The sequence below is a fragment of the Jaculus jaculus genome, chromosome 4, assembly GCF_020740685.1.
Source record: "Jaculus jaculus isolate mJacJac1 chromosome 4, mJacJac1.mat.Y.cur, whole genome shotgun sequence".
Classification (NCBI taxonomy): Eukaryota; Metazoa; Chordata; class Mammalia; order Rodentia; family Dipodidae; genus Jaculus; species Jaculus jaculus.
Window position 1 is genome coordinate 25429724 of NC_059105.1, and position 288358 is coordinate 25718081.

General features: G+C 39.3%; 2 protein-coding genes and 1 non-coding gene across 3 annotated transcripts; all 3 read left to right on the forward strand.

Moving 5' to 3' along the window:
• Window positions 1–41208: 41208 nt before the first annotated feature.
• Abca12 (ATP binding cassette subfamily A member 12) lies at window positions 41209–224816 on the forward strand. The gene is made up of 53 exons (XM_045148359.1): window positions 41209–41277; window positions 53808–53901; window positions 91193–91346; window positions 102915–103006; window positions 104865–104962; window positions 107993–108178; window positions 110097–110275; window positions 117869–117981; window positions 124958–125042; window positions 131354–131472; window positions 134079–134185; window positions 139942–140198; window positions 140516–140628; window positions 142456–142580; window positions 147059–147232; window positions 148020–148184; window positions 148513–148723; window positions 150142–150281; window positions 152869–152988; window positions 155828–155918; window positions 158361–158540; window positions 159099–159414; window positions 161165–161279; window positions 168937–169266; window positions 171009–171078; window positions 171167–171301; window positions 172140–172295; window positions 173155–173341; window positions 176390–176608; window positions 177889–178085; window positions 178851–179011; window positions 180352–180588; window positions 181061–181211; window positions 185243–185495; window positions 186582–186668; window positions 187451–187544; window positions 192217–192344; window positions 194400–194487; window positions 197552–197657; window positions 202655–202709; window positions 203272–203449; window positions 204976–205091; window positions 206049–206208; window positions 207307–207560; window positions 211217–211421; window positions 212313–212422; window positions 212714–212855; window positions 215074–215208; window positions 217230–217333; window positions 218492–218584; window positions 219711–219816; window positions 222142–222279; window positions 224029–224816. Exons 1-53 carry the CDS (start codon window positions 41209–41211, stop codon window positions 224134–224136), a joined length of 7806 nt encoding a protein of 2601 aa, XP_045004294.1. The 3' UTR covers window positions 224137–224816.
• LOC123460349 lies at window positions 60876–60982 on the forward strand. The gene has a single exon (XR_006636914.1). It is a non-coding gene; the product is annotated as a U6 spliceosomal RNA (small nuclear RNA).
• Window positions 167566–167865, forward strand: LOC101598059 (acylphosphatase-1-like). Its single transcript, XM_045147562.1, has one exon. The coding sequence runs from the start codon at window positions 167566–167568 to the stop codon at window positions 167863–167865; it is 300 nt and encodes a 99-aa protein (XP_045003497.1).
• Window positions 224817–288358: the final 63542 nt, after the last annotated feature.

A 288358-nucleotide genomic window follows, 5' to 3' on the forward strand; every position in this document is an offset into this window, starting at 1 on the left:
TCCTAGGACGTGATGAAATTGAAAGGTAGTGGTAATTACAGGATTTCCTCTCGAGTTTTCAGCTCTGTGTCATCTAGATTACTGCGCTGGCCAGAAATATTTTGGAGCACTTAAAGTTGGATTCAAGTCAGAAGTAATGCTTTGGAAGTCTATTATTGGATGCTCTCCTAAGGTTATTCTAAACATAAAGCTACCTTTATTATTATTATTATTTTGTGTGTGTGTGTGTATGCAGCTGCACATGCCCTGTGCATATATGTGCAGAGGCCACAGCAGAATGTCCGGTGACCTTCTCAAGGCTCTTCTGCATTGTTTTCTGGAGACAGTCGCTCACTGAACCTAAAGCTCCATTTTCTAGTCAGTATGGATGACCAGTGAGCACCAGTGACTCTCCTGACTCCACCCCTTCAGGACTGGGTTACACATGTATGTGGTCATGCTTAGCTTTTTACATGGGTGCTGTAGTTCTAACGCAGGACCTCATGTTGTCTCTTACTCACTGAGCCTTGTCCTTAGCCCCAAGTTTTACTTTTTTTTTTTTTTTTTTGGTTTTTCGAGGTAGGGTCTCACTCTAGCCTAGGCTGACCTGGAATTCACTATAGAGTCTCAGGGTGGCCTTGAACTCATGGCGATCCTCCTACCTCTGCCTCCCAAGTGCTGGGATTAAAGGCGTGCGCCACCACGCCCGGCAAGTTTTACATTTTATATAAACCTTTTGTGCATTTTACACTGAATTTTACCAACCTCTCTCTGCTATGTTAGTTACTTTTCTAGCTGCTGTCACAAAATACTGGACAAGCAGCAATTAAGGAAGGCAAGGTTTATTTCTGGGGATATAGTCCGTTGTGGTGGGGCAAGGCATGAAGCAGCTGGGCACATTCATTCTATGATCAGGAAGCAGAGAACAACAAACGCTGGTGCTCAGCTAGCCGCCGCCTCCTCCTCTTCCTTCTCCTCTATTGTGCGAGGGGAGGGGAGCATATGAATGCCATGGCACATGTGAAGGTCTGAGGACAGCCTTAGGATGTTTGTTCTCTCCATACACTCTGCGTGAGACAGGATCTCCCCTGTTATTTTGTTGTTGTTATTACCATTAATCATTTGCTGCTTTGCTTTATGTGTGCCAGTTTAGCTAGTGCACAAGCATACAAATTCTCCTGGTTCTACTTCCCATTGCTATAGGCATATTGGAATCACTGACATGTGTGCCATTTTGTGTGTGGGTACTGGGGAGTTGAACTCAGGTCACCAGGCTTGCAAGCGAGCACCTTTATATGCTGAGCCATCTCCCTAGCCCATAGCTTTCTTCTTTTTCTAAAATAAATTTTATTTATTTATGAGAAAAAGAGGGAGAGGGCTGGAGAGATGGTTTAGCGGTTAAGCGCTTGCCTATGAAGCCTAAGGACCCCGGTTCGAGGCTCGGTTCCCCAGGTCCCATGTTAGCCAGATGCACAAGGGGGCGCACGCATCTGGAATTCGTTTGCAGTGGCTGGAAGCCCTGGCTCGCCCATTCTCTCTCTCTCCCTCTATCTGTCTTTCTCTCTGTCTGTCACTCTCAAATAAATAAATAAATAAATGAACAGCAACAACAAAAATATTAAAAAAAAAAAAGAGGGAGAGAGAGAGAGAGAGAGAGAGAGAGAGAATGAGCACACCAGGGCATCCAGCCCCTGCAAAAGAGCTCCAGATATATATGCCACCTTGTGCATCTGGCTTACATGGGTTCTGGGGAATTGAACCTCGGTCCTTTGGCTTTGCAGGAAAGTGCCTTAACCACTAAGCAATCTCTCCAACCCACCTTTTTTTTTTCTTTTTTTTTTTTTTGCTTATTTATCCTGGGACCTCAAGCCATGGGATGGTGTCACCCATAGTCATGGTGGATCTTACTTCAGTTAACAGAATCTAGAAACTCCCTCATAGACATGCCTAGAGATTTGTGTCCTAAGTGATTCTAGATCCAATCAAGTTGACCATCAATATTAACTATCATGACTACTTATCAACCCTTAAGGAAGCTTTATACATAATAGTTTTTTAAATAAAATTTTTATTTATTTATTTGAGAGAGAGATTAAGAAACAGATGAGTGAGTAAGAGAGAGAGATACAGAGGGAGAGAGAGAGACAGACAGACAGAATGTACACATTCAGGGCCTCTAGCCACTGAAAAAAAATTCCAGATACATTTGCCACCTTGTGAATCTGTGAATCTGGATTGCATGAGTTCTGGGGAATTGAGGAATTGAACTTGAGCCGTTAGACTTTGTAGGCAAGTGTCTTAATAGCTAAGCCATTTCTTCAACCTATTTTGTAATAGTTCTTCTTCTTCTTCTTCTTTTTTTTTTTTTTGGATGTATGGTTTAGCCCTAGCCTAGGCTGACCTTGGAATTCAGTATATAGTCTCAGGGTAGCCTCAAAATTATGGTGAGCCTCTCAAGTGCTGGAACTAAAGGCATGAACTACCACACCTGGCCATTATAGTTTTATGAACAGGTTAAGGATTTGCTAAGCTTTTATACATACTCCATACAGATTCAGCAACTATTGCTTGTTGCATCATGTGCATGGTAAGATTTTCAGAGTTGACACATCTTAATTTTATGAGACATGATTTACATGAACTTTGACCTTCCAAATGTTTCATATCATTAAAAATATTTTACTAGATACTGAAATTCATCATTGACATACTGGCAAAGCAAACATCTTTACATCTTAGTTATTCAACATGCAATTATTTAGATAAATTTAGGCAAAAGTCTTAATTTTTTTTTCTTTCTGGTGATTGAACTTAGGACTTTATATATGTTACATAAGCTAAACTACATTTCTAACACTTATAAAAATTTTATTTAGTTTGAGATAAAGTCTCATTAAATAGGTTGACTAAGCCAGCATTGATTTTGCCATGTAGCCCAGGTTGCCCTTGAATTTGTGATCATCTTATCTTGGTCCTCTGAGTACTTGGGACTACAGGTGTGTGCCACTGAAATGGATTAGGGATAAAGTAGCTTTTTGTTTTGTTTTGTTTTAGATAGATAGAGACTGGCTCAAAGAAACATGGATGCTGCCCTGCCTTGGCAGGACTAGAACTTGAGTCTGCTTCAGTCTTATTCAGCATGCTGATTCTTCTAGAGCTTGTCTCAGTTGGTACCTTTGGACTGCCACTTTCTGAGTCAGCATTCCTCCTGGTCCCTAGAACCAATGAAGATCACTCATATGCATTGGGATTTGGCAGTAAGGCTGATCCTAACTGGATGTCTAATTAACATAAGGACTGAATGGTGGTTTGAATTAGATATCCCCCATGAAACTCATGTGTTCTGAATGCTTGGTCCATAGCTGCTGGCAGCAGGAGTTGTCACTGAGGGTGGATCTTTATCATAGCCCACAGGATGTTTAGAGCCAGCTCCAGCTCTGATTGTTGCCTCTGTGCTGTGAAAGTATATTGAAGTGGGCCAGCCTCTTATGCCATGACAAAGTTTCAACTAGAAACTATAAGCTGGAAATAAACCCTTTCCTCCCATAGACGGCTTCTGGTCAGATGTTCTTCCCAAGCAGCAGGAGGGTAATTAGAACAGAAAGCTGGGACTAGTAGAGTGGGATGATTCTGCTAGAAACCTGACTGTGGTGTTTGGCCTTTTTGGAACTGATCTGAGGGAGGAAATGTGGAAGTATTTGAAACCTTGGGCTAAGAAACGCCTTTTAGTGCTCTAAACTGAGTTTAATGGACCATTCTGGTCAGAGTTTGAAATGCCTGAATGCAGTAAGAATCGTTTAGGCTTGGATTATGGGGTAAAGCAAGAGCCTTGGACTGGGGTAGAAGCAGTTTGCATGAGTGGCTTGTTGCGTTCTGTCTTCCATTTGTGTCATATGAACTTGAACAAGGTTGAATTTGCAAAAAAAAAAAAAAAAAGATTGGTGTGAATAGAAGGGTATGACACTGAAAGAATGAAAGTTTCTGGCTTGAACTTATAGCTTGATTCAGCTGCAATTGTTTGAGAGATTGCCACCATCCAGATTGGGCTAGGTGTTATGTATTGGAACAGCAGGAAGAATGCTCACTGTTTGAAAAGTAGGGGGCCTGAATACCGTTTTTGTTTATTTGTTTTATTTTGTTTTTGCTCTTCAAAGTTGGCTTTATTGACCCCAGGATTGACAAAGTTGGTAGCTCATCTGGTACTACTGGAGCATAACAACTGCAGGAAAGAGACAATTTACAATATGGACTGTTTTTTGGAAATGCCCACTGGGTGATGAGAGGCAGGGCTGTTGGAGTCCCTGTGTAGAGGTGTAGTGGAGCCATGAAGATGAATCATGAGTTTCAGTGGAAACCCCAGGATTCTGGAAATCCCAGGACCGTGTGACAGTTGCCAGTGAGAGCAGCTGGCTTAGGATGGATTGTTTCCTGGGCTGTATGCAGACCAGCTGGAGGTTTGCATTATAGAACTGCAAAGATTTTACCACTTGTTATAGATGTTGAACTTGGAGCTACAAGATTTTATGTTTGACCTGCTTGTTTTAAATCTTGCAGTAGTTCAATCTTTCCTTGCAATGCTATCTTTGCAGTGCGAATGTCAACTCTGTGCCATTATGTGGTTTTGGTTTTACAGGCTCACAGTTAAGAGACCTTGGACTATGGAGACGTTTGAACAGTGCTTAGATTGATTAAAACCATGGGGTTTTAAAAATTGGACTGAACACATTACATTTTACATTGTGGATGATCATGAGTTTATGGGGACCAGGAGCGGAATGTGATGGATTGAATCAGATGTTCCTCTTTACCTCATGTGTTCTGAATGCTTGGTGTCCAGCCGATGACAACCTGGGATGTAGAACCTTGCTGGAGAAGGTATATTGTTGAGGGAAGGCTTGGGGGTGTTAAAGCCAACTCCTGCTTGTCAGAGAACAAGTCTCTTCTGCTGCTGTTGTCCACTTGCTGTGGCTCAGAGGCAAGGTCTAGCTTCTGCTTTTGCCATACTTTCCCTCACCATCGTGGAATTTCCCCTTATGACTGTGAATCAAAATAAATACTTTCCTCCCATCAGCTACTTTTGGCTAGATGTTTTACCCCAGCACTGATAATGTAACTACAATAAGATCCAAATACCTATGAGAAAAATCTCTCTTGATTTACTGTCCCAGGCCATCCTAGCTGTGAGCAGAGGAATTCTTTTTGGCTTGGGAGCTTTCCTGCTTTTTTCCTCCTACTTCAATTCTCACTTTACTAATTCTCCATAACTTATTCCTTTCTGTGTTGGTGTTTTTCAGTTCTTTGCTAAACATGGACCAGTCTCTCCCCACATCTTTATGGAGTTCCAATCCTGCAACACCATCATGTGTGGCTATCTATTTGCTTTAGACTAAAACATCTAAACACCAGAAAGAATTCTTGAGCTTTATTGAAATTATACTTCTGCATTCTCTACTAAGCTAGAATATTTTCCCCATCCGCACTTCTAATTTTAGTATTAGGTATTCAAAGTATTTTGAGCTCTTTTAATCTTGCAATCAACAGAAAAGAAATCTGGAGGAATGGCTTCATGAGTAAAATTATGGGTAAAAGTTTAAGGAGGAACAGAATATTCATTTTTGTCTCAAAATATATCTAGCAGATAGTCATTTTGTAGAGGAGAAACTCCTGAAGGCATTATCTTTTTATTAATATGGAAGAAATGAAAAATTACAGATAAAGATGACATATCTTTTAAAAATATTTTATTTATTTATTTGAAAGACAGGGAGAGAGGGAGGGGTGGGGGAGAGAATGGGTATGCCAGGGCATCTAGCCACTATAACCAAACTCCAGATGCATGTGCCACCATGTTCATCTGGCTTACATGTTCAGGGGAGTTGAACCTAGTCCTTAGGCTTCCCAGGAAAGCACCTTACCTGTTAAGCCATCCCTCCAACCCTGTCTTAGCCAGGGACTCATGAGTAACATCTTGAAATGATATAATAATGATATTAACATTGTGTCCTAGAGAGAAACTTCATGCTCTTTGATTACATATGCTCATGATAGAATAAAAGCCTGCTGTATGATGTTTGTTGGTAGGGCATAATCTTTACTAGACATAGTTACTTATTATGACATATCTACTTAATAAGTATTTAGAGATAAGCAATTACTAATTCATTTGACAACACTGAATATCTTGAGGCAAGTGTACATAGAAAACACACACATACACACATACACATGCACACACACACTTTTACTTAACAAAGAATTTTGCTACATGATTGGGATTATAATTGACTTCAGAATTTAGACCTAAGCATTCATGTATGTTCTTCTAGGCCTAGATATTTTTAAATCTGGGCTTTATAAAACTCACAAAAATTAGTTAAATTTGATTGAAGTTTACCTAAAGGATAAAATGAGTATTCACGAGTCTCTATTGATATGATTACCATAATGAAAGATATGCAAATGGTAGAAGAGTATCATTACTTCCTCAGAAGGAAACAAACACCATTTGCTGTCCCCCACAGTGAAGAGCAAAAGGAACAAAAACTGTACACTGGAGCAAAGATAGTCTTTGGGACAAATGGTGCTGCAGCAACTTGACATCCTCATGTGAAAAATTCACTAAAAAATACATGTAGATATAAATCTTATACTTGTCTGAAAAACAAACTGAAAATGGGCCACAGAACTAAAGATGAAATTATTTTAAAGTGCCCTATAAAATAATGGGAAAAGCTCCAGATAATATTGTGTTCAGTGATAAATTTGTAGAAAGTACCAAAGGGATCCATGAAAGAAAGTATGGATTAGCTCGGTGTTGAGATTAAGCTGTGTTCTACCATAATTTACCTCAGATTGTAGACAAGATTGGTTTTTCAAGCTGTGCCTCTTTCTGTAATATATACACATATACTTATTGTGATACATATACATATTTACTATTATATATATATATATATATATATATATATACACATACATACATACATACATACGTACGTACACACCACACACACACACACACACACACAAAGTAAGTGTCCACTTTACTTTGTGATCTTGGAGTTAATGTTAGTTATCAAAATTGGAATAGGAGAACCTGTGCTTGCTTTCGACAACTCTCAAAGAAATCAGGACTATTTCACAAATTGCTGTCAACACAACCATAGTACTTTATAAATTTATTGTTATTCAATAAATTCTGACATTGTGGATAGACACAGATATGGTCGTCTATGTTTCTGACATAGCATGCTGATGACACTGGGCTTCATTAAAATTAAAATTCTCTCTCTGCCATAGTCACAGTCAAAAGTTATCAAATATGTGTAAAGGCATCTCTGATAAAGGACAATTATTTACAAAAACCTCATAGAACACATAAGGAAACAGCTTGTTTTAGAAATGGGTTAACTAAACTTGACAGACAGACACATCACCAAAGAAAATGTAGAGTGACAGAAAACCCAAATCAATGTTGGGTATGGTTTTTCATGAGGGAAATTCAGTTAAATTGGCAGCAATATAGTATTAAACACGTTCTTGATGTTTTCAAGGCAAAGGGATGACAACAGCAAATGCTGACAAGGATGTGGAGCAACAGGAACTCCCACCTGCTGTTGGAGGAAGTGTATAGTGGTCCATTACTCTGGAAGATATTTTGGCAATTGTCTTTGAACTTTAACATATTCCCACCAGATGATCCTGTATTGCTCATCTTTGCATTTATCTACAGGAGTTTAGAACTTAGGTCCACAAAATATATAACCACAGATGTTTATTATAATTGTTAATGTTTTTATAGATATGGTGCTGATAACAGATCAAAGTAAGGTTCTACCAGATTCCAACTCGGTGAAACAATGAGTTTACTGAATTTACTTACAGGAGCATGGGAGAAGGATACTTACAAGAAAGTGAGTGACTCAAAAAAGTGAATCACCAGTCTCAGCTCCTCACAGAGGACAACCACATGGAAGCTGATCATGGAGTCTCACTTTCAGCTAGCTTGTCCACGTATTCTAGCATCTCCCAGGAGTACGTGAAGCTGGTGGGGTTTGGGGGTGGGTGCAGAAGATTGTCTGCCATGGCTGGAATCCTGAGTGAGAGTCCTATGACCTTACCCTTTCCTTATATTGTGGAGTGTTAACAGCTTCATTGTCATCACCATTAGACCTACTTATCAGTGCATTGTTCTGCTTATTTTCTTGTCACAGCTATTGGGCCAAGTTTATTAGTATTCCAAGACTATACTAGGAATAGGATACCCACAGGAAAAGTCAGAGTACATCTTCAATTTTAGCCATAATAATGAAAAGTCAGAAGTAGTCAAGGTATCTTTCTGTAGGTGTGAAAATGAATAGCTATAATATAGCCATGCAATGAAATATTCAGTGCTTTATAAATGAGCTATCAAACCATGAAACAATGGAAGAAACTTAAATGCATATTACTAAATGAAATAAGTTAATCTGTAAGGTCTATGGACTATATGATTCCAAGTATATGAGTATTCTGGAAATGGTACAACTGTGGAGACACTATGAAGGTCAATGCTTGCCAGGGAGTACAGGGAAGGAGGAAGTGAATAGGCAAAACAGACTATGTAGGGCATTAAAACCACAGGTCATTTATACATTTATCCAAGTTCATAGAATGTACAACATCAATAATGTACCCTAGTGTGAGAACTACTGACTTAGGGAGCTAGAGAGATGGCTCAGTGCACTTCTGGCATAAGGATAAGTAAGGGTCTGAGACCTCACAAGTTCAGATCTCTAGCACTTACATAAACACCTGAGTATGGCCACACATAACTGTAACCCCAGTCCCATAACTGGGCAGACACGTGGGAATCATGTCAGCTTGAGGAAAAACAAGGTCTAAGATCAGTAAGAGACTCTGCTGCAAATACAAACGGACAGAAGAGCATTGAAATGGGACACCCAAAGCTTCCACTATTGCACATGAGCAGCACCCCAACCGCAGGCAGTGCGTGGACCTCTTCATATGCATATGACACACACACACACGCACACACACACACACACACACACACACACACACACACACACACCAAACAACCAATAACTTATTGACTGGATCATGGTGAAATATTAGTGTGGGCTCAACACTGGATTCTGCTGGTGGATGTTAGTAATAGCAGGACTATAGGTAACTGTTCATACAGAAATGAAGATATGCTAGCAACATTTGTACCTTTGTCTTTGGCTATCAGACTATTGAAACAATAGACCCCAAGAAATTGGGAATTTCCCTGTGAGTCTCATTCTGGGAGAAGAAAAAGGCTTAGACCTGGTGCCAGGAAGAGGGAGAGATTGTCTCTAGGAGAGAGGTTGCATATAGCTCTGACAACTCATCAGAGCACCTTGTATGTGAGACTGGAGCCTAGACAACGACAGGTCAGGGTGTGTGGGACTACACCTTGTCCAGAACTGCTTCGTTATGCATGCCTTTTACACTTTAATTAGACCCAAGCTTCATATTAGGACTCCAAAGATGGAATTGAGGGGGTAACTGGACATTTTTACTTCTTCCACTTCCTAATGTGGTCATACTGAATAAATCTCTTTTACCTGAATTATCGCTATCACTTGTGTCTTAAATTGGCCTCTTGAGGACAGGCGGCTGAGTCTAGTTTGTTAAGGGTGTCAGGGTCCAGGCTCTGATACTAATAACTCTGGTAACACACACATGTGTAGGGACAGGGAATAGATGATATATACCTGAATCTTCCTCTTAATATAATATTGTTGTGAACCTGAAACAGTTCTTTAATTTTAAAATAAAGCTGTTTGTAAAAAAAAAAAAAAAAAAAAAAAAAAAACCCTTCTATTCCAAGCCATAGACTTTTTGGCTCTGATCTCGATACCAGGTATGAATTTCCTCCCAACGAGTGGGCCTAATATTGAATCAGAGAACAGTGAGCAGTTGATTACCTCCATAACTTACATACCACTGTTGTACCTGTGGGCACATATTGCCTACCTAGTTGACTTTATAGCTTTCAGGACCCCTTGCTTGTTAAACTAGACTGTTGGTGACTTTTCTCCACCCCCACCGCTCACCCTCAGCCAGCATAGTGCTTTGTAGCACTACCACAGCTATCCCTCCTGAATGGAGAAAGTGTCCATCTACGTTCTAGCTTGAGTTCTCAATGACCTGAAATTGCAGCATGCGTAGTTTTGAGCAGCTAGAGGGAAGCTACCCGTGTTTTTTTTTTTGGGGGGGGGAGCTAAAAATAAATGTTATGCTCATCAAAAAGCCTCCTAAATATTTATATTTATGTCTTTTGATTAATGCTGTTCTCACTTTTGGTTACAGAAGCTTCCTTTTACAGATGGTGATGAATACCGGAGAGACTCAGACTTATCAAGATGATGAGAAGAAAATGCCCAGTGCTTAGCATTGGAGGCTTCATCGCTAACACATTGGGCAGGGCTCAGAGAGAACTGCAGAGGAAGTTGTGGAAAGCACATGAGTGCTGCTCTCACTGCTAGCAGAGAACGGTCTCTATAGAGATGGTGGTAGATACTGAGGAGACTCAAAGCTCATCGAAACTGAAAACCAGATGCTGTTGAGAGATCAACATTAAACAAGTCATCTCTGTCAACTCCCCCAAGGCTCTGGGAACATTGACGAAGAAGGAGTGGGAAAAAAATGTAAGCTACAGAACAGGAAGGAATCTTTTGTGACACTGTCCTTCCTCCAAACATTAATTGACTGGTACATTCATGGCCTGCTCCAGCAACATTTTGACAGGCACAAGGACAAAAGGAATGAGACAACAAATCAGAACATGGACTACTTGGAGAGAGGAAGGGTCTGAGTGGAATGGGAGTGGGAGAGAAGGGACAAAAGAGGATAATGGGACAGGTATATGACCAAATTACAGTATATTCATGCATTAAAGTTCTCAATTAAAAAGACTTTCTTGGGCTAGAGGGACAGGTTGGCATTTAAAGCACTTGCCTGCAAGACCAAAGGATCCAGGTTTGATTTCCTATGATCCACAGAAGCCAGATTCACAAGGTGGCGCATGTATGTGGAGTTTGTTTGCAGTGGATAAAGGTCCTAGTGTGCCCATTCTCTCTCTTATCTGTCTTCCTCTCTTTTTCAAATAAATAAAATAAAAAAGACTATTTTAAAAAGACTTTCTCTCATTTTATTGTGAAGCAAAAAACAAAGTATCCATATGGATATATATAACTGAATAAATATGTAGTACTGGACAAGGGATAACACTTACATACAGAAGAATCTCATAGAGTCTCAGGGTGGCCTTGACCTCATGGTGATCCTCTTACCTTTGCCTCCTGAATGCTGGTATTAAAGATGTATGCCACCACACCCAGCTTTTTTTAAAATAAAAGTTTTAATTATTACAGTCTTTTAATAGCATGCTTTAATTTTCTAGTTCTGTCTTCATCTGTGTATTTCCATTTTGGAACAACCCTTTACCTTAGGACAAAAATCTTATTTTATCATTCAAAATCCTTTCTTATCTAAGAGCAGTTCATTTTCTTTAATACCTTTATCAAAATATTCTTCGCATTTGCTTCCTTTCTCATTATCATTATTATTAATATTATGTTGTTGTTGTTTTTGTTATCTTTGGTCATAGGGACAGAAGGAGCCTGAAAGCTTCCTTTTTCCTTTAGGGACCTCCATTCAGGCAAAACCGAGATTCACAGCTTCAGTGAAAAAATTCATGAAACCAATAGAAAACAAAGTTGGATTTATTAAAAGCAGAAATAAATGGGGGAGGGAGGGAGGGAGGGAGGGAGGGAGAGAGAGAGAGAGAGAGAGAGAGAGAGAGAGAGAGAGAGAGAGAGAGAGAGAGAGAGAGATCACTCTATACGATGACTTCTCCAGGAAGGGTTGCAATTATCTTTGTAATAGAGATATATGTTAGTTTCTTCACTCCTTTCTGTGACAAAATCTGTGTCAACAATCATTTTAAGGAAATGCAAGGTTTATTTTGGCTCACATTTTCATGGATTACAGCCCATCATGGCAGAAAAATACATGGTGGCCAGAGCAGGATGCTGCCTGGTCATATTGTAAGGATAGTCAGGGAAAGAGGGTGAACAGGAAGTGGAACTATTGAATCTTAAAGCGCACCCCCAGTGACTCACTTCCTCCAGCAAGCTTCCACCTCCTAAATGCTCCATTACCTTCCCAAGCTGTGCCATCAACTGGGGCCCAAGTGTTCAAACACCTGAGCCTATGAAACTCATTTCTCATTCACACATTATATTACAGGATTTTGCTGGTTCTGAAGTTCCATCTCTAAAGATTGATAAAATGGCTCAGCACTTAGGGTGATTGCCTGCAAAACCTAAGGCCAGAATTGGATTGCACCTACTCATGTAGAACTGGCTGGACGAAGTGGGGCATCTGGAGTTTGGAGGCGCTGGTGTCCCATTCTCACTGTCTTTCTTCTGCCTCTGCTTGAAAATAAGCAAATAAAAGTATTTTAAAAATAAAACTAAAAAATACTTTTAAGAAGCCCTCATCCCCTTTTTAGTATTGCTCAGAATGTAGCTTACACCATAGTTAAGAGTTAAAGAATTTCCTTCTGTAAACAAAACTAAGTTGCAGGCGCATGGGGGAGAGTATTTAGAAGTGAGAGGAAGCTAGAAGCACACCTTCATACATCATTTGATTCCTAAGTGAGCACAGTTTATTTATTGTCCTTGATATAATTTGGAAATCATATATTGCCTCAATGGACAATTTGGGCTTTATCAGTGTTATCTGAAGTTTTCCTGCACTTTTCAGTAGAAAAAGCGGGTAATCTGGGGAACAGAGCCTCCTTCCTCTGGACCACTTTTCTGTCCCTATGGTCATCTTCTCCTCTGTATCCTGCCTCAATTATTATTACTAGAGAAATTAGAAGACACATTTATATTCCAAATTAAAACCCAGGAAGTTGTATCTGAACAGAAAATATGCACATTTTTATCTTAAATATCTAACAGTTACAAATACAAACAAAACATGCTAATGGTCGTTTCCTTAGCAACTTTAGATTCCCTATTTGCTAGAGGTTACAGTCTTCACCACCCCCTGGAGCGTGGGACATGAAGTGAGCAGTTGGAGCTGAGGTGGAATCTTACTTCCCGCTGGCCGGTTTTCTTCGTCCAAGAAGCTAGTTCTGCAGGCTGCTGACAGAGAAATCATCAACAATGCCACCAGCAGGGAAAGCTACATTTGACAATACTGACCCACTGGCCAAGACATGCCCTCTGGCACAATAGTGGCATGAAGATTATGGGGGTTGATGCCCAACGGCTCTATGACTGGGTGCTGAAAACTAGGTGGAAAGCCCATGGCTGGGGAGGATACAGGGCCTAGGGGAAACTAATGTTGCTGTATTGCTAAATGGATGTGTCATCAAGCTAAATATATGCCTACTAAATATATCCACAGATAGCTCTATTCTCAGGCCCAACCAGAAAAGGTTGCATTTATTTATTTGGCAGTGAGAGGCAGTCTGTGCACAGCCATCTCTCCAGCTCCAACCCATGTTACTTTTTAGTATCCTGCTTACTCTTTTTTTTTTTTTTTTCCGAGGTAGGGTTTCACTCTAGACCAGGCTGACCTGGAATTCACTAAGTAGTCTTTAGGGTGGCCTTGAACTCAAAGTGATCCTCCTACCTCTGCCTCCCAACTGCTAGGATTAAAGGCGTGTGCCACCATGCCCAGCCTTATAGTCAGAATGTTGATCATTTAATAGGTGTTTTATCTACATTATTCTATCTTTCTTTAAGGCTAAAAGCATAGAGATGGGTTATTGTATCAAATACATTGTCAAAGAGAAGATATGATGTTAAATTAAATATTAAATTAATTATTGAGGTCAGCTGTAACCTTAAGGTGCCTTTGCAAGCGCATCAGCAGAAATTTTCCCCTTGTTCCAGATTTTTAGTCATATCTTAACCCTGCTTCTTCAAAGTGTTTATATGTATATACCTACACACATAAATCTCAAAATTTGATATGCAAAATTATTTTTTAACTGTAAAAATGAAGTAGCCACAGGTTTTCTTATCCAATTCATTTTTAGGACCCAAAGTGACAAAGAAAATTACATGAAGCTATTAGCATGGACAGACACTTGACAGTTATATTAGATTTGGGTGCACCTGGCTTATAAGCAAGCACATGGAGTCCGTGCAGGGCTTGCTTCTCCAGCTCTTTGACTTGTAAGTAAGGCTTGGTGACATGGAAGACCAAAGCTGAAGCTTTCCATGTAGAATTAGATCGCTGTCTTTTTCTGGTTATACATTGATCAACATAGAGTCCCTTTGACAAATGGGCATGTTTAATATAGCACAAGATCTCTTTTCTTCTACATTTTATCCTTAAAGGTTTGTTCCTTTGCTGTTCTGTGGCTACAAAGAAGGATAAAGCAGGGTCTGGGAAGAATAGATGACAGTAGATCTCTCAGAATTTAGCTTCAGTTCCAATGTAACCTCTAAAATTTTCCTCACTAAATTGCCATGCATATTTAACATCTCCTTTTAACTTACATGTCGTTTCTAGAACTTACTATCTAATTTTTATTTTACTTATTAGAGAAAGAGGGAGAAGGAGAGGGAGAGGGAGAGGGAGAGAGAGAGAGAGGGAGAGAGAGAGAGAATGGGGGTGCTAGGGTCTCTAGTCACTGCAAAGGAACTCCAAATGTATGCACTCCCTTGTGCATCTGGCTAACGTGGGTCCTGGGGAATCGAACCTGGGTCCTTTTGCTTTGCAGACAAACGCCTTAACTGCTAAGCCATCCCTCCAGCCCACTAATCTAATTTTTAAATTACCAATTTCATCATTCTTTTCATTAGTTGTTTAAATTTTTAATTAAACCAGGCTGTCATTTTTTGATATTTAAAAAAATTCAATTGCCGAGGATTTCTTGTTAGCACACAAAAAACAAACAAAACATTAGAGATATTATGCAAAGCCATGTTACCTTTTTTCCTCCAAATAATTGCAAATTAAATTAACACTTTTCAAATAGAAAACCAGCCAGAGTACTATATAATTATATATGTATATATATATATACACATATAATATATAAAACTTCATTGAAGCTGGGTGAAAGTTCTGTGGAAGCACTGAATTAATGAACTATTAATTAATTCACTCATTTCCTTGAGACAGTGCTTTTAGTTGTGCTGACTTCTAATTAGCAATCCTTTGGCCTCAGCCTCTGAAAAGCTGGGATTACAGGCTTTTACCTCCATGTCTGGCTGCATTAATTTTATTTCCTATAATCCTAAAATCGTCTCAACCTAAAAGTTTTTAAAAACAATACAGGTGGGACTTGACACTGAAGTGTGTGTGCCACAGGCGCAGATGTGTAAGTGTCTGAAGCTGTAGGAGAATGAGGGGGTGAGGGGCCCAGTATCTTCCTTATGGTTGATACGTTTGCTGTAGTATGCTGTTCTGATGACTTTCTGAACACAGGCAGAGCAACCTAGCAATATGATTAACAGGTTAACTCATTCAGCATTCACGAAATTAACATTATGGTTTGGGTATGTAATTAATGAGATGGCAGACTTCACTGAAAACAGGATCAGCAACCTGTTTTCTAGAAAGAAGCTCCGTTCCAAGGGTTCATCTTGTCAAATCAGGTTTCCTCTTCTACTATAGAAAATATTTGCTTATGTTTTAAAGTCTGACTTAGTACTTATAAATTCCATTGTTCTTCAGTTTGATTAATGAAAATAAAATGTGTTTGGGTATGTCATTTTTTAAAAATATTTTCTCTGTTTTTTCATTGTGTCTGGATCAAAGGTAATTTATCATAGGTATTTCTAGATAAAATTTTGAAGGTTTTTCTTCTCTAAAATTCTGAAGAAGCTGACATGTTGATTTTACTTCCTCCTCACATAATAAGAAATATTCCAAGCTAAGAGTTTCTTTTATTATTTCATAAGGATAGAACACTAAGCAACTCTAAACAGGTAATAATTATGATAATCTGATATCAGTTATTCTGAGTAATATTAGTTTATAAACTTTATTATGAACTATTGTATTTAGAATAGTTGTAGGTTACTGCATCAGAAGTTACACTAAAATCTAATTTTTTAAAAAAGTATTTTATTTATTTACTTATTTGAGATAGAGAGAAACAACGAGGAACAAAGAAAGAGAGAGAAGGGAGAAAGAGAATGGGTGCACCAGGACCTCTAGCCACTGCAAACAAACTCCAGGTGTGTGAGTCACCGGGTACATCTGCCTTATGTGGGTGCTGGGGATTGAACCTGGGTCCTTTGGCTTTGCAAGCAAGTGCCTTAACCAATAAGCCATTTCTCCAGCCCTAAATTTAATGTTTTAAAACAACAATAAGCATTAATTATCTTGATAGTCTTTGTAGATTAGACTCAAGATTTCTTATTTTGACAGTTCTGGTTTGAGTTCCATCTTGAGGGTGCAACATTGTAGTACACATGGTGCTTCGGACTTCCATCATCTGAGACTTCAGTGGGTGGGTCCACACAAATTATTGGCAAGTTGGTTCTGGTTTTTATATTGAGATCTCCTTTCCACATTATCTGGGCTTTTCCATAGCTTCATCCTGATGGCTGTTTTCTTCTAGAAAAGTTAATCCAAGCAAGTGGGAAAGTAGATGCCTCAGATTCTGTTTTGACAGAGATCTAGAAATACTATGCCATTGCAACTATTGTCCTTGGTTCTATTTGGTATGGCAAAGCACTGTAAAGGGCATGAAGACCAGGCAGTGAGAAGTATCTAATGCCATATTGAAGGCTAGTTACAGTAATAGTCTTCCTAACAGTTTTCTGTTAATATTCATATTAATTATCAATATATTTTCCTGTTTATTTCCTATTTAAAAATTCAGTAATTATCTTTGTAGATTAAATTAATAGCTTCTAGGAATTACCCTTTCATCAACACTTAATAATAAATATACCCTTATGTTTCAACTTCAATATGTGCATATGAACAGGTTTTACAACAAGCTCTATTTTGAATTTTACCAATATTCAAAAGGAATGATCCATTTAATAATAAGTCCAAATGACTTATCTTACTCATGTCACTAACAATGTAATTCTGCTTAGGTATAATAATATCATGCTTGATGACCTAATCATTCATCACATACACGTTCAGGGATATCTGAAATACCACTCACTTTGGTATTTGACTCATCTTCCAATGGCTAAGGCCATTGAACATTTGGGTCAGATAATGAGGCCAAATTTCAAGACATTTCCATTACACAGGCCTTTAGTGAATTATGATTTGAGCTTTGTTTCCTCCCTAAGCCATGAACATGAGCTGTCTTTCCATTTTCTAGTGTCTTCTTTAATTTCTTTCATTGTTGTTCTAAAGTTTTATTATGCATTTCTGTCACTGCCTTGTTTAGATTTGTTTTTAAGTATTTTTGCTTGCTTGCTTGTTTTTGAAGTTATTGTGAATGCAGTTATTTTCCTGGTTTCTTTCTCAGCATATGTGTAATTGATACATAGAAAAACTACTGGTTTTTATATGTTGATTTTATATTCTGCTAGTGTATTAGAAGTATTTATTAGAGTGTTTTCTGATGGAGCCTTTTGAGTCTTTTAAGCATAAGTAATGATTTGAAATATCCTTTCCTATTTGTATCCTTTAATTTTATTCTGTTGCCTTATTATTTTGGCTACACATACTAGTACTGCATGAAATAAGAATGGAGAGAGGGCTGGAGAGATGGCTTAGTGATTAAGGTGCTTTCCTGCAAAGCTTAAGGACCCAGGTTTGATTACCCAGTACTGATGTAAAGCCAAATTCATAAGGTGATGCATGCATTTGGAGTTCATTTGTAGGGGCTAGAGGCACTCGTGTGCCCATCTCTCTCTCTCTCTCTCTCAAATAATAAATAAAATATTAAAAAAGAATGGAGAAGGCTGGAGAGATGGCTTAGTGTTTAAGTCTCTTCCCTGTGAAGCCTAAAGACCAAGGTTAGATTCTGCAAGTCCCATGTAAACCAGATACACAAGTTGGTGCATGAGTCAGGAATCTGCAGTGGCTAGAGGCCCTGGTGTGCTCTCTCTCTCTCTGTCTCAAATAAAAATAAAAATATTTTTAAAATATTTTTTAAAAAAGATAAAGGGAGTACAATGCCTTGTTCCTGACAAATTTCAGTGAGCAATATATAGTTTTGAAGTATATCCTAGTGATCATCTAAATTTCATTGCTATCTATTGTAATGTGCCTTTTTATTTCTGATTTTATTAATTTGGGTGTTACCTTTCTTTATTTTGGTTTATTTGACTAAGTTTGTCAATTATACTATTCCTTTACAAGCAATTTTCACTATTTCTTTGTATTGTTTTTGTAGTCTCTAATTTCTACCCTGATCTTTATATTTCTTTCCATCTACTAGTTTGAGGTTTGGCTAGGTCTTGTTTTTCTAAGACCTTTTTCTAATCCCTATCATTTGGTTATTTATTTATCTTTTCTCTCGCTCTCTCTCTTGATGTAGGCAGTCATTCTATAAATTTTCCTCTCAGAACTGCATTTGCTGTAGCCCACTTGTTCTGATAAGTTGTGTTTTCATCCTTCTCAGAAATTTTAAATTTTTTCCTGGTGTTTTCCATTGACCCACTGATCATTCAACAATTTATTTTTAGGCTTAGGTGATAGTTTGGTGAGCAAAGCACCTGCCTTGTAGCACAAGGACAGGAGGTTGATTCCCAGAGTCCATGTAATTTCAGGACATAGTAATGCATACTTGTAATCCCAGTTCCTATAGGTAGAGACAGGTTAGTCAGTCTAGCCTAACTGCTGACCTCCAGTGTAGTGAGCTCCCTTATCTCAGAGAAAAATGGAAGGTGTTCTTCTTGAGGAATGACAGCTCACGTTATTCTCTATCCTCTACATGCATACACACATACACACACCCAAGAAAGTACGTGTTTCAATATCCATCTGTTTGTGTGGTTTCTGTAGTTTTTCTTGGGATTGCTTTCTTGTTTTATTCCTCTGTGATCTGATAAGACAGAAGAAATGATTTCAATTATTTTGTTTGCAACAACTTTATTTATGGCTTAGAATGTAATCTATTTTGAATAAAGTTCCATGGTACCTGGAAGAACATTTATTCTGCAGTTGTTGGATGGATTATTCTGTAGAGACCTATGTAGCCCATTTACTCTTATAAAAATTAACTCTGAATTTTTTGTTTTCATTGATTTTTATTTTTTTTGGTCTGTTGATGAGAGTGGAGCCATCCACTGTGTTTTATCTAGATTTGTCTGTTCCTTCATGTCCTGTAGTGTTTGTTTTTGAAATATGGTACACCAATATTAAGTACATAAATATTAACTTTAATTATATCTTCTCAGTGTATTGTTCTCGTTGAGAATATGTATTGATCTTTATCTGTTTGGCTTAATTTTGATTTAAAGTTTGCTTTATCAGATACACGAACTGCTACTCCTGATGGTTCCCCATTTCAGCTTGCTTTGGTATATTGTTCGTCATCCTTTCACTTTCAGTCTCTGTGTGTTTTTACCAATTATGTATGTTCTTTGGAGACAACAGCAGCAACAAAGATATTGGATTTTGATCAACTCAGCCTGTCTGGGCCTTTTAATTGGGGTTATGAAACAGTATGAATGAGATTTGCAGTTTCCTATAGCCTTGTTGGCTGTTTTCTCTTACTCAGAGAAGGAGGTGATTGGATTTCTGACTGGAGTATCCTTGACTTTTTCATGGTTCTCCTTTGTTCATTTGCTCCTCTCAAAAAGTCAGTTTTTCCAGAGCTCTCATTTGCAACCATCTTTTTTTCTTCCTTTTTATATAGAATTCTCTTGTATCTTCCGGAGGGCTGGCATACAGGTCATAAGTTGCTTAATTTTGTGTTTGTCTTGGAAAGTCTATTTCTCCATTCATTTTTTAAAGATAACTTTACAGGATATAATAGTCTTAGTTGGCAGCTGTTTTCTCTTTAGAGCCTATCAACAGTCCACTGGCTTTCAAAGTTTTGGCTAAGAGAAAGTTCTGATGAGTTTGCCAGTGGAAGTAAGTTGATATTTTTTTTCATGTAGCTTTTAATATTGTTGCTATGTTCTGTAGTATTAGCATTTAACCATAATATGATCCTGAAAGATTCTTTTTAGATCATGTCTGTTAGGTGTTCCAGATACCTCATCTAATACTTGTGTGTTCATGTACTTTCCCAACTTGGGGGAATTTTCTGGAGTAATTTCCTTGAGTGAGTTTTCTGTGCCTTTAGCCTGCATGTGAACATCTTCATTTGCTCCATGAATAGTTGGGTTTGGTCTCTTGGTCATATCCCAAAGTTCCTTAATGTTGTGCACATGCTTATTATTTTAGTTAATTTAGTCTTTTGTAGTATTTTCTTGACCTTGTCTTCAATCTCTAATACTCCTTTTTTTGTTTGCTGTAGTATGTTGTTAATACATTTTACCATGTGTTTTATTAAATAATTCATTTCAAAGATTTCTGCTTCTATTTTTCAGAATCTCAGTTTTCTTGCTGAATAGTTGTTTTGACCTGGCATCCTGACTTTCTTTTTTTTTTTTTAATTATTTATTTATTTATTTGAGAGCGACAGACACAGAGAGAAAGACAGGTAGAGGGAGAGAGAGAGAATGGGCGTGCCAGGGCTTCCAGCCTCTGCAAACGAACTCCAGACGCGTGCGCCCCCTTGTGCATCTGGCTAACGTGGGACCTGGGGAACCGAGCCTAGAACCAGGGTTCTTGGGCCTCACAGGCAAGCGCTTAACCGCTATGCCATCTCTCCAGCCCCTGACTTTCTGATATAGGTTGTGAATTTGCTCCATCACCTCATTCATCTGCTTATCTGAATCCTTTTTGAAAATACAGACCATGTTTAAAAGCTTTTCAATATACCACAGAGCATGTCAACTATGTCAGTATCTTTGGTTTCAGTTGCTGAGAATTTTTGATAACTTAAAGGGTCACAAAAAAACAAGCCAATATGATCCTTTGTGCATTTCCTTTTTGCTCTTGTATTTGTCTTTATTTTATGTGAGACCTGTTAGTGGGAAGCCATCACGTTGCCCTGTGCTCCCCACTACTACTTAGAGGATATAAAGGAGATATCAGTAACAAAATAAGGATTTGATAACAAAATAGTTATTAAAATGCCCCCATTCCTGGTAAGAATGGAAGAGATGAAGTAGGGTAATAACTTGATGAGCTAAAATTTTTAAATGATTAATGCTAAAAGTATTAATCGTTCATACATAAAAGAAGGAGTAGCACGGGCAGGAAATAAGACAAGGAAATAAGACAGGAAGGACAGTGAAAGTAAGTGGGAAGATGGAATAGGAGATGGGGGACGTCTATAGCCATGTCAGGTTGAATGCGTTCTACCTCATCTGATGGTAATGGGGGAAAGCACAGTAAAGGGAACACAAAGAAAGATAGAGCAATTAGAGCAGCAAGACACAAAGAGCTAAACCAAGAAAAAAATGAAATAATGAAAAACTAGACAAACAATACAACAGTAAATATCTTTTCCATGTTTAGGTAAATGTGTGGTTACCAGCCCTAGGATTGACCTTTGAAGCTGGCTGTCTAGGTAGAGTGGCAGCTGACTATCTTTCTGGGTTCCAAAGAGTGAGCTCTGGTTCATTTTCTCTATTGGATTGAAATTCTCTTCAGAAGCTATAATCTAATAACTATTCCTCCTATCACTGATATCTCCATGTCTCCAGCTCCCAGTGCTGGGATCTGGCTTCCCCTGGCCCACAGTACCCTCTAGATACCTTCCTTGGTTCTGCTATTGGCTTGCTTTAACCTAAGTATTTTGTACGTGCATCAGTGGAGACCCCTTACTCATACTTACACCCATGACCAGACTTACAAATTAGTCCAGCTTGAGAGTCTTCTCTTACTAGACATAGGAAGTTCTACGGTAGGTAGCTTTGCATGCATGTGGAACTGCACTGAGCAGCCTGGTCCAGCTTCCTGCCCTTGCACTGAAGGGCATTTGTGTCCCTAGAACAGATTGCCTCACTTCCCACTCTCCTGGGATTACACAACTTCTAAGGGTTATCTTACCTTTGTGTGTGTGTGTGTGTGTGTGTGAGTGTGTGTGTGCATTTTAAGGGCATGCTTTGGAATTTGGTGATATAAAAATAGAGGGTCTTTTGCTATCCTAAGCTGAAGAGCTTAATGGTAGTCTCTCCCACATGACTTCCCTTTGCCAAGAGAAGTGTGAATCTCTTCTCTGGTGTCTGTTTGCTGTGCAGCACACAGTGTGCTTTGGTGGACCTGTGTATCTTCCCTGGTATCTTTGTTGTTTTCTTTCCTTTCCTTTCCTTTCCTCAGTCCTTTGTACAGGGCTCTATTATTTCCTGTAAAGATCTCGTGGCTGAATGGTGTGGAACCTTAGATGCTTTCTTTACTGTTTTCTGTTGTCGTCCTTTCGCTATCTACCTGACTTAGCTCTTCCTGCAACTAAGAGGACAATGATTTGTTTCAGGTTCTGGAAGGTGCAGGACAGTGATGGTGTCTAATTTGCCGTTTTCATGGTCAGGGCCTCGTGGCCTTTCTGTGAGAATTCAGTGTTTCTTTTGAATAAATGCCCAGTATTTAATTTCTTTCCTTTATATTCTTCAAAATTACATAATAATGTTTATTGAGGATTGGTTCTATGATCTTGAAGTATCAGGGACCAAGGGAGCTGTAAGATTCCTTACGTGGGAGGGTCATGGATATAAAATCATCCTGAATCCCAGTTGTCCTCTGCTACAGTGACAAATCTGCTCCTATTTGGAACTTATAATTCCCTAGACAGTTCAGTTCCATAGTTTGGGGGCATCATGCTGATATATAGCATTAATGACCACTTGCCAAAGCCATTTGTCTAGAATTGAAGTTTCTCTACATTACAGTCATTGCTTGAAAATTTCCCAGTTTTGGAGATACCATTTAAAAGATGTTGAAGACAAGTACCTCTTTTTGCCTGGAAAATACTCAGAGAAAGGAATAACTATTAAAAAGTGTTTTGAAAAACAGAGAGAGAGAGAGAGAGAGAGAGGGAGGGGGAGAGGGAGGGAGGGAAGATGTAGACGATTTAGGTTAGATTTGATTGTACCCTCTCCAGTGTCTTGTGGTTCAGGTGTTTCCTGTAAGGGTCTAGTGAAGGTTCAGCCATTTGGTCTGCCTTTTAGGAAGTAGAATATAATTTAAACACTTTCTGTAATATTCATTTTTAAATATCTACAAAACCCTTCAGGTTGAAAGATTTAGTGGCTATTGGGCTGGAGAGGTGGCTTAGCAGTTAAGGCATTTGCCTACAAAGCCCAAGGACCCTGGTTCGGTTCCCCAGGACCCACATAAGCCAGATGCTCATGGGGGCACATGCTTCTGGAGTTCTTTTGCAGTGGCTGGAGGCCCTGGTCTACCCATTCTCTCTCATTCTCTCTCTCTCTGTCTCTCAGTTTCTGTATTTCTCAAATAAGTAAATGAAAAAAATATATGATTTAGTGGATGTCAATTCCTATGATAGTTGAACATTTGGGTGTCCATTGGACACTGGAGCACTGACAGTCAGGGTCCAATTTGAAAATAGCCAATGAGAGATATTTACATGAGGAGCTTTATTACAAGAAGCTGTCTTATGCAACAGAGGAGCTGGCTAGGCAAGTCTCGGGGCTGCAGGACCAAATGTCAGGAAGGTCTGGAACTCCAAGGTTGGGGCTTCTAGCAATAGGAAGAACTGATGTGTTATCCAGAAGCTTTCATTTGGCTCATACAGCTTTCCCACTACTGTAGGCAGTCCACCCAGATAATAATCTCCTTTACTCAGAGTTAACTGATTCTGGGTTGCATTTACAAAGCATTTTCAAATAATCACTAGATTAGGCTTTGATTGGGTGGCAGTGGTCTTAGCCTAGCCAAGCTGACTGGGTGATCAGAAGATCACTGCAGGCCTCAGCCACTGTCTCCAGAGCTTCTCTGTGTGGCTCATGATCTCAGTTTTGGTGCTTTATCCCTTTATCCATGGAGCCTTAGGGAGAATCATTTTTCTCATCTTTTGGAATATTTAAATCTTTGATTCTAACTGATAAGGGGCAGTTAATATAGTCAGGATATTCTGAAGTTAGGGAATGTGTTTTTATATAAATTATATATTCTGATTACTCTTGGGCTGCATTTGCTAGTTTAGACTTTTAAAAAAAATTTATTTATTTATTTATTTATGAGAAAGAGGGGGAGGCATATAGTGAATGGGTGTGCCAGGACCTCCAGCCACTACAAACGAACTCCAGACACATGTGCCCCCTTGTACATCTGGCTTATGTGGGACCTAGGGAATCGAACCTGGGTCCTTTGGCTTTGTAGGCAAGCACCTTAACTGCTAAGCCATTTCTCCAGCTCTAGTTTAGATTTTTAAAATAAAATATATTTTATTTTTATTTATTTACTTGTGAGAGAAAGAGAAGAGAGAGAGAGAAAAAACAGGCACACCAGGGCCTCAATCCCATGCAAACAAACTCCAGATGCATGTGCCAGCTTGTATATTTGGCTTACATGGGTACTGGGGAATCAAACCTGGGTCCTACGGCTTTTTAGGCAAGCACTGTAACCACTAAGCCATCTCTCCAGCCCCTAGTAGAGATTTTATATTTTATGAGAACCTTTCCAAGAGTACTTTCTCCTTTTTTTAATTAAAAATTTTTTTTTTCATTTATTTATTTGAGAAAGAGAGAGAGAGAAAGGGGCAGATAAAAAATAGGCATGTCATGGCCTGGCCCAGCCACTGCAAATGAACTCCAGATGTGTGTGCACCCTTGTGTATCTGGCTTATGTGGGTAATGGGGAGTTGAACCTGGGTCCTTTGGCTTTGCAGGAAAACTCCTTAACCACTAAGCCATCTCTCCAGCCCAAGACTACTCTTTTCTTCCTTTAAAGCATAACTATGAACAAATAAAGAAAAATGCTGTGAACACCTATGTCTATAACTAAGAAACTTTGATTGAAACTCAAATAGTTCTTAGATTGTCATGAAAAAATTATTTATGCTGGTTTCATTCAGTAATTTGCTGGTCCCCTCATTGCTGGAGCTATAATTCAAATGATTGTATGCACTTATTCAATACTACTATAAATGAATTCTACTCATGTCAAGTCCACCCCCTGTCCCCAATGCACTGAAAACAATATTTGTTATTCTTCACTGTGCCCATGTTAATAATACCAATAAAATCAAAGTCTTCATATATATAATATGATATAATAATATAGTGAGAAGTACTATGTTTATAACTTGTAAGAATTTTCATAGTTCTTTTGAATTTGAGCAATAATTGCAGATATATAACAATTGCTGTCAGTTTTATCTTGGGATATTAAAAGATAGGTCTATTATTAATTCATTGAAAGCTTAAACATTTCTACCATAGATGATCATGTCATAACTAATTCTTCATATATAATATCCAGATGAAACAGAATAGACTACTTTAATTTTTCAAAAGGTATCATAAATATGAAAGTTATTAAAGGGTATCAAAGGATAAGAGTATCAAAGTTATAAAGGGTACCATAACCCTAAAAGGTATCAAAGAGGATCACATATCAAAAGATATCATAAATATGAACATTATCAAAGGGTATCAAGAGATACTATAGGGTATCAAAGAATATCTTAAATATAAAAATTATCAAAGTCTACTATAAATATCAGAGGATATTTCAAGTATGAAAGCACCCAAATATTAAATCTTTAAAAAGAATTGATGGACCCCAGAGAATATGTCATGGATCCCAGTGGGGTGTACTTAAACTGTCTTGAGTATAAGGAAAAGTAACAGTATTTCATGTTTCTGGACATGTAAATGAAAATTGCTTTGAGTTTGAAGTAATCACTCAGCATCCTCTTTGACTGGCATTGTTCTGGAGCTCATAGAAACTTTATTCCTTGAGGAGCTACTACCAGAATTCTCTATGGAGGACCATTAGAACAGCCTTTCTCCTAGTGACTAAGATGGGTGCTACCTTCCTCTGGATTCTAGAGGTCAAGAGACACCAAAGCTTCACAAACGTGTGCAAAAATACTCAACAAGAAGAAGGAGAGGAATTTATTTGTCCCCAAATGAAAGAATAAAAATGGAGTGAAAAAAAGGAGCTGGGAGAAGGGAGAGAATATCTTAGGCTCCACAACTTGTGGAGCCTTAGTCTTCAGTGTCACCAAACAGTGTGGTTTTGCTTTCAATTAATGTGCATCATTGGTGCGTGGAGGTTTCAATCTGGATTGTGCAGGTAGCTAAATCATTTTCAACTTGTATTATGTGTGTCTTCTCCACAGGGAAAGGTTAATATAACAACCTGATCATTCATAGTCATACAAGTAATCCATGTTCTTCAATTTACGATGGTTTGAATTGATATGTTCAGAAAAATCCTGTAGTTGAATCTATACTTGCCAAGGCACTTGAACTTGGGAGCAGAGAGGTCTTGTCTAACATTTAGGTTATTCAGGTTTTTAGATCTTTTAATATAACATAAACCTGTGGACAAGGGACAATGGTGAGTCCAAGGTTTAGATAAAGTAGCAGAGGCTCTGAAGCCAATCTGACAAGAGGTTGAAGAGTCATCTCTTCAGAGAGCTCCTCCACAGTCCCTGTTTCCTTGTTAGTTAGATCCAATTTTCAAATAAGTCCTTGAATGCTGTAAACCCTTGCAGTCAAGTTGGTGTTTTCTCTTTCAACATGGCTTGACATTTCTCATCTGATTCCTGGTCTAGGAAATGGATTTGTTATAACAAAATGGCATCTTGCCAGTGACCTGGAAAGTCTGTGGAACCGTGGTGTCAACAGAACTCATTTCATGGGCTTCTTGTGTGACATGAGGGACTGGTTGTTTTCTCTAAGAATGAACTTTCATTATTGGCGGAAGACTGAAGAGTTGAGGATCAAGGTGTAGGTGAAAAAGAGATCACGTTTTCCACAAGAACCTCAGTGGTTAAAAAAAAAGTTTGTGTACACCTCTTAGAGAGTTTTGGATGAACTTCTCCTCCTCCTCCTTCTTCTTCTTGTTGTTACCATCTATCTATGGCTTACAACCAGTTTTCAAGCCAACTCCATTATCCAGAAAACAAGCATAGGTCAAAACATGATGGACAAGATGACCTTCATTGCTGTCATTCAAATAATTCTAAGTTGAAACATATTTATTTTGTATTATACATGTATGTTCCCCCAGGATTAATATATAAAGGTAAAGGGTGTTCATAGTCATGATGAAAATTAGTGACACACAGTTATTTAATTTAGGATGGTTTGAATTTATTTGCTTAGAAAAATCCTATAATTGAATTTATATGCTACAAAGTTTGACTCAAAATTTATGCCCAGAGGTGGCTCAGGAGTCAAGGCACGTGCCTGAACTGCTTAACAACCTGGGTTTGATTCCCCAGTACCTATGTAAAAAACCAGATGCACAAAGTGGTGCATGCATCTGGAGTTTATTTTCAGTGGCTAGATGCCCTGGTGCATCCACTTGTTCTCTCTCTGTCTCTCCCTGCAAATAAATAAAATATTAAAAAAAATGAAAAGGGCTGGGGAGATTGCTTAGTGGTTAGGGCACTTGCTTCCAAAACTTAAGGACTCAGGTTCAAGTCCCCAGTACCCATGTAAGCCAGACGCACAACGTGGTGCTTGCATCTTGAGTTTGTTTGCAGTGGCTGGAGGCCATGGCATGCTCATACTCTCTCTCTCTCTCTCTCGCTCCCTATATCTGCCTCTTCCTCTCTCAAATAAATCAATAAATAAAATATTTTTAAAACCTCAAAAGTAAAAAAAAGTAAAATAAAAAGTAAAAGTATATGCCTTGTTCTCTTACACTTCACTGATACCACGCCATATGTTGTGTTTGTCTCGTGCTAGCAATGCAATACTCATTAAGATGAATGTCTCGTGAAGCAGATATTTCATTTTTATTATGCACCATCTTCTTCACACTTGCAAACTACGTATAGTTATATGGTGGTTAACATTTTCTGACTGTTTTTAATGCATTTATATAAAGGAGCACATGGGTATGTGTTTATATCTATGTAAATACACAAAAATGAATATGTTTGCGTGTGGTCTTGTGAAGTATTTTTTTTCTTTCTTTTTAATTAAGTATATACTTTGTATGGATACATCATGTGTTAGTACCATCATTTTCCTCCTCCCGGCCCCACCCCACGGAAGGTCCTCCTCTGTAGGATGATAGGATGCTGACATTCCCCATGGGGTTGTGGGTTATGAGTTGTGAGAGCAGCAGTCAGTCATTGTGGGGTGGGGCAATGACTGGATATGCCCTCCCAGCCTGTGGCTCTTACAATCTTTCCCACCCCCTGTTCTGCAAAATTCCCTGAGCGGTGGGTGAGTTTTAAGTTTACTTCAGTGATGAGCTCTCAGGAGCTTCTGGATCTCTGCTTTGGTAAGTTTGTCAGTGTCTGTCTGGGTCACCATGGAGCAGGTTTTCAGGCTCGCCATGGAAGCAGTGCTCTTGCTCCTCTCACCAGTTCCTCTGTGGTTTCACCTGGGCCCTGGCTGATGTTTGTGCAATTATTCCACCTTCATTAAAAATCTTTTTCTGGGGGCTGAAGAGATGGCTTAATTGTCAAAGCATTTGCCTGCAAGGCCAAAGGATCCTGGTTCGACTCACCAGGATCCACATAAGCCAGATGCACAAGGGAGCTCATGCATCAGGAGTTCATTTGCAATGGCTGGAGGCCCTGGCATGCCCATTCTCTCTCTTTTTCCCTTTTTTTTTTCTTTCTCAAATAAATAAATTAATCAATGAAATATACTTTTTAAAAAAGCACTTTCTGGGATTAGGGATGTAAATTCGATGGGTAAGTGCAAAGCCCTCAGTGGGGCTGGACATAAGAACCATTTAAGGAGGCCATAAGAAGAAGTACAAAAACAAAGACCTTAGTTTTCTATACACTGGCCAACTAGTGTTTGACTTTTCAACTATGACATGTTATTATTGATTTCAGCTGAAATTACTGGCTGGTGACTTCTCCCTAGACCTCTACTTTCAAAGCATTCATCAGTAATTGCACATAGAAAATATATAAAAAATTGTAAGGTGTTCAAGATTGAGGGGAAAGATCACTAGGTGATATTTTTCCTATACTGAAGGATGGAATTTCAAAGTGCCAGTAATGATCATTTTCTAGTTTATTTAAGGAAAGTCTTTTCTGGGGCTGAGAAGATATCTCAGGAATTAAAGTCACTTGCCTATAAAGCCTGATGGCCTGGGTTCGATCTCCAATATCCACATAAAGCCAGATGCACAAAGTAGTGTAAATGCCTGGAGTTTGTTTGCAGTAGCAAAAGGCCCTGGTATGCCCATATTTTCTTTCTCTTTCAAGAAAATAAATAAAATTATGTTTTTTTTTTAAAAGAAAACTATTTTCTAAGACAGTCTTTGTTGTATGCCAGAGAATGTATGCTGCCACTTATGTCTAAGATTCTTTAATGTCTGTGAATTTCTGTGCTTTATTGCTTCGGGAAAGGGTTAACCATCAAAAAGTAAAACATTCAATTGGTTTGTTGGGTTTTATCCCTTATAAGTCAAGAAGGGACACTACATAAATATGTAGATTTAAAAAAATATTTTATTTATTTATTATGAGCTGGAGAGAGAATGGGCCTTAAGCTACTTCAAGCAAACCCTAGATGCATGTGCCACCTTGTGCTTCTGGGTCCATGGGTACTGGCGTATTGAACCTGGGTCCTTAGGCTTCGCAGGCAAGTATCTTAAGTAAGCCATCTCTTCAGCCCATAGGATTTTTTTGAGGCAAGCCTAAAATACTAGCCTTTTTTTTTTTTTTTTTTTTATAAGAGAGAGCAAGAGAAAGAGAGAGAGAATTGATGCACCAGGGCCTCTGGCCACTGAACTCGAACTCCAGATGCATGCACCACCTTGTGCACATGTGAGATCTTTTGTACTTGAAGTATCTTGTGCATGTTCTTGTGTAGGACCTGGAGAGTCCAACATGGGTCCTTAGTCTTTGCAGGCAAGCACCTTAACTGCTAAGCCATCTATTCAGCCTCTGTGGGTGTGTTTTAAGTTTTTAAATGTTATGGAATGATAATATAAATTGAGAATAAGAAAACAATAATGTTTTTCATTTTCCCTTTTTTTCTAAAATGAAACAAATGGTTGAAACATTACTACAGGAGAAGGACTGAACTTTCTTGATACTTTATCTTACATCTTTTGTTTAATCTTAATAATTTGGTGGAAATGCAAAATTTTGAAGTCTTTCATTACTTCTTTATCCCCACAAAATTACTGCAACACACATAGTAAAATAAACTAATTCATCATACATTACCTGTTTAACCAACTCAGTTATTACTCACCCTGGGTGAGTGGGTGAGTAATTCTTTGCAAGATTGTAAAACACTTTGAAATTTCCATCCTTGTGTAGTAAGGTAATCAGCTGGTTTATCAACATGGCTCTTCTTACATGACTGTGTCATTTGTGGTGGGGAATTTGGTAGCATTGCATCATCATGGAGGAACCAGTCACCTTGTGACTTCACTTGGAGTGAGTGAATCCAATTTAAAACCCTTCAAGTTATAGTTTGCTTTCTGGTTTTGTGGCCAAGACTTGGTTTTCAAGTTGCTTCTTGACACAATTATTCTATATACATTTTCATGGGAGTGTCTTAGTGCTGACCAAACAGCTGATAACCTTGAATCTGATAACTTCCTCACACCTACCTCCTTCCTCGCCTTGCCTACCAGCCCCTGATGTTGCAGCCGGATCTTAGGCAATGAGGCATTAGCAACTGGTGTCTCATTATCCTAATCTGGGTGGAGTTCAACCTCTTAATAAAAGAGGGATGCTGTGGTTATTTTTGCCATAAGTTAGCTTCTGTTTCTCAATTTATTGTGCATTTCCACCTGAGTTAAATCCATGCACTTGTATTGTCACCCCTCTAAGCTTGCTTTTCTGATAATAGCTTTTTTTATTATTTATTTATTTATTTGAGAGCGACAGACACAGAGAGAAAGACAGATAGAGGGAGAGAGAGAATGGGCGCGCCAGGGCTTCCAGCCTCTGCAAATGAACTCCAGATGCGTGCGCCCCCTTGTGCATCTGGCTAACGTGGGTCCTGGGGAACCGAGCCTCGAACCGGGGTCCTTAGGCTTCACAGGCAAGCGCTTAACTGCTAAGCCATCTCTCCAGCCCTAAGCTTGCTTTTTGAGAGCTAATTATAAAACAAGCTTTTCAAGGATGTGGGTTCAAGCATCACTCTGACAATCATTAACTGGCTGACCTGAGGAAGCATTTTAACTTATGTTTCCTCGTCAGTGGAGTAGAGAGAATAATACTGGTCTCATCAATTGCTCTTAAAGATTAGATCTCAAGTGAGATTAGCATCCCATAGCATCTTAATGTATAACTTAATGGCTAGAGAAAATAACTTGTCACTGACATTAACTGGGGTTATGTAAATAAAGTAAAATTATGGTTCTGGTTGCCACTAACATTTCTTTAGTAAATTTTAAACAAGGTATTTATTTGTGTGTATATGTGTGTGTGTGTGTGTGTGTGTGTGTACAAGTGATATAACACACATGTGCTGTGATGATTGCAGGTAAGCCTGTGGATGACTTTGAGGTATCTGTGCTCCACCTTCTCTGAAACAGGGCCTTTTGCTACTGCAAATGAACTGCCACATTGCAAACACACATCATACTACTGGCCCATGAGTTGCAGATTCTTCTGGCTCTGCCTATTTTTATAGCCATGCTGAGATCAGAGATGCCACTTTGCATCTACCTTTACATGGGTGCTGAGGAATTGAACCTGGGTAGGCAGGCTTTGCAAGCAAGCAAGCAAGCAAGCACCTTTTTTTTTTGTTTTAACAGATAAGCCATCTCCTCAGCCTTGTCATTAAAATTTCTCAAGTATCTTACTTCACTTTTAATTCAATTCTGCATTATTTTTAAAATTCACAGTAAGAATTTTTGGTCTTAGCTTCAGTCATAGTCTCACTCTACATTTCCCTCTTTCATCAGCACCAACTTACTACACTGTCTTTTCATAAGAGATGCCTAGAACTTATTATTCTAAATACCCAACATTGGGGTCTAGTCCATTCTTCAGCTTTGGGTTTCTACTTTTTTTTTCGTGGTATCAAGAAATGTTTTATTTTTATTGCAGTAGCTTTGTTAATTGCGCAAATCATGTTTTGTTTTGTGTGTTTTTTTTTGCCATTTACACATTACCACACAAACCTATAAGACAAATATCATTAAAAACAAAAATAAAGGGCTGGAGAGATGGCTTGGCAGTTAAGCGCTTGCCTGTGAAGCCTAAGGACCCCGGTTCGAGGCTCGGTTCCCCAGGTCCCACGTTAGCCAGATGCACAAAGGGGCGCATGCGTCTGGAGTTCGTTTGCAGTGGCTGGAAGCCCTGGCTCGCCCATTCTCTCTCTCTCCCTCTATCTGTCTTTCTCTCTGTCTGTCACTCTCAAATAAATAAATAAATAATGAACAAAAAATATTTAAAAAAAAACAAAAAACAAAAAAACAAAAATAAAAATTCACAACCTTAATCACCTAACAGATTTGTCATTTAAAGATTTAAATGAAAGGGGCAGGAACTTTCTTACAAGCATTTTCACAAGCGTCACATTTTCTCCTTAGAAGGGAAGGATTTCAAAACAAATGTGAGATAGCTTAAACAGAAATATTCATAAAAATGAACTTTACAGAATTGTCAACAATATTAAGACAACACTGACTAACTGGTTTCCTTACAGCATCTTCCCCCACCCCACCCCAGTGACCTCAGGCCCAGGACAGGCTGAGTTCAGCAACTCAGTGAAGCGAAGCGCACAGAATCTGCAGGTCGTCTTTGCTGCCACCGCCATGTCCTCTGAGACCCTACCATCCCAGGTTGCACCCCGTGGAAATGGGCCAAGGCAGAAGGGATTCTTCCCTGGCATGGCCTCCTTTATATATATATGTTAGCCACTGACCCGCACACCAAGACTTTGGAAATCCCATCACCTTGCCCTAGCATTTCTCCTTGGAAGAGGGGACCAGAAAGGGGCTCAGAATATCCATGAGAACAAGGATCTCAACTTTTTTTTATCTTTTCATCTTTCTTTCTTTTTGATGCAGACTCTCACTTTAGCACAGGCTGACTTTGAACTCACTCTATAGCTAAGGTTGGTATGGTGGTTTGAATTAGATGTCTCACATAAACTCATGTGCTTTGAATGCTTGTTTGTCAGCTGGTGGCAATTTGGGAGGTAGAAACTTGGCAGGAGGAGATGTGTTTCTGGGGGTTGGATTAGAAGTATTATATAGCCAGCTTCCCATTGCCAGAGATTGGTGCACTCTCTTTCTGCTACTGTCTACCTGCTGTGGTAGTTTGTGATGTCCAGCCTCTGCCTGTGCCACACTTTGTCCAGTGATCATGAAGCTTCCCCTGATATGGTAAGCCGAAACAAACCCTTTCTTCTCATTAGCTACTTTGGTCTAGTGTTTTTTCTTAGTAATGTAAAGGTAATTTGTACCAAGAGTGGAGTTGCTGCTGCTAGAAACTTGACTGTGTGGCTTTTGATTTTTTTTTTTTTTTTGGTGGGGGGGAGCTGGTTTCTGGGAGGAATGTGGAAAAATTTGAAACCTTGAACTGGGAGATGCTTTGCCATGTTGTAAGTAGAGCTTGATGGAATATTCTTGTGAGAGGTGAAAGACCTACATGAAGAACTATGGATAGTGAAGCTTGGTTTATGAAGGGAAAACAAAGTTTGTCTGGACTGGGGCTAGAAGCAGTTTGTGTGAAAGGCTGGCTGTGCTCACTTTTCTCATGTCATAAGAACTTAATCAAAGATAAATTGAAAAGATGGCAGAATATAGAACAGAAGGATATGGCACAGAAAAAAAAGATGAAAGTTTTAGGAGGAGACAGCCGTTGGCTTCAGCTGCACTGGTTTGAGAGATTGTCGTCATCAGTCTTGAGTTGGTTGTTCTGCACGGGGAAAGTGAGAAGAAGGCTGGCTCTTGAAAATAGCGACTGCTGAAGAAAAACTGCTAAAGGAGTTTTGCTACTCTTCAAGCTGGCTTTACCTCTCCCTTCACCTCGGATTAACAGTTTGGTAGTAAGGTCTACCTGGTACTGGTTTTGGAAGGATAACAAATGCCGAAAAGAGAGAGTCATTTAGATTTGCAATACAATTCTTTGGATGATGGCCACTGGGCCATGTGAGGCAGGGTTGTAGGAGTGTCTGTGTGGAGACTCAATGGATCCATAGCATGGGTGAGCTGTGAGTTGCAGGGGAGACCCCAATATTTTGGAAATGCCAGGACTACTGAATAGCTACCAAGGAGAGCTGCCATCTTGGTACAGAGTTTTTCCTGGAATGTGCACAGCCCAGCAGGAGGGGAAGAATTCATCACTGGTTACAGATGTTGGACTTGCAGGTACAGGATTTGAAGTTTGTCCTGTTGGTTTTAGATCTCGCATTGGTTCAATCTTTCCTTGCCTTTCCCAGTGCTTTCTTTCGCAGTAATAATGTGTATGTAACTTGTGTTTTGGTTTTACATGCTTACAGTTAAGACATTTTGCACTATGGGGACATTTAAGGTTGGACTGAAGACATTTTACGTAACAGATAGTCATAATTTTATAGAGGTCAAAGGAGGAATGTGGTGTTTGGAATCTGATGTCCTCTATAAACTCATGTGTTTTGAATGCTTGGTCCCCAGTTAGTGGCAATTTGGGAAGGTGGAGTTTTTCTGGAGCAGGTGTGTTTCTGAAGGTGAGCTTAGGACTGTTACAGTCATATCCCCTTTTCCAGAGCCATACTCTCTTTGTGCTGTTTTCCCTGTTGTGGCAGATTGTGGTGTCCAGCTTCTGCTTGTGCAATGCTTTCCTCTTCCATCCTGGAGCTTCTCCTTGAGACTTTAAGCCAACATGAATCCTTTCCTCCTATCAGCTTCTTTGGTCAAGTGTTTTGTCCCAGTGATGTGAAGGTAACTGCAATAGCTGGTCTTATGACAATCATTCTACCTCATCCAACAGAAAGCTTGGGTTAGAGGCATGAGCCAACATGCTTGACATTTCTCATTTTTATATTCCAGGTCAAGCCAGCTCATCAATGTTAGTTCCAGAGTTTGCATTACTCCCCAGTGACAGAATGACTCTTCAAGTCTTGATGTTCTATAAGACATGCCCCCTGTATTCAAGTTGCTCAGAATGTACAGAGAGACATACTGACTATAATAGAGGGCAATGAGGAGTCAGCTATCTTTATGAGTAAAGGTTTATAGGAAAGCAGGCAGAGGGTTAAATAATGCAGCTGGGAGTGGGAATGTGGTGGGTGGAAGCACTGAGAAAGTTCTCAGAGAGGAAGTAATGCTTGAATCAGCCATTCAAGGATAAGTACAAATTCATTTTGGGCAGAAGGAGCAGGATGACAATCCTGAGAGTGGACAGTCACCCTAGACGTCATTGCAGCAGGTGGAAGGAGGGATGGCTGCCGTGGAGACACCCTGAGGGATCTGGCAAGAGCCAGGCTGCTAAATGATGTGGTGCTCAACCAAGATGTTTACAAGAGGAGCAGCTATCTTCTCCTCTAATTCCTGAAGTGGTTATTTTTATGCATACATTTTAGTCATACTTTTTCCTGTGTGTATTATAAACATCTCTAGAAACATATTCTCACTTCCTAGTGAACCAGGAAAACTCATTGTTTTCTTTTTGGCCCTTTACTTGGAGTTCAGTCCATGGGACGAGAGATGGTAAGGAAAAAATATTAAAAATAAGAACATATTGGTCTGGAGAGATGGCTCAGCAGTAAAGGTTTTGCCTGCAAAGCCAAATGACCCAGTTTCAATTCTGTAGGTCCCACATAAGCCAAATGCAGAAGGTGGCACATGTATCTGGAATTCATTTGCTGTGACTAGAGGCCCTGATATGCCCATTCTCTCTCTTTCTCTCTCTCTCTCTCTGTGCATATACATATATGTATATATACACATATGTATATATGTATGTATGTATGCATGTATCTTTCTCATAAATAAATTTCAAAATGTAATGCCTGCAAAGCCTAAGGACCTGAGTTTGATTCCCCAGTACCCAGGTAAAACAAGATTCATAAGGTGGTGAATGCTTCTGGAGTTTATTTGCAGTGGCTAGAGGCCCTGGAATGCCTATTTTGTCTCTATATATATCTGCCTCTTCCTCTGAAATAAATGAATGAGTAAAATATTTAAAAATAGGTACATAAAATTTGACTTTCCTGCCTGCTAATCTCATTGTTCCCACTTTCAGCTTGGTCAAACTCAAGCAATTTATGGCACCTTTAAATGTCATTCTTGTTTTTGAAAGTGAACAGACAGCTTCCATATGATGGGGTTCCTGTGATGATTTGGTAACTGCTTGACAAATGTTTGACATCCACTCTTCACTAAGAATTAATTGACTTACTGCTGAGTAAAACCTATACTTGATTCTTATTATATTAGCAGAATATATATAGGATTCTGGACTTCTACCATTTGTCTCTAGGAGTGACAAGTTTGAAGAAAAGTTCAGTCAGCCCAAAGTTACAGTATAACTGAGGCTTTGTAGTTTAGTGATCATTTTTATTATTACTATTAATAAAGGGGATTTTTGATTCTTTTTGCATGTGTGTGCATATGCGTATGTATATTTGTATGTGTGTGCTCCAACATGTATGAGTGCATGTGTATTCATTTACACGTGACAGAGGAAGCAGAGGTTGATACTGGGTGTCTTCTTTAGTCTTTCTCCATCTTGCTTTTTGGGGATAGGTTTTCTGGCTCAACCTAGAGCTCATGGATTGGGGTAGATGAGCAAGCCAGCAAACCCCAGTGACCCTCCTGTATCTATCTCCCTACTGTTGAGGTTACAGGCAAGGGCCCCCATGCCTGGCTTTTATGTGGGTACTAGGGTTCCAAACTGAGGTTCTTACACTTATGTAGCAAGCATCTTACCTGCTGAGCCATGTTCTTAGCTACTGAAATTAAGGGAGATCATTAATAAACTCTAATAAAATAGATTTATGGGATCCATCCATAGTAATATCCTATATAAAATAAATTTAAAAGGGCTAGAGAGATTGCTTAGCAGTTAAGGTGTTGACTACAAAGCCAAATGACCCAGTTTAAATTCTCCAGGTCCCACATAAGCCAGATGCACAAGGTGGCACATGTGTCTGGAATTCATTTGCAGTGGCTAGAGGACCTGGTGTGCCCATTCTCTCTCTCTCTCTCTCTCTATATATATATATATATATATACATATATATATATGTGTATATATATGTGTGTGTGTGTGTGTGTGTGTGTGTGTGTGTGTGTGTGTTTGAGTGTGTATGCCTCTTTCTCTCACATAAATAAATTTTAAAAAAGTAATGTCATACATATGTTGACTGACTCTCTCCTGTCCTGTCCTGGTCATGGAGTATGCTACATGGCTGATTGATTGATAAGAGCTGCCACATCCAGTGTTTGTGTCAATCCTGGAGCCTTGGTAGCTTCATCTTCATCATTTCAAATATGCCCCCTCGGGCTGGAGAGATGGCTTAGCGGTTAAGCGCTTGCCTGTGAAGCCTAAGGACCCCAGTTCAAGGCTCGGTTCCCCAGGTCCCACGTTAGCCAGATGCACAAGGGGGCGCATGCGTCTGGAGTTCGTTTGCAGAGGCTGGAAGCCCTGGCTCGCCCATTCTCTCTCTCTCCCTCTATCTGTCTTTCTTTCTGTGTCTGTTGCTCTCAAATAAATACATAAAAATTTAAAAAAAAATAATAATTGTTTAAAAAAAAACACAAATATGCCCCTAGACAGAATAATCTTGGAGGGCTTTAGCTAAGAGTAACCTTGGAAGGATGGCCATGCCTGCCCAAATTGAGTTCTGGACTTGGCTTAGTCAACCATAGGCCAGCTGAACTTTTCTTCCAAGTTGTAATTATTAGAGCTCAGGCAGATAGCACTCCAGATTCCTGAAATCCTGTGATAAAGTAATCACATTTTTACTGATGTGAAGTGAGCACAGAAGAACAACCGTAGCCAAAGTCTGGGTGGAGGAAATGGCTCCTTGCTTGAGGAAGGAGACCATCTGCTGATATCCAAGAAGCAGAGTCAGCAACAGCGGAGGGAGGGACTTTAGGTAGACACGATACATGCCATTCTCAAACACAACTTGAGGCTTCAAGCCTCTGACAGAAGCAATGGAATGGCTATGCAGTGGGTCACTAGAATAATGCTAACTTCACAGTGCTCCTATACATAGATAGCCTGTAATTGTGTCTTAGTATAAGGCTTTGTTTTTGTTTGTTTTGTTGTGTTGAGACAGGTTCTCACAATGTATCCCAGGCTGTCTTGGAGCCCAGTGAGTAGACCAAAATGGCCTTGAACTTGAGATTGAATGATGGGATTCCAGATGGACACAACAATGCCTGGCTGAAGAAAGCTGTCAATTTCTATTTTTCTGATATTGTGTTATTCTGTCTTTGTCTAAGTTTATTGGCTTTGCAGTTTAGCTTTTTGTTCATATTTTCATTTTTAGCAGCTACATATTGTGTCAGCATTGCCCCAACCCGTAAGCAAGACAGGCACAGAGCTACAAGATCCTCAGGACGGTGACGACCTTTAATCTCTGAGCACATTCCTTTCTCCCATTTCCTTTTGGCTGCCCTAATCATTGCTTTGAGCTCTTTTCTGAATAAAGTTTATGATACTTAATTAGTGTAAACTATATCTTCCAAGATTAGTGTCAGGCAGTGGCTTTTAAAAGGCATTTTTGAAAACCACCTCTTAAAATGAAGTTGCAAACTCAAAGGAGATTCTAGAAGCAGATATGATCCACATGGATGATGAGATATAGATACTAAGAATGGGGCAAAATTTGGAAGTTTGACATAAGGGTGCCCCAACAAAATTCAACTACTGTAAAATGTGCTTTGTAAAAAAAAGATTCCCAATCTCTAAGGAAATACAAATAGTTTTTGGAAGTATGACACTGTGCCTTCCAGATGCCAAGGGATAGCTTAAACATGTCAAACTCCCAACCACTAGCTGGGAAAATACTCTGAAGAAATAGATCTCCTGGGATTTCATGCATTATAATAAATAATACATTATCTTCGTTACAAAATTAGAGGTAGTGGATAAAGGTGTCCAGTCAAAGGGACAGCCTGAGGAGCCTTTGACCCAAGTTAAACAAACAACCACAAAACAAAATAATTCTGTGATTACACTGTTGAGGTGACAAGCAGCTTCTGGGAGAAGTCACATGGTACATTTTCAACTCACCTCTCACCTGCATTGGCCACGTGGTGAGTCAGGGCTCCTCAACCCCAAGTAACCCGACTGAGAACAGGCACTATATATTCCTGCAGTGTCCCTCAACATGTCAAATCATGTCTCTAGTCCCACCCTGCCTTCACAACTAAACAATGTTTATTTGTGAGTAAAACCACTAGTGAGTTGTGGATTATGGCAGATATCTGTTGAAGAAGGCAGGGCAGTAGCAACTCCAGTCATTCTCAGTGAATGTAAGCACCCAACAACTCTGAGCTCTGCGTTCTGGGAGTGTTGAGGGAGTGTGCTATCTCAGGGGCTCTCTGATGTCCAAAGAACACCTTGTCTTCCATCTTGTCCGGAAAAGACAAACAAATAAACAATCTCAAACAACATGTTCTAGATATGCAGGACTGACCGCCTGGTGGACTGGGATTGGACAGACTCGTACAGCTCTGGACAGAGCCAAAGCTGAGGTCATGGGCATGCGCCACCACTGCCCCAGGCTGGCTGCTGTCAACCTCTCCTTCAGCCTGGAGACCAGGCCGCCAAACTAGCACTTACTCCTGGTTTGACAGAAGAGCTCAAACAACACTTCAACTGATTCAGCAAGCAGAGTCTTGCCCAGCCAGGGCAAGGGGTGAGGACTAAACGTGAACTTCACCAAATCAGTCATGGCTTAAATGGTCTATTTATGGTTATATTATTATGTCATTAAGTACTAATCATATGTAACACGCTGTGGTACACAATTGCTCATGCCCTGTTAGAATTTTTTATCCAATGGGGAAAGGGAGATATATAAAAATACCAATAAGGTAATTAGTTCTTTAAGGGAGATAACAACAAAGACTGAATGTACACTCAAAAGCAGGATAAGACTATATCTTAGGAACATATTTGAAAAGCCTTTTGGCAGAGGTCAATTCAGAGATGGTTTTGAGTCGAAGAGGCCTAGAGGAGAAGGCAAATGCCTTAGGCAGAAGAGGTAACAAAAATGTCCCAAGTCAGCTTATGTCCTGTCCCCTTTACCTACCTCAATGAGAAAGTCCACATTATGCCATTTATGTCACCTACCGCCTACCTTTCATTTTCTGTATTGTGCTTTAACCTAGTTAATTATGAGAGGAAGTGGGACCCAGCTAACTAGTCACTTCCCCCAAATCCAAGCATTGCGTTTTATGTTAAGGATTAGTTCTCTCACAGTATATGGCAGTGTACTGTATGCACAGTATAGAGTAACTATGGACGGAGGCGCAGGCTTTCTTAGCAGACCTCAGGTTGATTGACTTAAAACACCTTGCTAACAGTTAACATTACTAGAAGAGTGACTGGATTCTGATTCTGTGCCCAGAACCTGTAAAATCCTTGCAGAGTAGGCGCAGGAAAAGAACGCCAGGGAATGTAGGACAAGTCCTACTGGCCTAGCCAGGGTCCCACCTCGTTCCTATGACGCGCCCAGTGCAGGTGACTTGGGCTGCAAGGTGTGGACAGGCAGGTAATTTCATGGAGAGTAGGAGGTGTGGGTTCACCTTTTGTTTCCTTTACAGTGCAGCAGTGAAGGAGGCTCATTCTCCGTGGAGTGCGGACTTCACACCCGCAGACGGCAGCTGCAGCTTCCTTACAGTAAGCACAAACCACCGAAGGACACTCATCTGGGCCCTCGTTTGGGAGGAACGGCTGCTTGGCTAAGGATTTACTGAAAGGAAAAAAAAAAAAAAAATCCATCGGAAAAAGAACTGTGGGCCTCTTACCCCAGCCCTTAGGAAGCTATGCCGTGAAAAGGCTCCCGACTCATTGACACAGCAAGTTGGAGGAGCTTCCAGTTCTTCTTTGGAGGAGTGGAGGAAGAGAGGGGAATTTTCTTGTTCAAGGCGTTTGGAAGGATGGCTTCCCAGTTTCATCAGCTTCGGATCCTGGTGTGGAAAAACTGGCTAGGTGTCAAGAGACAGCCGGTGAGTTAAAAAAAAAAAAAGGGATGGGAATATGGGGGCACGTGGCCTTACTCCAGGCAATCCTACAGTGTCATCTTATGAGAGTTAGAAAGAAAAGAGTTTAAAGATATTTTTCAAAGCAGGAAACAAGATATTTAGGATTCACCCTTCCTTCTGTCTTTTGGCTAATGGGGCGAGTCTTAACATGCCCCCAAAGCAGCCTTTTGATTTCAGTAAATTAGCAGAGTAAATCAGGACAAGCCCTGGGCAAAGAAAAAGATGTACCTTGTTACTGGGTGAATTGGAACTACTGTTGATTTCTGGGCTTAAGCCAAGATGCCATCAGTATTTTCCTTAATGGAATTAGCTAGAAATGGCATGAATGAAAGTGAAGCAGTTATTTGAAATCATTTGAAATGGGAAGAAAAGTAGTGGAAAACCAAAGGTGATAGAAAGTTGGCTGCAAAAGTAAGACACAACAGAAATAGTTTGAAGGCTATAAGTATGGAAATGTGTCTAAGAAACTGAAATATCTAAAAATTATTTATTGAAATGATAGTATGCGTGCACACATGTGTATTTGTATATAGAATATATACATATGTGCATATCTGTCATATGTATATGTCCTTAGTTTTGAGTCTATTATTGAATTACTTTATTACTTTACTACTATAGCCTGTAATCTTTATTTATTTATTTATTTATTTATTTATTTATTTATTTATTTTTTGAAGTAGGGTCTCACTCTAGCTCAGGCTGACCTAGAATTCACTATGTAGTCTCAGGGTGGCCTTGAACTCATGGTGATCTTCCTACCTCTGCCTCCCGTGTGCTGGGATTAAAGGTGTGCACCACCACACCCAGCTTAGTCTGTCATTTTTTTGCTCTTTCCCCATCTTTTTGGTGCTCTTACATTAATTTTTGCTTTCTAACTAACAAAGCTAGATATTAATTCTTCCCCAGATAGAGTCCAGGGACCCCAAAGAAGGAACCACCTTCTATTTGTCGTGTATTTAGAAGAACTTTTGAAAACCAGGAAAATCCAAAGGGCCATTCAATATACTTCATTTTAGAATAGTCATTCCAAGCATCAATCTGGTAATGTAGATATACAAATAATATGCCTCATAAAGGTCAACACCTTATCTGTCTGTCAGTTTGCTTGCTTGCTGGGTCTAGAATCTCATTGTATGTATGAAGAGAAGGAAATAGATGTTCACTTACCTTTGTGAATTTGATGAACAGGATTTAAAATCATAAAGTGTCATTTGGTTGAGTGGGTGTATTCAGACATAAAATGATAAAACACTGACATTTTTGTTAGTTTGCTAACTGTAAAAAATAGCATAAATGAAAAATTTTGGATTCTTATCTCATGGATGATTGTGGGTGGCATTCAGCAGGGAGAGCCCTAGTTAGGTGGCTGTTCCAAGCATGAGCTGGGACTCCACCCGTGACTTATGAAACATGACACCTGAGCTGTGCTTTTCCCACTTGTAAAATGGGTACAAGCTGTGCCAGACCTAACTTAGAGTTGTGGGAGGACCTAAATGTGGACATATATTTTCAACTGCTTTAGAATTGATTGTGATGACCAAGGGATTTGGGGCACATATTATTTGGATTAATGAAAACAGGGAAATACAGATGAAAAGAAAGAGAGAGAGAGAGAGAGAGAGAGAGAGAGAGAGAGAGAGAGAGAGAGAGGTGATAAAAATTCAATGATTAAAAGCACCAACATAAAGGAGTTGAAAATTTGTGTAATTTTGATAAACTGGTTGCCTACATTGTATGCTTTCCTTGTAATTTCTCAAAATCAATAAACAAATGAGCAAAAAAAAAAAAAACCCCAAAAACAAAAACACAACATATACATACCAAAAGTTCAGGTGAATAAAAACTTTTTTTTTACTGAGAAATATTAAAATGTATTTATTTATTGACAAGGTCTTGATCTGTAGCTCAGATAGTCTTGAACTTGCAATCCTTCTGCTTCAGCCTCCTGAATGTTTGGGTCATAGGGCATGCACCACATGCTTGGCTATGAGAAGTTTTATCCTTAGAAATTTTAGTGACAAGTTTCTTTCTCATTCACATTGAAATGAGACTATATTGATACTTCAGGATGGTTCTTCATTGTAGTTAGCTTTTTCTGGACTTGGTGATAGTCTTAGATGAGATGCAAGTCTGATATATGTTAAACGTGTTTTCAGCATGATGATATGACAATTTCCCACAGTAACAAACATGGTACAAATGATATAGCATGCTCTTCTCATCTAGCTAACACTCCTTTTGTAAAGATAATAGAAACAGTTATCTTTTTATTTTATTTTTAGTTATTTACTTTATTTATTTGAGAGAGATAGGTAGAGGCAGATAGAGAGAAAAAGAGAGTGGGCATGCCAGGGCCTTCAGCTGTTGAGGACAGACTCTGGATACATGTGCCATCTTGTACATCTGCTTATGTTGACACTAGGGTCCTTTGGCTTTGTAGGCAGACACCTTAACCACTAAGCCATTTCTTCAGCCCTAGTTAACACTCTTAAAAAGCCTCTAGTGATTGCACTTTTCCTAGGACATAAGAACACTTGAGCAACTGTTCACTTGGGATGTTTTGTTCTTTAGGGAACCTTGACAGAATGGGATTTAGGCTCCTAAGTGTTGGTTTCAGGAAGAGGTACAGAACAAACAAAAAACCTGAATTTGGGAAAATACAGGAGGTCCACTTGAATCCATTGTGACAACCCAGGGGAATAAGACAGACCTGCAGAAGATGGTGATGGCAAAATAGAAGGAAGGACAATGCTGAGCAGAGAGTAAGAAAGATACATTTCTTTATCATAGTTGAAGGCTGTATGTGTGGAAGCATTTCACTTAAGAGGGAAGAACAGTTCAAGAGAGGTAAAAATATGAAAAGAGACAATAGACAAATTAGATGATAGGCTGTGCCAAGGAGGTACATAAAACTTTATGAAGAGAGCATGATCTGCTGGTCTTTACTACTTGGTTACCCATTATGCAATCTTTTAAAATGCAAATATATATTAATATTAACTTTATTATACATACACATATATACATATATATATTAGAGAGAAAGGCAGAGAGAGAGAGAGAAAGACAGAGACAGAGACAAAGAGGGAGAAAGAGAGAGAGAAAATGGGTGCATCAGGGCCTCCAGCTACTGCTAACTAACTCCATATGTATCCATTACCTTGTGCATTTAGCTTATGTGAATCCTGGGGAATCGAACCTAGGTCTTTTGGCTTTGCAAGCAAATGCTTTAACTGCTAAGCCCTCTCTAGCCCTAAAATGCAAATATTCTATCTGTATGTTAATTTCACAAATGTAATCTAAGAAAAAAATAAACCTTTACTCCCAGGAGTATAGATGTTGTGTGAAGCTGGAAATGTATTGTCCTTACTGAATATTAAGGGGAAAAAATGCTAGTATTGCCACTATGGCAACATTCCTTAATTTAAAAAAATATATATCTTATTTATTTATTTATGAGAGAGAGAGAGGGAGAAGAAGAAGAGGCAGAAAGAAAGAGAGAATGGGTGCACCAAGGTCTCCAGACACTGCATACGAACTCCACAAACATACGCCACCTTGTGAATCTGGCTTATGTGGGTCCTGTGGCATTGAGTCTGGGTCCTTAGGCTTCACAGGCAAACACTTTAACCACTAAGCCATTTCTTCAGCACCATTCTTTAATTTTTTAAAAAGAGATTTATCACAAAACAAGGTGGTGGGAAGGGAAGAGGAATCTATGAATGAAACAACAAAGACATGCAAAAAAGAAAAACAAGACATAATAAGATATTAAGGTAGATTGGACATTACTGAGGAAATAGAAAAGTATAAGATAGGTCAGAGAATGACACAAGAATTACCAACAACTATATGACTTGAGAAATAGGAGAATAAGACATGCTAACTACTCAACCTGCCTATATTTTTTAGGTTGACTTCTTAAAATTATTCTTGAAATAAGCTTCTCTCTTGCTTATAAAGCCAAAAGTCAGAATTCTAGAATATTTAGGATTATGCAACTGAAAATTTCACAAAGTGCTCAAAAATTCAAGGTCACATTAAGAATCCAAGTATCAAAATTTCCCCAATCATGGGGCAGTTTACCCTTCCACTTCTTCTGACTTGCGTTTTCTTTCTCAAATGTTTTCTGATCCTTGCTCAGAGCTAGGCTCATCAGGGAATAGGTCTACATATGTACTGAGGAGGCCAAAGCTATTGTTCTTCTTTTCTTTCTTTCTTTCTTTCTTTTTTTTTTTTTTGTTTGTTTTTCGAGGTAGGGTCTCACTCTAGCCCAAGCTGACCTGGAATTCACTATGAAGTCTCAGGGTGGCCTTGAACTCACGGCAATCCACCTACCTCTGCCTCCCGAGTGCTGGGATTAAAGGCGTGCGCCACCACGCCTGGCTTCTTCTTCTTTTATTTTTAATAAGGTGGTTCCCAATTATATTGGAAAATTAATACTAAAAGAATTAAAAATGCATTAAACAGCAATAAAAATGTTCAGTATTAGAGAAAATCAATTAGATGTAGTTGTTACATTGCTGGGCTTATAATCTAGCTGTGAAAATTATAGAAAAATGAAGATACATTCATTCTAAAGTGAGGCATTGCAACAGGGAGGCTCAGCTAATGAGGTTCTAGTTAATGACAGGAAGTAGTCATGGGACAGCAGAGAGCTGCAGGCTGAAAGACCAGATAGTACAAGATAAGGAGTTCATCTTCCACTAAGAAGATGGCTCTTAAATAGACACGTAAGTCTTCTCGGGAGTGGCCTGAAGAAGGAAATGTAATACTCACTGGTTGCTTTCTATTATAATTACTTAGCAAGGGAATCATGCGTTAGTTTAAAATATTTATTTATTTATTTGCAAGCAGAGAGAGAAAGAATGGGTGCACCAGGGTTGCCATCTGCTGCAAATGAACTCCAGATGCATGAGCAACTTTGTGCATCTGGCTTTATGTGGGTACTGGGGAATCGAGCTTGTGTTGTTTGACTTTGCAGCCCCATACTTTAGTTGATGACAGAAGTAGCTATCATGGACATCCCAATATTTGCAAACTTGGAATTTTACCTCAAGGTTGACTTACCACAATCCCTCGGCTATTTATCCATTTTCCTTTCACAGTGACTAGGGAAAGAATTCAGGTTGGCCTTTGCAATAAAATTAAATAATTGAAATAATATTTAGATTATTAAAAATTGAGAACTAAATTCTAATCCCAAATTTAATTATACGTCAGATTAACAAAAACTAGAATCTGCATAGTTTATCTAGATCTTGCCAATCACTCATTTTTTTAATTGCTCAAGAATTGACTTTTACCTGTTGTTTATGGTGCCTGACACACATTTTTAAATGCATTCAATAAATAAAGTAAATACAGTGGAAGTGTTTGAGAAGTGGGAAAAATAAATTTACTTAAAGTCAAGCAAAAATGTGTCCTTTCAAAGTATATTATATGTACGAAAAAATGTCATAATGAAATTCATTTCTTTGTATGTTAATTTAAAATGTTAATTAAAACCCCTCATCACCAACTCTCAAAATGTGTTGTTTCCATGCACATCATAGAAAATTTCCCATTTCCAAAATGCATTACAATTTGTAAGTATACTATTCAGAACAATGACTTAATCCTAGTTTTTTGCTGAGTCATTTATAGGGCTGGCAATGTTGAATAGCAAAAAGCCCAGTTCCCTGGAGACTCTATGCTATTATTATTTATATGTTTTGAAGGTAGGATTATGGTTCATTTCAGAGTTAAAGAACTAAGCTCTTATTTTAGAATGTGAACTCTGGAATCTTCTGTGCTGCCTGATAATGGCCATCCCCATCTTAGGAAAATGCAACAAGAAAGGAATAAAGGACATCAGTGACAGCATACTGTTTGTTGCAGAAGACTGGTCACATTATTTTCAAGTTTGTAATAAAAAGTTATGATTCTGTGATGTAGGAAGGGCTTTAAATATCTTTTAAAATATTTTTACTTGTCTATTTGCAGAGAGAGAGAGAGAGGGAGAAAATGAATGGGTGCACCAGGGCCTCTGCAAATGAACTCCAGGTGCATGGGTGACTTTTTGCATCTGGCTTTACATGGGTACTGGGGAATAGAACCCGGGTCATTAGGCTTTGCAGGCAAGTACCTAAGCCACTGAACCACTTATCCAGCCCCCTTTAAATGTCTTTTAATGCTGTCTAGATTTGAAATAAGAAAACCTCTTATTAGTCTCAAAGATGAACTAATAAAATTGTAATATCAAGATCAAAGAAAGCCAGTGATCCGTTTATGCATATAGCTAGAAGATTAATGTGCTGGTGCTACAGCTGCACTCTGTTCAAACACCAGCTCTACCACTTAGTGGCTTCTGAAAATAAAGTTTGCTTATTTTCTATAAGATTCCATTTTCCCAGAAGTGAGCTTATTACACTAAATGAAATAATCCATGTTCAATGTTTTACAGCATAGCACACATTTTAGATAGTCACTGTATTAGCTAGTATCATTTGGAGTACTATGTGGAATTCTACTGCTAATTATAAAAAGACACTTGAGAACAAGACTTCATTTTGGGGAATGATATTTTGAAACAAGATTTAATGAGAAATTGCTAAAGATACCCAGAGGGAAAAGAGATTTGGTCTCTTTCCAAATATTTGCAGAATTCTCATGTGGAAACAGAGGCTAAACTAAAATAAATGGGTGGTCACAGAAAGAAAGATTGTACCCTATGTGAGCAAAATATCAGACAACACATATTATCCAATGACAAAGTGTCACGGGGCAGTGGGTTTCCTGTCGCTGGAAGCATTCGGGCCTGGGCTATATGGATACATGGCAGGGATGTCCTAACTCTTGTTGCCTCATTTTGCACCTCTCTCTGTTCCTGGAATATTCTACCCTGTTCCTCATCTATGAATCTTTGACCAAATATTTCTTCTGCTTATAAGCTTTCTATTTCCTTCTCACACTCCAACACATATATATTTTCTTACGCCTAATCCCTTTTCATTTTTTTCAGGTTTTAGGTTCAACTTTTCTTGATTTATCTTTCTTTTATACTCTTTCCTTTCTGCATAATAGTATTGTTACTTATATTCATTTGTTAATTTTTTCTTCCCTCAAAAGGTTGGAATCTTTCTTTTCAGAACAGTAGATGCTCAACAAATTTGTTTATGTTAGTGGAAGTGCAGACCTTATAGAAATTAGTACTGGATTATTATATGCTCTATTTCAGGTTTCCTTAAGAGTTCCCAAAACTATAATCAAGGGGAATATATACTGTTCATGCTAGACATTTTATTTTATATTCAGAGTTAGGCAAAACCATCCCTAGTCAGACTTGGATATTATGCTGATAAACAATATCATCCATTTGTGACATAACCAACTTCAAATCACTAGTGCAAGAGGCACAGGTCTAAGTGTCTTATGGGGACAAGGTGATGATGTGACCCTGTAGATAAGAAGACAGGGAAAACTGACACATATGACCCAACAGAGAACACGTGATCAACTTCAAGGCCTTCAAATCCCACCAACCACGATTTCCACATACGCACAGTGAATAGAAGTCCTCCATGAGTATAATTTGGTCTGTGTAGCACTGGCCCCAGGAGGATCAAGATGTAGTTATTCAATTTATGGTGTCTCCAAATGATATTTTAAATTTAGAATATGCAGGAAAACTGCTCAATTTAAAATTTGCCCAATTTTATTATTCACATTTTAGTCAAAATTGTAAGAAAGCAACAGCAGTACTAAGCACAGAGAGGCCCAAATGGACTAGCAGAGAGGAAAATAAATGGTTCTGACAAGAAAGTAGAATATGAGTAAAAAACCTAAAGTTTAAATCCTGTGTTTGCTCACACTTTTCAGAAAATTCAGTTTTCAAAAATTTGAAACAATGATTCTTACAAAGGCAGAGGTAAATGCTACCAGATAATTCAATTCAATTAATACTACAGAGCAGCTCTCCAGAAAAATTTGAGAGTAAATTTACATTTAACTGATGTGATTTTAAGTGGATGACTTCCCTGATTGTACTCATTGAAATGTGCCCTGGCATCATCATGACTCATCCAAATAAGAGAGCAGAGTAATGAAGATACATGTATGAAAATGTCATCATGAAATCCATTATTTCATATACTAACCAAAAACGTTAAACAAAACAGCTCACAGGCTGAGCTGTAGCTCAGTGGAGCACTTATCCAGCACGTGGGATCCAGTGAAAAGTGAACTCACACCTTCTGTCCTCACATTTGCACAGTTTTATATCAACAATATTCCATACTCTCTCTATACAATTGCCCTTCCTCTTCACGGACTAACTGGACTCTTGCTCTGTGGAAGGAAGTCCATGAAGACAGTATGTAGCAGTGCACACCCAAAGAAGCCACCCACGCGTTCTTGCTGATTAGTCTGCTCTTAAAGCCCCAGCCCTATTCTCTAGTGACCCCAGGACCCTGCTAGTCCTTGGGCTTTTCTTTTTTGTTCTTGTACACACCGCCTTAGAGCTGGGCCCTAACCCATGAGCAGACTTTTCATGTTGTAACCAAATAAAACTTACAGCAAAACTAATAAAAACAAACAAAAAACTCTCCAATTTTAACACCTGCGTACAGCTAGATAGCATTTTTATAAGTGTTCATTATTATTATTATTTTATCAAGTAGAGAGAGAGAGTGAGAGAGAGAGAGAATGGGTGTGCCCAGGCCTCCAGCCACTGTAATCGAACTCTAGACATGTGTGCCACCTTGTGCACATGTGCAACCTTGCACATTTGCATCACATTGTGCGACTGGTTTATGTGGGACCTGGAGAGTTGAACATGAGTCCTGAGGCTTTGCATGCAAATGCCTTAGCTGCTAAGTCATGACTCCATCCCTAGCTAGAAGTTTTGGAGCAAATCTTGCTTGTTTGTTATCTCTTTTTCTTTTCTGTTTTAAAAATATATTTTACTTATTTGAGAGAGAGAGAGGGAGAGGGAGAGATGCAGATAGAGAAAGAAAATATGGGCATGCCAGGGTCTCCAGCCACTGCCATTGAACTCCAGATGTATGTGCTACCTTGCACATCTGGCTTATGTGGGTACTGGAGAATTGAATTCATAGGTAAGTGTCTTAACTGCTAAGCCATGTGGTCAGTCCTGGCATCTCTTTTTCTATTGCTCCATTTTTGTCTTCCTTTTAATATTGGGTCTAGATTTTCAAAAGGAAATGCAGAGTTATTTTAAATAAGTTTTTTTTTAAGTTTAGAATAATTTCAATATTAAAGAAAAATTGGCAGAACGGTAGCTTTTCTTCCTATAGCTATTTGTGGCTTGTGCTCTAACACTAAAGTCCTTACTGTAATTTTCTACAACAAACTTAACCCAATAGTACCATCAAACATTTTTTTTAACTTGATTCCTCATGGTCTACATTTCAAATGAGTCACATAAGATATATTGGAACCTTGTATTAAGGAAGCTTGAAAATAGATTCTAATTTTCAAACATATCAGAAACTAGGCAAGAATAACAACACAGCTTACAAGTCTATGACTTTTGTATTTTTTCAGTACATTTTCTGTATTGGTTTCTTTTTTTGCTCCTCAGAGCAGCACACTAATTATAAAAGTGTGTATTCTGAGATTTGGGTCCATCCTTGTACTTTGCTTCCCCATTGGTGATATGCCTTTGGACAAGCTGTCAGAGAAGAAAATGAGGGAGTTGAAGTAAATCAAGGACCTTTAGCAGTTTTGATGCCATCGAGATTTTTGTCAGTCTAGTTTGTAGCTCTTCTAACAAAAATCTTTTTAAATACATTAGATAAAATGGAACAATTACAATTATAAATAAAGCTAATTATCTATGTTTTATCAAGTATTAAAATCAAATTGCATGGTAAGATATGTTTCTGATTATAGCATTAAATAAAAGGTCTAGTAGTGACTCCACAGCTGCCTTAATTTTAACATTCTCATAAGTGTAAATAACACTTAGGATATCTAGAATACTTGTAATGTAATTTAAGGATATCCATGATTTCTACCAGTGGCAGTCACAGGTACTTCTAATGACACTTTGGTTTATTACTTATATTCATCATTAATACAAATTTCAATTTTTGTATTTGCCCAGAGAAAATAAAAATGTGTTATTTTTTTCTATCCAAACTTAAAAAGGGCCTGAATTCTGCCCATTAGATGATCTCAAAGATATTTTCCAGCAAAAGCATTCTAGGATTTCAAGTTGGGAACGGCGAGAGTCCTAGTAGTTGGGAGAGGTGACATCTATCTAGTTCCAGTCTGCGCAAAGTATAGTCAGTGGGCTGCTGCCAGTGCCTCCCATCTACTGGGAGCTTGCTAAAAGTGCAGAACCTCAGGTCTCCCTTCAAATCTATCAAACCCACATCTGCACATTTGCAGAAGGCCCCCCAGGATTCTGTGTGCCCATCACTCTCTGAGAAATGCCGCTCGCTGTCAAGCAGTTCCACCTGTCTGGGTACATCAGTGACGGTCACCTGAGCAACAGCATTTCTGAACTCTACAGTGAACTAACAAACTTTTTTTTCACTTTTATTTATTTATTTATTTGACAGAGACAGAGGGAGGGGGAGAGAGAGAGGGAGAATGGATGCGCCAGGCCTCCAGCCACTGCAAACAAACTCCAGATGTGTGCGCCTCCTTGTGCATCTGGCTAACGTGGATCCTGGGGAATCAAACCTGTGTCCTTTGGCTTTTCAGGCAAACACCTTAAGTGCTAAACCATTCCTCCAGCCCCTTCACTTTCTTTGTGTGTGTGTGTGTGTGTGTGTCTGTGTGTGTGGTGTAGGCATGTATATGTGCCCTTGTGGCACCCCATGTGTGACAAGGGGCGCTCACCTCTGGAAGCCAGAGCAGAACATCAGGCATTCCACCCCGTCATTCTTCTGCATGTCCTGATTTGTCTTTTACTGATACTGGATTTTGCTGTTTTTTTTTTTTTTTTTTTTTTTTGAAAGTGCAGGTGATTCCCTGGCCTCTGCTTTCCTGTGCAGCACTCAGGTTACAGGCACATGTGGCCAAGCCTAGCTGTTTACATGGGTCCTGGAGATTTGAACTCAGGCATTTTCAGGTCCCCGCAGACCTTCATGCTCGTGCAGGAGGCACACTTAAGTGATGAGACATCTCTCCATCCCTGAACCTCAAGCCCATCAACAAGAATAGTGCTCTTCACACCTAACAGACTTAAAAAAATTATTTATTTGTTTGAGAGCAACAGTGGGAGAGAGAGAGAGAGAGAGAGAGAGAGAGAGAGAGAGAGAGAGAGAGAGAGAATGGGCGCACCAGGGCCTCCAGCCACTGCAAACAAACTCCAGATGTGTGCACCCCCTTGTGCATCTGGCTTACGTGGGTCCTGGGGAATCGAGCCTCGAACTGGGGTCCTTAGGCTTCACAGGCAAGCGCTTAACCGCCAAGCCATCTCTCCAGCCCTCTATCAGATCTGGATCTTGAAATCCTCCTGACTCAGCCTCCTGAGTGGCTGGGATTACAGTCGTGTGCCACCAGGCACTGTGTGACTTTTGACTTGAATAATGTTTATATCAGAAGACAAAACAGCTGGGAGTGAACCCCTATCACAGAAATTTCAGTGCCCTGTACATTCATTTCTTTCTTTTAAAAAAAAATTAATTAATTAACTTATGAGGGAGGGAGAGAGAGAGAAAATGAATGGTGTGCCAGGGCCTCCTGCCTCTGCAAACAAACTCCAGATGCATGCCTTACCTTGTGGATCTGGCATACGTGGGTTCTGAGGAATCGCACCTGGGTCCTTAGGCTTCACAGGCAAGTACCTTAACCACTAAGTCTTCTCTCCAGCCCACTTTACATTTCTTGAGCACCTATATTTCACAAAGTAGTAAAAAATTCAGAGATACTTTAAAAGAGATGCCTGGATCAGTAGCTTAAGTTCTACAATGGAAGCAGACACAAGGGATTATAGTGGGTCCTCAGTAGGGTAAAATTCACTCAGATTCAGTTATTCACTTTGTTCGTTCATTCGCTGTCTCAATTCAACAACATTTATTGGACTATAACCCAAGGTCACACACTACTCTTCACGCTTAGCATAAAATACTGACGCTGCAAGTCGTAAGCTAGGTCTAGGTTGAAACTACACTGGATTTATACGCCCTGTTTAGAATGTTGAGTTTTATCTAATAGGCAACTGGGAAATTCTAAAAGATATTTAAGTGAGAAAGTTAATGATCAGATTTGAGCTTTACAATAACTCTTCTTGGAATGGTAATGAGAGAGGTAACCTACCAGAAAGGGAACTTCAAAAGGACATTTCATGACTCTGAGTAGGGAAAAAAAATCTTTCTTATGAAATTGTTACTAATACTTAATAGGCAGTTAAATATCAGCTTGTAGTTTGACATATTTCTCATACTTAATGGTGTTGGATCCCTTTTGATTTAGAGCATTTTTAACTTACTGATTCAGTGATATAACTAACAGTTTTTTCTATCATTCCTTTGCAGCTTTGGACACTGGTCTTGATCTTGTGGCCAGTCATCATTTTCATAATTTTGGCTATTACCCGGACCAAGTTTCCCCCACTAGCAAAACCAACTTGTAAGTAAATGTTTGATTATTTCCATAACACTTGTATGATACTTAAAATATACTATGTTATTTAACTTCAATAGTGCATACCCTTGAAATTTCTTGCATAAAGTTTGTGTGCTCTTTCTCCTGTGTTTTCATATTGAAAAGTTGAACCTGTGCCCAGTGTGGTGGTGCATGTCTGTGATCCCAGCACTTGGGAGGATGAGACAGGAGTATCACTAGTCTGAGGACAGCCTCAACCTTAGTTCAAGGGAGGTTAAAAAAAGCAGCAAAAATTTGTGCCAGTAATATTTGTTTAGGAAAAATTTGAAAGCGCATAGGAACCAGAATATGTTTAAGTGATCATAATTTATTTACATCATGAATCTCACCATGGTAGGCACACACAAACCGTCAGCGATCTCAGGTTGCCGCCTTCTCTCCTTTTGTAGTCGAAACTGTAGACTTGCATCTGATCAGCTCAACAAACAAAATCCTGGGCTGTAAGAAACTCTTCTCTTTCCTTCAGAGCTGAGAGTTAAGTGGCGTAAATGTGTTGGCATGGTTTGTTTAAAAGAACGTGGTTTCCTAATCAATGCTGGTTCAGTTACATGCGCTCACTGTCCAGTGAAAAATGGATCTAGACTGCCTAACTCAGTTCACTGTGGCCTTTTGGATCCAGCCCAGACTTGCAGTAAGGATTCAAGACGTAGAACTGAGAGAGCAAGCTTTGTGACCAGTGTGTGCTTCCTCTTCTTGCTCTCTTCCCCTTCTCTTTTCTTGTCTTTTTCTTTTAGAACTAGCTTTCTTAGTAGAGGTATAAAAGACAATTCAAATGTTTGAAGTGTCACCGAAATATCCCATCCCCTAAAAAGATTCTTATAGAACATTTTTTTTTGTAATTCAAAATGTGTTTATAATGAACTATGGCTATTTGATATATAAAAGAATCCATACTAAATTATTTTATAGAGAAGGTATCAAGTTAGTGGCTTTAAAAATAATTGCAGGGCTGGAGAGATGGCTTAGCAGTTAAGGCGCTTGCTTGAGAAGCCGAAGGACCCATGTGTGACTCTTCCTAAGTCTCCATGGAGTTTCTGCACAGTCTACATGCAGGAACACAAGCCAGATGCACAAAGTGGTGCACGCGGGCAAGCTCACACATGCACACAAGGTGGCACACACATCTGGAGTTCGGTTGCAGTGACTAAGGCCCTGGCACACCACATCCCTCTCTCTCCCTTGCTCTCACTCATTTTATCAGGTAGTTATTGCCATACTGTAATAATTATTGATTATAAAGTGATCATATTTGTCGGTAGGAGAGAACAAAATTACAAGAGTTTCAAACACTGGAAGCATGCTTACTAGCCTCTTAGATCACATGAATCTCAGCCTAAAAAAATAGCTGGCTTGTTATTAAGGCTATGAGGGATTTCTCACTTTAATGTGAGAAACCTAGAATCCAAAGAGAATGTGGTCTGCCAAAATTCAATCACATGGGGCAGGAGAGAAAGATACTGGAAACCCATACCCTCTCATATTTGTGAAGCAAGAATTTACCTAAGAGAGAGAGAAAGAGGGAGAGAGAGAAAGGGAGAGAGAGAGAGAGAGAGAGAGAGAGAGAGAGAGAGAGAGAGAGAGAGAGAGAGGGAGAGCGCTCAAGTATTTATTTATTTGAGAGAAAGACAGAGAGAGAGACTGGGTATGGAAGGGCCTTCTGGCCCTGTAAATGAACTCCAGACTCATGTGCCTCTTTGTGCATCTGGGTTTATGTGGGTATCAAACCCAGGCTGTCAGGCTTTATAAGCAAGCACCTTTAACTGCTTAGCTATCCCTGAAGTCTCCCTCTTCTCTTATTCCTTGTCTAGGGAATTTGGATTCTATCTTAGGTTTCTTAGACACATAATTCTTTCCAGGTCTTGGTATATAAGAGCTAAATAAAAGTGATGCCCAGGGTTCTTATTAATATTAAAAGAGTATGAAATATGGTCTTATAACTGAAGGCATTATCTGTAGAACTAATCAGAAAATCTAAGATGAATGCAAGTGGCTACCTTTTCTCTCCTTTCCTGCAGTAGTAGGACGTAACTTCTGTGTGACAGTGGGGAAATATTTAGATATTTTTGTATTGCTTTATTTGCTCTTATTTGGTTTTTGTTTCACATTTTATTTATGATGTTGAAAGATTAAAAATGGCCAAGAAATGCACATATTTCTGATCTTGTACTGTGTGCCAGATGCTTAGCAAGGTAGGACTGGATTATTTAGTGCCTAGTTGAGAATATGAAGGCAGTGAGAAGTGATGTAACTCAACTAAAATGGCACAGTTAACAATGATGTCAGGGTCTGAACCCAGGCAGTCTGTCTCTGGCATCTGGTCTTAGGCTAACTGTCCTCCTGATTCTCACACGTAGGAGTGAATGTCAGATTTTCATGTTGTATAATTTACATTGGTAAAAGAGGACTAAGCATTAGAAGCTAAAACTCTAAACATGATATCAAGATACCCAGGGAACAGGTGCCTTTGGTGTGGCTCTCAGCCATCCTCAGAAATGGCATTCAGTGCCTCTGTGCCCACGGCTCGACTTTCCCTGTCACACTGTGTGTAAACTGTCGCCGAAACCAGGTGCTGTTTAAAGGAGTTCGAATCCTTTCTGGGCTACGGTGAAGTTGAGCAATAGAGCGACACAGATGAAACTTTCAGACTACACCTCTTGCTGAAACTTGGTCATGATGAGAATCACAGTTGTAATCCCATGGGCACATTCTGCACCCAGAATAGCTGGTCAGGTCTATAGAACTCCACAAACCATTGGAGAAATATATTCAGAGACTCCATAGTCTTCTTGGAGTCTTTTTATGACTGCTGGGTATCTGGAGAAGTCTGGATTTGGGGTGAGTGAAGAAGCAACTTCAGTTCCCAATGCCATGAGTATCTGTGCAGACATATTCTTGGTATCGTCTACCATGTCTCACTCCCCTTTGTGTTGCAACAAACAGGTTGAATCCCAGGGAAGGAAAACCTCCCAAGCCAGGTAGGCAGGCCCTGATGCTGTTCATTCCCACGGGGCAGAGAGGGGTTGAGGTGCCAACTTTGAAGTCAGTCCAACCTCTTTCAATCTCTACATGCAGTAACTTGTCAAGAGGTAAACTTCAAAGTACATGCTCAGGGGGAATGGCAAACTTACAGTGGTCCTCCCCAAAATGCATTCAGACTAAACTCAGCTGTAGTGTGTAGCAAACACAGATCCTTTTAATGCCCACAAAAGCTCAGGCAGGCAGGTCTTGCTTACTGCAGGGCTATTTTTCCAAGAACGGTGTAATATTGTCATACTAAGTAGATGCCAAAGACTGTAAACAAGGGTCACATAGTGTTTTGTGACTTTAATGGCAATGTTTTTTCTAGTTGTTGAGAATGTCACTAAAACATAATGGAAATTATACTGTGCAAATATGAGTATACACTGAGTGACATCCCAAGGCAGTCACTTCCTAGAATTCCTGCTCCCTCAGAGGGCAGCATATCTAGCCTTACCACACTAGAAATAGGAGCTGTTAGCAGGCAGGGGTCAAGTGAATTGTATCAAAATCTATGTTTTCACAGGGTTACACTGAATTACACCCACGCAAATGTGACTTAGTTGGTTCAATGAATGCACACGCACACAGCATTCCTAGCAGACCTTTTGTCTTCAGGGATGCATGGAAATAATGACATGGATGAGCATTCACTGAAGACACACGCTGAGTACTTAGTCAATAGATCATCTCCTTGATCTATTGCAAAGGTGAGAAAAAGGAAAGCACAGACATGTTAAGGAATTTACCATTGTTCACATGGTTACTGCATACCAGGGCCTGGATTTTAGCCATTTTTGGTAAGTGCACACTCATGTGTGTGTATGTGTATGTGTGTGTGTGTTCATATGTGTGTGGGCTCACACGTGTGTATTGATCTTTGTGTACGTGTCTGCATGTGGAAGCCAGATTTCAGTCTCAGGTATTGTTCTCAATCGTGCTCCACTTTATTTTGAGAAAGGGTTTCTCAGGGAACCCGGATGAACTCCCTGGTTTGGTTAGCTTGCCCTGCGGACCTTCCCAGCTCCACTTCCTGAGTGTTGGAATTGCAAGTGTGCACTGCCGTGGCCAAGATGTATGTGTTCCTGGTCTTCATTTTGTGTGGTGACTCTTTGACCTGCTGAACCATTTCCCTATCCCCAATTTTCTCCATTTTTTTTAAAGTATTTTGATTTATTTGAGGGGAAGGGGAGAGAATAGGCATGCCAGGGCCTGTAGCCAGTGCAAACAAATTCTAGATGCATGTGCCACTGTGTGCATCTGGCGTTATGTAGGTGCTTGGGAATCAAACCTGAGACCTTTGGCTTTGCAGGCAAGTACCTTAACCACTAAGTCATCTCTCCAGCCCAATTTTTGCCAGTTTTTACCTGTATATTGGTGTGTTTATCCAGGTTGTTGGTGCCAGCAGTTGTGTTCCTGAGGCTTGGTACCACCTCATTTTGTCCACAACACTAAGGTGGATTGAGCATGCTCAGAAATAACCTCAGTTGGTCTTTCTACCTATCAGCAGGTCTAGAGCACAATGTTGTACGGAAGATTGAAATTATGGATCAATTTCTGGTATGTGGGACCCATGCAGGTTGTTTTCACAGTGATGTCTGACTTGATATGAAGAAGCTCTTGAGCAGTGTTATGCTCAGAAGCCTCATTCTGGAAGTCAGGCAAATGAGATCTTTTCTGCTGACTTTGCTTGTGAAGTTTTCATGGAAGGAAAGGCAGGTGTACATGTGTGAGATTCCAGGGTGCTCTGATCTCTAGCACTGCTTTAAGATGATGGGAGCATTCAAGGGTCTTGGATTAAATAATTGAATTGACTTCATTGCTTAGATCATAATTTATGGATTAAACCTAGCTGAAAAGTGAACTCAGTCCATTTTTCTACCTATTAGCAGGTCTAGGGGGAAAAAGAAAGAGAGAATATGGGAATTCTTCATCCATTGATGCTTGTTTTTTTTTAAATCTATTTGTTTTTATTTGAGAAAAAGACAGGGAGAAAAAGGGCAATAGAGCTAATGGGTGTGCCAGGGCCTTCAGCCACTGCAGACAAACTCCAGATGCATGTGCCACCTTGTACATTTGGCTTATTTGGGTCCAGGGGAATCAAACCTGGGTCTTTTGGCTTTGTAGGCAAGAGCCTTGACCGCTAAGCCATCTCCCTAGTCCCATGGGTGATTTTTGACCTTCATGTACATTGTCATATCTGAGATGAAAGCTCTTTGCTTTGGGAAGATGAGGAGTCATCATTATTCATCCTCTGCTGGGCATTGCCCCATTTGTTTTCTTCATTCTCCTGAGTTCCAGCATCACTGGTCAACCAGTCACCTTAGAGACATCTGAGTCATCCCTTCCCTCACCTCTCACAACCACTGGCTTTCAAGGCAGATTCTGTCTTATGAAATGTGACCTGGAGTCATGTGTACCTTTCCATCCTTCCTGTTACCTTTTGATGTCAAGATCCCATTGCCTCATGCTCAGATTGCTTCCATAATTCTACCTCTTCCCCCTTATCATCATTAGATAGTCCCCCTAAACCACTCTGGGCTCCAGACATTTATAATCAGGATTTTTTTCAGCGTTATCTCACTTCCTTTCTTGTAGTAGGATGTATGTATTTAAGAGAAGGTATCTGAATGTCTTTTCCATCCCATCACCTTGTTCTTGTCTCATCCTAGCTCCTATTTCAATGTAAGTTCACATCCTAGACCCCTGTCCCAGTAGTTTCTGCATACTCAAATTCCATTCACTCCTCTTTCATTGCTCTGTGGGTGAGATGTCAGCTTATTATTGTGGTGTTTGCATGTTAGCTCTTCCCATCTGATGCACACGCAGACCCTGCATTGGCAGAAGAGAGCCCTTCATAACATCAGAGTCATCGTACATACAGCTCAGGTCCTAAAAAAAGGGGCAAAATAGGACTTCAATAATCAGAGTATGCTACAATTTAGAGGAGTAGAACAGGAAATTAGATTGTAAGCATCACCCAAAGATGAAGAGTAGAAACAAAACAAAACAAAAAACAACCACTGTATATGAATTGAAAGTAGTGAGGCCCAGAAGGTAGTTGGTTTGGGTTTGATTTAACTTCTCAGACCCAGGTGAATGTGATTATGGCTTCAAAAACAATGTGTACACTGAGGATGGAAAATGAGCATAAGACCCCATTATTCCTCTCCAATAAGAACTACCTGTGAATTTCCATCACTTATACTTGGAAAGTGTGAGTGCATAGGAGACACTTTTATGTAGGATATTTAAGTCTGCTCCTTGTGTAACAGGTTTCAGAAAATGCTAGAACAGCTTTTGAATTTCATAGTGAAGCCCTCATTCTTAAATCATAAGGTAATGGTTTTTTTTTTTTTTTTTTGAAAAATTACTGCCACTTTACATAACAACATGAAGATAACATACAGAAACTGAGCTGGGGAACGTGTTGGGACATGGTTTCTTCTGGCTTTGTATGAAACCAGCAGCAGGAGGTGAACATGAACATGGCTCTGCCTCATTCCCATCCAGGGCTGGTGACAGCTCCTGCTGTGAGCTGTCCATCTCCCCAGCTTGTTGCTTTGACTCTTGTGCAGTGCAGATGGGCACACCCTGATGCTAGACAATGTGACAGAAGGATTTCTCAACTAATGCTCTCTTGGGTTACATACACAGCGTTGCATCAGAGACCCAGAAATGCCTTTGAATTACAATAAGTACAAGAAAATGTTATCAAGTAGAAAACCAGAGTAAAGAATTGCTGTTGATTGCGTACTGGTGAGCATGATCTATTTCATTCTCCATCTGTTCTGTTTCATTTCCACATTGGGGGATCTGCTTGATAAACTTCCCAGAGTGCACCAATGGAGCTGGCTATGGAGCCACCCACATGTCTTGTCTTTTTCACTCTTTTCTTCTCCCTTTAAAATGGGCAGAGAGTGCTCGCTTCGGCAGCACATATACTAAAATTGGAACGATACAGAGAAGATTAGCATGGCCCCTGAGCAAGGATGACACGCAAATTCGTGAAGCGTTCCATATTTTTTTTTTATGGTAAATGGGAGAAAAAAGTGTTGAAACGGTTTTTAATGAGTCAGATATTTAAATGATGAATGACTAATGTAGTAGTGATAAAATAAACCAATAAATGATTGTTTTGTCATTTAAAAAATTTAAAAAAAAAAATAAAATGGGCAGAGGGAGTTGGGTATGGGTGGTGCATGCCTTTAATCCCAGAACTTGGGAGGCAGAGGTAGAAGGGTCGCAGAGAGTTCGAGACCATCATGAGACTACATAGTGAATTCCAGGTCAGCCTGGGGTAGGGTGAGACGCTACTTAGGAGAAAACATAAATAAATAAATAAATAAATAAATAAATAAATAAATAAATAAATAAATAAAATGGGCACAGAGCCTCTTAGAACTTTCAGATAGGGAACACTAAAATCTGCATCCAAATAATCTGTCATTTTTACAAGCTCTTACAAGAATAGTAACATCAGTTCCTGAGGCTGCTGACTTCAGTTGGTGCCTCCAATGTCTAGATCTAGAATTAAGAACATCATTTCAACTAATCTCCCCTCACTCACTGTAGTCATTATAGGCTCAGGTGAGACAGCCATTATGAGCCTGGCTGACCACATTTTCCCAAGTGACTGTTTCATTAAAACTTTCTTCCAAGCATCACCTGGAAACCTGGCCTACCAAACTTTAGTCATTTCATTCTGCCCTCACTCTTTAAGTTTTTCATTCTTCCTGATTAGGTCACATCATGTCCTTGGTCTTTGATAAATGAACCAGTATATTTTTAGAGCGAAGTAGACCGTATGGAAGAAATGCCACAGCACACAATATTCTCTCACCCTCTGGTCAGTTACCATTTTGTCATGGATTAGAATAAGAATGGCTTATAACATTATCACATTCTAAAATGTAAAATCTTTATTTATTTATTTAGGCATGCATTTATATTCTATGTAAGATTTTTATCATTGTGAGAGACAATGTAAGAAGAGCACAGACTTATCTAGATTTCCTGTTTAAACATAAGATTTATAGTCTGTTGGATACTCTAAGCCTCAGTTTCCATGTCTGTATGTTAGAGCTAACAATAGTACCTACATTTTAAAGTTTTTGTGTAAGTTAGATGAGTTCATAGTTCTTAAACATCCAAAAAAAATGTGCTTGGTACAGAGAAACAGCAACCTTATTGCTGGGCATTATTTTTTATAATATGTATATCAGCCATAGCGTTGTTGATTATCATTAAGATATTCTTGTATCTAATCATTAGTTGACAGATAAAGAACACTTGATTGAAGTTTCCCAACATGTATTCTTTTTTTTTTTAAATTATTTATTTATTTATTTGAGAGCGACAGACACAAAGAGAAAGACAGATAGAGGGAGAGAGAGAGAATGGGCGCGCCAGGGCTTCCAGCCTCTGCAATCGAACTCCAGATGCGTGCGCCCCCTTGTGCATCTGGCTAACGTGGGACCTGGAGAACTGAGCCTCGAACCGGGGTCCTTAGGCTTCACAGGCAAGCGCTTAACCACTAAGCCATCTCTCCAGCCCCCAACATGTATTCTTGCCATCACTACCTGTTTAAAGGGCACCTGTTAGATGTCCAAAGTGCTGGTGAGGAAAACCACGAGCACTCAAAACCATCAAGCCTAGAGGAAGGTGATAAGTATGTTAGAAACCATGAAGCTGGGAGACAGATCTGAGGTGGAGGTAGGCCCAGGAGCAAGGCACCCCATAAGATGAAGGTGGGACCTTTGTCCAGAATCTGTACTGGGGTTACATCAAGGTAAATATATCTCCAGTTGGAGACCATGACATAAAGCTCAGTTCTGAAGGCCAACTATATTTATATGCTTTAGAAACCAAAATCAGTGCAAAAATCCATGGTGGGCAACATATCAAAATTTAAAATAAAGTCAGGACCATCAGTATCCATTTGATCTTTTATTTTTGCTGCAGATTCCCATGTAGCCTAAGCAGCTCTGCCTAGAATATCAAGGGAAGTTTTATATGAAAGTTCGTTCTTAGCAGGAGTTTGTCAGGTAGACAATTAGCATCAACATTTCTTTTTTATTTTATTTTATTTTATTTTATTTTATTTTATTTTATTTTATTTTATTTTATTTTATTTATTTATTTGAGAGCGACAGACACAGAGAGAAAGACAGATAGAGGGAGAGAGAGGGAATGGGCGAGAGAAAGACAGATAGAGGGAGAGAGAGGGAATGGGCGCGCCAGGGCTTCCAGCCTCTGCAAACAAACTCCAGACGCGTGCGCCCCCTTGTGCATCTGGCTAACGTGGGACCTGGGGAACCGAGCCTCGAACCGGGGTCCTTAGGCTTCACAGGCAAGCGCTTAACCGCTAAGCCATCTCTCCAGCCCAGCATCAACATTTCTTATAGACAAACAACTATCATGGGTGGGAATATAGCTCAGGGATTTGACTCTCTCATCTGAAGGAGATGCTTATTGAATCTGCAGGGGGATGGGGCCAGTTAGTATTACCACAACTAAAGTTCTATGTTGGAGGTGATGAGAAATCATAGGAATATTTTACTAGATCAATTTTATTTAAAAATACCTGTGTATTTGTCTGTCCAAGCTCACTGGTAAGTAATATAATAGACACCATATGCAGTTGACATGTAAAGTGGAAACTATTCATATTTTAAAATGTGGTAATCCTGCATAATTTGGCTTTCTAAATATAAGCATTGTTAATATTTCAGAGTGCAGATCCTCAGACTTTTACATGCATGTATACATATACACAGCCAAGTTAGGACTACTGAAATCAGGTGACATTTTGCAGCAGAGTGAGTGATGGCTCAAGGGTGTAGAAGCAGGTGACCTGACTGGACAGAGAATCCTTCTTTGGAAACTCCCACTTCACTTTCCTTTCTAATGGTCTCTTGATTGTTCTGGAAATTGTTATAAGCTCTACTGTCTGCACACTTCTCTATCATAGTTATTTCCTCAGGTTTTATAATATTTCCTTCTCCAATGCCTCACTCTTCATTTATTTGAAATTCAGATTTCTTTTTTCAAAAAAAATTTAGAGAATTACTTTTTATAATTTATAGAGTCTCAATACAAGATTAGCCATGACTGTCTAACTTTGTACTGTCCACATGATACTAACACAACTTAGGGCAGATTTAAGGGGTGACATGCAGCTGACTAAAGAGCAAATAACACAGGAATCCCATGCTCTTAGCAGTAGTTTTCTCCCTCTCCAAGAGTACTGTCAGGTTGGAGCAAAGGACAGAGGTATTCACAATTTCCTGAGCAGATGTTCCCCCAAAATGATTTCATGGTTAAGTTGCATGTCCAGCGTAACCCAGTTTCACATAAACAAGTGTTTTACACTATAGCATGTAACACTCACTGCTGCAGTTTCACAAATATCAGAAGAATGAGGAATGTCAGCATCTCCCTACCTTGAAACTCTTCCTTCTATAGAAATATGCTGGCAAGGATTCATGATCACAAGAATATTCCTTAGGAATGGTATGGATTTATACCCTCAAGTTGCTTATAATCTGGTAATTTTAGGTTTTTTTTTTTTTGCAACTCTGGGAATTGAACCTAGGACCTTGTGCATCCTAGGATGAGTGCTCCACCACTGGGCTACATCCCCACTGTGCTCACATGAAAGGTTGTGTGTCAATGCAGATTTTAAAAGCTACATGTAGTTAAAGAGCGGTATTTGTTACCATTTTTTGCACTTAAATATTTACTGATTAATTAATAGAAAAATATGACAGTGGCACCAGGGCCTAGGCACTAAGCGTTAAGTACTAAGCACTAAATAAGACGCATTAGCAATGAAAACTACTGGATGCCTAGAAAGAAAGAAAGACAACATTGCTTTGAGTTAGGGTAATGAAGAATTACCCCAGACTTAAAGTCTGCTGGGAAGGGAGAGGCTGAGCACTCAGAAGGTAGGCGACATGAGGAGCAGCGGGAGGGGAGAGCGTGCTCCAGGACTTGGAGGCAGGAGCTCCTGCTAAGCATAGAAAGACTCATCTGACCAAACCAGTGACTTGCGGGAAGAGGAAGGCCATTAACTAGGAGCCATCGTGTAAGTGTGGACACTGGACCTGGAAGTGTGGATTTTATCCTGCAGTAGTAGTAGATGTGTGTGGAGTTACTTAATTTTGTGTTTTTCAACATGGGGAGTATAAACTCAAGGAAATCAGAAAGGGTTTCCTTTGCCATAAGTGCAAATCTACCCTGATGTTCTTGTCATTGGTTATATAAGTTACTAACTGTTTTGTAATGACCCTTTCTCTCCCAAATGAATAGCAGCAACAATGAATTTAGCCTCTAGTTCCTGTGGATTGGATTAGAGATTAAGGAGTGATTGAGCCAGCTTTAGGTTTTGGCAAAGAATTTCTCAAAAACTTGCAGCTAGGAGTTTGTCAAGGACTGCTGTGGTCTCACAACTTAACTGGGGTTAGATCTATTTGTAATGTAGATCTCACCCATGATGGGTGAACTGGTATTTACTGATGGTGGGAGGCCTTGGCGTCTCTTCACAGGGTCCTCACTATAAGCTGTGTGAGTGTCCTCATGACCTGACAGCAATCAACCCAGGAGACAACTGGGTCACAACCTGGCTTTTATGACCTACCTTACATTGTGGCAGAGCCTCACTTCTGCTTCATTCTCTCACTGGAGACAAATTACTAAGTCTTACTGGTATTTAAGGGCAATGGAATTGTCACCACCCTTTGAGGCAAAAATTCCAAAGATTCCATGAACACATTAAAAAAACAACACACACACACACACACACACACACACACACACTCAAACTAATAAGAGTCAAAGAGAGCTGTGTGAATTTCCCATGAAATGCACAGCCCATCATAGCAGGACCCCACTATGCTTTCCTGGCCCCCAGCTCAGTGCCTGTACATTAGACACACATGAAACATTTTTAAACTGTTTAATAGGTGAAGACATTTATTTTCAGAGACTTTCATGACAGACCTTACCAATGTTGAAGCCAAGATTTAATTTCATTTTACTATGCACAGCCTCTGTCTATTCACTATGCAATCTGTCATCCAGAATCACTCATGTCTATTAGATGTGCTCACCGTGCTGTTGGCACAGCTAACAAAATCACTCTCTGGAATATTGCCTGGCACTTAGTAGTCACCCACCAAATATTTGTTGAGCAAATGGATGAATTTGGTGCAACAATAATTGAGGTTAGAAGTGTAAAGAAGTCTGTTTAAATTTACTCACAAATCAATGGAAAACTGAGGAACACAGCTGAGAGTCCTGCCTCTTGTGGGGGGTATCACCTTTTTATGCTTGTTGAAAGGGCACCATGCTTACAGTTCAGAAGTTAGGCACTAAAACTATAGGAGACAAGGAACTCCTGTGGTTGGCAAAGCTTTATGTTGACATCATACTAAGACTTGATGTCAAATGAACAACTTTATATTGTGACCACATTGTTTGGAAGTGGAGGTGAAGTGCATGTGGAGGGGAGTGTTCCTGGAAATCAAGAACTGAATTAGAGGACCAGACCCTATGTTTTTGGCTTTTTGATTTATTCTGATCTGGGACACACTATGTAGCTCAGGCTTGACTCTTAACTTGCAGCAATCCTTCTTCAGCCTTTCATGTTTTGGGAGTAAAGTGTGAGCCACCACGCCTGTCCAGTTAGTTATTTATTCATAGACTTTTATTTATTAATTATTGTAATGTATACTTTAGGTTTTTTGTGTGCTCATTTGTTTTCACGACAGTGTCACACTCTAGCCCGAGCTGACCTACAGTTTGCTCTGTAGCCCAGGCTGACTTCCGACTCATGGCAATGCTTCTGCCTCAACCTCCCAAGTGCTGGGATTACAGGTGTGAGCCACAGTGCCTGGCTTTACATTGACTTTTATACTTTTCTAGCATAATTTATTTGGGTAAAATATATTGAGATTGAATATAACTACCATGAAAACTTTCCTCCCCTTCAGAGAATCCTGCTAACTTTGATTTGCCTTTTATAGATTTTAAGTGGCGCTCTAAACACCAGGAAAAAAAAAAAAAAACAACAACATAATTTTGCTACATGGCTTATATTTCTTCCAAAATCATTCAAGAGCTAAAGTCTAAAATCCTTATTACGTTGATTTATCTTTAGTCTTATGTGGAAATCTGGCATTAAGTCTATAATCCCAAGGGTAAACCATGGAGATAAGAGAAGTTCATGAGCGGGTTCAGTTTGGGGTCGTTATGAAGTCAGTGTTAACACAAGTCATGTCACCAAACCTCTAGAACAAGAAGCAGTCAAATTTTCTGCAACGATAGTGCAAATAGTATTTTAGCTCAAATAAAACCAAAAGCAAATGAACAAGGATGGGAGTAGGTTAATTTCAAGCACCAGCAAGGTTGCTTAAGGTATTAGGGCCATGGTTTCAATCCCTGTTTTATTACGTTGATTTCCACACACCTCGATATGCACACCCATGAGCATGCAGTTATTCTGAAACACATGCTCATCTGCTGCAGTACCACGTGGAACCCGGAGGAGAACACAGGGTTCTTGGATGAAAGCACCCATAATCAGGTTGTGGTAGCTCTAAAATCTATGACCTAGTCTATTATCAACTTCAACAGTGGAAGCAAAGAACTAAAAATGTAGGGTTATTTAGAGCAACAACAAGAGCTACAGCTTCCAATTGACAAATAAGAGTCTGAACTCTTAGAGAAGTAAGTAGAGCATAATGGTCAGGCCCATGGGCCTTTGGTCTCCATACTCAATTGAAATCCCAGCTCAGTCTTTGTGACCTTGAAAAATCACTTAACTTCTCTGTGCCTCAGGTGGGGATAATCTAGTATTGTTGAGGGAGTTAAAGTACGAGGATATAACCAGTGAAATAGCATCTGATGAGATAATTCATGTTATCACAAACAAGGAGGCCTGAATCTATATGTGCATGTCCTAAGTGGCCAATAAATAATTACCATGATTAGGAAACCTGCTCAGGATGAGACAGGTAGTAGGTGGCAGAGTCTCTGCTTTGAAACCAGTTCTTTGAGTGCATTCATTATATGTGTCGTGTTGCTACAAGAGCATAATGCCACAGGAGAAGAAGGGTGGGAAAATCATTTGCTTATTACACAAAGGGTATTGCATGTTTACTATAGATCATGTTTTAGCTGTTAATGACCTGATGTTTCAGGGGAAAAAAGAAATTAATGATTCTTAGCTTAGTCCTGTCAATCTAAATTATCCTAAGGTTTGCCAAAGGATACAAACTGTTCTCAGGTTTCTATACTTATGAACTGGATCATATATTTGAAATAGTGCCAAGAGAAAAACACTAGATAAAAACCCTCTTGCTCCTAAATTAATAATGCTGGAAAAAAATAAACTTGAAGAATGGCTAAAACTAATCCATCTGAGAGTGAGTGTTAACTCTCTAGTTGGTCCTGTCTTATGCCCTGGGTTCCATATTTATAAGTGGTGATCTGAAGCATCAAAGGTATTGTTGAGTGTTCTATGATTTAACCCTTTTCTTTATAAATTTGCTTGAGCTCTCCAAACTCTTCAGTGAGCATGGAATTAATGGGTGATTACATGGATGGATGGATGGACACATGAATGACTTGTGGATATGTTAAAATCTTTGCATCAATGATGCTTCAAAAAACAATTCCTTTTGCCACCAAATCTCATTCGAGGAGTCGTGGTGTCCCACCACATCATGCAACATGCAACAGTATAGTGATAAATGCACAATTGTATTAAGAATGTATGGTCTTTTGTTCCAGAAAAGGTGTCTCCATTCTCATTTTCTTTTCCTTAATAAAATCAATGTTGCCTCTTCTCATGTGTTAAAATTCTGCTTTGAGCTGATGACAAATAACTCCAAAGTAAGCCTCTGACAGCTTCCTTTCCAATCTCCCAGACAACTCATAAAAATGAATCTAATCCTGTCCAGTCCCCGCTATCAAGACCTAATGGTTTTTCATAGTTACAATAGCTTAATCATAATACCTAACAGAAACCAATTAAGGGACTGTGGGTCTGCTCTAAAGGTCTAACACATCTAATGCCTTGCCTTTACTTCCGTCAGCCCCCAAGTGGTCACTGTGATGGTGCATTGCATGGTGGAGTTGGATTCCGCATGTCATGAATCATCCCAAGCAGGAGACAGCAGCCAGGCTTTTTCAGTCACTAAATCCTGTCAATCTGTCCTTTCAGATGTCATTCAAGACTTCTCTCCTTTTCTGCTGCCACTGCCTGAGTTCTCATCTCCATCCTGTCTCTCACAGTGTAGTGTCATTTTGTCTGATTTCCATGCCTCAGCTCTAATCTTCTTCAGTTTATCTTTTATAATGGTGTCAATTATTTCCCAAGCACAAATCTATATTTCCCTGCTTAATAGTCTTCTGACTCAACATGATTTCCCAGATTCTATCATAGAACATTTAAAACTTAGACCTTCTATGAGTTGACCATTCCCTGCCACCCTTCCCCCAACTCTCCCCCTCTCACCCTGCCATAGCAGCCACACACATCACACTCTAGTTACTTCAGGTCAAATAAATAAAGGAAAAGCTGCTGTGGCATAATCAGTAGGATCTAGAACATTCAGTCATGTGAAATGCAGGAGCCTGTTTTGCAAGGTTAATGAAATGACCGGGTAAGCCAATTGATTGATATCTGAATTCAAGTTACTTCATTATCATGGGGTTTATTGTACCTCAGGCTGCTCCAAGGTATTCTTATATTCCTCTCTTTGCATATATTATTTCCTCTCTTTTTTATCATTCTCTTAGCTAGCTTCAACTTGTCCCTCAGAACTTATAGTAGGTACTGTATTCTCTAATGATCTCCACCCACTGTATTTAATACCACCAAATTGTGCTGGTTCTAAATTGCATACTTTAATTGTGTCCAATGTTCAACTCTATCATCACAAACCTTATATCCATAGTAATGGTTTAGATGCATGCTTGTCACTTTTGTCCTCCTGAACTCCCGCATCACCACTGTATAACCCACTCCATACAAATACACAGAGCTTGTCTGCCCATTTAAGTTTAGACTTTCAGTTTTCATATTTACATCTGTTCTTCAAGACCTACTCCAGTTGCAAGCATGTAGAAGAAATCTGTGATCTGAATGGAAAGCAAAGATCTGTGTTTGCATAAACCATTAAGATAAGGGCCTGATAATGCTTTCCAGACTGCTCAGTACTTCCTAATCCAATTTGGCCACTCATGGTCATTGGGTTCTCCTTTGTACACACTATTAGCAATTAGCTGATAATTAGAGAAAGGTAAGCTCTGCGGGTCTAGTCCCCTGCGTTCTTGTTGGCAGCTGGTATATTTCTAATGAAAATAAGCCTCACAGTTTGCTACACATGAGAGTATTCACTGGCCAGCATGCACACAGGCAGTCATATGACCCTCTTTATGAGGCTGGGCAAAGTCCCAGCTCTTTTTCCATGCAGGCATTCAAAAGAGTACATTGCTGGCAAAGTGTATCACAGGCGTGTGCAAGATGTGCTAGTCACAGAAGGTCTCAGCTCCAGGATCTCTTGGGCAGTGATGGCCATAAGATTGAATGGGATTCATAGGCTACCTGTCTCCCAGGGGAATCTAGGATTCCATGTTTCCTGAATCTTAGGCCCTGTCAATGCAGTGATGGAGAGGCCTTTACAACATTTTAGCCAAGCTACATTGACCAGCCCTCATTTCACAGCTATACACTTATATCTTATGGCCCTGGTGCTACTGAACACATCCCAGGGTGACTAAAGTCTAGGCAGGGGGAACATTATCTTGCAGAGTGCTGTTCTGGCTCTCCCTCACTCAGATTCAACCCTCCTTGGACTGCATATTCCTAATATGAGAACTTCAAAAGTTAGCAATAGCCTCTAGATTGTAGATTATAATTAGCTAGAAAATTAATGGGTAGTTGCTAGGTTGTAGGTTAAAATTATCTAGGGAATTTAGCCCACTTTACCCTGATATATATATTTTTTTAATTTTTTATTTATTTATTTGAGAGTGACAGACACAGAAAGAAAGACAGGTAGAGGGAGAGAGAGAATGGGCGCGCCAGGGCTTCCAGCCTCTGCAAATGAACTCCAGACGCGTGCACCCCCTTGTGCATCTGGCTAACGTGGGACCTGGGGAACCGAGCCTCGAACCGGGGTCCTTCAGCTTCACAGGCAAGCGCTTAACCGCTAAGCCATCTCTCCAGGCCCCTGATATATTTTTTTAAAGTGGCTAACAGAGTGGCAGGGGACATGGCTCAGTGAATAAAGCATTTGTCGTGAAAGCATGAGATTGGATCCCCAGGTCCCGTGTAAAGCTGGACACAGTAGTAACATGTGTGCAGTTCTTGTGTTCCTATGGTGCTCACAGTCTATCTGGCCTGGCATGTGTAGCTGCAAGCAAGAGACACTGTCTCAAATAAGGTGGAAGACAAGTGACAACGTCTGAGATTGTCCTGTGACCACCACATGTGTGCTGTGGCACTTGTGTGCGTGTGCACACACACACACACTAAAAAAATAATAATAAAATGAAATCAGTTATAAATCACCTGGGATGTTGGAATAATGCTTGGTCATCTGAACAAACATTTCTCTTTTATCGCAAAATATTCCCCCTTCCTTCCTCTCTCCCTGTGCTCACCATTGTCATATCACTGTCTCTTTGTTCTGCCTTCCATTGAGGGGCCCTGGCTTCTACTACCCTAACTGCTGTCTATACTGTATATGGTGTCCATATCATGGTCATGTCACTTATATTTTGGGTCCATCAATTCCTAATATGACTAATATTTCTCAAATACACATGTGTTTAAAGTCCTTATGGAAGTGGATTAATGTTTCATTGAACACTTTTGTCTTGCCTGCCCTCCTCTTCCTTCCCCTTCCTGCCCCAGTAACTTTAGTCGAGTTACTTATAAATAGAATGAGGAAAAACATCTATATAATGAATACACATCTGCCCAACTTACAGAAGAATCTTACCCTCATATACATAAATCTAAAGTGGAGACAAGACAGGATTATTACATACAAAAATAAATTCATAGAGTTCAGGTCTTGTTGAAATAAATTCATTATTAAAAATATTTGCTTTAAGTCTTAACATTTCTTGTACCCAAGAATATAGTATATCTTCTATGTATCACATTACATTTGATCTCCAAAATATCACTGTGAGGTAGATGCTATTGCTTCCTGCTTTGCCCTAAAGAAACACAATCAATTAGACAAGGTCATACAGTGGTTCAGTTGGACCAACGTTGGAGTCCAGGCGTGGGCTAACAGTGCACAAGTTTCCATTACAACTTGTTGTGAGAAGTATTCTGAAATCTTGATCTGGTTTGCTTCATTTTGATTTATTTAAAAGTGACTGCCCAGCTTCAAAGGAGAGGGAGTCATTGTCACTGGGATCTGGACTTCACAGCACAAGTTTCTTAGTCACTTCGGCCTGTGTCACTCACTCACTTATGCATTGGCCACTCAGTAGCAATTTTTTAAAAAAAAATTTGTGTTCATTTTTATTTATTTATTTATTTGAGAGCGACAGACAGAGAAAGAAAGAGGTAGATAGATAGATAGATAGAGAGAGAGAGAGAGAGAGAGAGAGAGAGAGAGAGAGAGAGAGAGAGAGAATGGGCACACCAGGGCCTCTAGCCATTGCAAACAAACTCCAGATGCATGCGCCCCCTTGTGCATCTGGCTAGCATGGGTCCTGGGGAATTGAGCCTTGAACCAGGGTCCTTAGGCTTCAGAGGCAGGCTTTTAACCACTAAGCCATCTCTCCAGCCCTCAGTAGCAAATTTTTGAGCTCCTTCACCAATCGTATCATGATAGACCTACACATGGTATGATGTATGCAAAAGCTTGGGCAGAAAGGCAACCTAACCTTCATGGAGAGATGTAACTGTCCATGGGCTCCTGAGGTCAAATGAGCACATCAGCCTTTATACAGGTGGAAAGTAATAGTTATGAGAGGCTTCTTTTTAAAATAATATTTTAGTTATTTATTTCAGAGAGAGAGAAAAAGAGGGGGGGAGAGAGAAAGTGGACATACCAGGGTCTCTAGTCACACAGCTCATGAACTCCAGATGTATGCGCCACCTTGTGCATCTGGCTTATGTGGGTACTGGGGAATTGAATCTGGGTCCTTAGGTTTTGCAGGCAAGCACCTCAATCACTAAGCAATCTCTCCAGCCCAAAAGTTTCTTTTTCAATCATTAAGGATTTCCATGAGGCCTTACAGTTGGAGAGTTTCAGTCTGGCAGTCCAGGTTAGGAGAAGATTGGTTTTGACCTTCACACCTATAATTCCTCCACTAGAATTTTACCTTTGGTTTTAAAGAATGGTAGGAAAATATCTGCAGCTATGTTGTTTCATTTGTATATTAGGACAATCAACTATTGTGACTGAGACTGACACATAAATTAAGTGTCTGAAATAATGTGATCTCTAAGCATAAAGTATGATTCACATGTGAAAATTGCAATCTTGGCTACAGATCAAAATAGTTTTTATTAAAAAAAAAGTAGAAAGGGAAATTTAATAAAGCTAAACATGGAATTCACAATGTTGTAACCATGCCAAAAATATTTTTATTTTTATTTTCCTGGAAGTGTTTAAGAAGAAAATATGCCTGGCAGTTAAAGTGAGGGCACCCAGTATTATCTAGCACAACCTTTGTCTCCTTTGTATCAAACTTCTTTACTAAAGACAACTGACCTGTCTTTGACGACGTCATATGCCCTACTATGCCTCAGTATATCCTCTGAGTTATGGCTTTAACCTCATTGTCACCTCATTCTACCATGAGTGTAATGTGCATATGACTCTAATAAGCATATTCTAGACAAACAGTAGAAGCAACATTACATGTCTTCAAAAGAAAACTCATTGTGATTTATATATTTTTTTAATACTGTTCGGGCAAATTCCTTCCTCATTGTTCATCACAAAGGGTCTTTGACATAAAACCTCTATCATGGCAAATGCAATCATGGCTTTCAGGCCACATGACACTCATAGCTTTTCACCTTTACTTCCATGACAGCATCAAGCCTTTGCACATCTTTGTTTGGGAGCCTGTTGTCTAGACCACTCTGATGCCCTGATGTCCTAGCCAGAACAATCTTATACTCTGTGACTAACTCTTTTCTGTATCAGACTTTGACATTATGCAATTCCCTTCCAGACTCTCTCCTCTGTGATGAGAGTCAAGATATTAATGACTGATAGTCAGTTAGTCCTATGGATAAGACAGGTGTCCAATATCTTAAGCATATTAGTCAACAGAATCTATTAACATGGCTTAAGTGCACACATCTCCAGAGAGTTATTACTGAATGCAAGGACCACCGCATGGCCAAGTAAGGAAAGAAATTTAAATTAGGCATGGCTTCCATCAGTTTTCAGATCACACAATGTGCACGTAATGATATCATAGAAAGAGTATGAGCTTCAGATCGCAAATCCTATTTAAAGTTTCAACTTTATTTACTTACAAATGTCACTGAGCTTTTATTACCTAAACCATAAAAGAGGAAATGATGCTTATTCCCTTGGCTATGTGAATAAGGCCATTTGTGGAAATGTATTTAAAGCATTAAGACACATTCTAGTTACATAGAGTTATGTATGTTATAATTATAGTGAATGAAAGAGACCCCTTGAGCAAACTCTTTTAGAAACAACAGATTTCAGGCATGCTAGAAAACTGCAAAAGTACTGGCATTAGCCAGGGGCTGTGTGTGGAAAGATGGGCCACAGACGTAAACATCCCTGCCTCAGCCTCTGTGATGGCACTCCACAGTAACACTGAGCCCTTTCCTTCCAGCACTGCTTTAAGATCATCATGCTGGAAGCTGTGGGGAGAAAGAAGGCAATTGCTTAAATGAGGAAAATGATCACCTGGGCTCAATTCCTGTGAACTCCATAGCACGATTATAAAAATTCTGCTATAAAATAAAAACAAAATGATTGATCCTAGTAGGTGGAAGAGATGTCCTATGGATGGAAGTAAGTTCAGAAGTAGAGACTTATCAAGTGTTAAGCTTTGAATTCTGTCCTGAAAGTTGGAGGGCTGCTCAACAAGGAAGGTTTTCAAATGCCAGGAAGAATGTAGCAAATCCCATGTAATACTGATCCCATGTACTTCATGTGACCACATGGGCACTTATGACACGAGAACCAGCTCTCATCTGTGCTTTGCATAACACTGTTGACAAAGTTATGTGAGCATATTACTTTGAGTAAGTGTAGTGATAAACTGTGTAGCATTATTAACAAGGATGATTCCAATAGTCTAGCAACCAGAAATTATCCAATGATCTTTTCACATTGGCTTTGTGTCAGACACTTCAACAAGTTGTCCTAGTGAGGAAAGGAATGCCCCTCCATTGTGAGTCTTGACTTCCTGACCCTCCTTCAATGCCATGCCCCAATGCTCTTGCTTGCAACCGCAGGGGCTTCCCTCAAGACATGTGCTTTGCATGTGCTTGCTTTGTGATGAGCCTGCCACAGAGTGAGGTCTGTTTGCAATCAGAACAACCCAACGGTTCCAAGTGATTCATGATTTAGGAAGAAAACTCAGCCTAAATGTGGCTCCATGCTTTTATTTGTTTGTTTTGCTGAGAGGTGAAGGCAAGAAGACTCAATTAAGAGACACTTTAATTGGAATTTTTCAATAAAAAATATGTACAGTGTTAAACTTACTGATTGGGTTCTATTTCCATACCTAGACATTGACACCACAAAATCTGGCTCAGCACAGAAAGCCAAAATCACTGATGAATCAAGTGAGTCTCACTCACCATGTTGACTAACTAATGGGAGAGTTTCCTAGCAAGGTTCCGGAAAAGATAAAAGATGTACAGTTCTGAGGGGCAGCAGAGGAGGGCTTAACTTAGAACATACTTCAGGGGTTACCTGGGACTCAGCACTGCTGTATATAAAGCCGCTGCTGCTTGGCAGGAAGATAATGGAGCATGAGGCAGAGACGCCGCAGGTAAGATGCAACCTGACTCCCCAGAGTTTCAGGCCATTGGAGGTGAGACAGAGTGGGTGTCCCTTGTGGTCACCGACTGGCCTGTCTTCCTCATGGGACTCAATCTTATGGTCAGTGTGTAAGCTTTTCTTTGTAAAAGGTAGATAACTAAGTTTTCTTTTTTAGAAGGACTAGGCCCATTGTTTCTTAGACTTACAAATATATTTAAAGCATTTTGAAACTTAAGAATGTATGTTCCGGGCTGGAGAGATGGCGTAGCGGTTAAGCGCTTGCCTGTGAAGCCTAAGGACCCCGGTTCGAGGCTCGGTTCCCCAGGTCCCACGTTAGCCAGATGCACAAGGGGGCACACGCGTCTGGAGTTCGTTTGCAGAGGCTGGAAGCCCTGGCGCGCCCATTCTCTCTCTCTCCCTCTATCTGTCTTTCTCTCTGTGTCTGTCGCTCTCAAATAAATAAATAAAAATTAAAAAAAAAAAAAGAATGTATGTTCCTTCTATGACAATCCTTACAAATTTTCTGACTCTTATAGTATCTACTTTGTGGATTTTTTTTTTGTTTTTGGCTTTTCTTTTTTGTTTTTGGTTTTTCAGGGTAGGGTCTCACTCTAGCTCAGGCTGACCTGGAATTCACTATGCAGCCTCAGGGTGGTCTCGAACTCCCGGCGATCCTTCTATTTCTGCCTCCCGAGTGCTGGTGTGCCCCACTACTCCTGGCCAAAGTAGTTTTTCTTTATTTTCTTTATTTACTTAAGAGAGACAGACAGACAGAAAGACAGACAGACAGACAGACAGACAGACACACACACACACACACACAGAGGCAGATAGAGACCACTTTGTATTTTTAAAAAAAATTCTAAAGAATTACATTAAGATATTTGTGTGGGGCGCTGAAGATCTAAACGGAGCTTTCAGATGTATGCAGTATTCTCCTAATTACCACAGGCAGTAATAAACAAACCTCACCCAGCAGTGGTCATAAAAGCCAACAACAATCCACGTCACATATAGAGACATGTAGTAGGAATACAATGAATGTGTGATGAGTGTACCTATCCCAGCCAATCCTATTGGTTTGTCTAAATTTAATTTATTTTCAACTCTCTATGTTGGACCTGGTTCCATCAGCATATTTTAACGTTGAAAGCCTCTTGCCTAGAATTTAAAGTTTGGTTTTTTTTTTTTTTCTCATTTCCCCTAAACATGAAGTAACACAACATTTAGAACTGCACAGTCTTCACCTGGGGGAACAATGAAAGCCGTCTGGTGCATGCAGAGACGTGTGACTGTCTCAGGAACGATAGGCGAAAACTGGCAACTCATCTGTTGCCTCGAATGACAATGATCAGGGAAGCTGATGGATAGGGCGGGGAAAATTGGATGGAGAGATACGAACGGCTTGTACCCTCACTTCATCCCACCCTTGAGCCTGCTAAGCGGGCAGCAATGAAGTGACAGCAGTTGTGACATTTGACAAATGGAGATCACGCCTGGCTCTCAGATACCTCCCCTCTTTCTTCTCTATGATTTGTCAGTTTTCTCTGGGTCCAGCACTGAGGATGTGATACTGAATCCTAACTGTTTAGTAAGGCCTTCTCACGTACGTGATTTATCCTTTCAGAGCCACAAAGGAAGTGCTTTGATTTCCAGCTTCTTTTTAGTTTCATGTAGGTGGTCACATTTGTCTCAAAGAGATCCATGCCAGAATTCTCTCATGGGTGATAGCACAACTCTCTGCCTCTTTCACCCTCAGCCCATGTCTACATATATGTTAGTTAATTAGTTAATTTATTTGTGTGTGTGTGTGTGTGAGAGAGAGTGCGTGCATGCACCAGGGTCTCTTGGTGCTGCAAATGATCACTAGATGCATATGCCACGTTTTGCCTCTAGCTTTATGCGCGTGCTGGGGAATGGAGTGTGGTCTGTCAGGCTTTGCAAGCAAGTGCCTTTAACTGCTGAACCATCTCCCCACGCCCCTGTCTTACATAAAGCTGGGAAGAGAAGATGGAGGAGTCAATCTTGGTGACTGTATCTCAGACAATGGAGCACCTTCTGCTTTTTGTCATATGGTTGGTTAGTTAGGCTAAGAGAGTAAAAATCATCTGCTTACCTGAGACTTTGAGGCCCTCGTCGAGGCCACTGAACAGTCATAAAAAAGGAAGAAGGGAAGTGTGCTGTGCGTCTTATCTAATTCACATGCCAACTCCCATAGCTAGTTCTCTCGATGACTCTACCTGTGGATAGGATTGAACTTCATTGCTGCCATGGGACAGTCCAACCCTAGAAGGAAAAGTTCTCAATTAGGAACAGAAAGTCATTGCTACAGTTTGCTTTGCCACCTGGTGTACCTCATAGCTTCCTCTTTCTCTCCCTCATCCTCTCCTCTGTCCTCCCTGCCTCACCTTCACCTTACAGGTAGGAACAGTCATAGTTCTCTTTGCCAGAAACAACTCCATGCTATGGACATAGAACAAGTTCTTTGCATGAAAGGATTGAACTGAATGTGTAAATGAGTAAAAGTGCTGTGCTGTGGTGTGCACACACATGTGGGCACACTGTCTAGGAAAAGAAAATAGGAAGGAGATACTTGCCAGATGGAATTGCACATTACCCAGAGTTTAAAAAAATTTAAAGGTATTTGAAGAAAGAATTTCCCATGCCAGTAGCAAGAATCCTATTATGTCACCTGTGTGGTGAAATATGAGGAGTCCACTAGGTCCATATTCCCTCCAGCTGGCAACCTGGGAGGACCAAGGCTGGACATGATGCTACATGGTCTTGGGTTAAGTTTCTCCTCAGCACTGTGGCCATCACAGACCTAAGTTTTCCAGTGAAAGGCACGGAACTTCAGGGGGAGGACATGGTATGGCTTCTTATGGCTTTCACTTTTTAAAAAATCTTAAGAAATTTCAAAGTAAACCCACATCACTAATAAAGCTCTATCACTTTCCAGTATGTGTGAGAATGTTTTCAAAGAGCTGCCAGCTGACTGATGGCTAACTTGTTGCTTCAAGTGTGAGGGGGAAAGATCCTGGGAATTGACTTAAGGAATGAACACATTTTCCTGTTAGCATTTCCAGGTAACCACTTGATAAATCTGTAATACAGTAAGTTATGTTTTGCTAATCTGCTGAAAAGGTTTGTAAGGGTTAAGGGCGTACTAGTAACTAAGAAAATCAGTCATTGGCAATTCTTTGTGATGGTCCCATAATTCTGTGAAAAAGGCTCTACTTGGTAGATAAGGCCAGGCATGGTGGCACATGCCTTTAATGTCAGCACTGGGGAAGCTGAGGATCCTTGTGGGTTCAAGGCTAGCTTGAGACTACATAGTAAATTCCAGGTCAGCCTGGGCTGGAGCAAGACCCCATTCAGAGTGACTGAGAGTTGGCAATTAAAATCAACTTGAAAACATATTCATCAATAATTCAAAAGCAATGCAAATAAATGGCACATATTTTCCAACAACAAGAAGCCTGAAGGAGCAGGAGTAGCACTTGAAGGAGTTAATTGGGCTTGGCAATGGGCTAAACACCATAGCAGATGAAACGCAATGGGAAGACGATGGAGGTAAAATATAATGAACAGTTTGGAGTCCTGAATCTAATGAGCTCTGAATTAGCCATTTCTCTTAGGAACAGCGATCCCTGCTAATATCATAATAAACAAGGCAAGAAGGATGGCAGAAAACCAAAAATGAAACACGGAGGTCAATAAGTTTCCCGCAAGACTTGCAAAAGGCGGGGTGGAGTTTATTAACTTAGAGAGCATTGTAATAAAGCTACCCTTGAGCAGGCTTGAAGGAAACACAGCCTGATAATAAGCCTTCTCTGGTTCTTCTGTAACTAAAACCGTCTAATCGTGGTCTAATGCAAATCTTCTGCATCATCATGAAGAAGTGTGAAATACTGTAACCACACTGCCTTGCATAAAAGTATCATCACAATCACATCTATCTACTATCAAAACACTATCAAAATAACATGTATCTAGTATGCACCCTCATCAAACCCTCACATTTTCATGACATATTAGACCCAGTCATTATTTTTGTTACTGTTTCACAGAAACTAAGCATTATCATGAAGGCCCCTGTATAAACTCCTTAGATCCCATCTTCTTCCTCCCTTCCCATCTCCTTGTTTTCATTCAGAAGGGAACGGCTCTTCATTCCATGTAGCATATTCCAATGTTTGCTTTATGTTCTTGCTACATACCAATATATCTGAACACATTATTTGGTTGTATTTTATTTGAGACTTTGTAGAAATTTTAGACTCAACATTATATACATTTTGTTCAGTAATATATTTTTTTAGACTTATTTCCATTGATTTTTTTTTCTTTTTTAAAATTTAATTTATTAGTTTTCTTTTCTCCATTGATTTTTAAAAAGTATTTTATTTATTTGAGAGAGAGAGTGAAGCAAGAATGAGAGAGAGAGAGAGAGAGAGAGAGAGAGAGAGAGAGAGAGGGAGGGAGAGAATGGGCATGCCAGGGCCTCGAGCTACTGCAAATGAACTCCAGATATGTGCGGCACTTCATGCATCTGGCTTTATACAGCTACTGGAGACTTGAACCCAGGTTGTTAGACTTTGCAGACAAGTACCTTAACCACTGAGAAATCTTTCCAGCCCCTTCATTGTTTTTTTTTTTTTTCAAATTATACATATGTCATGCATAGATATATTCCTACTTGTCCATGGTATTTGGGTGAGCATTTATATTCTTTTCAATTTATTATTAAAGCAATATGAATAGACATTCATGTGTTTTTGTGCTTTTTGCTAAGATCTACCCAGAGAATTAGGCATGTCTTAAGTTGTATAGAAAGCAGCCACACACCTTCCCTAGTAGCTTCACCAATTTACTTTTCTCTACCATAAGGCGAGAATTTCCCCTGCCCTTTACTCTCTCCAACACTTGGTGTTATCGCCTTTCATTTATTTTTTGCAGTCTGGGGGTGCAAAATGGAATCTCTTGGTTTTAATTTCTCAAAAGTTTTTCCTTTTTAGCAAAATCTTTTTTTAAGGAAAAATCTGAAATATCAATTGTTATGCTAATGTAAGATTTGATTTGCTTTGAAGGGTACAATTTAGAAAAATACCACCAAGGAGCCTTACTGTTTTTTTTTTTTTTTCCTTCCTTAATGAGGCAGTGACTTTGATAAAAAGTAGTTTTGCTCAGAGCAAGGGAGAAGGCCAGTGATATGTTGAGGGTTATACAGCAAGCCATGAGTCACATAAATTGTTTCTTTCCAATTGGCAGAGGTTTTGGTAAGGGAATCTCTGGTTTAGCAGAAGAGCCAAGTCTGACAAGAAAATGGGGCTGCTACCTGTCAACAGTGCTGCTTGAAAGAAAAGGTTGTGACACACATTTTTCCACTGGCAGGTTGTCACATGTCTCATTTGCAAATAGAATATAAATACCAGAGATCTAGAGAGCTGGAATCTCAAACTAAAGTGCAAGCTGCCCCCGTGAATAGACCATCTGTTGATTAGAGAAGTTGCTAACCTTGGGCCTCGATGAAACTTCTACTTTTTTTCCCCCCTGAACAATGATCTCAGCAATGTGTTTCATCAGCTTTTATTTTACACTATAAGATACAAATTTCCCTGCGCTAACAACTGCTTGGGATTTCCAAATGAAAACGTCACTGAAATTCTTTCCACCATATCATTGTTCTTAATGGGTTACTGAAATCACATTTTTATTCTCAAACATAATTTTCATCCTAGGTGCTCACTGCCTTAACATGCTAATATCCTTGACAGGAGATTCTCTCACTGGTAACAGTGTGATGGATGAGTAATCCAGACTTTCCCCCTGGTGTGAGTGAGGAAATTGACCCAAGATAGAGGGCCATCGAGACATTGTAAATCATTTGCAAAGCCAGAATTTAAAGGACACTTTCAACTCTTAGTCCTCCCTGCCACTTCATTCATGAATAATTTTTGCTGACATATCCCTGATAACTCATAACCCAGTTTTTCAGAAGGGAAAAGATATTGGGGAGAGGACATTTTTTTTTCTCTGAATACCCCTACACAATTCCACAAGCTATTTCCCCCTGTTGGCCAGTATTCTGCACAGTCATTTCATCAAGATAGTGCCCCAGTCGGCACCTCCCATCTCTATCTAAATAGTGAGGGATCTGCATGCTCTGAGCAATGCAAGGAACTACAGAGAAATGTGATTCCCACTGATGATCAACCTCTCCTGACACATGCAAACCTATGACACAGGTTACTGGGCTGAGCTTTGCTTGTTCCTGAACTCGTTCGCTCTCTTGATTTCTCTCTTACTTTATTTTTTTCTCTACTGTGGAGCACATGCTTTTGTAAGCCTCCTCAAATCCTCCTGAAATGAAACTCTCATGGCTAAGCAATGTCATAGGTTTTGCACAGGGACTTCCTCAGATAGCAAAGCGCACTGCTAAGGTGCTTACTGAATAAGCGCATATGAGTCTTGTCAATGAGGCATCACTTGACAAGCAAGTTTTAATAGGTAGAGAAGTGAAACCAACATATTTTCTTATGTAAGAATTTCTTTTTGTGGTGGGAGGAGGGCAGTAAACAACTGCCCAACTAGCTAGGATGCTGGGATATTTGAGATAATGGACTAAGCACTACCTCACTGTGCCCTATGGGATATTTGTATCTAGGACATTATTACATACCACCTTTAAAAAAAGCAAGAGAAAAGGGGGAAAAGCCTCTAATCGCATATATGTAAATATGGAATTAACTAAACTTACTCATTTTCTTTAACCGCAAAACTTTCAAATGTTTAATATGCAAATGTATTCTGAATTTCCCAGAATGGGAGCTAGAGTTTAGTTTCCTAAACTCTTTGGGCTCCTGAGCCCGGATTATGGAAATCCTTCATACTCCTCCACTCTCCATTCTCCTAAACCCAACATCACATTGGAGATCAGGGGAACAGAACAGGGATCCTTTCCTCTCAGTTCAGGCTTTATACTTTAGCTGCCTAGACCCGTGGATGATCTGCAGTGCAGTTAACCATTACTGAGCATTTCTCCCCATTCAGAGAAGATGCCATGCCATAGGGGGGTCTCCTCAGGTGTGTCCCTGCTTTGCTAGAGGCCATCTAGAGTTGCTGGATCTGTCGAGGGGACAGTGGCTCAAGAGAGCTCGCTGTAGGGCTCAGCACAGTGGCTCCCAGCCCAGGTACCAGCTCTCTGACATTCCCATTGGGACAGTCATGCTCGGTGTGGGTACCGCCTTCCTAATTCAGCCCTGTCCAGAGGCCAAAGGGCATTTCATTGTTAAATGTGTCCAAGAAAATTAGGAGACTAAATTAGAGTGAAGGAATATCTCACTGTGAAGGAAGTAAGAAGCTAGGGTTCCTTTCTTTTTAAAATCATTTTTTTTAATTTTAATTTTTATTTCTTCATTAGAGACAGAGAGAGGGGAGGGAAGGGGGGAGGAGAGAGAGAAAATAGGTGTGCCAGGGCCTCTAACCGTGGCAAATTCTAGAGACATGCATCACTTTTGTGAATCTGGCTTATGTGGGACCTGGAGAATCAAACCTGGGTCCTTAGGCTTCGCAGGCAAGCACTTTAATTGCTGAGCCACCTGTCTAGCGCAAAATATTTTTATTTTTATTTTTTTATTTGAGAGAGAGAGAGAGAGGCAGATAGAGAAAGAGAATGGGTGCACCAGGGCCTTTAACCACTGCAAACAAACTCCAGAAGCTTGTGCCAACCTGTGCATCTGACTTATGTGAGTACTGGGGAATTGAACCTAGGTCCTTTGGCTTTATAGGCAAGCACCTTAACTACTAAGCCATCTCTCCAACCCCAGGGTTCCTTTTTTTTTTCTTAAAACTTTAACTTAGATGGATGAGAATACACATGGTCATTTTAAGACCCTCTCCACCCCTGCTGCCCAAGCTGAGCAGAAACAACCTTGCATTACAACTTACTCTCTCATTTATAAGCCTTCTTACCTCATCCCAATGTGGACTTCTGGTATACCAGGACAGCTCCCTGTCACCAGAGAAACCTTCAGCCTTCTGAACTTATGGACTTGGGTCTGGTCCAGTGCCACAGTGACTCTTAGCAGGTCATAAGAAGTAAAACATTCCCCGTGGGGGAAAAAAAAAGTTATAAAAGCAAAAAACTCTCTTTGTTCTCCAGGAACTGACGCCATCATCTGACTTCAGTGACTCTGCCATGTTCTTTGGTGGCATAATAACCCACCTCTTGCTCTCCTTCCCCTCAAAAGATCTTTACCTCTACCTTTTGTCCAAACCAGCCCTTGTTTTCAGTAAATCTTTCTGCTCTTTTTGTATTTTTTAAGCTTATTTTTATTTATATATTAGAGAGAGAGAGAGAGAAAGCAGACAGAGAAAGACAGAGAATGGGCATGCCAGAGCCTCCAGCTGCTGCAAATGAACTCCAGACACATGTGCCTGGCTTTTGTGTATCTTTTATGTATCTGGCTTTTGTGGGTCCTGAGGAATGGGACCTGGGTCATTTGGCTTTGTAGACAAGCGACTTAACCACTAAGCCATCTTCTCCAGCCCAATCATTTTGATTCTTTTTTTTTTTTTTTATAAGATGCAGAATGGAAAAAAAAGTTCATTTTCTGTTTGAAAAATGGATAAAACAAGAAGATATGTTAAGGATGAAATTGTGAATATTCATAACTAAAAGAAAAAGCTACAAAACAAAATGTTAGTTGTGGTGGAACCTATCGAGAAGGTTCCTGAGGGCCCATTCACCTATGATGAACTATGCACATGTTTGCCAAGTATTTTGAATAGTGTGGATGAGATTGCTATTTCACATCTCCCCAGCTTCAATCCACATGGGAGTTTCTTATCTGCCATGCAAGTTTCTGTTATGTCTCCCAGCCTTGAGTCAAGATGTTTTGTTGAAAATTTAAGTAGATCAGGCCATGGCCTTTGGAATTCATCACCCAACAGGAGAGAGACATATTCTGTTCTGGATCCGTGCAGTGGGATTGCAGGGCCTCCCAGGCTGACTGCCAATCACATCGTACTTGAGGGTCAGAGGAGCAACAGTCAGTGGGATGGCAAGGTCTGAGTCTAAATTGCCTTCTAAAAATACCCTTTCCTCTTAAAAACTGATAGTCATAATAAGTAAAAGTTATAAAGAAGCAGGAATCTTTTTTTACTTGGTCTTGTTTATAGCCAGTTCCAACATTATCTCCACTTTTTTTTTTTTTTTTTTTTTTGGCAGCAACTGTGAGTGGTGTGTGTGTGTGTGTTCCCAGCACTGTAGGACACCAGCCCAAATGACCCAAGGTCTGTTCTTATTCTGTGTGACTGTAGCCAGTGCCCTTGCACTATTATACACAGCAACATTTGTCTTTGTTTTGTTTCTTCAATGCTGGGGATTGAACCTAGGACCTTACGCATGCTAGACAACTGGTTTCCCACTGAGCTAATCCCTCAGATGTCAACCTTTGAACATTGGACCGCCTTGCCTTAAGGATTAGGCATCTTGCCTCAGTTCTCATTGCCAGCTACAGTCTACATTTTGCCAATGAATTTGAACTTGGAAGAGCCTCTGTCCTATGAAGCAAGACTTGCCCCAGGGAGAATTGAGAAGAATGTGTCATGGCACCACACCCACCAAGCACACTGTAATTGAAACACTACGCCAGTTGATACAAGTACATATTATGAATTACTAGGCAGAGAGACACACCAGGAAATACTCCTAACCACTTATTGGCAAGGTGTGGAGATGAGAGGCCAGGTTGAGCAGCAAAGCCTACGCCAGTCATTCAATAGCAGCCCTATGAGCAATGCCACTCAGAGTTCTGTGGGCCCGTCCTCCTTACTGTTCACAGTACCTTTCACGAGCTTTACCTAATTGATCTTCCCTGTGCCCTGCAAGCCAGCAAGGCCCATTATCCTCGATTTTGTAGATGTAGAAATAGAGATTTAGAGAGATTAATTTACCTGCTGTGATTCAGTAACCCAATAGCAAAACCTGACATGTACCTGTTTCCCCAGTTCCTAGGCTGTTCACTCTAAGATACTGATACATACTGGACAAAATGTTGTCATTGTCAGATATCATGTTGTGGCGGTCAGGTTCACACTGCTGGTAGAAATCACCCAACCAACAGCAGCTTGCTGGGGAAAAAAATAGGTTTACTTTGGCTTATAGGCTTGAGGGGGAAGCTCCATGATGGTAGAGAAAATGATGGCATGAACAGAGGGTGGACATCACCTCCGGCCATCATAAGGTGGCCAACAGCAACAGGAGAGTGTGCCAAACACTGGCATGGGGACACTGGCTATAATGCCCATAAGCCTGTCCCCAACAACACACTACTTCCATGAGGCATTAATTCCCAAATCTCCATCAGCTGGGAACCTAGGCTTCAGAACACCTAAGTTTATGGGAGACACCTGAATCAAACCACTACATTCCACACCTGGTCCCCATAAACTGATAAACATAAATGATAGAAAACACCATGCATTTAGTCCAACTTTCAAAGTCCCCACATTTTTTTTTAATCAATCCTAATGATGTTTAAATATCCCCATAACCAAGGTCTTTTAACTAAGTGATAATACCAAAAATCCCCCCAAAACCCATAATGACACAGAATAAACACTCACACTGCAAAAGATGGCATTGGGCATAGCAAAGAAATATTCAACCAATGCAAGATTTAAATAGGGCAATCATCAAACTCTAGCTCCAAGTCCAACAAGTCTAGTCAGTGACAAATCTCCAAGTCCAATAATTCTAACCCGCAACAAGTCTCTGGAGTTCCATCCAATTCTGCCCCTCCAGCTAGGCAACTCGCAGTCCTGGAAAACATCCAAGAGGAGCTAATGCATTTGCTTTTACCTGCTGCTCAGTGGCAAGAGAAGCTGCCTCCTCTTAGAGTACAACTTGGTGTTCCAAGTGAGGGCCAGCAGGGGTCATCCTCTGGGCTCCACGTATCAGACCAAGTTGGTATTATTTGCAGTTTTAATTATGTCTTAGCTATAACTGAGAACAAAATTTACTTGAAAACCACAGAAAAGTAAAAAGTACTTTAATGACTTTTGCTAATATATCTCTGAGAGTCATTTCCTGTCCCATATTTTCTTTATTCATAATTGAGCATTTAATTACCTACAAATGATGTTTTTCAAATGTGCACATCTCATTTATTCTTGTCATGGTGTGAAATACTTGTGTTTAACAAAAAGACAATATTTTCAGGATCAGGAGACTTATATTTATTTTGCCAATGTGACCCCATGTCTAAAAAGTTAAGAAAAATATACCATAATTGAGTAACTCCGTATGTTTCTAGCTTGAATTGTCTTTCCAAGACTTACCACACATGTCTTCACTGGAGTAAACACTAAATCCCAGGATGGAGAGATGGTGTAGCAGTTAAGGCGCTTGCCTGCAAAGCCAAAGAACCCAGATTCGATTCCCTAGGACCCACATAAGACAGATGCACAATGTGGTGCATATATCTGGAGTCCATTTGCAGTGGCTGGAGGCCCATTCACTATCTGCCTCCCTCTCTCTCTTTCTCTAAAAACAAACAAACAAGCAAACAAACAAAACTAAATTCCTTTCCTCTGTAAATATAATAATCCCAGGTCTTATTAAATAAATATTTAAAAAATAAAATATTTGGGCTGGAGAGATGGCTTAGCAGTTAAGCACTTGCCTGTGAAGCCTAAGGACCCACGTTAGTCAGACGCACAAGGGGGCACACCGCGTCTGGAGTTTGTCTGCAGTGGCTGGAAGCCCTGGCGTGCCCACTCTCTCTCTCTGTCTCTGACTCTTTCTCATTCTCTCTGTCACTCTCAAATAAATAAAAATGAACAAATTGGGCTGGAGAGATGGCTTAGCGGTTAAGCGCTTGCCTGTGAAGCCTAAGGACCCCGGTTTGAGGCTCGGTTCCCCAGGTCCCACATTAGCTAGATGCACAAGGGGGCCCACGCGTCTGGAGTTCGTTTGCAGAGGCTGGAAGCCCTGGCACGTCCATTCTCTCTCTCTCCCTCTATCTGTCTTTCTCTCTGTCTGTCGCTCTCAAACAAATAAATAAAAAATTTTAAAAAATGAACAAATTTAAAATATATATATAAATACTTATAATTTATAATATAAATTTATGATATAAAATTTTAAATATATAAAAAATTAGCTGGGTTCTGAACCGTTTTAAGAACAGCACAAAGAAACATGGTGGAAATTCTTTGATTTCACCATTTCTATAATCTCTGTAAAAGTCACCAAGGCAGCTTTCAGGATGCTTCCTCAGTCTAATCATGCCAGGCTGAGGTAGCTTTATCACTACCAAGACTGAAACATTTCTGTTTCAATAATACAATAAAGAAACCAGCACTTTAGATGGTGCCCACGAGCAGAGCACCATGCTCTGCGTTCACCATGGAAGTGCTGGGTAATCCTCCCAAAGTAAACATGGAAAATAAGGTCAAAAGGAAGGCTGTTTGGAGAACATTGCCACCTTCTTGGCCACATCAAAGGAAAAGGGCCAGGAGAAAGGTAAGTAGTAGTGGAGGGGGGGAGGGGGAAGAAACAAGGAGAAGGAGGTGGTGAGTGAAAAGCAAAGTTTAAAAAAACAGAGGAAGCCGCATGCCTTTAATCCCAGCACCCCAGGCAGAGGTAGGAAGATAACTGTGAGTTCAAGGCCACTTGAGATAAATTCCAAGTTCTGGGTCAGCCTGAGCTAGAGTGAGACTCTACCTTGAAAAATAAATATAAAAAGAAAGAAAAAGAAACGGAGGAAAAGGATAGGATGCAATGAAGGAAGAGGAAGAGAAGGAAGGGGGGAAATAAAAGGAAGAGATAATACAGGAAATACAAGAGAGAAAGAAGGACAAAGACTAGGTTAGGAAAGTCTAGCCTCTCCCGGGGACAGCAAATTATAGCCCATAGCCCAAATTCAGTGAACTGCCTGTTTTTGTAAATGAAGGTCTTGGAACATAACCAGGCTCACTGAACTCCACAGTGACTTTTGTTAATTTCATAGTATGATTGCAGAATTGTCATGGAGATAGTATAACCCATGGGTTCAAAGTATACTATTTGACTCTTATGAAAAGTTCACTATCTAATCCAGTACCTCTTGAAAGGTCATTGTTGGGCTGAAGAGATTTAGTGGTTAAGATACTTGGTTGTAAAGCCCAAGGAACCACGTTCAATTCTCCAGGTCCCATGTAAGCCAGACACACAAAAATGATGCAAGCTCAAGGTGGCGCATGCATCTGGAGTTCCATTTCAGTGTTTGGAGTCCCTGGCATGCCAATTCCCTCTCTCTTTTGCTCTTACTCTTTTGCATTAAAAGGCTAGTCTGTTGGGCTTGCCTCAAAAACAAAGACACAAAAACAAAACAACAAAAAACTCATTGTCTCCACATTTTCCCAAAAGAAGGAATCTAGTGTCTTAATATCAAACCTAACTGTTAAAGGACTTGTTTTCCACAGCATGCCAATCCCATGCTATCATCATACTTTATAAAGCAAATATCCAAGTAAACCTTTTACCATTATAGTCCTTGTTTTTGATGACTAATTTTGGATGAAACCTATGTATTCATTTATATCACTAAGGAAATAAAGGTTATCTATATAAGATAATTAAAATGTCACCTTTTTAGACTTTTTAATATTTTATTTATTTATTTGAGAAAGAGGCAGAGAGAGAGAGAGAGAGAGGGAGGGAGGGAGGGAGGGAGGAGAGAATGGGTACTCCAGGGTCTCTGGCCATTGCAAATAAACTCCAGATACATGTGCCACCTTGTGTATATGGCTTTACATGGGTACTTGGGAATTGAACTTGGGACCTTAGGCTTTGCAGGCAAGTGCTTTAACCACTGAGCCATCTCTACAACCCAAAATGTTACATTTTGAAGGGACCAAAATATCTCCTAGTATATCCGAAGTTGGCTGCCTCCATACTCACCTTGATTATAAATACAGTCAAAAGGAAGCACATGAAAATCATGTGAAATATATAACCTAGGTTTCAAAGGCCAAGAATTGCCTGAGTTTTCAGATTTCTAATAATCATGTGCTTATTTGAAAAGATTAGGGCTATTCTGCTTATATTACTTTAAAATACGTTGGGTTTGGTGTTGGGGAGATGGCTCAGTGATTTAGAGTACTGGCTGTGCAAACATAAGGGCATCCCCACAACAAGCTGTGTGCAGCCACACATGCTTATAATCCCTACACTGAGAGAAGTGGAAACACGGGGATGGTTGTGGCTGCCTGGTCAGCGAGTCCAACTGAAAACTGATGAGCTCCAGGTTCAGAGAGGGGCTCTGTCTCAAGGAAATAAGGGAGAAGAGCAATGGAAGAGGACTTGCTATGGCCTTGGCACACATGTGCATAAAAGGCATAAGCAATTGCATAGGCTACACACACACCATCCATGTGAAGCACACACCAAAAACTACAGTTAATTTCTTCCTGTACTTATTCATTCTAGTGGTTTGTGACTTCTCAAACTCTTTTCCCATATTAATTGACATGCTTAATAATCACATTGTGTTGTATCACAAGGATCCAATGTGAGTTATTTATTTTGGTTTTTCGAGATAGGGTCTCACTCTAGCCCAGGCTGACCTAGAATTAACTATGTAGTCTCAGGATGGCCTCGAACTCACTGAGATCCTCCTACATCTGCCTCCCAAGTGCTAGGATTAAAGGCATGCGAAACCACGCCTGGCTCACTGTGAGTTATTTTTAAAATACTCTAGCAAACATTTTTTTTTAGGTTACTTTTTTTCAAAGCAGGGTTTCACTCTAGCCCAAGGTGACCTGGAACTCGCTCTGTAGTCCCAGGCTGGCTTCGAACTCACAGTGATCCTCCTACCCCTCTCTGCCTCCTGAGTGCTGGAATTAAAGGCATGCAGAACAATACTCAGCTTCTAGCAAACATTCTTTAAACTGCTTTAAAGTATTTCCTTAGAATAAACCCCAGGAAGAATAGTCCATGAGGAATGGGCATTTTCACATCTTTAAATTCATTTTAGTAAATCTAGAAATATAAAAGAAAACATCCTCCAACCCATGGAAATGCTAGTTGCAGTGGTGAGGCTTATTTTGAGTTCTCAGTCTTACCCAAAAGGCAATTTCACAAAATTGAGTTATTACTACACCTTTAAAAAAATCTTAGGTTTGCATGCCATGGAAATATAATTATTATTTTTTACTTCCAGGTTACCTCGCACCCCGAAACCTTCCGAGTGCTGGATTCTTCCCGTTCCTCCAAACCCTCCTCTGTGACACAGACTCTAAGTGCAAAGACACACCTTATGGGCCAAGAGATCTTCTGCGCAGGAAGGGGATTAACGAATCACTATTTAAAGACAGGTAGGGGCAATTCCCAAGTAGGCTGAGCGCTTCTGAAAGGTCAACTCTGTTTCCTTATAACCTTATAGCCATTCTATAAATCCTATAAAAACAAAGATCCAGATATGGAAGAACACAGAAGCACCCATTGGAATCACCATGACTCTGTGAACTTGAACATCATCTGTTTTGGGTACATTATTCAAATTTTGCTTTTGAAGATGAGAGGTCAAGACAGTTTTCCTTGTCTTTCCTCAAAGATCCTCTATCTCTCTTTAGGTTGTCAGTGACACATTGCCCTACGACTCAATCACAGGTCTCAGGTATGTGCCATGGGCATCATCGCCAGGAAGGTGACACATTTATATTACCCTGCGCAGTCCTTCCAGATATAATAAAAACCAGGAAGTGCAAATAAGAAAATTAAAGGTCTCAAAATTCAAGGTCATAAAGTTGAAAGTACACATAATTAAACAATAACCTTTAAATGAGGTTAATGCATGTTCTATTTTATGGTTTGAGAAGCAGCAGAGGAGGGTAGACAGAAAATCTCAACCATTTACCAGTGTGGCCATTTACAGTCTCAATTTTCCTTCTGGGATTCTAAACCTAAAGAGACTCTCAGGAACCCACCTGGCTATAGACCTGAAAGTAGTAGAATAATCTTGAATCAACTCTGAGATAACTCTATTAAAGACTTTTTAAAGAGTCTCATGAAAAGATTAGACTTATGTACATGGCCAGAGACTTTTGGTTTTCAAAACTTGCATACTGTTTCCAAAACACAGTACAATTTCTTCTTCTTTTGTTTGTTTAGTTTTATTTATTTGAGAGCAGTGACAGACAGAGAAAAAGAGGCAGATAGAGAGACAATGGGTGCATCAGGGCCTCCAGCCACTGCAAAGGAACTCCAGATGCATGCACCCCCTTGTGCTAATGTGGGTCCTGGGGAATCGAGCATTGAACTGGGGTCCTTAGGCTTCACAGGCAAGTGCTTAACCACTAAGCCATCTCTCCAGCCTGTACCATTTCTTCTTTAATGCCATCAGAATGATTTTAGCCATCAAATAATGCGGTTGCTATTTTAAAAGACAGCAGCTGCAGCCTGCTTAGCATGAGATGTAAACATGTTAAGAATTGTCATGGGAAACAACCCGAGACACATAATTATTGTACTGGGTTGCTAATTCTCACAGGTTTTGTTATTTCAGTAAGTTAATAGGCCTTGATGCTTGGAATGACTCTGATGTTCACTCACTTGTTTATTAATTTATTCAACAAATAATGATTGAGATACTTCCATAGGTCAGACCACATTCCAAGCACTGTGATAAAGAGGTGAATATGACAAATTCTTTACATTTCTGTTAGCTGCATTCTAATGTAAGCAAGGGAAAGCCAAGAAAAGAAAAAAAAGGAGCAATGACATATAACTAGTGTAATGACATATTTGGTTAAGAGGTAAAAGCTGAAAAGTAGGGATTTTCTAGAGAGGAGAGAAGGCTGGATGGTGACGGTTTGGCTGAGATCAATACAGGCAGGTAAAAACCCTGAAACTGGAAGGCAGCATTACAGACAGCACAGCAGCTGATTCTGAACTAGGGACACCCAGCCACCCAGGAGCACAGAGTCAGCTAATAGGGCTGGAGTATAGTGAGGGCTGAAGGGACTGGTAGCAGAGAGTGTGACAGGGGACACAGGAGACAGAGCACATAGGATCCATCATGAAGGCAGGGGTAGCGGATTCGTATTGTGGGTACAGCGAGGAGCCACTGGGAAGCTATCAACAGGGAAGTGACATGTTGCGAAATTAGCAAGCATTAGCTCAATGAGCACTAGTGTATGCTGTGAAGATTGAAGCCATGTAGAGCCCACATCTCTCATACAATCAGTGCAAAGGGGAGAAGCAAGAATAGCATTCTATAGCTGAGACCTATAAGAGTGAATTAAATATGATTTGTGCCATTGTTCTAAAAGGGGAAGGAAACTATTTGAAAATACTAAATCAATAATGGAAAATAGTACACTGAAAAGTATCAGGGGATACTAATACAACACTCTCCATAATTATAGCAGAAAGGGAGGGAGCTTTCAGTGCAGTAACATGGACCCTTCCTGAAGAGCATGATTTGACATGAGCATTAGTGAGTATTATAGGAAATATAGAAGGCATTAACACATATCAATTGCATATTGGATGACTTCCACCTGGGGTATCTATGTGTTTATTGATGGCTTCTTTCTTTATATTTCTTACCCCTCATGGAAGACCTACCTATGGAGAAAATAGTTATTTCATCTATCCAGTATGTAAGTGTACTTCCTCCTAAGGGAGTATTTTCCTATGGAATAGTATGGAGATTCAAGCTCATAAGGGCGAATGAGATGACAGCTGGTCGTGTCTGCTCTTCTTTGTTTGATTCTGATCTCTAGGTACTTAGTCCAAGCTATGTTTTGATGTATACCCAGTACTTTTTTTTTTCTGAACTACCAAGTAATTGGAGCTTAATTTAGAAAATTATGCACAATAATAAAAGCATATTAATGATATTTCCCACCATGCTATTAACTTTTATGCTTTATACAGCCATGCAATGAAAGTGGCACCTGCTTACTGGGTAAACTATTCCACTGCACTGCTTCCCTCTGGTGAAGGGAGATTTAGCAGCACAGCCTCATTAAGAAACCAAACAGCCTTCCTTTGCTGATCTGTAAGTGAGGAAAGAAATGACACTTTTGGTCTCATCAAAAGAGGCCTCCTATGTTTCCTTTAATAGAATGTGCTTCTGAGAGACAGAATCACACTGAAGTCACTATTGGATGGCCAGCAGCCTAGTGTTTTTGCTTTTGGCACCAGTCTTATGTTATTAAATTCATACTTCTCTAGGCATTAGCTTCAGGATGAAGGGCTTTAAAGGAAATCCAACACTGAACTCAGCACCAACTCTAACTTGCTGTCTGAAAAATAGAAATGATTACCTTTATGGTTTCCTTGTTCTTTCGCACAATGAATGGTTCGACAACATAGATCTTACCTTTGTCCTTCCTCCCTACATGGCCTCTAAGAATGCATCACACAGTGGGAACCCATGGCTGTGCCATTGCTCACACAGTGGGCACGGGCCAGAGATCATCCCCCAGAGCTCACAGGGTCATTATTTGGAGAAATGATTCAGAATTCCTGCAGATCTTGGGGGATCTGCTCTTATGGTTCCACTGTATATTCCTGTTAATATTTACCCACAAGCCATTGTTATTAAATGCACACCTCTACTCCTATTGGATAACCCCTGTAGAACTTGAAAAATAGCTAATCTGATTTCATTCAGGGCTTATTTTGTAACACTAAAAATATAGCTGAGTTTAGAAACCAATCTGCAGCTATTGGAAACATGAGACTAGTGAATACAGAACAGGTATCTCTTTGGCTGCAGAAACGAAACAGAATACAGAGCTCTTGTCTTGTTTTAATTTCAAACTATAACCATTTAACTCAAACTGGTGTGGAAGGAAAGGTTAGAATTCATTTATCTAAGAACAGACTGGAAGAATGCATTAGCTGCCATGCAGGCCAACTTGTTCAACCATTCCAAGAGAACACGTTGGCTGCTCACAAGGTACTCCAGACTGAGCACATAACTGCAGATGCAGAAATGAAGAAGGCATGGCCCATGCTCCACAACAATTTACAACCTGGTAGAAAAGAGAAAGAGAGACAAGATAACAGTTAAATTGCCATGCCATGGAGTAAATGTGATGAATGTTTGTTCTGAGAATTCCCTATGTCCAGAACATTAGACACAAATGGTGAGTAATTACACAGCTTCCTTAGCACATTGTGCCTGAGAAACATGGACCTCACTGCTGGGTATGTTGCTAGAGTGGAAGTAGATTTAGGTTAGAAGATGTCAGGAGAGTTCTCCCAGAGACTTTTGAAAATATGCAGTCAAGGGCTGAGTATATCACTCAGCACTTGCCTGGCATATGCAAGGCCCTTCCTTGGTTCAATGCCAGGACTACATGTACACACACACACACACACACACACACACATTAATAATAGTGAGGGTACAGTATGGCTGTTAGAATAGCAGATTTATTTAAAGTAGGCCTTGGAGAAAGAATCCCAAAGTGCAGTGAAAAAGAAAAATAAATGGAGGCACTTGAATATTCAACCTGGAGAAATAGCCGGATGGCCTTGCTTCTAAGTGTGACAGAGAACTTACAAATTTCTTCTCAGTGCCAGATGAATTTGCCTGTGTCATGCCTGAATAGAATGTCACTCATATTATCATCAAAGGCACTGAAACTGTCCTCTCTTCTCTATCCCACATGTTCCTAACACTCACCCATAAAATATCTGCTCAACATAGTGCCTTTAAAAATGTATTTATTTATTTGTAAGGGGAGTGTTAGGTCAGGACAAAATGCAGTCACTGAGGACAGCAGGAGGGCAACAGAGACATAAGGAAGTGGGTCATCCACATTCCCCAGGGAACTGCCCAGCCATCATCCCTTCCTTGCCTAACAATGACCCAGGTCTAGGTTTCCTGCCCCCTTATCTCCCACCTCATCACCCTAGCTATTTCCCTTCCTCACCTTCCCCCAACTGAAGAACTCTGTATAGCCCACTATCTATAACCTCAAAGTTGACTGACTATGTTCCACTCTTGAGAGTCAGTCCTGGTAGCTCATGTTTTTCGCAAATAAAAGCTTCTCAGAGTAGTCTCTGTGGTCTTGATCACTCCTGAACCTTACAGGGAGAAAGAAAGACAAAGAGAGAGAGAGAGAGAAAGAGAGAGAGAGAGAGAGAGAGAACATGAATGGGTATCTCAGAGCCTCCTGCTACTGCAAATGAGTTCCGATGCATGTGCCACTTTGTCATCTGACTTTATGTGGGTCCTAGGGGATTGTTCTAGGGTTGTCAGGCTTTGCAAGCAAGTGCCTCTAACCACTGAAAAATCTTTCCAGTCCCAACATAGTGCTTCTAAAACTTTTAGAAATATGCTTGCTCTAGTTATATATTATAATGCCAAAGTCCTTATAATGAATATTTTAAGAGCCTAGAATAGGTCAACATATGAAGTCATTTCTAAATCTTGATTATAATTTGGCCACCTAGAAGAGAGATATGTTTTGAATACAGACAAATAGAAATCATATATGAAGCTTGAATGACCCTTAAAGAATGAGGGTCAGCATGAAATACCAGGAGATAATTAGGATGATTAAAGGTGTTTTTGTGAATAATATCTACTAAGGTAAAGCCAGAAAGAGCAGAAGCATCATATAACTGACAGGGCCTCCATGACTATTACAGAGTCCTGCATTCTAGTTCAAAGTCAGTGACAAATGTCATGTAGAACCAAGATCAGAAGTGAGCTTCCAGCACATCTCCCTTCCAGATGTCACTACGTATAATTATAATTCTGAGAAAAAGAGGGAAAATACTTATAAAAATTTAACTAACCTACAGAGACAAAAAAGAATGTCAGATTTTCTTTCTAGGACTTGCCATATGTTCTTTCCTAGTAGGAATTCTTTTTATAGACAGAATCTACCATTGCACACATAGATTACACCTTTACAGGTAGTCTTTCCCTCTTGCAGGAAATTCTAACACCCGGTATAAGTACACAAATTCTACCATTATGAGGATATATATAAATGTGACATTTCCCAATTGTAACTGATGGTAGACATGTCTGAGAAGTCAAATCTATTCTGGGTTGAGTTTTCATCCTAGCATAGTGGATCTTTTTAAATTCAAAGTATCTCTCTTGTTGATTTCCACTCCAAATAGAGCCTTACAAGTGACACTGAGGCAAAGTGCACCTCGAGTATTCTAGATTCAAAGTTCTTATCAAACTTCATGGTACTTGTACATGTAGCTCAGTCCAACCAAAGATCCTTAAATAATTCTGCACACCACTTGGTGTAGTGGGTCAGGTTTTCTTGGCCCACTTCTACATTGAATTTTCTGCAATTAGATAGTCTTATATGTCAAATTCAACGGACTTCTAAGTTTTGCGAAATGCTTTTGCATGCTTCCCAGAAATATCCATTATGAGAGTCTAACAAGTACCTGAGCCATCTCTCCAGATATTATGACTTTATTGGTACTATTTAAGCTCATGAGTAGGATTTTTAAGTCTTCTGAGTGGGTCTAAAGGGTGTGTGAATGGGTGAGCTATCACTGAATGGGTTCACTCTCCTGCATGGGTGTGTGAATGGGGCGAGCTATCACTGAATGAGTTCACTCTCCTGTGTGGGTCCTGGGTGTGTGAATGGGGTGAGCTATCACTGAATGAGTTCACACTCCTGTGTGGGTCCTGGGTGTGTGAATGGGGTGAGCTATCACTGAATGAGTTCACTCTCCTGCGTGGGTCCTGGGTGTGTGAATGGGGTGAGCTATCACTGAATGAGTTCACTCTCCTGTGTGGGTCCTGGGTGTGTGAATGGGGTGAGCTATCACTGAATGAGTCTCCTGCATGGGTCCTGGGTATGTGAATGGGATGAGCTATCACTGGATGACTTCTCTCTCCTGCGTGGGTCCTGGGTGTGTGAATGGGGTGAGCTATCACTGAATGAGTTCACTCTCCTGTGTGGGTCCTGGGTGTGTGAATGGGGTGAGCTATCACTGAATGAGTTCACTCTCCTGTGTGGGTCCTGGGTGTGTGAATGAGGTGAGCTATCACTGAATGAGTTCACTCTCCTGTGTGGGTCCTGGGTGTGTGAATGGGGTGAGCTATCACTGAATGAGTTCACTCTCCTGTGTGGGTCCTGGGTGTGTGAATGGGGTGAGCTATCACTGAATGAGTTCACTCTCCTGTGTGGGTCCTGGGTATGTGAATGGGATGAGCTATCACTGAATGAGTTCTCTCTCCTGCGTGGGTCCTGGGTGTGTGAATGGGGTGAGCTATCACTGGATGAGTTCTCTCTCCTGCGTGGGTCCTGGGTGTGTGAATGGGGTGAGCTATCACTGAATGAGTTCACTCTCCTGCGTGGGTCCTGGGTGTGTGAATGGGGTGAGCTATCACTGGATGAGTTCTCTCTCCTGCGTGGGTCCTGGGTGTGTGAATGGGGTGAGCTATCACTGAATGAGTCCAGTCTCCTGCATGGGTCCTGGGTATGTGAATGGGATGAGCTATCACTGGATGAGTTCTCTCTCCTGCGTGGGTCCTGGGTGTGTGAATGGGGTGAGCTATCACTGAATGTGTCCACCATGTGTCCTAGACTACTGCCTGTTTCTTCACCTTGCTCTCATTGATATTTTGGCAGGGAAGTCATGGTTGTGGCATGTGAGGCAGGGTTTTTAGCAGCATCTCTAGCCTCTACCTACTAGGTGCCAGGTGCACCCCTTTCTCTGTTGTCACAATAAAGTGTATCTCTAGACATAGACCCTGAGGGAAACAACCACACTTGCTCTAAGGAACAGCTGTAGAGAAGCTGGCAAAGGTATCAGGAGGCTTCAGTGAGAGATGTGATTCTAAGGACTTTGTTCCAATCACCAGTGACAACTCTGATCTCATTCAACTCTGATTCACCTGCTCCCCCTGTCCCCTGTGCATGGCCTTGCTTAGCTATTACTATTAATGAACTGGAATCTCTGATCCACTATAGTGCACAGAGTAGCACTTTAGTAAATGTTGGTGAGTTAGCGATGATTACACGTAGGCCTTTTAGTCTACTGCAGGTTTATCAATCCTGAACTCATTGATTCTTTGGCTAGAGAATTCATTTCCACCCTAATCATTTTGATACTTGGGATATAAAATTCATTGCTGTGCTTTGTGTCATAGGTGGTTCCGCAGCACACCTCGGTGAAGGAGTGTAAGGGCATTTGCTTGTGTCTGTGATACCATCCCTGGGTGTTTCCTCTTCCGCCAATGCTTGTGGATCTGATTCTGCAATGATGGAGAGTAGGCTAAGGCCATTCAAAAAGATGCTCGATTATAAGTTGTTCTCAGTGATTTATTATTATCATTATTCATTAGACATTCCTTGAGAATATCCCAGTCTGAGGAGAGGACAAATTATTATTAATCATCGAAATTTCCTTTCATGCATTCATAATGAAATTACATAAGCCCATAACATGAAGAAGCACTTACAATTCCTTGGGGGAGGTCCTGACCTTTTTTCTACTTTGCCAGTTAATGCTTATAGGTTTAAGGTTTACAGAATAATGGGTTTGCATCTACTTGGTCACCTGTGTACCTGGAGATTCTAAGTCTGAAGGATATATAAATAATCATGGGCCTTTTGTCCCATACTGCAGGTAAATACTGTATCCTTACGTTATCTTCTTTGGTGGACACTTTACAACAAAGCTAATATTGGTGTGGGCCCATGATGACAAGCCCACAAAGATATTCAATTCACTCATATTAGATTCAGCATCTTGCAAACTGGGCTTATATTCCTAGTGTAAAGATGAGAAAAAAAAAAAAACAACAACGATTTAAGAGTCTTATGGAAGAGACAGAGCTGAAATTCTAACTTCTAACTCCAGAATTCTGTGACTACATCCTAGAGTAGTGTCTCTTCCTGCTTAGTCAGCCATCAAGTATTATAGTCCAGTACTGTGCTAGATGTTGGGAATTAAAAATGAATGAGACATAGTATCTGCTCCCAGCTCTCCAAGATGTCACAACCTATAATGACGACAATGTGGGATATAAATAGGTGCAAAGTGATGGTGTGAAATAGTGAAGCAGAAATGTTTCTTACATAGTTCTCTAAGAATCATAAAGTGCTTTGCCACTAGAAAGCTCAGAGAATGTCACTCACAGTGAGGAAACTTCTATTACTAGTAATTATTAGTCCTCTCAGACTTGGAGACTCTTAAGAAAAGACTAATTAATAATAATATCACTGAGAATAATTTCTTGCTCTCCTTTAGATGTTTTATACAGATATAGTAGAATTAGCTACCCTTTTGTGGGGAAGTAAGTTATATTTTAACTCATAGCCTTAGTTCACTTTTTTTGCACACACGTTCTCCATTGTTTGTGTTGTGGATTCCTTTTCTTTTCTTTTCTTTTCTTTTCTTTTTTCTTTATTTATTTGAGAGTGACAGAGAGAGAAAGAGGCAGAGGGGGAGAGAGAAAGAGAGAGAGAGAGAGAATGAGCATGCCAGGGCCTCCAAACGAACTCCAGATGCGTGTGCCCCCTTGTGCATCTGGCTAACATGGGTCCTGGGGAAACAAGCCTCGAACCAGGGTCCTTAGGCTTCATAGGCAAGTGCTTAACCACTAAGCCATCTCTCCAGCCCTGGATTCCTTTTCTTAAAGTGATCACTTTTAATGTCCCATGGACTGGATGCATGTCACAGTACCACATCACATCAATATGAACCATGGTTAGGGAAAATTTTCCTAGGAGCAGCAAAGCGTACTCAATATCTGCAGTTCTCTCACAAAGGGCTCGCACTAAGAGATGTGGGCACACTTCACCACAGGCACATTCTGGTCCAGGAGAAGCCCCTCCCCTCCCAGATAGGGAACCTGTACAGATCCTTGTCTGGTATAGCTGCTGCCTGGCCAGCTGCTCCTGGGGAAGGTTAAGAGCTCATCCTCTTAAGAACTAGGCAGGCCTGGGAGTGGAGTTGGGCTGAAACCCAAGCGTGAGCAGCTGGGAACTTAGTCGTGGTGGAGCAGATCAGCTCTGCTTCTCTAAGGACTAACTTTCTACTGTACTTGCCTTTTCTCTCCCAAGCCCCTTTGACTCTCCTCCCTATGATTCACTCAGTTCCCCTTTCTCCTGCATTGCTAAGTTGATCTTTGTCATTCTCCCTTTGGTTCATGCTGCTGTCCTTGGTCCTTAAATTTTTTATGAAGGTTTTTGTCCCCTCTTCATTTTCAAACTATATTGATATTCAGTAGTCTTCCTTGTAGTGTTACAAGTTGAAAAAAAAAAATGTAAAGAAACGGAAGTAACCCAACTTTCTCAAACTTTCTAAAACTTCTTTTTGAAAGAAGAGAAAAGGTTCAGGTCAGTTCTTATTTTTATCTGAATTGCTTTCTCATCCAAATAGTCAGCATAAGGAATGTGAAAAGATTTAGGGGAATATAGTCATGGTCATGAATAATTCAGATGCATATTAAGAATGCAGAACCTTTGGAGCTACCAGTACATTTTAAGGAGAATACTGGAAAAACACTGGGGAATGGAAACAAATGTTACTTCTTATCATTTTTATAAAAAGAAAATACCAAAACAGGAAAAAAAAAATAGTACTGAACATACTTTCCCAATTATAAATCACAAAGATCTTGTTTATAAAACAGAAGTCAAATTAAAGCACAGTAGTAATGAGGATTTCTTGCCATCCTTCTGTATCTTAATTATGTTTTTATAAACAACTATAGAAAGTTCACCCAACTTTCTAGAATTTTGAAAATTATTCAAATGCATATGCTTCATTTGTGAAATGCATACTTTTGTTTTAGTTACTTATTGTTAGTTGCACCCAGTTTTCAAGAAAACATAATTATTTCCATTTTTAAGGCTGGGGATGTTGTTCAGTGGTCAAGCACTTTCCCAGCATATATGAGACCCTAGGTTCAGTCTCCCACACCACAGAAAAGGAAAGTACACAATTATCTATTTTAGTAATAGTTGCCCAAACAGGGAATTAATTATTTGAAAATGTTATTAAGCTGTTGGAAAGCTTAGCATTTCTTTTTCAAAAGTCAGTGTGATTGTGGGGAACAGAAATTCTTACTTTTTTTAAGGTATGGTCTTGCTGTAGCCCAGGCTGACCTGGAATTCTTGATGTCATGATGCTATTATTGTCATTACATCAACACATTTGGTGTACTTGAAAACCTGTTTTATCCCTTTACACTTTTAGTGCCACCTGTAATGACCTCAATCACAGTATATTCTGGCACATACTAGATATTCATTAAATATTCCCTCTTCTTTGGATCTATCTTACAAGTACTATTTTCCTTCAAATCAAAATGCCTTCTGAAATTTAATGTAGACACATTTTTCTTTCCTTGTTGACAAATAAGCAGACCTTTTTCTTCAGTCTCTAAAACATTACTGGACTCTCTCCTACTTGGTATTTGTCAACTTTTTTATGAGAGAGAATTGGCTCACCAAGGCCTCCAGCCACTCCAATCAAACTCCAGACATGTGTGCTACCTTGTGATCTGGCATACATGGGACCTGGAGAGTGGAACATGGGTCCTTAGACTTTGCAGGCAAAGCTTTAATCACTAAACCATGTATCCATCCCAACATTTATCAACTTTAAAAGAGAAAGGAAGTAAGGAATACTTTAAGTATCTAACACTAGTGTTTTATTCCATTAATTTCTTTTCTATAGGATTAGAATAAAATTGACTATTTTTAAATCTCATCTAGGTCATTATCTCTGAATAAAAGTTCACCAGATGAGATACCTTATATATTCATTGGTGCATGGTTAGGTGAATCATCCCCTTAATATCCTAGAAAGTCGATGAAAAATTTGCAAGTCCTCAGAGAGCTCTGAATCTGTTGCATAATACATTGCTTTAACTAACTGAAAGTAATGTGGACAAAGTTGTAGACATTTTGCTTTTTCTTCTCTAGTGAAATTCCAGAAAAGTCATCCAAGCTGGAGAAGGGCAGTAATTTATCACTCCACAGCACCCAAGTTCCAGAAGGAAGTCACACATCACTGGGTAAGCTAACTCTTTCCTGTCGAGTGGAGAGTAGACCTTTGGAACACCCAGCAAAGGTCAGAATTTCAAACAAAGATGGAATGCTCAGACTATCTCTGGAAGACCCATGGGGACCCCTTGGTTGCCTAAGTGTGGCAGTAGAATTATGCAAAGTTCTTCTCAATAATTGGACATTAAGTTTTGACTGAAATATGCCTTGGGAGCAAATGTTTAGGTGTTGAAAATTGGACCGTGTTCCTGAATTGACTCTGAACTTTGTCATTAGGTGAGTCTGCAATGTATAGAAATTCCAACAATAAAAATTGGTAGAAAATAGTTCAGAAGTTTGTCCAGACTTTCCACCTTACCAATGAAGACTTAGAGGCCCAACAGGCTTTAGTGCTGGGTTTGTGTCACCCAGGGGAATTGGAATTATATGATCCTGGCTTATTTGAACTCTACGCTGCTTCCTCCCCAAAACGTTTGGTATCAGTCTTCAGGGTGATTCTGTATTTGCTTCAAATCCAGACCAGGTGCCCTCAAATTGATATGTGTCTAAATCTTCTTGAGTAGATTCTTAGAAACATTGAATACCTAAGTTTTACACCCAAAAGATGCTTGTACACGTCTGGAAAAGCACTGACTAGAATGCCAAACTCTCCAATCAGTGACTGTTTGACAATGGACAAATATCTACTAGATAATTCATGAACTGTCTGAGAGACTGGGGCTATAGTAAGAAAGAAAATGAAGATTCTTTAGTGTTAAAATATTATTGGTCCTTTCTGAGAGAAGAAGGAGCAATTCCATGGAATATTTATGACTATGATATTAAGTAACATTTCAATATAAGTTGCTAAACCAAATTAAACAAGTACTGGGTTAATATAGTAGGAACATGATGATAAATGGTTTTGAAGAGTTAATATTCTGTTACAAATGATCTCTGGGTGTTTGGCTCAGGAGATGAGAGCCTGGGAGGAATAAGGCCATGGTCTCATGGTCCAGTGAACTTTGCTTTGCTCAGTGACCACAGATTATGTTTTACTTCTTGGCCAATTATCTCATGCAAATAGATTGTTTTGGTCTATAGGAGGCACAAATATAAAACCTAGGCCCCACTGAAATGGATTACTGGTATCTTTGATCATAAATCTTTGTTTTGAGGATATCAAATACTTGTGTTCAAAACTTTATACAAGTTGACATACTGGACATCCATTGTATAGATATGAATGTACACTTCTAGCTGGTACTCCGTACCTAGAAAACTTTCCCACATTATAAGTAGGACTGGATGAGGCCACTTTGGGAGCTATTTACTTAGAATATATTGTAGTGTGAACATTTAATCACTCCATCCCATTTATGTGATCTGAAATATCATTCAGAAACCACTTTGGAGAGGAAAGAATTTATGATCCTAAGCAGATTTCAGCATCCCAATTGGATAATTAAAAAGAAAGACCATTATCACCAGATGTCTACTGGCTGGTCCTTGGAACAGATGTTGTAGATGATGGTTCCATAGAGCTGGTTGGGGCATTTCAATCTTTCAGGCCTGCACCAAAGTGATTCTGCTTATTGGGTAATAATATTGGTGATGAAGTTTCATGACATAAACTAGAATGAAAGAAAATGGCATCAAAATGATTGAGAAAAAGATGAAGAACAGACCAAAACCATCACAATTCTATATGGATAGAAAAGCCCATGAAGTTTGCCATTTTGACAGCATGAAATTTTCAGGGAAGAGGCCTATTTGAACACATTCTTGATGTGGGGTTTGCAGTGTTACAAAGGATAGCTATGAGTTCTTACATGATTCTGCCCACTTGTATGGGCATACGATTCTAACATGTTGTTTCTTCTTTTATAGCCACCATACCTCCCAGTCTACATACTGACTTGGAAAGCACAGGCATAGAGACTTTCAATGGCAGTGATGTGCTTGCACGAATCCTGGTTTTGGAAAAGGTAACTGCATTTAGTTTTGCAATAGAAAAATAATGAAGAAATTCTTTGTTAGCTAATGGAGGGGTCTCTCAAATGGGCAGAAATTTGGAACACTTTTCCCAATTAATGACTTTCTCAAGCAGATTCTTTTTTTTTTTTAAGACACTTTTCAATCATAGTTTAATTTTAAGACATTGTGAATTCCTTAAGATCTTGGGCCTTATTTATTGCCCCGGAAAGTCCCTTAATTGAACTTAAGGTTTTCATTTTGTAAGAAAAAGGGTGGAATTTTATGTGATCTTTCAATTTTCTGAAGCAAGGAAATGAAAAATGAAGCTATAACACTCTTTGAACTTGCTGCCTCATCCATAGTAATATCTTTGGACAAATTAGAGCCATGAAACTCTCTCCCCTAAGTGCAGAAACTTTTTCTGTAGCACGTTTTAAGAGTTTGCCTATGGATTTTTCTGTTTTCTAGAGATTGTCTATTTTATGATTTCCCAGATTGTGAGATAATAAATACAGTCTTATAAGATGTGTGGATGGGTGGCCTGTGAACTGAAAGTGTGTGTTTTCAGAAATTAGAGTTGAATGCTTTTAGAAAGAATAGTTAGTCCTTTGTTAACTGCTATCCCCACTTTGCTTTGCTATCTCTTAACCACTAGATTCATACGTTTAAGTTGCTGGGCTGACCTCCACAATCCTGTCTCTGTCTCTCTCTTTCTCCTCCATATCATCCACATGCATACATACAAACACACACAAACTTTGAATCATTTATTCACATAGCAGTTGTTTTTGTCCATCAGAATCATGAGTTGTGTCTCTAATCTCTGTTCACATCTCAGTAACCATAACTTTTTATTTGACTGTTAAATAGACTACTAAGCAAATAGTTCAGCAGTAAACACATAGTTGTACATCCAGTGTTTAGAACTTTTCCATTTTGCAGAACTTAAACTGTGTCTTTTAAAGACTTTTATGAGCCTATTATACTTTTTTCTATTAGTTATAGACAGTTTGTATGCAGCCATGTTGGTACCATTGTTAGCTTCCTCCTGTCCCCCCCTCTGAAGGGACCCTTCTTGTTGGGGATTGTGGGTCGCGCATTGTGGGATTAGGCATCAGTTATGGGGAGGAGAATGCAATGTATCTGTGCATCATGTAGCTCTAACAATCTTTCCGTGCCCTCTTCTGTGAATTTCCCTGAGCCATGTTGGGTTTGTTTTAGGTCTACTTCAGTGATGAGGTCTTGGGAGCCTCTGTGTCTCTGGATATCTGGTTTGGTAGGAGTTGAGTGTTCTCTGCATCTATCTCCTTCACCCTTGTTTTGATACTAGGTTGAAAAAGAAAGTAGCACTCTTGCTCATTTCACCAATTACTCTATAGTAACCATAACTTTGATATGCTTTTATTAGTGATCTAGATATCTTAAGGTTATCATTGTGTGCAATTGAAGTATCTTATTAAGTTGGGCCATGTATATAAGTTAAAGGACAACACAAAAATATGGATGCCAGGACAAGATCAATCAAGGCAAGCTGCACTCCACCAGTGCTGGCTGTGGAATAAGACTTGTCCATTCTGGAGTCTAGATGTTGAAAGCTGACAATATGTAATATTTGAGGTTTCTGGCTAGTTTAGGGCGTTCCTCAATATTCCTAGATAATTCCAGTCCAAAGCCTCCCCAAACTGAGGTAGTGTGGACCCAAGGTAAACCTGTCCTATTCCATTTTACTTCTTCCATGATGGTTCCTAGAAAAGAGTCTTACATTGAACCAGATAAATTCTTTAACATGCAGAAAATGCTATTCTTTAAAAATGCTATTTTCAATAGCACCACTTTACTGTATTGAATCTCCCAAGTTTGCTTCTTTCATGTAGAATGAAATTTTAGAATTTTGTGAGGCAGCACAGAATCATATATCCAGGGGAGATAAGCCCAAAGTGAATTTTATATGTATAGGTACATATTTTTTAGAGTAGTTGGAACAGGGCATGGATGTAAAAATTAGGATGACATATTGGTGCCTGTGTCAGCATTCTTTCTGGTTCCTTTCTTTCTCTTTATTGCTTTCTGCAACCCTTGCAAAAAAATGAGTAGAGAAATCACTTTGGGGTGAGTTTATGTGTAATGCTAGAAAAGAGATATAGATGAATGACCAGAAGACTTAGCACTTATAGTACATCCTAGATAAGCGTATCCTGTCTTGTGCCATTATATTTAGAAGTCCAGTTGCTGGAAAACCATGTGGATCTTGTGGTATAAGCTTAGGGGGAAGGTGAAGTTGACTTAAACCTCACGGGGTAATATGAATTAACCATTAGAAGGAACCCCTTAAGTACCACAATTTAATGTAGTTAGCTATATAAATACCAAACAAGCTAATTATGGTAAATGTGACCCATATTGTAGGTGAGGAGTGCTTCATTTCTAAGTAAGTTGTACTCTAGAATAACAGAGGGGTTTCTAATGATTCCATTATGACAATCATTTCTGCCTATTGCTTGGAAGTTATACTGACATACATTCTCATATATATTTTCCTTTTTAGTTCTGTATGTGGAACTGAAAGGAAACATAAGCCATTATTCTATTTTTGTGAATAAGCACAGTTTTTCTAAGAATAGATGTTGAAGTGTCTTCTTTCTGAAAGTCTTCTAATGATCCTGAACAATGTGGAAGGAAACATCACTTACAGCACCTGAGTTTCTGCTGCTCAGTGCCCAGGAAAAATAAAGATGATTTTACACATGAAAATTTTTGCCAGAAAACACTTGGTGAATTTTAATTCTTTAGTCAAAGATAAGAAATGGGTATAAATTTTACAAATTAAATGTAAATTCAGTAAATCATAACAATGACAAGAGTTGGTTACATTCATACATGCTTTTCTTTCACAACTTCCTGTGGATAAACCCAGCAGATCTTATTGTTATTTTATAAAGCTACTCTAAAAATGTAGAACTTTAAAATTGCTACTGAAGACTGAAATGCTTTAGCGTTTATATTTACTAGTATTACCTTTCTCTTCTTGTACATATTTTTAGTTGTTGAAGCAAAATTCAACATCAGAAGAAATACGAAGAAAGCTGTGTGAGAACTACCCAGGATACACTGCATATTATCCCTTCTCTTGGGTCACTATAGGAAAAAATATTTTAAATAAATTTTGCCTTTCCAACATGACCCTTCTAGAGTCCTTTCTCCAAGAACTAAAATATCAGGTCACTCAGGTGAGTACACGTATTTTTATATGAGCAACATTGCATAGGCTGCTTCCGTTATTGGATTAGCAAAGTGACAACGTGAATTAAAGAGCAAGTCTGTAGCCCCCATGGACTGGAACATCTTGAGTGGAATATTTGATCACCTTTAGCATATATTCCTCTCACATAGACATTTCACAAAATGTTTAATGCTAAGTAATGTTCATTTGTCACTTAAATGTGCCAGAGTGAAATGATATGATGTTGCACTTGAAATATTACATTATGGTTAATGTACATACACCTCAGATGAAATATGGCTTGGCTGTGTGGTGAGTACAGATAGTTTGTCCTGAGCTCAGAAAGTGAGATTACTCAGGCTAGAATGCGAGTTTAATAATTAAACTATCAGAGACAGATAGCTGTCAGAACTTACAATAATGAGTGATAGCTTGTTATTTTTCTCACTGACCTCAACTTAATTTGGTAAGCTGGGCTCTGATGAAATAATGTCCCTTTCCCCCAAATATTGCACAATAAAATCAATGACATCCTATATGAAATGCTAATGACCATCGGAACATACCAGTCTTAAATGGCAATGGTAGAAACAAGAGACTAATAATCTGTATTTAATGAAGCCCACATATTTTGAATGATTTTAAAAAATGAGTCCTTTTGAAATTCATTGGTAGAAATATAAATAAATGTAGCATACCTAATTCTAATATTTCCAAAATAGCAACATGATTTTCCCCTTGATTCTCTGAAAAATATTAGAATTTTTAATTTTTATTTAAAAAACTACCTTCCACTAATATTTGTTTTCCAAAAGAACAAGACACTATCCCACTGGAGATACTATTGTAACAAGGTGCATCCAGTATAAAGCTTTTATAATCCTTAAACTTGCCAGAGAGGTTGGGAAGGGGCTCAATAATAGAATGCTTGCCTAGCATGTTTGAGGCCCTGGGTTAAATCCCCTTGAGTAGGGAAAAAATGCTTCCTATGTTAAACTTGGCAATCATGTAGACTGAGTGGCCAAAAATACATTGCTCCAAATCATTCACATGAAGATGGTTGTGAAGCTCAACTTGACTAGGGAGAATGAGGTTATTGGGAGGTTGCTTTGAGTGGGATTATAATGAAGAAATACTCTGGAAGAACTAGCTGGATGCTATGTCTCAATGTAAGCCTAAGAGTCACTCTTTTTGCTTGCTTATATGTAGACAGCGTGATTCACTCCCTATTAACTGTGATGACTAATGCTTCTGGCATTGCAGTAGAACTTTGGAAATATTGTACTATGTGTAATTCCAATAGTATTTTCATGAATGTATTTCTATATGTGGTAGATACTACCAAATTCACGAGTTTATCTATACTATAATTAGATCTCTATTGGGATCTTCACCAATAATATAAATACTAGTAAAAGATATGGATACAATAATGCCCATGGCTCCTATAAGAGAAAATAAAGAAAACAAAACAAAAAATCTTATTTGGAGGCTAATTTTATTTGAGGAAATTAACTATAATTCCTAAATACATTATTTAAAATATTTTATATAGATACAGTTTTGCTAACCAAACTGTAAAAATGTTATTTTTTGGAGCTATAAGGAAAAATTTCCAATTGTCTTTAGAGATGGATTTTTTTTTTTTCCAAGTAAAAGATGGCTCCAGACTGAGTGGAAATATGAAAGAACTCTGAATGGAAAAAAATCTAGGTTTGTTGATACTTTCATGCCATCTCTTTTTGTTTTGGTGTGTTTGTGTCTGTTTGTTGTGTCGATCATTGAGCTTGGCCTTGTCTATGCTAGGCAGACATTCCACCACTGAGCTCCAGCCCCAGACCCTTTCTGACATTTTCAAGGACAGTAAAGCAGATGATGGCAAATGCTGAAGTCTCATTTTCGTGTCTGTGGTTTTGTTTTCCAAGATGTCGAGTGACCCCCACAATCAGAAGCTGGTATTTCAGGAACTGGCGAATGTCCTGTCCTTCTGCACCCAAGTGCAGGAGCAAAGGGCTGTGTGGCAGCTCCTCTCCAGCCTTCCTGAGGTGTTCCAGAACTCCACATCGCTGGGCAACTCATTTGATGTTCTTCGAAAGGCAGACAGGTAAGACAGCGCAATATTAAATGGCATCTTATTGTTCACAGAGAAGTCTTTAAAACAACTGTTCCGGAGAGGATTACTGTCAGCCAGGTGATTTTGACACAAAGCAAAGATTCCTCCAGCATAGTGCCGTAGGCTTCAGCCCTGACGGTGAGTGTGTCAGTTAAGCAAGGAGACTGTGGTCTTCTAGGTCCTCATACTCACCTTGCCAATGCACAGCCACATGGTGTCCCAGAGCTGAGAAGGAAGCCTAAAGCAGAACCAGCTTGGACCAGTGGCCCCGGCTCCTGCAGAGGCCATCCACGCTTGGTGTACATGTCCCTTAACTGCCCAAGAATATGCTATCTCGGTGGTGTTTCTCTGATGCCATGCAATATCAAACAACCTCATCGGTTAGAGATCCCTCTAAGTCACCTCAAGGGGGTTATCCCACCTGGTGTGCATCCAGCTATAAGTGGTCTTTCTAAGCTGGCACATGAGGTTGGCTTTATTCAGCATGTGGTTTGAAAATAATTTTTTTTTTTGTGGAAACCTTTATTGAAAAGCTGCTTAAAAATCAATCAATAAAATTTATCTGGGAATGTCCAGTATTTGGATATTAATGTAAAGCTTAGGTTTTCACTGCTCTGTCATTGTCAAGAGAATCAGTAGCTATTCTCTGAAAGATAACAGCTATTTCGGCCACAGTGATTACTAGTGCACGTGACACATGAGACAGCAACCTGGACTCTTTATGTTGTCACATGCACTGTTAAGCAGACTTGTTTATCCTGTAAATGAGGCAGGTAAGATCAAGCATTTGCTGCTTATGCAGCTGGAAGGTTGTGGACCTAGGTTTCTTAACTTCAGAACCTAAGCTACCTGTTAAAAATGTCATTAGGGTGCTGGAGAAAGCGTTCAGAAATCAAAACCTTAATGACCTGAGTTCTATCACCCAGTACCCGTGTAAAGCCGTGCACACAAGGTGGCTCACGTGTCTGGAGTTTGTTTGCAGAGGCTGTAGGCCTTGGTGTGCCTATTCTCCTCCCACCCACTCTCCCCCCCACCCCCCGTCCCTCTCTGCTTGCCAACAATACAAAGATGAAAAACAAATGTCATTAGAAACATGGTGTTTCTATGTTAAAGGTAGGCCTAACATATCAGAATTTGATCAAGGAGTTTATAATGAGTTCTCTGTTGGTGCATTCATCTCTCATTCTTGAAACAGTGTTTGAGATTGAGACAGAAGAAATCCATTCTAAAGAAAGGAAATTTCTGTGCAGGTCAAATGACTTCCCCAAGGTTCAAGAACCAGTGTGTGACAAAGCAGAACCTTAACTCAGGGAGCCTAACTCCAAGTCCTCTGTGCTTTCTAGGTCCCTGTTCCATGACTGAGGAACAGAGGGGCAAGGTATTAAGACATTTGGTCATGTAGACTGGTTCTCATTGCAGCTCATGGGGAGATTTTCACAGACCCAGGATTTTGGCACTTGATTTTTTTTCATTCCATTTGTGTTATGTCTTAGTAAACAGCAAATTAGTCAACCAAGGTGTACTAAGATGATTTGTGTATCATATTACTGAAAGGTTTAAAATGACATTCAGATCTCAAATAAGTTGCCACTGCACATATACTAATAAAGGGGAAAAAAAATTTTAAGGTGGATAATCCCAAGTTTTAGTAAGAATGTAGAGAAACTAAAGTGCTCACATCACAGTAAATGGTCAAAGTTTCTAATGAAGTTAAACAGTAGTTCTCTATGTTGGCACATTTGGCACATTTTGCTCTTGGATATTTTCTAGAGAAAATGAAAAAATAGTTCACATGAAACCTTCTGTCCCAATGTTTATTCATGATAGCTGAATGTTGGAGGAGGAACAAATAGCCTTAAGAAGAATGGGTAAACAGGTGATAGTTTATTCATTTATTTGAATTCCAGTCAATAATAAAAGTAAACAGCTGGGTGTGGTGGTGCCCGCCTTTGATCCCAGCACTCGGGAGGCAGAGGCAGGAGGATTGCTGTGAGTTCAAGGCCACCCTGAGACTCCACAGTGAATTCCAGGTCAGCCTGGGCTAGTGTGAGACCTTACTTTGAAAAACAAAACAAAACTAAAGTAAACAGATATAGTGTCACACAACACAATAAAAAAAAATCTCATTATTGCCAGGGATGGTGGTGCATACCTTTAATCCCAGCACTCTGGGGACAGAGGATTTCCATGAGTTCTAGGCCACCCTGAGACTACATAGTAAATTCCAGGTCTGCCTGGACTAAAGTGAGACCCTACCTTGGAAAAACAAAAACAAAACCAAATCTCATTATTGTAGGATCAAGAAAATCTAGCAAAAAAGAACTGAGGAGGCTGATGCAGGAGGTTAGTGAATTCAAGGTCAGCCTGAGTTACATAGAATGGCCTTGTTTCAAAAATATATATAAGGAACATAGTTTATGTGTAGGTATTATGTTATATTACTTTATTTATAGGCAGTCTTGGATTAATAAAAATTAATCTATACTGTTAAAAATTTTATCAGTGGATGGTAGGAAAACTGTTGGGAGCATGAGAAATCTTTAAGAGAGACAAAAATGTTTGTATCTTAAATGTCATGGAGGTCACTTGATAGATTATGCCTTGATTAAAGCATAAAACAAAAATAAAAAATATACATATCTCTCTGAATTACTGTTTTTTGAAATAATGGTCAGTAAATGATGAAAGATCTAAAGTAACCTTTAGGCATTATTTTAGTGGAATAAATTGCATAGGAAAGACAATCTGTTATGGCTTTTTTAATTTTAAAGATCAGTTTTGCATAGTCTGGCAATATGCAATAGATTATGTACTTGAGTAATGATCTTGAATGCAAACAGACCACATAATAATAAAAACAGCTCATAGTGCATGGCTTCACATTATTCCAAAGCCAATGATATTTGACTGTCTACGTTTTTATTGTATTGTCATAAGAACAATTAGCTTACGATTGACTCCATGAAATGGTTTTTAGGCGCACAGTGCATTCTAACTCTGCTGTAGACCTTCCTCAGCTTGCAGAGCAGGAACTTCCTGTCCCCTGTAGAAACTGCTCTTTTCCTGCTCCCCCTCTAGCCACTGAAAACTACCACTGTACTCTTTGAGTCTGTTTGACTGTTTTTAGATACTTCACATAAATGTCATCATGTAGTATTTGCCCATAGACGTGGTTTGTTTCATTTAGTGTAGTCTCTTCAAGGTTCATCCGTGGTGTTGCATATTGAAAAAAATTAGTTTTTTAAACTACTTTATTTATGATTTCCATTTTGTCATTTTTCAAACTTGTGCATAATGTATTTTGATCTAATTTTTTTTAAACAAAAACCCTATCCATTGTCTTTTTTTTTTGTTGTTGTTGTTTTTTGTTTTTTGAGGTAGGGACTCACTCTAGCTCAGGCTGACCTGGAATTCACTATGGAGTCTCAGGGTGGCCTTGAACTCACAGTGATCCGTCTGCCTCTGCCTCTGCCTCTCGAGTGCTGGGATTAAAGGCGTGCACCACCGCACCCTGCCTATCCACTGTCTCCTATAGTACAGTTTTCTTCATCCACTCATGTTAATGGGCATTGACATTGTTTCTCAGTAGGTCAAATGTAAATAGAGCTGAAATGAGTACAAGAACACATGTATCTCTTTGAGTTACTGATTTTAATTCTTTTGGGTAAATACTCTGAAGAGAAATTGTTTTACCATATGGTGGTTCTATTTCTAACTTTTTGAGAAGTCACCATGGTGTTTTCCGTAGAGACCTGCTCTTCGTACTGCTCCTACACACAGGGTGCAAGAGTGACGATTTTTCCACATGGCTGCTAATATTTATTGTATTTTCTTTACTCTGTAAGCACCCTGGCCATCTGTCTGTCTTCTTTGGAGACATGTCTATTCAAATCTCTGCCATTTTTAACGTGGGCTATTAGGCTTTTAAAATACTGAATGATAGGAGTTATTTATCTATTTTTGGAAATAAGTCTTTAATCAGAAAGCAACATTTTTGTAATTTCTTTTTTCCCACTGTAGATTGCTTTCTCAGTGAAGTGGCATTTGATGTTTACCAAATTGGACCTTTTTTAGTGGTTTAGTAAATTGCTGTCAATTTCTATACTTGTTTGTTCTAATATGATAATGCCCAGTCAATGTGGATTTTGAGCATCTGAAATTATGCTAGGGTGATGAGGAACTGAAAATTTAACTTCACTTTGATATTTTAAGTATCTAATACTGATCTTCAATTTAGTCATTAGAAAAGTTAATACTTGAAAATGGGAGTCTTCTTTTTTCACTTGTAAGTTTAATGGATCTAAATACAATGCAAGTATATATAGTTACAAATAGAATCAGCAATGACTGCTCTGTTTTTATAAAATATATGTGAAATTTGGAGAGTTAGTACAATTATTTAAAATGTTTTAATATTATATTATATTAAGTATCATTATTAAAATTATTTTTATAGCTTTTTAATGTGACTATTAAAATTCAAACTAAATATATCTTGGTTTATAGCTCATTGGAACACCTTATTGATGTAAAAAGTCTATTATTTTTAAATTGACAAGGTTTTTAAACCCACAACTTGCTTACAAAAGACTACATCAAATTATGATCTTATTGCCTTATTTGTTGACCAAGTTAAAGGGACAGGTGGACCTTCTAGAAGCTTTTATTACCTCCATTTACTTTCATGTTTGAAGTTGTAGGCTATATACAAACCAATTTTCAATATCAGATGATATGTTGTTAAGGGGCCAACAAGAGTTAGCAGATATGAGCAACCACCAGTATTAGGAAGTGTGGATGAAAGAACACACACGATATTTGCCTCTTATGGGGAAGCAACTATGATGGGAAATGAGTCATGAAACTTTCTAAAAAGCTGTCTTTACTCAGTTAACTTATTTTGAATAATTTCTACTTTATATGATGAAAAACAGGAAAAAAAAATTCCATGAAGTAAAGTAAACACAAAATGGTTCAAAGGATTTGGGAGCGGATGGTACCAAGTGTCACTAGACTTTAAATTTTGTTGGCTAAAGATGAATTTAGTTCCCTGACATCTTATTAATGATATTAGCAATGATGATGCTGGCAGTCTCAATGTGATCATTAAGTGTCGGTCCTTGAAGTTGTTTCTGGGACAATAGATCAGGTAGGTTAGACCATGCTGCCAATTGGGAATAAGGTAGCTGAGATCTGTGACATTTTAAGCCCATCCACCGGGTAAGCCCAAAGTCTGACAAGCAGGAGATGATTCAAACATGAAAATGCCTGAAATATCACCTGTCATAAATATGAGAGACCAGAGATAAAAGAAACACAGCTCTACTGCTGTAGGCATACATTTGGAACTCAATGGTAGCAAGTTAGCCATGCCCATGGTTCTGAGCATTTTCTCCATTCTCTTCCTCATCATGTTGGGATAGCTTATATCTCAGGGGCACAACAGAGTGAATAAAACATAAGCTTTTAGTCAGACCTTGATAAATTAGATAATTTTGGAACTTAACCCATGTGTAAGATAGGGCAAATCAAATTGCTTCATAAACTCATTAGTAAACCAAATTAAAACATATGCATGCAAAAATACACACATTCATAAATAATCTGAGCATATTTATATAAACACACATATTTCTATGAATGCTTATTTATTGTGACAGAAATTATGTAGCAGACACAATATTTATTTGGCATTCATGTATCTAGGGAACTAAAACTAATTTTTTAAAAAAAATCTATTTATTTATTTGAGAAAGAGAGAGAATGGGTACGCTAGGGCCTCCAGCCACCACAGATGAACTCCAGATGCATGCTCCCCTTTGTGCATCTGGCTTACGTGGGGCCTGGAGAATTGAACAGGGGTCCTTTGGCTTTGCAGGCAAATGTCTTAACCATTAAGCCATCTCTCCAGCCCATAAAACTAAAATATTTTAATTCAAACATTTAAAATTCCAAAAAAGATTCTAGAACACCATGCATGTCTGTACTCTGTACTGGATTTAATGCTGGAGGACACTTTCAGCTTCCTGAAATACTTGGTAGGAAAACACTGTTAGCTAATTTGTACTACATTTAACTCCACAGTAGCAAATTGTTGGCAAAAGTCTTTTGCTTTGGCTAGTACTCAAGTTGATTAAAGTCCTGACTCAGTCTTGATTGTTAGTATAAATCACAATATTTGTGAAAGACATCCTTTTGTAGTAGCAACATTTCCTTGAAAATTATGCTAATGACCATCAAGGGACAGGGCAGCTCTTAAATAAGTAGTTGTTTGGACATCTGGAAAGAACTCAAGCAAATTGAATCTGCTGAGTGTCTATCCCCAGTGTAGACTGCCCATCTTATTGATAACATACATCACAGCAAGGCAGTGCCAGCAGTGTTCATATTAATTGTGGGTCCCCTTTAGAGTAGTGCCTATGGGCCACTTAGAGGACAAGCTTTCTAAAAAAATTATTATTTCTTTAGCAAAAAGATAAATATACATACAATGCTTAATAATTACTTCTGAAACTGCATCCTTTGTCTGGACTTGATTTTTTAAAAAATTTTTTTGCTTATTATTTATTTATTTGAGGGTGGCAGACAGAGAAAGAGGCAGATAGAGAGAGAGAAAAAAATGGACACGCCAGGGCCTCCAGCCACTGCAAAGGAACTCCAGATGCATGCACCACCTTGTGCACCTGGCTTACGTGAGTCCTGGGGAATCGGGCCTCAACCCGGGGTCCTTAGACTCCACAGGCAAGCACTTAACTGCTAAGCCATCTCTCCAGCCCTGGACTTGTTTTTTTAATTTTTTTTTCTGAGGTAGGGTCTCACTCTGGCTCAGGCTGACCTGGAATTCACTATGTATTCTCAGGTTGGCCTAGAACTCACGGCAATCCTCCTACCACTGCCTCCCGAGTGCTGGGATTAAAGGCGTGCACCACCACGCCCGGCTTGGACTTGATTTTTAATGAAAATAATTTCTAGTATTTAATTTTCCATGTAATTAAAAAGCAAAGCCATCCTTTCATTGCAAGTTAGTTTTCCTAACTACTTACTTATACGTCTTAACAGAAATAACAAAGATAGAGGTCTGGGGAGATAGCTCAATCAGTAAAAGTTCTTGTTTTATGAACATGAGATCCTGAGCTCAAGCCCCAGGATTTATATAAAAAAATCCAGATTTGCTATCTCAAAAATGGTGGGTGATGTTCCTAAGACAGTGGTGGAAGACTAAGAAGAGGAGGAGGCCCTCTGGCTTCCATACTGTCTACATGCATTTGCCCCTGTGCACATATGTACATCACCCTGCACCCCCAGACTGGATGGACCTTTGCTCCTTTACTTCAAAGTCTTTCAGTTCTGAGATGTTTTGACAATCATAGGGACATAAAGGTCTTTATTTTTGTTCAAGAACAATTTTGGTGGATTTTGTGCATGAACAGACAAAGAAGTAATTAAATTACACAAGCAGTATCTTGTCTTTTATGTTATAAGAATAATTTTATACACTGCAGTCATTTTCTCCTTGAATAACCTTTTGTTTCTGTCTGTAAGCCTTGAATCACAATCTGGTTTAATTGTTTTTCCCCTCATTAGGGTACTGCTGCTGGTGCAGAAGATTTATCCACGAGTTCAAGCTAGCAAGGGTTTCAGCAGCCTCCAGACGTCTGTTCAACACCTGCTGAACACCCTGGACTTCCCAGCTCACGGTATCCCATTTCATTCTCACTGTACTAAGTTCAGTGTCACAAAGCCCATCAGAGTACGCAGCAGAGCGTGTAGATGATTTTATTCTTAGATGGGCACATATGTTATCAGTAAATCTGTGTTTCAAGTTGTAATGTAGAGAAAGGAAGAAACTGCTGAAAAGAGAATATGAATTTCTGGGACTTTTTTTTTTTTTTTTTACAATAAAATGATCTTTCTTAGCTTGTCAAATTATGTTTATACTTGGAATAGGAAATAAATACCAAGGTAAGCCTCAACAAACAGAATTCAACCACTAATTTTTGGAACAAAAGCCTATACTGAGTTACAAGATTTGTGCCCTTGTTTATTTTTATTTTTATTTATTTGCAAAGAGAGACAGAGAGACAGAGAGGGAGAGAGGGAGAGAGAGAGAGAGAGAGAGAGGAAAGAGAGGGAGAGAATGGGCACAGCAGGACCTCCTGCCACTGCAAATGGAACTCCAGCCCCACCATGAGCCATCAGGCTTTGCAAACAGTTGCTTTGAACCACTGAACCATCTCTCCAGCCCTGTGCCCTCATTTCTGAATTTTTATTTAAATTAGAAGAAATCTTCCATGGGTAAAAACAGCCTCAATGAACTACCTTGAAAATGCATGATGGACATCAAAGGATAAATAATCGATTGCGGAAACTCAATCACCCCCAGTAAGACCAAGTTCTGCATATTGTTTGTGAGTCAGAAAATGTCACCTCTGAATAGATGGAATGTCATTATCTCCTAATCACATGAAGTAGTCCTTATCTCCTAATCACATGGAGTGGATACTGGCAGGCAGACACAAAGTTTAGAGCCATGCGGAAGAGCTCTCTATACCCTAAGCACACAGGGGTTAGCACTGACCTCCTCTGAATGAATTTAGAGTCATGCTTTCTCTTCTGAGTGTACCAGCTTGTAAATATGTAGATTTATCAGTCTGGATCATAAAGCAAGCATTCTGAGAACATGGGCTGAAGACAACATAATTGTTCATTATGTTGTTTAAAATAACAGTTTTCATAAGTTGTTGAACAATTGTCACTGGACTGTCCATCATACAGTTAGATACCAGTTTCTACTAGTCAAGAGATTTTTTTAAAACTTTTTTTAGTCTGTTATTTCATATATGTATCTAATTTATTTTTTTAAAAAGTATTTATTTATTTGCAAGCAGAGAGAGACAGATAGAGAGAATGGGCATGCCAAGGCTGCTAGCCACTGCTACCAAATTCCAGTGCATGTGCCACTTTGTGCATCTGGCTTTTACATGGGTACTGGGGAATCAAACTCAGGTTGTTTGGCTTTGTAGGAAAGTGCCTCAACCACTGAGAAATCTTTCCAGCCCCTAATTTACTTTTTATTAAGGAGCAACTTTGTATTGTATGGACAAATCATGTATTGGTTCCATTCCCCTCCTTGCTGCTCCCATTCCACTGAGCGCCCTCCTCAGTGGGGTTGTTGGTGTTCACCATGGGGTGGGCTATGGGTTGTGAGTTGAGAGCAGCAGTCAGTTATTGGTGGGGATGGGGTCCCTGGGGCAGGTAATGACTCTGGATACTCCTTCCCACCCTGTGTCTCTTACCATCTTTCTGCCCTCTCTTCTGAAAATTTTTGTAGCTAAAACTGTAGAAGCAATGACTAGCTTGCAATATTGATCATTGTTAGTTGCCATGGTCTCCTTGGACATTAGGAAAGGCCTACAAGGTCCAGGCCACACAGACAGTGAGCGCACTAACAAGCTGAATGACTTCCTCTGAGTCTTTTCATATTTGTAGTTTTATAGACTTGAGAGCTTCACGTTTCTCCTTACCATTCTTTTCCTTTTCATCTTCAGACTCACACCTTATAATTAATATCAAGCAAAGTGATAAAGTCAAGATTTTTTTTCCCTAAGAGGACAAAAGCTCATCCAAGCCTTAGAAATCAGAAAAGCAAGAAGCACTTCTTACTAGCTATTAAGTTATTAAGTCTATACTTAATATTCATCGTACTATATTCATCAGCATAAAGGTAGCAATACAGATACCTCCATGTGTGTTGTTCCCCCTAGTCATTAATCCCAAGCAGATCTCTACTTGTGCAGAAATGTCCTGGCCTTTAAAAAAATGCCACCGGTATTTCTGGGACTCTATCAGGGAAGTAAACCCTGAACAACCACACTGACTCAACAACCCAGGAGTCTCTGGCCCAAGTACAGATGCCGTGCTTACCATGTTGGCTGGGCTAGCCTGTGCCTTGTCTGCATGGAATTCAGCAGTATTTTATTTATTTATTTTTTATGAGAGAGAGGGGGGGCGGAGACAATTGGCACTTGAGGGTCTCCAGCCACTGCAATCACACTCCAGACTTGTGGGTCACCTTGTGTGCTTGGCTTACATGGGATCTGGAGAGTCAAACATTGGTCATAGGCTTCTTAGGCAAGCTCCTTAACTGTTAAGCCATCTCTCCAGCCCTCAGCAGTGTTTTTGAAGGGTACATTTCCCCCCCTTGGTTTTATACTCACTTAAGATGTAGTGAGGTAGTATGTCATAACAGAGTTGTTTGGACCCCGTGTTAAGTATGACAAGGCTAAGATAGCTTTGTAGGTCTTGCAGCACTCTTTCAAATAAAATAATAGCACTTATTGTGCCAACACTAATTGCATTGTTACCTTAAATTCCTCTCATTATGAAAATAATCCTGTGAGATGCAGTTGTTATGCCATTTCTCAAAGAAACCGGGACAAAAGGAGGCTGGGAATTTGCATGTGTTATGAGCAAGGGGCTGAGTATAGGTCCAGGATCTATTTGTTTTTCTCCAAGGCTGAGTCCCTTGAGCTCCTTTAACAAATGGCCATCCTCACACTTTCTCTGTGGGACACAGACACACTTGACTCCGTGGTTTCTCTCTGGGACAGGCAAATACCTGCCTCCATTATATATATATATTTTCATTTCAAGTGTTACAAGGAAACTCATTTCTTTGTATGCTGAGCAAGAAATTAATGATGGAAAAAGAGACCTGGATGATGAAATATGGTCATTTTCATATCTGTGGATAGCTTTTCATTTTTGTATATTTTATTTTTATTTATTTATTTGAGAGAGAGACAGAGAGACAAAGAGAGAGAATGGGTGCACCAGGGTCTTCAGTCACTGCCAATGAACTCTAGATGCATGTGCCACCTTGTGCATTTGGCTTATGTGGGTACTGGGGCATTGAATCTGGGTCCTTTGGCTTTGCAGGCAATTGCCTTAACCGCTAGGCCATCTCTTCAGCCCATGGATACCATTTTAAATATGCCTAACTCTATTGAAATCAAAGAAATTAAGTCTTACTTCTTAAAGGTTTTAACATTTTACATTTCATTTAGATCTATTTAGTATAGTATTTCTTCCCAAATACTTTATAGTCCTTAGTGGCCTGAGGGGAAAGTTTCTGTTTAACCTAAGCGTCAAATCTGACATTGATGACATAAAGTTAATTTCTATTAGTTACTCACTTTAATAGCTGATGAAAAAGAGAAACTCCATTACCACAGAGTGGACAAATGTCAATTGACTTGCTGAGCATGTCCCATAGCCGTTCTCAGTAAGATTTCATCTTGGAAAAATAGTTTCAAATACTTTTCCATGAAAAAAAAAAAAACCACACAAATGTCAATAGATTTCTACTTTTGATTATTCACTAAATGGGTATTAATAAGTAATGGGTATTACCTTAATTACTTTATGTTGATTTTTTTCTGGGTATTTTTATGGTTGGCCTTTTAACTTGCTGATACTTGTTCATGGGTAAGGCAGTCATATTCAACTGCACAGTGGTCAGAGCCCAGGGAAATCCACTCCACTGAACAGGAAAACCAAACAGTCCAATATGATATTTACTAGGGACCAAGGTGAGTGAGTTAAACAGGACGGACACAGAAGGTAGCCACATGAGTTTTGGATTCTGGGGTATTCTTTTCTATACCCGTATTAATTTCAATAAAGAGCATGAGAAAAGCAGACATGATTGTACAGCTCTGTACTTGGGTGTTTCAAGAAGGCTCTAGGACACACTACCTAGAAAGAATGGAAGAACACTGACACTCACAATCATGTAGCCAGTGAAAGCAATTGGCCAGTGTTAAAAAGGAAGGCAGGACTGGAGAGATGGCTTAGCAGTTAAGGAAGCTTGCCTGCCAAGCCAAAGGACCTATGTTCAACTCTCCAGGTACTATATAAGCCAGACACACAGGGGACACAACTCGCAAGGTCACACATGCACACAAGATGCTCACGTCTGGAGTTCCATTGCAATGGCTGGATGCCCTCGTATGCCAATTTTTTTTTCTCTCTCTCTCATAAAAAAAAGAAGGAAAAAAAAAAAGGAAGGCATTGAAATATTCTGGACTATTGATAAAAAAGTGAGTAGTGTCTGAAAAGCATTGGATTTATAGTGTTTTCATTTATGGAGTGACTAAACAGTGTTCCTTGCCAGTTTTTCTTGTGTATGCTTTCATTATGCAACTTATGCACAAGCTGATCAGTTGACCCTTCTGACTTCCAAGGTGTGGTGGTTTTATCCAGGTGTCCCCCATAAGCTTAGGTGTTCTGAATGCTAGTCTTCCCAACTGATGACAACTGGAAATTAAAGTCTCCTAGAGGCAGTGTATTGTTGGGGGCGGCCTTATGGGTGTTATATCCAGTTTCCCCATGCCAGTGTTTGACAAACTCTCTTGTTGCTATTGTCCACCTTATGTTGGCCAGGGGATGGCTCATGTCATTTTCCCCTGCCATTGTGGAGCTTCCCCTCGAGCCTTTAAGCCAAAATGAACCCTTTTATCCCCCAAAGCTACTCTTGGTCGAGTTATTTCTACCAGCAATGCAAACCTGACTGCAACAGTAAAGTTGGTAAAGAGGTCTGATTTCTTATAGATATCTGACTGTATGGCTTTGGGATTTTAGGACTGATTTTCTAAAGGAGTGTGAACGGATTTGAAATCTTGGCCTAAGAGACACCTTGCTGTGCAGTAAGTACAGCTTGATGGACTATTCTGGTCAGAGTTGAAAGACCTGAATGCAGTAAGAACTATGGACTGTGAGGTTTGACTTATGAGGTCGAGAAAAAGCTTTGCCCAGACTTGGCTAGAAGTGGTTTGTGTGAGAGGCTTGCTATTATGCTCATGCCCTGAGAATCTGTACAACATTGCAGTGCATAGAAACAGATTGGTGTGAGTAAAAAGATATGGCACAGAAATAAAATCTTTGGGCTGAAGCTTCTGCCTGTTCAGTTGAAATTATATGAGAGTTTACAACCTTTGAGGTTGGGTCAGCTGACCTGCGGTGGGGCAACAGGAAGAATACAGACTCTTTTGAAGGGGTCTGAGTGCTTATAGAGTGCCCTGTTCCTCAAAGTCTGCTTTATTCCCTCCTCCCCTGACCATTAACAAATTGGAAATGCAGGAAAGAGAGGGTCATTGAGTTTACAACACAGTCTTGTGTTTTGGAAACAGCCATGGGCAGTGTGAACCAGGTTTGCTGGATGCCTTCATAGAGACCTGATGGAGCCGTGAGGATGAACCGTGGATTGTAGTGGAGACCCAGTGGAGATGCTGGGACCACGAGATGGCTGCCAAAGAGAACTGCCGGTCCTGGATGGAGTTTTCCAGGACTGTGAGTAGCCTATCTGGAGGGGAGGAATTGGAACTCTGGAGACGTTTTGCTGGTTAGAATTATTGGACTTGGAGACTTTCCATTGACTAGAGTTGTTAGACTTGGAGCTACAAAGTTTGGTGTTTGTCCTGTTTAAATCTTGTATTGATTGAATATTTCTTTGCTATGCCCAATGCCATCTTTTGTAGTGTGAGTGTTTATTTGTGCCATTATGGGCTTAGGGTGATTTTTTGGTATTATGGCTCAATTAAAAGACCTTGGATTATGGGGAATGTTTGAACATCATCAAGATTGATAAAAACTATGGGAACTTTAAAGATGGACTGAAAGCATTGCATTTTATACCATGAAAGGTTATCAGTTTATGGGTGTCAGGGGCGGAATGTGGTGGTTTGATTCATGTGTCCCCCATAACCTCAGATGTGCTGAATGCTAGGTTCCCAGCTGATGGAGATTTGGGAATTAATGCCTCCTGGAAGGAGTATTTTGTTGTGGGTGGTCTTATTGGTGTTATAGCTAGTGTCCCCTTGCCAGAGTTTGGCACACAGTCCTATTGTTGTTGCCCACTTTATGTTGGCCAGGGGGTGATGTCCACCCTCTGATGATGCCTCTCTTTGTTCTGCCGTGGCAGAACTTCCCTTCAAGTCTGCAAGCCCAAATAACACCCCAGCCCCGCAAGCTGCTCTTGGTCGGGTGATTTCTGCCAGCAATGAGAACCTGACTGCAACACAAGGACAACGTGATGTTGAAGTAGATCTTCACATATGGTTTCCTTACATCCAGCTTAGTAATTTCCTTCCACACTCTGCACCTTCTTATCATTTCAGAAAGCTCAGCACAGTTCGTTTTACATTAGGCAATTTCCTTCACAGCTGTACTCACTGATCACTGGCTGCCTTCTAAAGGACAGAAAACACAGATTAGTGATGTAAATGCTTCCTAGAGCTACATTTTTTAAGCAACCAGAGTCAAAAGAAAGAAAGGATATCCAGTTCCAGTGACCCATAAGTAGTTTCATTTGGTTAACAAATGGCATGGTATTCAGTCTTCATTAGGGAATTTAAGGATAATCTATGAAAATGTGTTTCAGGACAAAGTAATGTGGTGGCTTGATGAATAGTGAGAACAATGCATTTGATCATTTGGATCATTGTTATTGTAATTAGTAGGCATCCTATGAATATCTTAAATGCTTCCAGTGAAAAGGATGAGAACATTTTCTATGAAATGTTTACATTGTTTCCCAATTAATTTGGCTTGGGGTGGTTTTTGCTGAGAAGCAACAGGTCTTTTCTTTCGACAATGTGTTCAATGCTTATCTAGATGTCATTCCTGTAGGTGATAATGCAACACACGTGTGGAGTGAGGATGACAGACGGATACTGTCCCCAAGCAGCCTGGCTGCACAGTAAGTCTTTGTCTCCAAGGTTAATTGGATAAATAAACAATCAAAACAGTTCATTAATATCACCCTCCTATCACTATGTAAACCAACAGCATAGAAAGATCACAGGACATGTCAAAATGTTATAAAGTTAGAACTAATTTTTTGGCATTATTTAATGTAATTCAGATAGCACAACATGAAGAGCTCTTTTTCAGATCTCAAATTGCACAACTTTATCTAATTTACCATGGCTGAGTGGGGGGCTTTATGTCTATAGGGAAAATCTTATGCAAGGTCCAATTTTCAGACTCTGTTCAGGTCTTCTTCTGTGAAAAATATACAAGAATCTGTTCTAGCCTGCTCAGCTGCTGCAGCAAAAGGCTATATAGATGAGGCAGTTGACAAACAATAGGAATTTATGCTTTCCTTCTGTAGGATGGCAAGTCCAAAATCAAGATGGGAGCTGACTTGGCGTTTGGTGACAGTACACCTCCTGGTCTATGAATGGTGCCTTCTTTCTTTTTCCCTTCTTTCCTCCCTTCCTTTCTTCCCTCCCTCCCTCTTTCCTTCCTTTGCACGTGTGTGTGTGTGTGGTACACCAGGGTCTTTTGCTACTGCATTTACCACTTTGTATCCAGCTTTTGTGTGGGTGCTGGGGAATCGAACTCAGCCACCAGGCTTTGCTAAAATGCACCTTCAGGCAGACTCCCATGAACCTTTAAAAAGGGCAGGAATCCCACTCATGAGAGTGCTCAAGGTCCTCCAGGGCATCACTCTCTAAAATCACCACTGGGAATTAGCATTTCAATATATGAAAATTTGAGAATACAAACATTCAGGCCATAGTGATATCCAATTATTTTTTTTCATTACTGTCTCTTTGGGCTTTTAAAGAATCAAAATATTTTTTTATGCCTAATCAAGGTAATGCAAAATTTGTTTGCTTTCAGTGTTTTTTTCTGAGAAGGCAAAATTGATTATAATTTAATTTTAGACTTTCATTAGGATACACAAATGCCCAGGAATAGGCTATGGAGATAGCAGCAGTGATCATGGCGTCTAAAGACTATAAATGTGAACTGAACCCTGAAGTAACTCATAATTAGAATGCAAATGCACACAGCTTTCTCTTATAGGTGACTGAGGTAAATTCCTGTAGTTCAAGAAAAATCCAGAGACTACATGGCCTGGTAGCCAAAGGTTGACTCAGCCTGATAAATTATACTGCAGTGGATCTTTGACTTCAGTCACCCAAAATATATATTTGTACTAGTGGACGTTTGTACACGTAAAAGCACAGAGGCAAAAGATGAGGAAAATTGATCAGTGGTACTAAATGATACTTAGACGGGAGCAAGAAGCTCTGGTGTGCTACTGCATGGTGAGGTTGGCAAGAGGTAGTAATAATGAACTGTACATTTCAACAGCTAGGAGAAAGGATTTTGAATATATTTGCATATATACATATATCATATATATATATATATATATATAAAATATTTTATTTATTTATTTAGAGAGAGTGGGGGAGAAAGAGACAGAGAAAGAGAGAGAGAGAAAGAGAAAGATTGAGAGAGATTGGGCATGCCAAGTCCCATAGCCACTGAGAATGAACTCCAAACACGTGTGCCAGCCTGTGCATCTGGCTTTATGTGGGCAGTGGGGAAACAAATGTGGGTCCTCAGGCTTTGCAGGCAATTGCAATTGCCTTAACCATTGAGCTGTCTCATCAGCCCTTGAATGTTTTTACTATAAAAATGACAAATATGTGAGGAGACAAATACATTTAAAATAATCTAAACTTTATAAATGTGTATTGAAATATCACAAGGCATTTTCATAATTTATGCATTTGATTTTATGTATCAGTTAAAATAAACTTAATGAAAAAACAAAACGAAGACTTATTTTAACCATTAGTCTCTCTAAAATGGAATATGTTTAGTTTATTGTAAGCTGTCTGTTACTTAACGAAAGCTTCTTCGAGCTTGTGTAAGTTCTAGGTAAGATCTGACACAGCCACCTCCTGTTTGTCCTGCCATTTCCTGCTTCCTGCATCGAGGCTAACGCGGGTGCTCCTCACACAGCAAACGGCTCTTTGGGCAATGTCACCCTAGCATGCTTCACATAGTTAGGCCTCTTAATATACTTCCTATGTAATATAGCTATTCTACATAACAATCATTTACTTATTTATTTAGTTTTTACAGTAAAACCTGTTTGTTGACATAGGGGGATGCTTCCTGCTGAAGCCAGGACTCTCCAGCAGAGGCTGAAGGTGTTCACAGCATTAACAATACGCAACACTTCAGCCTGTCAATTCCTCAGCAAATGGCATTCGGTGCTGGCAGCTAGCTGACTGTTTATTGGGAAGAATTCAACACTTGTAAGGTGGCTCTTCCTGTGACTGGGAAACTTAAGGAGCTGCTTATCTCTGGACTTCCTCTCTGTTCCCACTTGGCAGTGGTCACAGTGCAGCAGTGGTGGAACATGATAATAAGAATTTTGGTCTAGCCGGGCGTGGTGGCGCACGCCTTTAATCCCAGCACTCGGGAGGCAGAGGTAGGAGGATCGCCGTGAGTTCAAGGCCACCCTGAGACTACAGAGTTAATTCCAGGTTAGCCTGGACCAGAGTGAGACCCTACCTCAAAAAAAAAAAAAAAAAAAAAAAAAAAAAAAAAAAAAAAGAATTTTGGTCTAGAGTTTTCTAATGAAATTTCTCAAAAAAAAAAAAAAGCTATCCACTGGGGCTTTGGAGGCAGGAAGCTTGGTGGGTAAAGAGCAAGCATTAGGACCCAAGGTCAGATACGCAGAACCCACGTGACATAAGGAATGACATGGAGATACTTGCCTGTAATCCCAGCTTGGAGGAGGCAGAGGCAGGATACCCAGGGCTTGCTGGCTAGTTTGTTTGGATGGGTAAGTGAGTTCTGGATTCAGCTAGAAACCTTTCGTCAAAATAAATATGATGGAGAGCAATTGAGGAAGACATCTAATCTAACACTGGCCTCTGGACCTCTGGCCTCCCCACTCATGTATGCTCACATTTGGACATACATGTCCACCCAGGCACATGCAAATACACAGGCATGCAAATCACACACACTCATACAAAATTTAAAAAAAATTATTCAAAATTTTATTTATTTACGAGGAGAGCAAGAGAGGATGAATGGGTGTACCAGGGCCTCCAGCCATTGCAAACGAACTCCAGATGCACCCACCACTTTGTACATCTGGCTGTATGTGGGTACTGAGAAATAAAACCCAGATCATCAGGCTTTTCAGGCAAGCACCTTAACTGCTGAGCCATCTCTCCAGCTCCTAAAACTTGTTTTTTGTTGTTTATTTGAGAGAGAGATAAGGAGGGGGGGGGAGGGAGAATGAATCCATAGTGTGCATCATTTTACACATGCATGTACATGCGTGGTGTGTGCATGTATATATCCAGTTCCTCATTGTGTGGGCACATGTATGTCTGTGTGCTGGTCCATGTGAGTGTGTGTATGTGTGTATGTGTGTGTGTGTGTGTGTGTGTGTGTGTGTGTGTGTATGTGTGTGTGTGTGTTTGTGTGTAGGACAGAATTCCACATCAAGTTGTCCTTAATTTTTTTTTTCCCTCTGCTCTGAACATAGGGGTCACTGATTCTGTTACACGAGCTAGCCAGTAATTGCTAGGCATGCACTGGTCTCTGCCTCCCCAGTATTGGGATTACAAATGTGAACCACCATGGTTGGTATTTTGCGTGGGAGATGGGATCCAAACTCAGTTCCTCATGCTTACACAGTAAGCACTTTGTCAAGGAGCTGTCTCCCCAGCCACGTAGCCTACTTTTTGTTGTAAGCACTCTTAGGAAGAGGGAAGAATTATTTTATACAGAATAATTTAATTAATAGTTTAAGGACTCATGGATGTTTATGTCAAAGCAGGAGCATATATACATATAACCTTAATTTTTTAAATATAACACATTCATCATAAAATGATATTGGCATCAGATGTTTTCTACAGAGGAGAAAGGCTTAGATGGTTATTTTCAGGTCACTTTCAGGCTCAACAACCCTCTTTTCTGAGCTAGACAAGATTCTGTGAGAATCTCTCATTCCAGTCCACTTGGAAAGTTAGGCCAACATTTTGCTGCTCAGCACTGCACCCTGGTGGAACAGGCTCTGGGCTATTGCCTGACAGAGGAATCCAAACAAAAAGAAGAAAGTTTAGCATTGAGAAGAGTGGGGAAAGGTGAGAGATATGAGGAACTAGCTCGACATGTCCCACTCCAATCTACTTTACTGGTGATTGTCAAATAAATGGCCAGTATCTTTTGCGGCTGCCTTCTTTAAGATATGCACTTACCTACTTAGTGGCTTGCAAAATGTAAAAGCTGGGTACCCTGTGAGGTGGATGGTGTCAGGGAGAGCACAAAATAATCAAATCATTCCTTCAACTTGTTCACAAGAGACAAGCTTACTTTGAAATTTACACACTTGTTACTATAGGCAAATAAAATAGGTGGATTTCTCCCAAAAGAAAATAGATGTACAAAATCTTCAGTTATTTCTATAGATTTTTAGACATTTTTAAAAAATTTTATTTATTTATTTGAGAGAGACAGAGAAACAGATAAAGAATGGGAGTACTAGCGCCTCTAGTCACTTCAGAAGCATATACCCGCCTTGTGCATCTGGCTTATGTGGGACCTGGGGAATTACACCTGGATCCTTTGGCTTTGTAGGCAAGTGCCTTAATTGCTAAGCTATCTCTCCAGGTCCTATATCCACAATTAAAAAATACTTCTATTTATTTGAGAGAGACAGAAAGAGGGAGAGATGAAAGAGAGAAAGAGAGTGAATGAATGAATGAATGGGCACACCATGGCCTCCTGCTTCTGAAAATGAACTCCAAATGCATGCTCCACTTTGTACATCTGGCTTTATGTGGGTAATGGGGAATTGAACCTGGGTAGTTAGGCTTTGCAGGCAAGAACCTTTGACCACTGAGCAATCTCTCTAGCCCTGTTTCTATAAATTATTTTCATAGTTCCTCTTGTCTCTTTTTTGATATTTTGAATCTTCAGAGACTTTTTTAGTTTGCCTTTTTAGAATCTTTCTAAAATGGCCTCCCATTCATTTTCTTCAACATTATTATTATAGCTATTATATATATTCAAAACAATGGCTCAGATTTTTTAATGTCTAAGGACAGTATTTTGAGTACGTTGGCCATGATATCCTCAACTTGACTTGCTAATATCACGATTAGCCTACACAACAAAGTTACTTTTATAAGATATCCCATTCCTGTTATACGGTGATTTAGAGATCTTCCTTATAGATACTTTTGCTCATTCAGGTCATAAAAGCTAGCCTAAGTATATATTCTCCTGTCCATCATTTGTAAATTGGCAAATGGCATTGATTATGTACAAGGATGAACGTTAGAAAATGGCTGTCTAAAGCCGAAGGTCTCAGGCAATCAAATATGCTGTCACTCAGACTCTCTAGTCAAGGAAATACCTAAATAAAAGCAGAGGGTTTTGGAATGGTTACTTTAAAAAAAAATCTGGAGTTTGTGAGCTGAACTTAAATTCTAGTCGGCTGTGTCACTACAGCCCCATCTTTACTGCCCAAATAGACTTTTCCTGTCATTTAAAAAATTTAAAGGGTCATTGGTGTTGCTATCCCACATGGGCATCCCGCGAAGCTGCTTTAATATTAGTGCAGAGCTCCTCTATACTTACTACCTATTCCAGGGTAAGTCTCTTCCACTAGCATCTCGATGAAAGGTGATTTAAACATCTGGTAGACTAGTTATTAGAGATTTTGCCTGTTGTGTGATGCATTTCAAAGTAGATGGCCTCCAAAAAAGCATTAGCATTTCCATTTTAGGTACACAAAATGCAACAGTAGATAGCCAGTCAAGAAGTCTCACGATAGACATGCAGCCTCATGCCGAAGTGACAAGGCTCACCTCTCTCTGTCTTTCTCACTCTCAAACACACAGACCACACACACACAACAACAACAAGAACAACAGCAACAACAACAACAACAAAAATCCCAAGCTATGTCTTCACATGGCAACCCATCTGAAAGGCCACAGGAGAGTAGTAAACTTGAGAGCTATATTCAGTAAAATAACCTAACCTAAAGCTCATGACCAGAGAAGAAGCAAATTCTCAGAGAATCCAGAGGTTTGCATGGCTTGGTGAAGCAAGATATTGATTCCACAGGGTTTCAGTGCCCAAGCCAACCGCAGACAAACAGCCCAGCACTGATGATCACATCAGTGTGGCTTTGTGGTTTTCCATGACTTGCTTTTTCCAATTTTGCAGGCTTCTGATCCTGGAGAACTTTGAAGATGCCATCTTAAACATGTCATCCAACAGCCCTTATGTTCCTTACTTGACATGCATAAGAAATATGACTGATGACTTGGCCAGGGGACCACAAGGTAAGACTCTAACATTGCCCATGGTTAGTTCTTCTGTTTATATAAATATTTTTATTTATTTGCAAGAGACAGAGACAGAGATGGAGAGAGAAGGAAAGGGAGGTAGTTAGAGGGAATGAGCACGCCAGGGCCTTTTGCTGCTGCACATGAACTCCAGATGCATGCATCGCTTTGTACATCTGGCTTGTCATAGGTACTGGGGAACTGAACCCAGGCTGGCAGGCTGTTCAGGCAAGTGTCTTTAACCACTGAGCTATCTCCCTAGGCCAGTTTGTGCTTCAGTTCTGAAGGGTTAAAACATGTGCTTATTAAAGAAAGAAGATTTAAAACAAAACCTTATTTTTCATATGTAACAGCTTGGTCAGTTGTGTAAGAAGTGAGCCAGTAACTAATCATATTATTATTATGTTATTCTGTTGCTAGGAGTCACCTAACACCTTTAATATAATGAACATACCTGAACACACTTTAATATGATGTTCTTCTACTGGGTCAAGTTGTAATCTAGACAAACTTCCTAAGTTTTCAGAGTCATTAGGAACTAATATCACTCTTGGTGACATTTTGTATGTCTTTTACATCCTAAATTGTTAAAAGATTAAGAATGACATTGAAGAGTCTTAGTGGTCTACAGAGATGGCTCAGTGGGCAAAGAACTTGCTCTACAAATGCAAAAACTAGAATTCAGGTCTCCAGCACCTAAGTGAAATGTAGTGTGTGCCTGTAATCCCAGTATTGGCAAGGAGGAGACAGGAATCCTTGCGGTTCATTGGTTCATTGGTGAGCTCTCAGGTTTGTGAGAGACTGTGTCTCAAAAAATAAGTTGGGAAGCAACTGTGAAAGACATCTGCCACCAACCTCTGGCACGTTCACATGTGCATCTGAGTATGCATGCATGCACTCATGCACACCACACACACAAAATACAAGTGAAATAAAATAAAAAGTACCAAAGCCCACACACATTAAATAAACAAAGGCATTTTTGTGGTAGGCTACTTTTAAAATATTTTTTGTTTATCATTTTTATTTATTTATTTGAGAGTGATGGACAGAGAGAGAAAGAGGAAGAGAGAGGGAGAGAGAGAGAGTGGGGGGGGGTTAGAGAATGGGCACACCATGGCCTCCAGCTGCTGCAAATGAACTCCAGACGCATGTGCCCCCTTGTGCATCTGGCTAACGTGGGTCCTGGGGAACCGAGCCTCGAACCGGGGTCCTTAGGCTTCACAGGCAAGCGCTTAACCACTAAGCCATCTCTTCAGTCTGTGGTAGGCTACTTTGACTCCCTACAGTCACATTATTTTCAAGTTTATGCATGTGTGGCCAAATTATAAAAACATCATTTAAACCAATATTTTAAAAAATTAATTAAAAATATTTTATTAATTTATTTGAGTGAGAGAGAGAGAGAGATAAAGAGGAAGGGGGGAGAATGGATGTGCCAGGGCCTCCAGCCACTGCAAACGATCTCCAGATGCATGTGCCATCTTGTGCATCTGGCTTACATTGGTACTGGGGAATTGAACCTGGGTCCTTTGGCTTTTCAGGCCAGTGCCTTAACCACTAAGTAATCTCTCCAGCTCCCAAATTTCTTTTTAAAGATAAAGTATTTTTCCACAGTTTCAAGAGTTATAGTGAAATACCAAATTTTTTTTGAGACTTGATAATGAGCAAATAGCATGACGCATATGTCATCCTGTTGTTTGTTTACCAGATTGGAATGGTCTATAGCTGGGTGTGGATATTTCCACACAGGGACTATACAACCTGTTCTCCCCAAGTACTGCCACTTACATCTCAAAATCAGAAAGAGGGCTGGAGAGATGGCTTAGCGGTTAAGCACTTGCCTGTGAAGCCTAAGGACCCTGGTTCGAGGCTCGGTTCCCCAGGACCCACGTTAGCCAGATGCACAAGGGGGCGCACGCGTCTGGAGTTCATTTGCAGAGGCTGGAAGCCTTGGCGCGCCCATTCTCTCTCTCTCCCTCCATCTGTCTTTCTCTCTGTGTATGTCTCTCTCAAATAAATAAATAAAAAATTTAAAAATATATATATAGCAAAAATCAGAAAGAAAGGCATTGTTTCATTCACAAAGAGCCAAAACTGTGTAGCACCTTTGCCAGAATTTTTTTTTACCTCAAAGTAGCATATCTTTGAATATTTTAGTATTTTTGTTATTTTTTATTTATTTATTTGAGAGCAACAGACAGAGAGAGAAAGAGGCAGATAGTGAGAGGGAGAGAAAATGGGCACGCCAGGGCCTCCAGCCACTGCAAACAAATTCCAGATGCATGCTCCCCCTTGTGCATCTGGCTAATGTGGGTCCTGGGGAGTCGATCCTCAAACCGGGGTCCTTAGGTTTCACAGGCAAGTGCTTAACCGCTAAGCCATCTCTCCAGCCCTCTTTGAATATTTTAAAAATAATGAACAGCATGGTCCACATACATAGTTCATGGGAAGGTTAAATTTTCACTCATTTTGTATTTATATTGAGCTAGGCTATTATCCTAAAGAAAATCTTAGTAATAAGTCAGGATAAAGGTGTCTTTCAGATGTGCTTCCCAAGTAACCTTGTAATTCATACACAGTAATTCTTTCCTCCTTTACAGAAAATCTCAGACTTCTTCAGTCCACAATTCGCTTCAAAAAATCTTTTCTTCGAAATGGTTCCTCTGAGGACTACTTCCCTTCATTTCCTGAAGTCCTGAAATCAAAAGTAAGCCATGAAAGCTATATGTGTATATATCAACACTTTCTGTAATGCTGTAAGACACCTTCAGTGACAAAGGTGTTAGGCATTGTGTAATGGTTTTGGATTTTGTTCAATGGAGGTCTGTGTGTAAAAATTTATAGGACCCTAGTTATAGTATTTGCATGCAGATAGGAATGGCCAGTAATATAATTTTTATTACACTTCAGAACTAGAGAAGAATTTATAGTATGATTTCTAATGTGACATACCTTTTGTCTTTAAATCTTTAAAACCAGAATTTTGAAAGTTAGTATTTTCACTTCATAATATACAAAACTCTTAAAAGCTAATTTACCTGTTCTTAGAAACCAATGTCATATTCAAATGTATTACAATGAAGGGGAAAAATGAACAAAAGATAGAAAGTTTGTAAGTTACAATCAGTTCACGTTTCTTTGTTTATTATTTTTATGCTCATTGTTTGATGAAACCTTTCCTTAGGCAAAGGCAAGCATAGGTCTATCTACCCCAAATAGAACTCACATGACAGACCAAAGAACAATTGCACAAAACCCAGTTTTGGTGAACTAGGGAATTTATTGGGGCTACTTACAGCTCAGTGACTGACAGTCAGTGTATCACCACCGAGCCCCACCCATCCTGGATGGTGGCAGCATAGAGGAGTCTCTCCTAGTTAACCTTCTACTTCCTGTAGGAACTAGTTTTTCTCAAGACCATTGGAAGGACCAATAGCTGGGATCTCATAGGAGGGTCTTTTGAACCTGCCTTCCTCCATCTACAAGGGAGTGTCAATAGATCCATTACCAAAGCCATAGAAACTGGCTATCATTGAATTGTTCGCTGCCCTCACTACCAGACCAAAGCATTCTCTATGCCAACATGGCATCATGTTATGCCCAGAGGAAAAGCGCCAAACAACAGTGAGGCATATAGTATACAGGCTATTGTGAAATTCATTTCCAAAGCAATTCCTGTTAAGTTTCGAAAACAGCTTTCCTTGTAAGAACAGCAGTTTAATTGGATTTATGTAACCAGGGATAAAGTAAAATTAGAACTAGTTTATTCAGGGCAAGCAAGATGATTTGCTGTACAGTCAATATGGTATAATTAAGCAGGCATGCAAAACACTCTGTCCATGTATATTACAAATAAATGTGCTGGTTAGATTACCTACCTTGTAGCCCTAGTATTCCACATGAATCAAAATTTTAGATCTGCTTAATTTACCATTATCTTAATTTGTGTAAATGAGAATGAAGTTATGCATTCACCAGGAACATTCCTATTCATCATTCAAGGACAAGTTTAAATGTCACTACTTCATTAATATTAAAATATCATTTTTCAGTCTGGGAAGATGGCTCAGTGGTTTAGAGCTCTTGCTGCTTTAGCATGAGGGCCTCTCAGGCTAAAGACTGCCAAATTCAACCCCCTAGAGCCCGTGTCCAAAGCTGGGTGTGCATCTGTAAGTACAGTCTGTTTGGGGCCGAGGCTGAAGGATCTCTAGGGCTTGCTGGGGAAAAGCAGCGCCAGGTTGAGGGAGAGACCCATCTCAAGGGTGGAAATACACAGATGAGCAATGGTCTCCACTGCCCTCCACATGCATATGCATAGCACTTGCACCTGTACACACATGTGCATACATCACACATTTCACATGCCATATATACCCCAAAATGAAGAATTAAAAAATATCACCTTTCTCCTGTTTCCCAACCAGGGTGATGAGTATTATCTGTCCTCCCATAGTAATTATCCATTTATTATTTCCATCCATCATCTACACTTCCATAATACTAAGTGACTTACTTATAAGATAGTCTCTAACTCCAAAGTGCTTATAATCAATCCAAAGGAGGAGACAGAAAGGCAGATCAGTAATGATAACATACTGAGGAAAGTGTGGCATGTAGATAGACAGGATTCTGCATATGCAGTATTATCTAACTTGGATTGCAGGGGGTGGGGTGGAGGGAAGAGCTTTGGAGGAGGAAGTAATACCTACTCTGAGTCTTGACGGCTGTGTAGGCATCATGCATTTCAGACATAGAGACTTGTATTTGTAAGAGTCAACGGCATGAACCAGAAAGGCAGGTGCAGGTTACTGGGAGTCATGCAGAGTAGAAGGTGCCTGTGGGAAAGGCCAAAGAGCAAGGCTGAGCCGAGGTTCTGAAGACTGTGCTGTTAGGGAGTCTGAATTTGGTTCTGAACGTTGTGAATTTGAACAAGGCAAAAAAAAAAAAAAAAAAAAAAGATTACATTACATAATGAGTAGTTAAGTGCTCCATGTTCGAAATTGAGCAAAAAAGAGCTGGCCACATGGAGTTAGTATACTGTGATGAGAAGTGAGGTTCAGAGGGTCAAATGGACATCCCCAGATCTTATGATGACATTCCTCATCAGCAGTGAGACAGTCCAAATTGCTACGTGGCTGTCATTCATTGGTGACACTTCCTTCTGTTTCTCAGACTTCTGCTGTAGCCGAACACATTCTGCTCTTGAGCTTGTGTTCATTTCTTCCTTTGTTGACTGGCTTGTCCTGTCTTTTCTATGCTGTTCCTTAGGTAGGAAGAAGGACTTCCTGATTGGGATCTATACAAAAAAATGAATATTTCCTATATCGGGCAAAAATACAGACAATAGCATGTGTTTATTATAACATTTTTACATTTTAAAATAGAGTCTTCCACCCTCTACTTACCCTCCAAGAGCCCAGCAGTGTTGCTGATTATCATTTTAAGTTTATGCTATATAAGTTTCATGATCATGTCAATTCCAAGTCCAATTCAGATGTATTGAGGAATCACTATCTTACCTGGAAATGGAAACACTATGGGTCACTGCCCAGTTCTAGGCCCGAACCTCCACTTGAGAAGGAGACTGGACTTCCATATGATGTTGTGGCAAATCTTTAATCTGAGTTGATGTATATTTTCCCTGTTTGAGACAAGATGTCACTGTACAGCCCAGGATGACCTGGAACATACTATGTAGATCAGGTTGGCCCAGAACTCACAATCCTTCAGTCTCTGCCTCCCAAGTTGTGGAATAACAAGTGTGCCACATTGGGTTCCACTAACAAAAGTATTGAGGAGGAGAATTTAATTTACTCAATTTTTGTGTTGTAAATGGTCCACAAAGCTTCTAAAGGGGTAACACTTGTGTTGTTCACAGAACAAGGCAGTAAAAATATGACCATTGCTCAAAGTCTTTGTGCTTCTCCTTGGTGGATGGGATTCTCAGTGGGCTCCATATTCTTTACCTCAATTTATAATCTTACTTCTGAGAATCAATCCTACTTCAGCAGTGTGGCTGTATTTCATATTTCTCCTGTATTTTCTGTTTCATCAATCAAGGGCTATTCTGTATGGACTTCTACATGGGTTCTCATACATGGATATTAAAATTGCAACTAAAAACATATTATAGTTTCTACTGGGTAAAAATCATTGAAGTTTCCTACATTCTCAAAACTCATTTTTTTTTTTACAAAAACAACATTTATCCAAGAGTATTTTTTTTCTTTGATTAAGAAAATACCAAAAGAATAGGCAGTGGAGGATGTTGTGCAGAGGTTTGGCTCCATTTGTTGAAGGTTTAATCATATCTGTGTTTGGAAAATGGAAGTCAGGAATAGTGTGGCAAGCACATGGCTCCAGCTGGTAAAACCATTGTTGAGTATATCCCAGAATGGAGCACTTCTCATAGCAAGGAGACTAGTAAATAGAATTGCCATGCATTTGAAGTTCAAAGTTAAAAGTCAGTTATATAGGCAAAAGTGGAAAATAGCAATATTTGCATAAAAAATGATCAATTATTAATTTATGTGGTATTCGTGTAGTTGCTATCAATTTCTCATTAGAACGTATCACTGTTCCTTTCTCATTTGACACATGAAAAGAAGTATTCTCATCCTATGCTTATTCCCTGAGATATTTCACTTCTATCAAAATGTAACTTCAAATTGGAAAATGAGCTACAATGAATGACACATGTATTCGCTTCTTCAGACATTGTTCCAATATATTTTTTTTGCCTTTTCAAAAAGAGTAGCTTTAGGCTAGTTTCCATGCACAATAGAGTTGGGATCTCCTAGGGGCAAATTCTTTATTCCCTCAGGATGTGAGACTTGGGAATATACCCTCAGGATATAGAGAGTAGTTCACTGAACACAGGGATATATTTGATAGCTTAGAAAATGATTAGATCTCCATTTTCCCCTTACCTCTGCATTTAGGATTTTCAGTCCATTTAATTGTTTCCATAGAGGAAATATGTTTAGCTGTTTTCAGTATATAAGAGGACAGAAAAGATGCAGATACTTCTGAAAAAAGCAGGTGTTCTACCAATGTATTCTAAACATAATCTTATTAGAATGCATATAATTTTTACATCATAGCTCAAACCTTTTGCATTTTTGTCACTACATTTTCCTTGTGATAAAAATGCCATAATATACTATTTAGATCATAACCATGTCAGCTGTACAGTTCAGTCATATTAACTATATGTGCTAGATGTGATGCGTCAATGTCCAGAATATTTTTCATCATGTAAGGTTGAAAGTGAAATTATATTCCCATTAAAGAACTTCATTTCTCCCTTCTCCCAGCCCCTGGGAGCTCATGACTCCTTTTGACTTTCTGTATCTGCGTCCCTCATAGAGCATAGTGTCCTCCCAGTTAATATAGTTTGTAGCACATGAAAGAAGTTCTTTCCTGTTTGAGGCTTAATAATATTACATTTTTTATATAATTATATCTTTTTATATATGGATATCCACATATGTATCTATATTCCATCTATGCATCCATCTTTTGCTTCTGACTCTTGACTATTATGGATAATATTGCTATGATTATTGGTATACAAATCTTTTTTATTTAATTTGCAAGAGGGAGAGAGAGAAGAGGAGAGGAGAGGAGAGGAGAGGAGAGGAGAGGAGAGGAGAGGAGAGGAGAGGAGAGGAGAGGAGAGGAGAGGATTGGCACTCCAGGGCTTCCTACCACTGTTAAGGGCTCCAGACACATGCAACCACTTTGTGCATCTGGTTCTATGTGTGCGCTGGTGAATTGAATCCTGGGCCAGCAGTTTTGAAAGCACACACCTTTAACTGCTGAGCCATTACCCCAGCCCACAACTGTCTTTTTGAGATCCTGTTTTAAGTTCCCTATGGTCACCCAGAAGAGGCATGCTAATTCTATTCTGACTCTGTGAGGAAGCACCATGATGTCTTCTGTGCCATTTTTCATCTCTACCAGCAGGACACAAGGGTTATGATTTCTCCACATGTTCACCAATACTTGTTATTTTCTGCTTCCTTCTTTAATTTAAATATAGTCATATTGATGGATAGGAGGCAAAAGACCTTTGAAAGGTTTCAAACCAAGCCTGCTTTCTATCAGCTTTCACATACATAATTTAAAATATAAACTAAGTGTAAAATTAGTTGGAATGATTATGATTTAAAGTGGACAAAAATCAAGCTAATTTCCTTCATTTTAAAAAGTCAATTTTAAGATATCTATAAGTCTATAATTGAGAAGACAAGTCCCAATGTTTTGTAATACTCTTAAGAAAACAATACACTCAACAGAAGGCCATGCATTGTAATAAAGCTAATGCCAAATGCTAAGTGATTTAACCCATATTCAGACTATTTCTTTTTTTAGCAGAATCAGTTTTGATTGCTTGTTCTCAAATACTAAATATGCAGATAAGGTCACTAATGTAGTTCTTATCCTTCCTTTTCTGGAAAGTTGTCTCAGCTTCGAAACCTGACAGAACTCCTCTGCAAGTCAGAAACTTTTGGTTCCATAGAGCAGGGGTGCCAGCTACCTAGCAACAGCTTTGTGAGCCTGTGTGAAGACCACACCTTCCATGTGCAGCTTCTTGAAGCAGCCGAGCTGGGCACTGACATTGTGGCCAGCTTGTTATACCATGACAACATCATATCTGAAAATCTGAGGGGTTTGCTGACTGGAGATCCCAGCAAAATGAACCTAAATATGGACTGGTATGTTTCCCATTGTTTTTTTTTTTTTTTTCCTGTGTGAAATCCTTTCTCAAAATGTTGTTATGGGGGCTGGGAAGATGGCTCATTGGTTAAGAATACTTGCTTGCAAAGTCTGACAGTGTGGATTCAATTACCCAGCACCCACAGAGAGCCAGACGCCCCAAATGGTGCATGCATCTGGAGTTCCTATGTAGTGGCAAGAGGCCCTGGCACACCCATTCTGTCTCTGTCCTTACATATAGATAATTTAAAAAAAAACAAACAAACAAACAAAAAAAACATTGCTATGCCTAGCTGAATTTCTTGTTTCATTTCAGGCTCCTGGAACAGATGTTGCAAATGAATTCCTTGGAAAATATCACACGGATAATACCGACCGTGGAGGCCATGCTGCATGTTAATGACAGTGCAGGCACTTCAGATCACCCAGGTGTTTCCCCATCCATATTTCATTTCATTAAAAAAAGTTTTGTTTTTTTTTTTAAGTAGCTTACAAAGTAGCGGGTTTGCTTATGGCATTTTCTTAATACATTTTTTGGGCTACTTCTCCCCCATTGCCCTCACTGTCCGTACTTGAAGGTGGTTTTACTAGAATGCATGTGTTTCTCATATTGCAGTTCAAGGCTTTCTGGGAGTTCCCAACCCAAACCTGATTTTCTATCTGCCTTGACACTGGAGAAAACCAAAGTTTATATTGTTACTTGAGGCTAAGGAGATGGCTCAGTGGTGAAAGCACTTCCTTGCAAGCCTGCCCATGTAAAAAGCTTGGCACAAAGTGGGCTATGTGTCTGTTATACTAACACCCGTACCACAACGGGAGGCAGAACCACAAGAATCTAGAAGCTTGCAGGCTGGTGAGGCTGGCACATGCAGTGGCAAAACAAGAGATCCTGTCTTAAAAGAAGGTGGAAGGAGCCGGGTGTGGTGGAGCACGCCTTTCATCCCAGCACTCTGGAGGCAGAGGCAGGAGGATTGCCATAAGTTCGAGGCCACCCTGAGACTCCATAGTGAATTCCAGGTCAGCCTGGGCTAGAGTGAGACCCTACCTCGAAACCAAAAAGGAAAAAAAAAAAAGAAGGTGGAAGGAGAAGATGGATGCCTTGTGGCTGTCCTCTGACCTCTGCATACCTTATGTCATGTGCACACACACACAAACAAAAATTTTTATGTGTGTGTGTGTATGCATATATACTTATATATCTATTTACTTGATTGAGAGTTAGCAGAGAGTAAAATGAGAAAGTTTGATTTCACAGCAAAATGATTTTCAAAATTTAACTAGTTAGGCCATTTACCTTTTGTCTTTTCTGATATATTAAAATCCGTTAGAGTTTATTGCATGAGCAAGGATGAAATTTTTTGCTTCTGTGAGAATAATTTGATTAAAAAAATAGAAAGGAGACACTGCTGTATGCAGAAATGTCAATTCAGAGCTTTCCGTTAATATTCCAAGCACGATGCATCATGCGATACATTTCTTTTTCACATAATACCTAGATGCTGAAACTATAGGCACTCCAAATTTTGGACAACAGGCAGGCACATAATTGGGAGGGTACGAAGTCTATAAAGAAGGTATATTAGTGTAACAAACCAAAAGAAATTTGTATAATGAAGATTATAGTCTGCTAAAATAAAATCAAAATATTATTTTTGCCATTTTAAAAGACCCAGAAATGAAATAATTATAATTTCCATCCAAAAAGAGTTTGAAATTAAACATATTCTACTTAAAAGTAGGATAATGTTTATGAAAGCCCTTTATAAACTATATAGCATTGGGCAAAGTTGAGAAAAAATGTTGTGTGGAATAACATTGTGGATTTATCAAATCTTTCCCTAAACTGACACTTTCATATGGTATCAACTTAAAAAGCATTTTGAATGTTTTAATTGAATGGACTGTGTGATGTTTTAAATCAAATGGAGAGATGTTTATTTCGTACATAATGTGATCAAAGTCTGCGAAAAAACCATATTTTCTTTGAACAAACCTCAAGTTGTAGACACCTGAGGAGAATTTATCACCTAGAGCAATCTGTTACCTTGAGTTAATGGTATCATAATAAGAACAAGTCTAAATCAGATAGAAATAGATCTCAAAGATGCAATGTTTGCCAAAACTGGGAGACACATGTTTCTGACAAGGCATATATGTTCCTGGAAGGCTACTCTATGTTAGTTAAACTAAAAAAGTATGGTGTTAGAAACAATGTATAAATTCCACATGTGTGCATGTGCATGTGTTTTCTTGCAGGTCAACTAATGGAAATGTTTAAAAACGTTGAAGCCCTGAAGGAAGAATTGCGGGGAACTACAGGGATGTCTAACACAAGCATCGACAAGTTGCTAGCCCTCCCTATTCCCGAGGACAGAGCTGAGGTGTGTAATTGCGATTTACACTTTCAGGAAGATTCTAAGCTTTTAAGTAGCACTTAGTAGTTTTAAATACTTATCACTGAGAAACTGAGAAGTTGCGTGAGAATCTGGTCAGCTTTTCACACAAATGGTAAAATGAGAGGTTCACCTAATTTTTAACCTTAAAAATATACAATTATTTTTGATTGATACATAATCACATGCTTACGGAAATCTTGTATAATTTGATATGTGTATGTGACACGTGATGATCAAATTGGAGCATCGCTTTGTGACTGGAACTTTTGCATTCTTTTCTAGCTCTTTACAAAATATGTAGTTGCTTGTGAGCATCTGTGAGGCCAAAGTTGGAGTGTTGCTGGGGAATTCAAAGCCAGAATAGGCTACAATAAGAGACCCTTACTCAAATAGCATTTTATCTATATCTATCTATCTTATCTATATCTACATCAACTGTGTATACATAGGTATATGTACATTATATATGTATACATACATACATATGCACAATAGCATGTCAACTATCTTTGTGTAGAAGACTAGAATTACCCTATCCAACTGTGTACCACTACTCATTACCTAGAATTACCCTATCCAACTGTGTACCACTACTCATTACCTAGAATTACCCTATCCAACTGTGTACCGCTACTCATTACCTAGAATTACCCTATCCAACTGTGTACCGCTACTCATTACCTAGAATTACCCTATCCAACTGTGTACCGCTACTCATTACCTAGAATTACCCTATCCAACTGTGTACCGCTACTCATTACCTAGAATTACCCTATCCAACTGTGTACCGCTACTCATTACCTAGAATTACCCTATCCAACTGTGTATCACTACTCATTACCTAGAATTACCCTATCCAACTGTGTACCACTACTCATTACCTAGAATTACCCTATCCAACTGTGTATCACTACTCATTACCTAGAATTACCCTATCCAACTGTGTACCACTACTCATTACCTAGAATTACCCTATCCAACTGTGTATCACTACTCATTACCTAGAATTACCCTATCCAACTGTGTACCGCTACTCATTACCTAGAATCACCCTATCCAACTGTGTACCGCTACTCATTACCTAGAATCACCCTATCCAACTGTGTATCGCTACTCATTACCTAGAATCACCCTATCCAACTGTGTACCGCTACTCATTACCTAGAATCACCCTATCCAACTGTGTACCGCTACTCATTACCTAGAATTACCCTATCCAACTGTGTATCACTACTCATTACCTAGAATTACCCTATCCAACTGTGTACCACTACTCATTACCTAGAATTACCCTATCCAACTGTGTATCACTACTCATTACCTAGAATTACCCTATCCAACTGTGTACCACTACTCATTACCTAGAATTACCCTATCCAACTGTGTACCACTACTCATTACCTAGAATTACCCCTATCCAACTGTGTATCGCTACTCATTACCTAGAATCACCCTATCCAACTGTGTACCGCTACTCATTACCTAGAATTACCCTATCCAACTGTGTACCGCTACTCATTACCTAGAATTACCCTATCCAACTGTGTATCACTACTCATTACCTAGAATTACCCTATCCAACTGTGTACCACTACTCATTACCTAGAATTACCCTATCCAACTGTGTACCACTACTCATTACCTAGAATTACCCTATCCAACTGTGTACCACTACTCATTACCTAGAATTACCCTATCCAACTGTGTACCGCTACTCATTACCTAGAATTACCCTATCCAACTGTGTACCGCTACTCATTACCTAGAATCACCCTATCCAACTGTGTATCGCTACTCATTACCTAGAATCACCCTATCCAACTGTGTACCGCTACTCATTACCTAGAATTACCCTATCCAACTGTGTACCGCTACTCATTACCTAGAATTACCCTATCCAACTGTGTACCGCTACTCATTACCTAGAATTACCCTATCCAACTGTGTACCGCTACTCATTACCTAGAATTACCCTATCCAACTGTGTATCACTACTCATTACCTAGCATCCCTTTGCTTACCCTCCACACTACCCTTCTCAGCAAGAGGCCTAATTCTCATATTTTTCAAGGTAGGGTCTTTCTCTATCCCTTTCTCACCTGGAATTCACTATGTAGTCTCAGAGTGGCCTTGAACTCATGGCAATCCTAATACCTCTGCTTCTTGAGTGCTGGTATTAAAGGCATGCTCCACTATGCGCTGTCTCTAATTTCTTTTTAAAATAATGTTAGTGAGTTATGTATCAGGTTATACAAGGAGAAAACTCATTTACCACTCCTGATTTTTTTTTTTTAATTGGTTTCCTCTTTTCTGGTGGGAATGCTGTGGAAGTACTCTGGGATATGCATATGTTAAGTATAAATTCTACTATTATACTGTCTCCCAGTCTTTTGTTTTTTTGTTTGTTTGTTTGTGTATTCATTGATTTACCCTGGGTCCTGCATATGCTAGGCAAGGACTCTACACTGAGCTATATCCCTAGATCTTGCTTTGTGGTGATAGAGCCTTGTTATGTAGTTCTAGCTGGCCTTGAAATATACGTAGCCAAGGCTAGTCTCATTAGTCTTCCTGTCTCAGAAGAAATGTAATTCTTGAGTAAAGATAGAAGAGATATTCTGAGATCTTTATTTTCTTACTTTCTAAATTTGGGGGGGGGGATTAAACCAAGGGTCTTATGAATGCTATACAAGAGCTCTAACACTAAACTACATCCTCAACCAACAAGAGAAGTAATATTATTATATTTCTTTCCTTCTATACATGTTTATCCTTCTTCCTGGCTCTGTTATCTTCTTTATTTTACCCATAGATGTCTTTCTTTTTTTAAAAAAATTATTTATTTAGGAGGAAAGAGGGAGAGAACATGAATATGGATGCACCAGGGCCTCCTGGCCCTGCAAACTACAGACACACATACCAATTTGTACATCTGGCTCAATCAGTGTACTGGGCAATCAAACCCGGTCCATTTCAGCAGGCTTTGCAAGTGTGCTCCTTTAACAGCTAAGCTATCACCCCAGCCTTTTTGCTTTTCTTTCTTCTCTCTCTCTGTTCTTTTCTTTCAGCAGGATTTCTCCTTGGTCCAGGGCTAACCTGGAGCTTACTATACCTCAGACTGGCCTGGAACTCACATGATCCTCCTACCTCTGACTCCTTAGTGCTAGGATAAAGGTGTGGGCTACCACACCAATGGTGCTATCAAAATCATCTTCAGTATTGTAGTCAAATTATCTGATATCTTATAAGGTAACCAACATCAAAATTTGAAAGCCTAGACAGGGGATATTTACTCTTGCAGCTAAACTAAAGATGTATATTCACTTTACTTTTTAAAAGACTCCATACAATCTTAGTATATATAATAAAGATGGTCAGTAGAACTATGGATAAGTTTGTGGGTTTAGTAAACATTTTTTTTTTAAATCATGGAAATAAATAATATTTTTCTTAGGCTGATAATAGGGTTTTCCACTCCGAATGCTTTATCTTCTATCCTGCTTCCAAGTCTATTGTCTGGAAGTGTCATAGAAATTTTCCAAAAGAGCTGCAGAGTTTAAGGCCTCGTCTTCTCAAGACTTACATGTGACAGAGCGTGTCATTTCCAGACACAGCCCTGTTATTCTCCAAAATTAGATAAAGTTCCTAACGAGCCTTGAAAGCTTCCTCTGGAAGCTACTTAAGTTCTTGGTGTCATTTGAATTGGTTCCCTCATACAGAAATTAAAACTTGTCCTTCACTTTTCTTCCTCTTTTACTGGCCAGTAGTGTTCACTCACCTTTTTTCTCTTAGCTTGTTTTGTGCTTGTTTGATCCTGAAATGTCATTTTTTAAATCAGGAGGTTCATCTTAATACACAAAAATATATAAATAAACGCTGTATTCTCTACTTTTAAAAGGTTTCTACAACTTTGGATTTCATAGCTTTCCCCCTTATTTCTATTTAGTAGCAGTAAATGTGGCACTTTCTCATCCCCACCCTTTCCTCTCCTGTGTCAGGGTGCACACATTATAGGATGCGTGGCTCACATAAGTGTGCAATTGTGAGCCGTTCTCTTTTGCAAATCACTGCTTCACACTTCAGACACTACAGAGTATATGTTGCAAGACTGTAACTTGGTGATTATCCAAATAACATGTAACTTGAATGTAAGTCAGAGAAAATATTTAAAATTAGCACAAGGCTTAAAGTACTCAGCTCACCAATCTGTTTCCCCACCTTTTCTGGGTTTCTCACCCAGTTTAAATAAGGGATACAGTCTAGATCCCGACTTGTCTCTTTTCCCCATTTCATTTCTAATGCTTTCCATAGACCGGTAGGTTGGCTGTATTTTTTATTAATAGCACTTAGACCTTTATAAAATATTATTTGCTCCCTGAGGAAATAGTCATATTTTAAAATGTAGAGTACACAGATGACAGTAAAATGATTGACAGCTAAAACAGTTTTCTTTCTTCACCTGGAAGATTATTTCTCAGATATTCTGGATGTATTCGTGTGATGGCAATATCACTAATGCAGAGCTGGAAGATGTAATGAAGAAATTCTGTAGCCTCTCTCTTCCAGAGAGATCCCACCAGTCTTACCTCATTGGGCTCACTCTTTTGCACTACTTGGACATTTACAACTTCACGTACAAGGCAAGTCCCTATTGACAAGCATGTTTAGATGTTTCACACACAATGCAAGTTCGTATTGGTGAGTATATTATATGTTGGTTTAGTGTAAAAGTATTTGATCACACTTACATGTTCTCTGATACTGTAAGGGATTAAACCCAAATAAGGTCTTTATTAAAGATCATATATTATACTTGTGTCCATTTTATAGATGAGGAAACTACTGTTATTTCTTTAACAACCCTGCTTACATATCTGAAAATAGGAATTAAACATGCATTGTTATAATTTGAAATGCATCTTAATCATTTTTATAATGAGCACTCAAATTAGGTAAGATAAAAATAAAAATTAAAAAAAGTTTTTTAGAGTAAAATATATAGTTTTTTTGTGTTATTCACTGAAAATAAATTGTTTTAGTTTCCTTCCTCAGTTCATTTAGTACATTTTTTCATAATGCTGCAATATGTATCAGTCTTCTACTTTTTATGTTTCCAAGTAATGCTTCTTTTTAAAATATACATTTTTTTGTGTAGTTACCTGGATTGTTTTTATCTTTAGGCTTTTGTAAATAAAGCTGTTATGAATGTTCACATAGAAACATGGTGTGGGCCCATGTTTTCACTTCACTTGAGTAAATACATAAAGGAATGGGATTGAAGGGTTCTGTGGTAAATTTATATTCAACTGTGTGGGAAACCTTCAAAATGTTTTCCATAGTTGCTCTACCTCTTTGTATTCATACCAACAATGTGTGAGGTCTCGGTTTCTCCACATACATCATTCATTTTTACTCTCTCTCTGTTAGGTGTTTTTCCCTAGCAAAGATCAAAAGCCAGTAGAAAAGATGATGGAACTCTTCCTAAGGCTGAAAGAGATTCTCAATCAGCTGGCTTCCGGCACACATCCGCTGCTAGACAAAATGAGATCCCTGAGACAAATGCATCTGCCCAGAAGTGTTCCATTAACACAGGTAGGAAAAGTCGCTCAGTGATGTTCTTGCTGAAAAATTCTTCCTGTCATAGTGACTTTTATTTAAGATTAGGTACAATAAATTCAGCTACCAATTCAGTACTTTAAAAAAAAAAATCACCTAGAAGAAATCACTCCTAGACTAGCAACATTATTTGGTACTTAAATTGGTGAAGTTTATCTTTCTGCATTTACATTTGGGATATTTGCCATAACAGAATTATGAAAATTATGAGTATTGTAAGTATAATTACTTTTTCTTTATGTTGTGTTTTCTGAAGCACCTTTGTTCAGGTAATGTGTCTCAGTCTGGGATTTCTGTCTCACAGGCAATGTACAAAACCAACCGCATCAACACGCCCGTGGGCTCATTCAGCACCATCTCGCAAGCCCTGTGCTCCCAAGGGATTACTACAGACTACCTAACTGCCATGCTGCCCTCGTCCCACAAGTCCAAAGGCAACCACACCAAAGATTTTTTAACTCACAAATTAACTAAAAAGCAAATTGCTGAAAAATATGGAATTCCCTTATATGCCAGTAAGTATGCTAGGAATAAGCAAGATAATTATTCATAATGGAATTAAGAGCTTTTCGTATTCTATCATAGTTTTGCATGATGTATGAAGTATTAATTTTACCCAAGAATAAAAATAGAAAACAGTACTTGCTTCATGTCAAGCACGTTCTTTACGTTAACTCATGCTTTCTTCACAACAGCCCCATGAGGTAAGGTCTGGCCTAGTCTAAATTATAGAAAGAAAGACATAAAAAAGTGGAGGGACTAGGTCAAGATCGCTCAGCTTGGAAATCCAGGAGCTGCTGGGTTCTCTAAACCACTCACTGTATGGTCATGCATACAGGAAACATTCAAACTCAGTGGTGGGGATGTGTTCTGAGAAATGCAGCATTAGATGATTTTGTCATCGGGTGAACATTGTGGAACGACCGAGTAGACATCACGGAGGAAGAGTACTGCCCCACATCATAGGTGCTGTGATCATGTGGGACCCTGTCACATAAGCAGTCTGTCACCCACAAAGCACCACAGTGCAGGATAGGCCTGCACTTAGCTCTTCTCAGCCATAACAATGCTTTCTTTGCCAATAGATAAAACAAAAACTTGTCATAGATTTATTTGGGTCAATATTTTTTCCTAACTTCCCAGCATTAGAGATTCATATCACATAGGGTGTATGAAACAGCAGTGCTGTAAACATTTAGCAGCACCTCAAAGCCATTTACTTGATCTATAAACTTTGAGGTGCAAAATGTGATCAGTGGAGCTCTCCTGCAGAATATATGGATGTTTCATATAGCAATTGGATCCGCTCATTTCTTCCTCTCTATTCATTCCATAAGCATCTATTGAATAGCTCTCAGGTATTTAGTACTATCCCAGTGGTTATTTATCTATCATCTATCATCTATCTATCTATTTATCACTCATCATCATCTATGTATCAATTGTCTATCATCTATCTATGTATCTATCATCTATCAATTATCTATCATCTATCTATCTATATAACTATGTATCTATTTATCAATCATATAGCTAACATCTATCTATATATCTATCACCTATCTATCTATCTATTTATCTAATCCATCTATCTGGATGGTAAAATGAATCTATTGGATACAATTCTAAAATATTATTTCCAGTCTATCTCCTCTTGGCAAAATGCCTTCATTTATTCTGGGTTTGCCTTTTCGTTAAACATTCGTACATAAAAAGAGATCTTTTTACAATAATACCAAATGCTGCACATCTGTTATTATATTGGAAGTGTTAAGGTATATGTTTGGGCCTATGATAATAATAATCACTATCAAAAATAAATAGATTTGAAATTAATGATTATTTTTGCTTTCTTTAATCATACTTGTTAATGCATACTAGTTTTGTATTTAAAGGATTTATTAAATTATTTTGTTTCACTTTTTATTTCCAGCACCGTTTTGCTTCTCCCTTTATAAGGACATTATTAACATGCCTGCTGGACCTGTAATTTGGGCTTTCTTGAAACCAATGTTGTTGGGAAAGATTTTATATGCACCATATAACCCAGTTACACAGGCCATTATGGAAAAGGTTTGAATATTCAATAACTTAGTATTTTTTCTTTGCATATTAAGCTTTTATAAAGTAGTCAACTTCCAAGTTTACGTTAGCTCACTCTGATTTCTTTGTGTCTTTCTATTCTTATTATTTCCCTTGGCTTTCTTAACCTTTTAATAATTCTCTCTTTGGCTCCAAATATTTAAGAGTAGTATGGGGCATAGATTGCATTGGGCTGCAGCTGTTTGAGGAGAAATGAACCACCTTAACACTTGAGAATGAGTTTGGTACATAAGAAACACTGTCTCAAAATATATATATATAAATCCTTTTAAAACTATGGAATGAAAGTAAAAAAAATTCTACTTGAACATTATTTGACTATCAAACTATAGCTTATGAGAAACCAGGATGATGTGAAATGAATGGTGGTCAACACAACATAATGATTTTTGCTTTGAATGTTTCCTGTTTAATGCCTTATTTGCTTTACTGCCAATACCCTTCAGAATATTTCACAAGAATAATGTCATGCTTTCCTTCTCAGGGCAGGTTTTCCTCCCTTTCTGTGACTGGCTTTTAACTCCCCTCTTTCTGTTCTCTTAACTCTTCATGTAAATTAATGTACAGTCACATTCAAATATGCATCTTTCATTTAACTCCTTATAGGTTACTATGTTATAGGCACATTTATATGCAGACTACTTTGATCATCATTTGCATTATTAAAATGTGATTGTGTTACAATATTGTTCTATGCATTGCTTTTTTAGAGAGACAGAGCAAAAGTGTGTGTGTGTGTGTGTGTGTGTGTGTGTGAGAGAGAGAGAGAGAGAGAGAGAGAGAGAGAGAGAGAGAGAGAGAGAGAGAGAGAGAGACAGAAACAGAGAATTTGTGTGCCAGGGCCTCAGCCACTGAAATCAAATGCTTGCGCCCTCTAGTGGACATGTATGACCTTGAACTTGCCTCACCTTTGTGTGTCTGGCTTATGTGGCTCATAGAAATTGGAACATGGATCCTTAGGCTTCACAGGCAAGTCACTTAACTTCTAAGCCATCTCTCCAACCCTATGTATTGCTATACATTGCTTTTTTAACATAAAAATACAATCTGAAAATTCTCTTAACTCAATAAGAATAGCTTAACTCATTCTTTTTTGTTGTTGAGGCAGGGTCTCATTCTAGCCCAGGCTGACTTAGAACTCCCTGTGTAGCCCAGGCTGGCCTTAAACTTGCAGTTATCATTATACTTCAGCCTTCTGAGTACTGGGATTAAATTCATGAACCTCCATGCCTACCTTTAACTCACTCTTTTTAAAGATTGTAAATATTTTTATAACATTGAATTGACCTATCCTGTTCTCAGTTATTGAGCATTTATTTTGTCTTCAGTCTTTGTTTTTGCACTAATGTAAATAATATGGCCACCAGTGTACTTGTGCATATAATTTTACATAGTAGTATTTTATTTCAGTGAGATTGGTATTCAGGTTTGGGAAATAAAGGATTTTTTTTTTTCATTGATTTGAGACAAGGCCTTACAAGGTAACATCCAAGCTGGCCTTGAACTCTCAGGCCTACAGTATATAAGATGCTGGCCTTTCACCTCCAAGCCCAACTGTATTTGATTTTATTGGCTCTTGCCACATTGCTTCTGAAGAGGAGTAGAGTGGATATTTCCACCAACAGTATGTTAAAATGCTCTTACTACTTGGCACGCTAACATACAAAATTCATCAGTGGGCTGGAGAGATGTCTCAGCAGTTGAAGCACTTGCTTGCAAAGCTTGATGGCCTGGGTTTAACTCCCCAGTATCCATATAAAGGCAGTTTTACAAAGTGGCACATGCGTCTGGAGTTCATTTGCAGTGACAAGAGACTGTGGTATGCTCATTTTCTCTCTCTCTTTTCTTCTCCTTCTTCCTCTCCTTGCAAATAAGTGAATCAAATATGTTTTAAAGTTTAAAAATATTTCATCAGACAGAAGTATCTGCTCCCTATGTCCTAGAACATATATGTTTGTTAGGAATAAAGTGACATGTGTCATTGGTAAAAATGAAAACTTATGAGAAATCCAGAAGATAGGTTGGCATTTTGTTTTTAAATTTACTGTAGATATGAAGCAAGCCCTAATTTTTTCAGAATTTCTTTACAGTTTTTTTATAAATGATTTTAACCCTCATAAAAGCTGTTACTTAAAACCTTGACTACAGGGGTGGAGAGATGGCTTAATGATTAAGATACTTGCCTTCAAAGCCTAAGGACTCAGGTTCATTTCTCTAGTACCTATGTAAGCCAGGTGCACAAGGTGGCGCATGGCATCTGGAGTTTATTTGCAGTGGTTAGAGGCCCTGGAATGCCCATTCATTGTCTCTTTATTATTTTCTCTATATGCCCCACTCTCTCAAATTAATAACTAAAATAAAATTTAAGAAGTCTATAAACCTTGACTATATAGAAAATTTCTGACAGCATTTTTTTTGCTAAGTCTGCCTTTAGTACTGTTTATTTTAATTAGATTATAAAATAATCTTACCAGTTTAAAATATGTGAAAAATACTAATGGATCACATCTCTTATTTTTTTTGTGTGTGTGTGTTTGTTTGTTTCTGTATTGTTAAGTCCAATGTAACTCTGAGGCAGCTGGCAGAATTAAGAGAAAAATCTCAAGAATGGATAGATAAGTCACCAATTTTCATGAATTCCTTTCATCTGCTGAACCAGACAATCCCCATGCTCCAGGTATGAGATCATTTGGTCATTCATCTTAGTAGGAATTATAATTCTTTGAGATTTTAATCATCTTTTATGAGAAGATAGTAACATGGCATCCATATTCAGCAGACTATGATAACCTCTGCTCCAGAGATGGAGTTCTGAGACAGGCTGACTAAATCTTCATTCACATTCATAACCACCCTTCCCTCCTGTCCTGTCGTCCTCTCTGTAATTCAGAGACAAGACATCTTACAAATTGATCTGTGACTTGTGTTGTATATCAACTTTTCAAACAAAAATATAATACTATAAAATCCTTGAGTTATTTGTTTTGCTCCTTTAAATTATGCTTTGCTAACATTATACTTTTCTGTAGATCATTAAACTTGGGGATTTTTTAGTTGAAACATATTACATATGTGTCACAAAACTTGAAATTCATTTTAACAATGTGTGCATAAGGCATTCTCATTAAAATTGCTAGGTAAGTGTCTTAAGTTCAAGTCCATGTAAAGAAGCAAAAGATGTTATATCTGAAAAAAATGTTCTAATAAATTGACTCCTTTAAAATGTAATCTCCTCTCACATACTTCTGATACTCACTGTGGTAGACTTAAAGATTTGGCATCTCAACTCAAACACAGTGCACATTCGTATGAAAAGTATAATTTACCCTTCATGTAAAAGGATGGAGGCTTTTCTGAAGATACTGGAAATAATGTGGGGAAATGATCCTATCAGTGCAGAGTTCTTGACAAGTAGAGACCGAGTATCAACCCCCCCCCCCGACCCCAGCTATCAATGTGGGAAAGGAAAGTGTCAGGAATGATGGAAACCTAGGAGATGCTAGAAGGAATGGCTCACAGTGCCCTTTGGAAGTGGAAGAGTCCCTTGTTTTGCCAAAACCAAGGACCTTCTTTAGGATTCTGCTTGGGGAACTAAACAGGGATGAACGATTTTTATCGTACAAGGTCTTCAGAAAAATTATACCCCAAAGCTGCTTTCCTCGGTGTCTGTTTTGACTAACAGCTAGTGCTTAGGTACAATTAAAACTAAATTTGAAAATAAATGATGAGATCAATTCCAAAATAGGTATTTAATATATCATATAAATATAAAATGGACTAAACTTTTTTTGTCAGGCATCTTCCTTATGATTTACTATTCAATTTTGATTCTAAGTTTAACCACAAAGTAGATAACAAAATCTTTGTGAATAGGATTTTATTGCCAAATTTGTTGTCCTAAATGGAAAGCCACTCTTTTTTTTCTAAAACTTTCTCTCTCTAAAGAAGAAATAAAGCCCCAAATTTTATTATGTTACAGAAATTTTTGTTACCCCAAACACTGAGTTAATAAAGGACATTACTGCTCCAAAGTGCAGTAATTAGCTAGAATCTCTGTGACTATTTTATAGGGATCCTCATCTCTCTTGTGAAAGTATTTTTATTCTGCCCTAGAAAAAGAAGTGAATTGGTACTCTCCATTACTGAGGAAAGACTTAGACCCATCACCAGATCGGGCATAAGAATACAATGCTTGTTGAACCATGAGACCCTGGGTTTAGTCACTAGCAATCTCCTCACCAAAGAGTAGTAATGTGGTTGAAAAATAAATGAGAGGGATGCTGAGATGGGTCAGCAGTTATCATCCTTGCTTGCAAGGCCTTCCAGCTTGGGTTCATTTCCCCAGTACCCACGTAAAGCTAGATGCACAATGTTGCACATGTCTGGAGTTTGTTTGCAGCAGCAAGAAGCTCTGGCACGCCCATACTCACTCACTCTCTCTCTGCTTGCAAATAAATAAATAAATAAATAACATTTTAAGGGGAAAAAGGAAAAATAGGGACTGGAGAAATGGCTTGGCAGTTAAGGCACTTGGCTGCAAAGCCTAACAGCCTGGCTTTGATTCTCTAGTATCTCCATAAAGCCAGATGCTCAAAGTAGCTGATTCATCTGGAGTTTGTTTGCAGTGGCTAGAGACCCTAGCATGCCCATTCTTTCTCTCTCAGTCTTTCTCTGTTCCAGATAACCATATTAAAAATAATAATGAATAAAGGAGACAAATAAGTAAGACTTTTAATTAGAAGCTGTATGACAATGTCTAGCACGTAGTATGAAGACCTAATAACAACTTCTACAGCGATAATAGTTATAGCACCTAGTTTGAAACTAGCAATAATATCCTTTATCATTTAAAGTAATTATTATTAACTTTTAATTTTTATCATTTCTACAGGTATAGAAATTAAAGTCTATATTAATTTATTTTCTATGTTCATGTAGTTATGCTTTTTCACAGCACAGAACAGTATTACAATATCATCCATTGCCTTTTCTGATAAGTTCCCCATATTTCACAGAAAGCTAGTCAAGAGCCAGCCAGGCAGGATGCTGGCTAAAACACTCACACACGGGATGACTAGAATACAAGCCAACTGCTAGGTAAACCTCTGTGTAGTCATTGTGATTACCAACATTTGCTTTCATTTGCCTCAGGAGAATGCAACTCAACCACGAACCACATTATTTACCGTATATACTTTAACAGAAATGATATAATAGCAATGAGGAAAACTCTGTTAAATTGATTATAATTTCCTAATGTTGAGAATGATGGTCCTCTGGGGGCACTTTTGAGAAATTTGACCAATTTGTGTCACAGTCAAAAGCCCAGCCTTTCATGTTGTTGTCTGTCACCCAGCTCACATCATTTTTAAAAGATTTGTATGCAAGTATTTGCAAGGTGTTGCTTGCATAATGCTATCATGGTTACTTCACGGCACTGGGGCTGCAATTTGAGTGACAATGGTTAAACATGTTCCCTTCTTGCACTGAAACTGATGTCTGTTATTGATTCTCAGAATACTCTAAGAAACCCCTTTGTGCAAGTGTTTGTGAAATTCTCCGTGGGACTCGATGCTGTTGAGCTCCTCAAACAGATAGATGACCTGGGTGAGTATGGCTGCATGGAGCTCTGCCCATCACAGCAGGCAGGCAGGAGACACTGCCCTCTGTGAGCAGCTCTTTCCCTTCTGTGCATAGTTTCTCTCAAGAGCAGCAAAACCTCAAATATATATATGCCTTCTGTGTTAATTAGAAGTAGTAATTATTATTTGAACACTCTCTAGTCACAGTTACTTTCAAAAATCATACAGCAGCCAGGCGTGGTGGCGCACGCCTTTAATCCCAGCACTCGGGAGGCAGAGGTAGGAGGATCGCCGAGAGTTCGAGGCCACCCTGAGACTACAGAGTTAATTCCAGGTCAGCCTGGACCAGAGTGAGACCCTACCTCGAAAAACCAAAAAAAAAAAAAAAAAAAAAAAAAACATACAGCAATATACTCACATGTAAATGCAGCCATTATCTCAATCATAGGTAGGCAGGTAGACATAACATTTTTTTAATTGCTTTTTTCTCAAACTTGATGAGAAGTCCATCCATACAGAGGAGGACGAAATGATTTTTTTTTTTTGTGACATTTAACATTTTGATCTTCATTGGCCTCTGTATCACTTGACCAACCCAGAATGTAACTGGAAGATGTTAGGATTAGAAAGCACAAAAGACAGGCAAATGTTGGAGAGCAAAGAGAAAATAAATCAGTATTCAAGGGTGGGTCTTCCTCTCATGGTCATTTAAAAGGAGCAGACTGGAGGCTCAAAGGAAGCTGTCTGAACTTAAGCTTTCCCTCTGCTCCATTCCCACTTTCAACCTAAAGGATGCAAGGCATCTAATTGAGGCTGTGTCTGATTCACGGTTGCTATGCAACCATGGGGATGAGGAAGGGATTGAGAGCATCAAATTTTTGCAGCAGCAGAGCAAATGCGCCTCCTCATTCCTGGCATCTCTGGGACATAAATGACTTAGGTAGTAAGCCAGTGGAGAGCAATTATGTCTGTTTGTACATTGCTATATGGTATATAATGGTATGCATTTTATGTTAGTTGATCCAATTTGGGTAAAGAAAGACTAAGGAGATTATTTTCTAAAAGTATCATTTGGGTAATTGACTAGTTGATAAAAATATCAGGGATCAAATATGAAGTTCTTATATACATTTTGTCTTTCCTAACTTTTAAAATAGGACATGAGGCTTAGAATTTAAACTTAATTCACGATAAATATAGTAGTGAACATTGCATGCTTGAGGCCCTGTGTATGATTGTCAAAACGAAGACAGAAAATAAGGGAGAAAGAAAGAAAGAATGTGAGGAATGAAGGAGGGAGAGAGGAAAGGAGGAAGGAAGGAAGAGAGGAAGGAAAGAAAACAACAATGAGACTTGCATTATAATTACATATATAAAACTCAGTATGTAAGGGCAGAATTTGAACTTGAGTGGCACAGCTGACCCCCAAATAAAAGGCATTTTTTGATTCTGTCTAGCAGCATGTCTAAAGAGCCCTTCAGTGTCCTTCCCATGGTCGTTGGAAGCCACTCTTCCCTCTCCCACCAGCCTCTATCAAGTCAAAGATTTCATTTTAAATTATAATGAGAAATATACCTAAGAAGTTGCCTTCTGTTAGAAACTGTTATTTTGGATAATGTTAACAATATCTTTTATTTTGAGAGGATTGTAATACTCTCAGCTTTCTCAGTATTCATAATGATCAAGTTAGCAAAATTTAATTGGCTGAATGATTTGTTAAATAGCAATTTCATATTTGCCCTTTGATCCTGTTGATTCACTCACAACAAATCATGAAATTGATTAATTACCTGAAATTAAATCTTGATCAGTTTGTTTAGATGAACACAGATGTCATGGATAGAGATGACATGATTGTATTATTTATTTATTACTATGATATTAAGAGTCAAATACAAGTGCTTGTGCATTCTAGGCAACTACTGTAAAATTGAGCTATAATTTCAGAACACTTAAGAATGCTCCATCAACATTAGAGAGTCTCATTCTATGGAGTATAGATATTCAAGTATAAAATGATTCCATAGCAAAGCTTGATGAGGAGGATGGAAAAACTCATTTCTTCTTTGTACTCAACTTGTATGTTCTCATTCCTTGTCCATAGGAGATATTTTTCAGCTTATTTAAAAGTGTTATATCAAGTTATATTTTCTTATTTAATATATGCGTTAAAATGTATTCATTATTTGTTTTTTGTTATTTGAACTATAGCAGAATATAGGTTTGAATTATCTTGTATTGTTCCTGAAGCTCAACTCTATTTGTAATTAGCTTAACACTTGCTACAAAGGCTAAAGAATTGGATACATTTTTCTACCTATAGAATCCTAGATACTTTAAGTATATTCTATAGCATCTTGTTATTTATAACCTTCTTTAATATTTTCTATTCTCCTCAAATAAGTGTTTTGTCTGTTACTACAATGAAGATGATGATCTATTTCTCTCTTTTGCCTTGCTTCTTTAGACATTCTGAGGCTGAAACTGGAGAACAACATTGACATCATTGACCAGCTTAACACACTATCTTCCCTGACGGTGAACATTTCCTCGTGTGTATTATATGACCGTATACAGGCCGCAGACACCATAGATGAAATGGAGATCGAGGCTGAAAGGCTCTACAAAAGCAATGAGCTCTTTGGAAGTAAGTGCTGTTCTGTTAGGATTCAAGCTTCTCTTTGTGCTAAAATTGGCCAAATTCTTTCCTTGCCTCTTTCATTCAGAACTCAGAAAAGTAGTCCAGAGAGCATTACCTTTTCTGATGTCCATACAAATGAGAACCTTTCATGTAGGGAGCCAGCTGTATTGCCTGAGCACAAGGAACCTTCAGCACATGTCTCATCTCAAGGGCACAGTTATAATTAAGAACAAGTATTAGTAGCTGAAAGGTGAAGTCGAGTCCACCCTCATAACCAGTCAAGACAGTTCCTTTTAAAACGGGGGGAGGGGTATTTTCTTTTGTAATCTTAATAAGTGGCTTAAAGTGTTCTATTTAATTTAGCTATTTAGTTTGCGATTATAACTACTGTTGTGATCTGTGAGATTGACACCTCTTTTTAGTCATCGTTTCTGTAAATCAGGAGCTTGCATCTACTGCACATCTCTCACTCAACTGACTGGCTGTTGTTCGTGTCCCCTCCGAACAACGAGTAATGTCTCCCATAAAGTAACCTTTCTGCTGTCGTTGCTGTTTTATTTTTAGGTGTTATTTTTAAGCTTCCGTCTAACAGAAGCCAGCACCGAGGCTACGACTCTGAAAATGTCTTTCTGCCTCCTGTTGTAAAGTACACCATCCGCATGAGTCTGAAGACCGCCCAGACTACCAAAAGCCTAAGAACCAAGATTTGGGCTCCAGGACCCCACAATTCTCCGTCACACAACCAGATCTACAGCAGGGCTTTCATCTACTTACAGGACAGCATTGAAAGAGCAATCATTGAGTTGCAAACAGGAAGGAACTCCCAGGAAGTTGCTGTCCAGGTTCAAGCTGTTCCTTATCCCTGCTTCATGAAGGACAAGTACGTCTGTACTCTCGCTCACCTTGTTAGCAACGGACTCTTTTGTGAGAATCACTTCTGCTCATTCCTTCAGACAACTTAAACAAAAGGGAACATATGCACCACACTTTTATCATATGCTTACCACCTACTGTGGTGGCACATGCCTGCATGTTTCCTGAAGAATAGAGAAGCACTACCCTGTCTTCCTCATGTGTCCAAAAGGCCTTGTGCATAAATTTACTCTTTGTCAGATACACAACACTTTCCCATTTATTGCTTCAGTTACTTTGCCCAGCAAGTCTCACGAGTTAAAGGAGAGCACATACTATTGTCTATATTTTCCAGATAAAACAATTCCAGAGGTGTAACTTGACCAAAAACTATAGCTGATTCTATACCAGGCCTTCTCATGACAAGACCAAAATTTTTCAATAGTAGACCAGATTTAAACTACACAATCACTTGAAAGAAACATTACAGGAGACTTTTGACTAGTCAGTGAGGGCCTTTTCTAAGTGTGGAGCCATAAGCTGCATGAAAGCTGGACCTACTTCACAGTGACATTTATTCAAGAAATGTGTTATGCTGAGCCAGGCCAGCTCCTCAGGAAACAAAGGCCCTTGCCACAGCTCTCATGACTCCCCAACTAGGAAACATCCATCTCCGTGTAACTGATTCATTTCTGTATGCCCAAATGACAGGGAATGATAGTGACATTACAGCCCATTAAGAGTTACATTTTTCTCAGGGATCTTGGAGGTAATTCTTTAGCCTTGAGGATCAAAAGGGAAAGGCCTTGAGACTTTTCTTCAAAGGAAGACTTTGGAATAGTCAGAGGTACAAAACAGATCAAGGCAGAGTTTGGTTGAGAACAACCGCCCTTGCCAGCTGCTTTTTTGCTGGCAGGACTGTGGCTGTCGGAAGCTCAACTCCCTCAGCCACTAGCAGCTTTAGCCTGGGACGTTGTTCAGACAGCCAAGCTGCTGGCCCATTGCCATATACAAGCAATCTGTACCTTATGGGTAGTGCCCAGGAATCTGCATTTGAATAAGACTTTTTGGTGTTTCTGGTTCACGGGCAGCATTGAGAACAACTGAGTTTGAACATTCATCCGCTTCAGGCTGGCCACTCAGGAACACACTTGGGAATTGATGAGATCTTCCAAGGTTCCTCTAGTTTAGCACATCAATTTAAAAAAAAAAAAGAAGACATATCTACACTACTTATGTGACCTCCTTTTGGAATTAATTGAGGGATTCAAGTTCCTTGCATTTTAAGTCAAATGCTTGGTATCTTATATAATTTCATTTTGATAAAAATTAGTTTATTAATAACTGTGTACTTCTGTATAGTAGATAAATAAGATCATTTGGGAAGCCTTAATGTTTAGATAGGCAAACTAACTATCACCTGATTTTAAATCGGTCTCTTAGATTAAAATTTTAGCTTAGATAGATGAGTTTTGATCTGGTCATTATATCTATATGTTAATATATACTTTCCCAGTCAGGATATAGCCAAGCATAATTTAAACAATATGGCCATTTGTTTGAACTATCCAATGCTGTCCTTTCAGTCCAATATCATTATGGACAGAAAATGTCACCTCACTGCTGTGTCAGCGCCCCACTTCATAAATCATAGGGCAATAATAGCATGTCCTAATGAGACTGCAACTTCTACATAAACGGGAGTGTTTGTTTATCCATCACAACCTGCTGGGTGGCATCCGTTCTGCTCACTGGATTCTTTTGTTTTTGTTCTACAGCTTTCTAACCAGTGTTTCCTACTCTCTTCCAATTGTGCTCATGGTTGCCTGGGTTGTATTTATAGCAGCTTTTGTGAAAAAGCTTGTTTATGAGAAAGATCTCCGGCTTCATGAGGTATGTTGAAGATATTTTCTTATCATAAATAAGTCCTATTCATAGAACAGTCAATTACTATGATTTTCATCCTGCGTGTGCAAACTCCGAAAGCATAACCCATGCCTTGTGAATTAGATCAGAAGACCAACATTCTACAAATCACAAAGACAGTTTTACTGTTTTCACAAAAAGTGGCATTTAGTACTTTCTTTCTTTCTTTTTCTTTTTGGTTTTTCAAGTCAGGGTCTCGCTCTAGTCCAGGCTAAACTGGAGTTCACTATGTAGTATTAGGATTGCCTCGAGCTCACAGAGATCCTACTACTTCTGCCTACCAAGTGCTTGGATTAAAGGGACATGGGACCATGCCCAGCTATGAAAACTGAGCTATTTTTCACTTGACAGTGAAACATATTATTCAAAACAGAAATTGTGAGCATAAATATGCGTGTGTGTCTATATGTACCTGTGTATGTATGTGAGTAAACACATGCATTTCATATTATTTTGTGTTCTTACATAATGCTCTGGCATTTTCAAAAGCTATTTTAGTCTCTGTATGCCAACTAAAAGGATAAAACTTACATGAAGATAATGCAGCCTTTAATTTAAAAAAAAACATAATGCTCTTTGAATGCATCAGTTACAAAAATATGGAGGGATTATACAGTTATTTCTCAACTGATTATATGAGAGACATACTTTCAGCAATGAGCTGGTTCTGTGTGATAGGCTTGGGGCTTTTATTTAGTAGGCATCCACTTTCAAATTTGAACCATGTGACCTTGGCTCAAAGTCACCTAATGGAAGAAAAAGTCAGTGAAATCTAGAGAATGGGGCTTTGAGACTTCCAGTTCTGGCAGCCATGTCCCCCTCTGCCCAGTCCCTAAACTCTGAGTCTCTTTATGTAGACTACACTTAGCATATTTGCAGAATGCAGATATGTCAGGAAAAAAAGCCACTCCATTACCCTTACTATCTTTAGTTTCTCAATTTTAACATGTAAGGGTCTTTTCCCTCTTTTTAAAGCCCCTCAGATATTAGGATGAATTTGATAGGGTATGATGACTTATTTAGAAATGACTTTTCTTTCTTAGTGACATATACATTAATGTCCCATATTAATATCAATAATGTCCTAAACTCAAAGGGATATGATATACCTGGGTAATAATGTACTGGTGAGAGATGTGGGTATGGCATGACGATAATGTCCCCAGAGCCTCCAACTCAGCCTCTCTGTACAGTTCACATTTCCATCCTTTTCTAAGATCAGAAGGCTGAGTCCAGGAAGAGAAAGGTGGCCTTCCAAAGACTATGGACCTAGTTCTTACCAGGGACTTGAACCTGAGTATTTTGACCTCTAACCAATCCTTTCCCATACCATAGCTAATTTCTTGTAATAATATAATCTTTCAAGAGCTTCTGAGAATGATGATGAATACCTCATAGACTATCAGAAACTTGAAATCATTTTGTGTGTCTGCGTGTGTGTGTTTATCTGATGTATCAATGGGTGTGCACATAGCACAGCATGCATGTGGTCAGGAGACAACCTTAGAGTGTGGGTCCATTCAGAATCATTGTGTGTGTGTGTTTATCTGATGTAGCAATGGGTGTACACACACCATAGCATGCATGTGGTCAGGAGACAACTTCAGAGTGTGGGTCCTCACCTTCCACCTTGTTTGAGGCAGGGCTTTTCTTAGTGTTTGCTACTGCAGACACCAGACTAGCTGACCTGTGAGTTCTGGGGTTTTTCTGATCTTGGTACATTAGGATTACACACGTACAATGGGATTACAGACACACGCACCACCAGGACGCGCTGCATGTGGGTTGTGGGGATCTAAGAGCCCGTCATCAGGCTTGCACAGCAGCCATTCTTAGCCACTAAGCCATCTTCCTAGCTCCTGAAATCACTTTTTTTCTATGTCATTATTTTATATTCAGTTAGGGTACAAAACTGCCCATTCCCTGTGTCTCTTCTCATTCAAATTAAACCAAAAGAAAATCAATATTGTACTTCTTGCTTTCTGTAATTATTCTAAAATATGGGCAAGAAAACCCATTTAGTTGCTATCTCAATGAAGCCATTAATCTTTGACCTTGCCATGGTGTGCCCCTCATGAATTCTGTTACCTTTGAAAATAGCACAAATATTAATACCCAATATGATTATTTTGTAAATTAAGCCTGGAGTTTAAAAAATTGTATTAAAATGTCCTTCAGTCATTTTTTGTTTGACATTACTTGCTTTCAACAATTAAAATACAATAGCTATAAAATGCTGGTTTATAGCACAAAGAGAGTACTGTTATATCATTTTTGTGTGTTGTGGGCTAGCTTGATCTATTTGATCGGAAAGCTTATTCTTGGGACTTTCAGTCCTTATATATAGTTGGAGACTGAAATTTTGAGATTTTCTCAGGTAAGGCAGGTAACCAATAATATATGTGTGTTGTTATAAACAACTTTCAGCCACCTGGGGCTTCATATTACACACTTAAAAATTTCTCTCTCTCTCTCTCTCTTTCTCTGTGTGTGTGTGTGTGTACATGTGTGCATGTGTATCACATGCAAGTGTGAGGGGTCAAAGCACAGTTTTAGGTGCTGGTCTCATTGTCACCATATTTGAGACATGCTCTCTTTTTTGTTGTACGTCACTGCAGCGTACACCAGGAGAGCCGGTCTGCAAGCTTCTGATATTCTCTCACCTCCACTGCTCCTTCCCCAGGAGAGCTGAAATACAGGTGCTCACTACTGCATTGGACTTTGTTTTGTTTTCTGGGGATATGGACTTCAGGCCTCAGGCATGCACAGAAAGTGTTTTTACCACTGAGCCATCTCCCTAGACCCTTAGTCACTTTGCTTTCACGATGGACACTACCCACTCCACATGGAGTTTTGGCATTTTCCTAATTGTGACCACAACATAAACCCTTTACACTGTACAAAAATAATCTATCTTAAGGGTATTTTAAAAATTAAAATAGCAGCCAGGCATGGTGGTGCACACCTTTAACTCCAGAACTCAAGAGGCAGAGGTAGGAGGATCTCCATGAGTTCAAGACCACCCTGAGACTACATAGTAAAATTCCAGGTTAGCTTGAGCTAGAGTGAGACCCTACCTCAAAAAAACAAAGACAAAAACAAAAACAAAAACAAAAATAACTAAAATAGCAAATGCCATTCTTCCTAATGAATTAGTCTAGACCTTCATGTTGAGTTGGATGTCAACATTGCAGCCAAGCAAATATATGAATATTGATGACTTCTTTTTCTATATTTTTATCGCCCACTGCTGTGCAAACACCGATCGTGAATGTGGCAAGATATTCATCCAAAATCTTAGGGAATCTCTTTTATGTCTGTCTTCCATTAATTTGGGCCAGCTCCGACCATTGTGCACTGAGGATTTTCTGGGAACCACTGCTTATCCAATATTAATGAACTCTCTGGCACATTAGGGAGGTTTGGGACAAATGAGTCTTTGATGACAAAGCTGCATGTGACATCTGACACTGTGAGGAGGAACCCAGGGCACCCAGGACAGCGTAGACAGCCATCGTTCCCTCAGCAAGTTTGCTTTGCTAGTTACCGCAAAGTTGGCAATGACTCGAGATGACTTGTGGATGACTTATGTGATCTCACTGCCCTTTTCCTTTAGAAAGGGCAGCTGTTGTCTCACGAAGTTCTAAACTTTAATACTGAAGTTTCATGTGTGAGTGTGCAATACTGAACACTTATGGAAACACCCAACTCAGCCTGTTTTGATAAAAAGCAAAATGATCAGTCTTGAATATTTTAATATTTTTTTTGCTATGTATATGTGAAATGAGGTGTGTGTGTGTGTTGTGTGATGTATGGTATCCTGACTCATCGCTTTTTGGCCTGTTCTTATTTGAGCCAGGGTCTCTTATTGATCCAAGAGATGCTGTTTATTTTTTTTTTTTCCCCCATGAATCTCAGGTCTTGGCTCCCCCATGGGATTAGAGTTACTGATATACATGATCTCACTGAGCTGTTAATGTGGGTCCTAAGGATCAAACTCAAGTAATCTCTCAGGCCTCCTCAGGCCCTCATTCTTACACAGAAAGTGCTCGTAACCACTGAGCCATCTCTCCAGCCCTAAACCTGAATTTTATCAGCTCTTAGGAATAGGCCCATTCTGAGTTTCAAAGTGTTCCAAAATACTGTGATAAGCATCTAATTTTAGTCCTCAAGCCTGAAAAATTATTTTTAACAAGTCTATGATATAAGTGGGTCTTATCCTGGAGTTATTAATCATTAGAGAGGAACAACATGTTTGTACATATGACAAAAGCTTTATTTCGTGATGTCTATAGTTCCTAAATATATATATATATTTCTTTTCCAAGATAGGGTCTCACTCTAGCCCAGGCTGACCTGAAACTCACTCTATAGTCCCAGGCTGACCTCAGACGCACAGAGGAGATCCTCCTGCCTCAGCCTCCAGAGTGCTGGGATTAAAGGCATGTGCTACCGTGACTTACTAGCACCTAGATATTTGATATTCACCTTATTAAATATACTGACATTATCTTTTACTGTTATACATGGGAGGGGTAAAGGCTTCTTTTAAGTAGACCACATAAAATTAAGTGGCTTAGTAATGTGGATTCCATATCTGCTCCAGTTAGTTGTATCATTAGTGTCCGTACACTCAGTCAAAACCCCCAAATACAAATAACACCAAGGGCTTACATATCATTCTCATATTGGAATCGATTAGCACTCTGGAGTTCTGCCTTTGAAAATGACACAAGTTTCTCAAACTTGGTAGGGGACAGTTGGAAAGCATTTCTGGAATAAGATTTAGCATCTATGCCCATACTGCCCTGAATGTGCCTGATCTTGGAATAAGATCTGTAAAGTTCTTTTTCTTTTTAAATCTAAATGTAATTTTGTTTACAATAATAGTAAATCTAGCAATTAGAGGAAATTTTCCATAGTGAATCTTTGCTCTTTTCTAGCCCTTGTCCATGCTCCCACTCCTATGGACACACAGGTGGGGGAGGGGGCAGAACTGAGGAGGTAAAAGGCAGGGTGGAGAGAAGCAGGGGAGGGAGAGGGCAGAGTTAAGAGGAAAGAGTCCCAGGCTTTTCCTCGGTGCTGATTAGCTTTAGGCCCACAGCTTACAATGTTGGCAGGCAGGTAGCTGTCTCCATGGTAACAACAAGAGCAGCAGAGTTTTCAAATGTGGCAAGTTGCAGTTGCAAAAAAAAAAAAAAAAACAAAACCAGAAAATGAAATCTTCTATAGTCACTCTTAGAGCAAAATACCCAGTGAGGCCATTATTATTACTGATGTTGTTTTCTTGGACAAGTTTAAGGAGGAAACACTGGAAATTACTTATTCTTCAAAAAAAATGCTGGGCCATAAAGCTGTTTGTGGAACATTCCTTGTGTCCTTTTCAAAACTGGAATCTTAGGGCTGGGTAAATGGCTTGGTGGATAAACCCGAGGACCTGAGTTCAGAACCCAGGATGCTGGACACAGTGGTGTGAACTTGTCATACCAGTAATACTGGGGAGGTACACGCGGGGGGATTCTTTCAGCTTACTGTCTGGCTACTCTAGTCAAATCAGAGTTCTGGGCTCCATGGGACCCCAGTCCCAAAGAAGACAGTGGCGCCCCGCCGAGGACGACTCCTGAGTCCATCTTCACACGTGTGCACACCTGTATCAGCACCTGTACACTCATGATCACTGATGCACAAATGAAGATGCATATGCACACACACACGTGAAAAGTGTGAATAAATAAATTAAGACTAGAAATGGCACATTAGATTCATAAGCTTAACTTTAATCATGGGTTATTAAAACTAGAAACTGAGATATCCAGGTTCCTCCGAAGTTGCGTGTATACCAAATTTAACACAACCAAGGTTCAGGGAAGTTTACGGTCATTTGCATTAACACACAAACACACCTTGCTGGGATACCTTATCTTTGAGATAATGAACTAGAATATTGACTGACAAATAGACAAACAATATCTCAGATACTTGAACTCATGATCGCTGTCTGACTGCCTTCTTGTAAAACAAGATGGTCTGACAGATTTGCCACTGGTGTGAAAGGTGGGGCAGTCATAGTAAAGGGACACAGGCTCTCTTCAAACTTTCATACTGCAAATTCTTAGGAATTTCTGTTTCTTTCATGAAACATGAGCAATATTTGCTTTAATGTTTATTAAAACATTTATGGGTGGGAGCCATTCATTTGGAGGTCGCGGTGTGCCTTGGCCCACCTTGTGGGGACGTTCTGGAGGGTTTGAACATGGCAGAAGGGCTCACCTTGGTCTCAGTGGATTATGAAAGTTTTGGAAAAGTGCAAGGGGTGTTTTGCCGCAAGTACACCCAGGCTGAGGGACAAAGGCTCGGATCAGTAGGCTGGGTCCAGAACCCTAACTGCAGCACGGTGCAGGGACAAGTGCGAGGTCCCATCTCCAAGGTTCGTCCTGTGAAGGAATGGCTGGAGACGACAGGAGGACCTAAGTCTCACATTGGCACAGCAACGTCCAACAATGAGAAAGTCATCTTGACATCGGATTACTCAGATCTCCAAATTGTGAAATAATGACCTGAAGTTTAAGTTTTCAAGATAAATTCAGTAGTAGCTTGATTTGGTCTTGGTACATTGTATTCAATGCTACAATTTGTCAGCAAGTTATTTTACTATTTAAATGTTACTGTGTATTACATATCTGATAGAAGGAATACAATTGTGTACCATTCTCTCCAATAAAAGTACATTAGAACTTTAAACATATATATATATATATATATATATATATATATATATATATACACATACATACATACATATATATACATATATATATATATGAAATGGTTCATCAGTTGAAGGTAGTTCTTGCAAACCCTGCTGGCCAGGGTTTATTTCCTAATGCACTCATGCAAGTCAGACACAAAAAGTGGTGAAAGTATCCGGTATTTGTCTACAGCAGAAGAGGCCCTGATGCCCTCCCCCTCTCAATTCACACATGTACGCACACATGCTTATTAATAACTGAGAAGCACATTTTTACTGTATGTATATTTATTATTTCTCTATCTACAGTGAGAACATGTGATATTTGCCAGCTTAAAATGTCCATGCCTATGTGAATATTCAAGTTCATTCTATAAACTTGTGTGGGGGACACCATCAATTTAATATTTTAATGTTCTAATCTAAATTAGTTTAATCTAGAGGTGTCAGCTAGATGTTGGTTTCCAAATAGAAGTGTGTGTGTGTATGTGTGTGTGTGTGTGTGTGTGTGTGTGTGTGTGTGTTGCTACAGATGGAATTTAGGACCTCTACATGCTAGGCTAATTCTCTACCACTGAGCTATATTCTCAGCTCTAGAAATGCATTTAAAAAAAAAAACAATTTAAAAGGTCTTCATTATTTGCATCATTCATTTCACTGAGACACAACACTGGGAGCTTACAACCTTAGATGGGCTGGTATAAAAAAACATAATTAACGAAGTAAGCACGGGCAAGCTCGGGCTTACATGAATAATTCGAATGCATACTTGCATGCATATGAAGAATTTTGAACCTGTTATCATGATGTAAGGACAATCATGGTAGAAGGGGACCAGCCTGAGCGGCCTCTATCTAACCCCTCCCCGTTTTGCAGTACATGAAGATGATGGGCGTGAACTCCTGCAGCCACTTCTTTGCCTGGCTAATAGAGAGTGTTGGATTTCTGCTGGTGACCATTACATTCCTCATCTTTATACTCAAGTTTGGCAATATTCTTCCAAAAACAGACGGCTTCATTTTATTCCTATACTTTTCGGACTACAGCTTCTCAGTTATTGCCATGAGCTACCTTATCAGTGTCTTTTTCAACAACACCAACATCGCAGCCCTGATCGGAAGCCTCATCTATGTCATTGCCTTTTTCCCATTCATTGTTCTGGTTACAGTTGAGGATGAGCTGAGCTACGTCGTGAAAGTTTTCATGGTAAGTGGGTTGTTGGCGGGCCCAGTGTGGGATGTGAAAACCCCCCTCCTCCGTGTCACCTGCGACTGTCAAACTGAAAGTCCACTTGTGTGATGAAGAGTCGCAGAGAAGGTCACACAAGCCCAACTTAACTGTCCTAATGCCAGTCAAGCTGGTCTACATCAGCATCGTTTCAAGCACTACACACTGGACCACAAGTGATAATATTTAGAAATTATTTATGAACAGATAAATATAATTTAACAGAGGCTGAGGAGGGGGCTCAGCAGTTAAAGGCATTTCCTTGCAATGCTTGTTTGCCTGGGTACAATCCTCTAGCTGTGCATGGTCATTGCGCACACACACACACACACACACACACACACACACACATACACACACACACACACGTATGCATGCAAAGAAGTAAAGTATAACCTAAAATGCTCTAGATATTGTTAAGAGTTCTGACTTTTTTCTTTTTCCAGAACTTCTAATTATAACTATTTAGATATTTAAACTATGTGCCAAATTTTCATACATAGACATGTATTACAGCAATAAAGACAAATGCATTGACAGAAAACGCTCAAACTTGAAACTTCTTCTCCCTTTTAATTAATTAATTAATTTTTTTTATTTTTTTTTTATTTTTTATTTTTTTGGTTTTTCGAGGTAGGGTCTCACTCTGGCTCAGGCTGACCTGGAATTCACTATGTAGTCTCAGGGTGGCCTCGAACTCTCGAAGATCCTCCTACCTCTGCTTCCAGAGTGCTGGGATTAAAGGCATGCGCTACCACGCCCAGCTTAATTTATTTATTTTTTTTTTATTTCAAAGCACTAAATTAAGAATTAAGGTGACTGAATCTAAGGTTTAGAAGCAGAAGCAAATTTCATCCTGTTGTGGCCTTGCTGTTTATGGAAATAGGTCATGATTTTTTTTTTTTTTGGTTGTTGTTTTTTGTTTTGTTTTTGTTTTTTGAGACTGGGTCTTACTCTAGCTTAGACTGACCTGGAATTCACTGTGTATTCTCAGAACTCACAGTGATCCACCTGCCAAGTGCTGAGATTAAAGGTGTGTGCCACAAGGCCCGGCTCAGGTCATGATTTGGATCACTTTCATCCAGAACCAATTCATTTGGGTTTACACAAAACTTAAAGTTGTAATTTGTAGGAATTGTCAACATTCAACCAATTAATATTTTGCATTATTTTCATTCATAATACTTCTGTTACTTAAAATAAATTTATAAACATTTTCTGGCCCCTAATGTTACTGTGTTACTCTGTAATTACCCACTGAAGCTTTAATATATATTTTGCATTTTTCTTATTTCTATTTATTTATTTGTAGAGAGAGAATGAGAGGAAGTTCATGGCACACCAAGACCCTTTGTCACTCTAGATTCATGTGCCACTTTGTGCATCTGGCTTTATGTGGGTATTGGGGAACCAAACCTGAGATGGCAGGCTTTGCAAGCCAGTGCTTTCCACTGCTGAGCCGCCTTCCCAGCCCTCACATTTTGGATTCTTAACAAGCATTTTCCAGGTCAACATCTCCTACTCTGTTCTCTGCTCTTTCTCTCTTTCTCTCTTTTTCATAGTTGTAGCTTGAAGGTAAAGGACCTCTGTATTTTTAAATACACTTAGACAGTGAGCATCACTTCTTTTGGTATGCCCAACATATTAAGCACTTTAAGACCCCTGTGGGTAAAATGAATTAAATCTACTAGAACTATCATTGCTATTCATTTTCTTCCCAGAGCCTTCTGTCCCCAACAGCCTTCAGTTATGCAAGCCAATATATTGCACGATATGAGGAACAAGGCATCGGTAGGTTCATTTTCTTTGAAACTGGGTTTTATCTTTCAGAGTTGTGATCTGTTTCACAGAAGAATAAACTATTGTGTTCAATTTGTAGGTCTTCAGTGGGAAAATATGTACAAATCTCCAGTCCAGGATGATACTACCTCGTTTGGCTGGTTGTGTTGTTTTATCCTAGCTGATTCCTTCATTTATTTCCTTATTGCTTGGTATGTCAGGAATGTTTTCCCAGGTATGAGCATGAATCCTACAGACAGAGACTTTTCGTGGTTGTCATCCATGTTAGTCAGCTAATCCGTATTTTCTAAGAGTTGACTGGCCATATGTACTCTTCAAATACAAATACCAATGCTTCAAAACTGATCAAAATTTACAGAATACTTGGCTGGATTCTATCTCTCTTATGCCTTTTGAAGATGGAGTAAATTAAAAGTTCTGGCATAGTCTCAGGTCCATCCCATCTTTACAAGTTGGAATGTGAGACATGACAAGGCAAAATCCAACTTGCTTGACTCTATGGAGAACTCACTAGTTTCTGGAAGGACACCTGTAGGGCTCTCCTGGATCTTAAGGCGTTATCATGTATGGGCATTTTTTCCCATTGATTTTTATTTTTACGTGTGCATTTTGGTGTTACAAATAAATAAAACAGCATGGTTTCATTCCTATAAAATGTTTATAAAAAATGAACATATGCAGACAGAAAGTAGGGTAGAGGCAGGGATTATCAGCCTATGAGAGATGAAAAAGTTATGGTGGTAATGAACAATTCTAATACTGAAGTGTGGTGATGTTTGCACAATATCACAAATATCTTAAAAATCATATAACTGTACACTGAAATGGGTAAATTTTAGACCACGTAATTTTACCTCAGTGAAGCTATTTTTTTAAAAGAGAAGTTATCATCTTTTTTCCTTCACTCTGGTAACTGAGACCAAACTTCTAGTTTATATAATATTAAAACAATGAAATTACTTCCTGAAACATAAATAGTATGCTGCTATAGAGTTTCTGTTGCCTAATGTTAAAAATCATGAATCTCTCTTCCCAACGTCTTATTACTACAGGGACATATGGTATGGCAGCCCCATGGTATTTTCCAATTCTTCCTTCCTACTGGAAAGAGCGATTCGGGTGTGCAGAGGTGAAACATGAGAAAGACAACGGCCTCATGTTTACCAACATCATGATGCAGAACACCAACCCCACTGCCAGCAAGACAAGTAGGTCAATGGCATGTGTTATTATAAGAGAAATGGCAGCATTTACATGAAGAGTAATTTTAATTACATTTTTCTAAACGGCAAAATTACCATCCTTTTAGTCATGGATGAGTATGTCTACACATATGTGTTTGTGCCCTTGTGAGGATTAAATTGTGGCTTTTTCTGGGCTCATTAGTTCAGTTGGTTAGCATATGGTGCTAATTAGGCCAAGACTGTAGATCCCTTTGTGGTCTGGTTAGACACACAGAGAAAAATGTTGTTCCTTGGCCACAGTGTGCACCCCTAACTCCAGCCATCTGCTCCTGGTCATAAGTGGTACCCTCGGAATAAATGTGGGTGATTTAGCACAAACCATAGTGAATTCTAGAAAAACAACGCACAGCTCATGCCTTCCTGACATTGGGTAAGTGCTGCCATCTCTGTAAAGCAAGGATGTCCTATGTAAGTGGCTTGAAGTGGTACCTGCAAGAAGTAATGATAGAGAAATGAACTGGACTTTATAAACCATAGATCTGAGGTAACCTTGTCCATATAAACTCACAGCTTGCAGGCGTATATTCCATAAACTGGTAATATCCTCCCAATCAGAAGATGAATGCTTCATCTCATCTTTTGAGTATTTAAGATCTGTTGAATAAAGGTTAACATAGAGTTATGATACCACCTTCAGAATTGCTTTTCTCAACAGAGCAGGCTAGTATAATAAAGTAAGAAAGCAGCTGAAGACTGTAATAAATCAACTTTTTTTTAGCTAAAAGAATTGTGTTTATAGAGTTTTCAATTTTTAATTAAAACCTAGCCCTAGCTCCCATTGGCTTATGTGTGAGCTTACAACTTTTCCTTTATTTCTCACCAGGTCCTGAATATATGTTTCCCTCCAACATTGAGCCTGAACCTAAAGACCTCCCCATTGGAGTTGCCCTGCATGGAGTCACCAAGATGTATGGCTCAAAAGTTGCTGTTGATAACGTCAATCTGAACTTCTATGAAGGGCACATTACTTCATTGCTAGGGCCCAATGGCGCTGGGAAAACTACAACCATGTAAGTTACCTTTCAACCCTCACATCAAAGAAGGACATTATTTAAACCATGGCTTTTAATAAAGCAAGCTCTTTTATTTACTAAAAGAAAAAAAAAAAGAGCAAAGTGATTCCATCCCCCTGATGCAATAAGAGATCTAGATTTGTACACGATAGACTGGAATCTAAATCAGAGGTCCCAAATGTGAGCTCAAAGGCCATCGCAGGCCACCAGGTGATAGGTTTACTTGCGCCACTTAGGGTTGGAATTCCCAGTGTTTCTTATTGTTTTTACTTGGTGTGCATATGTTTAAATGACTTTGCTAATAAGAGCACATGAGTATCTTGGGCATGTCCCAGGCTGCAGCAGGCTGTTCACTGCGCAGCGCAGAGCACATGGTGGGGCAGGCACTATTGGGACAGGGGTTACTGGTTGAGGCTCATTAGTGGCTCCTCTGTTCAAAGCACGTGTACTTTCTGGTTTATCCCCGGTCACCCCCGCCCCCCATCTACCATGCTGTGGCATCCTCCCAATCTGTTGCATTTATTTACATTCCTATGCGGCCATCTATAAATCTGAGTTTGCACATCCTGGCATGAAACACACAGCCCAGCTACCCCTTACAGGAAGCCCTCACCTTGGTCACAAGGAAACAAAAGAATCACCACCATGAGGCTCAGACCAAGGTCAAGATCAGGTCACGGCTGTCCTTATCCTCTGTGCACTCCTACAGCACTTTCCTGTATGGGAGGACAGGGAGGATGAGGAGTCCAGTGATTTCTTTTTTCCTACGGCTGGGGGAAGGGGGTGGAACCCAAGAGTTTATTGGGTTACTTACAGGATAGCATGAAGGGTGGCTTACAGGAGTAACAGATGACTCAGACACAGTTAGAGAAGTCTCCACCAGGATACTGCACCACTTACAGACAGCTCCCTCTCCAATGATGTTTTTAAAAAAGTATTTTTAGCTGGGCGTGGTGGCATATGCCTTTAATCCCAGTACTTGGGAGGCAGAGGGAGGAGGATCACCGAGAGTTCGAGGCCACCCTGAGACTACATAGTGAATTCCAGGTCAGCCTAGACCAGAGTGAGACCCTACCTTGAAAAACCAAAAAAAAAAAAAAAAAAAAAAAAAAGTATTTTTATTTATTTGCAAGCATAGAGAGAAAGGGAGAAGAGTCAGGCAGACAGAATGGGTATGCCAGGGCCTCCAGCTGCTCAATGAACACCACATGTGTGCATCTGGCTTTATGTGGGTACTGGGGAGTCAAACCTGGGCCGTTAGGCTTTGCAAGCAAGAGCTTTACCCACTGAGCCATTTCTCCAGCGCCCCCCCCCCCGTGATGTTTTCTTTTTGTCTTGTGTGGTGGTACATTTGTTTTTGTCCATGATGCGCCACAGAAAGCAGTCCACTTGCTCTGTATCCTATTTTGAGTCATCCTGGGTAAGCTCGGCAACTGTGAACATGCTGAAATTAATGTGTTTTTGTAAATAAAAGGACAAATGAAAGTCATGATAAAAATGAGCACAGAGCCTCTCACTTGTGTGACCTGTTTAAAGCCAGAGTTGCCTTTCTATTGAGAATTGAATGCCTGAAAAGCAAAATAGCCAATAGGAAAAAAGAGGCCAGTAAAGAAAAGAGATAGAGAAAGTGTTTGAAGAGACTATCATTGTAGCTGGGAATGTCCTAATTATTGTTATGAATATAAACCTTTAAATATAAAGAATGAAGAATGTTATTTGTATTTCAATGTGTTTTATGGGGAAATTTTATTATTATATCAATTCCCTATTTAGCCCACAAACCTTGCCAGATGCTGGTTAGATATTGGGACCTGGCAATGAGCAATCAGGTTCTTTTCCTGGCCTCATGGAAATTACATTGTAATTATTAACTGCTAGCCCAGCTTACTCACTATGTGAAAGATGATGATGACCAGTTATCTAGATGGTGGGACTCCAGTCCCCACGTAGAGCGTGGGACTGAAGGTGATGCGACTTTAGGGACAGAAGAGGCAGGAATTTAGACATAGGCTAGACATGTGGTGATGGCTGTTGCCCCCTCGTGGTGGCTGTGAAGAAGGAGAAATGTCAGTGGGGTTGGAGATCCAAGAGAGAAGGGTGTAAAAATGGTTTCTGGATTACAAACTTGTGCAACTAGGATATGAATTTATCACACAGGAAAAGAAGTAAAAAACGTATGAGCCTGTGAGTAAGACAAAGTGAGTATCTGAGTCTGAGTGCCTCGTGAGACATGTCATGGAGAAGTGGCACTGTCCGTTGGATTGACAGAACAAACCTGAGAGTGAATGATGGGATCTGGGCTAGCGATATCAATATGTGGCTTACCAGCCTGTGCTACAGGATACCAGGGAGGTGCATGTGCTTGTTCAACAACAGAATACACTTTCAATTAAAAAACACACAGTTTAGAGATTAGAGGCGCACGCCTCTAATCCAGCACTTGGGAGGCACAGGTAGGAGGATTGCTGTGAGTTCAAGGCCACCCTGAGACTACATAGTGAATTCCAGATCAGCCTAGAGGGAGACCCTACCTCGAAACAGATAAATGAGAGAAAAGAAGCACATGGGCATTTTATCATCATTACTTATACCATCAGAGCATCATGTAATCTTTGTGTAACACACTAATTAAAAACTTGAAGATAAATTTCTTCTTGTTTTTGTTCTTTTTGTTCTTCTTCTTCCTCATCCTCCTCTTCCTCTTCTTCTTCCTTTTCCTCTTTTTTTTTTTTTTTTTTTTGGTTGTTTTTGTGGTAGGATCTTGTTCTAGCCCAGGCTGATCTGGAATTCACTATGTAGTCTCAGGGTGGCCTCCAACTCATGTTAATCCTACTTCCTCTGCCTCCCAATTTCTGGGATTAAAGGCATGAGCCACCACAACCCACTCAGATAATTTTATTCTTTATACTCACCCCTTTCATTCATAGCTTTACCTTGCTGGAGAGATGCACTGTAGCATGTTTGCTTCCCAATCAGATAAATTTAGTCTTACTATCTAGCTTGAGTGCTTGGTCCCTACCTGATTTGTTGTTTCTTCCTTTCTAGCTCCATGCTGACTGGGCTGTTTGGTACCTCAGCAGGTACCATTTTTGTGTATGGAAAAGACATCAAAACAGACCTGAACACTGTTCGAAAGAACATGGGTGTCTGCATGCAGCATGACGTCTTGTTCAGTTACCTTACTACTAAGGAACACCTGCTTTTATATGGCTCCATCAAAGTTCCTAGCTGGACCAAAAAGCAGCTCCACGAGGAGGTCAAAAGGTGAGTTACTCCTTTAACCCCAGCACTCGGGAGGCAGAGGTAGGGGGATCACTGTGAGTTCAAGGCCAGCCTGGGACTACAGAATGAGTTCCAGGTCAGCCTAGGTTAGAGTGAAACACTACCTTGAAAAAAAATCAAACAAACAAACAAACAACAACAACAACAAAAAAAAACTGACAAAAAAATGGTGAGTTACTCCAGAGTTGATCACTTCTCCCAAAGACTCGTACTTTGGTTCTGGTCAATGTTTCCTCACAAGACTTTTGTTTTCTTTTTCTAAATCTCTGATAATATATGCATATATGTGTATATATATATACACACACACACTCTTCCTTTGTGACTCCCAGATTCCTCCAGTCCCTTGTTCTAACGTGCATGGGCACTGCACTCTCCCAGCTTTCTAGCTGAACTACTAGCTTCTGCTTCTCCATTGTTTGACTTAATATATTCTTTCTAAAGAGCAGCCAGGGTGCTCTTTGTCAAATGCAATTCAGACTGAGTCACTCCTGCACAAGCACAAGGGGCTTCTGGCCACACTCAGAGTACAGAGGTCTACACGACCCTGTGTGACCTGCCCTCAATCTTTCACCTTCACTCTACTTGGGGCACCCTGGCAGAATTGCACGCCAAACTAGACACAAGGTTTTCACTCAACCCTTCACTCAACCTACCACACCTTTCTCCAGCAGATGCCATTTGACCTGCTCCTGGTCAAATGATAGCTCTCCTGGTTTCTGCTCAAATATAAAAACAGAGTTCTGGACTGAAAAGATGGCTCAGCAGTTAAAGGCACTTGCTTGCAAACCTGATGGCCATGGCTCAATTCCCCAGCACCCATGTGAAGCCAGATGTAAAAGGTAGTGCATGCATCTGGAATTCGTTTGCAGTAGCAGGGTGTGCCCATATACTCTCTCTCAAAAAATAAAAAATATTTTTAAAAGTAGAGGTCTAAAACAGCATACGCTTGCTTGAAAACATGTTTCACATCTCTCCTGACACATGTCCACCTTTATTAGAACCTCTTCAGGAGTAATAATTTTTTACTTCTCACTGCTCTTCTCCAGGACTCTGTGACATAATATGGCAAAAATAGATGTTCAAATCATTTTTCCAATGAGTAAACTGTACATTCTCCTGTTTTTCTTAAGTGCCACACCACCGATTACATACTAAATAAGAAGAAATTATTTTGTAGTTTCAATACTGTATTGAAGCCTTACTACATGGATATTAGTTGTTTAGTGAACATAGTAGCCACCATTCATTATTTTTTGAAGGACTTTAAAAGATACTGGACTGTATAGCCATCGCCATAAAAGAGTTGGAACATTGTCGGGAGGAATGAAGAGGAAGCTGTCTATATCCATAGCTCTCATCGGTGGATCCAGGGTAGTAATCTTGGATGAGCCGTCCACTGGAGTTGACCCTTGTTCTCGTCGCAGTATATGGGATGTTATATCCAAGAACAAAACTGGTATGAAGCACTTTCTCATCACTTTCCCACTATACAGTCATAATTCCAACCTTTCGGGGTACAAAGAAGCAAATTGGAGCTTTTCCTGTATATGTGCTTGAAGTGTCTGAGATAGACTCTTTGCATTCCCAAGATTTCTCTTCTCTCAGCTGAGCTTCTGGGTCAATTAGTTAATATCTATCTAGTGCCCATGGTGAGTTGAGCACTTAACTGGCCTTTTTGTGTGATAGCATGTGAATCCAAAAGAAGTTCCCAAGTCAGAGAATCTAATTAGAGATACCAAACATACACAAATGAAAATAAACTGAAAACAGACTAAATAAGTGCTAAGAGGATGTGAAGCAAAGAGTAATCAGTGTGGAGTGGATTAATCAGAGAGGAATATTCAAGAAGCCTTTAAAATTTTGGCTTTTTCATATTGAAGGTAGGGGAGACAGAAAGGGCAAAATGAAGTCATGGGAACAGAACTGACAGATTTGAAAGATTTGCCAATATCCACAGAGCCAATGATAGACAGTTAACTGTAGAGCATAGTAAATGTATGCTTGCTGCAACCAAACAACCCCTCCCATATATTTACGAGAACCCATCCTGAATTCCCCTTTGATCATCTTGGACGGTCCTCTGCAGTTTTTTTTTCAGTCAGCTCATGAAGTGTCACACTTGTCCTCATAAACCTTAAGATTTACTCCTGAAAACTCTGTATCTTGGAGACTGCGTCTTCTTTAATTTTCATTCTCTGTTGTTTTCAACTGTATTTTCAAGCCAGAACAATCATTCTGTCAACACACCACTTGGATGAAGCAGAAGTGCTGAGTGACCGCATCGCCTTCCTGGAGCAGGGTGGGCTCCGGTGCTGTGGGTCACCGTTTTACCTCAAGGAAGCTTTTGGGGACGGGTACCACCTCACACTCACCAAGAAAAAGGTTAGTAAGAAAGAAAATGTAGAAGAAGACAGGCTTATGAGTTAAAACATTAATTATTTTAGGAATGGAAATAGATTCTCTTCAAACTTACTCACTGCTAAAATTCACTAATGTGGTTGCTTATTGTGATTCTTATACTTCAACAAGTACCAGAAGCTGAGGGGTTTTGGATTCAAACACTAGGTTTCTGGTTCCATCATAAGAGTGTCTCATTTAGTAAGTTTGGGTTGGGACTTGTTGCAGTAACTTTCACATTGCTGGCACAAAGTACCCAACTATAAGCAGGCTGTGGAAGGAAAGGGTTTATTTTGGCCTATAGACTTGTGAGGAAGCTCCTTGATGGCAGGGGGAAACACCAATGAACAGTGGCTGCACATCACCTCCTGGCCAATCTCTAGACAACAGTAGCAGGAGAGTGTGCCAAGCACTGGCAAGGGGGTATCTGGCTCTAACACCCCTAATCCCACCCCAAACAACACACCTTCTTCAGCAAGCCTTCACCTCCCAAATTGCCACTAGCTGGGAACCAAACATTCAGAACACACGAGTTTACAGGGAATATCTGATTCAAACCACCACAGGCCTCTAGAATTTATTAAGTTTCTACCAATGCTACTGGGCTGGGAACTGTACAAAGCTGATGTCCATTTAAATATTACTAATGGACAGTCAGACTTCACTAGTAGTTAAACCTATAAAGCTGAATGTAAACTTTCTGGCTCACCAAAGGCAAATGTTGAGCACATGAAGTCCTGTCTTCACTCTGGGATGAAGACTGCTCAGGTGTAGGGTGGAAACTGTGACTTGGGTCATCTTTGGAATGACAAAAGGGTTGCCATTCAACATTATAGGACATATTCTTTAAAAATATCATGCAAGGGCTAGAGTGGTGGCTTAGTGGTTAAGACACTTGCCTGCAAAGCCCAAGGACCCAGGTTCAATTCCCAGTACCCATGTAAAGCCAGATGCACAAGGTAGCACATGTGTCTGGAGTTCATTTGCAGTGGCTGGAGGCCCTGGCATACCCATTCTCTCTCTCTCTTAAATAAACAAATAAAAACATTTTAAAATTTCCATGCAAGGGCTGAAGAGATGGCTTAGCAGTTAAGGTGCTTGCCTGCAAAGCCAATTAGATCCAGGTTCAATTCCCAAGGACCCATGTAACTTGCTACTCATGAGAATGAAGCTAAGACATGGAGATAAGCATAGTGTCTATAAGTGGGTCAAGGAACACTAGAGGAGATGGTTTGGAATGACCCCAAAGAACCCATCCCACTCTATTATCCTTGGGCCTTCATTGCACACCAGAGAACATGCTTTGCTTCCTATTTTGTCTATAGAGTCCAAATCTGGACATGAATGCCATATGTGACACGGTGGCTGTGACAGCAATGATCCAATCACACCTTCCCGAAGCCTACCTCAAGGAGGACATTGGAGGAGAGCTCGTGTATGTGCTACCCCCCTTTAACACCAAAGTAGCAGGAGCCTACCTGTCACTCCTGAGAGCGCTGGACCGGGGCATGGGCAAGCTCAACATTGGATGCTACGGCATTTCAGACACAACGGTTGAAGAGGTACATGGGAATTTTCTTATTGCCTACTGACCGATTTACTTAAAGTGATGGGAATTAAACCTAATGTCTTGAGCATAGACAAGTGCAGTACCTCTGGGCTATGTCCCTATTACATTCTTTTCTATCTTAATGCTAATATAACTTGCTACACCCTTAGAATATACATGGACAAGGTTTTATTTTCTAAAAATAAGAAATATTTTAAATAAATATGTCAAGAATCAGAAAAACTGACTTGTCAGTATCACTTTTATAGAAGACAGACTTCTGAGAATAAAGTGTTTCTTCAACATTATTGCATCTAGAAGTTGAGAAAAAAACATCTTTTATATATAAACATATTCTCTTAAAGTCAGATGGGAAATATTCACTTTAATAAAGGGATAATAATTCAAAATCAAATTTGAGCTCAGACATTCGAGTAGACACTCACTCTTTGTGTGAATGAGTTGGGCTGTGATTCTCTTTCTAGGTCTTCCTGAACTTGACAAAAGAACCACAGAAAAGTAGCAATATGAGCCTTGAGCACTTAACGCAAAGGAAGACTGGGAATTCCAGTAGCAATGGCACCTCGACTCCTGATGATCTGTCAGTGAGCAGCAGCAACTTCACCGACAGAGATGGTACAAATCTAATCTGCATCTCTTGCTTGCTTTTCATAAATGACATCCATGAGAAAATAATGGCACAGATTTTGATTTTTTATTTATTTATTTTCTCAATTTTTATTAACATTTTCCATGATTATAAAAAATATCCCATGGTAATACCCTCCCTCCCCTCCACACACTTTTCCCTTTGAAATTCCATTCTCCATCATATCCCCTCCCCATATAAATCAGTCTCTCTTTTATTTTGATGTCATGATCTTTTCCTCCTCTTATGATGGTCTTGTGTAGGTAGCTTCAGGCACTGTGAGGTCATGGATATCCAGGCCATTTTGTGTCTGGAGGAGCATGTTGTAAGGAGTCCTACCCTTCCTTTGGCTCTTACATTCTTTCTGCCACCTCTTCCACATTAGAACCTGAGCCTTGGAAGGTGGGATAGAAATGTTACTCAACTCCAGTCACTTCTTTCCAGTACTATGATACCTTCTGAGTCATCCGAAGGTCACTGCCATCCGAAAGAGAAGATTCTCTACCCAAAGTGAGAGTAGCATTAATATAAGGGTATGAATATTAAGAGAAGTGCTTAGTAGGAAGCTTGATAAGCATAGTATATACATTTTTCCAGACAGCAGCAGATATTACACCCCCAGGGCTCATGACTATCCCTGTTTTAAGTTTTCAGTATCAGGGATGTATTCCCCCCATGGAGTGGGCCTCTAGTCCAATTGAAGAGCAGTTGGTTTCCACCATGACAGATGTGCCACTATTGCACCTGTTGGCTCATTTGGGCTGGCTGGCCAATTATAAGGCTTGTAGTGTCCACTGTTGAGTATCTTCACTGGTAGTATCTCTTTCTCCCATTGAACTACATGTAGAATGGCTTCTTTTAGCTTTCTGTCAGCTGGTCTACATGGAGGATGTTATCAGCTCAGTTCCAGCAGGATTTCTCAGTGGCCTTGCAGTCCAAGTATGTGGAGTCTTCAGCAATAGGGTCTTACCATCTATTCCTGGTGGGAAACCAAGGGCCTTGGCAATGGCCTATAATGTTTTGGAGGCATTAGGAACCTCCCTGGTCAACAACTCACTGGAGGTATTCCATCCCTGGCTGAAAAATTTTTAACAATGATCTGTGGCTCCTGAGTGTTCCATTGTCTGAAACCAGAGGATTCCATATGATTTATTTGCATCTTCTTAGATTTTGATTAGCCCTCCCTCCACCTTTCCTTTACTGAGTCTCTTCCCCTGACCTCACTTTGGGCCTTTTCACCCCTGTTAATCTATTTTTCTACTTACATATATACAACTTTAAAGCTTCAGTAAAAAAAAAAAAATTTAAGACCATAAGAAACAAAGGCTTTCCTTTCAATTTAAAAAATAATCATTAAAACAAATTAAGTCCTCTGTTTCAAAGACCCTTTGAGGAGGGCTGGGGACAGGAATCAGTGGATAAAGTGCCTGCAGTGCAAGCCAGAGGATGGATGTTTGCATCTCCAGCACTCATGAAGATGCCAGGCAGGCTTGGCAGCTCACCTGCTCTCCCAGAGCTCAGGAGTCTTGGAGAAGACCTGGGGCAAGCTGGGTAGCCCTCTAGCTAAACTGGTGAGCTGCGGGTTAAGCAAGAGGCCCTACTTCTGAAAATAAAGTGGTGAGCGACTGAGGAAGGCATCTGAAGTCTACCTTTGGCCTCCACACACGTGCACACATACATGCTCAGGCACCCAACACACATGTGCCGGCACCCACATGCACATGCACAAACACCACATGCATGCACAAATACTTTGAGGAGAGCTGGAGAGATGATTTAGCAGTTAAAGCGCTTGTCCACAAAGCCCAAGAAGCCAAAGTCGATTCCCCAGTACCCATGTAAAGCCAGATGCACAAGGTGGCACTTGCGTCTGGTTGGTTTGCAGTGGCTAGAGGCCCCAGAATGTCCATTCTCTCTCAAATAAATAAATAAATGAATAAAATAATTAAAAATGCTTTGAGGAATATGAAAGAATGCTTTGATAGGTGATGATAGGCATTCCTTCTATTCAACGGAAGTGGTTTTCAACATAGAACTTTCTATAATTTCGGGTTTGTGCTGACCAAGCTAAGGTTCTTTCTATTACTAGTACTCGCCAACAAGGAGCAAGGTTGTCCTATAACGTAGTGCACTCCTGCTGATAGGCGTGGTCTAGTAGGGCAGAGTCATTAAGAAAGGTGAAAAAAGGCAGGGGCATCCTTCTTTATAGCGCCTCACAGAGAAGCATGTCTAGTTCCTCCCCACCCTGAAGCACTTAGGAGCTAAGACAAGTAATGACTCTGGATTGATTAATTTGGGCTTGATGGCTAAGTGTCTGTACTAATAACCTTCCCCTTCAACTCTTCACAGAGAATATGTTTGAAAAAAAATCTGTTTTTTTTTTTTTTTGACAGAACTTTGAGGGGGCTTAAACTCTTTTAAAAATAACTTTTATTGTGACTTTTTTTTCTGACAGTTAATTTATACCGCTGGACACACTATTTACTTAAGGAAGCATGTAACAAAATGAAATATTAATAATTGAGTAATAATTTCAACAGTTTTCTTAAATTGGGAAAAATCTCCAGGAGCAGAACTTTTAATTAAACATTTGCCTATCTCTAAGACTCAGAAAGAGTCATCTCTGACGTTTGTATAATTCTAGAATCTGAGTCTCACCTGTCCTCTGTCGTACTCCCCACTTATCATCTTTTGCGGGATATAATTGTATGTCCGAAGAATTGAGGACTTTGATTAGAAAGTGGTCATCTGCTTTGGGAAGTCAACGTTATACATTTGTTTCATAATTTGAAACTATTTCTGAGTCAAAATGTTCCCCTCATTGACATTATCTTTGAGAAAGCACATTTACTCTCTTTTGATACACCTGTAAGTCATCCACATGTAATTTCTTGAGAAACAGAAAAAGCATACTAATTAACTCAAAATATTCAGCTCCTTGTACAATTCCCTTTTGCAGAGATATGAGTTTGCATTTAAACGTGCTCACTCTGTTTAATTGGAACCCATTTTAATTTAAGTAGCTTTGTATTTTTCCTTATCAGCCTAACAAAGATCATGATTTTTCTGCAGCATAACTTGTGATGGAGAATTTAAAATACACAGGCAGGGAATGCTGTCATCTCATCACATATGAAAGCACATGTGGTGGTAGGCCTTGGAAGAGAGCACTGTTGTGGAGCCTAGTTAGCAAGGAGCTGTTGAAATTAGAAGCCCCAAGAGCTCTACTGTGGCAGCAGTCATTTCCAGCTCTCCTGGTTCACAGAAACCATGGACATTTTCTTAGCACCTCAAGATCATTTCAAAGTAGGGGTGGAAGGCAATTTTTTTTTTTTCTCTGAGACTCCACTGGTAAAAAGTAGGGTTTCAAAGGGGCACAATCATTCAACAATACTAGGAGGAGTATATTGGATAAGTGACTAAATGAGACTTTTCCCTTGGACGAGAAGTTTCCCCTTTCTTTTGCTGACAGTGAATTTGTTGGACCTTTTGTTAGAAGTAGAAATGATTGGACTTAGGGCCTAAGTTACTCATAACAAGAATGAGGTTTTCAACTAGGTTAGCATTTTAGGTTTTATTTATCTTATTTGAATTCAATCTTGTTATACTATTTCCTACATATTTATAATGAGCAATGCATATTGGGTCTGCATCATGACTGTGGACATGGGGACAATATTCGTTTATAAAATTCTCCATATGTAACTTTTCTGTGTGTAATAACATTTTGTGTCTAGTGAAGTATAATCTTCAAAACACATTTCTATTTACAGCTTTATATGAGGGGCATATTGTGGTCCCCAATATGGGATTCAAAACAAATTCTGAGCCATGGATTAGCAAGCCTTTTGAATTTGAATATTGAAAATAAAAACGTTCCCCACCATACCACATGGTACTGTCCTCCCATCGTTTGTGAAGTGATGTTATGACTTGATTTATCCAGGTTTTGAGGTTATGCTATGACTTGATTTATGAGGGTTTTCCCCACCCATAGAAATCTCTTTCCCTTGCTCAGACAAAGTCCTGACAAGTGGAGAGAAGCTGGATGGCTTTGGTTTGCTGCTGAAGAAGATCATGGCTATTCTTATCAAGAGGTTCCATCACACCCGCCGGAACTGGAAAGGTCTCATCGCTCAGGTCATCCTCCCGATTGTCTTTGTAGCCACCGCCATGGGCCTTGGAACACTGAGAGATTCAAGCAACAGTTATCCCGAGATCCGGATCTCCCCATCACTTTATGGGACCTCTGAGCAGACAGCCTTCTACTCGTGAGTGCTTTCCCTTAACTAAGAGGGTTTCCTCCCTGCACCTGACTGAGTGCCATGGGATGTAGGAGAATAAAGAGCAGATGCTTCAGTTCCTGGTTCCATAAAGAGAATGGGCAGTTTGGTTGACTGCACTGCTGATGATATCAGCAACACATACCTTTTCCCAAGTATTTGCATTCGTCTACAATAAAGTTAAAGTTAATATGTATTTTTAATGACTAAACCTTAATCAGAAAGCCAGGGTACATGTTGCTTCATAATCTGTTTTAGTATATATCAAATAATGTTTCATCAGTCTGACAAATACTGACTATTAATGGTAGATTTCTATATAATATGACATGACATACACAATATATAAGCAGTAAGTGCATGTCAGAGAGACTAATAAGGGAACAGAGGCAATGTCTTCTCTGGATTTTTAAGAAAACCCCTATAGAATATAGCTAGTCATAATGAAGCTCTTGTCTAGCCTGTCCGAGGTCCTGTATTGAAATCTTAATACCAGAAAGAAAGAAGGAGACAGGGGAGAAAGGGAAAGAAGGCAAGAAGGAGAGAAAGAAGGCAGAAGAAAGAGAAGGAAAGAAGTAAGGGGGTTGGATAGATGGATTAGTTGGCAAAGATCAAGCATGAGGATGTGAGTTGGAATTCCCCACTCCCACTAAAACCTGAGAGCAGCAGCATGCACCTGCCATTCTATTGTGGGGAGGCAGACACAGGAGGATCCCTGGCGTTTGCTGGCTAGTTGGTATAGCTGAGTTAGTGAGTTCCATGTCCAATGATGGCCTCCATATTTTAAAAATATAAGGTGGAAACTGATTGAGGAATGCACCAGGAAGGGTTCCACATGCATGCCACACATACAATGCACATACATACACCCCTCCACATGAACACTCATGTACAAATATACCACACAGAAAAAGAAAGAAGGAAAGACCGAGAAAGAGAGAGAGAGGAAAGGGTAGGGAAGGACGAAGGTAGGAAGGAAAACAGGAAAGAAATTGTCCTATATACAACATAATCTCTTGCCTTCAAATTACTAGTGAATTAGTTTAATTAGGTGTCTGTACTCTGCTATTATAGGAATTCTGACCCCAACACAAATCCCCTGGTCTCAGCTCTATGGAACTTTCCTGGCATTGACAACGTGTGTCTGAATACAAGTGATTCGTAAGTGGAACTTTTTCTTATGTTCATTTCATCATTCAATATAAGTGTGTGCAGGTGTGTGCCCATTATTTGGCTGGAAAAGGACAATAACATGATGGAAAACTCTGTGTTTAACAGATTTTCTCTGCTTCCTTTAGTTCATTCCCTGGTTCTGTTACACTGTAATAATTCACAATAATAATAATAATAATAATAATAATAATAATAATAATAATAAATGATAAATGTTTGATTCCACCTCTTTTGTATATATACTTACATTTGACAATTCCAACTCTGAATTAACAGTCCCATTTTACAGATGCAGAAACTTGGGCTCATGGGGACCAAGTAACTTATCTAAGACAGTCTAGATTGACAGATATGTAGGTAACCTGAAACCCAAGTCTTCTGATTGCAATTTTGCTGTTTCTGCACCATATGATGTGGCTTATTCAAACTTTCAAGACGGTAGATAACATATGTTATTGTGACATTGGTGTATTATTATTCAAAAACATCCTTGTCCCATCAGCAGAGAGGATGAGAATTGGAGAAAGAACAAAGGGACTTCAAAGCCCCCTCCTGCCTCAGCACAATTGTCTCATAGAAGTTCTCCCTCAATCCCCACCACAAAATGTGACCTCACGTGGAATGCATATTCAAGTTATGAAAAATCATCCAGTTGTTTCCAGGTCTGCACTCCCTGAATTCAGTACCAAGGACTCACATATGCTTTCATGCAAACAGGACAGCATGCATGTGTGCACGTATCCACACCTCACTGCTATGTTTATTTGCAGGCAGTGTTTAAAACAAAACGGTTTGGGAAAATGGAATACAAGTGGAGAACCTATCAATAATTTTGGTGTTTGCTCCTGCTCAGAAAATGTCCAGGTAAAATCAAATTACCTTTTGATAATGTGGGGAAAAGAAGGAAAGAAATATCTTTAAAAATATATCCAGCTTGCCAGAGAGTCAGTATAATTGCACTTTATAGAAGGAGTAGTTCGGAGCTGGGCAGCTTGGAAATACTATGAACTTCAGGTCACAGTTTTAAACACAACTCAAGACAAACTTCCAAAGGTAGATAATTCTTGGACAGTCTTTGTGGAAAGCAATTGAAAATGGCATAACTATCATATTTCAAAGAATAGAAAGTCTGCCTTTGTGGCTGCCAGCTGGGAAGTCAGTCATCTGTAAGTCTAAAATATGAAGCCCATATGTTTCCGAGCACCACCTCCAGGCTGCAGGAAAAATCATTTCCCAAAAGAAGAAAGGCAGTATTCAACCATCATTTCCTCTGCCTGTAGTCTACAGAGACAAAACTGTTTCCTAAACTTACCAGTTCACCAAATTCATAGGAAAAGCAAGTCCAGTAGGCAAGCTCAAGATACCCGATGGTATCACACACACAAATATGTACCATATAACTAACAAAATCTCTGGTGGAGAGATGATGTGAATGGGATATATATTTTTTAAATTGTACTCCATAAATTTATATCATTATTATGGATTTTTAATTGTTCTAATTTAAAGATGAGGGATGACAACTCACTGCTAGTTTTTAAGGATCATTATGCCATCAACTTTCTTGTGGAGAAGGAATGTAGTAATACATGATTCAAAGTATCTATAGTGGTACCTCAGTCTGTCTTAGTACAGTCTTCCAGAATGCAAATATGTTCAGTGTTCTCATGCAAGATAGTAACAATAGCTAAAGTCCAACAAGAAACTTGTGGAATTCTTCAATACTTAAAAGTAAGTCATAATTAGTGTTCAGACTTTTTATTTATTTATTTGAGAACAACAGATAGAGAGAGAAAGAGGCAGATAGATAGAGAATGGGTGTACTAGGGCCTCCAACCACTGCAAATAAACTCCAGATGCATGTGCCTCCTTGTGCATCTGGCCAACGTGGGTTCTGGGGAATCGAGCCTTGAATAAAGGTCCTTAGGTTTCACAGGCAAGCTAAGCCATCTCTTCAACCCCCAGTGTTCAGATTATTTTAATCTCTCATCTAATATAGGTAATTTCTGAAATTATTCTTGTACTTTCTTTATTTCACAAAGCCAGCTAAAAATATTTAAAATTTGGTGATAGATTTTTGTATCATCAAAAATGGGCAGTGTTGAGCTGGGCGTGGTGGCGCACGCCTTTAATCCCAGCACTCGGGAGGCAGAGGTAGGATTGCCATGAGTTCAAGGCCACCCTGAGACTACAGAGTTAATTCCAGGTCAGCCTGGACCAGAGTGAGACCCTGCCTCAAAAAACCAAAAAAAAAAAAAAAAAAAAAAAAAGGCAGTGTTTATGTTTATTTTTTTCTATCCATTTTGTAGGTTTATTTTCATCCATGGAATATCAATGACTCACAGCATAATTGATGCTGTGGCTATCAAACACATGCTGTGGAGAAAGTAAAGGCTTGGGACTTTGGAGGGAAAAAGTTATATTGTGGTTATCAGGACAATTGAGAATGTTAAAAAGAAAACTCACAGAGTAGAAAATGGTTTTCACGATATACAATAAAAAATATATACTCAGAAAAATGTATGTGTGTATGTATGCACACAGAGCACAAACGCACACAAACACACATATATTCTTGTTGGTCAGCAAGATAAAAAAAAATGCATGGAAGGATCCTTCACAAAGAGAATATATCCAAATGGTCAGTAAACATGTGAGAAAGTAGTCATCTGCTTACCACAAATTAATTCCACAGAACACCAGCGTCAGAATGGCTAAAATAAAGAGGGAAATCCTAAGCGTTGACAAAGATGTGCCAGTCAGGACTCTCAGGTTCTTCTCATAGGGATTTAGTGTGAAAAATTTAATAATTGTACTGTGTATGTTAGTGGTACATAGTAGTGCTGAATATATGTATATTCTATGGGATTTACAATTCTATTTCTCTTACTAACCTTTAAAAATGTATCTCTGAGGGCTGGAGAGATGTCTCAGCAGTTAAATTGCTTTCTTGCAAAGCCTAATAATAACTCAGGTTCCATTCCCCAGTACTTGTATAAAAGCCAGATGCACAACGTGGCTCATGCATCTGGAATTCATTTGCAGCAGCTGGAGGCTCTGGTGCATGCATTCTCTTTTCCTCATTCTTCTCTGTTTGCAAATAAATAAATAAATAAATACGTTTTAAAATGTGACTTCATCGAGAGACAGATTCTACGATATAGTCACTCAAATACTCACCAATATTAGAGCAGGCGTATCAAATGTTAATGTATTTCTATAGTAGCATACTGCAAAGTGAGAATGACTAATCACCATGCACATCTATGGAGCCAGAAATAAAAGGCCCAGCACAAAATTGAGTTACTTTTTACTCCACTCATGCAAAATATTTTAAAATGGGTATGTCTGGAGATTATCATGTTAATTGAAAGAAGCTCAAATCAGGAAGACAAATATTGCATGTTTTTCTGTTATATATAGAACCTGACATGAAAGCAGCAAGGGAACTGTGGAGATAGGAAAGATCTAAATGTAGGAAGGACAAGAGGGTAATGGGAGTAAGAAAACAAAACATTACATGTTTTCTTTGACATATGGGATCTGGATTTAACTATATGCTATTTGAGAGGGAGAAGGGGAATAGTGAGGGGCAGGAGGGTGAATATGAGTAAAGAATAATGATATCTATTTAGACTTTATCATAATGAAACTCATTATTTTGTCTGCTAACTAAAAAAAAAAAAAAAAAAAAAAAAAAAAAAAAAAAAAAAAAAACAAACCCAAAACTCTGTTTTTTTGTTTTTTTGTTTGTTTTTTTGAGGTAGAGTCTCACTGTAGCTCAGGCTGACCTGGAATTTTCTATGTAGTCTCAGGGTGGCCTCAAACTCACAGTGACACTCCTACCTCTGCCTCCTGAATGCTGGGATTAAAGGCGTATGCCACCATGCTCAACTTTTTTTAAAAAAAAAGGTATTTTGAGTGTACAAACTAATATATTCTTATGATTTGAGGGGAAGGTGATGAGGAGCCTTTGAAATGATAAGGTTCTACCTCATGCCTTGCTTGCAGTTGCATGGTTGTGTTCAGTTTATCAGAATTCATCAAGCAGTGTCCTTGTAATAGAATAGAATTTAATGGAAAGCCAAGCTTTAAAATCGCACTGTGTACATGAAGGTATTTTCCTCTAATTATTTGAGAAAGCAACACCAGTTGGAAATTTGATCTTTAAGCTGGTGCAACTTGATGTTCTGTGAAATCCAGCATTGACATTCTAGAGCAACACACAGTTTTATGTAGTGCACATGTGGTGTTAGCCTCCGGCTCTGGTATGCAGTGTGAGTGACAAAAAGAAAACCTGGGGAGTGCTAGACTCTCTCCAGACTAAATATCCTGCCGGTGAAACTTGGGAAGTCAAATAAGAAATAAGTTTCCACGAAATACAGAAAGCTATGAGCATGAAAACAAGTGCTTTAAATGTAAGCTGTAAAGACAGGTGTAGGAGTGCACACCTGCATCCTTGCACTGGAGAAATAAAGGCAAGATGATCAGGGGTTTAAGGCCATCAACAGACAGAGTCTCATAAACAAAATAAATAATAAATAAATTAATAAGTGAAAGTGCTAATCAGGGCTGGAGAGATGGCTTAGCGGTTAAGCACTTGCCTGTGAAGCCTAAGGACCCCGGTTCGAGGCTCGGTTCCCCAGGTCCCACGTTAGCCAGATGCACAAGGGGGCACACGCGTCTGGAGTTCGTTTGCAGAGGCTGGAAGCCCTGGCGCGCTCATTCTCTCTCTCTCCCTCTATCTGTCTTTCTCTCTGTGTCTGTCACTCTCAAATAAATAAATAAAAAATTTAAAAAAAAAAAGAAAGTGCTAAACAAATATACATGTTAACATTAGGTATCCACAATGGGGGATGGTGCCCCAAGAGTATATAATACGTCTCTGTATTATCTCTGTAAACCCAAAATTACCATAAGAGTTCATATTTATAAGTTTATATTTTAATTATCATACGTATTTTACTTGTATATAGTATACAAGTAAATATATATATTTATATACTGTATAATATAGTTTACTTACATATCATAAGTAAAATTTATTTACTATATAAAATATATACATAACCTAATATATTTAACTTCTTACTGCTTGGATAGTGTGCTAAAAGTAATGTGCTGGGAACTTGGTATGCTCTGCTGTCACTCTCTGACAAGGCATACCTGGTGAGTTATCTTTTGATTTGGGACTCATGTTTTTTCTTTCATTCCCTGTAAATTGTTAAGGGGATCTTTGAGATATCTATATGGTTAATGTTTTTCACCTAAAACTACTTCCTGGTTGGTGCAGTGAGGAAAAGATTACGCATGCATTGACTTGGCTTTGAGTGAGACCCAAACACACATACTTGTTCTGCATAAATAACTTTTCTTAGCAATAGGAATGTTGAACCCTTTCAAAGTTCTTGAGAGCCAAGGGGCATTTCTATCATACTTCAGCAGTTGCCTAACTTTTTGACATTACCTAATTAAGTTACAAAGTATGGGTAGGAAGAACTTTCTTTTAAATTTTTCTTTTTTAATTTTTTTGTAGGAATGTCCTAAATTTAACTATTCTCCACCTCATAGAAGAACTTACTCTTCTCAAGTAATTTATAACCTCAGTGGACACCACATTGAAAATTATCTTATATCAACTGCAAATCGTTTTGTTCAAAAAAGGTAAAATACTCTAGAACCTATATAATTGCCTTCTAATTTTCTTCCCCCACTTTTTTATTAACAACTTCCATGATTGTAAACAATATCCCATCCCATGATAATGACTCCCTCCCCCCACTTTCCCCTTTGAAACTCCACTCTCCATCATATCCCCTCCCCCTCTCAATCAGTCTCTTATTTTGATGTCATTATCTTTTCCTCCTATTATGATGGTCTTGTGTAGGTAGTGTCAGGCACTGTGAGGTCATGGGTATCCAGGCCATTTTGTGTCTGGAGGAGCCCGTTGTATGCCTTCTAATTTTCACGGTAACTGACTTTTAAATGCGAAACAGTAGAGAAAACAGTCATAACTTTTTAATATTTATTTTATTAACTATTTTGTTTTGTATAAACAGCTTTATATATGGAAATTTAAGTAAGGACAAATATCAGATTCATATGAGCAAATTAGAATCTTTTTTTTTTAAATCTTAAAATGTATTTTAATTTATACTTTTTCTTGAAGCAAGGAGGGATTATTAACTGGAGTAACATTATTTGCGGTTTCAAAGCATGAGTTTTTATGACAATTGGACTGAGTTGAACTAACAGGATCTCAGAATTTAGAGCATGTCCATGAGTGGACCCAATACTCCTGTGTGTGGTGAGGGCAGGTGTCTCGGCCATCTGTGCATTCACAGACATGTAAAGGCTGTGAACAGCTTTGCTTTCACAGTCATTCTCTCCTGTCCTCCACATCTTCCTTTTCCCCTTCTATGTATACACAAGTGGTCAACAGTTGCTATGAAATATTTTAAAGCTACACATAAGCAAAGGAAGAAAAATCTATTATTTTCTCCCCTAGAGAGAATGAATCACTATTGAAATTTTGATAAGTAGCCTTCTAGAAATTTTTGGTCACAGATATATAAATAAACATTTTGGAGGCTGGTGAGATGGCTTAGCAATTAAGACGTTTGCCAGCGAAGCTTAAGGAGCCAGATTTCCTAGGACCCACGTAAGCCTTGATGCACAAGGTGGCACATGTGTCTGCAGTGGGTGGAGAGCCCTGTATACCCATTTTCTCTCTCTGCTTTCTGCACCTTTCTCTTTCTAAGGACATAAAAGGAAATAAAACATTTTTTTAAAAAAATAATAATTTTTCAATGGACATGTATTTTGCTAGAAATAAATAGTACAATGTTTTATATTCTTGCATATTTTATAATGAAATGATTGTATTGTCAATAAAATGTGTTTGTTGTAACAAACTGTTTATAATAAAGTTCCATCAGTGGATTGTAGATGCCATTTTCATGTCAAAAACTATGGCTCACCATGATGATGAAGGTCATAAGATTATTCTAGTGTGAATCACAGTGAACCAATATCTAAACTAACTGTAATTTTGTGGGCATCTAAATTAATCTCAAAATTACTACTTGGTTATAAAATTCAACTTTGTTTTTTTTTTTTTTTTTGGTTTTTTTTTAAGGTAGGGTCTCACTGTAGTCCAGGCTGACCTGGAATTCACTATGTAGTCTCAGGGTGGCCTCAAACTCACAGTGGTCCTCCTACCTCTGCCTCCCAAATGTTGGGATTAAAGTCATGTACCTCCATGCCTGGCTTTCAGAAGAATATTTAAGCACTAAAATGTTAAGATTGCATGGTTCAGTTAAAATGGAAGAAATAGTGAGATTATATGTCATTTTCAGAACAGCTACCACAAATATAAAACTGTTTAATATATTTATTTTTATTTTTAGACAGGACCTTACATTGTAGTTCTGGCTGGTCTCAAACTCATGGAACTCCACCTGCCTTAGTTTTCTGAGTGCTGGGATTATATGCATCAGACATCATGCCCAGATAATGCCTTGGTTTGCCTTTACTTATAATATAACTTGAGACTAAAAGGATCAATAAAATGTAAAATATTTGTCAGGTCATATTTATTTTACAGTGTAGATATGTGCCTAATGTAAAGGAAAAAATAAGCTTCTACTTAAGTATTTTAGATCAACTTATAAAGATTTTATTCAGTAAAACAAATATGAATTTTATTACTCTATATAGATATGGAGGTTGGAGTTTTGGGCTGCATTTGACTAATGACCTTCGTTTTGATATAACAGCAGTTCCTGCCAATAGAACACTTGCTAAGGTAAATTGGGGCCTTTTCCTGGGAAGTCATACAAATGATATATTTATTTCCATGTGATAGACACAAGATATGAGTAAAATCAGTTATGTGTTAGTATACCACAGTGTGTGATTCTGACTTAGTATATGTACAAAATAACCAGGGTACATGTAGAAAACTATACACAGTGGTGTCTCTCATAGTAACCAGAAACATAGTTCCAAATACTGGTGTGCAACAGAACAAAGAAATGATTTCATATTCCTTCAATGGAATCAAAGTGCTCAGCTCTGTATAGCATGATGGTTAAATCTCCAGTGCATTACTAATAGGCAATAGAAAATGAATCAAAGAGTGAGCTGTAGGCTTTGGTTGCCTTTCTACAAACATTGAGAGTAGGCAGTTTCGCCACGTGATTTGGAAGGATACAGAGTGCCTGGAAGAGGTCCAGTGTTGTGTAATTTTTTTCAGTCTATTTGATGAATCAATGAGTGTGTGCCTTTATGAGATTTTCTTTCATTCTACTTTTAATATTTCATGAGCTTTTCTTTAGTATATGCCATAGCTTTTCAAAAAATGGTAACATGGGTGTTTAGCCTTGCTTCTTATTGAGCCTGGAATCATCACTAAAACTAATGAGATAAAATAATCTTGTTGGTTTTTGTTTTATTCTAGATTTTTTTAAACAAATAACAATCAATTTTTAAAATATTTTATTTATTTGCAAGGAGAGACAAACAGAGATAGATAGACAGACAGACAGACAGAGAATGGGTGTACCAAGACCTCTTTCCAATGCAAATGAACTCCAGATTCATGCACTATTTTGTGCATCTGGCTTTATATGGGCACTGGGGAATGTAACTCAGGCTGTCAGGCTTTGCAAGCAAGCAGCTTTAACTGCTGAGCCATTTCTTCAGCCCAGCCCATGATAAATCATTTTAAAGAAGGGGGAAAAAGATTGTTTGGACATTGTAGTAATTTCATTCACTAATCATAAGCTTTGTAATCATTCAGTATTATTTCTACACTTGAATTATTTTTATTGAAATCTTTAATAAGTGAATATTAGACACATTCCCATGGGTTGTACTTTTATGTTCTCTCTTCCCCATTCCAATTTCCCTGAGTAACCCCCTCAGTGGGGTTATTGGTAATCACTGTTGGGTCATAAATGCATCAATCAGCCCATGGGGTTGGGAGAGGACAATGCCTCAAGAGTACATGTTTCTACCCTATGGCTTTTAAATTCTTTCTGGCCCCTCTTCCACAAGGTTCCCTGAGCCTTGGATGGCATGTTATCAATTTCTTTTAGTGTTGAGCTCTCAGTACCTTCTAGTTCTCTCCTTTGATGAATTATTAGTCTCCTCAATCTCTTCTGCCATCTCCCAGAAGGAAGTTCTCAGGCTAGTAGTGACAGCAGCCTTCCTATATTATCCGCCAGTTCCTCTGTAATGCTCCCAGGGCCTTGGCAGATGTGGTAGAGATGACTTTTCTTGTGCTAGGCAGTTGGCTTTCTTTACTTGTCATTGTGACAGGTCATGGTTCTCCTTGGTATTGAGCAACATCTATAAAAAGCAGAGTCTCTAACCAAGAGTTAGAGAATCATAGATCAATGTGAATAAGCATAGACATTTAGAAGACTTTCTGATGAGCATAACTTCTCCTATTAGCTCTAGAACATTGGAAGCTTCCCTCTAGGGTTTATAGTATTTTTAGCCATAGGCTTCTGATTTGGTCCTCAGTACCAGGTATGAATTCCCTCCCACTAGGCAGGCCTCATATACAATCAGAGAGCAGTTTATTACCCCCATAGCCTGTGTGCCAGTGTTGTACTGGTATGTACATCTTGCCTCACTGGTTGACTTTGCAGCTTCCAGGATCCACTTCTTATTCATACATTTGGTGACTTTTAACCCCCAGAAGTTCACGCAGCACTTTCCAGCACTATGAGAGCTAACTAACAGGAGGCTAGCTTCTATTTCAGTTCCAGATCTCTCAATGTCCTGCAACTGAAGTCTGTGATGTGTTCAATAATGAGGTCTTAACATTTAGTTCTAGTGGGTAACCAAGTGCTTTGGCAATGGCCTGCGTTGTTTTAGGGGCCTCATGGGCCTCTGTGACCAACAGAAAAATTGGCATATCTCCCTATATTATATCTGACAACAGTACAATAAAGTTAGAACTCAACAACAAGAGATATAACATAAAATGCACAAATTCCTGGTGATTGAACAACACACTATTGAACAATGACTGAGTCATGAAAGAAATCAAAAAAGTAGAGGAACCAGTATTCATATGGTGACTATTATAAGCCAAATACCTTTTACTTTATACAAACTACTTCATTTCATCCTCATAGCATCCCTGTGAGATAGATGTCACTGGGCCTATTTTAGAAGATTTTCATAAGACTATGTAGAAAACAGTAACCCCAAGCATTTCAATGTTCTTTTTTCTCTCTTCATAAAGAGTAAACATTCTTGTATAACAAGGGAGTTTCTAATGTGAAATATGATCTCTCTAAATCAGATTTGCAATTTTGAATTATGAACTCTGAGGATTTTTTAAACCATCTGTTTCTGATGTGGAATATTTCATAATACATCTTGTAGGTTATAAATAGGAAGAGAAAGTTAGTGGGTGGCTTCAAGGCCATCAGTCTTGCTGCTAAGGACCTCGTGTTTACATATATTTTTTCATTTTTTTAAAAAACTCTGGCCTATATGCCATTGCTTTGATTGCCACAGCTGAGAGTCAGAACATCTTAATTCTAGTGTCAGAGTAACCATGGATTTGCCACAGAGATGGAAGTAATAGTGATTTCTCTAGTTCACTTCAAGCTTTGCTTATGGAAAAGATCTTGAGCAAGTAATCACTCAATTCTATTGCACAGAATTACTGGCCTCTCGAGCTGTGCTCATCTATAGTTTGGAAATATATGGGTCTGTGATTGACACTGCAGGAGATAGTTAATTATCTTCCAAGATGAAACAAGCCATTGTGAAATTGATGTTCTTACTTAAGAGAGCCAAATTTATTTGATTACAACCAGATCTTGTCTTCTTTTGGAACTTAATAGGTGTGGTATGATCCGGAAGGCTATCACTCCCTTCCAGCTTACCTCAACAGCCTGAACAATTTCCTTCTGCGAGTTAACATGTCAAAACACGATGCTGCCCGGCATGGTAAGACCGCTGATATCTTGAGCTGCAACTTTTCCTGCTCCTCTCCATCTAAACATGCACATGGAGGCTGTTTTATGGTATCTATGTCGCCACTCTTTAAACAGAACTTGGACGTAGTAACTCCTGCCAGATGGAACATTCTGGAGAACCTTCAGCTTCAGGGTAATTTGTTTGGGAGGCTGAGGTAGGAGGATCACAATGAGTTCCATGCTACCCTGAGACTATAGAGTGAATTCTAGGTCAGTCTGAGCTAGAGCAAGACCTTACCTCAAAAAAACAAACAAAAAAAACAGTTTTTATTGATCACTGCTTATAAATATTGTTCACAAATATAAAATATTAACAAAAAACATTTAAACTTAAAAAGCTCCACACCTGACCCAAAGTGCTACCATTTATTGTGTATTGATCATATGACACATGTTTTGTGAAAAATATTGTTGGTCCTTCTAGCACCTTTCAGAGTGTGTATTATATCAATAACTACTATTAATTGTGCTGAGGTCCAGGAGTGGGATTTGAACTCAAGGCTATCTGACTCCTGCCTGTTTCTTTTCCCAGTGCTCTAAACTATTTATTCATACACAACTGGGTTTCCCAAAAGGCTTCCACATCATTTTTTAAATAGGGCTGGGATTTAAAGGGAATTGATTTATTTTTTCTAATTCAATTACTGTCCATCAGACCATTTAATATCCTCGAGTCTTGCTCAAATTATTTTTCCATATGGTCCTAAAAAATAGTAAGGATGGATAAAAATGAAGTAATATGTTTGCTGGCCAAGACTGAACCAATTAAATAGACTATTAGGAAGGGAAAAGGATACAAGCTATATTTTACAAATGCCAGCACTTTTTGTTTCAACTGTACCCCACCATTGGGTATAGATGTGTCTGCTGATGTGCTGGTAATTGCATCAAATTCTCATCCCAGCAACAGAATCTTTGGAAGTCTTTATTTGAAAGGAAAGAGTATTCTTTACCCAACTGCTTTGGTATTTTCCTAGCAGGAAGAACTATAAAGAAAATAACAAGATTGATAGTCCTTGGGTCTAGCACATCAATAAAGGGCATAGTCAAAAGTGGTAAATTAAAGGAAATGCTGACTAAAGGCCTGTGAGTGTAAGTTGGATTGAAATACAGTTGAAAATCTGACATTCTCTGGGATGGTTTATTCAGAGCAAAAGACATATTGTTGTGACAGATAATGGAAATATAGCAACTGCAAAAATGACTAGGGAGAGAGGGAGCAAAGGTACAGAGAACCAGGAAGGGGCACCATATTTTAAGACCGGAATTCTAGTTTTCTTTACAAATAATGTGCAGTGATTAGATGCAGGCATTGGAAACTACTCTGAACTCTAAGTGGCTTGTTGTAGCTCCTTACCATTGCATATTAAGTTACAGAGTATAAAGGGCAACAATTCTAAAACATGAAATTTTTATTGACCCTAAAATGAAATTCCTTTCTTTTCTTTTCTTTTTTTTTTTCTTTTTCTTTTTTTTGGTTTTCTGAGGTAGGGTCTCACTCTAGCCCAGGCTGACCTGGAATTCACTATGGAGTGTCAGGGTGGCCTCGAACTCACAGTGATCCTCCTACCTCTGCCTCCCAAATGCTGGGATTAAAAGCATACACCACCACGCCTGGCTGAAATTCATTTCTTGATTTAAAATAAAGTTTAGTTGGAAATTAAGGAGTGGGTTGTCTTCTATTCCTTACTTTTCTTATTCAAACTTGTGAAAATGATAGCTTTAATTCTCTTTGAGGGGCATTTGATTTCTTTCAAAGTAGAAATATATGTCACCTTAAGAAACTGGGATTGTTTCATGATGCATGAGTGGTGTCCACATGTCTTTAAAAGTCAACTCCATTATTTTCCCACCTTCTTTACCTAACTCCCCACTACTTGAAGGCATATTTGTTAATTTCTGAATGCACTGGAGTTTTTTTTTTTTTAGCTATAATCTTTATTTTCTCTCTATTTTTACCTGCTAATAAAATATTTTAATTAGCTTTTCTTTGCAATGTCAATATCTATGATATTCATGTGGTTCCCTCTAGTGGTTAATTTCACATGAAAATTCTGTTTTCTTTCCGAAGAATACTGTTTCTTATGTGTGTCTCTAATAGATGTTATACAACTAACTTCTTTCTTCAAAAACACCCAACCATGGCCCCCTTCCATTCCAGGGCTTAGTCTTCCCCTTGTTTCATCAGCATCAATGGGAAGCCTCTACTTTGAGTTTTTCATATGTAGAGACCCAAAAATATCTTCTTTTGATATATTGTATATGTTGGGAAGATTGTAATTGAAATTTTAATATTTCACTTGATTTAATTAATATGCATTAATCAATCACTGAACTTAAGACATTATATGGATCCTATAGAACCTAATATATTACTTGATTTTTCAACTAAATAATACATGTGAAAGCAACTGGTACCATAAGATTTTATGTAGTGAACAAAAATGGATGTACAAAGATGCCTCTAGTAAAATAAAGTTTTTCTGATTCTGAAATGCAAAGAAGAGATGAAAGACAAGCTTTTTCAACCTATACTACAATTGAACACGTCTTAAATAGACCCCAAGGAAACTAGAACCTCAATGAAATTAGTCTATTGATTTTCACAATAATTAAGTAAATTCTCCAATGATGTGATTAAAATCATAAGTCAATTTTTGTTTTGCTTTATTTACATTTATATTTATATTTTTCTTCAACATGCTGTTGTTGTAGAACTCAACCTCAAAATGTCATATTCTTCTTTTAAAAAGCTATACACTTAAATTAATGTAAAAAATAACCCTCTAGAATTATTCTGGTAGAATGAGCATGTATGACTTAAGCAGTAAATGAGCATGTTCACATTCCATCTCTGACTCCTTAGCAGCAGATCCCCACTCTCATCCCTTATCATTAGTTTCCACATTACTCCGACAGTGCAGACTTTGTCTTCACATTAGAGTCTTTGGGAAACTTGCTGGTCCACTTTGGACTTGACTAACCAAGATCTTCTAAGGGTGAGGAGAAAAGGGCCTGGATTTTACCACAGAAAGTATAACCACCATTGACCAATCCTGATAATTTGGAGCTATCCTAAGGTGCTAGAGAGATTGCTCAGTGGTCAAGGTGCTTGCCTGGAGCTATCCTAGATTAGATGATGACTTATGTGGAGCCAGTTCATCTCTGGATCTTCTTGGGCCTTAATGGGAATGCATGACAGATGCTCCTAAGTCTAGTGCCTGAGGAGATATAGAATAATGGGCATCTCAGAAGTAGTCAGGGAGAAGGAGCTGGCTGCAATGTTTTACCACCACAGAGCAGGAAGAGGGTAGGATGGTGTCTGTTCCTCATGCAGTTCTCATATAATTGTGCTCTTGAATTGCTTACTTACATGTAACACATCTCTGAAGTTCAAAAGAAGTAAAAACAAATGGTTGAGAGAAAAATGTGGAAAATAACTGCTTAAGTGTAATAAAGGGGGATGTATGCTATATAGGAAATGTAAATTATGGTACCCTTCCAGAGGTTCCAAAATAGTATGAAAATGTTTAATTTTCTTTTAATTAATTTATTTTTATTGACATCTTCCATGATTGTAAACAATATCCCATGTTAATTCTCTCCCTCCCCCCACTTTCCCCTTTGAAACTCCACTCCCTATCATATCCCTTCCCCCTCTCAATCAGACTTTCTTTTATTTTGATGTCATCATCTTTTCCTCCTATTATGATGGTCTTATATAGGTAGTGTCAGGCACTGTGAGGTCATGGATATCCAGGCCATTTTGTGTCTGGAGGAGTGTGTTGTAAGGAGTCCTATCCTTCCTTTGTCTCTTACATTCTTTTTGCCACCCCTTTTACAATGGACCCTGAGCCTTAGAAAGTGTGATTGATATGTTGCAGTGCTGAGCACTCTTGTGTCATTTCTTCTCAGCACATGATGCCTTCTGAGTCATCCCAAGGCCACTGCCATGTGAAAAGAGAAGGTTCTCTAACCAAAAGTGAGAGTAGCATTAATATATGAGTATGAACATTAAGAGAAGTGCTTATTGGGAAGTTTGATGAGCATAGTATATACCATTAGCCCAGACAGCTGAAGACATTACACCCATAGGGCTCATGACTACCCCATTATAGGTTTTCAGTCTCAGGAATATATTCCCTCCCATGGAGTGGGCCTCCAGTCAAATTAGAAGGAAGTTGGTTTCCCCCATGACAGATATGCCACTATTGCACCCATTGGCTCATTTGGCCTGGCTGGTCAGATATAAGGCTTGCAGTGTCCAATTTTGAATATCTTCACTGGTGATTCCTCTCCCTCTCATTGAACTGCATGTAGCATGGCTTTTCCCAGATTTCTGTCAGCTTTTCTACATGGAGGAGGTTATCTGCTCAGCTCCAGCAGGATTTCTCAGTGGCCTTGCAGCCCAAGTATATGGATTCTTCAGCAGTAGGGTTTTACTATCCCTGGTGGGAAACCAAGGGCCTTGGCAATGGCCTGTAATGCTTTGGGGGCATCAGGGACCTCCCTGGCCAACAACTCACTGGAAGGTATCCCATACCTGGCACCAAACATTTTCTAGTAACAATCTATGGATCCTGAGCGTTCCATTGTCCAAAAAAGTAGATTTCCATGATTTATTTATATCCTCTTAGATTTTGATTAGCTCTCCCCTACCTTTCTTTTATTCAATCTCTTCCCCTGACCTCACTTGGGCCTTTTCACCCCAATTAATCTGTTTTCTACTTACATAGTTACAATAGCATCCTATTAAGTCCCCCTCTCCTTTCCTTTTTTTTATTGAATGAGAGTGCTACCAATCACATAGCATTAGTGGGATTAAAGGAAAACATTTTCCCCCTTCAAAGAGAATCCTTAAAATTCTTTAGTTTATAGCACAAGGAAGTATGGCATATTATTCATCTAAAAAATGGTGATTGTGTTGAACCTAATGCCTACTAACAGAGGAACTGTCTCTCCATCCAGGGATCATCATGTATAGCCATCCTTACCCCGGCGTGCAAGACCAGGAACAAGCCACGTAAGCAGATCTCCCTGGCATGACTGCTTTCTCCTTGGCATAGCAGAGCTTCTGTGTTAAGTGCTATAATTGGGAATCACAGTTGTATATGAATGAACGTCAGCCCAGAGGGCTGAAGTCTAAGTCACTGACTGGGATAAGTTTCTGAAAGGGCGCAGGGTAGGGCTGCCAAGTAGAGATTGTTGATGGCAGATTCCCTGAGTCTGCCGCTTTTAAGAGTCATGTTCTTAGTACTTCATCATTTTAACTTCTCTGCATAGCATTTAAGTGCTGTTTCTTTGCTCAAGATGTATCTATTCCTTACATAGTCTCTGTAACCCTTGGAGACTGAGGGTTTTTTTCTATCAACTATCCCCAGCCAATTCAGACACACTCGTGCTACATTTATTCCAGGGTCACGGTGGAGTCATGTCGAAGATATTCTCTAGTGGCCCTACTGGAAGCCTTATTTGTGTCACAGCCAAGTTGTGTACTGTTATATTGGTGGTTTTAGTCATGAATCTTCCTGAAGAGAGGTCTAAAATTCTTATGTCTGCTTTCCTCACTCTGTTACTCACTGTAGAATCAGCAGTCTAATCGACATTTTAGTGGCACTGTCCATCCTGATGGGCTATTCCGTCACCACTGCCAGCTTTGTCACCTATGTTGTCAGGGAACATCAGACCAAGGCCAAGCAGCTGCAGCACATTTCAGGAATCGGTGTGACATGCTACTGGGTGACCAATTTCATTTATGACATGGTGAGTAACTTTCATCATTGCAAAAAAGACGGAATCAAGTTGAATAGAAGATAGCAGCCTTGTATTCAATAGTTACTTGCTCCAATTACTCAAATCGCGATAGTAAGGACAGTAAGGGTTTTTTTTTTGTTTTTTTTTTTTTTTTTTTTTTTTTAAGCTGTTTGAGTCTGGTTTATATTCACCTGATGGTTGGAGAAAAGAAAACCTGCTTGCCTGCCTGACTTCATCTCTGGCATATATCAGAATCCTATGGGTACTTTTTTAGTAGGCAGATTCCTGGGATCCTTTCCAGATCTCTTAAATCCATGTCTTGGGAATGGTGTATAGAGAATATGCATTTTTAAACAAGAGCCCCCAGGTGAGTTTAAGCACAGTGAAGTCTGAGAACCACTACTGTGGAAAAATACCAGCTTAACAGCATTACCCAGTCGTGCCAGAGAATCAAGCTTATAAAAGTTTAATCAACTAATGGCAAGAAAATTTGAGGTAGCAGCTCCAGCTGAATGACACACGAGAGAAAATTAGCCGGGGAAAGAAAGGGTGCGTTTCAGGGATAGCTCTCTCGTTTGTATGCCATGTTCCCAGAGTTCCGCTGGTCGTTCTTGACTCCAGACGTGCCAGTGCTGGCCATGAGCCCAGACGAGTATGCGTTTGTCTGTGATTATGGTGAAATTGCCTGAGTTGTTGTCAAGATCATTGGCTTGAAGAGTGGGAGAGTAATTAGCTCCATATCCATTTTGTTAACGCATCCAGTGAGGTCTGAAATGTGTTTGTTATAGAAGCCAAATCTAAGAGCCCGACCATGACTGCGTTGGACTTGATAGGAGCTTTAATGTTAAGAAAGCTTCAAGTGCATACTTCTGTGCAAGTCTACTTAATACTGAGATTCTGCTGCTTTATATGTGAGATTCTGCTGTTTTATATGTAGCATTTATTCCAACTTAGGATATCCATCTGCCTTCCCCTCTACCAGTTAATTCACCACATCTTTCACGGGGTGCATCTTGCTGCAGATGCTTTAGCATTTGGTATTTCTACTAGTCAACAGGATGCTGTGTTCTTTATTCATATACCTGTGATTTCAAGAATGTATGGGACCTACGTTCCTGCTGTTCTTCACAGAGTGGCTCGCACTGATAACTCAGCCTTAGAATACAGCCATCTGAGAGAGCTGCAGCATTCACAATGAAATCAATACTGTGAGGGCTGACTCGAATGCCAAGATACCTGGCTCTCTTATCTTTCTCACAGAACCCCTGTCACCGAATGAACCCAAGTCTTAAGCCTAGAGGCAGAAACGCCAGGGACTTCTTGTATAACTATATAGATGGAAACCAGTTTGGCCTCATATTGTAGAAGACAAATTCTAAAGTAAAATCAATGGAAAATAAGCTGAATGATACAAACAATAGGAAAATAAAAATTCCTTTCAAAGTTTTCCCAGGATAACTTGTTAGTTTTAAATTAGGTGGATTATTGATATAAAAGAAGTTGCAATATATTAACCATTGTTTTACCTTTCCCAGGTCTTCTACTTGGTCCCGGTCTCCTTCTCCATTGGTGTCATTGCAATTTTCAAGTTACCTGCCTTCTATAGTGGAAACAATCTAGGGGCTGTATCTCTGCTACTTTTGCTGTTTGGGTAAGCTGTTCGTTAAGCAATGAAGGAAGAATAAAGAGATTTAAGTGCTTCTAGAACCCAACAGGACCCAAGTCTCATTAGCTAATTTAAAGTTGTCCTGGGGGAAAGTCTCATGTGACATGAATGACAACTAGCAATGCATTATACTTGCTAGTCATGGTCTGTAAGTGTCATACGTCTGAAAATTTATGTTGGTATTAATGAACACTCACTGGATGCCAATGGCATGCTTACCAATTTATATTTGTAATATACATAAAATGGAGGTTTAGAATGGCTAGAAACTATGTATCCATCTGAATTTATGTTCATATAAACTTGCAATTTGTATAAATAAGTATATATGTTAGTGTGTATTTCTTCTTACTACAAGATGTCTAAAGTCACACATAACCTTGTTTCTGTATTAGGCTAATAAAGGTAATTCAGGTCAACCTAATCAATGTTCAATATCACATTTGTTTCTACCTTGAATGTATGAGTTTCTCTTAGTTAGCAACTGTGGTCTGTACCGAAACTCTCAGCATCTACTTAATTTCTCCTAAATTACTTATTTGCTCAAAACAGACCACATGTCTTCTAACATGGTCCTGTTTGCTTAGCTAACCTACCACAATATCTTTACTTTTCCTCCACATTAAATAAGATTTACACAGATGGCAATCCTTTTTCTGAGCAAAAGAAGTTTTACCTGCACAGGACAACACCATCCTCAGTGAGACTAAAATGATGTGGGACTATTCAAGGTTCCTTAAAAGAGAGATTTTTGTCACTTACAGCACACTCTTTGAGTGTCTTTGGTCAGAAAGAAGAATGAAAGTGAGATGGAGCTTGATGGCTTGGCAGCTCGTCGCTAATGTTTACTTTTACCTTGGGAACTCATTTCAGCTTTTATTGTATTTTGTAGAATAGAATAATTAAAGCATAATTTTAATTGTCAGTATCATTAACCTACAGCTATGCAACATTTTCTTGGATGTACTTGCTGGCTGGTCTCTTCCATGAAACAGGAATGGCCTTCATCACATATGTCTGCGTCAACCTGTTTTTTGGCATCAATTCCATTGTTTCCCTGTCGGTGGTATACTTTCTGTCCAAGGAAAAGCCCAATGACCCGGTAAGGTCCTTCATTAGCCTGTTAAACTTCATAGAATGTATCAGTAGCTTAACAAGTTCAAGGTGGAAAGATTTTCTTTTTTCTACATCCTTTAAATAGAAAAGAATATTATTTGGTTTTATTAAATTTAGGAGAGGAGAAAGTACAGCCTTTAAAATTTCTTTTTAAGCTCCATCTATATTAATGGTTATTATTGTGTTTACTGAGTGTCAACGTGAGGTCTTGAGCAGAGAAATGGAGGTGAAATCAGATCTATTATATGACACTTTGTAAATCATGCTACTAATTAGTCAGTTAAACACTTCAATTATTAACAAGCTCCTATGGTACAGTAGTGGCGAGAAGAATGGCTTAGTTCTATGAGTAAGGGTTAGGTTCATTTGAACAATCATAGAAAAAAAAAATCTGATTCATTCCCTTTCAATCATGTATTGGAATCTACTTCATTGTAAGCCTTACTCTCCACTCAGAGCTAACAATTACGATTAGTGAGAAGAGAAGCACTAACAGTGCCAGGCAATTGAACAGAGAAGAATAGAGAGGAAATGAAGTGAGCTGGGGAATAGCCAAGCACACTCCAAGAGGAGGAGGAAAATTCATGAGGTGGAAGTCGTTGGCCTCAAGGGTGAATAACGTGAAAATGAGCCATTTGATCCTCTTTGAGATATGTTTTCTTTCCTTCTGTCTCATTTCACCATCTCAGTTCTCCTCATGTAGAAATTCCCTTGGGCTCTGAAACTTCACTGCCCTGAATCCTCCCTTACTCAGGTACCTATGGCTATCCTGGGTTGAATACCAACATCCTAGCCAATCCTACATCCCAGAAGTTGAAGGCAGGCTTCAAAATGTTTTTGCCTCTAAGATTGGTCCTGGTACCTTAGGTCCTCTCAAGAAAAATGCAATTTCTTTTGCATGTATTTCAATAATAAACTTTGCCATTTGGTTATAATAAATATCTATATGCATATGGTAAATATTTACATGTGAAAAACTACCAATCTCAATAGAATTCTCCACATGACTTTATTTAATTGTAAACTTTTGTCAAGTTTTTGGAACCCTACCACTAAATTTTATTTTATTTTTTTCTTGTTTCAGACTTTAGAACTTATTTCTGAAACCCTCAAGCGAATTTTCCTGATATTCCCTCAGTTTTGTTTTGGCTATGGTTTGATTGAACTGTCTCAGCAACAGGCAGTCCTGGACTTCTTAAAAGCATATGGCGTAGATTATCCAAGTGAAACTTTTGAAATGGACAAGCTAGGTGCAATGTTCGTGGCTTTGGTTTCTCAAGGCACCATGTTTTTCATACTGCGACTTTTGATCAATGAGTGGTTAATAAAGAAGTTCAGGTAAGATGTATGAAAGCACAGTGTTTGTCACCCATGATGAAACACAGTACAGAATATTTATGGAGGAGCAATAATCTAAGCTTTTCCATTAGTAATATGGAAATGTTTTGCCCAAGAGGGTTTAAAAATTTTTGTAGCACAATTTTGTATTTATTTAACTGTAGCCAGTGGTTGTCTAGTTTTACTATATGTCTGCAATAATTGCTGTGGAGTAAGGGATAAAATCTAACAAGAATAATTGTTAATATTAAGGAGATTGAGTCAGTGATTCAAAGAAAATATGTGTGTAAACAAAAACAACTGAGATTGGGGGTTAGCCAATACTTTCCTAGGCAGAAATAAGAAAGTTTGAGCATGTGGAATGTTGACAAATGAGCTTGAGGAAATAAGACTGAGATAAAGCAAAGATATTATCACCATAAGTTAAAATAAGTACTTACCAAAGGATTTACACCATTGAACCATTTCTAGGAATTTTTCCTACAGGCATGTCTACATAAATGCAGACATATGGGTGCCTAAATTTAGTCATAATAGTAATCATTTCTAACAGCAAAAGAATTGAAACCACCCTCAAGAATGTCCATTATTTAGGGATTAGTTAAATCAATTCCATATATATGTCCATAAATACAATGCTATTCAACCACTAGAAAGAATGATACAAACTAGGTGTGGTGGTGCACTCCTTTAATCCCAGAACTCAGGAGGTAGAGGTAGGATGGTCATTGTGAGTTCAAGGCCACCCTGAGACTACAGAGTGAATTCTAGGTCAGTCTGAGCTAGAGTGAGACCCTACCTTGAAACCACCCCCACCAAAAACAGATGATACAATTCTTGTTTTAATAGTTTGTATTGTTTCTAATATTTATTAAATAAAAATGCAAGGTTATGAATTGGGCATAAAATATTATATGTCACAAGTTAAAAAGAAATCTACATTCTTATTCAGTGATCCAGAGAGATCCTAATTGTCACTGCTGCTTGAAGATTGCTTACTTTTCACTATTCTCCAGAACCATTTGGACTTTAATGTCATATACATGTGTCAACAATTGAGAAATAAAAATTTGAGGCTGGAGAGATTGCTTAGTGGTTAAGACACTTGCCTGTGAAGCCTAAGGACCCAGGCTTGATTTCCCAGAACCTATGTAAGCCAGATGCACAAGGTAGAGCATGCATCTGGAATTTGTTTGCAGTGACTTGAGGCCTATTCGCTCTCTCTTTCTCCCCCCCCCCGTCTTTCTTAAATAAATAAATAAAAATAAAATGTTTTTAAAATAAAAATTTTATTACATAATAAAAGGAACAATAGAGCAAAGATAGAGGAAAAACTTACAGTGTTTTACGATTTAATGGTTAGAAAATAGAAAAATATGATGAACCAGGTGATAAATGCTTACAGTGTAGTTGGAAGGCTATGGAGTCTCTTGAGTATTTGCTAGAGATCTGGTGTGTATGTTATTCCACAAACCCATGGAAAGTTTCTATACAGAGAGCCCCATGACCACATGGTGCTTTAGTGGGTGTGATTTTTTAAATTATTTTTGTTTATTTTATTTATTTGAGAGTGACAGACAGAGAGAGAAAGAGGCAGATAGAGAGAAAGAGAGAGAGAATGGGCATGCCAGGGCCTCTAGCCACTGCAAAACAACTCCAGATGCATGCACCCCCTTGTGCATGTGGCTAACGTGGGTCCTGGGAAATTGAGCCTCAGACCAGGGTCCTTAGGCTTCACAGGCAAATGCTTAACGGCTAGGCCATCTCTCCAGCCCAGTGGGTGTGATTTTTGAAGAGATAGTGCAGATTGGCATGGAAGAGTCAGAGACATGAGAGTAGCTTGAGGTTCTGGGAGAAATGTAGGCAAGGAGCAAAAGCTTGTTATGGGGATAGAAATACACAGAAATTGGCCCATGATAAGGTGTCATTTCCAGTATTTGGATACCTATCACATGAGTCAGTTTTGGGATAGAGACGAGTCAAAGAAAACAACGTATTGAGAGGCACTGGGGTCATCTTGAAAGAAACAGAGATGTTGGAAAGAAGACTTCATTTGCTTGAATTTGGAAAATTGTGTTAGCTTTCTTTTGTTTTGATATTTGTTAAGCAAGATATTGAAGTAGGTTTGGGACTTGATGCACTTCATACATGAAATATTACTTGTAAACAGAATAGCATTCAGATGATTTAAAAATAGAGACCTGGGCTGGAGATATGGCTCAGTGGTTAAAGGCACTTGTATGCAAAGTCTGATGGCCCGCCCAGGTTTGATTTGTCAATCCCTACATAAAGCCATATGCACAAAGTGGTGCATACATCTGAAGTTCTTTTGCTGTAGCAGGAGCTCTGGCCTGGCCATCCTTATTCTCTCTCTGTCTACCTCTTTCTTCATAAATAAATAAAAATAAATAAATAAATAAATAAATAAATAAATAAATAAATAAATAAATGTATTTGTTTTAAAATAGAAATCTACAGAGCTGGAAAGATGGCTTAGCAGTTAGGGTGTTTTCCTGAAGAACTTTATGACCAGGTTCAATTCCTCAATACCCATGTAAATAAATCCAGATGCACAAAGTGGCACATGTATCTGGAATTCATTTGCAGTGGCTAGAGATCATCAATCAATCAATATATATATAAATATTGTATGTATATATATTTGGTTTTTTGAAGTAGGGTCTCACTGTGGTCCAGGCTGACCTGGAATTAACTTTGTAATCTCAGGGTGGCCTTGGACTCATGGCAATCCTCCTGCCTCTGCTTCTCGAGTGCTGGGATTAAAGGCGTGCACCACCACGCCCGGCAATAAATATATTTTTAAATGTAGAGAACGATTGATAGCTAACAGTATAATACTGGGTTCCATCTCCAGCACCATATCCCTTTCCCAAAATAAGAAGTTAAAAGAAACTTAAGAGGGCTGATCTCCTTTTCATGTTACCACAGTAAAGAGGAGGAAGAGAATAGAGTTATTTTTAAAAATATTTTATTTATTTATTTGAAAGAGAGAGAAAGATGCACATAGAGAGCGGAGGAGAAAGCAAAAGAGAGAGAGATTTCACATGACAGGGCCTCTAGCCATTGCAAACAAACTCCAGACACAGGCGCCACTTTGTACACTTGGTTTATGTGGGTATTGGGGAATCAACTAGTTCCTCAGACTTCTTTGGCAAGTGTCTTAACTGCTAAACCATTGCTCTAGCCCAGAGTTATTTTTTTTATTTTTTATTTTTTTTTTGGTTTTCCGAGGTAGGGTCTCACTGTATCCCAGGCTGACCTGAAATTCACTCTGTAGTCTCAGGGTGGCCTCAAACTCACAGCAATCCTCCTACCTCTGCCTCCCGAGTGCTGGGATTAAAGGCGTGCGCCACCACGCCCGGCCAGAGTTATTTTTTAAGTAATGAAGTAATTGTTGATCTTGTAAGTGTTGAGTTGTACTAGAACTTCTGAACTCCCTTTTAGGAAATAACTTATTAGTAACTGAATTATTTGAATAGCATGTCAAATAATACATTTAAATATCATATAATCAATTTTAAAGAAATCTAATAAGATAGCATGCTTTCAGTGAGTAAAATAGGATAAAACATGTCAAGATTGAGTAATACCATTTCAAAATCATGACATTAAAAATTACTGTGTCCATTTTTTAGACTGTTCTTCAGAAAATTCATTTCGTCACCTATAATGGAGACAAGAGATGAAGATGAAGATGTGCGGGCTGAGAGGTTAAGAGTTGAGAGTGGTGCAGCCGAGTTTGACCTGGTCCAACTCCATCATCTCACAAAGACCTACCAACTCATCCACAAAAAGATTATAGCTGTCAACAACATCAGCCTTGGGATACCGGCTGGAGAGGTAGGAAACTGTGTTTAGTTTCTGGCCTTCTTATTGGCATAAAAGACATGTAATTAATAATTAATTCTTTTTCTTCAATGTTTATCTAGAAGTATAAAAGTCAAGCTCTGAATATTTTCATGGTGTGTGTGTTTACCTGTGCTCACATATTGTTCATTTTGTGATTTTGTTTTTCTCCCTGTTTCCAGGGAGGATTCTCTAAGCCCACTACACATCAAGCCCTGAATCCCTTACCAAGCTATTGCCCTCTTTGGGGTCTACTTTTAGGCAGGATGCCTTTTGAGGGTGCCTTCTTCAACCTTTCATCTCTAGGCCTCTTTGAAATCTACCATGAAGAAGCTAGACATTTTCAGAACTGAGGTCCTAGAACAGCATCCATTTATATTCTTGTGGTTTTCCCAGACATAATATTTAAGGCAGCTTTGAAAGCAGCAAAAGGATATTGCTATTTTCCATAGCTGCAAACTTCATGCATCAAATTTATTCAACAGCATAAAGAAATTACTGCTTCAGTAGCTTATTCAGTAAAGTTGTGATTTTGCGTAAATAATGTGAAATCTCTAAATGCAATTACTTTATGGAGTTAGCATATCTTACTTGTGGGGTATTTAATCATGTCACATAAAGGGATGGTATAACGTGAAATGTAAAGCAGGCCCTCTGAATATACACAAATGTTCAGACAATCTGAGGGAAAAGAGAATACTTAAGTACCCATTTGCTTTAGAAGAGTGAGTTTTATCAAATGCCTATAGAGCAGTGGCCTATCCATAAATAATTCCAGGGATTTATTTTTTTTGGAAAGGCATTTCATGCGGGGAGGAGGAAGGGGACACAATAACAACATGTCTGTAAGGCTTACATATCTTTTTATTCCTCTCTGCTTACCAGTGCTTTGGCCTTCTTGGGGTAAACGGAGCCGGGAAGACCACAATATTCAAGATGCTGACTGGAGACATCATTCCATCCAGTGGAAACATTCTGATCCGAAATAAAACTGGGTACCAAAACCTAATGCTTCTACTCACTGAGATCAACACAAACAGAATTACTTAAATGAACATGTTATATAATTCTGTGGCTGTGTCACAAAGGCTTCCATGAGATGGAAGCCAGTGATACGACTGGGGAATTGTAAATCCTTACATGTGACGCTGATAAGGAAAGTATTTTATTCCATTTAATCAAATCCACTTGATACTAATGATACTAATATGGCCACTGTCCCGTTATCTGGGGGTCCACAGAGACCTGTTCTGAGACACTCACCTTTTTTGACTTTCTCCACTCAGATCCCTGGGTCATGTGGATTCTCACAGCTCATTGGTAGGCTACTGCCCTCAGGAGGACGCTTTAGATGACCTGGTGACTGTGGAAGAGCATTTGTACTTCTATGCAAGAGTGCACGGGATTCCAGAGAAAGATATTAAAGAAGTGAGTACACACGTGAAAAGCTGGTTAATCTGAGGACCATGCTGATTTCTGCTTCTCCTGTTATCACACCCATGGCAAATCCAATATGGCCTATGGAAGACCATTAACGTTGCCCTTGTACAATGCCCCAACTTGGCATGCTTGTGTGTGCTATATACATCCCGGTGACTTCAACTAAAGAAACTGCATGGCCTGTGTTTGTTCAGCTACTCTTCTAAGAACTGACAAACAGATGCTCTTGCTTGTGATAGGTTCTAAGTTGAACTTCAGTTAGTGATACTTAATATATTCTTAATATATACTTAATGTATTCTTAATATATATGTAATATATTCTTTGGTGCTCAGATTACTTTCCTGCCTGTCCAGCAGGCATCACAAAGCTCACAGAATTAACTGTAACATGCTCAAGTAAAATCCCACAGCTTCCATTTTGATTTCTGTTTATTTCTATATGCTAGGGCTTGAATCCAGGTCCCATGCATACTAAACTCATGTCTGTCCCCACCCCCGGGTTTGACTGTGACTTTGTATCTCACTGCAACTATTTACCTTGGTAAAGGAATAGCTAAACTCTTGGCACATTTCTCTGTTTTTCCAATCCTGGGGACTTTGGGTACATGGAAGTAGGATTTCATTCTTTGCCAGAGCTATTTAACTACAGAAATAACTTCAAGCCCCATGATTTCTAATACACAGCAATTTTGATAGTGGGTCAGTTTTAAATAGACTTAAAGCCTTTGTGACAACTCACCTCTCAGAAGAAAGATGGAGCAGTGAGGACAATCAATGAGAAAGCTGCCTTTGAATTCTGTCTTACTTCTTTTAAGCTTTATAAGAGACTCCTGTGGTAATGCAGCATAAAGTGCAGTATAAACACCCTCCCCCCCCACACACACATGGGGGTGGGATCCCATTTGAAAATGAGCCTCCAAGGACTCACTTTTTTCCTGTCTGTAATATTTAATTTATTGCTTTAAAACTCAGAGTCATTTAAAACCAAATGCTAGAATTAACTGAGCAGAATGTAGAGACCCTGGATGGTGGCTATTATATTCTCCATTGTGGGTTTTTAAAAACTTTATATGTATTATAACAGGTTATACTCTTTTTAATCTTTTGCCCATGCTCCTTTTACCCTGATGGCCCTCCTCAGTGAGGTTATAGTGTTCACTTTGGGGTCATGAATGCCTTAGCCCCTGTGAGGTAGCTGGCACAGTAGTTGGGCATGCCTCAAGATATTCCTACCTACTCTGTGCCTCTTACAATCTTTCCACCCCTCTTCCACAATATTCCCTGAGCCATGGCAGGCCTATTGGTAGTTTGATTTAGTGTTGAGTTCTTTGTAGCCTCTGTATTTCTCCTTTGATGGGTTTTGATTGATCACTGTGTCTGTCACCATCACCCTATAGCTGGTTGTCAGGTTAGTAGTAAGAACAGTATTCATGCCACTGCTTCCTCTGCAATTTATCCTAGGACCTGGCAGATATGAAAGAGGTGGCAAGTCTCATGATGAGCAGTTGGTTAACTTCTTATTGATGGATCTTAGTTCTCCTCTGTTTTCTCTACCATCCATAAGATAAAAGATTCTGCAACCAAGAGTGAGAACAGCTTGGGTTAAAGGGGATATGCTAAATTCTCTGAGGGGCTTTTTGGTATGCCCTCCAGAGAACAGTGGGATCTTCTCCCTACAGTCTATGAGTTTACTGACCATGGGATTTTGACTTGGTTTTCAGTGCCAGAGATGAGTTCTCTCCGGCTGAGAGTGCCTCATGTCCAATCAAAATAGTTGATTACCCACAGAGGCTATGTGCCACTATTGCACACATGTGTACTTCTTGTCTGACTGGTTGATTTCATAATCTGCAGGGTCCCCTGCTTATTCATGCCATGGGTGACCATTGGCTTCCCTCAGATCCTATAGGGCTGTCCCCCACCATGAGGGCCAGCCAAGAAGGAGCTAGTTTCCCTTTTGATTCCAGCATGGTATTCTAGTGAAGGACTTACTTTTGTCTCTTTAAATGAACTGTTAATTTTTAAGTGGGCCTTTGAAAATGAAAATAAAAATCTATGTTGAATTTAAATAGTTTTATTTCTTTTGGGACATAATTCTCCATGGTAAAATTTTCTACTCACAGGCAAATTTTCTTCCATTTGTTATTTTATTTAAGGGTTTTGGCAGGGGAAGGTCAACCTAATTCCTCTTTTATTACCCACAGACTGTTCATAAACTCCTCAGGAGACTTCACTTGATGCCCTACAAGGACAGAGCCACCTCCATGTGCAGCTATGGCACAAAGAGAAAGCTGTCCACTGCCCTGGCCTTGATAGGGAAGCCATCTATCCTCCTGCTGGTAAGAGAAGCATTATGAACGAGGCTTCCTTGCAACCAGGGAAGCATATCCAGCCAGCTGCTAGCTAGCACAGTCCCCAACTACTGCATTCTCACAGTGCAAAGCATTTATGATAGCACATTAGGGAATTTATATCAGCAAATAATTTGTCACCACAACAATGCCCTCTAAAAGATTTTTTTTTGTCTGAAGCAATGACTCAGGAGGTTTCAAAGGAAAAAATTCAGGATGTTCAAATAATTTAAGTTATAGAACATAGACAAATTTAATTTTCATTTATTGTTGAAATCATCTCTTTTTCTGCAGGAATTGATCAAGTAAATTAACAGTTTTCAATTTCTACTGAGGAAGAAAGGCACATTTTAGAGCAATGTACTATGCTAAAAATTTTATGTCTTTGTAACTTAAAAATACTAGTTTCATGTTATTTTATCTGAATTTGAGAGGTCGGGTCAAGAAATGCATTCCACATTTATTTTGATTAAGAGCTGGAAAATTAAATTGATCACCTGGAAGTATAAATTATACATGCTTTTGATATAGTATTTTGCTTCCCAAGCCAAACATTATGAAAGGGTGTTTATTTCAGAAGGGGAAAAAAACTTGCCCTTATTTGGGGAGATTTATTTTATTCAAACTTTGAAAGAACCTTAACTATGTGCACTAAAAATCCAGTTATAAAACACCACATTATTCCAGGGATTAAGTCATTCAGTGGATCAAATCTTTTAAACTGCCCAGATAGAACCCATCTTTCTTTAACACTAGGAGATTATAATGCATTATATCCCTGTCAGTTGATGCTTATAATGGAATCCTCCAGTGTAAGTGTCCCTTAAATTGAACAAAACAATCCTTGGGCACCCCTATGAGATAATAGATGTAAAACATTTTAAAATGTTGAAAGCACAACATAATGTTATGTAGCAATGAGCAGAATTGGAATATGTGCTTACTATATATGCTATTTTCTTCAAAAAGTAGGAGCAGTGACAATATATCTTTTACTATTTCCCAGAACTAACACTCATCTTTGTCTTTTAAGTTTAATATATTACCATAAGATAAATCTCTGATTATCTTATTCTTTTCATTATAGATACATTTTAAAAATATTTACCTGATCTTGATATATAATTTTTACTTAGTATCTGCTAAAGTATGTTATTGCTTATTTAGATTATCTGTTAGTCTTTTTTAAATTTTTTATTAATTTGTTTACTTGAGAGAGAGAGAAAGAGATGGGGGGCAGATAGAGAGAGAATGGGTGCACTAGGGCCTCTAGATACTGCAAATGAACTCCAGATTCTTGCACTACCTTGTGCATCTGGCTTACATGAGTACTGGAGAATCAAACCTGGGTACTTAGGCTTTTCAGGCAAGCAACTTAACAGCTAAGCCATCTTCCCAGTCCTATTATTCTATTTTTTAATCTTGTGCTTAAAATTTTTTTCAAAGCACATTTTTCTTTGTAAAATTGTGATTTTTTTCTACTTGGTAACATCTACAATTCTAATTTTTATTTTTTCAAGGAGTCTTAAATTTCAATTAATAACATTAAACTAAAAATATAACTCAAACACATGCACTGAAATTATCAAGTATTTTTTTGTACTTCACATAGCATATAATCACTGAGCCACAGTTCTGCTTCCAGGAGAAAAGCAATCTTGGTGACATAACTTCAAATATATGACTGACAGTGTAGCATTAGATATTAAAAAAAAAAACTCTGCTATGTCAGTAATTGAAGTAAAATTTTTTCCAAGGAAGCATAGAGATAAATGTAAAGAATCAAGATGTCATCGTCACTGAAATGCTCCTTTAAACATACTGATAATTCTAAATACTCAGTTTTGAATTACTTGACAGCAGCAGAAACAGCTCATTATGTAAAAAACAAGTTAGTTACAGGACCTCAAAAAGTGATTTCTAAGGAAGTGAGATGCAATGGTTCATGTAAAGAACTTCATTAAAAATTAATTAATTTGAAAAAAGGTTCCTTATAACTCTCTCTTCAGGATGAACCAAGCTCTGGAATGGATCCTAAGTCAAAGAGACATCTCTGGAAGATCATCTCAGAAGAAGTTCAGAACAAATGTTCTGTCATACTCACATCCCACAGGTAAAGTGAGGAGGGAGCCTTTAAAATCAAATCACACAGCCTTTGGGATGGTAGATGAGAAAGGCAACCCTGTATAATACATACAGATCAGAAATGTCCACCATGGTATGGAGAACTTCACAGTAGTGGGCTGAAACAAGGGGATTTCATGATGTGAATTTTATAGTGGGACAGAGTTTAAAGTCTCAGCAATCATTTTTTATTACCAATTTCTCATGACTTATGGCCATCTTAACTCAATATGGATTCCTATTGCCTATCAAGTCAAAAGGTTCAGAAACCTTAGGCTTACTAGGTAAGGCCTTTGATGTGGCTTCGGCAAGTGCTCTCCTTTCAGTCATTCTGAATGACTTTTGGTTCCACCCACTCTGCCCCTTCCCATCTCCATGTGTTGCTTCAGCTGTGCTGTCTTTTTCGTACAGTCTCTAGAAAATCTTCCCAAGCTCTAATCTCACCAGTTGTTCCAGAGTCAGTTGACATAGTTCTTTTCCTGAAAGTAGCCCCTTCCAGTCAGCCAAGTATGAGAGAAAACTAAATAAAGCATTTGTTCTGAGCCTCTATGACATTGGCCCTGCCTTATAAGTTGGACTAAGTTTACCTTGATTTATAATGATCACATAATAAAAAAAAATATTTGATGTGCTTACCAAGAGATTTGTTTATATCCTAGCTTTATCCTTAATACCCTGGAGCAAATCACTTCATTTCCATGAACTTTTTCATGAAGTAAATAGGGTGATACTTAAGATCCCCTCTAAATATTATATTCATGAAATAAGGGCCTGTAATCAACTACAGTTTAACTAGGTATAAACTCAAAAAGCATAAAAGCCAACTGGTGCATAATGAAAGAAGCTTAGGGTCATTTTGGAAACACTTCTAAAGAGTTGAAAACCTTGAGCCAACTGTTAAAAGGCTTAAAAGAAATACTTAGTTTGATAGTGAAGGCATTCTAGTGAAAAAGTTAGCCTCAAGTTTAGAAGGACAGTAATTAACTCCACCTGAAGATATTTAATTTGCATTTTAAGAGATTTTTTTTGTTCTCTTTGAAGAGAGATTTCTAAGGTACCATAATGAACTAATTAAGTATATGTTTATGAACTTCAACTCAGTTTCCTGTGTCCTGAATGTTAATAAGAGTCTGCTGTTTTCTTTTAGCATGGAAGAATGTGAAGCCCTCTGTACCAGGCTAGCCATTATGGTGAATGGAAAGTTCCAGTGCATTGGATCTTTGCAACACATAAAGAGCAGGTAAACAGAAAATATGCTATTTACACATGGTGTTGGGTAATTGATATAACAGAGGTATAGTCAACATCAAGAACCATCTCAGCAGCCCACTCTACAATGAGGAGTGAACTAGGATGGAGGAGCTATCCTTTGAAAGTAATTATAATTGACCCACCTTAGATTGAAATTATTTTACTGAGAATTTATTATACTTTTAGTAATAATCCCAAATCTTGGAATCTTAAAAGTTCATGAGTTAACTAATAGTAATAATTAATAACTCACAACCAAAATTCTCTCAGGAAGCAGTTCTAAGTTTACCCAATTACAAATTAGCCTTGACAAGTACATGAAGGCATAGATTATTTTTTTAAATCTTTCATGCTCATTTGCCATTTGCACAAGACTTCTACAAGCTATTTAACATTTTTACCACATTGAAAACCTTTTAATCAAGAATACATTTGGGAAATATGCATAAATCTCATATTACCATCACATTAAAGTTAAATTAATAGTTTATGTTCACCAAAAGTATGTGTGTGTTTGAATATATATATCTCCATGTTGATCTCTCAATTTAAGAGTGATATTTTATACCTTTCTATATAATAACTTAGACTGTCTTAAATTAGTATGAGTCAAGATAATATAAAAGGGATAACAGAGGCTTTGAGTATTTGTTGCAATCTGTTTACATACTCTACTCCTGATACAGTTAACTTTAGCATGCTGGTTTCATATTTAGTTTTGAAATTCTAATGACTCTTCACTGTTGACACCAAGTCTCCAGTGATTTGCCTGTCAAGGCCTTAGTGACATTAAATTAGAAAGTACTTAGCTCCAGACCTTGGTATCTATTACCAATGCATGGATTTAGAAGAAAGCCAAGCTTTTATGCTTTCTTTCCAATGTTGCTTTGCCCATGATTCTGCCATAGTGTAGAGATAGAAATATATATATTTTTTAATCCACAGCATGGAACTATTTCCAGTTTGCAACATTTTTTGAACTTTTATGGCAAAATGACAATCTTTATATAAGAAAAGAGGCCATAATGGCCAGCTTGGGACCTGTTTCATTATCAAGAATTCCAGGGGAGCTATTTTGGCAAAATATAACTCATACTGTATTTTACACTTTTTAGGTTTGGACGTGGATTTACTGTCAAGGTTCACTTGAAAAATAACAAAGTGAGCATGGAGACCCTCACAAGATTCATGCAGTTGCACTTTCCAAAAACATACTTAAAAGTAAGTGATATCCCCTCCTTTCAGCCTTGCCTGATAACAAAGTAGATATTTTCCATTTCCATGTTGATCGCAAAGTTTTTATTTACCTTCATCCATTAGTTCAATATGCATAAACTATTCTGTATCACACCTAATATGAACAAATAGAATTTTTAAATCACATATTTTTGTAGCTATTGAAGTCATCCGAACCATTTGACATATGCTTATAATTTCTTCATTCTAGAGATTTTAGTATCACACTGTATTTATTATAAAGTTACCAGTTTACTAATTACATATATAAATTAGGAAACTGAGGAATGACAAGTATGCCATGATTAATATCATTTCTTCATAGGAAGTAAAATAGGGAATTCAAAATAATATAACTGGGGAATTTTGTCTACTTTGTTAAGTGAAAAATTGACTTAACCCAGAATGTCTGAGAAGTCCTCAACTCCTGGATTAGTTGGAATATTATGAGATTGTTTCCCATTACATATAATGGCTACAGGATGGACATCCAGGCATATATGCATTTGCATTTCATATAGTACATACTCCATGCACTTGACAGAAAAAAAGGATCATCAGAACAGCTTGACAGACAGGCAGTTTAAAGATATTGATGACAAGTAATTGTTGTTAAAAAGAAATCAGAGAGAGAATAGCGAAAAGAAATTGGAAAGCCAGAGGGTTAATTTTGTCTGTGCTGGGGTGATACCCAGTGATGCATTGAAAGTCTCTGAACCTCATTTTTCTTGAGAGTAGGAATAAACATCTACTTCACAAAACTGGTGTGAAACATAAATGAAAACTGTCTTAATTGTCTTCATAAACTTTAGGTCACTATATTAATGTACAGTGATAATAGAGGGCAAAACAATTCATTTTTAAAAGAATCCTTTTATCTTTACAAAATAGTTTTTGCCTCAGCCTCCTCAAGCCGAGAATAACTTGTTGAGGATAATAGCTTTCATGATTCTTATCAAAGCCTATTTCCTCCAATCTAAATTTAAATCAAATTTAAAAAATTAAAGGACACCTTTCTTGCACAAAATCCTATAGGTCACACATTTCCCATGAATTGCTGGACTGAAATCTTTATTTATTGAATGATGAAATTATATATTTCCTGATACATTTCTCCAGGGACCAAAGTTATCCAAAGCAAATGAACTGATGATAAATGTTTGATTTCTCCCTAAGCACACTATTCTACACACGTCTTCAGCAGTTAATGTATCTCTAGTTGGGAAATATCTAGAATATTTGATAAAAAATAATAAGTAGGATAGCCAGAATACAGTGATAGGCACAAGACAAATACAAGTTCATAGGAGAGGCCAGTTTCTGAGCAAGGATGTAAGGAAGAAATCTTAAATGCCAGGCTGAAATACACTGACTTGATTGGATCCATAGTGATCTCAAGTATAGGTTGAAGGGTAAGAAAATATCTGATCAAACTAATTTGTACTTAGAAATGATTGCCCAGGCTGCTTTTTGCTCGAATAAATGTGTGTATCTAGATTCTAGGCTCCCAAAGAAGTTGCTCTGGTAACTCAGATGTGGGGTGATAAGTATTGATAACATGGATGGTGCAAATGGAGAGAAAAGGAAAAAAAATGGTAAGGGATGAAATATTTAGATACTCCCAAGCAGCAATGGATGGTGATGCTGTTGATTAAATTTTAAAAATTGGAAAACAAGCCAGGCTTGGTGGAGCATGTCCTTAATCCCTGCATTTGGGAAGCAGAGGCAGGAGGATCACTGTGAGTTTGAGGTCACCCTGAGACTACAAAGTGAGTTGCAGGTCAGCCGGGGCTACAGAAAGATCCTACCTCCAAAAAAAAGAAAGGAAACATTTTAATGTGAATTTGAATTATCTTTTGAATAAGGTGAGTTTGAATCAACATGTGAATAAGGTTTGTAGACAATGCTATTGAAATCTTAAAATTTTTAGCCAATATAACACTCAATAGCTAATTTCTGGAATTTTTGAGCAATCTAACATAAAAGAGAAATTTCTAAAGCTGAATCCTGAGAAAGTTTATGTGAACTGAGAATAAGAGGATGCGTGATTACCACGCTGCTGTGTGCATGAAAGTAAAGTGCTTTGGAATTTTCATTAACTTTTTAATTTGTTTCCTCTTTGACATTCATAAAATTTTTTATCTCATCTCTACAAGCTGTTACTTTCAAAATGTACCCATTATTTACACTGCCATCATTTCCAGTGTAATGAATTTCTGAATTTTTCTTAGGTCTAGGTAATGTGCAGTCTAATCAAGTCAAGGTTACCTAACGTTGTGAAATGTATATTTCCCCTTTTGATTCTCCTAGGATCAGCACCTTAGCATGCTGGAGTATCATGTACCCGTCACAGCAGGAGGAGTAGCAAACATTTTTGATTTGCTAGAAACCAACAAGACTGCTTTAAATATCACAAATTTCCTTGTGAGTCAGACCACTCTAGAAGAGGTAAGATGGGTAACATGATGTACATAATGTCATATATTATTACGCATCCTAGTTACTCCTTTTTAATGACATTTAACTTATTTCTAATTAAAGCAATATCTATTCTTGCACCTGAAAAGACTTACCAGAGAGCTTAGTTTGTTTCTAACTGCATTTTGGGATGTTAAGAACAAAACAAAACAAAACTAAACTAAACTAAACAAAAAAAGGCGCAAGGAAATTTGTGGAAGAGGGGCCAGAAAGAATGTCAGAGCCACACATTGGGTCATGATATGCAGAGACATTTCCTCCTTCCCAAACCTGAAGGCTAACCCCACAATGCATGACCCATATACCCCAACAAGTAGGGTCCCTGTAGAGTGGGGAGGCCAGGGAAAGGGGAGGACAGGGAGGTGGCTAACAATGGTACAAACTTGACTGTATTCACGGAGTACAAAACTAAAAAAATAATTTTAAAAAAATGGCCAAAAAAAAAAAAAAAAAGCTGGGTGTAGTCGTGCCTGCCTATAATCGCAGAGCTACTCAGGCGGCAGAGGGAGGAGGACTGCTATGAGTTTGAGGCCACCCTGAGACTACATGTTAAATTCTACTGAATTCAAGATCAGCCTGGACTAGTGCAAAACCCTACTTTAAGTCAAAAAAAAGAAAAAGAAAAAAAGACACAGAATACATTAGCTATTTTATTGGGGAAATGAAGGCTTTTTCCATATAAGATATCTATATTCATAAAAGTTTATATAAATAAGGAAAGCAGAAAAAAACGTGATTTTTTTTTTTTTTTTTACCCACAAAGTAAATAGGTGTTAATGTTTTCCTTACTTTCTCCTTGTGGGTTTCATAAAGGTTTCCAATGGTTATTTCCTGGATCAGGGTACATAGAGTTAGCTACAAAGAGTGTTCCAACCTTTAAGTCGAGTGAAATGCACACAATAAAAGCAGCAAATATAAAATTCTTTCCTTTCACTTACATCTTTATTACTTTGCATACAACAACTAGAGGCTTCCCAGGTTGTCTGATCTCCGCAGGGTCTTAACTGTGTATTGGTCAACCAGCCTGAGGTACAGAAAGAACCCCTGATTGTCTGCTAGTGGAATGGGTCTGAAAGTGAAGCCTGGCAGCCTCTCAGACACTGCACTATGCTGCGTTTCATGGGCTGATACTTTTATGGGGCTTTAGGCATTTTGATAGGTACTTACCACAATTCTCACTTTGCCAACACTGAAGAGCTAGTGACTTACAAGCAACTAGTAGCACCTGGCCTTGAAAAATTAGTCTCTTGCTAGTATTGGGAGGAATTTATGATTAATAGACCTGTCTGTTAAATAATTGGCTAACAACATAATATGAGCTTTCTACACAAATTTTATTTTGCTGTATTACCTCTTGAAACTAATGAAATGTCTTCCAGTGCTTCTGTTTGAACATTTGATAGGACTTCAGGCTGGGCTCCTTATCTATATCTGATATAGATATTAACGTAGGTAACATAGATTACAGACGTGTACCTGTCAATATTGTTATAAGTGTAATCATAAGTACAGATACAGGCACCATCTTCAAAGTCAGTGACAGTTCTTTATGAAAAGACTGAATAAGGATGTGTGCATGACCCGGTGAAGCTTAGATTTTATTATTTTTTCTCCCATTTTGTAATAAGAAAGAGAGAGAGAGAGAGAGCAGAGAATTAACCTCATTTCTTCCTTTATCTGCTTGAAACTAATAGCTGTATTTTCATTGAAACTAATTAGGTTTTCATCAACTTTGCTAAAGACCAAAAATCCTATGAAAATGCTGATACCAGTAGCCAAGGGTCCACCATCAGCATAGACTCACAGGATGACCGGATAGAATCTTAGCACCTGCAGCAAGTTCAAGTTCAGCCAATGATGTTGAAGAAGACACAGCTTCCTAACACCTCTTCATCTTCAAGGGTTGTACTGTATGACGGCTACCCCTGCGTTCGACTTCCATGTTGTTGTAACGGACGCCAGCGAATGCCACTGCTACCAAGATGGGTCCCGTGTGTTCGGCACTGTGAGCATGCTGTGTACACTGGTGATTCCTAGGCCAAAGGCGAAACCACCTCACGATGCATGTCTTAATTTATTACTTTCAATAAAAAGACCAAATAAAAGGCATGGATATTAGTAGTTGAAAAGTAAGATCAGAGAAGAAAAGTAAGGTGGCTTGGGGGAAATAGGATGGGTGGGTGATGAACCAAAATAACTTATTTTTAGAAAATAATATGAATACATGAACTACTGGGATATGTAGAGTTCTGTGGTCTGGACTAACAATGACAGGAGAGAGTGGGGACAATGTGTTCAGGGGCGTGCATGTCATTTTAAGTACCTATGAGTACACAGGGACATCACTGAACCCTTTAAAAGTCCCTTTCTATAAGAATGCAGTAGAGAGTGAAGTTTACCCTGGTGGTAAACAGAATTTGGACTTCTTTCTGCCATACCTGGCGAATATTAAGGCACAGGAAGAAGCAAAAAGTGTCTTGGTCGTCAGGGGGAAGTGGATGTGTCAGCTGGGCAGGTGCCGATCTGGAAACACGGTACACAACTCATGTGCTGCTGGCCGGCCACATTTTTTATGCTCTTACAGAAACTTTCATATTTCCAGTGTCTCCTTATAAAGTATTTCTGTGGAAGGAAAGTGCATCTGAATAGTTTTCAGCTTATTACCTGGCTGACCCAGAATCTTGCTTATGATTATAGGATAGATTAGTATTAATTATGCCAAATTGCACAGCCTTTCAAAAGGTGCTTTATGTACCGTGTGTGTGTGTGTGTGTGTGTGTGTACAAGTTTGCCAGTGTTGACATGATTGTTTTGTTTCATAGGCCAATAAACTCAGTTTAGAAAAAAAAGGAAAGAAACAATTCACGATGTCATTTTGTTTGTTAGGGAAGAGCCAGGAACTAAGAACAGGAATTGCATGACCATGAGGTTCCCTGCTTACCCGTCCTCCTGCTTCCTCACCCCTTCCTTCTTGCTCTTTAAGGTTCAGCAATGCTGGGCGCCTGCAGTCTTCCCAGTGCTCTCCTCTCCTTCCCACCTCCAGACTTTTTTTTTTTTTTTTTTTTTTTTAGGTAGGCTCTTACTCTAATACAGGTTGACCTGGAATTCACTATGTAGTCTCAGGTGGCCTCGAACTCAGGGCAATCCTTCTACTTCTACCTCCAGAGTTCTGGGATTAAAGGCATGTGCCACCGTGCCCAGCTCCCACCTTCAGACTTTTGCACATACCATTCTCATACTTGGAATGCCCTTTTCTCATGTTGCTCCGGAACATTACACTGTCCAGAGAAGCGTTATTGTTTTGCTTTTTCAGTTTAATCCTGACAACCCTGTTCTCTCTGAGCTTGCCTCATAATTCATGATATATCCAGATTCGCAGTATTTGTCATTCCAGATGACAACACAATTTCCCTCTTAGGATAGAGAATGTCTTATGGGGCTGGGAATGATGGTGTGTGCCTATAATCCCAGCACTCAAGATTCAGAGGCAGGAAGATCACCACTTACTTCAATGCCAGTCTGGGTTACCTTGTGAGTTCAAGGCCAATGAGAGCTATATAGTGAGACATTGTCTCTTAAAATCCAGGGTTGGAAAAGAAGCTTAGTCTTAGAGCAATTGCTTAGCATGTGCAAAACCCCCGGGTATAGATGCCAGCACTGGGGAAAAAAAATGTTGTTGGTGAATATAATATATGGTCGATCCTTTTGGAGTAGAAAGTATGACTTCACGAGTATGGGTGTCTTTAGAAGAGGACAAAAGGGATAACCAGGCTTCATGAAGGAGGAATAAAACAAATTTGCCTGCTGAAATTGTTCTTAGTGTGATTGCTCACTTGCTCCTGGCCACTGGGGGACAGAGAAGCAAACAAACGTAGAGCACAGACATGGAGGAAGTCTGGTGACGACAGGGTGGGGTGGGCTGGGCTTTGAAAACCTTGCATATTCGAATACTTTCTGCACATCCTTTTGCTGTGTGGCCTTATTCTGGACTGACCTCATTAACATTAAACATTGTCATTAAAGTAAGCCACACTTATAAACGCTTTATTCAAATGTCTGTGGAAACAGGAATGGGTTTTTATGAACATATGCTAATTACACATAATGGGTTTCAGTGGAGCATGGGTAACAACCAGTGGCTATGCCCATGACGAAAATGCCTCTCTCTTTCCCAGCAACCGTTAACTGCCAATAGCTCCTTGGTGTGCAATGGGGCCTCATGAGTCCTGCCCTGATCCATGGTTGGATGTTGATAAACCAAATCTTGTGAAGGTCTTGCTTATGTAATAACAGCTGCTGTGAGTTCATGACTGCAGTGGGTATACCATGCCCAGAAGGTATAGTGGTCCACAACACCGTACCTCTTCCTCCAGCTCCTACATTCCTTATGCCTCCTCTTCTGAGATGTCCAGAGGCCCAGAGTGGGCGACATACCCATGTCTTCTCTCCATGAAGTTCTTAACAGTGACTGTTTCCTTGAAGATAATGAAGAATCAGGAGACTGTGAGACAAGGAGGCCCAGGTGCCTGTGAAGAGTGGAGCTTCTGAGCATCCTAGGACATGGGTTGGGGATTTCAGCCACTCTTTATCTACCTCGTGGTGGGCAGGAAAGGCCCAGCTCACCTCTAAATGATGTCAGTTTTTACTTGAGTTCTTAATACTTCTTTTTCACTAGACTTGAAGCTCAATCAGGATGGGATCTATTCTGATATTTCTAACTCTCTTACCACCTGCACACACAATAAATATTTGTGGCATTCAATAAATATTTGTTGGTGAAAGAAATAAACAAATGAATGAGAAATAAAAGTGAAACTGACATAGTTGGTATGAAAACCAAATATCCTCATTCTGTTTAAATTTCTGAAATGCAGTACAGTTTCCCCTGATGTAGCTTACTCAGAGAAAAGAAAAAAGAATGATGCTTGATTCCACATTACAGTTACACCAGAGAATCCACTGCGGGGGGGGGGGGATTTTGATAACATCTTTGGAATTAGAATCTAGTGCTTTGCTTTCACACATTTCTGTACATTTATTTCTTCTTTGTCCTGCTTGTTAAGATGAACTATATAAGAATTTCATGTGTCTTTTTACATATAAGCAAGAAAAACATAAAAAACCCATTTGAGTTCACATCCCTTTAGGCTTCTCAATAATAGGATGAGTGTTGAGAGATTCCCAACTCTCCGAGGACTGTCTACACTTGAAAGATCACATACAGAAAGAATATCCCTTCTTTACATGAGTCATTTGAATTACCTGTGGGGATGGTAGCAATTTTCTCTTCATCTATAAAACTGAATTTTCACAATATAAAATGTTGAGTATAAAATCAGCTGAAAGGAGGAAGGATGTATAAGCCACCTCCTCCAAATCTCTTCTCTGCCTGCCTAATCCTAATGCAGTACTTGTTGGTTCAGGTGGGATCTCCCAAGTTTATGAACCCCAATTTTGGATCCTGTTGTATTTTTTAACAATGTACTCAAGAAGGATAAATTATGAATTATTAAGCTTATTTAGGGTGAAATCACAAATTGTGGGTTTTTATTTATAGGACATTGAGATCTAGGAAGAAGGCAGAGCAGAGTCATAAACATGTGGGAAGTAGGAAACATACTTCCATGTGGAAAACACTGCATAGTTCATACTTTAAGAAAAAATGAGGTTTTTAAGGAAAGACTGGAGTGAGCCACAAGAATGTGGAGGGGAGTTCATAAAGCCCATTTATGGGAAACTGAGGCTTTCAAGGAAAGACTGGAGTGGAGCTGTATGCATATGGAGAATACACTGTAAGAGCTTGTGCAGGGAGATTTAGAGGAAACACCCACAGCATTCACTGTGTTTCCCCAGGGAAGAAAGTTAAAAGAACAACTGGTGATGACTTAAGGAACAATAGCAGATGGAAAATATCAAAGCAGAGACCAAGAAATCTAGATGAGAAATCTTAAGGAGGAAAGAATTATGACCATGGTTACCCTGAGTTTAGAGGTTACACAGCTAACAGGCTGTGTTAGAAAAAGTAGTCACGTGGTAGACCTGGAGTGTAAGGGAAATACCGTGTGGTAGACTCAGAGACCAGAGGAAAATCATACGTGTAGTGAGAAGTTACACCAATGTATGAAGCAGAGGCAAGCACAGAATTATTTGAACAAAGAAAATGCTCTCCCCCTCTCCAAGGGAGGGGGGTGGGTAGGCCAGAGCCACTTGTATGTAAGCAACACAGGAGAATTGCAGAGAGAGCAAGGGGGAAGAAGGCCACAGCCTTTATAGCGATTGAAAATGTATTATTTTGTCAGATTCAGATATGCAAGGGGAAACCCAATCGGTTTGCAGGTTTGGAGGGTTAACTCCAGGCCAGTTCAGATGGGCCACCTATCTAGATTGTGTGCAAGACTGTGGGCGGCAGGGTCTTGATCAGAGATGAGTTCTATTCCTGCCAAGCGTTCCATGTTTGTGTCAGCGTGAGGTGGCATGTGGGGTGGCATCTCCTGTTCTCTCTGGGCCTCAATTTCTAACTGAAGCTACCTAAAAGAAGCTAGCTTTCTCCTGTTCTGCAATCCACTCCTAGACAGACAGTTAGTGTAACCAGGGGAGGGGGAGATGGAGGAGCTGGGGCAGGCGGTGGCTCTCTTACCCTTACCTGAGCCCAGGAGCCCACTTGCCTCATCAACTAAGGCTTCTCAACATGAGCAGCAAGCTACAAGGAGAATAGCATTCTTTTGGCATTATTTGTTATAGTTAATTGAGTCACTCCTTGCTTATAAATCCATACTGATCTTCCATAAATATACTGATCTTCCATAAATAAGCAAACTCTTTAACTGAGCTACAAAGCTCATGGTCTCATCTCAAAACCTTTGCCTGTTGGGCTGGAGAGATGGTTTAGCGGTTAAGCGCTTGCCTGTGAAGCCTAAGGACCCCGGTTCGAGGCTCGGTTCCCCAGGTCCCACGTTAGCCAGATGCATAAGGGGGTGCACGTGTCTGGAGTTCGTTTGCAGTGGCTGGTAGCCCTGGCATGCCCATTCTCTCTCTCTCTCTCTCTATATGTCTTTCTCTCTGTGTCTGTCGCTCTCAAATAAATAAATAAATAAATAAATATTAAAAAAAAAAACCTTTGCCTGTCTTTTCTGTGCATCTGTTCTGACTGCATGCTATGGTTTTGTTTGTCTCTTTGTTTGCTGTTTCCCACTTATGTCATATCCTTCCTGGGCTATATGAGACTTTTCACCTACCAGTCCTTCCTCTTGGGAGACCACTTCTCCACTCAGTTTTGTCTTTGAATTTTCTTCTCATTTTCATCACTTTTTAATTTTTTGTTTATTTATATTTATTTATTTGAAAATGACAGAGAAAGAGGGAGAGGGAGAGAGAGAATGGGCACGCCAGGGCCTCCAGCCACTGCAAACGAACTCCAGATGCATGCGCCCCTTTTGCATCTGGCTAATGTGGGTCCTGGGGAATCAAGCCTCGAACAGGAGCCCTTAGGCTTCACAGGCAAGTGCTTAACCACTAAGCCATCTCTCCAGCCCTTTATCCCTTTTAAAATATGTCTTCTGTTTAAGAAAACCTTCCCAGGAGGATTGAGGCAAAAGTGGTTGTTCTACCCTTGTTACAAAAGCGCCTTTGTTACACTTACCTCTGCTGAAGTATTTTCATGTTGTGTTAGAAATTATTTCTGTACCTGTTTCTCCTCTGATTTCAACCTAAATTCCCCTAAGAGTTGTACCTGATCTTTTCTTCATTTTGGTATTTCCATATCCAGCACAATATAAATACTTTGTTATTGTTCAGTAATCCTTTTAAGGGGGTCAGTGACATAATTAGTAGTAGAGCGCTTCCTAGTGTGAACAAGGCCTTATGTTCATTCCCCAGTACTACTAAAATAAATAAATAATAAAAATCTTTAAAGGACCAAAGTAGTCTCTTTCAATATAGAACTATAATCTTTGTTTCAACACATTTGTACCTTGTTTTCTTTTTTGAAGACTATTAATTTGTAAAGCTAATTGCAATAGAAGGGCAGGTAGCCAACAATTTTAAAATAAAATGTTAATTCTGCATGCAGGGTTTTTCATCAAAATTCCAAGAATTAGAAATATCATTATTTTCTTAAAAATATTTCCCTTCAGCCTGACATGGTGGCTCATATCTTTAATCCCAGCATTTGGGAGGCAGAGGTAGAAGGATCACTGTGAGTCCAAGGCCACCTTTCGACTACAGAGTGAATTCTAGGTCAGCCTGGGCTAGATTGAGACCCTACCTTGAAAACACAAACAACAACAACAAAAAATTGCCCTTGATGGCATTCTCCCAAGAATATTAAAAATAAACATGTTATTTGAAATAAAATATTTTCACTAAGATAGTTAGCCTTAATATCATTGCACAAGTGGAAAAACTAAAGTAAAACACAGTTATTGGTAAAATAACAGTACTGACCACTTACTGGTAAGTTGTCAAATATGAAACCCTGGGCAAAATTGACATATTTATTAAAATATTATAAATATTTACTATTTAATTCTCACAACAAACTTACAACTTCTTAGCTCCCTTTATTGATGATACCACTTACAGTTTTTTTTTTAATGCTATAGTTATTTACTTGAGAGAGAGAGAGGATATGAATGGATGCTTCAGGGCCTCCAGCCACAGCAAATGAACTCCAGACACATGCAGCACTTTGTGCATCTGGATTTTCATGGGTCTGGGGTATCAAACCCAGGCTGTCACGCTTTGCAAGCAAGCATCATTAACCACTGAGCAATCTCTCCAGCCTCCACTTGTAGTTTTATAAAAGGTAATTTTCTTGCCAGAAGTCATATACTCAAAAGTGAATTTGACTCTATGGTTTGTATTTTCTCAAGAAAACTTTTTATTGACAACCTCCATACCTGTACACAGTGTATTCTGATCGTAGCCCCTGCTACCGTTCTCCTTTGTCTCCACATGTGTAAGAGAAAAAGAGTCGAATATGTCAATTTAAATGCATAAGATTAACTAATGATGCAGCGATGAGCTGTATTTATGTCTGTGCTGCCCTGGGGAGGAGACCACTGGTCCCACTCATTCCGAGTACTGCTTCCTGACCTCTGCACATATCCAGTACATCTTTCATGAATGAGCAATACATGCAGAAGGGAAGCCAGTTATGTTCTTTAGAGTTTTAATCCTGTCATGAGGACTTTCCTCTCACGAGGTAAGCGCCTGTCCAGTGCTCCTCCCCACCCACCACCAGCGCACTGGCCTTTGTTTCCACATAGGGACTTTAGGAGCATGCAAGCATCTGGACCACAATAAATGCTGTTCTCAATAAAATTGTTGCATGGCATTTGTTTACCTTTATTTTCTAATTTCTCCAGCTAGAACTTCCAGTAGTATGTTGAATCTAACTGGTGAAATTCTCCTTGGCTGACGTTTTAGCTACACCTCTATTGTTATTGTAAATTACACAGGCATCTTCTGTGTCTGCCCATATTTTATTAGCCACCAATGGAATAATCGAGATTTCATACCAAACAACATTTACTTAATAAGGTAATAATATGTTCATCCTTTTTGCAAAGTATCTTTGCATTAATGCTGTAAGGTATTATTGCCCCAAGAGATAAAAATAACTCATATTAAAAGTACAATGTGTTAAATTATGGATGAGAGCTATATTTTTTATCCACCCCAAATACATTCCCAATTTCTCTTTTCTGATTTCTGTTGTCCCTTTGTTCCTATGTCAGGTTATCTCTAGATCACATTATACACCTCAATGGCCTCCCTTTATCCCAGCAATTGGGGTGGGCATTGACACTGGATGGCCAGTGTATCTTTTGACCACTTTTATTCATTAAAATATCGGCACATCTCCAGTAAAGCCAGTCAATTATCTCTGAATTAATGTTTAAATTTAAAGTTCCTTCAGCTAGGATTGCTAACCTGGGTGTCTTTGGGTTTAGGACTGCTACATAACATCTTGTCCATAACACAGGAAGAGTCTGTAACACTTAACAAAGTCAGTCATAAAGAAGCAGAACAAACACAACAGTAGACTAAGTCCTGCTGGTTTTTGGTTTTGTTTTTGACTACAAAATCTGGCTGTGCCTGAAGGCCCACTGTGGTAGCTGAGGAGGGCAGGGATTTAGGAGGTCAGGAGCTAGGGACCTACAAAAGTTAGGGCAATGTAGGAAGCTAGTAAAAGTTAGTAGCTGTGGGGCAGTTAGGAAGTAACCATGTTCTTGGCAAATTTTGAAGCTAAAGGTAGCAGAACTTGCTGCCAAATGAGTGAGGAATGTCTAAAGTGGAGAGAAGAGTGAATCCAGAGGTTTTGAACTTTATTAGGAAATGAGAAAATGGGAGAGACAAAGACAGTTTTCAGAAAGAAAGTCAAAAACTGGGTTAAAGAGACATGAAGTTTGAGGTGCTTGAAGGCAATTCTCAAGGAGCTGGTAAGTCATAGATCTACGTGTCTGGAATTTTGGTAAAGGTTCAGACTGGAGACAGAACATATATAGAAGGCATTGGCACACAGAAACCAAACCCACATGAACTTATTTAGGGAGATGAGAATGGATGTAGCAGAGAAACAATCTAACAGGAGAAGCCTGGGAGAGTATTTTTGAGGTAAAGAAGGGACATTCAGAAATAATGTATAACATCTAAGTCAATAAAATAAATTGTTCCTAAAAGGATGGGAGTGGCTGACCTTGTCTAGGCAGCTACTTGTGTGATTAAAATAAGGGCTGAAAATTGACCATTGGGTTTGACATATCCAAGAGTGACCTTGGCAAGAAGTTTCTGTGCAACATTAAGAAGAAAGCCTTGGAAATCAATTCAGAAGAAAACGGATAGAAAATGTAAATGAAACATATACCTAATGTTTTCAAGGGACTGTGAGAGAGAGATATAGGTGACAGTTGGAGGGGAATTACTGGGGAAAACAGAAGAGTATGAGCAGCAAAGAATCATTTTTTCCAATGTCCTCTCCCTCTGATGGTCTTTTGGGTAAACAATGTGCCCTAATCCATAGGTTTTAGTTTTCTTGGTAGTAATGACTAACTCTGGGAGTGACATAATTTGTAATTTGTCCTATTTGGTGGTGGGGGAGGAACACAATCCTGAATTTAGAGAAGACTAACTTCTGGAATTTTCCTATCCAGAAGTGGACAATCTGCTTCTAAGAGCACAGACTGCCCTGTGAGAGAGCTCACTCCTGGTACAGCTATTCTAGGGGCGGGCTAGCTGCCTCTAGCAGCAGCCTGAGGCAAAGGAAACTGAAGACAAGTTTAGTTTAAAGCATCAGTAAACCTGCTGCATCTGCTGTCACTGCTGCTCTGATGTTCCAGTGACTGCGGCGACTGTGGCTTCCTCTCTTCTGCATGTAGGTACTCATTGATACTTTTGTTGAACAGAAAATAAACAGTAAAATATGAACAAGTAGTATATTGTATGGGCAAAGTGTAAGGAACTTTCAAGCTTGGATAATCCTTAAACATTTGTTAAAGGAAGGGATTTAGGGGTATGACCTGCTGGACTCTGCTGATCCAGGACACACACACACTCTGATCACAAGAACAATCACATTAGGGTCACCTGTTGCCTTCAACAGATTGGTGGGCCCGCAGTTACTGACCTCGTTGTGGTCAACACTATGGTCAGCATTTGTTACCCATGTGTGTTTGTTCTGAGATGAGAGTCCAACCAGGCCTTGGAGGAAAACAGCATATCTTAAGATCACCGAGCATCTCTAAACATTGCTTGTCAATATTGGTCATCTGTGCTGTTCAGGCCAAAGGTACTACAAGGATTCCAGAGGAAAACTAGTCACATTGCTTTACGTGGGTGGATGGCAGAGCTGTAAGATTAATTGTAGAGGAAGTTATGAGTAAGGAATTTAGCATCTCATAGCAATAATATCAGAAAGGTTATTAGTAAGGTCTGTAAGAAATATTCCCACACTTAATTTCCATATTTGTTCTTATAGTCCATCTCCACAGTAAATTTTCCTTCTCCTTCTTGTCTTAGTATATAACAGAGCCTCCTGGCTCACTCCTTCCCATCCTTTCGTGCTTGTTACATTTTCCACTTCTTCCATGCACACAGTGGCTCACACTTAGCTCAAAAGTCAGCTAGAGGGTTGGAGAGATGGCTTAGTGGTTAAGCGCTTGCCTGTGAAGCCTAAGGACCCCGGTTCAAGGCTCGGTTCCCCAGGTCTCATGTTAGCCAGATGCACAAGGGGGTGCACGCGTCTGGAGTTCGTTTGCAGAGGCTGGAAGCCCTGGCGCGCCCATTCTCTCTCTCCCTCTATCTGTCTTTCTCTCTGTGTCTGTCACTCTCAAATAAATAAATAAATAATAATAATAATTTTTTTTTAAAAAGTCAGCTACATCTATCAGAGTGGCTACTGTGTCAAATCAGTGCCCTCAAGCCAGGGACCACGCTGCCACACTCAACTGCAGGCAGCTAAGCTGAACCCCAATGCCTCTAATCCCATTCTGTCTGGTATGGTCCACTTTATTTTGATGCAACATATCTCAGAGCACTCAATAGCAGCGTGTCTTGCACACTGAACTGACTTAGCAAATAGTTAACACACATGAATGCACGCATTCTCAGAAAACTACCATGTTCACTCCCCTCCTCTTAATGATTCCTGTTGCTAAATCCTCGGGGTAGGAAGTAGGCAAGTTTTCTCATTGTACCTCCTTCTACAAATAAATAGCCAGTTTAAGATGGAAAGTGTATTTTCTTTGTATTTCAAGAGGACATTGTGAATATGGCCATACAAAATGGGTGTTTAGAGAATTTCTTCTTGAACTTAAGTATATACGCAAATCACCCAGGAACCTTGAAATATTTTTTTTGTTGTTGTTGTTTTGTTCTGCTCTGTTTTGGTTTTTAAGTTTCCCAGCTACATTAGTAACTTACTACAAGAGATGGAGAGAGGAAAGTCAAGGAAATTTAGCAAATCCATTCTGAGGACATTACCTCAACCTTCACAGCCATTGCTCTGCTTGTTTTTGTTTGTCATAAGCAAAATATTAGCTTGGTCTGTTTCCCCATTTTTTATGGAAATTTTTCAATTACCTAACTTCATTCTCTGTCTTTCCTCACTCTTATCCACCACTGATAAATGCCTTGGATTACAAGACAGGCAAATCAGAAAGGCAAATGTACAAAAGTATATGTTACATGACTTTTCCTGAGGAGACACACAGATATGCATCTTCAACCTAGACAGGACAGTGAAAGACCAAAGAATCCATTCTGCCCAAGCCCAGCTTGAGAACAAATGAAATTTCTGGAGCTACGTATAAGAGTACAGGTTAATGTTTACTTATGGGAGCATGACTGAGGATTTATTTCGAGGACCAGGGGTGAGGGTTTACTTATGGGAGCATAGGTGAGGGTTTATTTACAGGGCCATGGGCAAGGGTTCACTTATAGGAACATGGGTGAGGATTTACTTATGAGAGAGTGAGTGAGGGTTTATTTACAGGACCATGAGTGAGAATTTATTTATAGGAGCACGGGTAAGAATTCGCTTATATGAACATGGGTGAGGGGTTGCTTACAGGAGCATGAGTGAGTTGGGAAACTGCATTGCTGAAACGCCCATGGTGATGGCCCAGGAAAGCTGCATCACCGGCTTTCCCTGCACAACTTGCAGGCAGCTACTCCATCGAAGAGTCCTCCCTCCTCAGCAATCACGTGCTTGCTGCCTAAGTGCCCTTGTGAGTCTTGTAAGTTTCCTGAGTAGAGTGCGCCTCCTTCCTCTTGCCAGGAGGGAACTTTCAATCTATAGGAAACAGTACACAAAAGTTTTGAAAGACAGAGACTATGGTAAGTCTACCTAAGTAGGTCCCCTGCACAAAATAGTGCAAGAGACTTGTCGATGGCCTCAAAATTATTGCTTGTCAGTACAGAGGGGTAACACCCACTGCCTATGGGTAGACTAACATTAAATTTCAGAACACTGATGAATAAAATGTGAGTGCTAGATTGTTGATTCACAACAAAAACTTGAAGTGAACACTTCTATCCCCTAGCCAGTGAATGTTCTTTCCCTGAACGTATACTATAGGAAGTTGAGCTTTAATCAGAAAGTGGCTTGCTGAGCAGAGACTTAGGGCAAGTTGAGTTAATGATGTGATTCCAGTGTTTCATGCCATCGGGCTTCTCAAGCTGAAAATATCCATTTCCGTGGTAGGACATATCTTCAAAAGACCTGCTCTGGATCATCCCATGGGATCTTCTCTCACCTCTTCTGCGTGGACCTTGAGCTCTGCCATCCTTTGACTCCCAAAAGCTCTTTTTCAATGGTTCTTTGGCTGAAAAACCTCCTTTCAGTGGGCTCCTATTTCTTCAGACATGATAGCACTTTCAATTAAGATATAGTTTTTCAGGTATAGTGATTTTCTGTCTTCATTATTTATTGATTGTAAAGGTTAACTCAAAGCTGTGTTCCCAAACTTCCCTCCTCATAGGAATCCATTTTGGGCCCTTTGTTTGAATCAAGATCCAGCTTCTAATTTAGTAGGTTGGTGATTAGGGACATCAGGCAATTTTTATCATCCAGGAGATGAGAGCTTCTTGCTTTACAGAACAATCCAATGTGCCTTGTTTCTATGCTGTTGACTGCCAGCCTTGCTATGGCCAGTGTATACCCATGACATGCACACTCATTACATCCACACTTTTGGAAGCCTCATAAAATTGATTATTTCTCATTCAAGGTACATTATAAAACATGGATTTAGAAAATTGCTTCTCAAACAAGTGTACACATGAATCACCTAGAAATCTTATTAAAATGTGGGTATTGATCATCGGTCTGGGATGGAGCCCAGGATTCTGCATTTCTAACAAATGCACAGGGCTGTGGGTGCTGCTGCTGCTCCCCAGACAGGCCTCAAGTAGCACAGCTGAAGTATGGACTGGGCTTTGAACCAGCTGAATTTCTCTAGCAGTCTTGAGGCTCACTACTAATCACCTAGCCAGGTAACTTTGGATATCTTTCTTTACCTCTCTGTAAATCAGTTAAATAACCCTCCTAACTTCTTCATGGGGTTGTTTTTAAAAAGGACTGACTGGATGCTAGGGATGATTAGGAGGGGCCTGTGGGAAATTCTGCACAAGTGCTAGCTATAGGTGACATGACATCTACAGGTGCCAGAGCTCGGCTTTAGCTAACAGCCCATATCGGAGGCAGGCATAAAGACATTGTAGCTCAGAGTGCCTTCCAAAAGAAAAATGCTGAAACCAAAAAGTTCTGTAGATAACAAGATGACTACTTTTACTTGGCAGTAATCATACGATGGATATTCTGCATTTTGTTGGATCCAAGAATCTCCTTAACATACCTGTTTAAACAGAAATGAGTCACAACTTGAGGTCTGTGGTTGGAAGAATAGATCCCATCTTATTAAGAACTCCAATTGTTATGAAACTTATACTTTGCTTGGTGTCTTGAGATTAAATCATCGCAAGTAAAGATCCAATTATAGCCTTACCTACCAAAAGATATTTTACAGAACTTGAGATATAAACTTAGCCTAATGTAGGGCATGGTGGATCTCAGCAGATGACGCTGATAAGTGAATGGATAGATGGATGGAGGAATAAGTGAAGAATAAACGCAGTCATTCCTAAAACTCCTACTTCACCTTTCCTTTCAATAGTTTGAGACTGTGTCTCACAATATAACCTTTTATTTAAAAAATGTTATGTGTATTTTCTTCATTCTAACATTTTCATTGTGTCCCATTTATTTTATTTTTTTAATTGACAACTTCCATAATTATAGACAATAAACCATGGTAATTCTCTCCCTCCACATTAATCTTCCCAACTCTACTCTCCATCACATCCTTTCACCCTTTCAATCAGTCTCTCTTTTACTTGTGATCTCGTCATCTTTTCCCCTGTTATGATGGTGTTACAGTCAGGTTAGCATCGCAGCTTATGGGGGAAAAGAGGTTTATTTTGGCTTATAGGCTTTAAGGGGAAGCTCAATGATGGCAGGGAAAAGATGGCAGGAGCAGAGGGTACAAATCACCCCCTGGCAAACATAAGGTAGACAATAGCAACAGGAAAGTGTGCCTAACACTGGCATGGGGAAACTGGCTATAACACCCATAAGCCTGCCCCCCAAAATACACTGCCTCCAGGAGGTGTTAATTACCAAATCTCCATCAGCTGGGAACCTAGTATTCAGAACAGCTAAGTTTATGGGGGACACCTGAATCAAACCACCACATTCCGCCCCTGGCCCCCATAAACGGTTAACCATCCATGATGTAAAATGCAATGCATTCATCCAATTTTAAAAGTCCCCATAATTTTCTCAATTCCAATGATATTCATACATCCCCGTAGTTCAAGATCTTTTAAATGAGTTATAATACCAAAAAAATCTTCCCCCAGAAACCCATAACATCACAGAATAAACATTCAGATGGCATTGGGCATAGCAAAGAAATAAATATTCAACCAATACAAGATTTAAAACAACCAGGGCAAACATAAAACTCTTTAACTCCAAGTCCAACAACTCTAGTCAGTGACAAATCTCCAAGTCCGATAATTCAAACTAGCAACAAGTCTCTGTAATTCCAATTCTGCTCCTCCAGCAAGGCTACTCACAGTCCTGGAAAACTTCATTGGAACTGGCAGCTTGCCTTAGCAGCCATCTTGTGGTCCCAGCATCTCCACTGGGTCTCCACTGCTATCCATGGTTCATGCTCATGACTCTATTGGGTCTCCATGCAGGCATCCAGCAAACCTGCTTCACACTGCCCATAGACTTTTCCAAAACACAAGACTGTGCTATAAACTCAATGACCCTCTCTTTCCTACATTTCTTGTACTCCATAATACCAGGGGGGAATAAACTTTGAAGAACAGGACCCTCCTTGAGGCCCCTTCAAAAGAGTATACATTGTTCCTGTTGACCCAGTGCAGGTCAGCTGGCCCAATATTAATGGTTGTAATCTCTCAATTGCAGCTGAGCAGTTCACCCAAGATTTCATTTTTTTTTTCTGTGTCATATCCCTCTGCTCACAGCAATCCGTTTCTATGTAATTCAACCCTGAACAACTTTTGAGGACCTGGTTATAACAGCAAGCCTCTCACATAAACTGTAGCCCAGTCCAGGCAAAGCTCTTTCTATCTCTTAGGTCAAGGTTTCAAATCCTTCTACATTCATCTTGAAAATCAGCTCCAAAAGGCCAAAACCATATAGTCAGGTGTCTAGCAGCAATCTTGTTTCTCAGTACTATTTTACTGTTGCTGTTAGGTCCACAATGCTGGTAGAAATCACACAACCAAGAGCACCTTGTGAGAAAAAATAGGTTTATTTTAGCTTACAGGCTCAAGGTGGAAGCTCCATGATAGCAGGGAAAACAATGGCATGAGCAGAAGGTGGACATCACTCCCTGGCCCACATAAGGTGGACAACAGGAATAGGAGGGTGCATCAAACACTGGCAAGGGGAAACTGGCTATAACACCCATAAGCCTGCCCCCAACAATACACTGCCTCTAGGAGGCATTAATTCCCAAATCTCCATCAGCTGGGAATCTAGCGTTAAGAACACCTAAGTTTATGGGGGACACCTGACTCAAATCACCACAGATGGTCTTGTGTAAGTAGTGTCAGGCACTGACAGGTCATGGATCTTCAGGCCATTTTATGTCTAGAAGAGTGCATTGCAAGGAGGTCTACCCTTCTTTTGGTTCGTTCATTCTTTCTGCTACCTCTTCTGCAATGGACTCTGAACCTTGGAAGGTGTGATGGAGATGTTTCAGTGCTAAGTACTTTTCTATCACTTCTCAGCAGTATGGTGTTTTCTGAGTTATTCCAAGGTCCCTACCACCAAAAGTGAGAGTAGCATTAATATATGGCTATGAACAATACATGAAGTATTTACCAGGCAATTTGGTGAGCATAATATATGAATTTAGGGCTGGAGAGATAGCTTAACATTTAAGGTGCTTGCCTGAAAAAACTAAAGGACCCAGGTTTGACTCCCCAGGACCCATGTAAGCCAGATGCACATGGGGACACACACATCTGGAGTTCATTTGCAGTGGCTGGAAGCCCTGGCATGCCAATTCTTTCTCTCTCTCTCCCTCTCTCTCTCTCTCTCTCTCTCTCTCTCTCTCTCTCTCTGTGTGTGTGTCTCTATACTTGCCTATTTCTGTATCTCTCTCAAATAAATAAAAATGAAATATTAAAATACATATATATGCATTTAGCCAGACCCCAGCAGGCATTACACCCCTAGGGCTCATGACTTCCCCCTTCATAGGCTTTGAGGACCAGGCATATATTACCTTCTGTGGAGCAGGCCTCCAGTCCAATTAAAAAGTTGTTGGTTTCCCCCATAACAGACATGTCACTAGTGTACCTGTTGGCTGATTTGGCCTGGCTGAATTTAAGGCTTACAGTATCTCCACTGGTGAATAAACTCTCCCATGGAGCTGCATGTTGCCTGATTTTTCCAAGCTTTTTATCAGCTGGTCTACATGGAAGAGGTTTTCAGCTAAGCTCTAGCAGGATTTCTCCTTAACTTTGCAGCCCAAGCATATGTAATCTTCATCAATAGGATCTTACCAAACCTAGAGCTTTCGAAATAGCCTATAATGTTTTTGGGGACACCAACTCACTGGAAGGTATTGCATCCCTGACTAAAAATTTTTCTAGTAACAATCTATGGCTTTTGGGTGCACCATTGTCCAATAAAAGTAGGTTTCCACATGACTTATTCATAACTTTGATTAGCATTTGTCTACTTTTCCTTTACTCATTCTAATATTTTCTATTTCAGAATTTGGGCTTTGGATAAATTATACTGATTTCAGGACTTCACCCTTTCTTGGAAAATATAAGTAATTAGTCACCACATGGTATGGTTCCTAAGGCATAGAGGTCTCAAAGTCCCCTAGGGGTTTTAAAAAGCAGCCAAAGTTGAGATCAGCAGCTCTATCTCTCAAGGATAAATTGATATCTTACTGAAATGTAAAGACCCAAAACAAATGCAACTTAAGTCTGAATCAATTTATGTTGCACTTTGGTTCCATTAATTGAATTATAAATTACAGTGCCTCAATATAGATCCTTTGAAGTTAACCATGCCACTAAATTAGAATCACAAAGAAAGCTTTTAGATAAATTACACAATGGTTTAAATTTTTTTTTTTTGCTTTTTTAAAAAATTTTATTTGAGAGTGATAGAGAAAAAGAGGCAGATAGAGAGATAGAGAGAGAGAAAGAATGGGCGCACCAGGGCCTCCAGCCACTGCAAACAAACTCCGGATGCATGCGCCCCCTTGTGCATCTGGCTAACGTGGGTCCTGGGGAACTGAGCCTCAAACTGGGGCCCTTAGGCTTCACAGGCAAGCGCTTAACTGCTAAGCCATCTCTCCAGCCCCAAATAATGATTTTAAATGATGTGAAAATCAAGCCAGGCTAGACTTTATATTTTTAAACTTATCTTTTGAAGATAATGAAGCCAAAAAGCAAGGCATATGCCTAACTACCTTAGACAAGAGAAAGAAACAGAAGAGCTTGTTTGTGGCCTTATGTTCAGAACAACCCCCAGCCCCCCCAACCAACACATACACACTGACTGTGTTATATAAAAAGATCATGATAAACATTCTCACTCTTCTGCCTTCTTATCCAGGTGTTTCTACAATACTTAGAGGTACCCAAACAGCTTTTCAAGTATTTGCCCCATCTGCTTTTGGAGTTTTTGCTCTATTCTTTCCTGTTGTCTTCAAATATAATGCAGACCATGAATCATGTTGAGCTCTTTTGGTTTGTCTGAGCATCACGTGTGCACCATGGAAATCCTAACTAACAATCCAATTAAGTCATGAAGGCGCGATGCTCTGAGTCAGTGAGAAGGGACTACCGCAGAGAAATGAGTGCTCTTAGTGAGGTGATTGCTTTAAGTAAACTGATCTCACAGAAGTACGCTTCTATTTCTATGGACTTCAGCAATGAAAAAGTAAAGGTTTCCTGGCCATATTTCAAAAAGTAATACAGTAAATGATTTAATATTTAAACCTAAACATTTTTAATTAAAGCAGGAAGTACAGTAATATATATCTTATATATTAAAGCTCCATTACAGTATATCACATGATGGATTAAGATCTAATAAGTATGAAAATCATGTTTCCAAACTAAAAAGAATAAACTAGCTGATGTTTATAAAAATACTGCACTCATTTGCATTATGCCTTATTTCATTGATGCTTAAGAGAGTTTCAAGTTACCGAATACTCTAGTCTTCCTTAAAACCTAACATGGTTCAGATTAGATTAAAGTGGCTTTTAAAATTTGTTTTGTTTTGTGTTATTTTGTTTATTAGACAGTTCTCACTCTAGCTCAGGCTACACAACAACCTTCCTCAGCCTCCTGAGTGCTGAAATTAGAGTTGTGGTCCATCACACCCGTGAAGTGATGTGTGTGTGTGTATGTGTGTGTGTGTGAATGTGAAGGTCAGAGGTTAATGTCAGGTGTCTTCCTCATCCCTCTCCACATCATTGAGTCATACAAAGACTCTCAAGTTCAGAACTCGCCAATTCAACTAGTCTAGCCAGCTAATCTGCCCTGCAGATGCCATTTCCACCTCCTGAGGGCAAGGTTACAGATCAGCTGCCACTCTCACCTGACGTTTTGATGGGTGTTGGAGAGAAATCCCATCTTGTGTGGCAAGTGCTTTGGAGACTGAGCCACTTCCCAGCTCCTAACATGATTGTTGACACCACTTCCAATTTCTGCTTCCTCCTCATCTCCCCATGGGTAACTTCTATACTGACTTTACTGCACATCACTCAAGAACACATAGTGTTTACATTAACTGCTAAGAGATCAATGAATGGATAGATGGACGAATAAGTAAGGAACAAAGGCAATAATTCCTAAAAAGCCTTCTTCACTTTTCCTTTCAAAAAAATATGAGATGGTATCTCACAATATGACATTGTATATTTTGGCATACTTTTCTTCATTCAAGCATTTCTCATGTGCATGCAAAAAGAAACAGAGAAGCAAAGCTGCCTTTAACTCCAAGCCTGGTTGGACCCATCTTTCCTCTGAAAAACAGAAAAATGGCAGATTTAACATCAAACCATGCCTGGAGAGTTGGCGCAACAGTTAAAGGTGTTTTCTTGCAAAGCTTGATAGCCTGGGTTCAATCCCCTAGTGCCCACATAAAGCCAGATGCACATGGTGGCACATGTGTCTGGAGTTCGTTTACAGTGGCAGGAAGCCTTGGAGTGCCCATACTCACTGTGTCTATGTGCTTACCTCTTTCTTTCTGTCTCTATCTCAATTAATTTTTTGAAAAATATTCTAAAAATCTAAAAATCAAACTATAACTGGCTTCTAGAGTAATATAAGCAGACACTTGGACCAGAAGTGGGGCTAAAATAAATACCACAGGTTGCTAAAACTCTGCTTTCAAAAGGCCACAGTGATGGGTGGGAATTCAAACCTTGGGTGTGAAGAAAACTACCCTAAATGAGATTAAGGGAACTATAACTCAGTGCCTTAAGCTTCCCCAATGAGTCTTCCCTTCTTTAAATACACACAATGCCTTACCTGAGCAGGGGTACAGGAACCAGTCCAGGGAAGAAAGCTGACCAACTGCCAGTCTCTCCTGTGAGGCAGGAGGTTGGACATGGAAAAGGAAGGTCATGTGCTCCTTCCAGCCCTTCCTAGTCTCTTTCTTTCTTTGCAATAACTATGCCTTAAGGAAGGGTAGGGTAGTGTGTGCGGCCCAAGTGCATTATGTATATGTAGGAAAAGGGCATAATGAAACCAACTATTTTGTGTAATTAATATACACTAATTAATATCACTGCAAAAGGTTGGGGCAGTGGCATATGTTCCTCCATAGTGCAGGCAAATTTGGGATACAATACCTATAGGCAATTTTAAAATAATTTTAAAGTGAAATCAACTAAAAGACAAATTACAGGCTGGTGAGATAGCTCAGTCTGGAAAGTGCCTGCCTTGAGAGCATGAGCTCAGTTTTGAGAAACAAGATAAATGCCAGGCATGAAAGTAAAAACACTTGTAATACCAGTGCTGGAGTGGCAGAGACAGGTGAATCCCCAGGGCTTTCTGTCCAGTCTAGCCCAATTAGAAAGTTCCAGGGAAGAGACTCTATCTCATATATGTATATACCTAATATGTTAATAATATACTTTACATGGTGTAGAATATATGTCATTAATATATATGCATAGCAACTAAAGAATAGCACTTGAAGCCGGGCCTGGTGGCACACGCCTTTAATCCCAGCACTCGGGATCCAGAGGAAGGAGGATAGCCATGAGTTCGAGGCCAGCCTGAGACTACATAGTGAATTCCAGGTCAGCCTAAACTGTAGTGAGACCCTACCTCAAAACAACAACAACAAAGAATAGCACTTGAGCTTGTCTTCTGGTCTACACACACACAAGTGCACACCTGCATGACTTGTGAACATTTGCACACACGTAAATAAACTTGCAAACACATAGATCTGTATGTGCTCAGATACACATAAGACAGAAGAAGGAAGATTGCCTTTTAGTTTCACTAGATGTGAGAAATTCTAGACAATCCATCATCAAAACACCTACCAGAAGAAAAAAATATTTCATCAGGATAAATTCTAAATAGTTGGTATGGGTTTTAATAATACATTTGTAAATATTTGGGAAAAAACTTGTGGAACAGACACAGGAAGAGTGAGGTGCCACAAAATACAAAGCCAAGAGGACACAAGGGACCAGGCCCAGGTCATGTCTACCTCCATCTTTTAACTTTGTTCAACCTGGTGCAGCCTGTGACTTCCCTGCTGAGAGTCCCTCAACCTTCTATGCCAAGAGCTTCTTTGCCCTTGCTCTTCCTTTCCCTCTCCATGAGCAACTGCACATACACTCCTTCAAAGCTCCATAATTCTTGAGAAATGGCATGCAACTATCCTCTCTACTGGTGGCCTTTGCCTTAAACCTGTAAGACCCTGGAGCAAGGCACATACCAGCTTGTCTGAAATTTGTGTCTCCAAAATAGCAGCCGTAGTGATTTCTTAGTTTATTCCTCAATTCCTCTCAAGTTCAACACTATAAATTGTAATTTATAAACTATATCCTTTCATAAGTGTTTTATTCTATGAAGAAAAGTATGTATATTTAAACTGTGACACCAGCAGTCTGAGCTGCTGGGATTCCATCATACATTCAAATTAACTTAGAATCCTTTCAGTTTGCTGAGGTTCGTTTTCTGCCTCCAAAACATCTGGATGGGTGTAGCCCTGTAGGTTTTAAATAATCAAGGATAGAATATGAGTGTAAGAAAAAAGAAACAGAACTCGTTACAACAATTCTGCCATTCTCTGTAGACACTTAAAGTTTTTATTTATGTTTAATTGTTTGGTTGGAGCAACATATCAATTAGACCAAAGAACCTATACTAAAATTAAGCCATCTAGAAAATTGGCATTCATTATATAAAATGTATATTTATAGTTGTGCGTTTTGAATGTCAGTTATATTACATAACCTAGTTTATGTAATTATAATAAATAATGTTAAATAAATTCTTATAACATATCCATTAAAAAAGTAAGTCATAGAGAAATGTTTAAGGAAGAAGGAATCAAACTAGCCACTTCTATGACTCATCAATACCAAAGTTCATTAATACTAGGTTTGGATTGTGATCTGAATCATTACTCTTTAGTGCTAGGTATTAAGCCCAGGGCTTCCTACATGCTAAGGAGCTGTGCTTCCATTGAGTTGCACACTCGGTTCCCAGGCCACTTTTTTGTGGGGAGGGATGCTGGAGATTGAACTTGGGGGGGTCTCATGCATGACAGGCAAGCACTCCATATTTAAAAAGTTTTTACTCTGGGGCATTTGAAAGCTGCTAGAATCAATCCTAAAGAAACACATACTCTATCATGATATATAGAAGTTACTGTGAAATGAGATTTTTATAAATCACTGCTAAACATTTTTCTGACTTTCCTATTTGCAATGCTATTGCTTTGTGTTAAAGAAGAGCCTTGAGATTAAAGTTAATAAAACAGGTTCTTCTGTCAAGTAAGGGTGAAGACAGCTTAAATAATTGGCTTATTCTTGATAGTGAACTTAAATGTGCAAAAATGTATTTTGATGAAGCCAGTGACAAATTGGCAGGAGGCACAGAAACTAACGCTATTCATTTAGAAGAGATCAATATGTGTTAGTTTTACCTTATAAGAATGCACAAAGGTGTCCTCTCATGTATGCAAACCCTAATATTTAATGTTTGTATAGAAGTAATATGGGGATGGGAGAGTGAGTGTGGACTGTGAGTCAAGGTGGGCCATGAGGGAGAAAAGAGGTGATGAGAAGGGGAAAAGAAAAAAAGTGCATGAAAGTGGAAAGGATGCTATGGACCCTGGCAGGGAGAGGACCAGGGAGGGGGAGGGCAGGGAGAAAAGAAAGGAAAGGGAAACAATGAATGATTTGTTTTTGAAATACAGCATAATGAAACCTAATTCTGCACCTGCTAATAAAAATATAAATAAGTGTAAGGAAAAATACTATTTTTAAAGGATGCATGAATGTAATTAAGCACTACTTTCATCTTTAAGATAGTTTATTATCTAAATTTATTAACTAAAAAATTAACTGGTATATTTGAAATTTAAAGATTGCATTGTTTCTATTACTTTTTGGATAGTATTATTATTAGATCCAATTCATGATTTTTTTTTATTTTTTTTTTTGGTCCTTGGGAATCAAGGTGAGGTCTTCATGTATGCTATGAAAACACTCTACCACTGAGCTAAATTCTCATCCACTAATGATAATTTTGAAAGAATAATTATGTTGGGGCTGAGGGGTGACTTAACTGGTGAGGTGTTTGCCATGCAAGCATAGAGACCTGAGCTTGGATCCCAGCACCCTCATAAAATTCTGGCCATGGTGTTGTACACCTATAATATCAGTGAGGTAGAGACAGGAAATTTCTTAGGCTCACTGGCTAGACAGTCCAGCTGAATCAGTGAGCTCTAGGTTCAGTGTGATACCCTGTATCAAGTAATAAAGTGGAGAGGTACCAAGGAAGACACCCATCTTAGAGCCCTGATGTCCACAGGCACACATGAATATATGCACCCACATGCATAAGTATAGGAATACCACACAAACATACACATGCAAAACAATTTAAAAAGACAAGAAGAACATGCATCCTGCTTAGCACTGAGTAGTCCTGGTTAATATCAAAGCCAAGTTCAGAACAATGCTTCTTTATGCTCTCAGAGATGCACCATCAGTATTTTATGAGAGAACTAGAGAAAATTATATAAAATAGCAAATAAATTGTATCAAATATTTCAAAACTGTAAGGTTCTACCACTTAGAAGGCAGAAAAACACGACAAAATGTTATTATCAAATATCTTTCATCAAATGCATAGTAGTTTGAACTAACAAAAAACTGTCTGGAATTATGTAATTCTGAATATCAGATAACTCCTGGCCATGACTGTGTTAAACACCTTGTTGGTCATTCTTTTGGACAGGGACTACCAGAAGGCTTGGTGACAAGTAATTGTGGACAGACAAAAAGGTTGTAACTACTAGAATGCGTGAATGAAGAAGGAAACAGTATTTTCTTCAGTGGAGCGTTTTAAGCATTGTAATTCAGAGTTTATTTCATGCTGAAGGAACATGGAAATGGAATGATAAATAGTTGCTTGGTAGTGACAAACTTTGTAGTTTGAATATGATATGGGGACCAAGAAGGGGGCTGTGGTGGTTTGATTCAGGTGTCCCCCATAAACTTAGGTGTTCTGAATGCTAGGTTCCCAGCTGATGGATATTTGGGAATTAATGCCTCCTGCAGGGAGTGTATTGTTGGGGGCAGGCCCATGGGCTTTATAGCCAGTTTCCCCATGCCAGTGTTTGGCACACCCTCCTGTTGCTATGGTCCACCTTATGTTGGCCAGGGGGTGATGTCCACCCTCTGCTCATGCCATCATTTTCCCCTGCCATCATGAAGCTTCCTCTCGAGCCTGTAAGCCAAAATAAAATTCTTTTTCCCAGAAGCTGCTCTTGGTTGGGTGATTTCTAACAGCAATGCAAACCGGACTGCAACAGGGGCTTTGTGAGAGCTTAGAGGAACCATACATAGGAATGAAAGGTAAGTAAAAGATTTTCTTACCTATCTGCTTGCGTGAGTGCATGCGTGTGTGTTATATGCATGGATAGGTTTGCACATAGAGATCAGACGACAACCTTGGGATGTCAGTTCTCACTTTCCACCTGGTCTGAGAAGGAACTGCTCTTATTCACAGCCGCAAAAGAACACAAGACTAGCTGGCCGGTGAACTTTGGCATTCTCCTTACTCCACTTGTCATTGCTATAGGTAGGCTGGCATTACAGATGTATGCACTACTTACTGGCATGTGGCTTTATGTGGGACCATCTCTATTTGGGTTCCAGGATCCAAACTCTTATAATTGTCTCTTGATCAGTGATCTATCTCCATAGCCCCAGCTTGCTTTCTTTTCTTTTTTCTTTTTTTATAGCTTACTTTCTTTAAATGACTTAAGGAAAATTAAATAACCCACCCCTCCGCAGCCAGACTATAAGTGGAATCAGATGTTAACTCTCTGCTTTCCTAGCCAAGATAGAGACCTGCCCAGCAAGGCAAAGTTACACCCCCAGCACCCTCCAGGGTGCCCGTTTCTCTAGATGGTCTGTACAAATCCCCATCTGACCATCCATCTAAGTCAGAACAAGCTCATTTTGCAGAAAGAACAGCTTGTGGCTGATTATGTCTCGGGAGAAGTCAAATGGCATTTTTACAGGACAGCTTCCTTCACTACCTCAGAGAGGAAACACTATATAGAAGATACTTTCCTCTCTGGATCAATATTATATGTTTTAACTTCTTCAGAGGACATAACCTTCACTAACACCATCAAAAATAAAAAACATAAACTTGTGCAGATCGTTTCTAGGAGTCTGGACTCAGGATATAAGGAGGTTACTAAAACAGCATGTACCTCTCCTGTTCAGGGCATGACTGGAAAATATGGGGAAGAGAAGGGTGATGAAATTAGTCAAAGAAGCCAGAGGCAATTAAGGCCAGTGAGTCGACGATGATTTCATAACTGTGTTTAAGTCATAACATAGTGTTCAGTTCAGCAGGAATTGGTTCACATCCTAAATTCCTAAGCACATGGGATATTTTTTAATATGTTATTTTTATTTATGAGAGAGAGAGAATGGATGAGCCAGCGACTCTAAGCCCCTGCAAACCAACTGCAGATGGATGTACCACAATGTACATGTGGCTTACCTGGGTTCTAGGGAATAAAATCTGGGTCTTTAGGCTTCAAAGGTAAGCACCTTAACCACTAAGCCATCTCTTCAGCCCCACATGGAAGATTTGAATCCTAACCCCATCACAAGCAGCATCAGACTGACATAAGCACCATGGACGAGTACATTACCCCTTCTCAGTACCATCCTCCTAGGTGAGAGGGTTCTTCAGTGAAGACGTCTTTGTTTCTAAATATTTTTATTTGTTTAAGATGCGGGGGGCATGCCAGGCCTTCTGTCACTTCAAATGAACTCTAGACACATGTACCACTTTGTTTGTTTGGCTTTACGTGGGTACTGGAGAGTCAAACACAGGCAATCAGTCCGTGCAAGCAAGAGCTTTTAACCACCGAGCCATTTCTCCAGCCCAGAAATCTCCTTTTTAAAAGTTAATACTTCTTTATTTTCTTTCTTTTATAAGCTATAAACCCTAAAAGTATAATTACCTATATTCTTATATAAATAATGTAAATGATTTGTTTTCCAAAAACAAGTTTATTTTAGATAGTTTTTACTTGATTACTTTGAGTAATTCTTAAGGACGCCATTATTTAATATATTTTTTCATCTAATTTATTTTTCTTCAGCATTTGTGGATCTGAAATGTTTTAGAATTAACAGAAAACTAAAACTTAGTCAATAGTCCCAGAAATCCTCATCTGATTCTTTTTGAAAGAACAAAACGAAGGAGTCCTTCATTATAAAAACACAAGGGAGACAGCTGGTTTTTTCCTTTCAAAATGAACAGAGAATTGCTTATTATACTTCCCATGCTTAGGACTGGAAAAATAAAGGAAAATAAATGGTCTATTAAAAACAGCAAGGCATTAACACAATATGGTCCGATTTTCGCAAGAAACATAGCCAACGTCTGACATTTGTGCCAAGATATGAGGAAGTTAGAAAGAGAAGCAGTGGAAAAAGGATTCCAAGTAAAGTTAAAAGGGAGCAGAGCTGCAGCTCATTATCCCTTTCCTCTTGCCACAAAGCATGGATTTAAAAAAAAATTTTTTTTTTGAGGTAGGGTTTCATTCCAGCCTAGGCTGACCTAGAATTCACTATGTACTCTCAGGTGGGCCTTAAACTCATGGTGAGCCTCCTACCTCTGCCTCTCGAGTGCTGGAATTAAGGGCATACGTTCCTACACCCAGCCAAAGCACATATTTTAATCAGTTTTATAAAGCTTTAATTATATAATGGCTATATATTGTTTCTTTATGAGTTCAGAGAAGCAATATCTACATATTTTGCTTTTCTTACTTCCTTCCTCCTATTTTTTACTTCAGCAAGAGAAGAACCACTATAAAATTAACACACTTGGAAATATACCTATAGTGGCTCATAAGAAATTAACAGAATTATTTTAATTATGACGCTAGCAGTTACTCTTTTCTCATTGCCGATATTGGTCTATGGGAAGGACAGATGTCACTGGGGAAAACTGCTAGAGGCCAGTAGTGGTGACTTGCTGGAGTGAGGGCTAGATTATTGTTGTTCTGCAATGTCTCCTCCCAATGTACCTTGTTCACATTTCTGGAACACCTTGTTAGTCACCTCTAGAAACCGTGCACATTAATACCTTGTTGCTCTTAACCATATGGGGTCATATTTTATCAATTAGCCTTAGATAATCTAGACCAAAAGAAAGATCTAGAAGAGAGATTCAAAGCCCTGGTTAGTACCAACAACAGTGATCTGTGTGTTGAAAAATATAAAACATCAATGCAAGAAGTAAAAGTAAACATAAATACCTGGAAAGAAATTCCATCTCCGTAGTTTGAAGAATCAATATTATTGAAATGTCCATACTACATGAGGAGATTTATTGATTTCATGCACTCTCTATCTAATTCCTAACCTCATTTTTTTCACAGGTCTAGAAATAATTCGAAAAAGCCAAAATATCCAATTTAGCCAAAACTTTTTTTTTGAGGCAGGATTTCACCTTAGCCAAGGCTGCCCAGAAGCTCACTCTGTAGCCCAAGCTGCCTTCAAACTCAATGATCCTCTTGTCTTAGCCTCCAGAGTGCAAAGACGAAAAGTGTGCACCACCATACGCAGCTCTTAGCCAAGACATTTAATTTAAAAAGTCAAAGTTGTTGGTATCACCACTATCTGATTTCAAGGTGATGTACATGGTTGTATTATTGCCTGGTGTAATGGTGCCCTGAAAGAAAGAGACTGATTCTTGGGGTCATTGAAACCAAGAGAGAGCCCGTTGCCTCCTGCTGCTTCTCTGACACTCATCTGGTCTATTTATTGAGTAGCAAAACAGCAAGACACAAACAAGGAACCACCAATACACAAGCAAGGAACTTTGTCTCTAAGAAAAGTCCTTAAACTTTTGCTCAACAGAAGGGACAGTACTGGTGAACCCAGTTGACCCAACACACACACACACACACACACACACACACACACACACACACACAGCTTACCATTTACAGATCATTCACAAATGTCATCATTCTTAGCTCCCCTGCTGCTTTAAGCATTTATTATTATTATTATTATTTTAATTTTTTTTTGGTTTTGGTTTTTCAAGGTAGGGTCTCACTCTAGCCCAGGGTGGCCTGGAATTCAGTTCATTGTGTAGTCTTAGGCTGGTCTTCAACTCATGGTGATCCTCCTACCTCTCCCTCCTGAGTGCTGGGATTAAAGGCATGTGCCACCACCCCCAGCTTGCTTTCAGCATTCTTAGGTGTAACGCATTGTTTTCGATGTCTGTGGCTTTCAGCAGTGTTTGCATCTCATGCACACACACATTGTACTGTACTGGGCCAGGAGCATAACCAGGACACTGGGAAGGTAAAACAAAGAGCATGGCTTATAGACATGTCAGCATGTCCAACATTCCTTGTAAATATTGATTATCTAGCTTTTCAGGGGCATAGGCAATCTAAAACATAGGAAATCTGATTACATGTTCTAAGTAGGCTGAGCACAGGGTTGTAAATAACCTCAGAGCATAAGTTTAACCTAGTTACAGGATCACGACAGGAATTTAACAGAATAAATTCCACAGAAATATTCCCAGAAGAGTTATATGTAAGACCTATAAGAAATATTCCCACAGTTCCTTCCTGGTATGTAGAAATCTATGGGTTCTACTTTAGCAATGCAAGCAAACAAACAAACAAACAAAAAACCCAAAACAAAACAAATAAAAGGTCATGTCAAGCAATGAAGCAGAACAGAGAAACCAGAAATGAGAACAAACAAGTCTGTTGATTTCTGCCAAAGGCGTCAGGAACACACGATGAGGGAAAGGATAACATCTGGAAAAGTCCATGGCAAAACACAAGCCACTCATATGAAGAAAATGAAACTGGATGCTTGTGGTGGTTTGATTCAGGTATCCCCCATAAACTTAGGTGTTCTGAATGCTAGGTCCCCAGCTGGTGGCAATTTGGAAATTAAAGTCTCCTGGAGGAAGTGTATTGTCAGGGGTGGGCCTAAAGTTGTTACAGCCAGTTTCCTCTTGCCAGCGTTTGGCACACTCTCCTGTTGCTGTTGTCCACCTGATGTTGACCAGGAGGTGATGTCCACCCTCTGCTGATGCCACCATCATGGAGCTTCCTCTTAAGTCTGTAAGCCAAAATATACCTGTTTTTCCTACAAGTTGCTCTCGGTCAGGTGTTTTCTGCCAGCAATATGAACCTGACTGCAACAGCAAGGTGGTACCAGAGCAGTGGAGCTGTTGCTGCTAGAAACCTGACTGTGTGGCTCTGACCTTTTGGAACTGCTCTGCTGGAAGAATGTGGATGAATTTGAAATATTGGTTTAAGAGATGCCTTGTAGTGCTGTAAGCACAGCTTGATTGGTTACTCTGGTCAGGATTGAAATACCTGAATGCAGTAAGAACTATGGATTTGTGAGGTTTGGCTTATGAAGGTGAGAAAGAGCCTTGCCTGGACTGGGTTAGAAGCAGTTTGTGTCAGAGACTTGCTGTTATGCCCACATCCTGAGAACTTGTGCATGGTTGCATTGCATAGAAATGGAATGGTGTGTGCAGAGGGCTGTGGCACAGAAAGAAATCTTTGGGCTAAAATTTCTGCCTGGTAAGCTTCAATTGTATGAGAGATTACAACCTTTGAAATTGGACCAGCTGATGGGCATTGAGACGAGAGGAGGAATGCAGACTCTTTTCAAGGGGCCTGAATGCTGAACGAGTGTCCTGTTCTTCAAACTCTGCTTTATTCCTCCCTGGATTAATAAATTGACAGCCCACCTGGTATTATGGAGTATAACAAATGCAGGAAAGAGAAGCTCATTGAATTTGCAACACAGTCATGTATTTTGGAAATGGCCATAGGCATTGTGAAGCAGGCTTGTTTTAGATTACCTGCGTGGAAACCTAGTGGAGCCATGAGGATGAACTGTGGGATGCAGTAGAGACCCAGTGGAGATGCCAGGACTATGGGATGGCTGCCAAGGAAAGCTGTCAATACCAGATGAAGTTTTCTGGGATTGTGAGTAGTCTAGCTGGAGGGGCGGAATTGGAACTACAGAGACTTGTCACTGGTCGGAATTGACTTGGAAACTTGTCACTGGTTAGAGTTGTTGGACTTGGAGCTACAGTTTGATGTTTACCCTGCTTAAACCTTGTATTGGTTGAATATTTCTTTGCTATGCCCAGTGTTGTCTTTTGCAGTGTGAATGTTTATTCTGCCATGATGAGTTTTTTGAGGTTTCCTTTTATGTTATTATAGCTTAGTTAAAAGACCATGGATTATGGGAATGTATGAACATCATTGGGATTGATAAAACTATGAGAACTTTTAAAGTTGGAATGGATGTGTTATATTTTATATCATGTATGATTATCAGTTTATGGGGGCCAGGAGCAGAATGTGGTAGTTTGATTCAGGTGTCATACTTTAAGGTGTTCTGAATGCTATATCTTCAGCTGATGCCAATTTGAAAACTAAAGCCTCCTGGAGGCAGTGTATTATGGGGTACAGGCCTATGGGTGTTAAAGCCAGTTTTCTCTTGCCAAAAATAAACAAGATTGGGCTGGAGAGATGGCTTAGCAGTTAAGCGCTTGCTTGTGAAGCCTAAGGACCCCGGTTCGAGGCTCGGTTCCCCAGGACCCACGTTAGCCAGATGCACAAGGGGGCGCACGTGTCTGGAGTTCGTTTGCAGTGGCTGGAAGCCTTGGGGCGCCCATTCTCAATCTCTCTCTCTCTGCCTCTTTCTCTCTCTCTGTCTCTTTCTCTCTCTCTATCATTCTCAAATAAATTAATTTTAAAAAAAATGAACAAAAAATAAACAAGATTGACAAATCCTCGACACACTCTCTTATTGCTATTGTCCACCTGCTGTTGGCCAGGACATGATGTCCACCCTTTGCTGATGCCACCATTTCTGCCTTCCATCATGGAGCTTCCCCCTCAAGTTTGTAAACCAAAATAATCCCTCTTTCCCACAAGCTGCTCTTGGTCATGTGTTTTCTGCTAATAATGCGAACCTGACCGCAACAACATTCATCTTATACCATATATAAAGATCATCTCAAAATGAGTTACTTACTTTAAAAAAAAAGAAGAAACTTTCTGACAATATTCATACATGTATGTAAGGTATTTTGATCATACTCCCGTCCCATTGCCTTCTCTTGTCTCCCATCCCCTTTCCACTGAACCTCTTCTATTTAATTAAATTAATTAATTAATTTATTTATTTATTTATTTATTTTGAGGTAGGATCTTGCTCTAGCTCAGGCTGAACTGGAATTCACTCTGTAGTCTCAGGCTGGCATAGAACTCATGGCAATCCTTTTACTTCTGCTTGGACTAAAGGTGTGTGTCACCATGCCTGGCCTTCTTCTTTTTAATTAGTCTTTTTCTCTTTTAATGCCTTTTTCCTTTTCTTTTCTCTCTCTCTTTTTTTCTTTCTACCATTCACAATGTCATGCTTGTGGAATGATAGAATCTTGATAGGCTTGATGTTATTCAGGTCTTGAGCAGGTAACAACAGCCACTGTGATGCCTCATGCCCAGAGAACAGTGTTCCAAAGCATTCCTCCCCACCCCGAATTCTTGGTGCCTTTTCTACAATGTTCCCTGAGCCTTGAAGGGGTGACATAGATGTGCATTTAGAGCTGAGCATTCAAGAGTCACTTACTCTAAGTACTTTGACAAGTTTTGAGTCTGCACAGTAGTCAATACCATCTGAAAAAACAAAAAAAAACAAAAAAAAAAAAGATTTTCTCACCAAAGGTGATCTGCTCACTAGTCTATGAGCAGAAACAAATTCTTACATGGGAGGGGAATTTGATGGGCACTTAGCCAAAAAGCAGAAGTAACTTTCCTTCTTGGGCCTGCCTATGACCTACTCAGCTATAGACTTGACTAGATTTTCAGTACCAGGCATAAACTTCTTCCCATGGAACAAAGCATTTTGCAACTTTGATATGTAGCCAGCCAGTAGGGAGGAGGCTTCAAACTCACTTCCAGCTTAATTTCTCAATGCACTGCCACCTAAGCATGTGATGTCTAGGAGAGAAATCTTTGTTTTGACACATTAATGGGTGTGTGTGTGTGTGTGTGTGTGTGTGTGTGTGTGTGGTGCATGTATGCTTATATATGTGAGGGTGTGTATAAACATGTGTACACATGTATGTGGATCCCAGAGGCCAATATTGGGTGTCTTCCTCATTACTCTTCTGGTCATTTTTTAAAGTATATTTATTTACTTGAAAGTGGGAGAGAGAGAGAGAGGGAGAGAGGCAGATAGAGGGAAAGAGAAAGGGCATACCAGGACCTCCAGCCACTGCAAACAAACTCCAGACACATGCGCCCCCTTGTGTATCTGGCTTACGTGGGTCCTGGGGAATTGAACTGGAGTACTTAGGCTTCACAGGCAAACACCTTAACCATTAAGCTATTTCCCCAGCCCATCCCCTTATTTTTTATGCATGGTTACTCACTGAATTCAGAACTTACCAATTCGGTTATCCTAGCTGGCCAGCAAGCCCCAAGAATCGCCTATCTCTGCCTTCCCACCAGTGGGATTACAGGCACTTCTGTACCTGGCTTCTACGAGGGTGCTGTGTATCTGAACTCACATGCTCATCCTCACATGTAGTATTAGTTACTTTACTTGTTGCCATGACCTAATCCCAGATAGAAAGCCCCATAAGGAGGGAAATGGCTTCTTTTGGCTTAGAGTTTCAGGGGTCAGAGTCCATCACTGAAGAAAGAGTGATAGCAGAAGTGGGAGATGAGTTGATCACACGCATCCAGTTAGGGACAGAGAGCAAAACAGTAAGAGAAAACAACCTATAAAACTTCAAGGTCAGCCCCAGTAATCCACTTCCTCCAGCAAGACTCTGCCTCCTAAAGATTCCACAACATTTCCAAACAGTGCCATTAGCTGGGGGCCAAGTATTCAAATACATGAAACTATGAGGGATATTTTACATTCAAGCCACAACGTTCTGCCCCTGGCTCCCATAGGCTCAAGGCTATCTCATGATGCATATGTATTCAAGCCAACTTTAAAAGTTCGCATAGTCTTTAGCAATCCCATTACTGTTCAAAAATCCAAAGTCTCTTCTGAACCTCAAGGCTATTAACTGTCACCATGTGTAAAATCTAAAAAACAAATTACATACTTCCAACATATTGGCATGGTGTAAAAATTCTCCTAATTCAAAATGAATGAATAGTGACATACAAAATAAAGACGAGACCAAAGTAAGGCCAGTAGGGTAATCACCACATCCTGTTGCTCCATGTCTGGTACTGGAGACACCTGGCAAATCATCTGGGCTCCAAGGTGTTTGAGTATTTCCACTATTCCAGCTGTTCTGTTTATAGCACATGGAACCTTTCTCTTGGGCTGACTCCACTCTGAACTTATAGTTTTGCTCAGTGGATGGCCTGTGGTCCTGACATCTCCACAATCCCAGGATCTCTACTGCGATGCAGGGCTAGCCTTCACAGCTTCACACAATGCGCTCTCCAGGCCTCCATCCAGGGAGTCACATCCAACTACATACTGCCTGGCTTTCGCAGTTCTCACAAATCTTGGAGCAAGATACCATGACCTCTTCAGTCTTATGTCTTTAATGCCAGTCAAACCAGGAACTTGAGGATAATGCTGCTAATTTCTACTGCCAGCTTATGATGGAGTCTGGCCATTTTGGACCAGAGCTGCAGTGGCATCTGTGTACCTTATTTGCTGAATCTGTGAAAATATTTTCCTACTTAATTGTTTTTGAGCAGGAAACCCCTTCACTAGTCTAAGAGTAAGCTTTATCCTTTCACATTAATTAGCATTCTCACAAATTGGAGCCTCCAATGGGTGGAGTCTTGCCCTCGGAACATTGTCCTGTCTTTCTAGTGAAGAAAGTGATCTTTTTCTTCAATCATGTTCATTTTGAGCAATTATAGACTCATTATAGGCTGTAGTCTCCTTGATCAGAAGTTTTCACTTACTCACAGACCTTTCTTCTTCAAACATCTTATATATATATATATATATATATATATATATATATGCAGTCTTTTTGACCTATTTCACTATAGATCTGAATAAGACCAGTAACCATGACACAAGCTCAGTGCTATCCTGCCTTGAACTTACCTCTGTCAAACAAATTAATCCAATATAGTTAAATTCAGTTTCAGACTCACTCAACTTTTCTGGAAATGGGCAGAAAGCCACCAATTTATTGTCTGGAATATAGCATGAAGCCGCCCTATATCTCTTCCCAATGGGGTCCCCTTCCCCTCTGCAACTTTATGAGCTAGACCGCATTGTCTGCATTTCTCTCAAAATTCTGCTCTTCCAACACTTCATGATAATGCCCCCTTCAGCTCTGCTTATAGCATTGTAGGGCTTATCTAACCCAAAGTTCCAAACTCTTCTACATTGTTCCACAATCAAGTGTCAAGACCTGTTAACCACATGGCCATGTCTATCACGGCACTAGCCTTACTTCTTAGTATCAATTTTTTTTTTTTTTAATATATGGTTACTTGTTGGTCTGGCCAAAAGGCTGATAGGAAGTTCCTTAAAGGAGAAATGGTTTATATGAGTTTACAATTCCAGGGTATACATTCCTCCATGGTGGGGAAGGCGTGGCGGCAGGAATGGGAAGCCAGCTGGTCACATTGCATCCATAGTCAGGGAGCAGAGGAAGAACAGGAAGTGAAACTCATTAAAAATTACAGTGCTCCCCTTGTCCTCCTTCATCTAGCAAGGTGTTACCTCCTAAGGGTTCCACAACCTTTCCAGGCAGCACAACTAGCTAAAGACCAAGTCTTCAAACACCTGAGTCTATGAGGAACACTTCCCATTCAAGCCACAACATGTGGCAAGCACTTTACTGGCTGAGCCATCTTTCCCACTCACAACGAAATATTTTAACCCTATACTGGAGACCATCATCAAGTTAAAATTGGGACTAGTGGGGAATAAGAAAGTCTTCAGCAGGAAGAGAAAGGGGACAAGTGACAGTGATAGGAGTAAATATGATCAAAATATATTATATACATGTAGAAAATTATCAAATGATAAAATAAATTAACTAGTGGAGTCTATAACAACTTGACTTAATTTGATTAGGTGAGTGTCAATGGAGGTTAAAAAGAGTTCCCTGTATACAATTATGCTTAAGCTGAGATAAGAAGGGAATACATATTATCTACATGATGTTTATCCTTTACTGGGTTCATTAGCATCTCTGGAGAACTTCTCCTAAAACAGGATTGAGAATTCTCCACTGGGCTTTAAAGAAAAAGAGAAAGACTAGAAGTTGAGGGTTCTACTTCAGATCTGTTCACTGCTAGAACTCAAATGTCTACTAGAGTGTAGAGTAGGTGTTCAATAAATATTTGCTGACTTACTGACTGACAGATGGAATAATCAAGTGCTGTGCTCTTATTGGCTACTGCTGACTCCGATGCTTCCTGGGCTTAAACCAAATATCTGCAGCTCAATTAGGTTATAATGAAATGCCTACTGGCCTTCCTGCATTGTGTCCTGGGGGAAAGCCATTTGTTCCTCTGGTAAATAATGACTGTCTTGAGAACTCTGAGATGGCCTGTTGAGATTCACCCAGCTCCAGTCACTTCAATGTGACACTCATCATTTAGGGCTCCACACATTACTTAAAACATATAAAAAGGCTCTGTGGTCTGTCACCCAGCAAATCTAGGTAGATTTAGACATAAATATGCATTAGAACTTCCTGCTACCTCTCCTTAAAAACACTCTATTGAAATGGAAATTTTGACTTTTAGGATAATGAACAATATTGAAAGCTTTTATTCCTGAAAAATTAATAGATTAATAAAGTGGCATTTCACTACATTCATTAGGATGAGTTTATTTTTCCAAAATCTAGTTTTGATGTACTGTGCTTGTTCTAGTAAAAAAAAGCACCTTATCTTTCAGCAGGGGGAATGCTCTTTAATCATGGGTTGTACTTCCTGTATTTTCTCTTAATCTTCAATTAAATGCAGGCAGGGTTGTTTGTACTTGGGTGCTTAGGGGAAACTTTGAAGATGTCCTTTGTCTTAGTGAGTACGTGCGAGGCTTTAAATTTCTGCTCCTTGAGTTGGGGACTTCCTAAGCTTTCTTAGTTTCTTTTGAGTTTCCTTTGCAGCTCTCAGAGATGTTTTCCTTTTGGCCAAAAGAGGTAGACCCTTAAAAAAATAGTTATCACCTTTAGCTTAGAAATGAGTCACCATAAGTTTTTTACGAGATTCTTTTAGTGGCTTACATACTGACAAGGTTCAATAGTTTTACCTGATTTCCTTAAACACTATTTGTTTTTTTTACAGTGCTTAAGTTTGCTGATTTAAACAACCTTAAAGGCAGATATATCTCATAGCAAATTAAGTGTTCTGTTATATCCTTGACTTTCACACTACGTAGAAGATGGGGATTGACTGTTCTCTTGGTAAGGATAGCTGCTCCTGAATCAGTCGTGTACTTTTCTACCCTTTGTTCTTGGCTGGATCTCGGGACTGATTTCTGCTCTGCTATCAGAGACATAACTACACTGTCCTCTACTTAAAAATGTCTTAATGCTTTCCTACCATTAGTTTTATATCAACTCTGAAAGCTGGTTTTCATTTCTCAGAGGAAACAGCCTGCATGTGTTCTTTGTTCATAGCATTCAAAAGAAAATCACTTTTGGAGGGTAAGGATGAGACAGTTCAGACTTCTTTCTTAACTTGAGCAGTAGCCATCAGGGAAGATACCATTATGACAGCATGTAAGATTTATACTTGGTTTCCTGATCTTTTAAGGAGATTGGGTACCAGTCACACTGATAATCTGGTTGTAAAGAGGATCTGATTCTTCATGAAGCTGCTTTAAATATATACTTTATATCCATTGATGATATACTTAAATAAGAGAATAAAATTTTGTTTTATAATTTGATTAAATGATAACCTCTCTTGGCATCAAATTTCAAAAATTTGAAACCTAAGGAAAAATGCTCATTGAGTTTAGGAAGAAATCTGCTAGGTAAGGATGTCTTGGAAATGCTGTATGCTCTTCTAAAACTATGCTTTGAGAAAGCAACAAGATTAGAAAGTAAATTGGTTAAGTTCTTACTAGTAGCACAGGTTTTTAACGTCTAAATGTGAAAAAGGCATATCTAAATTTTCATAATAGATAATTAAAGGACAAGCTATTAAGCTTTTTTTTTTTAAAAAAAATTATTTATTTGAGAGCGACAGACACAGAGAGAAAGACAGATAGAGGGAGAGGGAGAGAATGGGCATGCCAGGGGTTCCAGCCTCTGCAAATGAACTCCAGACGTGTGTGCCCCCTTGTGCATCTGGCTAACGTGGGACCTGGGGAACTGAGCCTCGAACCAGGGTCCTTAGGCTTCACAGGCAAGCGGGTAACCGCTAAGCCATCTCTCCAGCCCAAGCTTTTTTTTTTTTTAAAGATAGTTTCTTGGGACCTAGGCTAACTTTGAATGTTCCTGGTCTTGCCTCTACCTCTTGAGTGCTAGGATTACAGGAATGTCTTGCCATGCCCAACTGCCATAGGGTAATCTTTTCAGTTGTATTAAATTCAGAATTTTTTCCATCCTTTATGATTTTTTTAATATAGTGCAAGTTTCAAAGTAGACATGCAATCTAATTAAAGTACATGGAGATTTATAGTGATTGTGAGAAAACGCTGGCCTTCAAAAGGCCCACTTTTGATTATATAATTGCCTAATTTTTTCCTTCTGCTCACTCCTTGATCTGAATCTATCTATTCAAATATTTTTGGACAGTGGAAAAGGTAGAATAAGCCTGGATGACTTCTAATAGTCTGGTATATCATCACATTTATTCAGAATGTTCCACCAGTATGATTTACCACTCTAAAGTCTTATTTATCTAGCAAGTTATAAGTTTTCAAGTTCATAGTACTAGAAATACCCAGCTTATATCCTTCAGATGGCCATTTATGTTAAGCACATTATCAAGCTCAAGTTTTGGGCACAGAATTTAAAGTCACTTTTGTAGTGTTTATTTGGCTTTATTTAAAACTAGCTTAGGGGCTGGAGAGATGACTTAGTGATTAAGGCAATTGCCTGCGAAGCCTAAGGACCCAGTTTCAATTTCCCCAGTACCCACATAAGCCAGATGCACAAGGTGGCAGATGCATCTGGAGTTTGTTTGCAGTGGCTGGAGGCCTTGGTGTACCCATTCTCTCTCTCTTTTTCTCAAAAAAGTAAATAAATAAAGTATTTAAAAGCAAAATAAAGGTCGGGCATGGTGGTGCATACCTTTAATCCCAGACTGAGGTAGGAGGATCATCGTGAGTTCAAGGCCACCCTGAGACTACATATTGAGTTCCAGGTCAGCCTGAGTTACAGTGAGACCCTACCTCAAAAAACAAACACAAACCCCACAAAAGAACAATAGCAACAACAACAAAACTAGCTTTGAAGCCAGATGCACAAAAGGCACTTGCATCTGGAATTAGTTTGCAGTGGCAAGAGGCCCTGGCATGCCCATATTCATTCATTTTCTCCCTCTCTCTCTCTCTCTCAAATATGTTTTAAAAGTAAGGACTGAGAATATCCATGGGTTCTGTCTTCAACACTAAAAGAAATTTAGATTTTCTATTTCCCATTGGTTTATTTTATTCCATCTTTTTCTAAGGCCTTGAAATACAATTTTGTTCCATAGCGGTAATTAAATACTTTTGTTCAATGATTTATCACAAGTATATTCCGCTTTGCTACCAAACTATTATTTACTATTTTTATCTTAATAATTATATGAGATATTCTGTAACTTTCTTTTTTAAAATATTTTTTGTTCACTTTTTATTTATTTTTTTATTTGAGAGCGACAGACACAGTGAGACAGATAGAGGGAGAGAGAGAATGGGCGCGCCAGGGCTTCCAGCCACTGCAAACGAACTCCAGATGCGTGCGCCCCCTTGCGCATCTGGCTAACGTGGGACCTGGGGAGTTGATCCTCAAACCGGGGTCCTTAGGCTTCACAGGCAAGTACTTAACTGCTAAGCCATATCTCCAGCCCAAGATATTCTGTAACTTTCTGACAAGTGTTTGTACACGATATAATTAAGATCTTGGACTTGGGTACATATTATTTACTAATGTTAAAAATTTGTATCAAAATAAACATTTTTTGAGATATGAAAAAAAGTCATCACCAGGATCCTTGGATCCCCACTGACACAGGGTCTCGAGTGACATTTTGCATTAAAGCTTATTTGCTTAGGGTAAAGGACCTGTGTTCTTTTAAGATAAAGCTGGAAAACTAGAATGAAAGAAATATGCTTTCAGAAAATGTCCTGTATAGGAACATTTAGAAGAAAGTAAATTTTTATTATTTTGCTGCTGTTATTTGATTCTTTTTTGTTGTTGTCGTTGTCACTTATTCTTGAATGGAGCCCACTCACGGGAACTCTAAGTTGCCTCTTGAGTGAATCAAGCTAAATGAAGAGAAGTATTTACTATTGCCCTCTGCCTCTTAAACTGTGTCTGTAAAGTCCAGCTTTGGTTTGCTGAGAACAGGTGTTCCGGTGCTTTCAGTCCTCCATCTGCAGAGGAGCACAATTATCACATTGATTGTCTGTTCACTCAGATTAGTTTCTATTGTGCCTTTGTGTATGTCCAGGGTCTTGCTTCCTAATCATTTTCCCAGGCATTTGCTCTTTGCCTTATCTCATTGAAACTGTGTAATTTCATTTCTCAATTCATCACATTCTATTGTTTTTATTATTTGGAATTGTAACATTACAATATGGTTTCTTTTTCTAAGATGGTTTAAGTTGAGAGAAATTCAAGAACCTTAATTAGAATTAACCTATGAACCTCCTATAAAACATATCTGTCATTGAATTATACGGATTCCTTTCCAAAAAAGCAAGTACAGGTTTAAACATAATGATACTTCTTAGTAACTTTATCTTGCTATTCTGTAGTTTGAATCCAAAATCTATCCCAAAGGCTGATGTTGTTGTTGGAAGGTGGTGGAACCTTCAGGAGATAGTAGATCACTGGGACATCCTCTTTAAGAGGAGATAAAAGCCTGCTCTCTCTGTCTCATTCTCATTTCCTGGTCATGACATCATTGGTTTAACTCCATGATGTGATCCTCTTCAGATGCGATACAGTGCCCCAAGTCCCCAAATAACTGGACCAAGCAATCTTGGACCACAACCTGTAAAAGTGTAAGCCAAAATAAACCTTTCATCTTTATAATTTGTTTTCATGACAGCTAACGAACATATGCCAAAACTGTGACAAAATATTATTTAAATTATTAATAGGAAGTCATTGTTGTCTTCTCAGCTCTTATATTCCTCTTTCCCCAAATTTTGTTCCTGGATCAGATACCATTTAACTGAAAAAAATGTCACAAGTCATTCTTTTCACATTTCTTGTAGCTAGACAAGGGGCATGTGACCCGATTCTAGCTAAAGTGACCCAAGGATCACTTTTGAGAAAAAACCAACTTTTTCCTACACGAAGCTGTGGCATGGGAAGATGTCCATGGTTATGGCAGCTGACGTCATTCCTGTATGCCCCACCTATGCTATGGGTATGTCTTACAACCAAGAGGTTAAAAAAACCTGAGATTCCAGATTCAAAGGTTGAGAGCTGAAATACAGATAGATCAAAATCCTTCGCAACACTACCAACCTGTTCAATTAGTCCTGAAAGCAGTATGTGTCCAGTCTTCTTCTTCTTTGGGGAGGTGATATTTCTGTTATGCCATTTAAATTGGCTATTATGTCACTTGGAGTCCAAAGAATGCAATAGAAAATCACCACATTAGCTGAAAAAATTAAATTATTGTTAAGCAGCAAAGAGCTAGTGCAAACACTAACCTGAACTTCTAAATTAAATTTATTTATATGATAAGGACTGTATTTCTTTAAAATGAAACAAACCTCTGAAATGGCATTTATATTTCTGTTTTTATACTAATAGTCATTTGTATTCAGATTGATTTTTTTCCCTTTAAATATGGCATTGTTAATTTGGCTGAGGCTCCTTGTAGCATGGTTTGTTTATTTACTTGCTTTGTTACTTTCAGAGAGTTCCTACAAAGTCGAACAAAGCTCAGAATTAAAATCCTTTGATATCTGGAATTGTTTTAATAAGTATTATACAGGGGCTGGAGAGACGGCCCAGTGGTTAAAGGTGTTTGCATGCCAAGGTTTGTTTCCCCGGTACCCATGTAAAGCCAGGTGAACACAGAGGCGCATGTGTCTAGAGTTCATTTGCAGTGGCAGGAGACTCTGGAGTGCTCATTCTCTTTCTGTCTGCCTCTTTCTCTCTCTCTCAAATAAATAAAATAAAAATATTTTTAAAAAGATATTGTACAATGTGTTAGTACATACCCAACAATGCAAAGCATAGGTTGCCAGAGATAAGCGATTTTTCCAGTGTGGCATAATGTTACAGTCTGATTCATTTCAGGTGCATAAAAGGAAGTCTATCATTACTTTTCTCACAACCTTTGACTTATGCTTTTTTGGGGGAAAAAAGCCTCCTCTTTCAAGTGCACATCAACACACCGTGTGAATAGCATATCACCTACCCACAGTCCACATTAACTGAGACACCTGGTTTTTGCAGCAAGGTCAGAACACAGTTCTGGTCCACCATGGGTAATTTGGATGAAGAGTCAGGCTTTAGGAAGAAAGTAAACACACACATTCCACTTTGGCTGATAGCCTAGATAAATTTAATGTGTGAGTGGAGTCACAGAAATGGGATAAGGATTAATGGAGAGAAAGAAACATGAATTTCACATTAAAAAGATTAGGGAAATCCCAACCTTTATTATAAAATATCTGTGAGCCTATAAATATGATTTATAATAGTGGAAAAGCTTTAGATATGCCTTGGCTAATGCTCCTGGGAGGCTCAGAAAACATAATCCAATTTACTAGTAGTGTATGAAGGAGATATACTTTAAAATAATTGCTATTTTAAACTGTAGCTTTCATGAAGCTATTGGCATCTAACTACAACATAAGGATTAACCAAAATTGTTAACCTGCTGTTTTAAACATGTGATATGTTGTGTGGCATGTTCCACAGCTAGTGGCATGAAAAGCCAGCTGTGCAAAAGAATTGTTTCAATGCATGCACACCCCTTGCCTTGGCTGAGTCACCTTGGAGGGGAAATGCAGAAACCAGTTCAAAGTCACGAAGCCATATCACCTCTTAATTAAGCCTTTTGAGTCATCCAATTGCTATTCTTTGGAAAAACAAAGCTGTGACTGTCGCATATAACTGTGTTTCTACAAACACATCCTTCCTTTAGGCATTTAGTCTGTCAAAACTCCCTAAAAGATTCTGAACCATTTTAGTTCCAGGATTAATTATAGGAACAAACTAGAGCAATATGGGAGATGTATTCACCTGCCTGGCTTCTCAGGAAGTCTTATTTGTCTCTTAAGTAGTCAGAGAACAGGTTTCTTGGAGGGTTTTTACATTGAGAATTATGCCTTAGAAAGAAGCAGCTTCCAGGAATTTGACTTACATCTGCTTTACTTTCATCCAATCATCTGCCTGTAAGTCTTTTTCTGCTACAGGCTACTCTGATTGCTTATTCCATCTTGACAGCCAGTTTTATGACTCATGTATTAAAGTAGCATCGAACAAGAGTCAAGCAATTCTGCTCTTGCCCCATTATGGGTATGATGGACTATTCAGTATCCAACCTAATATAGACTTTAGTAAACAGCTTCTAAGGGCTAGAAATCTACCATAGCTGAAGGTCATTTTCATGGCTGATTTGTCCAGAGGTATTACTGCATAACCAAAGAATCCTGGCAACTAATCAAGACACAGTATTCAGCAAAACAAACAAACTCTATTATTTGTAAGCCTATACCACCCTCCTGGCAACAGACACCAGATGCCCATTGTTAGCTTTTGAAAGAGGCTTCTGTTGTTCCTGTATAAATGTACCACAAAGCTTGAACTCATTAATTAGGTCACTCAAAGCCATTGCTTCTCTGTGAGATAAGACCATAAAATTAAATAACATACACAGAATAATTTGCCATGTAATAATTTTGGGCAATGATCTGAACACTAGGGTTACATTAGTAAATCAAAATTATATAGTCCCATGTTTGCTTTTATAAGGTGGCATACATCAATAAACCCAAGAAAGCAGGAAGTTGAGGCAAGAGGATGCAAGTTTGAAGCCAGCCTAGGCTGTATAGTGAGATCTTGTTTCACAACTCAGATAAAATAAGGTAAAATAAATCAGTATGTGTGGGTGTGGATTTGGGAGATGTTAGTAGAGGAAATACCAGGGGCTTCTTTACATAATTATTACAAATAGATAGTGAGATTATGAATGTTTATTATTAATTTTTTATTTACCTTTGAGATATTTCATTAAAATATATTTATTTATTTTGGAGGGTTTTCAAGGTAGGGTCTTGCTCTAGCCCAGGCTGACCTGAATTCACTAAGTAGTCTCAGGCTGGCCTCAACTCACAGCAATCCTTCTACCTCAGCTTCCTGAGTGATGGGATTAAAGGCATACCTGGCTTTATTAAAATATTGTAAAGAAAAATAACAAAGGCCAGAGATCTGGAAATTTAAGAAAAGATAAATGTGTGCAATTTCTGCTTTTAGAAGGTTTATATTCTACCAGGGTGTGATGATGAACGTTCTTTAAAAACCTAATTATATTAATAAAAAATAATGTAATATCATCAATCTTTAAAATGCAAATCAATATCACTTAGTACCCACTACAATGGCTGTAGTTAATAACTGAAAATACAAAATACAAAACATGGGACTCTCAAACACTTAGGTAGAAATGTGAGAATCAGGGCTGGAGAGATGGCTTAGGGGTTAAGGAGTTTGCCTATGAATCCTAAGGACCCATATTAGACTCTCCAGGTCCCACATAAGCCAGACACACAGTGACATGAGTACACAAGGTTGCACATGCACACGGGGAGTGTACATTGCAGTGATTGGAGGCCCTGGCACCCCAATTGTCTCTCTCTCTCTCTTTCTTTCTCTCTATAGCACACACACACACACACACACAAAATTCAGTCATTTGGGCTTACCTTAAAAAAGTAAAATAATAAAAAAAAAAGAAAAGAAAAGAAATGTGAGAACCCAGGCTGGAAAGATAGCTCAGCTCTTAAGGTGCTTGCCTGCAAAGCTTAATGACATGGCTTCAGTTTCCCAGAACCACATAAAGCCAGATGCAGAGAGTGGTGCATGTGCCTGGAGTTCATTTGCAGTGGCTAGAAGCCCTGGTGTGTCCATTCTTTCCCCTTCTGTCTCTGTTCTCTCTTTGTTTACAAATAAATAACTATTTTAAAAAATATACTTTAAATAAAGAAATGTGAGAATCCTTTGGAAACACTTGAGAAAACCACTTAGTTTGGTTGAAAGTTAAATATTTGCCTTCCATGGAACCCAACCATTTCACTCCTAGCTAATTAGAAAATAAAATGAAAATATGTCAGTACAGAGATTGGTATGCAAATTCTCACAGGAGAAATTTATAACAGCTCCTAACTAAAAATAACCCAAATCAGTCTCTGTAGGACTTTTATCATGAAGGGATGTTGGATTTTGTCAAATGCTTTCTCTGCGTCTAATGAGATGATCATGTGATTTTTGTCCTTCAACCCGTTTATGTAATGTATTACGTTTATAGATTTGTGTATGTTGAACCATCCTTGCATCTCTGGAATAAAGCCTACTTGGTTAGGGTGAATGATCTTTTTGATATACTCTTGTATTCTGTTTGCCAATATTTTGTTGAGAATTTTTGCATCTATGTTCATGAGGGAGATTGGTCTGTAATTTTCTTTTTTTGTTCTATCTTTGCCTGGTTTTGGTATCAGGGTGATGCTGGCCTCATAGAAGGAGTTTGGTAGAATTTCTTCCTTTTCTATTTCCTGGAAAAGCTTAAGAAGCAATGGCGTTAGCTCTTCCTTAAAGGTCTGGTAAAATTCAGCAGTGAATCCATCCGGGCCTGGGCTTTTTTTAGTTGGGAGATTATTGATAACTGTTCAGATCTCCATGTTTGTTATAGGTCTATTTAAGTGATTAATCTCATTTTGATTTAATTTAGGTAGGTCATATAAATCAAGGAAATCATCCATTTCTTTCAGATTTTCATACTTTGTGGAGTATATGCTTTTATAGTATGTCCCTATGATTTTTTGAATTTCTCTGGAATCTGTTGTGATGTTACCTTGTTCATCTCTGATTTTATTAATTTGTGTCACTTCTCTCTTTCTTTTGGTCAGATTTGCTAAGGGTTTTTCAATCTTGTTTATCCTTTCAAAGAACCAACTCTTTGTTTCATTAATTCTTGGGATTGTTTTTTTTTTTTTAACTTTTTATTTATTTATTTGAGAGAGACAGACACAGAGAGAAAGACAGATAGAGGGAGAGAGAGAGAATGGGCACGCCAGGGCTTCCAGCCTTTGCAAACAAACTCCAGACGGGTGCGCCCCCTTGTGCATTTTGCTAACGTGGGACCTGGGGAACCGAGCCTCGAACAGGGGTCCTTAGGCTTCACAGGCAAGTGCTTAACCGCTAAGCCATCTCTCCAGCCCTGGATTGTTTTTTTTTGTTTCTATTTCATTAATTTCTGCCCTAATCTTTATTATTTCTTTCCATCTACTGATTTTTGGTTTGCCTTGTTCTTCTTTTTCCAAGGCTTTAAGGTGAAGCATTAGGTCATTTACTTGCGACCTTTCTAATTTCTTAATATAGGCACTTAAGGCTATAAATTTACTTCTTAGAACTGCCTTCATTGTGTCCCAGAGATTTTGGTATCTTGTGTTCTCATTATCATTTGACTCTATAAATTTTTTGATTTCCTTTTTGATTTCTTCATTGACCCATTCATCATTTAGTAGTGTGTTGTTTAGTTTCCATGATTTTGTGTATGCTCTATAGCCTTTCTTGCTACTGATTTGTAGTTTAATTCCATTGTGGTCAGATAGAATGCAAGGAATTATTTCAATTTTCCCGAATTTGTTAAGATTTGCTTTGTGTCCTAATATATGGTCTATTTTAGAGAATGTTCCATGTGCTGCTGAAAAGAATGTATACTCTGCAGCCTTTGGATGAAATGTCCTGTATATATCTGTTAGGTCCATTCCTTCTATGACCTCATTTAGTCCAGATGCCTCTCTGTTTATTTTTTCCCGGGATGACCTGTCAATTGATGAGAGTGGGGTGTTAAAGTCACCCACCACCACTGTGCTTGGTGTTATCTGTGACCTTAGTTCTAATAGTGTTTGTTTGACGAATAAACAAGTTGAGCCATACCCTTAGAAAAGAATTCTACTTTGGAGTAACAAGAATCAAACTGACGAAATTTAGGTAGGTGTGAATCTTAAAAGCATATGGTAACTAAAAGAAAGCCATCCTTACACAGTGCAGACTAAGACTGGCATGGTAGTGCACACCTTTAATCCCAGAACTTGGGAGGCAGAGGTAGAAGGATCATAGTGAGTTTGAGGCCACCCTGAGACCACATAGTGAATTCCAGGTTAGCCTGAGCTAGAATGAGACCCAACCTCAAAAAATAAAAAAATAAAAAAAATTTTAAAAAAGCAAGAAAGGACAGAAAAAGGAAGTAAAATGGAGCAATGAGGAAGAAAGAGGGATAAGAGAGGATAATTGGAGGAAAAATGATCAAAAGACATAATATACATATATGAAAATATCAAAAATTAATGAAATATGTAAATACAATATAGAGTGTTTGAGCCTGTTGTTTCTTGCTGCTTCATGCATCATGGTGGCCAAGAGCATAGAATTCTGGTAAACCCACACAGTACATGCTAACTCAATGTGACCCAAAGCAAGTACAAGGGATGTGTGTGATATCGACACCTGAATGAGCAGGACAGTAATGGGCCTCGGAGTCTGGGGTTTTCATCAAAACCAGAGCTGCTTCAAATAAAAAAGCATAGACCCTGAGTCTCCAGAAATAAAGCCTAGAGAGGTCACAAATGTATTTTCTTACTTTCTCATAGTAAGTTGAAAATGATGAGAGAAAAGGAAAGTTCCAAGGTTTGGTAGGATGTGTGCATGCCAAGAAATGAAATGCAGTTGACCTGTTTTTGTACAACTACAACCTTTCTCCTTGTGCATCTATGAGCTGTAAAATACAAAATGCATGATTTTGATGATTCTGCAATTTAAGATAAAAACTCTTACACTGACATTTGAAACTGGAATTGTGCAATATAAGGATAGACAATAAAGTTGTTCTAATTATTAAAATTTTAATATTCTCTAGTTCAGACATCAAACAGCAAATAAATGTGTAATGGCAAGTTGAAAGACACATCACAGAAAAGGGAAAAACTGCTACAGTTCATTAACTTAGAAAGCATTTCCCTGCCTTTTGAATGAGGAGTGCCACACGTTCACTTAGCAGTGGGTCCCAAAAATGACATAGCCCTCTCTAGCTTGACCCTAAAGGGTAATAGGGAACATGGAGGGAGGTGTCATGGAAAAATAAGAAAAGAAATTGACATGACGAGTTTTGTACTTTTCAAAGCTTGCTCTGGAACATGGTGGTGCATGCATTTGGGGAGCAGATGTATTGAACACAAGGAACATAATGAGAATCATGGTGATGAGGTTGTAATTGAAAATATTGATAGATGGAAGCCGACACTGAAATATTAACTCTTACAATAGACATGATTTGTTGGCAAGCCTTTTATCTATCATACATATACATTGAGAATCAAAGTCCTTAAGTTCCCAAAAGTCACCTGCTTATATTTTAGTATTTTAGTCAGTGTTCCTCAAGCTTTGGGTAGGTTTTTTTTTTTTTTTTTTTGACTACCTAACATATGCGTGGCCTCCACGGAGACCATTTTTTAAAATAATTATTTATTCATATTTACGAGAAGAGAGAAAGAGAGAGAGAATGGGCATGTCAGGGTCTCCAGCCCTTGCAAACATACTCCAAATGCATGTGCCACCTTGTGCATCTAGCTTTACATGGGTGTTGCAGAATTGACCCTGGATCCTTTTCCTTTGCAGGCAAATGCCTTAACCACTATGCAATCTCTCCAGCCTCCGAGACCATTATTTTTGTTAAACTTAAAGATCTACCACCATTTTACTGTGTTCCAATAATCTTTTTTAAAAAATTTTTTATTTATTTATTTGAGAGCGACAGACACAGAGAGAAAGACAGATAGAGGGAGAGAGAGAGAATGGGCGCGCCAGGGCTTCCAGCCTCTGCAAACGAACTCCAGATGTGTGCGCCCCCTTGTGCATCTGGCTAACGTGGGACCTGGGGATCTGAGCCTCGAACCGGGGTCCTTAGGCTTCACAGGCAAGCGCTTAACCGCTAAGCCATCTCTCCAGCCCTCCAATAATCTTTATTTCTAGTGTGGCCAGGTCAGCAGCCCCAGGTATCCAGTACCTGGCTTAGGTTAAATCTTTAAGTTTGCTGCACGTCGGAATTCGCTGGTAAAATTTTAAAGGTGCACCTATGTACTACTTGATCTTCTCATCAGTCACCTGGAGTAGAATCCAAGCACTTGTCAGCAAGCTCGGCTATCATCCTCAAGTGATGCAGGGGTGGAGAAATGCCAATCACGGATGACTTCGCCTTATCATCATTTCTTTCTGTTTTGATCTGCTTCTGGGTTTTGTTTTGTTTCTGAGATGGGGTCTCACCCTGTCAGCTGGCCTTGAACTTGTTGCATCACCCCAGGCTGGCCAATCTCCTGGTGATCTTCCTCAGTCACCCAACCTGACTAATGTTGAGTGTTTATTAAGAAAAAAAGTAGCAAATGTCTTGATTTCTTTATTTTTATATGGATAAGTACACCTATATTCTCTTTTTTTAAATTTTGTTTCTTTTTTTAATTTGTTTCTCTTTATTTTTATTCATTTATTTATTTGAGAATGACAGAGAGAGAGAGAGAAAGATGCAGGACGATAGAGAGAGAATGGGCATGGCAGGGCCTTCAGCCATTGCAAATGAACTCCAGATGCATGAGCCCCATTGTGCATCTGGCTTATGTGGGTCTTGGGGAATTGAACTGAGGTCCTTTGGCTTTCCAGGCAAACACCTTAACAAATAAGCCATCTCTCCAGCCCTATATTCTCTTTTTCAGAATAACTTATGACATGCTTTGTTTAGTTAGACTTTCAGTGGCCCAAAGGCTCTGAATACAAGCAAGATAATTTGGCAATAAACCCCAGACTGATGCAATTACATAATGACCAGTAATAAATGAACTGTGACTTAATTGTAAGGTAATTGAAATGCATTTTTTAAGAACTGAAGACTATTTGATCACTTAGCCAAACTTTCTGTGACATGTAACCACTAATTATATCTAAGTTGTACAGATGTATTAAGAAGAAAATTTGTTGAATTATTTTCATTTTGGGGTTTATTGTCTGAAATATGGCTCTAATATTTGACTCATTATCATTTGTTATCTTAGCTTTGAAACAGTCTGTGTAGCACAGAATGTGCTCAGCCATGACCAGCAATGAGTCTGGTGTACTTGAGAAGCATTGCTGTAGGTTCTTATGCCTTGTAAAGATGTGCTAGGACTCAGGCTTAAATAACCCTAATGAAAACGGAATGGACACCTGACAGTAAGAATGCCATTGTTATGGTGCCCTCATAGGACACATTCATATCCATAGAGGTCTTAGATAATCAGCTAGATTGAAGACTCTTGGACAAAATTTCTGGGCTTATAATTTAATCTCCTACTTTCCTATACATATAAACTAGGCCAGTTACTCACACAGTGTGCCTTAGTTTCTGCTATAATTTAGGTTTTGAATTTGCCCCAATGGCTCATCTGTTGAAGGCCTGCTCCCCAGCCCATGGTACTAACACAAAGTTGTAGACTCTTTAGATGCTGAGGATTGCTAGAAGGAAGTTAGGTCAGTGGAAACATATGGGATCCCAGCCCACCCTCTTTCTCTTTGCTTCCCTACTACTACGAGGTGAGCAGTCATTCCAGCACGTCCTCTTATTGAGACAGGCTGGCTTACCACACACTCAAAATAACAGATCCAACTTCTCATTGAAATGAACCTATAAAGCTGTGAGCCAAAATAAACTTTTCCTCCTTTTAAGCATATTATATCAGGTACATTGTTAAAGCAATGAAAAATTGAATAAAACAATGTCCTGAACCATACAAGGGTAACAATACTAGGACCACATTACCAAGTTCTGGGGGTAAAATGAGTTCATACACATGAAACATTTAGATAAAAGTGCCTAATAGCCAGGCATGGTGGCACACGCCTTTAACAGCCCAGCACTTGGGAGGTGGAGGTAGGAGGATTGCCATGAGTTCAAGGCCACCCTGAGATACCATAGTGAATTCCAGGTCACTATCTGGAATGAGACCCTACCTTGAAAAACAAACAAACAAAAAAGTGCCTAACAAATATAACTATTATGATTATTTTTGAAGTGCTTATTCACAAGTTGTGGAGGTTTGATTCAGGTGTCCCCCATAAACTTAGGTGTTCTGAATGCTTGGTTCCCAGCTGATAGTAATTTGGAATTAACACCTCCTGGAGGCAATGTATTGTTGAGGTGGGCTTATGGGTGTTATAGCCAGCTTCCTCTTGCCAATGTTTGGCACTCTCTCCTGTTGCTAATGTCTACTTTATGTTGGACAGGGGGGTTATGTCTACCCTCTGCTAATGCCATGATTTTCCCTGGCCATAATGGAGCTTCCCCTTGAGTCTGTAAGCCAAAATAAACTTTTTTTTTTCCCACAAGCTGCTCTTGGTCGGTGTTTTCTGCCAGCAATGTGAACCTACTTCAATACAAGTTATTTTCATTAAATTTTGTATTTGTTTCATAGACATTCATCTTCTTTCTTGTCTTTTTACATTTTATTTATTTGAGAGAAGAGAGGGGGAGGAAGAAAGAGAGAGAGAGAGAGAATGGATGTGCCAGGGCTTCTTGCCACTGAAAATGAACTCCAGAGGCATGCACCACATTGTGCATCTGGCTTTATGTGGGTACTTGGGAATTGAACCTGGACCATTGGGCTTTGCAAGCAAGAGCCTTTAACCATTGATCCATCTTTCCAACCCCCTTTTCTTCTCTTTTAATTTGGAGATCTTGATGGTCATGTCTTGGGCATTGTGCACACATGGGCATGAACCAAACATTTAGTTCAAGATGAGCAGATAAGGGGAGGAAAATCAACTGTCTTATCCAATACTGAACCTTCTACTTAGGGGAGACAAACGTGGGAAGGCAGCAGATGATACAGATACCAGAAGTTGAGACAGTGAAAAGCTCAGGGTCAAAAGGTGGCCAGCCTATGAGTAGTCCAGCTTTGTCCTGGACAATATTCATATAGTTTCATAATAAAGGGTCAGGTCATTCTGACATGAGGAGAAAGTGACAATGGGAGCTTGGATTAGGTGCACTTAGTGACTCAGCAGTCAGGAAGCAGGCGTTGACTTGAAAGAGGGGAGGGAGAGAGTCAAGTGGAGTAAACAGTGATTCATATACAATGGGCAACCAGTAAGAGACAAGATCTCAGTCGTTGAGGGATTTAGACATTAGGTATGAAAATAAGACTTTGGGCATTGGAGAGATTGCTAAATGGATATAGTGCTTGCCATGTAAGCATGAAAACCTGAGTTCAGATCCCAGGATTCATGTACATGACAGGTGTGGTGTGTGGGGCACATGCCTTCCGGTGCTAGGCCAGTGGACACAGTAATATCCTCAGTACTTGCTGGTTATCTAGTCTAGCCAAATCAGTGAGCTCTGGATTCAAGTGAGAAACCCTGTCCCCTCAAAAAATGTGGAGAGTGATATAGGAAGACACCCAACACTGACCTCTGGCCTCCACATGCATGCACATGTGAATACATATACATACATGAATGTGCACCATTCATATATACACATGCAAAAAAAAAAAAAGAGATATGAAAACAGGAACATAGGATCAAATCCACTTAGAGAAATTAGATGAATTAGAGGAGAAAGAGAATGAGTCCCAGTTACTAGAACAAGCCATCTCTTCAGAGTCCGATCCACACCACTGATGACTAGTGCTGGGCCTTAGAAGGTAGTCCTAAAAGTATTTCAGTGTCTGTTGACCTGAGAATTTGAATGAAGCAGAGCCTTAGAGAAAGACCAACAGGTCCACCCAGGGTTTTGTATGGTGGATAGTGGTACAGTACAAAACAAACAAAAAGATGTTAGGGTCTGGAGCCATTTAGGCTGAACAGTTGAATTATTGATGATCATTATCAATGTATGTCACTCTAGCAGTATTTCCTATCTCTGGAAATTTATTATGAAATTCCATATCCACTAAAATAAAAGGTATAAAGAGTACATTTGTTCAAATGGTGTACAAGGTAAGTGTGCATGAGCTCTTAGTAGACCTGAACTCTTGCGGATAAGTAATTATACTAGAATATGTAGACCTCACACTGCTGTGTTGGCTGCTGTGAAGTCTTCTCCATTTTTGGTGTTGTTCTACATGGAAGTTACAATGAAAGTGTGATGTGGACTTCCTCTCAATGTATTCCCATCTTTCCATGCAGCAGTCTCACAGAAATGATTCAGACTCCCTCCATTCCCCACTCCAGACACTCCAGGAGTTTTGAGGGTTTCGTCTCAGTCTCTGTTGAATGCTGTCACCACAGAGTTCTCATGCCCTGCTGTGGCTCTTAGTTTCCAGTTCTGCTGGGAGCCACCCTGCTGAAAGACCCATGAGTGCCTGAGCTCTGAGTCATAGCTGCCTGTAAGCTTGTCAGGTCACCGTTTAAGGTTTACATGCATCCAGAGATGCACTGTTGCTGCTTCTGTCATTGAGCAGCACAACTTAATTCCTCTATCGTTCAATGCATGCTGGCCTTACAGACTTATTAAGCAATCAGATGTTGTAAAAATGACATCTGTGAATCTCCAAGGGGCGATATAAGAAGCTTTGTCCGCATTCTCACACTCACAGCTGTTACGTAAAAACCCTGGCGGATTTTGCTGAACAGACTCGGAGGCGTCCAGTTGTCTACGTGACGATGTGAGAGAGACATGCACAAATGGCTGATTCAGCCCTCGGCCTCTGGCCCACCCATGTGTCCTGCTCATTTTTCAGATTGGTGAGCAAAAATGAAGCAGTTGTTATCTTACGGCCTTTCATTCCGCAGTAAGGCGCAGCTGGGCCCTCTCCTCCTCACGAGCACTAGAGGTTTATAGAGTAAGAAAGCCTCTTTTCCTTGGCTGAACCTTGCATCGAGTCTTCACACTACCACACCAGACATTCAGCCAAGGAAACATGTCGTTACTAAAAGGTGCAGCAGTTGTCTTCTTGTCTCTGGGGCAAAATACTCCACCAGAAGCAGCGGATGGAGGAAAGGGTTTATTTAAGGCTTACATATAGGAGGGAAGTTTTGTCAGAGCGGATAAAGCACGGTGGATCAGCAACCTCCCACGTACTGCTTCTGGTCAGTGTTCTGCCCCCGACGGAAGGTAGCTGCTACGATGTACTTTGATCCTACTTGCCCCTCTGTCCGCTCTTGTCTCACCCTCCCCTACTGCTGCTTCCCCTTCCTATTCTCAAATAGTCCCCTTGTTATTTTCACATTCTTCTGTGAGCAGTTGTAAACAATTTCAGGAAAGTACAGATCCTCCTCAACTTTCAATGGGCTATGGCAAACCCCAAAATAACTTGAAAGCACTGTAAGCTGAAAAAGCATCTGCTTTACCTGACTTCCCACAGCTTTTAGCTAAGTGACCCTGCGCACTGGGGAGAGCCAGCAGCTTACTCCCATGATCACAGCGGCTCCTACCAGTTTCGAGCGTCATGAGACAGCAGGTACCATATATTACTAGCCCAGGCAGCAATGGGTCAAAATGCAAAAGTTTGGGTTCTACTGAATGTTTAAATTATCTCTGCCTCCTGCAATCGAAGACTGACTGTAGCATTTGTGTCAAGATACCTTTGTCTTTCCCTGAGCCCCACAATTATAGACCAGCATTCAACTAACTTCTTACTCCGAAGGCTCCATCTAAATAATAAATAAATTACAATAACCTTTCATATTGACTCCCATTTTTTTTCTTTGAGTCACCTTCAGTTATGATTAAATCCTACACATCTTCACTAATTTTTTTTTTTCTGAACAAAAGCTATAAAGATTGCGATGTGACCTGCTTTCCTGTGCTAATTCGGAACTCTGCCTCCTCTCATCCTATCTTAAGCAATATTGTATTAAACAGGTAAGCATTGGTCACTGCACTAATGTTTCTACTACAAACAATGCCTGATTAAGGGTCTTAATTTGGGCTTTTGATTCAAAATAATTCACTCAACATCATGGTAAATGACACTTGATTTGTTCCTAACACATTTGTTCCTAACTTTAAAGCACATACAAAATTATTTTATACTGTGATGTTAATAATTCAGCCTGGATTGAATGTCTAGCACCCTTCCTTTCCCCTCCCACAGCCCCTTCGGAAAGTAATTCTTTATACTAACCTGACATCATGTTCCAAGATCTACTAGCACGCGAGACTCCCTACTCTAGTCCAGACATCACTTTAAATCTTTGCGTTATGGGACTATAAAGGGACTGCCAGCATGGAGCCATTGCTCTTTATTCTTTATCAATTGTAGCACGCATGTAGGTCCAGATGATAACAGAAATGCATTCAGTCACCTAGAAAAAGGCTGGGCTTCCAAATCATGTGTATTGCTCTGATTGTCCTTGGCTAGTGGGTCTTAACTCTTCAGGAGCGGGCAAACTAGACTTTGGAATACCATTTGGTAAATTGATAAAAGCCTTGCTTTTACAACCTGATAATCCTCTTTAAGAAAAAGGAAACAAGGCTGGGGAGATGACTTAGCATATGTAATGCTTGCCACACAAGTGTGAGTACTGGAGTTCAGATCCCCAGAGCCCACAGACAGCCGGGCACTGTGGTGGGTATGTGTAATATCAGAATTCCTATGGTGAGAAGGAAGGCAGAATTTCCTGGAAGCTGACAGGCCAGCTAGCCTGCCAAATGCAGAGGTGAATAATGAGAGAGCCTGCCTCAAACAAGGGTAAAGCGAGGGACAACACCTGAGGTTGTTTTCTAAGCTCCACACAGGTGCCAGGGCATGCATGTTCCCTCCTCCCAATGCATACATGCAAAGAAAAAAAAAATACAAAGCAGAGAACTCAGGAGCTTTTTTGTCCTTTCCCCCTTCTTAGGCTTCACACGGAATGGGAGGAGGTGGGTCAGCCTTATTTCCCAAAAATCAGTATTGCCATATTTTTCTTATCCCTGGGCTGGTAATAGGAATCTTCTGAACCTCCTTTTCAGATGATTCCAGTTGGGGATCCTGGGACTGCATCTTGATGTAGGGTGCCTCTACAGGATGTTTCTAGGGTTCGACAGGGCATGTAGATTTTTTTGTTGTTGTTCCATTGGGCCTGTGACCCTGGCTAACTGCATAAAAAAAATGGGAGCTGCCTCACTCTGATCTTAGCATCATCACCCTCACAGTAAATCTTCCTCTACTTAGAAGCTCCAACCAACCACTGATGTGAGATGCCTAAAAGTCACAGAGAGGGATCTCTCCACTACCATTTTTTTTTTTTTTTTTACTACTTTCTTCCAGGAAATATTTGTCAGTCTGGGGTTAGTACAGTAAAATACCAGAGGCAGCTAATGTTATAAAGTGGAAAGGCTTAGTTAACTTACAATTTTATAATTTACCCAAGATTGGCCAACCCTGTGAGTCTGGTCTCTGGTGAGAGTAGGACATCATCATGAAAGTGCGTGCAGGGCCAAACAATCACATCTGAAACTGAAGCAGAGAAAGGACTGATGGAAAGAGCCCTTCCATATCTCTAAGGGCATGCCTTTAACAACAGGACTGCCCACCAGGTTCCACCTGCTATAGGCACATAGCAGTTTACAGTAGCAACACCCTGGGGACCAAGCCACTATATGTGGACCTTTGGGGGACACTGCGAATCCAAACCACAGCATCAGGATACATAGATTTGGTGCAATTGAATTACAATTTCCTTGTGACTTATTTGGACATAGAGAGGTTCACATCTGCAGATACAAGAGGAAACAAGAGTCCCTAAGAACAATACTCCTTGAAGGGCCATTGCAGATGTCACTGACACTCGCTTAGAGCAAACGTTCAGCATGTGTTTCCTGAAAGGAGATCCTAGTATGAGGATAATTGAATCTCTCTAATTCCATCTGTTCTCAAGGAGAAGTTACATTCAAATGTCAATGAGAAGGTTATCAAGGCTTTAACTGGGTATTATCACGGGAGCTTGAGTCTTTCTCTCTCCGTATGAGCTTTGCATTGGAACATCCCCCACGGCACCCTAATTCATCCAACCTCTGAAGCCGTCACTCCATCCACTAGAAGAGCTTTCTGTGTGCGCGTATTCTTACTAAGATGGACTGTATTCTACATCAAGTGTCTGTCATGCTTGCAAAATTTTTCCAGCCCTTAGTGCAAATCCTTATAATGTTTTTAGGTTTTATTTTGTTAATTTTTTTTTTTTGCCATTTATTGCCTTAATACTTTGACTTCTTTGGTTCAAGCTGTTATTTTATTTGTGCTTGGTTTTGTTCTTTCCCTCTATAGTTCAAACCTGCCATGCCATTTCTGTTCTCCCCCTCTTTCCTCCTGCTCTTGGTATTTGCCTGGGGCTGTACCTATTATGGTGACTTTCTCGGGTTTTTCTTCTGACCATTTTCATCCTTAAATAGCAGGAAGAGACAGGCTCACTTAGCAATAGAACATCTTTCTCAGAGGTTCTTTGCCCACTAGTCCCTGACTTCACCCTTTCACAGTGGTTCTCATTTACTTTAAAGCACTTTCAGCCACTGATACTCGACTTTGAGGCAGATAGAAATGCCATCTTGAAAATGTTTTCGAAATCTTTTACCGGTCATGTAACTCTTTTCAAATATGCACCAAACGAGAAGGCCTAGAAACACATAGCTGGTCAATAGGGAAGAGTTCCAATGGAGCTGTTTTGCTCTCTGCTCAACTCACTGTCACTCCACTCTTACCAGGAACATAGACATGAATGGATATTGATTTGCTATTCCAACCTAGAAGAATCCAGAGTCACTAGGGGAGGAAGATTCTTATTGATCGTTGGAAAAATAAACTGTGCACAATGTGTCTTTCTCTTCCATTCTCCACCCACATAATTCATAGCCTGTCTTCTGTGTGAGATGTGTATTAAGTACTGGAAACAAGATTATTATGTGAAATTAATAGTAATCTTCTACTTCACAAGGGAAATGCTAATGGTCTGGAATATTCACTGGCAGTGGCCTGTGGTGGCTATGGTGCTATGTGCTGCTTGGCAGCATGACATCTCTGACCTGTTAAAGTGTAATTGAGTTGTGAAACTGATAAACACTCAATTATACCAATCGATTAACACATTGAATAAGTAGCAATTTGAAAAGTTGAAATTATTATTTTATTCTACCTCACTTTTCCATACTGTTTTTTGAGTACCAATAATGCATTAATTATGTTTTTAAGGAAGTCAGTTGGTATGTTTATAGTGACAGGTTTGAAATGTAATTCATCTTTTGCACACATCTAATTATTTCTCTTGGAAAAGGCTCATAAAATTACCAACCTACCAGAGGGAAAGCCTTGACTTCAGAAAATCTGCATACCTTAGTGTTTTTCAGATATTTTTTCTTAATTGAATGAAATAAAAAGCAAAGTTCAGGCATTCTACAATAAACTTTATATTTCTTCAGGCTGAAATGTGATTAGAATAAAATTAAGTCTTCATACAAAGTTAATTTTTCTCCAAAATTTTGGAACATTATCTTAAACTTCAAGAAAAATGTGGATAGTGCCAAGTATACCTCCTCCCAGAGAATTACCACGAAGGTGAAGTAGAGTCTAAACCGGGTTATGTTTCTGGGATACAGTGAAGATTCAGTATGAACCAGTCAGAGGTTATGTCAGGAAGCTATGAGGAATGAATTTCAATTTATTGTTAACTGATAAGTAGGATTCAGGTCACAGCAGTATACTATGGATTAGTTCAGAGGTTGTCACTCTATTTAGTTCTGAATGACTACATCAGAGTGAAGTGGGAAAATGAGAAGAAAGGAAGGAACAACAATAGGAGGTTTGGACAGAGGTATAAACCATTGGCTTGGAGGAAGGGAGAGCAAGGGAAGGAGTAGTTAGTTGTACAGATGATATTAGAGTAAGCTTAGTGCCAAGAATTGATGCCAATTTTTAATATACCTGTGTAAGTTCGGCTAACTTTTGTTACTGCTTACTTTGTTGTACTTAGCATTTCCTACAGATTGCAAAAAGTTTTGTCATATTCACAGTGTCTGACTTAATCCCAGGCAGAGGTGAGGAGATAACGGAATTCACCTATAGGATGCTGAGCACAGCTGTGAGTGGGGATGAAGACGATGCTCTTACTTCCTGATTCAGCATCAGAATTACCACAGACACTTCTACCAAGGGTTTCTGCATGTGCTGTACTCATGAGAGATCCTTCTGGCCAATGACAACTGGAGACAACAACCTGTCTTAGCACAATGGAGCTGATATTAAGTGAACCTCCTAAGAACTCAGTAATGGCATGGAGATTTCACGTTTCCTCCATGTTACTGAGCAGTGAGAAGAGACAATGAAACCTTTTAACTGAAGAAGCAGTTCAAAGCAATTAGGGCTGAACCAGGGCAAAAATGAGAAGTGTACAAATGCAAACAATCTTCTCAAGCATCCTTTGTCACTTTCTGTCACGATGACATGCCCTATTTCCAGCATAAACTCAGCCATATGTGTCCTTTCCTTCCGCACTGTAGAAGTCTTGTATTCCAAGATAAAGCTTGGAATTTTTATGATGATAAAGAGCAAAGCAGTAATCCAAAAGCAATCATCAAATGCAATGTGGCCACTTATGATCTCTCATGATGGGTGGGCATAGCAATAAATGCAATTGCTTCGCATGGACACCAGGTAAGACCATAGAATTGTTCTAAAAATTGGTGTTCCAGGTTGCCACAAACAACTAAATAAAGTGAAGGAACAACTTGAAATTTACTTAAAATTTAAGATCAATGTCATAAAACTCAAACAGCCACTTTAAGTATGAATCAAGGTATGTGAATATAGAGGGATGAAAGGAATGGTACTGGGAGATGATAGTCAAGATAATTATAAATATAATCCTATTAAATATGACCCTCTAATAATACGGGAGAAAGCAATAGTTAATGACCAAATTCATAGAAAGAGCAAGATTAAACTCACATAGCTAGTAATACAAAATCTAGAGCTCACATTCAGAATCCTCAGTGTGGATTGTTGAGCAAAGACCAAGGCACTGTCCAGAACTTGTAGCTGTTTGTAGAAAGGATGGCTATCATTGTCTTCATACATGATGTATCATGCACTTCTTCTCTTTAAGAAACAAAGCAGAAATTATGGATCCAAATTGCCATCTCCCTTTTAAAGTAGCTGCCCTGAAAGAATACACATTTATTCCAACAGCACTTCCCTTGCTTAAAATACTTTAGAACTCCTCTTGAAATTGCTTTCGGAGCCTGAAGCTAATTTTTTTGACTATCCTCCATAGTGACAAATCTCCACCCTTTGACAGGGGATTTGACTCTTTTAGAATCTGCCAAAAGTGAAGACTAGTGAGTAAAATAGTTGGCTCAATTGGATTATACTGTTTGGGCTTTGGAAATAAGGTGAGCTGCAAAATCATCAGCCTAGTTGCCTCGTGGAGCTCATAAACCAGGATGGCACCCTGCAGTGCAATTTGTTTTACTAAAGCAAGCAAGTAAAGACAAGGGGGACTAACATGTGGTATGTATCTTAACACATTTGCTACATTCTATTCTTCTTAAGTTAGTAATTGGGGGAGCAAATGTGTAGTGACATGAATCATAGAAATAATAGAATGTAGGAGTGACAAGATCTTGTGTTATAAGTGGCATGGGTAAACTTTACTGATTCTCATTCTTTCCACATGAAAACCATCCTTACCTTCTCCCGTGTCCCCATAACACTCATCAATTACAGCATCAGCGTCTCTGCACTGCATCAGGACTAAATTGGGATGTATATTCTTCATTCCATGATTAGAGTTTCTTAGATACAGTCAGGGTTGCTTTATGTCTATGAACTTGTGAAACCCCAAAGACAAGCTATCTGGCTACCACACACCCAACAAACAATGGCAAAGAAGTCATACGGTAGCAAAAGAAACCATTCTTGTTCTAAAAAGGAGAAAGTGATAAAAAGAATGCAGCCTGCATTGTCCTTCTGTCCATTGACATCTATGCTGGTATTTTTAATTTGGACTTTGTTGTTGTGGTTGATGATGATGTTTGACCTCGTCTCATGTAATCTAGGCTGGCCTCTAAACCACTATGTAGCCAAGAATGATCTTGAACTGCTAATCTTCCTGCCTCCACCTCCTAAGTGCTGAGATTACAGGTGCATACTATCTGGTCAAGCCATGACAAAGGTTTTTCTAATATAGTTTCACAAAACCTCTGTGAATCTGCCTGGTGATCCAGCTACGATACACAAGCCACACCTATTCATCTCCTTATAAAAAAATCTTTGTCTCTTTTGTGCTTCTACTGAGAACCTGAATAATAACGCATTCATACTTCCTGAAGGTCCCATTTAATTAAGAAGATCTATGGGACACAATCTCAATCTCTTTGAGAGTCTTTGGAGTAAATGGATAAAACTTTGATTCTTTTCTTTTTAAATCCATTTAAAAGGATTATATAGTCAAATAATTAACACGCCTAATTTAGGTATCCCAAGGCTAGGTACTTCATCTGTAGTATGGCACAGCTAGTAGCAAGGAAAAAGATATGTATTTTAAAAGGTATGTAATCCTCCACTGCATTGCTCTGGCCTTGCTCCCGAATGTGAGAGATTCTGCAACTGTGATCATCTTGAGGCTGTACAGGTCACATTTATCCTACCACCGCTAAGCACGCCGACCTGCATACCACAAGGCTAGCTGCATCTGAAACCACTGCCCAGATTGACCTATCCTGTGTCTCACTCACATCTGGCATTGTGGCATCTCAAGCTGCGACTTCAGCTGTGCCATAGCCCAAAGAAGTAACAGCTCTGTGCTTTCTAGTGGTGAGGAAGAGATGTGAGAACACCATCACTTATCCTTCACTTTGAAGAGGCTGTCCAAGAATGTCTCAGACCAGTGAACTAATAACTGACAGAGTTGGTCCTCAAACTACCACAGTATTTCTCTCAGTCTCTAGAGCAGGGCTTCTTAATCTTTTTATACCGGTGACCTTTGTTCAAGTAAATAGGTACATACAATAGGTGTATGAATCAAACATTTACTGGTACTAAATCATAAAGAAATCTATTTTAAAGTAACTCCCTTGTATACAAATATTTTACTGTTTATTAAAGACAAAAGCAAGTTAATTACAGATGATATGGATGTGCTTGTTTATTTTCATATAAAGTAATCTTGGTTACTCCACACTTACAATTTAGAACATCCTTAATATTTTTCTTAATTATTTATATTTTTATTTCATAAAATAGTCATTTCACATAAGTAAAACATGGCAGGCGTATATGTTTGGGGCCATTTCACAAATTGTTGGAAATTCCTAATTCTAAACCAAGATTCATTTAATAGTTTTTTTATGAAACTCAAGTGAGTCAGCAGCTCAAAGAGAAATTTTTATAATCAAACACTCTAACATGATACAATCCAAAGATACACTAATGTGATACTTACCTACAGAAGAATGATGGTAACAGTATATTAAAAGTCTTTTCTGAAAAAAAATTTTTTTTTTTTTTTTGTTTTTTGAGGTAGGGTCTCACTCTAGCCCAGGCTGGCCTGGAATTCATTATGGAGTCTCAGGGTGGCCTCGAACTCATGGCGATCCTCCTACCTCTGCCTCCCAAGTGCTGGGATTAAGGTGTGTGCCGCCACGCCCGGCTTGTCTTTTCTGAAATTTAAACGATTATATTTTTATAAAAGCCAAAAATTTTGTGTGAACAGTAGGAATAGAAGCCATCGCTCATTGCATCCACGTCAGGCAGTGTTTGCGAGCGTTGCAGGCTGTGAGAGCAGGGAGAGGCGTACCTGCTCTGTGCTCAGAATCAGGGGCGTCACCGAGTACCCCACGGGCAAGTGCTACTAGAAACACCTCAGATTTACTTTGTGTTTGGTTCTTAACGTTTGGGCCGTTTTGCTTTCAGAAACCTTTACTGAGTCCAGATTTCTCATGACACTACCCCCAGCAGTCAAGCTATCCGGTCCCAGATGAGGTTGCAATCTACAGTGTGAGAAGCTGGGACCTAGAGTGAGTGTCTTTTTTTTTTTTTTTTTAAATCTTTTTGTCAGTAGTGATTGAATCCGAGGCCTTGCAAATTCTAAGCATGTCTCCCACCACTCAGTTACAACCCTAACACCAAGGGGAATGTGCCTTACTAGGCTGCTAGTGTAATTACCTTGCTACATTTTGATCATCTGGTTCAATTAATATGTGTCATAAACATGGTGTACTAATGTGGGGTTTGGTACATGTCTGAATTACCCAAGTCTACCCAGGAAATATGCCACGGAGTGTAACTATCAGCCTAATAGCTAGAGATACAGGTCAATGAGAGAGCACTTACACAGTACATAAAGCCCTAGGGTTGCTTCTCAATATCCCCTCCCCCAAAATAAAAAAAAATACATTAGCCTGGTACTAGAACAAGATCATAAAAGTGGGTTTCACATGAATACAAGCTGCTTCTGAACCTCTTTTCCGACAAAGATCTTTTTAAAGGATAAGTTTTCAAGATAGATGACTATGTTCCATGTACCTGGAGTCAGTTAACCTAATCTACTGTAACGGAGTTCTCAAATTACAGTTGCAGTCCTTGCCACTACATGGGCTGCTTGGCTGGATTTGTAGTTGTCTGCTTTGATCTTACTAGTGCATCTGTGTTATTATACTAGCTGAACTAGTGAGTTAAGTGGAGGTCACAGCCACAGGTTCTGCATCTTTTGGTCTTCTACTATTCCCCTTTAGATACAGTATGTAAAGGCAAGGAAACTTCAAAAACTGGAGTAACACTATCAACTGGTCCATGTAACTGGCATTGATATCACGATTTACTTAACAGTAACACAGTATGTACTCTTTTCAAGTACAAATGGCACATTCATCAAGATGTCCCATAAACTGATCCCTAGACAAATTTTTATTAAATTCAGGGTTAAAATTGTATAAACATGTTTGCTGAGTACATCAGAATCAAATCAGAAATCAAGAGTCAAAATGCATCTGAAAATCCTCACGTATTTGGAGATTAATGAACCTCCAGATATCCTATGAGTCATAGAAGAAATGACACAATGAGCTATAACATACTTTGAACTCAATGAAAATGACAAAAATATATGTAGAGTTAAGGTATGTCATGTTGTTGAAGGTCAGGCTGAGGTCTAGAGACAGAGTAGATCAATACCTTTATCCAGTCTTCCAGGTTCTTGTTACCATCAGGAAACGAATAATAGAAATGAGACAAACTAAGGAATTGGGAAGTTTTATTACAGGGCATAAGTACACATTCAAGAAGAGGGGCATGTTTTTCAAGGGTCACACTGTTGAGATTTGGACAGAACATGTTTTTGTAAGCAGCAAGAAACTTTGTTAAAGCAGACATGGTGGCACACACCTTTAATCCCAGTACTCGGGATGCAGAGGGGTGCCGTGAGTTCGAGGCCACCCTGAGACTACATAGTGACTTCCAGATCAGCCTTGGATAGAGAGACCCTACCTAAAAAAAAAAAAAAAAAAAAAAAAAAAAAAAAAAAAAGAGCCAGGCATGGTGGCGCACACCTTTAATTCCAGCACTTGGGAGGCAGAGGTAGGAGGATCGCTGTGAGTTTGAGGCCACCCTGAGACTCCATAGTGAATTCCAGGTCAGCCTGGGCTAGAGTGAAACCCTACCTCAAAATATCAAAAAAAAAGGAAACTTTAAGGGAAAAGCATTAATAAAAATATACTTCCAAAGAGACAGCAAGCCCCTTGAGAGGGAAGTACTCAATGGCAATGACAGCACATTTTTCTCAGAAAACTTAAACTGAGGTGAGACAGATAAGCATAGAA

Coding starts and splice junctions, on each gene's coding strand:
- Abca12 (XM_045148359.1), top strand. CDS start 41,209: ATGGCTTCCCAGTTTCATCAGCTTCGGATCCTGGTGTGGAAAAACTGG. Junction 217,334..218,491: donor GTCATACTCACATCCCACAG/GTAAAGTGAGGA, acceptor GTTTTCTTTTAG/CATGGAAGAATGTGAAGCCC. Junction 218,585..219,710: donor TTGCAACACATAAAGAGCAG/GTAAACAGAAAA, acceptor TACACTTTTTAG/GTTTGGACGTGGATTTACTG.
- LOC101598059 (XM_045147562.1), top strand. CDS start 167,566: ATGGCAGAAGGGCTCACCTTGGTCTCAGTGGATTATGAAAGTTTTGGA.